The sequence below is a fragment of the Sebastes umbrosus genome, chromosome 14 (genome assembly GCF_015220745.1).
Source record: "Sebastes umbrosus isolate fSebUmb1 chromosome 14, fSebUmb1.pri, whole genome shotgun sequence".
Classification (NCBI taxonomy): domain Eukaryota; kingdom Metazoa; phylum Chordata; class Actinopteri; order Perciformes; family Sebastidae; genus Sebastes; species Sebastes umbrosus.
Genome location: NC_051282.1, coordinates 10,236,904 through 10,521,851, shown reverse-complemented (window position 1 = coordinate 10,521,851; position 284,948 = coordinate 10,236,904). Strand labels below are relative to the sequence as shown.

The 284,948-nt window shown below is 40.5% G+C and overlaps 18 protein-coding genes, 2 long non-coding RNA genes and 2 other non-coding genes across 50 annotated transcripts in view; 13 read left to right on the top strand and 9 right to left on the bottom strand.

Moving 5' to 3' along the window:
* LOC119501925 (galectin-2-like) overlaps positions 1–979 on the bottom strand; it is an 8,436-nt gene extending 7,457 nt beyond the window's left edge. The window contains exons 1-2 of one of the 3 annotated variants that reach the window (XM_037792705.1): positions 821–979; positions 204–374 (exon numbers count right to left, since the gene is read on the bottom strand). The gene's annotated coding sequence lies outside the window, so the exon portion shown is untranslated. The remainder of the gene's footprint in view (positions 1–203; positions 375–820) is intronic. The other 2 variants (XM_037792707.1, XM_037792708.1) reach the window with 2 other exon arrangements.
* pick1 (protein interacting with prkca 1) overlaps positions 1–9,302 on the top strand; it is an 11,865-nt gene extending 2,563 nt beyond the window's left edge. The window contains exons 3-13 of the mRNA XM_037792684.1: positions 1–105; positions 235–363; positions 2,945–3,011; positions 3,162–3,251; positions 3,354–3,407; positions 3,551–3,613; positions 3,769–3,902; positions 5,310–5,402; positions 5,528–5,578; positions 5,712–5,856; positions 7,417–9,302. The exon at positions 1–105 is cut by the window's left edge and continues 7 nt beyond it. Of these exons, the coding sequence (XP_037648612.1) occupies positions 1–105; positions 235–363; positions 2,945–3,011; positions 3,162–3,251; positions 3,354–3,407; positions 3,551–3,613; positions 3,769–3,902; positions 5,310–5,402; positions 5,528–5,578; positions 5,712–5,856; positions 7,417–7,694 (1,209 nt within the window). The 3' untranslated portion in view covers positions 7,695–9,302. The remainder of the gene's footprint in view (positions 106–234; positions 364–2,944; positions 3,012–3,161; positions 3,252–3,353; positions 3,408–3,550; positions 3,614–3,768; positions 3,903–5,309; positions 5,403–5,527; positions 5,579–5,711; positions 5,857–7,416) is intronic.
* A 438-nt stretch (positions 9,303–9,740) lies between these two features.
* On the top strand, positions 9,741–9,813 carry trnar-ccu. Its single transcript has one exon. It is a non-coding gene; the product is annotated as a tRNA-Arg (tRNA).
* A 165-nt stretch (positions 9,814–9,978) lies between these two features.
* plbd1 (phospholipase B domain containing 1) lies at positions 9,979–39,488 on the top strand. Its single transcript, XM_037792670.1, has 11 exons — positions 9,979–10,182; positions 11,112–11,334; positions 11,594–11,677; positions 17,320–17,461; positions 18,947–19,087; positions 32,816–32,960; positions 33,124–33,324; positions 36,366–36,506; positions 36,595–36,780; positions 38,356–38,462; positions 38,575–39,488. Exons 1-11 carry the CDS (start codon positions 10,113–10,115, stop codon positions 38,749–38,751), a joined length of 1,617 nt encoding a protein of 538 aa, XP_037648598.1. The 5' UTR covers positions 9,979–10,112; the 3' UTR covers positions 38,752–39,488.
* Positions 39,489–44,556: 5,068 nt separating this feature from the next.
* On the top strand, positions 44,557–48,865 carry LOC119501921. Of its 2 annotated transcripts, none has more exons than XM_037792701.1 (3): positions 44,557–44,928; positions 45,430–45,588; positions 48,234–48,865. In XM_037792701.1, the coding sequence occupies exons 1-3, from the start codon at positions 44,829–44,831 to the stop codon at positions 48,554–48,556; spliced, it is 582 nt and encodes a 193-aa protein (XP_037648629.1). In that variant the 5' UTR covers positions 44,557–44,828; the 3' UTR covers positions 48,557–48,865. The 2 variants fall into 2 exon arrangements, with proteins under 2 accessions (XP_037648629.1, XP_037648628.1); XM_037792700.1 differs by having other exon boundaries at positions 44,574–44,928; positions 45,406–45,588; positions 48,234–48,857.
* Positions 48,866–49,036: 171 nt separating this feature from the next.
* Positions 49,037–72,481, bottom strand: gucy2c (guanylate cyclase 2C). Its single transcript, XM_037792652.1, has 27 exons — positions 72,249–72,481; positions 68,650–68,768; positions 67,733–67,794; positions 67,425–67,643; positions 67,201–67,319; positions 65,825–65,924; positions 65,600–65,711; positions 65,369–65,510; positions 64,929–65,014; positions 64,735–64,849; positions 63,604–63,685; positions 63,179–63,272; positions 61,401–61,463; positions 61,215–61,286; positions 60,637–60,741; positions 59,236–59,322; positions 58,786–58,918; positions 57,941–58,078; positions 57,699–57,787; positions 57,438–57,529; positions 55,238–55,396; positions 53,896–54,088; positions 53,438–53,612; positions 52,472–52,570; positions 52,267–52,361; positions 52,054–52,130; positions 49,037–50,200 (listed from the first exon to the last, which is right to left on the bottom strand). The coding sequence occupies exons 1-27, from the start codon at positions 72,457–72,459 to the stop codon at positions 49,993–49,995; spliced, it is 3,246 nt and encodes a 1,081-aa protein (XP_037648580.1). The 5' UTR covers positions 72,460–72,481; the 3' UTR covers positions 49,037–49,992.
* Positions 72,482–83,770: 11,289 nt separating this feature from the next.
* Positions 83,771–96,116, top strand: LOC119501917 (phosphomannomutase 1). The gene is made up of 8 exons (XM_037792696.1): positions 83,771–83,955; positions 85,151–85,268; positions 87,817–87,893; positions 88,605–88,696; positions 89,032–89,131; positions 89,721–89,796; positions 93,316–93,431; positions 94,732–96,116. Exons 1-8 carry the CDS (start codon positions 83,872–83,874, stop codon positions 94,852–94,854), a joined length of 786 nt encoding a protein of 261 aa, XP_037648624.1. The 5' UTR covers positions 83,771–83,871; the 3' UTR covers positions 94,855–96,116.
* On the bottom strand, positions 87,252–91,326 carry LOC119501933. Its single transcript, XR_005209960.1, has 2 exons — positions 91,186–91,326; positions 87,252–89,117 (listed from the first exon to the last, which is right to left on the bottom strand). It is a non-coding gene; the product is annotated as an uncharacterized LOC119501933 (long non-coding RNA).
* A 726-nt stretch (positions 96,117–96,842) lies between the features above and the next one.
* On the bottom strand, positions 96,843–102,023 carry csdc2b (cold shock domain containing C2, RNA binding b). Of its 2 annotated transcripts, XM_037792704.1 has the most exons (4): positions 101,828–102,023; positions 101,110–101,232; positions 99,720–99,900; positions 96,843–97,512 (listed from the first exon to the last, which is right to left on the bottom strand). In XM_037792704.1, exons 1-3 carry the CDS (start codon positions 102,007–102,009, stop codon positions 99,738–99,740), a joined length of 468 nt encoding a protein of 155 aa, XP_037648632.1. In that variant the 5' UTR covers positions 102,010–102,023; the 3' UTR covers positions 96,843–97,512; positions 99,720–99,737. The 2 variants fall into 2 exon arrangements, with proteins under 2 accessions (XP_037648632.1, XP_037648631.1); XM_037792703.1 differs by lacking the exon at positions 96,843–97,512 and having other exon boundaries at positions 97,540–99,900.
* Positions 102,024–102,118: 95 nt separating this feature from the next.
* Positions 102,119–114,482, bottom strand: polr3h (polymerase (RNA) III (DNA directed) polypeptide H). 2 transcript variants are annotated; one of them, XR_005209950.1, is made up of 7 exons: positions 114,088–114,482; positions 112,258–112,354; positions 111,336–111,422; positions 110,609–110,672; positions 110,245–110,479; positions 108,380–108,498; positions 102,119–102,250 (listed from the first exon to the last, which is right to left on the bottom strand). XR_005209950.1 is itself a non-coding variant. In XM_037792699.1 (6 exons), the coding sequence occupies exons 1-6, from the start codon at positions 114,196–114,198 to the stop codon at positions 108,448–108,450; spliced, it is 645 nt and encodes a 214-aa protein (XP_037648627.1). In that variant the 5' UTR covers positions 114,199–114,482; the 3' UTR covers positions 108,183–108,447. The 2 variants fall into 2 exon arrangements, 1 of the variants encoding a protein (XP_037648627.1); XM_037792699.1 differs by lacking the exon at positions 102,119–102,250 and having other exon boundaries at positions 108,183–108,498.
* Positions 114,483–115,866: 1,384 nt separating this feature from the next.
* On the bottom strand, positions 115,867–134,356 carry LOC119501897 (aconitate hydratase, mitochondrial-like). The gene is made up of 18 exons (XM_037792661.1): positions 134,267–134,356; positions 129,562–129,704; positions 128,778–129,036; positions 126,881–126,973; positions 126,541–126,699; positions 126,251–126,401; positions 125,958–126,062; positions 125,784–125,875; positions 125,126–125,231; positions 124,584–124,741; positions 124,361–124,434; positions 123,516–123,627; positions 122,578–122,760; positions 122,181–122,276; positions 120,975–121,166; positions 120,531–120,663; positions 119,618–119,739; positions 115,867–119,502 (listed from the first exon to the last, which is right to left on the bottom strand). Exons 1-18 carry the CDS (start codon positions 134,300–134,302, stop codon positions 119,371–119,373), a joined length of 2,346 nt encoding a protein of 781 aa, XP_037648589.1. The 5' UTR covers positions 134,303–134,356; the 3' UTR covers positions 115,867–119,370.
* Positions 134,357–137,321: 2,965 nt separating this feature from the next.
* LOC119501911 (protein Tob2) lies at positions 137,322–146,292 on the top strand. Of its 3 annotated transcripts, none has more exons than XM_037792689.1 (3): positions 137,322–137,585; positions 141,228–141,301; positions 141,376–146,292. In XM_037792689.1, the coding sequence occupies exon 3, from the start codon at positions 141,445–141,447 to the stop codon at positions 142,654–142,656; it is 1,212 nt and encodes a 403-aa protein (XP_037648617.1). In that variant the 5' UTR covers positions 137,322–137,585; positions 141,228–141,301; positions 141,376–141,444; the 3' UTR covers positions 142,657–146,292. The 3 variants fall into 3 exon arrangements, with proteins under 3 accessions (XP_037648617.1, XP_037648616.1, XP_037648615.1); XM_037792688.1 differs by having other exon boundaries at positions 137,323–137,585; positions 141,396–146,292; XM_037792687.1 differs by having other exon boundaries at positions 137,323–137,585; positions 141,228–146,292.
* Positions 146,293–148,264: 1,972 nt separating this feature from the next.
* On the bottom strand, positions 148,265–161,352 carry tefb (TEF transcription factor, PAR bZIP family member b). 2 transcript variants are annotated; one of them, XM_037792691.1, is made up of 4 exons: positions 161,096–161,352; positions 153,183–153,719; positions 152,268–152,485; positions 148,265–151,976 (listed from the first exon to the last, which is right to left on the bottom strand). In XM_037792691.1, exons 1-4 carry the CDS (start codon positions 161,199–161,201, stop codon positions 151,761–151,763), a joined length of 1,077 nt encoding a protein of 358 aa, XP_037648619.1. In that variant the 5' UTR covers positions 161,202–161,352; the 3' UTR covers positions 148,265–151,760. The 2 variants fall into 2 exon arrangements, with proteins under 2 accessions (XP_037648619.1, XP_037648618.1); XM_037792690.1 differs by lacking the exon at positions 161,096–161,352 and adding an exon at positions 154,384–154,809.
* On the top strand, positions 155,917–157,454 carry LOC119501936. Its single transcript, XR_005209963.1, has 2 exons — positions 155,917–155,970; positions 156,353–157,454. It is a non-coding gene; the product is annotated as an uncharacterized LOC119501936 (long non-coding RNA).
* Positions 161,353–162,156: 804 nt separating the features above from the next.
* Positions 162,157–183,003, bottom strand: zc3h7ba (zinc finger CCCH-type containing 7Ba). Of its 6 annotated transcripts, none has more exons than XM_037792655.1 (23): positions 182,770–183,003; positions 182,446–182,513; positions 182,292–182,328; positions 179,197–179,394; positions 176,864–177,028; positions 175,940–176,020; positions 175,389–175,445; positions 174,386–174,440; positions 174,063–174,181; positions 172,286–172,835; positions 171,967–172,028; positions 171,776–171,869; positions 170,431–170,592; positions 169,003–169,217; positions 167,783–167,883; positions 167,472–167,653; positions 167,243–167,328; positions 166,699–166,853; positions 165,372–165,477; positions 164,999–165,107; positions 164,428–164,564; positions 164,152–164,321; positions 162,157–162,967 (listed from the first exon to the last, which is right to left on the bottom strand). In XM_037792655.1, the coding sequence occupies exons 2-23, from the start codon at positions 182,502–182,504 to the stop codon at positions 162,787–162,789; spliced, it is 3,081 nt and encodes a 1,026-aa protein (XP_037648583.1). In that variant the 5' UTR covers positions 182,505–182,513; positions 182,770–183,003; the 3' UTR covers positions 162,157–162,786. The 6 variants fall into 6 exon arrangements, with proteins under 6 accessions (XP_037648583.1, XP_037648581.1, XP_037648586.1 ...); XM_037792653.1 differs by having other exon boundaries at positions 174,063–174,223; positions 182,770–183,002; XM_037792654.1 differs by having other exon boundaries at positions 162,787–162,967; positions 174,063–174,223; positions 176,870–177,028; positions 182,770–183,002.
* A 1,153-nt stretch (positions 183,004–184,156) lies between these two features.
* rangap1a (RAN GTPase activating protein 1a) lies at positions 184,157–217,096 on the top strand. Of its 2 annotated transcripts, XM_037792668.1 has the most exons (17): positions 184,157–184,309; positions 186,076–186,198; positions 186,357–186,484; positions 186,926–186,985; positions 187,121–187,300; positions 187,867–188,001; positions 188,328–188,486; positions 189,896–190,009; positions 190,287–190,386; positions 190,616–190,700; positions 191,371–191,512; positions 192,224–192,340; positions 194,158–194,263; positions 194,963–195,051; positions 195,244–195,365; positions 197,081–197,190; positions 216,593–217,096. In XM_037792668.1, the coding sequence occupies exons 2-16, from the start codon at positions 186,084–186,086 to the stop codon at positions 197,160–197,162; spliced, it is 1,734 nt and encodes a 577-aa protein (XP_037648596.1). In that variant the 5' UTR covers positions 184,157–184,309; positions 186,076–186,083; the 3' UTR covers positions 197,163–197,190; positions 216,593–217,096. The 2 variants fall into 2 exon arrangements, with proteins under 2 accessions (XP_037648596.1, XP_037648597.1); XM_037792669.1 differs by lacking the exon at positions 216,593–217,096 and having other exon boundaries at positions 195,244–195,408; positions 197,081–197,877.
* Positions 198,420–203,681, top strand: chadla (chondroadherin-like a). Its single transcript, XM_037791528.1, has 11 exons — positions 198,420–198,440; positions 198,873–199,031; positions 199,297–199,491; positions 199,626–199,781; positions 199,922–200,067; positions 200,587–200,825; positions 200,919–201,190; positions 201,278–201,614; positions 201,719–202,071; positions 203,000–203,166; positions 203,298–203,681. Exons 1-11 carry the CDS (start codon positions 198,420–198,422, stop codon positions 203,605–203,607), a joined length of 2,355 nt encoding a protein of 784 aa, XP_037647456.1. The 3' UTR covers positions 203,608–203,681.
* trnaq-cug lies at positions 204,925–204,996 on the top strand. Its single transcript has one exon. It is a non-coding gene; the product is annotated as a tRNA-Gln (tRNA).
* Positions 205,125–209,031, top strand: rbx1 (ring-box 1, E3 ubiquitin protein ligase). Its single transcript, XM_037792712.1, has 5 exons — positions 205,125–205,282; positions 207,324–207,402; positions 207,581–207,651; positions 208,612–208,697; positions 208,832–209,031. The coding sequence occupies exons 1-5, from the start codon at positions 205,205–205,207 to the stop codon at positions 208,842–208,844; spliced, it is 327 nt and encodes a 108-aa protein (XP_037648640.1). The 5' UTR covers positions 205,125–205,204; the 3' UTR covers positions 208,845–209,031.
* On the bottom strand, positions 210,142–217,661 carry st13 (ST13 Hsp70 interacting protein). Of its 2 annotated transcripts, none has more exons than XM_037792695.1 (13): positions 217,489–217,661; positions 216,951–217,093; positions 215,369–215,417; positions 215,173–215,269; positions 214,424–214,497; positions 214,200–214,266; positions 213,989–214,073; positions 213,736–213,846; positions 213,153–213,255; positions 212,765–212,881; positions 211,827–211,866; positions 211,376–211,464; positions 210,142–210,825 (listed from the first exon to the last, which is right to left on the bottom strand). In XM_037792695.1, exons 2-13 carry the CDS (start codon positions 217,058–217,060, stop codon positions 210,691–210,693), a joined length of 1,077 nt encoding a protein of 358 aa, XP_037648623.1. In that variant the 5' UTR covers positions 217,061–217,093; positions 217,489–217,661; the 3' UTR covers positions 210,142–210,690. The 2 variants fall into 2 exon arrangements, with proteins under 2 accessions (XP_037648623.1, XP_037648622.1); XM_037792694.1 differs by lacking the exon at positions 217,489–217,661 and adding an exon at positions 217,167–217,301 and having other exon boundaries at positions 210,691–210,825.
* A 4,711-nt stretch (positions 217,662–222,372) lies between these two features.
* On the top strand, positions 222,373–233,402 carry xpnpep3 (X-prolyl aminopeptidase 3, mitochondrial). Of its 2 annotated transcripts, none has more exons than XM_037792674.1 (12): positions 222,373–222,546; positions 222,639–222,755; positions 225,394–225,516; positions 225,670–225,857; positions 226,005–226,224; positions 228,083–228,267; positions 228,763–228,825; positions 229,273–229,386; positions 229,564–229,649; positions 229,782–229,965; positions 232,148–232,268; positions 232,455–233,402. In XM_037792674.1, exons 2-12 carry the CDS (start codon positions 222,686–222,688, stop codon positions 232,619–232,621), a joined length of 1,521 nt encoding a protein of 506 aa, XP_037648602.1. In that variant the 5' UTR covers positions 222,373–222,546; positions 222,639–222,685; the 3' UTR covers positions 232,622–233,402. The 2 variants fall into 2 exon arrangements, with proteins under 2 accessions (XP_037648602.1, XP_037648601.1); XM_037792673.1 differs by having other exon boundaries at positions 222,374–222,552; positions 222,646–222,755.
* Positions 233,403–240,693: 7,291 nt separating this feature from the next.
* ep300b (E1A binding protein p300 b) lies at positions 240,694–282,255 on the top strand. 13 transcript variants are annotated; one of them, XM_037792645.1, is made up of 31 exons: positions 240,694–242,879; positions 246,326–246,933; positions 248,720–248,896; positions 251,025–251,328; positions 251,806–251,919; positions 252,309–252,551; positions 253,024–253,126; positions 253,422–253,547; positions 253,895–254,033; positions 254,150–254,351; positions 254,519–254,596; positions 254,986–255,065; positions 255,423–255,575; positions 256,077–256,393; positions 256,436–256,676; positions 257,525–257,764; positions 257,940–258,126; positions 258,581–258,732; positions 261,683–261,922; positions 263,278–263,366; positions 264,450–264,560; positions 266,971–267,027; positions 267,419–267,496; positions 268,101–268,168; positions 268,769–268,919; positions 270,846–271,106; positions 271,357–271,522; positions 272,579–272,746; positions 272,852–273,013; positions 275,573–275,854; positions 277,408–282,255. In XM_037792645.1, the coding sequence occupies exons 1-31, from the start codon at positions 242,786–242,788 to the stop codon at positions 280,861–280,863; spliced, it is 8,847 nt and encodes a 2,948-aa protein (XP_037648573.1). In that variant the 5' UTR covers positions 240,694–242,785; the 3' UTR covers positions 280,864–282,255. The 13 variants fall into 13 exon arrangements, with proteins under 13 accessions (XP_037648573.1, XP_037648578.1, XP_037648568.1 ...); XM_037792647.1 differs by having other exon boundaries at positions 242,786–242,879; positions 256,077–256,676; positions 277,408–278,985; positions 279,703–282,255; XM_037792643.1 differs by having other exon boundaries at positions 242,786–242,879; positions 256,077–256,676; positions 277,408–279,030; positions 279,070–282,255.
* The last annotated feature ends 2,693 nt before the right edge of the window (positions 282,256–284,948 follow it).

Sequence of the window (284,948 nt, the reverse complement as noted above, 5' to 3'; positions counted from 1 at the left end):
CCAACAGTACCTGGTACCGTGTGTCTGAAGAAAGACGCTAATAATCTTATAGGGATCAGCATTGGTGGTGGGGCACAGTACTGTCCTTGTCTCTACATTGTCCAGGTAGGTGCAAAACACATGATTGTAATCGTGTTTATGAATCTATCACAGGACATTTCTGTCAAGTATAAAATGTAAGAAGACATCTGTGTCATTGGTACCTTTTTTAATGTGGCTTCTGCTCGTTCACAGGTCTTTGATAACACCCCAGCAGCTCTGGATGGCACACTGGCAGCAGGTGATGAAATTACAGGCGTTAATGGAAAACCAGTGAAGGGAAAGACCAAAGTGGAGGTGGCCAAGATGATTCAAGCTGTACAGGTACACAAATACTGGGAATGGAATCACAGTCCAGAGTCATTTACAGTCCTGAACAACACCAGGGTATACTCAGATGGCTTATTACTAACCTCTTCTACAATTCTGTGGATGCACAGTATATAGTTGGACCAATTCCATTCAGTTTTCTCTGTTAGCGATTAAAGCAGTTGATGACTAAGACAGAAAAATAAAACCCAACCACCGGCTAAATGCAGATAACTTTGTTTTGTGACTGGTGGGTTTGTTTTTGCCTCATCGTTCACTCAGGCGGGAAATCAGTCTTTCTTTGAATGTTCTTTTATATTCAGAAAACCCCCCAGTATGTCCTCCTCGCTTGACAATTAATAGTTACACCGACTAAACTCCACACCACAAATGATGAGTGTCTTTTAATGCATTCAAAAAAGAAATTAAGCACATGAATAGAAACATGCAAAAGGAATAAAACATTACTCACATTTCTGTGTCCCGCCGGGGCTGCAGATTAATCAGTGAATAGTCCAACAGTTATTACTAATTATGGGTGCAAACCCACCATCGGACTGTGGAGAAGAGGGACTTTACTGGCTTGCTCAGCTGTACTAAAGAAGTCTGGACAATAGCCCATAGCATAACGTCACCAGTGCAGAGTGGCTGTGTTGTTTTTGGCATCCATTGTTCGCACCCAGAAAATTCCATGACTTCCTGTGTGATGGATTAAAGGCGGGGTGCAATGTGGGATTTAAAGGATTAGATGGGGTTGCTGTTACCCATTCAGCGCAAATGAATGTGCACGTGAGTTTCGCGCTCGGCACCATGAAGCTGGAAAAGTTTTAAATTTTACCACATGTAATAGGATAACACATTGTATTTCAAGAATTTATAGATTTTTATCAAATAAAATTAATGGAAGATAGGATTTGTTTTCTAGAGATGATCTACTTTTTTTGTGATCAACTATTTATTTAAAGTTTTTATAGGGGAAGCACCATTACAGTTACAGATGTGACATAAGGCAGAGTAAAATACCACCGTTTCTATTGTGTAATATTCTGAATAAGTAAACAAGCAAGCAAAGTGCATGAAAACATAGCAGGAAAAGACAGTTAAACGTTTTTGGCATCACAGTTGCATGAGCACGAGTATATACACAACGCGGCTGTAAAGGCGGACGAGTCGGCATGATAACGTTTAGTAGTCTCATTATGACACTTTTTAGCAACAGCCTTTTTTAAGACACATAAAGGCTTCAAAATTCATGAGTGGGATATTTATTGATGTCTTTTATATTGTAGAACAAAACGTGAACCTCTTTTACCTGAGCTGTGTGTTAAAACACTGCCTTTAAAAACTTCATAAAATGCTGTGGTGGTCTTTTTTCAGAATTGTTTCTAAAAGACGAGGCCTTAACGCTACTAAAAAAAACACTCCGGGTGTATTTTGTCCAAACAATGTTTGTTTGGCAATGATTTCAATATTTGAGTTACAAAATAAATGCACGAGAAATTGTATTTTTACTTTATAGTATTTTTGAACATTTTTATATTTAATGTTCATACTTGACTTTGGATTATTTTTGTTATCTTATTACCATTGTTATTGATCATATTTGTTATTGTCTACGTTTTACTTGATCACATTTCATTATTATAATAAAACTACTCCATTTGGTGTCAAAATTATACAATTTAGTTGTTTTTTTATGGATTTTATACTGTGCACAACGGTAGAATCTGATGATGCACAGGGTAAATGTCATGACCAAAGGCTCCATTGTGTGCACATAGCCTCCTGTAGTGGATATCAGGAGTATTTTAGAGCCAGATTCCCTTTCAAGAGGTAGAAAACCCATTTGGCACACTTTGGGTATCCAAGTGTCCAAATGGAGAGTCCGCCTGGTCCTATCCTCACTAAAACCTTTGTAGAATCGATGTGCTTTATGTTATTTATATCTGCTTTGGCACAGTTGTAGTCAAGGAGTTGCTGAATGAATTCAGTGGCATCTCTGTGCACGGCATTATTGCTATAATGGTGTTATCCACTGTCTAATCTAGAAAACATTTTAGGCTAGGATAAAAATGAACATTTTTCCTTTGGTTCATCACAAATTACTCAGGCATAGTAACAGTTACAATGGTACTTACACTGGCGACTAACTCTCTGAGGTCTTACCGATCCATAGAGACCAAAGTCATGCATGTAGACCTGCTAGTTGTGGAGCTATTCTTGAATTATTTTGGGTATATCTGTCTAGGCGAACCACACCTTCCAGCACCCTAGTGGGCTTAAGAGGTTAAGCTTGTGTTAACCACAAACCTCGTTTTAGGCATCTAACTAAAAACCCATTGACTTCCAGACGGAGGAACTGGAAGTGTTAAAATGCGAACTCATTTCCAGGTTTTAGGACTCATTCCTCATTCCACTCTATGGGGCGCCATAACACACGAGTCTCCAGATTCAACCAGGTAGCAAGTGGGCGCAGAGCAAAACACCACGAGTACCATTCAGAATTGGACAGTTTGCGATGGTCTACTTTTAAATGTATACAGTTTATTTGCTGTTGTTGATTCAACTGCGTATCTCTTGATTTATGTTTTGACAGGGAGAGGCAGTAATCCACTACAACAAACTGCAGGCCGACCCCAAACAGGGGAAGTCTCTGGATATAGGTAACACCTCCACTTCACACACACACACACACACACACTCACTATTAGTCTTGATTCATTGTTTGTTTGTATTACAGGGATTTTGTCCAGTGCTGTATGTATGTATGTGTGTGTGTGCATTAAACACATACAGTATGTTGTGTGTTTCAGTGCTGAAAAAAGTCAAACATCGCCTGGTAGAGAATATGAGCTCCGGCACAGCAGATGCTCTTGGACTCAGTAGAGCTATTCTATGCAACGGTGAGATTATTATTATTATTATTATTATTATTATGAGCATTCTGATTTTATTAGTGAATTTATAGAAAGCTCAACTCGCATGGATTTATTTTACTTTGACAGACGGATTGGTCAAAAGACTGGAGGAGCTGGAGAAAACAGCAGAGCTCTACAAAGGTAAAGAATAATCAAAATATAAAACTGTCCCTCTGTAACCTAAAGTGTTGCAGTTTAGAGTGATAAATAAGGTAACATTACTGTAAAGATTCACCTGTTGCTGTTTGTTCAAACCATTGTCTCTTTATTCTGTTTGCTTGTAGGGCTGATGGAGCACACCAAGAGGTTGCTCAGAGCTTTCTTTGAGCTTTCTCAAACTCACAGAGGTGAGTTATTGTGATCAAAATCAGAAATTTGCTTTTTTTACCTTTTTGAAATTGACTAGCAAAGAAGAAAAACACAAGACAGATCATCTTAATAGATGTCAATTTATCTCAGCTTTAGTTTCTAATGTATCTGATTTGAAAATCTTCCCCTCCAGCTTTCGGGGATGTTTTTTCCGTCATCGGGGTGCGAGAGCCCCAGGCTGCAGCCAGCGAGGCTTTTGTGAAGTTTGCCGATGCTCACCGCAACATTGAGAAATACGGTATTCAGCTGCTAAAGACCATCAAGCCTGTGAGTACAGATTCAAGTTTGGCTTTGAAGCATTGAGAACACTCAGACCTCTTAAAGGACCAATATGTCATGTATGTACTGTAATAAATCATAAAAGGACCATAACGTGGTATCAAAGATGAAGGAAACATACTTAATTGAAATACTGGCTTCTCTGACAACAATGCTACAGCCAGTATGTTCTCCTTTGAAATTTCCACTCCGGTCCGGAATGTCTTTTTTTGTTTTGGCCGGTGTGATCCCGTCCACTGCCCATTTCAACACCCCGCTGCCACATATGAAACTAATTGACACGGAAGCAAGCAAATGAACTGGATCAACAGAGATAACGTTAACATTAGATTCTACCCGACCTGAAAAGCCTCGGCACATCTCTCCGTGGTCCGTGCGCAGCTGGGTTATCAAGGCAGCGAGTATTTGAGACACACAGCCGGTGAAGTGATTCCAACTACTGCTGGCCGGAGGCTAACGCGGTCGTGTCTAGAAGTGCGAAAACTGCGAAAACGTGTGCTGTCGTCCGTCACAGCGGAGGAGCGGACGGGCGACGGCTCCAATGTTTTGAATTTGGACTACAGCTGTCGGTGCTACATATTGTTCCTTTTAAAGAGAAAACATGAAAGTTTGTAAAGCCGGGCTCAGACTACAGGAGATTTGGGCCAATTTATCTCTGATTCACCCAACAACCGGAGGGGAAATCCGGTCCAGGACCTTGAACGATACCGATGTTCAGCCCAGATTATCGGGTAATTTGAGGGGTTTACAGATCCAGTCTTAAACCTCCCAAACTGTTCACAGTCTCATCGAGGCCGCCCCGATAATTTCAAACATGTTAGGAGTTAAAATCTGGATGAATGTGTCAGTACTTTCTGAGCGGGACCACATTATCCAATGAGAGAGCAGCTGACGGTGTTGCCAAGCAACGGTAAACATTCTAGCACTTGAGGCTGACGTTAGTTAGCATACTGCTGTGAACAGATTTTAAAACTGACAGTTAAAATCCCACCTCCAGTTCTCGCTGAAGACTAGACCGCGTCTCCCCAACCATTTTCTCATTTAGCCTTCTGCTTTTGTTTTTTTCTCACTGCAAAGCATTACTACAGCCAACTGTAGCACCACGTCAGTCACCGTTTTGTTTACACCTGCTTCCCGATATCACGTGAGATCACGTGAGGTGATGCGTGGCTCCCTCTGGCACGATAAACTTAATAATATCCTGTAGTGTGTGATGCGCCATTCTTTTCAAAATCTTGCAGTGTGTGCATGTTTGAGATTAGAGAGAAGAACATCTGTGAAGATTGTTGCTCTGTCTATTGTGCATCTGTCATGTGTGGATCTGGTGACATGACTGCACGGTCTGTCTGACGTCATACCAAACCTCATCATATCATATCTTATCTTGTCGTGCAGATGCTCCACGATCTGAACACGTACCTTCACAAGGCCATACCAGACACGAAGCTCACCATCCGCAAGTACCTGGATGTGAAGTTTGAATATCTGGTAAGGCAGCAGCACTCTGTGCCTTTGGCTTTAGTGCGATGTACAGCACAGTGCCATCGCTTGTAAATCTGACTGATACTAAACAAGTCAACGGAGAAACAGCATGAATTCCTTGTGTCTTTCAGTCGTACTGCCTGAAGGTGAAGGAAATGGATGATGAAGAATACAGCAGTATTGTGAGTTCCCATTTTCACGATATAAACGAGATTTACAGGTTGCCAACGGAAAACATGCTGCTTTTTACTTCTCTCGGAGGATTCTTGTACTCATATTATCTGAAGCAGTGATTTAATGTGCTTCGCCTTACAGGCCATGGGGGAGCCGCTGTATCGTGTCAGCACTGGTAACTACGAGTACCGTTTGGTGCTGCGGTGTCGGCAGGAGGCTCGCGCCCGCTTCGCCAAAATGAGGAAGGACGTTCTGGAGAAGATAGAGCTGCTGGATCAGAAACATGGTCTGTTGTTGTTTTTTATAGCTATTTTTTTTCCATTACTCACTCTATCAGGTGTTAACTGGCACCGGTGAAGCACCGTCATTACATCTGTCTGATCAGTTTCTCTCTATCCACCACAAATGGGACTGTTAATTGTTATTAATCATAGGACATTATTTTAAAAGCTCACAGCTGATGTTATTTTTTATTTAGTAGTTAAATACATGCTATAGAAATGCTAACATGTAGACTAATATGCCTCAGTTATATAACATGTTATAGTTACATGCTATTTTTTTTTTTATCAGGTTTATAATTCTATTTTTAATATTTCTGTTCTCATTCATTTAAGGGCCATTATAACTGATAATAATAATAATAATAATGATAAAAAATAGTGTAATGCCGTGAAAATCTCATACCGTTACAACCCTACCACCTGGCCATGCCAGGATGTATGAGGTCAAAGGTCAGAGCACAAAAACATTTTTTTGCTCACATTGCTGTCTGATATTTAAAACAAGATTTAAGAGGTGAAGGTGTAAGACAGTATATATACCACACAAGACAAAGAGAGAGGTTAACAAGTTGCATATTTATTCAGTGTCCACAGTTTTAATTAGAAATGTTTCAAAACTTTTCATGTAAAGCATATTTTAACAGTGTTAGATTTTCACTATATACCAGTGATTATAGAGATAATATCATACTAACCTCATTTTGGCTAAGATAATGTTGGACGCTTTAGTTGTGATTAGAATTAAATTAAAATGCAGGGTCGGTGATCTTGAGAAACTAGCAAGAGTACACTAGATTTTTAAAAATGATCCAACCTAAAAAGCCAGCCCAGTGTTGCCAACTCTTTTCCAATTAAAGGAGCAGCACTAGCTCCAAACGTCGCTAAATCTAGAGAGAAAGTCGCCAAGTCAGCAACACTGACAGCCCGTCCCTTCAGGCCTCCCTCCAAAGCCACTTTCCCTAAATTATCATTGTGAACGTAAACAACGAACATGGCCACTGTTGGGACTCACAGCTGTCAAGCTACTGTAACAGCTTGTGGAAGACTCGTATGAGTGCACGGGCAGAGAGCGTGCAGGTAGACGGGTAGCCCGTCCATTCATTACATTCAGGCGGAATTAAATGATTGGACCGGCTTATTACAGATTTTTTTGTATTTGTCAGAGCATTTGATTTATTGATTGCTGTCGGGATGTAATAAGAATTTCAACTAATATAACACAAAATGTATTTGAACAGCACAACCAGCCCTTCCTTTAAATCATTATCAGGATTTAGTCTGCAAAAATGCACAATGCAGAGAAATGTAAATATATGGAGCAGAAAAAAGTAATACAATAATAAGCTCTGCCTGAGGAGAGCTATAGAAGCCATTTCAGGTTAAGTCAATTCAGCAATTTGATCTCATATAATCTGTCCCTCAGTACCAGATCAGAAAACCACACAGTGTCCTGTTGCCCTCGTTAATTTCTTTATGTTTTTCAATGTGCGACTTTAATTAGCCATCACTGAGTTTATTAACATATATACCCCACTCATCTCCCTTCTCTTCTTCACCTACAGTCCAGGACATCGTGTTCCAGCTGCAGCGCTTCGTCTCAGGCATGTCCCATTACTATGACGAGTGCTACGCCGTCCTGAAGGAGGCGGATGTCTTCCCCATCGAAGTGGACCTCTCCCGCACCATGATCAACTACGGCAGCCAGTCCTTCTCCTACACTGGAGATGAGGAGGAGGAGGAGGAGGAGGAGGAAGAGGGGGGACGAGGAGGAGAGGAAGGAGGGAGCAGCGCGGGGAGACAAGCAGAGAACGGCGCCGAGAAACTGATCGATGATGAATGAGAGTGAGTGTGTTATTTGTGTGTGTGTGTGAGTGTGTTTGTGTGTGTTTTTCTTGTGGAAATGAAGTCCACCCTTCTATCATAACTGTTCCTTCACTGCATTTAATGTCAATGCACTCACCAAGCAGCGATCTTTGCAGTGGAGTATAGCAGTTGAAATGGATAACACTGTCGTCACAAAGGTGTATACTACTGAAAATTGCTGCTATAATGCTGTATGTTTTTTTCTTTTGGTGGCGTTTTCTTCCTGGGACACTCTCACATCTACAGCTTTGTGATTATTTTACCATAGCAACTTTTGACTCAACTTTCTGCTTTTTGATGTGTCCTCCACACATAAGGTCATTGTTGTTTAATGACCGTGAGAGAGAGACACAACTAACAGAAGGCAACTTTATTTTAATCTGAATGCTACAGAGGGGTTTTAATGTGACGGAGTAGGATTTATATGCTTATGAGGTGTGCCTTCTTAGCTCTTAATGAAGCGTAATGGGTCCAGGCTGCGTGTTAATGTGCATATTGTGGATTGTTGAAGTTACACTTTGATTTTAAAATTTTTATTTTGTTACTTTCTTTGCCACAAACTTGTCGAATTTTGGACAGGGATTTATTTAACTACCTAAAATGATATTTTGCGGTAAATGTTAAGTGTCTCCTCAGCTTAACAAACAAATGGCAAATGACACTACTGGATAAATATACAAAATATGAAGGTGTTGTGGAAGATGATGACTGAATGCAGAGTTTGTTACATCCAGCTGTTACATTCCTTTATCTTCTGTTGTTTTTTTTTTGTTCTTCTGAGCACATTTTTAGGTGTTTCACAACTAGGGAGAGCTTGCATTTGCCACAGCGTTCAGCTCTGAAAAGCTTCACAACCAAAATCTTTTTTTAAGGTCATTCCATCTGTTTCACCTACTCATACTGCATGCTTCAATTTAAAATGTATTTTTCTTTCTCTTGTAACACACCCGCGTTGCTCACTTCCCCTCAACAGTATGGTTTTTTTTTCCGTTCCAGCAGTGCCCTGGTAGTGTTTAGGAGGAGAAAGGTAATGGACACACACAGCCTCACGTAGCTTTACCACTGTGTGGAAATCATGGATGATTAAAAAAATACAAACACTACATGTAAATAAGTACTGTATGTACAAAGGGAAAGGGTGTAAAAACTGTTGTTACCACTTTATTTATTCTTTTCGTCAAAGTATATTTAAAAAATTTTAATGAGATAAAAGAATCATTATATATTATAGTGAATATAACTTTCCACTTCTGTGGCTCTTTGTTGTCTTCAGGGGATTTTCATGATTTACTATTGGGAACACTTGGGGGCAGCATCACATCAGATAACACTGTAATGCAATCTGCAGCAAATACAATGTGTTGATATGTTTTGTTTGTGTATTGTTTTCTTTTTCTGAATAACTGGAATGTAATGAATCAGGAGGTCCAACTGTATGTTAATTTGTCTTGCACAGATCGGTTCATAGACACCTACAGCATATTACCTGAAATTATTATTTTGACTTACACTTAATTTACTATATGAATCATAAAATGGCCTAACGGTTGTTTTGTACCATGAATAAATAAAATAATAATAATGATGAGTATAGTGTCTGGCCTATTTTAAAGGGACATAAAAGAGTGCTCCAGGGAAGACACATTTTTGTAGGCCAACCAGGAAGTTAGCGTGGCACTGGTTCCCACAAAAAGCCAATGGGGTTTTTCTTTTGGATTATTGCCAAAAAAATAATCTATGTTGCAAACAGATGTTTATGATACTAAAAGGCATATTTCAGGCATCTAACTAAAAACCAATTAAAAAAAACATGAACTTCCAGACTAGGGAACCGGAAGTGCTAAAATGCTGAGTCATTTCCCGGTTTTAAGACTCAATCCTGTAGCAATCTATTGTCTTTTTTTCGACTGACGTTTATTTGTTGTTTTTCTTTAAATGTTAAATATTATGTACTTGTTCATGTGACACCTGTGGCGTTTATTCATGTATAAATACCCACGTGATATGGAGGATGTGCCACATAGCCCCAGTGGCCTAATGGATAAGGCACTGGCCTCCTAAGCCAGGGATTGTGGGTTCGAGTCCCATCTGGGGTGAAATATTTTACCCCTTATTGTGAACTTAAAATGGAAAAATACTATATTATGCTCACATAGTTCTGCCTTATTGCTGTTGCTAATGCCACCTAGTGTTAAATAGTTCCCCCTCAAAGCGTACATATCTTGTTTCCATTCCCTGCGGACTGCAGCCAATCAGGAAACGCTCCGCTCTGTTGACTCCTCTGATTCACTCCCTCCGCCATATATATCTGATTTCCTCCTCGCCTGAAGCGCTTTCGACCGATCCACGTCTCTATTCTGCAGTTAGTTTAGCTTTTAACAGCATTTACACAGCCATGCTTTCAGTACAGAGTCTGTTTGTGTGTCTTTTATTCATTGTGGCCACGACCTTCGCCTCTGTTGACAGTAAGTAGGCCGAGTTTATGTGAAATCACGGGTGGTTGTTAAAGGATCTAATGGCTTTATTTTCCAGTATTTAGCAAGTAGTGGTTGGCTGTAACTTTTGTATTACTTTAACTGCCACTCTCTGTCAACTGTTGTGATTTGACCGCTTGAATTGAATAGGATATGATTTCTTTACCTATACTGTATACTCTACAGGATGCAGGGATGCAGGGTAATCCCCAAACTCAAGAGAGTTCCTGCCACTGAAATGTTTTAGTTTTAACTTTCATTTTCGGTTATATCAACAGATCAATTATTTTATCATAAGCAAATATAGGGGCTATATAAATAAAAGACAAGAAAGAAGAAATTCAGACATGCAGGCGTGGGATATTTATAGTGAATGGGACATCTAGTCTAGTTAATAGTCCTGTATCACAGCTGTTACCCTGCACTATATTCACTTTTAACAGTTTTCTTCATCTCCTGGTATTTTTATATCTGGTATTTTTTTTTATACTTTGTACTTTGCACTACTAACTTTTTTACTGCCTTTTTACTAACATGTTTTGCACTATGGAACTGTGATGCTGGAAACTTGAATTTCCATCGGGATTAATAAAGTTACTATCTATCTAGTCTAGTGACCCTGTAGTAGATGTCATCTGTCACTCAAGCTAAAAAACATTGAAAAAAATGCAATGCACAGCAGCCTGTAGATGCACCAATATACTGCCAGTAGGCTATAGGCCAGCATATGCTTAAAAAAGATTAGTCGATTGTTAGATTTACTGCACAGATGACTTCACTCTTGTATTCTAGGAGGCTAATGTCCCCTACTTTTTTGTGTTTTACAGCCATTGGTCTCTATGACTGTTGTGAGGCAGACCTTGTAGCCATATTGTTGTGTTTATGTCCTCTTACCGCAATGGTGTTTGATTTCTTCTCAGAGATGACCGCAGCCACGGTGTACTGGGACCCCCAACACAAGATCGTCCTGCTGAAGGAAGGGGTGCTGGAGACGGAGGGGGATGCATACGGGTATCTGAACGATACCCTGTCCAGCACAGGCTGGAGCATCCTAGAGATCCGTGCCGGGTACGGGAAGACACCTGAAACTGATGAGGTGACTTTCTTCCTGGCCGGCTACCTCGAAGGCTTTCTCACTGCCCAGTAAGTGTCATGAATGTGCTGCCATAAGAAAATTCCAGCTTTAACCTTTGACACCTTCTGTAATAATTCAGAAATAATTGACCCACATTCCGGCCTCCCTCATGATGCAGTAAAAATACAAAATCATAAGGAGAATATAAAACAATCACAACATCACCAACCATTATCAAACACTTTGCTTTAACATTATAAATACTGTTTTTTTTTTTGTTATTCTGATTACATTCATTTAGCATTCATACATGCTCTTCTTCCTCAGGCAGATGATGGACAACTACGCCAACATGTATCCGCAGCTGATCCACGACCCAAAGATCCTCGGCCCGGTTCAGAGTTTCATGGCGTGAGACTCTTCCCTTTTCTTTTGAAAAATGAAAACCACAGCAGCAGCACCACAGTCTCATACTGTACATAATCACAAATGTCATCGTCTCTCATATCCTCTTCTCAGAGTTGTTCAGTTTAGCTCACACTGTGGCCAGATATTGAAGCTCTTTCTGTAATGGCACTGGGCTGCTCTTGACCAGAGTTTAATGTAGTCCATTCCTGACAATGATTAAATCGTAAAATTCATCAGGAAGAGGAGAACAGAGACAATATTATTGTTTGAAGTTAGAATTTCTGAATGATAACTTGAGATTTTTTTGAGGGTGCAATGTTTGAAAGGCTTTGAGTGGCCCAACGGGATCATGTTTCTTTCCATAAACGATTCCTCAGTTCAAGTCAGTTTATTAACACTAGTGCAGTGCCCGTTAGGAGCGTGTGCCCGTCCGGAACAGGCTGAATGCTTGGCCCCCAGGAGTGCTGCTTGCAGCGTTGTCGAGAACCGCGGTATGGCTGCTTGTAAGGCAAGGCAAGGCAAGGCAGCTTTATTTGTATAGCACATTTCAACAACAGGGCAATTCAAAGTGCTTTACAGAAACATTCAAGAACATTGCGACAAAATGCAAAAGAACATTAAGAAATAATTAAAACAGTTATAAAAACATAAAAACATTAAAACATTATAAATTAGAAAATAAAAACAAGCTAAAAATAAAAGCTAGGATAGAAACTAAAATTGCATAAAACTCAAAAGAGTAGAAGTTATAGTGCAGTGTCAGAATAAAAGGCACCCGCAAACAGGAAAGTTTTAAGCTTTGTTTTAAAAGAAGTGAGAGTTGGAGCGGTCCTGCAGGTTTCTGGGAGCTTGTTCCAGATATTTGGTGCATAAAAACTGAATGCTGCTTCTGCATGTTTAGCTCTGACTCTGGGGACACTAAGCAGACCTGATCCAGATGACCTGAGAGGTCTGGATGGTTCATAACACAGCAGAAGATCAGAAATGTATTTTGGCCCTAAACCATTTAGTGCTTTGTAAACCAGCAGCAGTATTTTGAAATCAATTCTCTGAGAGACAGGCAGCCAGTGTAGAGACTTCAGAACTGGACTGATGTGATCCACTTTCTTGGTCTTAGTGAGGACTCTAGCAGCAGCGTTCTGAATCAGCTGCAGCTGTCTGATCGATTTTTAGGAAGACCAGTAAAGACGCCGTTGCAGTAGTCAAGTCGGCTGAAGATAAATGCATGGACTAGTTTTTCCAAATCCTGCTGAGACATCAGTCCTCTAATTCTTCTTATATTCTTCAGGTGATAGAAGGCTGTCTTTGTAATTGTCTTAATATGGCTGTTAAAGCTCAGGTCTGAGTCCATGACTACACCAAGGTTTCTGGCTTGGTCTGAGCTTTTTAACATCACAGATTGTAGGTGAGCACTAACCTTTAATCTTTCTTTTTTGGCTCCAAAAACTACGACCTCAGTTTTGTCTTTGTTCAGCTGAAGAAAATTCTGGCACATCCAATTATTGACTTGTTCAACGCACTCACTCAGTGCTTGTATTGGACTGTAGTCTCCTGGTGATAGAGTTATGTAAATTTGTGTGTCGTCTGCATAGTTATGGTAATTTATTTTGTTGTTCTCAAAAATCTGACCCAGTGGGAGCATGTAGATGTTAAACAAAAGAGGCCCCAAGATGGAGCCTTGGGGAACTCCGCATGTGATTTTGTTCAGCTCAGATTTACAATTACCTATAGACACAAAGAAGTCCCTGTCTTTTAGGTAGGATTTAAACCAGCTGAGTGCTATGCCAGAAATACCCACCCAGTTTTCCAGTCGGTCTAGTAATATATTATGGTCAACCGTGTCGAATGCAGCACTGAGATCCAGTAAAACTAAAACCGTAGTTCTACCACTGTCTGTGTTCAATCGGATGTCATTGAAGACCTTAACAAGAGCAGTCTCAGTGCTGTGGTTTCGTCGAAAACCTGACTGGAAGACATCAAAAGAGTTGTTTAGTGCCAGAAAGCTATTTAATTTTTGAAAAATTGTTTTTTCAATTATTTTAGACAAGAATGGAAGATTTGATATCGGTCTGTAATTATTTACTACTGATGAGTCCAGATTGTTCTTTTTGAGGAGTGGTTTGATGACAGCAGTTTTCAGGGCCTGTGGGAAGACTCCTGAAACAAGAGATGCATTAACAATCTGTAAAAGCTCTGAGACCATACAATCTGATACTTTTTTGAAAAGGCCTGTTGGCAGAATGTCAAGGCAGCATGAGGAGGATTTTAGATGTTGTATGATTTCCTCCAGGTATGTCTGATTTATTGAATAAAACTGTGTCATGGTATTTGCGCCAGGTTTAAGTGGACGCAGGGGAAACAAACATCCTGTACCTGCTATGGAGGAAGTGACTGCTTGTCTGATTTTGTGAATTTTTTCTGTAAAAAAGGAAGCAAATTCATTGCAGGCCCTGGAGGATAAAAGTTCAGAGGCTACTGACACAGGAGGGTTTGTTAGCCTGTCGACAGTAGCAAACAGGGCACGTACATTGTTATTGTTTTTGGTGATGATGTCAGAGAAGAAGGACCGCCTTGCATTTTTCAGTTCTGAATTATAAATGCAAAGTCTCTCTTTATAGATGTCATAATGAACTTGTAGATTTGTTTTCCGCCACTGGCGTTCAGCTTTTCGACACTCTCTTTTTTCATTTCTTACCAACATGGTATTTCTCCATGGAGATTTTTTCTTACCAGAGACAATCTTCACCGTGGTGGGTGCAATGGTATCAATAACATTTGTCATTTTAGAATTGAAATTATCTACAAGCTCATTGACCGAGGTCCAGGGGAGGGTGGGTGTGGAAGAGAAAGCCTGAACAAATTGATCACTGGTATTTTCAGCGATATACCTTTTTGTGATTACCTCTGTCTTATCATTTCTGTGCACAGGAAGAGTACTCTCAAAGAATACACAGGAATGATCAGACAGAGAAACATCCATCACTACAACCTTGGAAATGTTCAGGCCCTTTGATATGATTAAGTCCAAAGTGTGTCCCCTATTGTGTGTGGGCTCTGTCACATGCTGACTCATTCCATAGTTATCAAGAACCTGACACAGTTCTTTGGCCCCTCTGTCCTGTTGGTTGTCAACATGGATGTTAAAATCACCAACAATGACTACACAGTCAAAGTCAACACAAATTACAGACAGCAGTTCAGTAAAATCATCAAAAAAGTTTGCACAGTATTTAGGTGGCCTGTAGATATTGAGAAACAAAGCTCGAGAAGAGGAGTTCAGCTGAAGAGCGACATATTCAAAAGAAGCAAAATGTCCATAAGATATCTGTTTGCATTGGAGAGAATCATTAAACAATATGGTAACTCCACCTCCTTTCTTATGCATTCTAGCTTCGCTCATAAAACTAAAGTTGGGAGGAGTTGACTCGATAAGAACAGCTGCACTGTTATTTTGGTCTAACCAAGTTTCAGTTAAAAACATAAAATCAAGCTTGTGCTCAATAATAAAATCATTGATTAAAAAACTTTTTCCTGCCAAAGACCTGACATTTAACAGGGCTAGCTTTAATGTGCTAGAAGCATTATTATTATTTTTTGGGACATGGTTTGGCTGGCAAGGAATCAATGCTAAATTTGATAAATTAGCACAATCAGTAAAAATCTTCCTGTTTCTTCGCAGATTCACCATTCTTTTTCTACTACTTATTAGAACTGAGATAGAAGAAGCTCTCATCACACAGGGCCCCAGCTTATCCTGGAAACAGTCACGTGTATCATTAGCCTTGAAGCCTGGACCCAGCACATATCAATCTGTGCTTGCAACATTTTGTAAAGGAACATCCTTATCAGACTGCGGAGACAGAGGCTGATTCCATTGTGGAGGGGATGGAGGTTGTGGGTGTCGTGCTTGTGGAGATAGTGCCAAAGTTGTTCGAGGTCGACCTCGTGGGGGGATCATGGGAGAGAAAATGGGTGTAGGGCGGGGAGTAAGTTTAGTTCCAGCATTGACCAGCTCCTTCATGTGGTCAGTGAACTCCAAGAGGGGGGAGGAGGGAGAAAGGGTGACAAGCGAGGAGGAGGACGCCTCCTCTTGTCTCTGCTGTATCCCAGGGCTGGCTTGTGGTGGGGGGTGAAATGATTCTCCTTGAGGTCCCCTGGCACATTGTGTTGTGTCTTCGTCCAGTGGTGATTCCTCTTGTCTCGCGTCCTTGGCAGAGGGAACAGATGAATGACGCAGGAAGTAGAATAGGTTGGAGTTGAACAATTTTACTCCTGACTTGTTTAGGCAGAGTCCATCTGCCTTGAAGAGATGTCTGCGGTCCCAAAAAAAGTTAAAATTGTCAATAAAATGCACTGAGTGGGATTTGCATGCTGTTGAAAGCCATGTGTTCAGTCCCAGCAACCTGCTGAATCTCTCGACTCCTCTTCTGATTGGCGGCAGGGGTCCACTGATAAACACCTGAGCATTCACAGAGCTGATCGTGTTTAGCAGACCAGTAAAGTCCCGTTTCAGCACTTCAGACTGTTGTTTCACAACATTATTCGACCCAATGTGCAATACCACATTTTTCACATTTGGGTGTGCAGTCACAATATCCAGGATTCTTTCTGCCAGATCAGAGACCATATCTTTGGGAAAACAGAGTACTTTGATGTCTTTACTCCACATGCTTTTCACATCTTTAACAGCAGCATCACCCACAATCAGAGTTTGAGTTTGAGGCCCAGTTGTTAGCTTTCCCTGTAGCCTTTTACCTTCAGAGTTGCTTTTGGTTCTTACCCTGCTGTGTGAAGAGTTGAGATTATCCAGGGCATCAGATCGAGATCCAGGGTCCTGTACCCGCCTAGTGTGAAGTTGATTGGATGAACGTTCTCGAGATATGTGAAGGGCAGTCATATATACTGCTGGCTGCAGTGCCACTTATTGGCCAAATGGCACCAAATTTGTCATGGTCACTCAGATATCATATCTACACATGTCCACCAAATGTGGTCGCAATAGCGCAAAGTGTTCAGGAGATATGACATTTTTTGTAATATAAGCCCTGCCCACAGCATTTGAGCTTACTCTGAGGGCCAGCTGTAGCAAAACTGTGTGGAACATCAAACATCCAAAAAAGTAACTTTTCCCGGCTTGGTCCAGAGATGTTCTGTACCAAATTTGGTGACGATTGCTCAAAATTTGGACACAATTCAAAATGTTGGAAAATCAATTTGGACGCGGATGGGCGTGGCTTATATGGATAGATTTGTCTGTTCCCACAAAAACCTGGAAAAAAAAGACTTACGGTTCAAAAGTTACAGGCCAAAATGTAAAGTTCATTGTTATAGCGCCACCATCAGGCCAAATTGCACCGCATTCAACACTTCACTCCCTTGGGGTTCTGAGCAATACACCCGCCAAGTGGGAAATTGAACGGATGAGGGGTTCTTGAGATATGCAAATAACACACAGAGGGACAGACAGACAGACAGACAAATAGAAGTTCCTTGCGTTATACTTAGATGTATCTGTTGGACTACACGTCTGCAGAGCTTTTGATCATGAGCTCAGTTATGGCTCTTTACTCTTAAGTGTTTTACAGTAAATAATTATAATGAATAATGACAGCGGTAAACTTGAAATGTCTCTCTTGGGCTTGTAGGAAGCAGGACTCGTGGACCAGAGAGCAGGTGAAACTGAACAAGAGCTCTGATCCTCTGTGGAAACACGTAGGCTTCATCGTGGCTCAGATGGATGGACTGCAAGCAGGAGTCGCACACTGGGCCAAGAAACAAGGGAAAAAGGTATGAAGGCCACATAACATTATCTTTTCCTTGCATTTTAGCTCTTGTTTATACAGGCTCCTTACATGCATAGAAGATATCTTTTCTCTACAACAGTAGAGAAGAGATATCCCACAAAACAATGAAAAAACAAATACATAAAAAGTATAAATCAGTGGGGAAAATACAGAATAAACAACTGCAACTGTTCAAATTCAGGTTTCTAGAGTATACTGTATATACATGTAAAGACAAACATTGAAGTGCTGTAATTAAAAAAAAAAATCATTATACAAATGTATGGATCTGCTCCAGTGGGCAACTCCAGGGTCTGAAAAGTGAAGCCAATGCTGAAGTGCCTTAAACTTGCATTCTTTCTAATAGCCAGCAGGGGGCGACTCCTCTGGTTGCAAAAAGAAGTCTGATTGTATAGAAGTCTATGAGAAAATGAGCCTACTTCTCTCTTGATTTATTACCTCAGTAAACATTGTAAACATGAGTTTCAGTCGCTAGTTTCAAGTCTTCTTCAATACAGCATGATGTTCATTTAGTAAATTATGGTCCCATTTAGAGTCAAATAGACCATAAAGCAGGGGATGCTTTAGGGCGTGGCTACCTTGTGATTGACAGGTCACTACCACGGCGTTGTCCGGTCTGGGAGTTGTCCGTGTTTTTGTCTTAAAACTTTAACCCTTTCACAGTTTGTTTTCAGTTCTTGAAAGTTAATTGTAACTGTTTTGGTCACCTAAAAATGTCTTATTCAGCGATCGGTTGTACTTAGCTCCACCCTCTCGTGTCACTTCTGGTTGCAAAAAGCCAAGATGGCGACAGCCAAAAATCAAGATGGCGATGGCCAAATTGTGTGACTACATCCACTTCTTAAATACAGTCTAAAATATGAATCTTATCTTTATAATGGGAACTAAAAAATCTGATAATGTTCATTACATCTGACTGGTACACTGCTTTAATACTGCTCTGCCAAGTTCTTATTTAAAATAAGGAACCTCCAACTCAAACCAAACTTGTGGTCATATATCACATTTTGTCAGTCTAAAATCTAAGGGGACATGAGATTGTATGTGTTATGTATGCCTGTAGATCAAAAGCAGATACATATTTTCTAAAGATTGGTTTATGATCTACTCTGAGTACAAGACAACACAACTTATGCGACCAATATTGTTATGTTACTATCAGTGAAACTGCCAATATTACAGACTCTTAATTCTTTACCTAAATTGTATCTATACCAAACATAGTTTTATTTGCGTTTAGCCCCAGTTTAAGGTCAATAATAGCTTGTTGTTGGGCCATAAAGTTAAACTGCAGCTTGGATAGTGCAGATTTGGCATGAAAAGTCTCCTAATAGCTCATGATTTCAGTGATTTTAAGCTTATCGGTTGTTTTGTTAGATATTTATTTTGTGGCTGTCTCACTATGGAAGTAACTCTATTAAGTTTCATTTGCTGACTAACAGCTGTTTATCTGGTGTCCTTCCCATAGCCGCTGTCCCTGTTTGCCGTCCAGTTCCTGAATGCAGTGGGAGACCTGCTGGATCTGATCCCAGCCTTGGTCCCCACCTCCAACCCTCCGCTCAGAAACTTCAAACGTCCGGGGATGGGACACTGCTCTGCTCTCATCAAGGTCAGACGTCAAAACATGTTCCAGTAAGATGTATTACATACTCTACATAAGGATTGCACACAGCAACACAGAAGACAATGTTACATAAGGGGTATTCCTTAAAGCCCCTGTGTACAAAATGTGTTGTCTAAAATCAGTAAAACATCAGCTGTAATCAGATGATGTACGTAAGTGTGCTAAATGAGAAAACCAATGAAAAATTAATTTCTTGAATTTTTTCATCCTGCATACTTATTTAAAAAATATAGAGCTCCCCGTCCTCTTTAATGGGTGCTGTCACAAGCCATCATTTAATCAGTTTTAATTGAACTCCAGTGTGGTTCAACCCCTGTTGTGGTTTGTTTGGGCAGTTGTGAACGCAGTAATCTTACTCTGGTGTGGACCAAAACATCTGCATGCAAGAGGTGTTCTCGGACCGTTTCCAAGCAAACCAAAACGCAGGCTGCCTGTGCTACATTTGTTGAGATGGACACAGGTAAACGACAGGTTAACATGAGAGGGAGAGGACTGAACTGGACTTCTGCAGAAGTCCGAAGAGAACATACAGAATATGCTAAATAAAGTCCACAAAAATAGTGACGTTTGTAAATAATTTGAAACTAAAGGAGAGGATTCGTGTGCAGTAGGTCAGTGCCGAGTCAAAGGGGAAAACACTTCAACAGCAATATATCAAAGTCTGTGATTCCCTGCAGAGAAATGGCAGCGCCCGAGATGAAAAAGATAAATTTGCTCCTTAGTACACACCCCTCAGCCAATTTTACATTTTTTTTTTGAATTTGGTCTTTGCATTGTGAAACCAAACCAGTGGAAATAGAAAACAAACCAAACGTGTCAATTTCACTCTGATTCGGACTAAACAAATGATCTGTGGCTTGTTAAAAACGCTATTAAAAAGCTATGTCTTTGTAACAGTGAAGAATTTGGTCTATAAAAAGTGCTAATTCCTCCTTTATGACCACCACCACACCAGGAATACAGGGCTTAGTGTTCCCAGAGACGCAGTCTTGTATTAGTGTAAATTTAATTTACTACATTAACTAATTAGTCCCACGCTCACTTGTGTTGGTGAAAATGTGTATATTGTGGGGTAAGAAATAGGCCTTAGTATGAAAGAAAGATCCCTCTGTCATAACATATATTTACTAACACTAACAGCACAGATATTGTACCCTCATGTGCAGTATTGCTAAGTGTTTTACTTATAATCACATCTTACTTGTGTTTTACTATGTATTATTCTGCCATCAACTTACTTGTACTTGTTGTACTTACTTTCTTCATTGTTCCTAAAGTTGGTGCCATGTCTGTGTTTTGCAGAACTTGCGTTGTCAGTTTATGTAACATTATCATTTATGATCTCACAGAGGCAACATTCTATGATGTCAATGATAATGTTGCAGTTTATGTAACATTATCATTTATGATCTCACAGAGGCAACATTCTATGATGTCAATGATAATGTTGCAGTTTATGTAACATTATCATTTATGATGTCACAGAGGCAATATTCTATGATGTCAATGATAATGTTGCAGTTTATGTAACATTATCATTTATGATGTCACAGAGGCAACATTCTATGATGTCAATGATAATGTTGCAGTTTATGTAACATTATCATTTATGATGTCACAGAGGCAATATTCCATGATCTCAATGACGATGTCACAGGAATGTTAGTTTAATCTGAATGACAGAAATCATTGACTTCATCAGAGGAACTATGACTACTACTATGTTGATGTAAATGTTTAAAATAAAATACACAATAGGTGTACGATAGTACAATAGTAAGTTCAACATACTTTTGTGCGAATAAACAGTTGTATGTGTCTTTTCGGACACACTGAGAAGTAATTAACGTCATTACTTCCCCCTTGCCGGTTCGAGACGCATAACCATGGTAACCTGTGCCAACCTCATGTGTCAAAATCGACGGTTTGTGAGATATAGAGTCTGAATTAATTTCAAATATTTATTAAACCGAGCAAAGTGAAATCTTATATTTACAGTTAAATTGAAGTGTTATTGATGTTACAGAACTGTCTGTCGACATGTATTATCAACGTTGTCTTCACTACCGCATTGCATTGTGGGATATTTCTGCCAACGTAATGTTCAGCGTTGCATACTGTAATATTTTACTGGAAATAGTAAGCAATTTGCGTACTATAGGTTTTATACTTAGGTTTCGGACCTACTAAAATATCTCACATACTGTTTTAGCGTACTAAATAGCATGTTAGTATGGAATTTTGGACACAACCACAAACTGTGATGTCACTGATGATGTCACAGTTTATGTGACATGATCATTTATGATCTCACAGATGAAACCACTGATGATGTCACAGGAATGTTAGTTTAGTCTGAATGAAGGAGATCATTGACTTCATCAAGGGAACTGTGAATACGACTATGTTAATGTTGATTAAAAAAAATCTAAACAAAGTAAAATATGCTACCTAAAAAAAAACACTAAGACAAATGAAAAGCATTAATGCTTAATGCATTAATGCTTTCCCTTCGTGGTTAATGGCGTTGCCTTGCGTCTGCGTCGGGCAACCTTCCGTCTGCTGCGAGTCTTCGGCCTTCGGTCCCCGTCTGCGAGTGGCCTGTCGTCCTACGCGTGGCAGTATCAACAAAACACTTGTTTTTTGATCTGTGATTGATGGGCGTAACGGGGGTTCTATAAGTAAACTTTCGACGACGTTCCCTGATGTCACTTATGATGTCACAGTTTATGTGACATCATTTATGACATCACAATGGCAACATTCCATCATGTCACTGATGATGTCACAGGAGAGTTAGTTTAATCTGATTGTCAAGACTTTCTGGCAATTGTAGTGTCCCATGTGTCTACTACTACTCTGTCAATCTCTGTGAGAAATCATTGACTTCATTGAATGAACTATGACTACTACTATGTTGATGTTAATTTGAAAAACCTAAATACGGTCAAATGTATCAAACTGTTCTAAGCCTTAAAGGTCCCATATTATAAAAAGTGAGATGTTCAGGTATCTTTTATTATTAAGCAGGTTTAAACAAGCAGTCAGGAGTACTATGCATGTGTGATGTCACAAATCTACGATATATGGAACATTTAAATGTAAATGTGTCCCAGTTTATTTCAAGTTGCAGTGTATGTGAATGACATCAGCTGACAGAAAGTAAACATGGACCTAAACTGTTGCCTAGCAACGCAATTATGTTGCAGTTCCATTGAAATGCACTAAAACGGAGCGTTTCAGACAGAGGGTGAATACAGGTATATGTCAGGCAGACAGCATGAGGAAAATAACGTTTTTTTTTAACATTACAGCATGTAAACATATGGGACCTTTAAAAAAATGAAGGGCACTGTCATGTTGATGCTTGGGCTACATGTTTATTGGCATAGCCTAGCGTCTGCGTTGGACAATTCTATGGCAAGCTGTTTTAACATTTAATAGCTAAGCTTGACTATCTGGAATTAACATTAGAGATATCCACAATTGCATTTTGATTAGTTGTAATGACATTAGAACGGAAAAGAATGCTGTCATATATAGCGGCACAGAATATCACAATTACTGATCAAATGCTTTGATATAGAGTAGAATACAATAGCATCATAAAGAGCGTGATAGAATGCTGACATATAGAGCTGAATAGACATTCCTATGACATCATCATTTATGATGTCACAGAGGCAACATTCTATGATGTCAATGATAATGTTGCAGTTTATGTAACATTATCATTTATGATGTCACAGAGGCAACATTCTATGATGTCAATGATAATGTTGCAGTTTATGTAACATTATCATTTATGATGTCACAGAGGCAATATTCTATGATGTCAATGATAATGTTGCAGTTTATGTAACATTATCATTTATGATGTCACAGAGGCAACATTCTATGATGTCAATGATAATGTTGCAGTTTATGTAACATTATCATTTATGATGTCACAGAGGCAATATTCCATGATCTCAATGACGATGTCACGGGAATGTTAGTTTAATCTGAATGACAGAAATCATTGACTTCATCAGAGGAACTATGACTACTACTATGTTGATGTAAATGTTTAAAATAAAATACACAATAGGTGTACGATAGTACAATAGTAAGTTCAACATACTTTTGTGCGAATAAACAGTTGTATGTGTCTTTTCGGACACACTGAGAAGTAATTAACGTCATTACTTCCCCCTTGCCGGTTCGAGACGCATAACCATGGTAACCTGTGCCAACCTCATGTGTCAAAATCGACGGTTTGTGAGATATAGAGTCTGAATTAATTTCAAATATTTATTAAACCGAGCAAAGTGAAATCTTATATTTACAGTTAAATTGAAGTGTTATTGATGTTACAGAACTGTCTGTCGACATGTATTATCAACGTTGTCTTCACTACCGCATTGCATTGTGGGATATTTCTGCCAACGTAATGTTCAGCGTTGCATACTGTAATATTTTACTGGAAATAGTAAGCAATTTGCGTACTATAGGTTTTATACTTAGGTTTCGGACCTACTAAAATATCTCACATACTGTTTTAGCGTACTAAATAGCATGTTAGTATGGAATTTTGGACACAACCACAAACTGTGATGTCACTGATGATGTCACAGTTTATGTGACATGATCATTTATGATCTCACAGATGAAACCACTGATGATGTCACAGGAATGTTAGTTTAGTCTGAATGAAGGAGATCATTGACTTCATCAAGGGAACTGTGAATACGACTATGTTAATGTTGATTAAAAAAAATCTAAATAAAGTAAAATATGCTACCTAAAAAAAAACACTAAGACAAATGAAAAGCATTAATGCTTAATGCATTAATGCTTTCCCTTCGTGGTTAATGGCGTTGCCTTGCGTCTGCGTCGGGCAACCTTCCGTCTGCTGCGAGTCTTCGGCCTTCGGTCCCCGTCTGCGAGTGGCCTGTCGTCCTACGCGTGGCAGTATCAACAAAACACTTGTTTTTTGATCTGTGATTGATGGGCGTAACGGGGGTTCTATAAGTAAACTTTCGACGACGTTCCCTGATGTCACTTATGATGTCACAGTTTATGTGACATCATTTATGACATCACAATGGCAACATTCCATCATGTCACTGATGATGTCACAGGAGAGTTAGTTTAATCTGATTGTCAAGACTTTCTGGCAATTGTAGTGTCCCATGTGTCTACTACTACTCTGTCAATCTCTGTGAGAAATCATTGACTTCATTGAATGAACTATGACTACTACTATGTTGATGTTAATTTGAAAAACCTAAATACGGTCAAATGTATCAAACTGTTCTAAGCCTTAAAGGTCCCATATTATAAAAAGTGAGATGTTCAGGTATCTTTTATTATTAAGCAGGTTTAAACAAGCAGTCAGGAGTACTATGCATGTGTGATGTCACAAATCTACGATATATGGAACATTTAAATGTAAATGTGTCCCAGTTTATTTCAAGTTGCAGTGTATGTGAATGACATCAGCTGACAGAAAGTAAACATGGACCTAAACTGTTGCCTAGCAACGCAATTATGTTGCAGTTCCATTGAAATGCACTAAAACGGAGCGTTTCAGACAGAGGGTGAATACAGGTATATGTCAGGCAGACAGCATGAGGAAAATAACGTTTTTTTTTAACATTACAGCATGTAAACATATGGGACCTTTAAAAAAATGAAGGGCACTGTCATGTTGATGCTTGGGCTACATGTTTATTGGCATAGCCTAGCGTCTGCGTTGGACAATTCTATGGCAAGCTGTTTTAACATTTAATAGCTAAGCTTGACTATCTGGAATTAACATTAGAGATATCCACAATTGCATTTTGATTAGTTGTAATGACATTAGAACGGAAAAGAATGCTGTCATATATAGCGGCACAGAATATCACAATTACTGATCAAATGCTTTGATATAGAGTAGAATACAATAGCATCATAAAGAGCGTGATAGAATGCTGACATATAGAGCTGAATAGACATTCCTATGACATCATCATTTATGATGTCACAGAGGCAACATTCTATGATGTCAATGATAATGTTGCAGTTTATGTAACATTATCATTTATGATGTCACAGAGGCAACATTCTATGATGTCAATGATAATGTTGCAGTTTATGTAACATTATCATTTATGATGTCACAGAGGCAATATTCTATGATGTCAATGATAATGTTGCAGTTTATGTAACATTATCATTTATGATGTCACAGAGGCAACATTCTATGATGTCAATGATAATGTTGCAGTTTATGTAACATTATCATTTATGATGTCACAGAGGCAATATTCCATGATCTCAATGACGATGTCACAGGAATGTTAGTTTAATCTGAATGACAGAAATCATTGACTTCATCAGAGGAACTATGACTACTACTATGTTGATGTAAATGTTTAAAATAAAATACACAATAGGTGTACGATAGTACAATAGTAAGTTCAACATACTTTTGTGCGAATAAACAGTTGTATGTGTCTTTTCGGACACACTGAGAAGTAATTAACGTCATTACTTCCCCCTTGCCGGTTCGAGACGCATAACCATGGTAACCTGTGCCAACCTCATGTGTCAAAATCGACGGTTTGTGAGATATAGAGTCTGAATTAATTTCAAATATTTATTAAACCGAGCAAAGTGAAATCTTATATTTACAGTTAAATTGAAGTGTTATTGATGTTACAGAACTGTCTGTCGACATGTATTATCAACGTTGTCTTCACTACCGCATTGCATTGTGGGATATTTCTGCCAACGTAATGTTCAGCGTTGCATACTGTAATATTTTACTGGAAATAGTAAGCAATTTGCGTACTATAGGTTTTATACTTAGGTTTCGGACCTACTAAAATATCTCACATACTGTTTTAGCGTACTAAATAGCATGTTAGTATGGAATTTTGGACACAACCACAAACTGTGATGTCACTGATGATGTCACAGTTTATGTGACATGATCATTTATGATCTCACAGATGAAACCACTGATGATGTCACAGGAATGTTAGTTTAGTCTGAATGAAGGAGATCATTGACTTCATCAAGGGAACTGTGAATACGACTATGTTAATGTTGATTAAAAAAAATCTAAATAAAGTAAAATATGCTACCTAAAAAAAAACACTAAGACAAATGAAAAGCATTAATGCTTAATGCATTAATGCTTTCCCTTCGTGGTTAATGGCGTTGCCTTGCGTCTGCGTCGGGCAACCTTCCGTCTGCTGCGAGTCTTCGGCCTTCGGTCCCCGTCTGCGAGTGGCCTGTCGTCCTACGCGTGGCAGTATCAACAAAACACTTGTTTTTTGATCTGTGATTGATGGGCGTAACGGGGGTTCTATAAGTAAACTTTCGACGACGTTCCCTGATGTCACTTATGATGTCACAGTTTATGTGACATCATTTATGACATCACAATGGCAACATTCCATCATGTCACTGATGATGTCACAGGAGAGTTAGTTTAATCTGATTGTCAAGACTTTCTGGCAATTGTAGTGTCCCATGTGTCTACTACTACTCTGTCAATCTCTGTGAGAAATCATTGACTTCATTGAATGAACTATGACTACTACTATGTTGATGTTAATTTGAAAAACCTAAATACGGTCAAATGTATCAAACTGTTCTAAGCCTTAAAGGTCCCATATTATAAAAAGTGAGATGTTCAGGTATCTTTTATTATTAAGCAGGTTTAAACAAGCAGTCAGGAGTACTATGCATGTGTGATGTCACAAATCTACGATATATGGAACATTTAAATGTAAATGTGTCCCAGTTTATTTCAAGTTGCAGTGTATGTGAATGACATCAGCTGACAGAAAGTAAACATGGACCTAAACTGTTGCCTAGCAACGCAATTATGTTGCAGTTCCATTGAAATGCACTAAAACGGAGCGTTTCAGACAGAGGGTGAATACAGGTATATGTCAGGCAGACAGCATGAGGAAAATAACGTTTTTTTTTAACATTACAGCATGTAAACATATGGGTCCTTTAAAAAAATGAAGGGCACTGTCATTTTGATGCTTGGGCTACATGTTTATTGGCATAGCCTAGCGTCTGCGTTGGACAATTCTATGGCAAGCTGTTTTAACATTTAATAGCTAAGCTTGACTATCTGGAATTAACATTAGAGATATCCACAATTGCATTTTGATTAGTTGTAATGACATTAGAACGGAAAAGAATGCTGTCATATATAGCGGCACAGAATATCACAATTACTGATCAAATGCTTTGATATAGAGTAGAATACAATAGCATCATAAAGAGCGTGATAGAATGCTGACATATAGAGCTGAATAGACATTCCTATGACATCATCATTTATGATGTCACAGAGGCAACATTCTATGATGTCAATGATAATGTTGCAGTTTATGTAACATTATCATTTATGATGTCACAGAGGCAACATTCTATGATGTCAATGATAATGTTGCAGTTTATGTAACATTATCATTTATGATGTCACAGAGGCAATATTCTATGATGTCAATGATAATGTTGCAGTTTATGTAACATTATCATTTATGATGTCACAGAGGCAACATTCTATGATGTCAATGATAATGTTGCAGTTTATGTAACATTATCATTTATGATGTCACAGAGGCAATATTCCATGATCTCAATGACGATGTCACAGGAATGTTAGTTTAATCTGAATGACAGAAATCATTGACTTCATCAGAGGAACTATGACTACTACTATGTTGATGTAAATGTTTAAAAAAAAATACACAATAGGTGTACGATAGTACAATAGTAAATTCAACATACTTTTGTGCGAATAAACAGTTGTATGTGTCTTTTCGGACACACTGAGAAGTAATTAACGTCATTACTTCCCCCTTGCCGATTCGAGACGCATAACCATGGTAACCTGTGCCAACCTCATGTGTTAAAATCGACGGTTTGTGAGATATAGAGTCTGAATTAATTTCAAATATTTATTAAACCGAGCAAAGTGAAATCTTATATTTACAGTTAAATTGAAGTGTTATTGATGTTACAGAACTGTCTGTCGACATGTATTATCAACGTTGTCTTCACTACCGCATTGCATTGTGGGATATTTCTGCCAACGTAATGTTCAGCGTTGCATACTGTAATATTTTACTGGAAATAGTATGCAATTTGCGTACTATAGGTTTTATACTTAGGTTTCGGACCTACTAAAATATCTCACATACTGTTTCAGTGTACTAAATAGCATGTTAGTATGGAATTTTGGACACAACCACAAACTGTGATGTCACTGATGATGTCACAGTTTATGTGACATGATCATTTATGATCTCACAGATGAAACCACTGATGATGTCACAGGAATGTTAGTTTAGTCTGAATGAAGGAGATCATTGACTTCATCAAGAGAACTGTGAATACGACTATGTTAATGTTGATTAAAAAAAATCTAAATAAAGTAAAATATGCTACCTAAAAAAAAAACACTAAGACAAATGAAAAGCATTAATGCTTAATGCATTAATGCTTTCCCTTCGTGGTTAATGGCGTTGCCTTGCGTCTGCGTCGGGCAACCTTCCGTCTGCTGCGAGTCTTCGGCCTTCGGTCCCCGTCTGCGAGTGGCCTGTCGTCCTACGCGTGGCAGTATCAACAAAACACTTGTTTTTTGATCTGTGATTGATGGGCGTAACGGGGGTTCTATAAGTAAACTTTCGACGACGTTCCCTGATATCACTTATGATGTCACAGTTTATGTGACATCATTTATGACATCACAATGGCAACATTCCATCATGTCACTGATGATGTCACAGGAGAGTTAGTTTAATCTGATTGTCAAGACTTTCTGGCAATTGTAGTGTCCCATGTGTCTACTACTACTCTGTCAATCTCTGTGAGAAATCATTGACTTCATTGAATGAACTATGACTACTACTATGTTGATGTTAATTTGAAAAACCTAAATACGGTCAAATTTATCAAACTGTTCTAAGCCTTAAAGGTTCCATATTATAAAAAGTAAGATGTTCAGGTATCTTTTATTATTAAGCAGGTTTAAACAAGCAGTCAGGAGTACTATGCATGTGTGATGTCACAAATCTACGATATATGGAACATTTAAATGTAAATGTGTCCCAGTTTATTTCCAGTTGCAGTGTATGTGAATGACATCAGCTGACAGAAAGTAAACATGGACCTAAACTGTTGCCTAGCAACGCAATTATGTTGCAGTTCCATTGAAATGCACTAAAACGGAGCGTTTCAGACAGAGGGTGAATACAGGTATATGTCAGGCAGACAGCATGAGGAAAATAACGTTTTTTTTAACATTACAGCATGTAAACATATGGGACCTTTAAAAAAATGAAGGGCACTGTCATGTTGATGCTTGGGCTACATGTTTATTGGCATAGCCTAGCGTCTGCGTTGGACAATTCTATGGCAAGCTGTTTTAACATTTAATAGCTAAGCTTGACTATCTGGAATTAACATTAGAGATATCCACAATTGCATTTTGATTAGTTGTAATGACATTAGAACGGAAAAGAATGCTGTCATATATAGCGGCACAGAATATCACAATTACTGATCAAATGCTTTGATATAGAGTAGAATACAATAGCATCATAAAGAGCGTGATAGAATGCTGACATATAGAGCTGAATAGACATTCCTATGACATCATCATTTATGATGTCACAGAGGCAACATTCTATGATGTCAATGATAATGTTGCAGTTTATGTAACATTATCATTTATGATGTCACAGAGGCAACATTCTATGATGTCAATGATAATGTTGCAGTTTATGTAACATTATCATTTATGATGTCACAGAGGCAACATTCTATGATGTCAATGATAATGTTGCAGTTTATGTAACATTATCATTTATGATGTCACAGAGGCAACATTCTATGATGTCAATGATAATGTTGCAGTTTATGTAACATTATCATTTATGATGTCACAGAGGCAATATTCCATGATCTCAATGACGATGTCACAGGAATGTTAGTTTAATCTGAATGACAGAAATCATTGACTTCATCAGAGGAACTATGACTACTACTATGTTGATGTACATTTTTAAAAAAAAATACACAATAGGTGTACGATAGTACAATAGCAAGTTCAACATACTTTTGTGCGAATAAACAGTTGTATGTGTCTTTTCGGACACACTGAGAAGTAATTAACGTCATTACTTCCCCCTTGCCGGTTCGAGACGCATAACCATGGTAACCTGTGCCAACCTCATGTGTTAAAATCGACGGTTTGTGAGATATAGTCTGAATTAATTTCAAATATTTATTAAACCGAGCAAAGTGAAATCTTATATTTACAGTTAAATTGAAGTGTTATTGATGTTACAGAACTGTCTGTCGACATGTATTATCAACGTTGTCTTCACTACCGCATTGCATTGTGGGATATTTCTGCCAACGTAATGTTCAGCGTTGCATACTGTAATATTTTACTGGAAATAGTATGCAATTTGCGTACTATAGGTTTTATACTTAGGTTTCGGACCTACTAAAATATCTCACATACTGTTTTAGCGTACTAAATAGCATGTTAGTATGGAATTTTGGACACAACCACAAACTGTGATGTCACTGATGATGTCACAGTTTATGTGACATGATCATTTATGATCTCACAGATGAAACCACTGATGATGTCACAGGAATGTTAGTTTAGTCTGAATGAAGGAGATCATTGACTTCATCAAGGGAACTGTGAATACGATTATGTTAATGTTGATTAAAAAAAATCTAAATAAAGTAAAATATGCTACCTAAAAAAAAACAATAAGACAAATGAAAAGCATTAATGCTTAATGCATTAATGCTTTCCCTTCGTGGTTAATGGCGTTGCCTTGCGTCTGCGTCGGGCAACCTTCCGTCTGCTGCGAGTCTTCGGCCTTCGGTCCCCGTCTGCGAGTGGCCTGTCGTCCTACGCCTGGCAGTATCAACAAAACACTTGTTTTTTGATCTGTGATTGATGGGCGTAACGGGGGTTCTATAAGTAAACTTTCGACGACGTTCCCTGATGTCACTTATGATGTCACAATTTATGTGACATCATTTATGACATCACAATGGCAACATTCCATCATGTCACTGATGATGTCACAGGAGAGTTAGTTTAATCTGATTGTCAAGACTTTCTGGCAATTGTAGTGTCCCATGTGTCTACTACTACTCTGTCAATCTCTGTGAGAAATCATTGACTTCATTGAAGGAACTATGACTACTACTATGTTGATGTTAATTTGAAAAACCTAAATACGGTCAAATTTATCAAACTGTTCTAAGCCTTAAAGGTCCCATATTATAAAAAGTGAGACATTGAATTACAATTAATTTTTATTAATTATTACACGGCTTTGTTGAATACACGATTCTGATTGGTCAATCGCTGTGTCTGTTATTTCTTTGTAGCAGACCGTTGCTATGTATAACAGACCGTTGCTATGGGCTCAGTTCTGATGTCGGACTCTGACGGACCGTTGTGAAATAAACCCCTTCAGGTTGATGCAAGACCTGTCGGGGTTTATTTCACAACAATGACCAGCTCGCTGTACATTGTCCCTTACTTAATTAACAATATCCTTATTTTTTTTCCTTAAGTGGCTTCAAATTACATCAAACATATTTACTACATAGTGGAGCACTGCCACATTTACATTGTGTACCAGGTTTTGCAAGATGACCCTTACACTGAAATCCAAGATGGCATTTTTTATGGTGTTCGACATATATGAAATAGAAAAATCCACGTCTTTTTCTATGGTTTTATTCACATATCCCTGTAACTGAGAGCCTGATATTGTGTGTTTTGCTAAACATTGGTAATCACCAAACAGTCCATGAGGCAAAAGAGCTTAAAGGGACTATTTGTAACTTTGTACACGCATAAATGTAGCGGGTCGTCACACATGCGCGCTCGCATATGCACGTTCGCGTGTAGCCGCTGTACCCTCCTCCTCTGCCTGCTCGCCTTCACTCAGACAGCTCAGCTCGCTCCAACTCTAGACGTGAACGCGCGTTCACTACACACTGCAGAAGAGTTAGTTTAGCTCTGAGAATATCTAGTGAATGTACAGGGGACGTTTGTGCAGAAATAAAGGCTGCAACTCCTCCAGACCAACAGAGGTTTTCCGTGTCTTGTGAAGTGACGGAGCTCTACAGAGATTTACGTTGTCTTCTCGTTACCGACCGGGTGCCGGTGTCTCCTCTGCTCTCTCCGGCTGCGGTAGGAGAGAGCAGGAAGACACGCTGCAGAGCCCCGCTGCTTCAGCCTGCACTTAGGCAGGAAAAGCCAACACTAGGATCAGATCTAAATCATGTTCATGGAGAGACCTTCGTCTAGTCAGCTAACATTACTGCCAAGCAGCTGAAATATAGAGTGATATTGTGGTTTTAGCTGACGTGTGTCGCCTCACTGTTTTGAGTGATGCTTGTTCAGGTATATTGAGAGCGAGCAAGCGTGAGCCCGACGCTGACTTTCGTTGATTTCACGGCCACAGGTGTCGCTGTTAAGAAGCATTTCTGAAAGTTACAAATAGTCCCTTTAAAGATAAGATAATGAAGTATGGCTCTGAGGTGTTCGAAATCTGATTCACATTGACACAAATTCCAGTCATTTCTGCTGACACAGGAATACCGTATCGATCGACTGTTGAGTCTGACTCCACTTCTCTGTTTTCTGACCGCCCCCCTTCCCCTCAGATCCTGCCAGGCTTTGAGAACCTCCTGTTTGCCCACTCCAGCTGGTACACTTACGCTGCCACAATGCGGATCTACAAACACTGGGACTTCCGCATCACTGAGCCCCACACGGCCACTGGGAAACTGTCCTTCAGCAGCTACCCTGGTATGTAGTATGTAGGCCCCAGGAGTTCTCCGAAACAAGAGTTCTTCAAAGATAACAAGGACAGCAGTGAAATGGTAGCGATTTGTAATCACAGTTTTCCACACAACCGTGGCTTGTTTGTGAAGATTGTCAGAAACGCTCTCAGGTTAATCTTCGTCTTCAGGTTTCCTCGTGTCTCTGGATGACTTCTACCTCTTGGGCAGCGGTCTGATGATGACACAGACCACCAACAATGTCTTCAACACCTCCCTTTTTGACACAATCACTCCCAACAGCCTGCTGTCGTGGCAGAGGGTCAGGCTGGCTCACAGTTTGGCACATACCGGAGAAGAGTGGGCCAAAACCTTCTCCACGTACAACTCTGGTGAGTGATTTTATATTTATATAGCACTAAGCATAGTTACAAATTATTTTAAAAGATGGCAGTAACATGATGAGACATACAAGTATAACATAAAGCAATGGGTCAATAACAGTTAATTAAAGACCATTTTATTCAAAGCAAATCAATAAAACTGAATGAAATGAATATATACTTACACTACTGCCAACCTTTAGTTTCCCAAAGCATACCAGTGTATTAGATCTGTTATTCATTCATTTGACCTTCCAGGCAGCCGTTGGAATACATTTCTTTTAGCACAAAATTAAAATCAACTTGCTTAGACCTGATACTTATAGGGGAACTCCACCTAATTTACAGGCAGACAAAGTCTGTTTACAGGTCTCAGGGAGAACTACCGCAAATGTGAAAAACTGTTGTAGAAAGCCTTTTGTGTCTCCAGAGGGAGCTGCGTGTAATCTGATAAAGATCCTTAAGTGATGTCACTTGAGTCAGCATCGGTTGTGTCTGAAGTAGGGCTGTCAATCGATTAAAATATTTAATCACGATTAATCGCACATTTGTTTATCCGTTCAAAATGTAGCTTAAAGGGAGATTTCTCAAATATTTAACACTCTAATCAACATGGGTGTGGGCAAATATGCTTGCTTTATGCTAATACATACATATATTTATTATTGGAAATCAATTAACGACACAAATAAATTACAAATATTGTCCAGAAACCCTCACAGGTACTGCATTTAGTATAAAAAATATGCTCAAATCATAACATGGCAAACTGCAGCCCAACAGACAACAACAGCTGTCAGTGTGTCAGTGTGCTGACTTGACTATGACTTGCCCCAAACTGCATGTGATTATCATAAAGTGGGCATATCTGTAAAGGGGAGACTCGTGGGTACCCATAGAACCCATTTTCATTCACATATCCTGAGGTCAGAGGTCAAGGGACCCCTTTGAAAATGGCTATGCCAGTTTTTCCTCGCCAAAATTTAGCATAAGTTTGGAGCATTATTTAACCTCCTTCATGACAAGCTAGTATGACAGTGTTGGTGTCAATGAATGCCTTAGGTTGTCTAGTTTCACATGACATCAGTATCTTCACTCTTTCTAACTGAGCCCGTTACATCCTGAAAAAAACGCAAATTGCGTTAATGTGTTAAAGAAATTAGTGGCATTAAAACAAATTTGCGTCGTGTGTTATTATCGACAGCTCTAGTCTGGAGACTACAAGTTTGAAAAAACATCTGAGGATGTGGAGTTAGAAAGAAGTGAGCTCACCTGGGGCCTCGTTACAGAAACTGAAAGTCTGAAAGCCTATCTTATCTCAGGATGATTTCAGGATGACATTATTGGTATTTCAGAAACATGTTTCCTAACTGCATTTAAGACAAAAGCCTATCTTATCTTAGGACAGGAATTCATCTATTACAGAACCGTCCTAATTTAGGATTCCTACCTTGGGAAATCCCTAAATTAGGACGGCATAGACCCTGTCCTAAATTCAAAAGAAGTGCCAGAAATGGCAGCAGCACTGTTGTTCGGTCTGTATGCCAGTGACAATGAAGATGGTATATATGGTAATATAATGATTGAAAGGCTACTCAAACCGCATGATGCTGCTTTAAATTTTCTGGCTGCCATGACGATTCATTTTGAATTTGTTCTACGTGCTACGTCCATACTTGCTAACCTTGAGAATTTGAGTTTCATAGACTTTGTTTCCTGCATTCTGGTGACTTTTAAAGAGTGAAAATAACAAAATAATAAGTACGCTGCAACAGTATTTCTATTTTAAACAGGCCTACTTTTAATTTTACTCTTAATTCTCAGGAAAGAAAACTGTCCCTCTGGCGAATCTCTGTTATAAACTAGGCTAATATTCATCAGTTCTCATTCATTCATTTTTTGAGAATTTCTTTGAGAGGCTCTTTCAGACATAACGCGACAACGACACCACTGCACTCTGAAACCCGTTATTTCCAATAGCTTGCACCACGACTGCTTTGCTGTAGGGCTGACCCGAATGCTTCGAAGCTTTGACCGTCGCCATGGTCATCAACCTCCAAATCAGTATTCGAATGCTTTTCTTTTTTTTTATAAGTATGTAATAATAAAGTATAAATTCCCAAATAGCCCATGAGATAAGGAATAAAAAACATTATTCATATTCAACATCAATTATTATTAGTTATTCTCAGACGGATATCGCTGTTTGTTGTGTGTAGAGGTGCGTGTGAGTACAGCAGTGCGGCAGCGGCAATGTCCCGGGTAATGAAACGGGGGAGATGGAGACAGACAGACAGACAGAAGGACATGTCAGCCAAACCATGCCGCGGTGTCGCGAGCAACTCTCCACCGCAGGGAAAAGTCATTTGGTGTAGCTCTATTGCCGTCCGGGTAAAACCAGTAGGGTTTATTGCTTATACACGTTGTAGAGTGCCAGAAATATGCTGAAATAACTAAAAGGAAAAAAAGGTGCGATAAATTGCCATAAATCGGTAGAAATGTGGGAGAACTGTGACCTCGGGAGGAAACCAGCAGAGGGCAATGAAAAACGGGAGTCTCCTGGGAAATTGGCAATTAAGGCTACGTCCGGCTCTGGAGAGGCCCTACGAGGGCTCTGCCAGTGGTTGCACGGATCATTCATCATTTCTTTGTCCATAGTAGCAAGCTAGCAAGCCAGTGACAAGTGAGAGCTGTTGATATTATAGCTTGTCCATCTCGAGTAGTTTACCGGTATATTTGAATCAAAGATACAGGCATGACAAGACAAGTACCGACTGAAGATCAAACTTACACTCATAGTTCGGATTTCTTAAGTTAAGTTAAGATAGGAGGTCTGAGATAGGATAGGACACTGCCATGAGTTTAGGAATTGCTTCTGTAATAGGAAGACAGGATTTTTCCTATCTTTGAAACTTCAGATAGGACTAGCAGTTTGGATATTTTTGTGTAATGAGGCCCCAGACCTCTGCTGCCCGCTCCTCATCTGTGCTCGAGGCTACATTAGCATGCATGGAATAGAAAAGACGATATTTCTGGCTCTGCTTGTGTAGGTACCTACAACAACCAGTACATGGTGTTGGACAGGAGCAAAGTGAAGCTGGGCCACAGTGTTGATGACGGCGCTCTGACTGTGGTGGAGCAGATCCCCGGGCTGGTGGAGTACTCTGACCAGACGCAGGCTCTGCGCAGAGGTAACAACAGATCTCCTGTTTTCTACAGTATTTGTTTCATTTGGACATTTGTAGAGTTTCTCTTTCCCGCTGCCTCCGTTCACCACAGGTTACTGGCCGTCCTACAACGTTCCCTTCCACCAGAAGATCTACACGCTGAGCGGTTATGGAGAAATGTGGGAAGAGCACGGAGAAGACTTCTCTTACGACCTCTGTCCCAGAGCCAAGATCTTCCGCCGCGACCAGGCCGATGTCAAGGACCTGGATTCCTTGAAGCACATCATGAGGTTTAATGGTGTGTGGCTCTGTCTCGTTTTGTTTCTGACTCACATTCAGCTGGTTCTCCATATCAACTGGAACCTGCATTTCTTACGTTTTCATAAGAAAACATAAGTGACATCTTTGTTAACTGATTGACCTAGCTTCACCAGGTAATCATGAGTCTCTACTTTGCATATCACTAAACGGTAGATCTCAAATAATACTCATATTAATGTTGGTCCCACATTTTAACCTTTTCCACTCTCCACTCCTCTTTTTCATAGACCCATTTTTGTCTGTTTTAAGGTGGTACAGGGGGTCTTTAGGGGGAGATAGCAGGTCAACAGTAGATGTTTCATAGAAGTGGTGTACATCATCTGAAAGCTGGGAATCTGAAGATTAATTTGAGATGCAGCTCAGCACTGTGTGGCAAGTTGCTCTAGTCATAAATCAGAAATAAATAAAAAAAAAAATAATTAATTAAAATAAATAGTGTATAAGGGCTTAGAACATTATGATACAAATATATGATGGTCATTCCTATGCTCTATTATGTTGCTGCAATTTTGGGGTTGATACCATTTGTTACACAGATTTGGTGCTAAATTTAACCATTTTTTTACCACTTGAGAATTGATAGAAAATGATCAATAATCCCTCCAAAATATCACATTAAGACACCAGGACCTTGAGGAACATCATATAAAAAGCCATGCTGTGATTTGGGATCAAAAGCTTTTGACATTTGGAGATTTCTGCAAGAATTGTGTTTTTTGGCGATTGGATGGCGAGAATTTGTGTTCTAGAAACTGCTCATAAACCCCCTTATTGTCAATCTACCTAGGAAAGCCATCCATCCTCTGAATGCTTTAGGTCTCTAGTTTGTGGCTGTAAAGTTTCATGAGGCTGTGATTATCCTAGAGGTCACCACAGGTCATTTTATACAGTGAAGTCAAGTTTTAAAAAATGGTCTCACTACAATGAAATGGCTACTATGGGGACTAACAACATCACACATGAATACAATTGGGTTAATTGGATCCATGAGAGTCTCAGCTTTACAGTGATACCCAATTTATGTAATTCCAAGACTGATTAGGGACCCCAGTATGCAGAAATATTCAAACACACCATTATAGAATAGGCAAAAAATAAAACACATTTATACTGCATTTAAGACAACTGCATGTTTTTGCCCCACACTGCATGTGATTATCATAAAGGGGGCATGTCTGGAAAGGGGAGACTTGTGGGTACCCATAGAACCCATTTTCATTCACATATCTTGAGGAACCCCTTTTGAAAATCGTCATTCAAGCTTTTCCTCGCCAAAATTTAGCGTAACTTCATAGCACTATTTAGCGTTCTTCCCGACATGCTAGGATGAAGTTGGTACCAATGGATTCCTTAGGTAGTTGTTGTAGTTTCATATGATACCAGTACCTTCACTCTAGCTCTAAAACTGAGCCTTCTACAACCTCGGAAAAAAGTAAAGTCGGCGCCCTCAAGGAGTGTAAGAGGTTAAATAAAGATTAACTTAGCCCAGAAGATGACTTGTATATTTACCAGTGTCCACATGATTAATGTTACCATTGTTGTTTCTTTTCAGACTACAAGAAGGATCCATACTCCAAGGGTGACCCCTGCAAGACCATCTGCTGCCGTTGCGACCTATGGACAGAGAGGCCTACACCAGGAGGTTGCTATGACACTAAGGTAGTGCCCTGTCACCACAGTGATCTTGCATAATAGTAATAGAGGTCACTTGTAAAAACCAAAGGCCTTTTAGCTGACATTTTCTCTGGTTCCTGCGTTGTTCTCCGTCCAGGTGACAGATTTCAACATGGCTGGGGACTTCCGTGCGGAGGCAGTAAACGGGCCAACGACACAGGACGGACTCCCGCCGTTCATTTGGGATAAATTCAGCAACATCAGCCACCAGGGTCTGCCGCAGTACTACAACTTCACCTTCGTCCGGATGCAGCCTCTTCTCTTCAAGCCATGAGGTGGGATTCTGTCTGCCTGATGCTTTCAGAGTAATGAGTCATGAGTCATTTGTTTTGTGGTTCACACATCCGTTTACACACGGATGATTTTGAGTTTAATTATTGCTTTAAAGTTTCAATCTCACAGATCTCCATTTGGTTCTCTTTGGTGATAAGCGGTAATCGCAGGTGTGTTTTTGGATCTCAATCCCAGCGATACAAACAAATGCTTTCTTTTGAGGTTTTACATTTTATGAGTAACAATACCTCCTTCTACGTGATAAAATGCAAGATGTCAAACTGCCAATCAGATTTTAAATCAGTATTTTAACGTGTGTATGTATTATTTACTTTGGGATTACAGTAGAGATCAGTATATACCTGCAACCATTTGTGCCTTGAACACTGAGACTAACTTAATGATTTTTTGAAACGCAGAATCAATGCACTAAATCAGTGGTCATTTTTTAAATCTTTTTTTAATGCTTGAATGTCTTCATGCATGCAAACACTATAATTTCAGAGGTAAATGAAACAATCAGTGCAATGTCATACTCAGGGCTGTTGATCTTCTCTAGTGCTGTGATTTATGTGCGCCTATTTCTTATGCTGTGCAAAATGAAAAAATATCTCAGGTTTAAATGTTTGTATAAGCCTGTGTTTCTTATTTAATGTTATGTGTAATACTGCACATCTGTATCATGCCATCATTTCATGTGTTCATTTTTTATTAAAGTTTTACAGTGGTACCAGCACAGTCTTACAAATGATCATTGCTGCTGTCAGCAACAAGAAGTCACGGAGATAATGAGATGCTATGAGACCCACAGCTGCCTTATGATATGATAGTACGACAAATATTAGTATGTCGTTTATGAATACATGTTGTAGGAGCCATGGATATATTTCTGTTATGTTTGTTTATTGCTCATCTCGCCTATTAACCCATTTGAGCCCAACTACTGTATTTAGTATGATCAGGGAAAAAAACATTTGTTCTGATTGGTCTAAAGTCTTGAAATCTGGTGCAGACATATGGTGCCTTCAAATGAAACTGGTGAGCTTGTGTTTACAACATGGGAAGTCATGTACACAATATGTTTGGCGTTCAAGTGGTAAAGTCGTGAGAACACCGCTGCTAAGCAACGGCAATATTGACGTTACTGTCGGCGTCTAGAAGCCACAGAGGCTAACAATTTAGCAAGCGGGTAACATAATGCAGTAAATGCAAAGGCATAATGACAGAGGAGAAAGATGAGGCTGTTGGGAATATCAACATTTTCCTCAGACATATTATATAATTACGAAGAAAAACAATATACGACCAAAATTACAATATATTATGCACCGAAAAATTAACTTCCATGGCCTCCGCTATTTCTGACAACGTCAACAAACACGTCACAACTCATGAACTCGGAGCTTTCAGAAACTTTCCACTTACGAGGTTGTGGAAACAATAAGAGGGGGACGTTCATATGCACTCTTCTCGTGAACACGGTAAACACGACCCAAGCTAAAATTGTGTTTATTAAATGTCTTTTTTTCTCTTGTGTGCATATTTTTGATATCGAACTTGTTAGGAGTTCAGAGATACCAAATTCCTGATGTAAGCACAGTATCAGTGCCCCTATTGCCCCCTATTGGTTCATGCAAGGTTCTTTCAAGTGTGTTTTTCTAGCTGGGTCAGGTGCATGGTCGAGTCCAATGAGAGGGAGCCCACCAACGGCAAGGGGCCAAAAATGATGGGTCCAACACCGATTTTGATTTAAACTAGCTCAGGAATCTCCCCTGATATGCCTCTTGCTTTTTTTTTTTTTACTTGTCCCACATTTCCAAGGTGATGGAAATGTGTGTGTGAAATGTTTGCTCTCAAGCATCCCCCATGCTTGGCTACGCGGTGTTGCCGCAGATACACACTTAGGGAAGTGTGTAACATTTTAGCCAATGAGACATTTGAATATTGTTAGTATTACAATGGGTGGATAATCAAGCAAGTGTCGTAATAACTTCTGACTTGCTTGGCAGCACTTTCAAGTATTAAATCTGGAAAATTGTCATGCAGGCAGGATATTTTGTATGAGATTTCCCATATGCTACTCAAACTACATTATAGGGGATTTGATATCTCTTCTTTGGGTTCCTGCTCATGTAGGGGTGGAAGGAAATGAGAAAGCACACATATTGGCCAAACAATCATTAAAACAACAGTTGATTGACATACAAATTATTTTTTTTGAAATTGAGAACATGCACAATTAAACCAAACTTCTTAGAACAGGCAAACACCCAACTGGAGTATGCACACACTGTAATAAACCGGAAACTGTCAAACATGTATTTGTAGATTGCAACAGGTATGACGGAGAAAGAAGGGAATTAATATCAGGACTAAATGATGTAAATATTACAATGGGGAATCTGTTAGAAAAGACAGAAAAGTACACACACGTCTAATTAATTACTTAAGAGCAACAGGAATAATAGAAATAATTTAGTTGTTTTGTTTTTTTGGTTGTTGTTTTCAATTATTATTATCTACTGCTCCACACTCCAGTCCAGTAGGTGGCAGTAATGCACCTCTAAGCAGGTTTGCCAACCACCAATAAACACCATAGAAGAAGAAGAAGAAGTCGCATATCAGTTCTCGTGAGACCGTGATCTGATGCATCAACATACCAACACAGACAAGAATATATGGAAAAGAGAGATTATATGTCTTAGAAGTCTGTGACCTCATGTGAATTAGCAAATTAGAGATGGAGATGTTGCTGTCAGCAGCGGCGGACTCAGGTTGCCTGAAGGGCAGAGACGAAAAAAATAAAATAAAACAGGCACCAGCGCACAGAACGTTTTCGAGCATGTAGGGCAGCCTATTTGGCATTGCATCGTGTTTTCTCAATTTTAAGGCCACCCTAGAAGGCACTTCATCGCACTCTCGCCACTCGAAGGGCACTTCCATCACGTTTTCTCTACTGGAAGGGCACCCTAGAGGGCACTTCATGTTTTCTCTACTGGAAGGGCACCCTAGAGGACACTTTATTATGTTTTCTCTACTGTAAGGGCACCCTAGAGGGCCCTTTATCATGTTTTCTCTACTGTAAGGACACCCTAGAGGGCACTTCATGTTTTCTCCACTGGAGGGGCACCCTAGAGGGCCCTTTATCATGTTTTTCTACTAGAAGGGCACCCTAGAGGGCCCTTTATCATGTTTTCTCTACTGTAAGGACACCCTAGAGGGCACTTCATGTTTTCTCAACTGGAAGGGCACCCTAGAGGACACTTTATTATGTTTTCTCTACTGTAAGGGCACCCTAGAGGGCCCTTTATCATGTTTTCTCTACTGTAAGGACACCCTAGAGGGCACTTCATGTTTTCTCTACTGGAAGGGCACCCTAGAGGACACTTTATCATGTTTTTCTACTAGAAGGGCACCCTAGAGGACACTTTATCATGTTTTCTCTACTGGAAGGGCACCCTAGAGGACACTTTATCATGTTTTTCTACTAGAAGGGCACCCTAGAGGGCACTTTATCATGTTTTTCTACTAGAAGGGCACCCTAGAGGGCACTTTATCATGTTTTTCTACTAGAAGGGCACCCTAGAGGGCCCTTTATCATGTTTTCTCTACTGTAAGGACACCCTAGAGGGCACTTCATGTTTTCTCTACTGGAATGGCAGTCTAGATGACACTTTATTATGTTTTCTCTACTGTAAGGACACCCTAGAGGACACTTTATTATGTTTTCTCTACTGGAAGGGCACCCTAGAGGGCACTTTATCATATTTTCTCTACTGGATGGGCACCCTAGAGGGCACTTTATCATGTTTTTCTACTAGAAGGGCACCCTAGAGGGCCCTTTATCATGTTTTCTCTACTGTAAGGACACTCTAGAGAGCCCTTTATCATGTTTTCTCTACTGTAAGGACACCCTAGAGGGCCCTTTATCATGTTTTCTCTACTGGAAGGGCACCCTAGAGGGCACTTCATGTTTTCTCTACTGGAAGGGCACCCTAGAGGACACTTTATTATGTTTTCTCTACTAGATGGGCACCCTAGAGGATACTTTATTATGTTTTCTCTACTGTAAAGACACCCTAGAGGACACTTTATTATGTTTTCTCTACTGGAAGGGCACCCTAGAGGGCACTTTATTATGTTTTCTCTACTGTAAGGATACCCTAGAGGACACTTTATTATGTTTTCTCTACTGGAAGGGCACCCTAGAGGGCACTTTATTATGTTTTCTCTACTGTAAGGACACCCTAGAGGGCACTTTATCATATTTTCTCTACTGGATGGGCACCCTAGAGGGCACTTTATCATGTTTTTCTACTAGAAGGGCACCCTAGAGGGCCCTTTATCATGTTTTCTCTACTGTAAGGACACTCTAGAGAGCCCTTTATCATGTTTTCTCTACTGTAAGGACACCCTAGAGGGCACTTCATGTTTTCTCTACTGGAATGGCAGTCTAGATGACACTTTATTATGTTTTCTCTACTGTAAGGACACCCTAGAGGACACTTTATTATGTTTTCTCTACTGGAAGGGCACCCTAGAGGGCACTTTATCATATTTTCTCTACTGGATGGGCACCCTAGAGGGCACTTTATCATGTTTTTCTACTAGAAGGGCACCCTAGAGGGCCCTTTATCATGTTTTCTCTACTGTAAGGACACTCTAGAGAGCCCTTTATCATGTTTTCTCTACTGTAAGGACACCCTAGAGGGCCCTTTATCATGTTTTCTCTACTGGAAGGGCACCCTAGAGGGCACTTCATGTTTTCTCTACTGGAAGGGCACCCTAGAGGACACTTTATTATGTTTTCTCTACTAGATGGGCACCCTAGAGGATACTTTATTATGTTTTCTCTACTGTAAAGACACCCTAGAGGACACTTTATTATGTTTTCTCTACTGGAAGGGCACCCTAGAGGGCACTTTATTATGTTTTCTCTACTGTAAGGATACCCTAGAGGACACTTTATTATGTTTTCTCTACTGGAAGGGCACCCTAGAGGGCACTTTATTATGTTTTCTCTACTGTAAGGACACCCTAGAGGGCACTTTATCATATTTTCTCTACTGGATGGGCACCCTAGAGGGCACTTTATCATGTTTTTCTACTAGAAGGGCACCCTAGAGGGCCCTTTATCATGTTTTCTCTACTGTAAGGACACTCTAGAGAGCCCTTTATCATGTTTTCTCTACTGTAAGGACACCCTAGAGGGCCCTTTATCATGTTTTCTCTACTGGAAGGGCACCCTAGAGGGCACTTCATGTTTTCTCTACTGGAAGGGCACTCTAGAGGACACTTTATTATGTTTTCTCTACTAGAAGGGCACCCTAGAGGACACTTTATTATGTTTTCTCTACTGGATGGGCACCCTAGAGAGCACTTTATCATGTTTTTCTACTAGAAGGGCACCCTAGAGGACACTTTATTATGTTTTCTCTACTGGAAGGGCATCCTAGAGGGCACTTCATCATATTTTCTTCACTGGAAGGGCATCCTATCATGTTTCATCTACCAAAGGGGCATCCAAGAGGGCACTTTTTTGGTTTGTTCGAACATAGTGGCACCAAGAGGGACGGTCCCCCCCCCCCCCCCCCCCCCCACCCCCGCACCCCCTTCAGTCCACCAGTGGCGTTCAGTCACACAGGAACTACATCTGATCAGCAGTCATGGTGGTTATCTAAAAAACAACAAACAGTAGTGATGAATCAATATCCTCACCAATTATCCATGTGGACAAACGGTAAAACGATCTTAGATAAATCTGCCAGTCATACAATATTTAATCCAAACTAAGGAGCGTGAAGGTCAGGACCTCTTTGTTTTTGAAACAGAAACACTAAGATCTCTCTCGTTCTGCCCCCGGGGAAACTGTAGTGATTCACCCTTTCCTGTGAAAAGCAGGAACTGAAACGTCTGTTAGGCCCTCTGCATTCATTTACGCTCCGGTCACATCCCTCTTCTGTGTCTGACAGTTCTGTTTTCATCTATATATTTTTTTTTTCGGTTTGTGTCACAAACACAGGTTTCGGGGAGGGTAACACAGCAGCAGGTCTCCACATTCCTCACCCTGCCTCAGAGATGGGCAAGGATGACTGTCCTGCTGGCCAAAAGTGGGACCCCCTTGTTGGTTGTATACCCAGCGAGACATACACCAGACCTGAACCTGAACCACCAACAGGTGAGTTTCACTGAACCTCTCTATTTTTTATCTACCTCCTGAGCGGAGTTGTTCTGTCAAGTCTAGTCTCAAAACCTCTTTGAGCTAGTCCTAGTTGACCTAGTTTGGCTTGACATCACTTGGCCACTTTTTGATGTTGAATTCTTCCTGGGCATCTAAAACTTCAGAGATGTTTTGTTTTCAACCTGACTTGCATGAATATATATCCTCTTCTGTAACACGAAGCATTCCGGTGATTACACCTGTGTACAGCTGCTAAAACTTCATTATTTATTTATCTGTTGAAGGGGGAGGCACCGAGTTCCCACATTAAGAGAAATACCTCTGTTGATCTTAAATAAAAAATGTTGGTATTATTTTTAAAATAAAAACAGTCAATCAATGCTAATAAACCCCAGTTTGTGCTCATATCACGGGTTTTACAGCTGTTGAGAATATTTTTTCTGTCGAGGTAGTTAATCAGCCTCTTCCCCTCAGAGTCGCACCTGGCTGTCGTGGTCCAGCTGAGATCCACGGCTCCTCCTGCCAGGGCCGATGCTGTGATGCTGCTGAGTCCGGCTCTGTGGATCTTTGTGGTGCTGGCCACACTGGGGTCCATCTTGGCTCTGGCTCTCTGGTTTATCATATACAAACGACAGACCAGGCACATCAGCACCTCAGGTAAGAAGAACTGACATTGATGATTCATATAATTAATTTTATTGTATTCTTTATTAATTAATTCTTCACATAAAGGGACAACATATCCCCGGATCATCAGAGGATGAAAAGAGCATTTCTTTAGCAGTCTTCTCTTTTCTTGTGTGTCATATAATGGTTTAACGCTGTTTCCAAGGCGTCAGAGTTTAATTTTTGAGAAGACACAGAGAAGTTGTTGGATGTTTAGCATTTAATAGGATACATTTTTAAAATATTGCCACTAAAAATAAGCTTTATTTTGAAAATATCAATGTCAGTATTGACATTTAAACACCTAAACCTTAGAGAAGCAGCAGCTGAAATAGAATACATAGCCTTATCAGATACTAAAATATATCAGGTGAAGGTCTTCATGACTTGGGTTAAATCTTCCCTCAGTGACGTATTTGACGTCAGGGCAACATGTCGTTTGTGTTCTTCCAGTGGCGGCCATTTCTTTTATTGTAAGCCGGTGATCTGACGTGCAGAGCGAGCATCTGAGAGTAGTGTGGAGGAAGTGGGGTTGCAGGCGGGTAGGTGATGAAGTGTGACGTTCATCACAGTAGAAACTCCACAGTTTCTGTTCTCCTCTTGTCAGGCGTCCCATGGGTCAGCCCGGCTCTCTTACCAGCTATTCTGGTTTCAGCACACATCCTTTGGTTAGGCAGAACAAATTAGGTCTCACACAACCTTGAAAACACATAAACTGACAAAAAGACATGCAGAGAGGCACTAACAGCAGAACAGCTTTATGTAACAGTGTGGCCTGGTGGACAGAGAGACATCATCTGGTATCCATAAAGATATTTGAAAGCTGCTGATGTCTGCATGCATTTACTTTGTGAAACATGCTTATTAAAACTCTAGAATTTAAATGAACCCTGACAGTCATGTGACATGCCTGCCTTTTTTTAATCAGCAACTCCTTTGAATGGCTCTTGTGGGGATGAAAGCCTGGATCAAGCTGAAATACTTTTATGCTTTATATGGTAAATAGGCCACCATAATTGTAATCTTCAGCTCCTGCGCAGTCTTAACCCAGTTGAATAAAAGCCAAGACATCTCAGGACTGAGGAGAAACTAAATTCACTTTATCAGTAGCATGCTTTTGTCCTCATTGATTAAATTGACTGTCAATAGACCTTTATCCACAGGACAACCAGGAATGTAAAAAACTAGATCAGCAGACTGGAGGTATTCAGCTTTGCCCACTTAGTTGTTGTGAAAAACATCATTGTTTAACACGTGATGTAATGCAGGAGTCCGATGCTTTTCTTGTAATGTTTAAAAGTTTTTTTTACACTAGTGGAATAAATATAGGAATATAGTGTTCTATAGATGTATGAATAAAATAATATTGCTGCCTTAAGGCAACAGGAAGTCTTTTTGACCCCCACACTCTCCCATTTATAGCTGCCTTTAAATTCAGATAACTTGTTGGAAATAAATACAAGCTTGTGTATGAATATCTTTAAGAGGACCTACAGTATTATGCTCATTTCCAGGTTAATACTTGTATTTTGGGTTTCTACTGGAACATGTTTACATGTTCTTTAATGTTAAAAACAAAAACGCTTTACTTTCCTCATACCGGCTGTGCTGCAGCACCTCTTTTCACCCTCTGTCTGAAACTCTCTCTTTGAGCTCCTGCCAGACCTTTTACATGCACAAAAAACGATATAACACACTAAAGGAAGGGGAAAAAAGGAAAAAGCACAAAAGTGTAATAGGTCCTCTTTAAGACATAATTGATGGTTTAAAGGGACTATTTGTAACTTTCAGAAATGCTTCTTAACAGCGGCACCTGTGGCCGTGAAATCAACGAAAGTCAGCGTCTGGCTCGCGCTTGCTTGCTCTAAATATACCTGAACGAGCATCGCTCAAAACAGTGAGGCGACACACGTCAGCTAAAACCACAATATCACTCTATATTTCAGCTGCTTGGCAGTAATGTTAGCTGACCAGACGAAGGTCTCTCCATGAACATGATTTAGATCTGATCTTAGTGTTGGCTTCTCTTTCCTCAGCGCAGGCTGAGGCAGCGGGGCTCTGCAGCGTGTCTCTCTGCTCTCTCCGCCCGCAGCCGGAGAGAGTAGAGGAGACACCGGCACCCGGTCGGTAACGAGACGACAACGTAACTCTCTGCAGAGGTCCGTCACTTCACAAGACACAGGAAACCTCTGTTGGTCTGGATGAGCTGCAGCATTTATTTCTGCCCAAACATCCACTGTACATTCACTAGATATTCTCAGAGCTAAACTAACTCTTCTGCAGTGTGTAGTGAGCGAGCGTTCACGTCTAGAGGTGGAGCGAGCTGAGCGAGAACGCGCGCGCTGTCTGAGTGAAGGCAAGCAGGCAGAAGAGGAGAGACAGCGGCCACACGCGAACGCGCATATGCGAGCGCGCATGTGTCCCGAACCCGATACATTTATACGCTTAAAAAGTTACAAACAGTCCCTTTAAAGATTAATAATAACAACAATAATGTGTTAAGTGATCAGTGCTCCAGTTCAATCCATACATGTATTGAAGGAGATTCTATTACACAATATATTTAATTTGATCTAGTATTCAGTGACATTCAAACATTCACTGACGTACTAATGTTTCAGTTGTTTGTGTTTCAGAGGACGCAGAACCGCAACAGGAGCCTCTTCAGAAAACAGAGCCACCTGCCAAAATCCACCCACCGCCTCCAGAAAGAAACGGTCAGGCAGAGATGTTGCAGAGAGCAGCATGGGCCCCTCCACCCTGTCCTCACCTGCACCTGGGGGCCCAAACAGGCTCAAATTGGGAGGAGGACTTCACCGCTTGCAGGGACCCCGCAAAGTATGCTGGGACAGAGGGGGGCAGAGGGCTGCCCACATGCAGCACAATGAGGGAACACAGGTTCCCACTTCCTGCCACAGAGCTGGGTGGCACTGCGTTGGTTACTACTAAAACTGTGTAGGCCTGCGTGTGTGTTCTTATAACCTTTCTTCAGTGCATGTACTCCGCACACTGTGCTCAGTGTGGTGAGTTTTCCCCCATTGTTAAATCCAACTTTTGGATATCTTTTATTTCTACCATGTTCTTATGGTTTTTAAATAATTTTCTACAGCTGTTGTTTTAATTCACTGCACCGCTTGAAGAAATACAAGTGTTATGGTGTAGATTGGTGTCCAATCATACCATGTAAGACTGTTTATAGTTTTGTGTACTTTACTGCAGAGTGTTGTTAAAAGACCAAATAAAAAAACTGCTCTGAATCTTATGCCACATTTCAAACATCATTTAATAAAACACAAAATCATTACAGAAATATTTCTGATGTTCTGAAAACAAGGTAGCATCGTTGTGGTTTGAAAGAGAAATATTCTCAGATCTCCGCTATATTATGACAAGTACTGTTTGGATATAGTTTCACTGTCTTTGCAGCAGAAAAGGCTATTTGCATGGTATATCATTTTGTCAAACTTTGTCAATCAATAAGCTTCCTGCTGGCAGCATTTAAACGTAAACGGAGAACTGTTCAAAGTAAAGTCAAGAAGAGCACATTCAATATCATTATTTGGATTCCTTTTGGAGAGAACTGACCATGTGTTTTTCTAATATATCTAAAAGGACGACTCCCACACTAAAATCCATATAGATGTGACAATAACTGTGTGTGAGTTATCACTGTCCACAGGGCAGGAGAAGGCAAAAGTTGTGTGTTACAAAATACAAAAAGGAATAAACCCATGCTATTTTTATTTTAAACATTTTACAAGAAAAATCCACCCAAAACAGTTCCAGGTAAAATTTATAGCCATTATTTGTGGAAAAATGTCAGACTTTGTCAGACTACCCCATGTGATAGTATCAAAATAAACACTGTAGCAGATATTGCCTATGTGTTTGCTACTCTTTAGGTCAGTTTGTTCCTTTCTTATTCCCATGTATAACAGAGCAAATGGACGTAATGATGTAGAGTACAACACAGCTACAGTGATGTTCTCTAAAAGCTATGGTGTGGAAATGTGTCAGTCCCACACAATAAAAGAGGAGGGGGCTTATTTATAGCACTTCTTCCACCACAACAACACTCAACAAACATCTTGAATGATATATAAGTATCTGAGGGTGCATTTTTTCCTTTTAACAAGAAATTAGACTAATAAACAGTTCATTTTATGTGGCAGAGGGATGCGTGTTGAAGGGGGAAAGAGATAACCGAGACCCTGTTGTAGGCACGTTTATGATTACATCAACACACAAGTCTCATCTTCAACTCGCCTGCTTGTTCCACTGCTGCTTCGCTGTCACTCAAAGAAACCCAGCAGTGCTGATTCCGACAGGTGCAGGCTATGACGCACTTCTACGACGTCTACTTCTTGGCCGTCAGTGTACGGAAAGCTCCTCTCGTCACAGGTAGGTACTGGGGTCGTCGGTGACAGCCAGGTGGAAATACTCTGGCGGGTTGTTCCCCTGCAGGCTGCTGTTGGTCTCCCTACGACGGACTTTGGTGGACAGGGTCTTCCTGTTTTTGAAGCCCTCACTCCCAATGCTACGGTTCTCCAGACTGGACACGATCATCTCCGCCAGGTCCTGCTGGAGCCGCTGGAAGTTCTCCCTGAAACAGTAACGTGAGGATTATTTTGGATGCAAAATTATGTAAAGTGCCAAAGCCCTGTCAAGCATTTGCAATTTCTGTTTAACTTCAAAAGCAAGTCAATATTCGGGTGGGTAATAATCACATGAACATGACTTGTTGCTTCATTAAATACTGATCATATATACATTAATTGTGGTATTGAATTATAATGAATTGTGTCACAAATATCTACCAAGCTCACTGTTGTTTTGTGGCCATACTTGCCAACAGTGAAACCTCAAAAATAGGGAGGATTTCATTTCCCCCAGAAACATTTGAGTTTTAGATACTTTGTTTCCTGTATTCTGGTGACTTTTAAAGACTGAAAATAAAAAAAATAAGTACACTGCAATAGCATTATTATGTTAAATAGTCCTACTTTTAATTTGACTTTTAATTCTCAGGAAAGAAAACTGAATAAATCACCTCTCTGGTGTGAACTTGTGTGAATCTCTGGCATAAACTAATATTCATCAGTTTCATTCATTCATTCCTTTTTTTGCCCCTTCTTAAGTATGTCTTTCTCTTAGTACTCTCCATTTCTCTCTCTTTCTCTCAGTCACTGAAGGCCCTTTCAGACACAACAGCGCCACTGTGCTCTTTGCGCGTTGCGCGCTGTGATGTGTGTCGAGCGCAGCTCAAACCGCGTTGTGTCGTGAGTGTTTCTCTTTATACACCCATGGCAGTCGGGAGCAACTCTCTTCTGCTGGGAAGCAACATTAGGTGTAGCTCTACTGTCATCCAGGTGGAAACAGTAAGGCTTATATACACTGTACAGTGCCAGAAACAGGTTGAGATAAAAGAAAAAAGGAAAAAAGTGTAAACATTTGCCATAAAGAGAAGAGAAATACGGGAGAATCGTGACCCCAGGAGATGGGTATGAAAATCGGGAGAGTTGACAAGTATGTTTGTAGCTTAAAGGGACTGTTTGTAACTTTTTACAGGTATAAATCTACGAGGTCGGTTTCCCATGCGCGCTCGCGTGTGGCTACGCTGTTCAGACTCCCTGTGGACCCGTACCATCAGACTCCAACACAAACTACACAGAAGCACCAAAACCTCAAAGTTATATCTAGTGAAGCCCGTCTTGCAAAACAGTGTTGGCGGCGGTCGTAGTTCGTGGGGGAGACCGTGGCTTTGGTCTCCAGGGCAGGAGTCTCTGCTGCTCCTCTGCTCCTCTACCTGCCTGCCTGGCTTCTCGCTTTCTTGCTCCACCTCTAACGTGCATGCGCGCACACTACACACTGCAGAAGAGTTAGTTTAGCTCTGAGAATATCTAGTGAATGTACAGTGGACGTTTGTGCAGAAATAACTGCTGCAGCTCCTCCAGACCAACAGAGGTTTTCCGTATCTTATGAAGTGACGGGGCTCCGCAGCGAGAAACGTCATCGTCTCCGACCGGGTGCCGGTGTCTCCCTGCGGCTGCGGTCGGAGACGATAATGTTTCCTCTGGGGCTGAAGCAGGAAAAAGCCAACACTAGGATCAGCATTGATTCATGGAGAGACCTTCGTCTGGTCAGCTAACATTACTGCCAAGCAGCTGAAATATAGAGTGATATTGTGGTTTTAGCTGACGTGTGTCGCCTCACTGTTTTGAGCGATGCTCGTTCATGTCTATTTGGAGCGAGCAAGCGCGAGCCCGACGCTGACTTTCGTTGACTTAACGGCCACAGGTGTCGCTGTTAACAAGCATTTCGGAAAGTTACAAATAGTCCCTTTAACGCGGTTTACATCAGTAGTGAGATGGAAGGAAATGTTGTATCTTATAAGTGTCAGTGTTCACATAACAGACGTGTTTAGAATAAATCTAGATGAGCCAGTGTTTTACTCACGCTGTTGGTGGTGTCGGCAGGTTGTATTTTCCCCCAGTCACTCCTGTTAACCAGTATGTCGTCTCTTTGCCTTTACCCTGCGGGTCAGGTACACATGGACACACACACACACACATAGGAAATAAGAGTAGTAACCACTACCTGTGTGGTTTACATTTGATGTAAACAACTGGATTGATGAGTGAATAAAAAGCCAAAGCAAACCCAACTAACCTTCAGGTACGTCTCTCCTCTTTTTTCATACTCAAACTTGCAGTCTGTCCTCTGCAGGATGTTGATGGTGGACTTGCTGACATGAATTCTCAGAGCTGGACATGAGAGAGAATCATGAGAGTCAAACCCTCAGCTCTCTTAAGATCAGAAGCTGCACCTAAACCGCCGATATTGTGACTGTGTTAAAATGTGTGTTGTGTCTTACGCAGGCCCGTGGACTCCATACGTGATGTAGTGTTGACTGTGTCTCCAAAAAGACAGTAGCGAGGCATCTTGTTCCCCACCACTCCCGCTGCACACGGTCCTACACGCAAATACACACAAACAAGCATTCATATTATTATTTTTCATATAGTTAATTGATAAAAATTATGATTTTAAATAATTTTACTCTCCCATGTATGTCTTCTTATTTTCTCAGTTCTCACACATTTGATTATCTATTTGATATGATTATTTTTAACATCTATGATAATGAGAAAGCTGTGTGTGGTGCTGTCTGGATTATCTTTGGCTAATCATATATATTATTCATCCACTAGACATCAGTAAGAGTATGACTGACAGGAAAAACTGAATTATGAGCCTTCTTTTTTGGACTTTCTCTTTTTTTCTTGCTTTTCTTTAAATGGTTGGCATTGTAACAGTGTGTTATTGCCACCTACTGTGTTTTTAAATTACTTTCAAATACATAACCGCTACTATTGACAAACTCCCTTCAATTACTAGATAATATGTTCCAAGCATTTCCCACAGACATGTGTAGACATGTTCTCATTTACGAGAATGTTGTGTGGGGGAAATGGGAAATAGATAAAAATGTGCTTCGAGAAAACTGGAAAAGTATGTTTTTAAAAAAATAGTTTAAAAGTTATGATAAGATGTAGATGTTTAAAGGGGGATTTTGTTAATTTTGTTAATAATTTTGTTAAAGGGAATTGTGTTAATAACTCTACAAGCTGTTTAAATAATCTAGTCTATTTGGGTATTCATTTATACGTTTGACTCATCTCATCATCATGTGAATGCTTCTTTTGAAATATGTTAACGCTGCACTCCCATGTGACCCGAAACATTGCCAGAAAATATACTAATGTTACGTTTTTAAGGGAAGTTCAAGGGCAAGAACAAGGATTACATTAAATAAGACAAAATCATGACTTTCTGTTACCTGAATGCACACCAATACGGATCCACAGCGGGATGCCGGGCAGGTGCTGCAACTCAAAAGTCCCTACAAATGCCAGGATGTCCAGGGCCATTTGGGCAATGTCCACTGCATGCCTGTCGCCGTTGCGTTTGGGCAAACCTGATGCAACCATGTACGCATCTCCTATTGTCTCGACCTGAGAGACAATGGATGAATAGCTTTATTAATAAAACATTACAGAAAACATACAGCAAACATGAAAAAGTATATACCATATATACCAAACTAACTCAAACTTCAGCTACCTCCACATTTTAGATTATTGTTTCTTATATAAGTTCTATCTCACAAGATAGGGTCTTAGAAATACAAGCAGAAAAACAGCACTAACATCCTGCCTGACACCGTCTGAGCCCTTTGACAGACTGGTTAAACAGTATATTACTAAAGAATGAATTCAGACTGTCACACTAAAGTACCTTGTAGACATCATGGTGGTCAAGGATGCTGTCAAAGTTCTTGTAGATGTCGTTGAGCATGTCGACCACCTCCATGGGGGTGCTGTAGTGGCAGAGGGTGGTGAATCCCACAATGTCACTGAAATAGATGGACACCTCCTCAAACAGCTCCGGTTCCACTCTGCCCGTCTCCTTCAGTGAACGCACCACTGGGCTGAGGAGACACAGGGAGAGGGGGAAATACTCACGTTAATTGATGGCCTCTAATAAAATTTAAATTACTCTCAGTTACATATACGCCAGGGGAATATGACATGGACATGCAAATACAGCTTTGTCTTGAGCTGTAGGTCAGGTCTCGTTGCCTCCACGTGGCAGGACTATTATTACCAAGGGGGAAAATGAGGAAATCCATGTTTTCAATCATAGTATAAATTACTAAATACTGTATAACTAAACATCCCCTTTCAAAAAGCCTCCTGCTTCCAGGATTAATGAAATGTGACAAATACACAAGAGACAACAGAGAAAAAAAAGAAATAGAGAGCAAATAAAAACAGACAAATAAATACAAGGCATGTCTGGCTCTTTAGCTGCTCCACTGTGATAACTGACTAGTTGCTAACTTTGGGTGCTTTCACACCTGTAGTTTGGTTCATTTGGTCCGGTCCAGGGGAAAAATTATACATTGGTGCATTTTATTTCTGGTCTGGTTCCTGTTCAGACTGACTTTTTACAAATGAACCAAGAGGAGCAAACATGAAGTTATACAGACTGACAGGTGACTTGTTGATTAGACAGTTTTAGCAATTGTTTATCAGGACCCACGTGGGTAAATCAAATTCTGGGGAGTGACAGAAGATTATGCAGCACTTTAATGATACTGATATGTATATATATGTTCTTTGATTAATAACTGATTATAAGCATTATTAGTGTTATTAGACTGCAAATCGGCTGCACGTTATGATGAATAATAGAGACAGGACTGTAGAAAAGCTGAGTTTGTTTTAACCGAACCAAACAGGTTGTGAAAGCACCCTAAATCTGCCGTTTGGTGCTGGGCAGGTAGAGCATAGTGGATTCATCAGTGATTTAAAAAAAAAAAACAGTTACAGTAACTGCTGCTGAATATTATGTTGATGAAAGCAGTTTTAGTTGGGCCATAAAATCAAAAACAATAAACCAATATAGACTAAATGCTCCGAGGGGAACTGCAGAGTTAGGTGATCATTTTCTGTGGGTTTGTCAGTATGCGTCCTTTTCTCATTACACATTTGATCCTTTGTAAAATAAAGAATAAAAAGCACAGTGTAGCTTTAAACATGTATCACATCAGCAGTCAGATACAGTACAAACCTACCCAGGAAGCAGCATAAAGTTGAGGCGATCAGCTCTGTCCCTCTCAGCTTTGTACAAAGAGGTTCTATCCTCCACCAGATGCTCGAGAGTCCTGGAGTACATCTGCAGGCGACGGATCAGGTTGTCCATGTATGTCTCACTGGCTTGGTTGTGCAAGTTACTGTGTCAAAGAAGAACATACATATAACAATACTATCATTGTTTATATCATTTTATTAATAAATCATCATGTAAGAGAACAGTGCAGCAGGAATGATCTCATATTAATGAACAGGATTACATACACTATATGGCCAAAAGTATGTGGACAAGAGCACCTTGGTTCCATTTAATGGAAAGGCTACAGCATACAGTGATATTTTACTCAGGTTTAACTTATAAGTATATTTGATTTATATAGCCCCAAATCACAAACATTAGACCATATTGGGCGTTTCCCAGTTTGGTGTGGAAGAACTTGACTGGCCTATACTACACGTATGGGTGTAATGTTCTGGTGTCCACCTACAGACGTAGGCAAAGTTGTTGGTACCCTTCCGTTAAGGAGAGAAAAACCCACAATGGTCACTGAAATAACTTGAAACTGACAAAAGTAATAATAAATAAAAATTTACTGAAAATGAACTAATGAAAATCAGACATTGTTTTTGAATTGTGGTTCAACAGAATCATTTTAAAAAACAAACTAATGAAACTGACCTGGACAAAAAATGATGGTACCCCTAGAAAAGATGTAAAATAATGTGACCATAGGGACATGTTAAACTAAGGTGTGTCCTGTAAATAGCATCACAGGTATCTTCAAACTTGTAATCAGTCAGTCTGCCTATTTAAAGGGTGAAAAGTAGTCACTGTGCTGTTTGGTATCATGGTGTGTACCACACTGAACATGCACCACAGAAAGCTAAGGAGAGAGTTGTCTCAGGAGATCAGAAAGAACATTATAGACCTTCATGTTAAAGGTAAAGGCTATAAGACCATCTCCAAGCAGCTTGACATTCCTGTGACTACAGCTCCACATATTATTCAGAAGTTTAAGGTCCATGGGACTGTAGCCAACCTCCCTGGACGTGGCCGCAAGAGGAAAATTGATGACATATTGAAGAGACGGATAATACGAATGGTTACCAAAGAGCCTAGAACAACTTCCAAAGAGATTAGAGGTGAACTCCAAGGTCAAGGTACATCAGTGTCAGATCGCACCATCCGTCACTGTTTGAGTCAAAGTGGACTTAATGGAAGACAACCGAGGAGGACACCAAATCATAAAAAAGCGAGACTGGAATTTTCCAAAATGCATATTGACAAGCCACAAAGCTTCTGGGAGAATGTCCTTTGGACAGATGAGACAAAACTGGAGCTTTTTGGCAAGTTACATCAGCTCTATGTTCACAGACGAAGAGATGAAGCATCCAAAGAAAAGAACACTGTACCTAATGTGAAACATGGAGGAGGCTCGGTTATGTTCTGGGGCTGCTTTGCTGCATCTGGCACAGGGTGTCTTGAATCTGTGCAGGGTGCAATGAGATCTCAAGACTATCAAGGCATTCTGGAGCGAAATGTGCTGCCCAGTGTCAGAAAGCTTGGTCTCAGTTGCAGGTCATGGGTCCTCAAACAGGATAATGACCCAAAACACAGCTAAAAACACCCAAGAATGGCTAAGAACTAAACATTGGACTATTCTGAAGTGGCCTTCTATGAGCCCTGATCTAAATCCTATTGAACATCTGTGGAAGGAGCTGAAACATGCAGTCTGGAGAAGGCACCCTTCAAACCTGAGACAGCTGGAGCAGTTTGCTCACGAGGAGTGGGCCAACATACCTGTCGACAGGTGCAGAAGTCTCATTGAGAGTTACAGAAATCACTTGATTGCAGTGATTGCCTCAAAAGGTTGTGCAACAAAATATTAAGTTAAGGGTACCATCATTTTTGTCTAGGCCAGTTTCATTAGTTTGTTTTTTTAAATGATTCTGCTGAACCATAATTCAAAAACAATATCTGATTTTCATTAGTTAATTTTCAGTGAATTTTTATTTATTATTACTTTTGTCAGTTTCAAGTTATTTCAGTGACCATTGTTGGTTTTTCTTTCTTTAACGGAAGGGTACCAATGATTTTGCCTACGTCTGTATATTTGGCCATGAAGTGTGTAAGTGAAATAATTGCGAGTCAGCCTAAATGAATGTGTGGTGTTGACGTACCTGAAAATCTTACCCAGAGTTAACTCTATTCTCTTAAAATCTGGCCTTCGCTCTGGGTCTTCGTCCCAGCTGTTTTTTATCAGCATGAACAGCTGTATACACACAGAAGCACACATAGTCACACGTACAAAGAGAGAAAAAAGAGGGAGGGAGTGTATGGCTTTCTTTATTCAACTTTGATGAGTCCAAGCAGCTTTACTTTATAAACCGTCATGCTCAGAGTGTGTGACTGTAACAGCATGTGTTTGGTGGCTCTCTTACCTCAACCTCTCTTTCTGAGGCACCGTCAAAGTTGAGGTCAGGTCTGAAGACGCACATCACGCTGGGATACTGCACTCTGTGGATCTTCTCTGAGGGATTGGATGACATTAAGGTAATCAATACAAGCAGGATTGTAAACTGTCTTGGACTGACAGGGTAAGTTTTGTTTGTTTTGTTTGTTTATGTTTAATGGTGTATGTTGGTGGTGTTGTTTAATGGTGTGCCAAATTATCCAGGCCTACCTGCAGGATCAGAGCAGAACTGTGTGTAGAACGGGGGCCGCCTCATAACGATCTCATGAGCAATGATGGCATAGCTGTAGACATCGCCTTTTTGAGACACCCCATCTGTACGAAGATGCTCCGGGGCCGTCCACACGTCTGGGAGGAGAGGAGAGGAGAGGAGAGGAGAAGATGACTCTATTCTCAGTGTATAGGCCTAGACACACCAACCTGACATCAAAGAACTAGAGGCGATGAAGGTCGACTGTTGCATCACTCACGTCACCTTTGTCTTGGTCAACAAGTTGTACTTGAACACACCGCAAAGACTACAGCTGACGGCCAGTTAGCACGTACATTCTGCGCCTGTGTGAGATGTAATAACTCTCCATGCCAGCAGGTAGTGGTAGTCTGTACTGACCATTTTCACACCACTCTCACTCACCACTTAGCTTCATTCCAGACGGCCATGTCGCTGTGAAAATATCTGTGTATTGGAATGATCAGATGAGATGAAGATGAAAAATGAGAAGAGCCTTTTGTGTTTGCCCTCTTGACTTTACTCATTTGCTTGCTTTCCTCACGTCCGTTTCTCTCCTCGTGCACTGATTCGCTTAAGCTGAACAGCCAATCAGAGTGATTTCTCTCACAGACGAGCTCCATCGCTGATTGAACATGCTGAATCGGCCGAAAAACCTCTGACACGGGCAGACTAGTGCCGACAGTGCAGGACACACCGCAAAAACTAGGCCGACAGACGCTCACTGACGGCCCCAAGCTGACTGACAGCCGTCCGTCAGTTTGATTTATCAGGTTCCTTAAAGATCAAAAGTCGACCTCAATGATGATGAAAAACTCCTTCTCACCTCTGCCTGGCCTCAGGATGGTGTGACAGCCAAAGTCAGTGATCTTGACCACCATGCGGTTGTCGACCACACAGTTGGTGGACTTGAGGCGACCATGGACCTCAATGTTACTGGAGTGGAGATATGACATGCCCTGTAAGCAGGAGGACAGTAGTAACCAGGATGGTTATACAAAGTAGTTATGTGTTGTATCATCCTACTCTCCTTGAAATGCACTGTGAGTCAGGTTGACTAAAATACACTGAGCAAACTGATTATTATCTTTAAAACACATGAAACAAATCAGGCCATGTCCATTAGGAAAATATTGCTGAATCTAAATATATATCACTGAAGGAAAATAAATCCTCGAGTGATAGAAAATCATGTGGAATTCATATTGTTTTCCTATTTGGTGTGCAAATAAATGACATACCCACACACAAAAAAAACATTGGTAACAAACAATACCTTTGCTATGTCATACATGACTGATATCTTGAACTCCATGTCCATGAAGGTTTCATCAGGGTAGGAGATCCTGTCATTCAGAATGTACTGGAGGGGAAAAATAGATAAAGAGGTTCATATTTTATCACTTTTACTACTCTGCGTACATGCTGTACTCAGTTAATGTGTGTGTGGGTGTGTGATTACGTGCATTCATACACACACTATTAGTGCTCTTTAAACTGTGTGTCCACGACTTATCTAAATGAACAGTAAAGTCATTGTGAGCAGTGGCGAAAGGAGGCCACTGAGCTCTGTCATAAACATGTTTGTCCGTACTGAAATCATGTAACATGAAGTAAAGTCAGATCAACATTGCACTAGAGTATAAAGTACAGTTAAATGTAGTGCAGCACGATTCACCTTTTAAAGGTAATAGAGCAGATATTAAAGGTAGGTTTGGTAGTGTTGTTCAAATACATTTTTTGTTATTACTTGAAATTCTCATTACATCCTGACAGCAATCAATAAATCGAATGCTCTGACAAAAAAAAAAGAAAATAAATCTGATATCTGTGGCTGCAGGATTGTAATAAGTCCGTCCAGACATTTCATTTGGCCTGAATGTAATTATTGAATGGGCTACCTGTCTGTCTGTGCGTACTCTGCCCGTGCATCATTGTGCATCACCAGAGTCTTCCACAAGCTGCTGGCTTTGACAGCTGTGAGTACTAATAATAGTCATGTTCGTTGTTTACGTTCATTATGATCATTTTGGGGAAGTAGCTTTGGAGGGAGACCTGAAGGGACGGGCTGTCAGTGTTGCCGACTTGGAGACTTTCTCGCCAGATTTAGGGACTTTTGGAGCTAGTGCTGCTGGCTACTTTCATTGGAAAAGAGTTGGAAAAACAAGGCTGTTTTTAAGATTGGATCATTTTTTAAATCTAGTGTACTCTTGCTAGTTTCTCAGCATTACCAACCCTAGCTTTAAATAAAACACTGATGAAGAAGAAGATAATTATATATATATGAAGAACAAACTAACAGTTAGTATGACAAAAAAGCAAGGTCTCTATAGATGCATTTCATGTCAGCCAGGTTGTAAAATGTTCTAAGAAAAAAACAAATATATAACTTAAAATCACAAAGTTGTCTGAATGTGTTATTTTAATAAAACAAATGTGTTTCTAATGCATGTGGATCCAGATCTGCATTAAAATACACGCAGTGATGAGACTAATTTGGGATACATGTTCCAGGTTTTTAACTCAAGTAAGTATAGCAGTTCATGATAAAACAGGTTCTATCTCGCAATGTTGATCAAATTTGTGCAGAAAAAAATGGACCACTTATTCCAGCAGGATCCGATATGCAGGGAAAGTGTAAGACAATGGGACAGTGTGAGTGATGGTCTGCTCTTACCCTGAGGGAACCCCTCTGACAGAGCTCAAACACCCCGAACACACCGTACTCAAACTTCACAGTGCCGTAGAACTTGGTCAGGTTGTAGTAATCGATACGCAGCAGCTGAAACATGAAGACATGGAGGCGAGGAGGTAGTGACAGGAAGGGGTCGGGAGGGACAGGGAGGTTGGACAGAAAAGGTTAGAAAAGGGTTGGGCAACACACTTGTCCTGTTATGACATCACAAATGACAAATATACACTTAGAGTGTAGACTTATATACTGTTAGAGAGGAAAATGCTCATTCATATACACTCTTTTAATTCTATCACTATGAGAAAGCACAAAATCGAATTTATTTGCAGGAAGATTCATGTCTCCATGTGCTAACAAAGCCAGAAATTACTTGGATGGCTGGGAAAATCCTAAACTAGACAGAAAGTTGGACTTTTACAACATGTATAGCATCATCTTTCTCCATTGAAAAGTACATTGGGAAAGACTTTAAAGGATGAGAGAAAGTCAGAGGTGGGCTGACCAAAAGTGATTTGTTTTCAAGATAAAAAAAAAAAAGACATAACACAGTGGTGTCTTACAGTGTTCAGCTCAATCCTCTGGTTCTCTGTGAAGTCTCCGTCTGTATGTGTCAGCTCTTTCAAGATCACAGGCTGAAGAATACAGAGAAATAAGACACATTTAAACGCTGAAAATACATGATTATGTCTTTCTATTTGTTCTTTTTACGACTAAATATGGATCTTTGGAAGTTGTAATGTCGGTACCTTCTTGTCATAGCGGCCTCTATGATTGAAGAATGTGCTGTCCTTCCTCTTATCTTCATCAATCTGTTAACACATGCACACACACACACACACTTATCTGATTTCATGTCCTTATCTTACTGGATGTGATCAGTGAAAAGATTAGACTTATTATCAAAGACAGGGGTCAACAACCTATGGCCACGTTACACTATTGACATATGTCACTACTTTGTTAAATATCACATTAGTTGCTAAATAAGGTTAGTGATAAAACACATTAAACCAGCATGATGAATTAATGTTAACATGATGGTATGTCGAATCTGCATTAACAAAAATAGCTGACAATTCATGCTGAGCGGCGCAGGTGCCAGAAACCATAAACCACCTGGCAAAGAGGAGACCACACCGAACCCAATTTACACGAGACATGGTGAGCAATTCTAGCAGGACTGTTTTACCCAAGTTGGACTCAGAACTCTGGTTCCCTGCAAGACGAGGCTGAGCCATATGTGCATTTTGCTTCAAAAATTTGGTGTGTCAAATATCAAGTGTGATAAGATGAGTCCGATAAAGACAAAATAAGCAAAGTAGCACAGAGTTTAAAACAGTGTGTACCTCCAAAAAATCAGGCTACAGAGGGCAGCTTAGTGTAGGCTATCACAGATAGGTGCAGAGGTTTTGTTTGATGGACTGCCAAACAAAGATACCATCATATCCAGGATTTAAAAACTTGCCTCTGACCGCTTGCATTACTGAAATGCAGAAAATATACACATCAAGCAAGCTGTTGCACTGACAAATGCACCGCTGTTCAGTGTGGCTGTGGATGACAGTGTGGACATCCAACCCATTAGCCAGAAAAAATGTTGGCTTTGTACGTTTCTGCAAACCACGGGATAGATGGAATGTCGACACTTCTGAACCATAAATACGTTTCATATTAGCCTTGTATCACGATTGTAGAAACGCACAATGACACGTGGTTAACGTTGTGAAACGATTGGTTAGGTTTAGGCAACAAACCTTGGTTAAGGTTAAAAACTAGAATTACTGCCTTGCGGTTGTACGCCTCCGCCAACCACTCAAATTGCAGTTTACATCCATGTCTATCCAAAATGTCATCACTTCATCATTCCATCTTGTTAGACATTTGTGTGAAATTGTCATAATTAGCACATGGATTCTTGAGTTATGGCCAAAAACGTGTTTTGTGACCACACAAAATCGAATTAGTCATCCTTCAGTCCAAGTGGACGTTTGTGCCAGATGTAATACAGTTCCCTCAAGGCATTCCTGAGACATCGCCTTCATGAGAATGGGATGGTTGTGAGGTCACAATGACCTTTGACCAAAAAAAATATAATCAGTTCTTCCTTGATTCCGAGTGGATGTTTGTGCCAAATTTTAAGAAATTCCCTGCGGGCTTTCCTGAGATATCGCGTTCACAAGAATGGGTCGAACGGATGGACGGACAACCCGCAAAAAATAATGCCTCTGGCCACGGCTGTCACTGACGCAGAGGCATAAAAACAACATGGTTTGTCAACGACAAATCAATGACATCCCATGTCTCACATTCGGCTGACAACAGCCCATTCACCAGTGAATGAGCAACTAAGCGAAGGGATCCTATGTATATAACAGGCCTTAAACTCTATAATTATTACAAACAAGTTCAAACTTCCAATAATTGTGTAACTGACTAAATTACATGTGTGTAAACAAATGCTGCCGAAGCTTGCTGACCCCTGTATCTAACATGCAGAAAACAGTTGATTGATGAGTCAGTTTACCTTCAGAGAGACCTCCTTCTCATCCAGCGGACCAATCAGATGCGGGTTGATGTGAGACCATCTCTTCTGCATGAGACGTTCTTTCCTGTTCTGCCTAACATTATTCACACACAGACTCACAGTAAATACATACATAATGAGCACAGGGGATAACTCTTTTGCTTTCAGAGGGCATCCATTCACACTACATTTATACGATACAATGACCAAATGTAAACATCAAGGAAGCACTGATTCTTCTGGTGTTTTAGTTTCCTGAGCTTCAATTAAGACCGTCTTTTTTTGCTCCAACATCAAAAACATTTTGTCACTGACAGTTTAGACTCCAGTCAAAGCTGTTGTATTTCCCTGTTCCCTGCTTTACTGATGCTAAAATGCTACATGTAGCACATGTGATGCAGCTGTGATACGTGTCTGCTGTTTACCTGTAGAAGATGAGAGCGATGGCTGTCACCACGACAACACTGAGACTCAGAACGATCACAATCACATCCTGCATATCTAAGCCTGGAAACACACACACACAGTGGCATTGACAAAAAAAACTTTTACAGTCATACTGGGAATAAACACAATGAAATCATATCTTCAGACTTTAATGATGTTTTGTGTGGTCTGTATGCTAAAGCTTCTCAACATTGCAGCAGGGACCCTACATTGGAAACCTCAAACACTCACACGAGATAGAAACTATGTTGTATGGAGTTAACAGTCTTCAGACTACAGTGAAGCACCGCATCACTGTCCACACTACCTTTACACCATCAGTGTGTGTGTGTGTGTGTGTGTGTGTGTGTGTGTGTGGCCCTGTTCAGACCTGGTATTAACATGTGTCCTGAGTGATCGGATCACAAGCGGACAGCTTTAAGTACAGGTGTGAACGCACTCAAGACGCATTTAGATCGGCTCTTTCAGATCACATTCAGAGTTGGTCTGGGCCACATTAAGGACCGCCTAATCAACTGACGTCCCGGTTGGATCCGCTTGGATCCGCAGGTCTCTGTGCTCCATATATGAATAGACAGAGGACGCAAGCGCTTGTCAGCCTCGGTACAACTGTATTTTATTAAAATATATCTTATCCATAGGATACATAATCTACAGACTATGTGACTAGGCACAGGAAGTGCATTATTATCATATTGTGGGAGATGTGTCGGTGTTTTTGTTCCGCTGCACGGAGCCGATTCATGACATTCGCCTGCCCTCCCTCTCTCTCGCTCTCATCCCCGGCTCTCTGAAGCTCTGTACTCCGCTGTTGCCTGGCAAAGGCAGCGGTGCCGGCGGCGCACGCAAAGGTCCCCGGGAACCGCTGGTACAATAACCTTTTATTTTGATGTTAATAAAATGTTAATAAAATGTACCCGAATTCACAAATATGTAGGATATTACTACTGACATTCATGTATACGTCACAACGTCTGCTGTATTAGCCATGTGTTTACTACGTGTTCATTTGCATATGGAGCGGGGAAGTGAGATCGGATCACAAGTGGTCACTCAGGATGCTTGTTAATGTCAGGTCTGAACAGGGCCTAAGTGTGGGTGTGTGTTACCATCTGGATTGTCTGGTACGTCAGAAGGCAGGTGACCATTCCAGAGCAGGGCGGGGTTTGCGTCTATCACGATGGATTTGTTTTGCGATGTGTCAAACACCAACAAGGTTTCATACTGGAGAGAGACAGAGGCAACGTGTAAAAAGAAATGTTCACATTGGCTGTGCTAACTGCTGAATGGACAATAGTCTCACCTTGCCAGTGACAGTTGATGTGTAAATCATAGAGATGTTAACATCTCTGTCACCGTACTCATCGAGCACATAGTGTCCTCCCATGCCTGCTCGAAGCAAACACACAAAAAAAAGAAAGCATTTTTAATTATCTGGAAATAGCGTAATTACAATCTAAATGTATAGTTGTATGTTACTAGATCAGCTACAACATGTGTGGAATGAGTCCAAACATCTACAAATATAATGAATAGCTTTTTTTCAAAACAAATTTCAGGAGTTGGAGCATCCTTGTACACAGGCACAGAACAGTTTTCAAATCCTCTCATGACTGCATTACCAGGTAACAATAAAACTACCCGTAAAGCAAAGGCAAGTAGTTTATTAAATTTCTTTTGCTTTGTAATTCTGCCTCCCATTGTGTTGCTACACAACCTTGAGCTGTCACTGATCATACGCACCGTCAAAGGAGACGTTCACAAAAGGGTTGTCACTCGGAGACCCCTCATAGGATATGTTATGACGCTCATTGAGTATCTTCTCTCTGAGGACTTTACCAAACAGCAGAGCCCCATCATGATACCCAGCCACGTAGTCATTTATCTGCCCATTGGATAGAAAGATAGACAAAAAGGTCAAAGCCTTACACAAGACCTGTTTCCTCACACAGTCTTGTTTAAGATGCTGCTCACCGTGTCGTTGTATGTTGAGTTTGATCCGTAGTCGTAGTTCCTCTGTGGCAGAGTGATCACTAGTACATCCTGCATTCCCTTACTGGATGTTGTGTTGACATAATACGCAGGGCTGGAGGAAGGTAAAGAGTGTCACTGTGAACTTCTATACATTCAAAATTCAAACTCATGAAGCTTCATGGTCACAGCGTTTGGGCAAAATGGTGACATCATAGACAGGCTTACTTGTAAATATCGAGGAGAATAAACATGATGTTCTTATCAATCTGGTCCACCATCTCCTTTATTGCAACAATGTCATCAGGGCCCCCACATACGATGAAAACTGAAATAAATAAATCGGGAAGGGAAATGTTTCAACATTTTATAAGCACCGGTTACAGTATTTCAATCTTACTATGTATTTCATCTGTCTGGTACAGATTGACTTTCAGTGCTGGAGTTAGATATGTACTGTATATTAAAAACACATGCAACAAGCTCATTTTAAATTAGTTTCATGCATATTTCACCACAAAAACTGGGCAAGTGATGAGCCCCTTGCAACCTCATGGTGGTGCTAGAGGAAACGTCAGGGGATCACTAAAGTCAGTAGGGTTCATCCTTTGACAACCATGAATATCTGCACAAAATGTGATACAATCCATTCAGTATAGTTGTTGAGATATTTCAGTCTGGACCAAAGTAGTGGACCGATGAACACACCAACAGACCTACATCCTTAGAGCCATGCTAATGGGAATAAAAACATTCTCAGTACGTCGATAAATTGTACATCCTGAAAACTTTTATTTTACAATGAAGCTTCCTTCTTCTCCAATCTGTTCCCGTTTGCCCTGTTAAATTGTTGTTACAGCATTACATTGTTGATACAAGCTCAACACTTTCTGTAAGCGTTTCAAATTAAAAGCTCTGTAGCATTTCAGTGGACAGAATCCCCTTAATTTTCTAATAATGCTTTTATTGTGAAACATTAGCATATGTTGTGGAAAATGCAGTGACTTGCACGTTCCCGTACAGCACTTCAAATGTAGCTATTGCTATCTTGTGGCACTTGTATACAACATAGCTACAGTTTGGCTAGGACATCAACTCATATACACCCATAGTGACTGCAATAGGACAATAACACTTTAGATGAGTAAACCAGAACAACAAATTGTTGAAAATAATATTATTATATTGTTGAATTTATTCAATTTAAGCACTCCTCAATTATCTGACTGAAATGTAGCTTAACCATGTCGTGTGAAATGCAATTTCAGTACACTTTAAGAACAAATATTACTGGGATCCCTTGCAGATGAATATTTAATATCGAGGAACTCACTACCACTGACTGACAATGTAACAATTTGGCCACAATTTAGCACATTGACCATACACGGTCCAGCCATATACTGTACTAGGTTTAGACCTAGTCTGGTTTCCTGCACACTCCATGCACACTAATATTGTGACTGTTCTGATTAGATAAATGACTCATCTCGAGTGTAGATATTAGGTGATATTTTTCATCATAGTCATTTGGTTTTCAAGCATTGTTGGAGGAATGAAGAAATGTGTAATGCATTGATCTGTATCTGTAAAAAAATACTCACTGTTGCTGTGTCTTTTCCTAGCGGTGAGTGCTTTCTTCAGATCGACTTCCCCACGCAGCATCTCTCTTTTTGTCTTTTTGGCAAAGTTTTCAGATGGTGCTTCCAATGCGTTGATGTACCTGTGGCAAAAGCAAGGAGATAAAACAAAAAAGTGACACATCCTGTAGCGCTGAATGAAGCTACAGAGAGGTCAATCAGGTGAATTGCAGCCTGTGTTGTCTCACCAGAAGCAGTCTTCAGGTGGGTTGCCGGACTTCTTGTAGACATAGACCTGCTTCCAAGGATCCTTAAATTCCAAGTTTTCCTCCATAAAGTTGAAGAATAAGTCTGAGATCTTGCGTGCCGGAGGCAGAATTCGAGTCAGTTTGGGCTTATAGTCACAGGAGAGGCCGAAGCTCCCAGCAGAGATGATGGGAATAGTCAGGTTCGGGCCAATTTCATCACTGAGGTAGATAACGGGGGTTAAAAAGTTAAAAAAAACAGTCAGTTGTTTGGTGGTAGATAATTAAAGGACAAACCGAGTTATACTCACTCCACTAACTGGAAGGTGGCATAAGTGCAGGAAGGCCCCAGCATGACGCACCCAACATCTCCCTTACTCTGCAGAAAGATACAGTACATGTAGTTATTCTGTCATCACAGAGGCATTATAAGTGTGTCAATTACTGTGTGAAAGCACAGCACTACCATTGCCACATAGTTCACATAGTTCACATAGCACACTTAGACAGGAAACTAAAGAAAAAACTGACAAGAGTCACACCTACTGGAAGGTCACCATACAGCATCCTGTGACTGCATTGCATTTTCTTCTATTTAGGCTACTATGATAGCAACACCTGCAATGGTGATATTGTTGGTGCAAAATTGTGAGTCTGCAGAGAAGTGGTTGATCATTGACTGTGAGGCGCTGACAGAAAAAAAAAAAGACTTTTGCGGTTGAAGTTTTTTTCGATAATTGACATTTTCCTTCCTATCAGTATTTGTAACTGTCCTGGAAATAGTTTGACTAAATGACTCATTTATAATTTAACATTTAAGTGAGCCATGATAACCGTCATGGAGCAATAGATGTGTAACTGTGCCAGTTTAAGAGTAATCTAGGGATAATAAACTAGCAAACCACAAAAAGGGAACTTGTTATTACTGCGCACTAAACCACAGCATCCAGTATGAACACAGAAAAGTTTAATCTCTTGAATCTTATCACTATTAACAGTAGCTCACTTTTTTACACTGAGATTAGAAATGACAAAGGAGGACAAAGATAAGACGTAAACACAAAACAGGAGATTCAGGTTCTGGTTTCTCGCTCTCATGTCAGGAAGTTCAGGTACGTAAGTGGTCTTAGCGGCACCTAAAGCATTTTTACCACAGCACCCTTAATTAATTTGACATGTGTGCAATAAAAGAAACACTTGAAACACTCTTTAGGCATCTTTTGACCACACTCACATGCAGCAGCTTGAGTATCGCCACTCCCTCACAGGTGCTGCTCCCACAGCCCTGTCGGTTGTACACGGTGGTGTCGAACCCGTTGTAGTTAGCCGTCAACGTGAAGTTTAAATCTTGGGTCATGGAAAGAAGATAAGAGTTGTTAATATAAAAAATGAACCCATTAATTAGATTAGATTAGGCTGACTTTATCACCCACTGGTGTAAATTTAGCCTCTGGTTTCATTTATAGCAGCAGCAAGAAAAATGCAGAATATTACAAAGAGTTTAATTTGATAATAAGACTTGCCTCTGACAAAATGATGACAGTAAGGGTAAAGCTCATCATGGGTTATTACTGTAAATAATAGGTGTAAAACAATACACTGTGAAGTCACATATATGTTTTGTTGACAAGGGACTCTTTCATTTCTAAAATGGGATTTGAGAAGTTTATGCCAGTGGTTCCCAACTGAAGGTCAGGACCCCCCCAAGCCCTCTCAAGATATATAGACCTGGCATAAAGGTGGTTTGGAAACACTGTTTTATGCTGTATTTAGCTTTTTGATGACAAGTTTGAACACAGCTTCTGTGTGTTCAGGAGAGAGACTCGTCTGAGACGATTTCAACCTAGCTTATAGCACAAACACTTAAAGTGGGTAGAAACAGCTAGCCTCTGCCGAAAGAGGAAAATATACCAAACTGATGTATTTACATGTCGCCAATAAATACAAGAATCTCCTATGGTTTGTTCAGAGTTAGGAGCGTGTGTAGGACAGGACTGCTGAGATGCCCAGCTGTAAGGTGCTAACATTAGCTAGCTAAATACGGGGTGATGGGAGCATTTCTATTGCCTTTCAACGTCACTCACAGCGCTAACAGCGCTAACTGAGATATAAGTGGGGTGGGTGTTTTACGCTTCCGCGACGACGCCAGTGTCGTACGTATAAGCGCTGTACAGAGCAGCAGCTAGTCAGTGGGGAACGCAAGAGCACGAGCACGAGCATGCATTAAAAGCAGGCGCGGGCAGGCAGCAATGTCAACAAAGCACAGAGAAGCTGATTACCACACACACAGAGGGAGAGTGACTTCATTCTCTGCTCAGGTATAGCTGCTATATTAATGCTCTGGATATCGAATTTAGCACCTTAAAGGGACTGTTTGTAACTTCTTACACGTATAAATCCCCCGGGTCGGTTTCCCATCCGCGCTCACATATGCGCGCTCGCGTGTGGCTACGCTGTTCAGACTCAGACTCAAACACAAACTACATGGAAGCACCAAACCAGTTATATCTAGTGAAGCCCGTCTTACAAAACAGTGTTGGCCGCGGTCGGAGTACGCGGGGGAGACCGTAGCTTTGGTCTCCAGGGCCGGAGTCTCTGCTCCTCTGCTCCGCTGCCTGCCTTCACTCACAGCTCGCTCCACCTCACGTGCATGCACGCACACTACACACTGCAGAAGACTTCGTATCTCTGAGAATATCTAGTGAATGTACAGTGGACCTTTGTGCAGAAATAACTGCTGTAACTCCTCCAGACCAACAGAGGTTTTCCGTGTCTTGTGAAGTGACGGGGCTCCGCAGCGAGAAACGTTATCGTCTCCGACTGGGTGCCGGTGTCTCCCTCCGGCCGCGGTCGGGAGGCTGAAGCAGGAAAAGCCAACACTAGGATCAGCATTGATTCATGGAGAGACCTTCATCTGGTCAGCTAACATTACTGCCAAGCAGGTGAAATATAGAGTGATATTGTGGTTTTAGCTGACGTGTGACGCCTCACTGTTTTGAGCGATGCTCGTTCATGTCTATTTGGAGCGAGCAAGCGCGAGCCCGACGCTGACTTTCGTTGACTTAATGGCCACAAGTGTTGCTGTTAACAAGCATTTCTGATTCTTACAAACAGTCCCTTTAAATGGCCAGATTTTACATCTGAATATTTTATGTCATTGCACATGTGTAGATAGAGGAGATAAAATGCAACAATCAGACTGCATTGGATTATTTTAAGTGTATCAAACATGCTTTTTTGCTGCATGGATCTGCCACAAGAGCAACCACTACGTATACATATCAAGTAGCCTACATCAGGGTTTCTCAAACTCTTCGGGGCCAGGCACCCCTTACAGGGGAGAACATTTTCCAAGGAGCCCCTCTTAATCGTAACATCGATTAAGCATATGCATACTACAATTTGTACTCTTAGATGCCATTGGAACTATTTGTTTTCTAAAACTTTTCAACCTAAATACTTCAGACCTGTTTCATAGTGATAAACAGAAACGCATTTCTATTTGAATCATGTTAATACCACTTATACACTTATATACTTTTAAATGTAATTTTATTCAAATTGCATTTGGATTCACCTTGACAGCATTTATACTTTTCAAGTAATTGCTCTTAAAAGCATTCAGGGAATGAACGGTAATAAGACTGGTATAGTCCCAAGAAATCCAGATATATAAACTTACCAGTCTAACGCTGACTTTCAATAAGTGATTCACCTTTAAAATAATGAACTTACTCCTATGTGTCACAATCATATCAGAGTTTCTAGTAGCCCAAAGCTAACATGGGTGGGACTAATGGACACAATATACTTGTTTTATTGGTGGAAATCTGTAGATATGTACTTTTTAATGACCCAGCACAATTTTATAATTTATAGTAAATTATTTTGCGGACCCCCTGAGAGAGAGTGCCATGGACCACTAGGGGGAGAATCACTGGCCTACATGTATCAAACCAAACCTCGATACTTTTTGGTACCAACCACAATGTGTCCATAGTACTGAGTATCGAAAACTGTCACTGACTTGCATCGAATGTTAGGTCTTTTTTACATATTATTTGATCAAAAAGTTCCTGATTTAAGTCAAAATGTTTCCAGTTTTAGACTATTTTATTTAGCTGAGCATTAAAGTTCTTTCTTGACAACATTTGACTTGAGTTTATATTCCTCAAAGTTCTGTATTGACAAAGGGAATTGTTTGGTATCGGTACCAAAGTCAGCACGAGTACGGAAATATTTCAAAGTATACCCAACATCAATATCCCCGACTAGCCCCCCATATTATACAAACTAGCTGCATGTCTTTAAAGTGTTGATAAAATGAAGATAAATTAATTGTGAAAAAGCCTAATCATTTTGTGAATCCATTAAAAAAAGGTTATTCATCTGTAAAAAGCTTCATCCAGCAAAGGAGTAATAAAATGATAGAGTAAAGTGATAAAAAAAAAAAAGAAGTCCGAGATAACCCCCTAAATTCAAAAGAGATCTCATCCTATATGAACAAGTTAGATAAAATCTTGGGCTGATTTTGGTTTTCCATTTTCATTTTAATTGTAATATTTTCATCCTCAGCATTCTTTTATCATTTACATAACAGTGGTGCAGAGAAATTAATTCATGGGGCCTACATGTATAACCAGCCATCTTGACTTTGTAATTCTCTATTTTACTGGTTTTCTAGATCTGCTATCAGCTGCTATATTCTTATGTTTAACTATTTGTTTTTTATTGGCTGCCGTAAAGCAATTTGTTTGCAGATTGTATAAAATTATTATTGTCTATAAGGTCCTTTCAGTCTTATTTAGGACTCATAAATATCCATACCATTTTTAATGTTCTCCAGCCTGTCCTCTTCAATGGCTTGTTCCACGGCCGCCTGCACAAACGGTCGACTCCAACCATAAGTGTTGTCCTCCAGCAGCACAACATTCATGAAGTACGTACGGTTTGATGACAAACAGTCTTCCAGCATCTTGTTGGCGACCACCGCCACTATTAACACTCCCAGGTAAAGCAGACTGTGTGAGCGGTACATCTTGTTCCTTGAGATTTTCCTGTTTCCCTCAGAATTTTGTGTCTCTCCCACAGTTCCTACATGTCAAAAAAAAAATACAAAACCTTGTTCAGATAAACAGAAGGCTGAGGGCAGGTTTTCACATTCGTCCGCCTGAACAGATCCTCCCCATTGACGACAAAAGTCCAAAAACAGAAGTGAACTCTTCAGTGACTAAGCAGAAGTCTCACTGTCTCTTGATTCACTGTCCAGCATCCAGATAAGAGAAGAGAATACACTTTAGACTGAGATCTGCCACCTAACCACTTTAAGTAAATACTGTACAAAAGAAAATGTGGATTGACGACAAGAATCGCAGTTTTCACAGCAGTTGTTCCTCTAGTGAAAGCCTGAGATCAATAATCCTCCACCTTGGTATGGGCTGGTCTACCTGTCCCCTATACGTTAATGAACAACAGTCAAGTGACAGTCGGTGCACCAGTCAGAGGGAGGGCAGGGCAGGGCAGGAGAGACTCCCACACTCCATCTGGACTCACTTAGAAACTTATTGAGATCATAATTCATCTTGTTTGTAAACATGAAGTTTAGGACTGCCTCCACATTACATCTCCTGTCTGAATAATCAAAGACTATTCCCAAATCTCCATTTTCTGCAGTGATAGCCTGAAGTAAGTGTAAGAATAAAACACCATTTATCTTCATTTGACAATAGCAGATTATTCATGATTGTAGACTGGAAACAAAAAAAACACATATATGTAGACAATGGAATCAGTTCAACTTATATTTTGTCTTTTTTACACAATGTGTTGAAGACTCTTTGTTCGAAGCAGAGGTAGGGGGGGGGAAAGCTTGCATAGCGAGAGGGGCAAAGGTCACAGGAGGCAATAAAAGTGAAGGCTTGTGTGGAGCTGATAAATATTGTCTGCTATAAAAGCAGGGTGGATTAAGTCTATAAAAGTGTTGGCCAAACGGCTCATAAACCAGTGTCACCATGTTTTGAGAAAACCAGCCTTTAATCCTTACAATATACGACACTAAACCAAATGAAAAGTGTGAGTGTGCAAACAGAACTGTTTATTTGTTTGGATACGAGGGAGCCACCAAAGTTGCAGTTAAATGCATCAAAAATATTTCTAACATCTTCAAAATTGCACCTGTGGGTGAAATACCCTCGAGTTAAAACCGTCTGTACTCTGAACCTAAACATATCGTTAATGTGTTTATATATGCATGCTAATAATGTCATTACAGCCTGATAAAGTCAGTATTGCAACAGCAGCTTAAGGTCATTATCAAAGTGATTATATTCTGATTAACAGTTCTCTTAAAGGGTGAGGTGATCTTCTATATTTTTCTCCTGAATAGACCAAAACCAACAATGAATGCATCCGACTAACAAGCATTGTCTGTGTAGCCAAAGCCTGATGTAGCTTATTCCTCTAGGCCAGAGAGCTTATTGTTATCCAAGAACTATTACAAATTAAAGTGTGCCACACCATTGCACTGGGTGACATGTTCCTTACAAAGCAATGAACATGGGCACTGTAGTTTATTTTAGTTCCATCCCACACGCACCATCCTGCTGTCATAACTACTGTTAACTCACCAAATCAGCATCTGAAAATAGTCCCTAACAAATGCTCTATTTACTTCTGTTCAAGAAATGTTTGCTAAAAAAAAAAAACACAATGCCCAGCTGTTTGAGGAAATCAACTTTTTCAGTCCTTTTTAAAAAATAAATAAATACATAAATTATGCTAGCAGCATGGATATCTGACGGTCAGTTGTCGGCCCACTACTTTGGTCTAGACTGAAATATCTCAACAACTACAGAATGGACATTCATGGTCCCCAGAGGATGAAACTTGATGGCTTTGATGATCCTGTGCCTTAACCTGTAGCACCAGTATGTCAAAGTTTTCACTTATCCTGAGAAATATCTCAATATCTTCTTGATGGATTGGCAAAACATTCATGGAGCCGACTGATCTTAGCAATCCCCTGACTTTTTCTCTAGTGCCACCAGGAGGTTAACATTTGGGGTTTTAACCAGGACTGGTTCAAGGCATATAGGCCATATAGGTGGTCGCCCAGGGCGCCACATACTGGGGGCTGCTGGTCGCTCTCTAAATACAATTTTAAAAATAAAATAAAAAACAAAAAAATCTGAATTTCACCTAAGGGCTAGAGACAGCCCTGGCTTTAAGTGACATGTCTCAACAACTTTTGGATGGATTGCCATGAATTGTTTTGCCCAGACATTACACTTTTCATTCAGCGCTATCATCAGGTCAAAATTTCAATTTGCCCATTTCTTTGGTTTATGACTAAATATTTGCAAACCTCACAACATTCCCATCAGCCTCAGCTGTACATGGTGTTTAATGCTATCTAGCAAATGTCAAAATGCTAAGCTAAGATGGTAGACATGATAAACATCATATACTTGCTTAACATCAGCATGTTAGCATCGTCATTGTGAGCGTGTTTCTGCATGTACAGCCTCACATCTGTTAGCATGGCATCCTATTTTGTGGCACTAACTAGATGTTACCTTCTAAACAGTCACCAAGTTATCAAACAAATGTGTATTCATCATGTATTCTAAGATTTGGGGTGGAATAATTTGTTATTACACATAATGCAATAATTTAATCAAATTATTATCTGTTTTTAAATAATAACTTGTTTATAACTTGCTTTATCTTTTACAGTTTTGACGGTATCTGTTGTATCATTATCAATCTATCCTCGTCACACATCTTCTACAAACACACTGTAGTCCTACTGCCAGTCCTAAATCTTGCTGGTGTCGGACACCTCTTTTATCACTCCATGATTGAATTGTCTTTCTCACACTGTTTTATGCTATTTACTTTATGCTGATAAGGAGTTTAAATGTGCTCTATATGATATCAGGAGCATTAATATAGCATTTGCTGTATAAAAATATGGAGGAGTAATGTCTACCTATTAGAGCTTCTCTATGCTTTGTTGTCATAGCCGGGCCGGCTGCACATGCCTTTTAGTGCATGTGAGAGTGCCCCACTGGCTAGCTCACGTCCACCACTCTGCACTGCTCTCATACGGCAGTTACAGCTGATAACGCCGTCCCGTCCGACGCCGCCGTTGTGGAAACTTAGCACCCACCCTCCGGTTCCCCCTCAGATTAACACCGTTAGTTCTATACATCCAGCCCTGTGGAAGCAATAGAAATCCTCCCAATCTCGCATTTAGCACCTTTAAAGAATTATCATTCAGATAAAAGCCATATTTACATGACATTTGTGAAAGTGAATTTAAATAAGTTTTGTTTTCTGTAGACTGTACATGGAGAACAACACGCAGAAGATCATGTGCTATTTCATTCCTTTCAATAAACTCACAATTAACACCCAAAACCCACAACACCATTACGCTGTGTGATTCTACCACACAAAACAAATAAGGATTCACGCTCAACATTTCCAATCAAAACGTCTGTCTTTCCAGTACAGTGCATCATCACTCAGCTTCCTCTCTGGCCACCACCTCGCGAGGTCGTAAAACGTCTTAAACAAACACACACGTATGACGTCGTAATAGCACGGTTGGCTCGGGGCACACAGCCATTTAGTCCCATTAAAGGTTTCATGTGAAGAGGCTTTCCGTCTCAACACACCCTGGTACATTATCAGGCGGAAGAAATGGTAACGTGTTAAGAGGAACAAGACTCTTAGTTTTATTGTCTCATCGTGGCTGGTTAATAGCAACTGAACGCTGTCAACAGCGGCTGTTATTGTTAGTCTGAGAAAATGGGTCCAACTGAGCACTTTCCCCTCCGCATGAAGGGAGATAAGAAGGCTGTTTTAATGGTGGCCTTCAACTCAACTCACAGAGCACCCATCCAGGTGGGTGGGGTGAGCATGTATAGGCCATATAGGCTATTTCAAATATCAGCAAGTTTCCACAGATACAATACATGCCGGGCTGAATTACAGAGTTATATAAAATAATGCATATGACGTGGAATTGTTGGGAATTCAGGATTTATTGTTGCCATAAAACAATATCCTTTCGAATTTCCATGCATCACTCAATGTACATGTGATATATCTGGAACAATTCAATTCAAATTTATTTGTACGGCATCATATCATACAAAAGCAGTTGGGAGTGCTTAACATAAAAACAAAAACAAAGCAACAAATAGCAAAAATGTGCAAATAAACAGAGGCATCCATACGTACATACACATACAAATAAATATACATACTAGGGCTGTCAATCGATTCAAATATTTAATCGCGATTAATTGCATGATTGTTCATAGAAAATGAATTGCACATTTTTTTATATGTTTAAAATATACCTTAAAGGGAGTATATATATTTATATTTATATTTATATTTATCATTGGAAATCAATTACCAACTCAAAACAATGACAAATGTTGTCCAGAAATCCTCACAGGTACTGCATTTAGAATAAAAAAATATCATAAAAGCCCAACAGCTGTCAGTGTGTCAGTGTGCTGACTTGACTATGACTTGCCCCAAACTGCATGTGATTATCATAAAGTGGGCATGTCTATAAAGGGGAGACTCGTGGGTACCCATAGAACCAATTTTCATTCACATATCTTGGGGTCAGAGGTCAAGGGACCCCTTTGAAAATGGCCATGCCAGTTTTTCCTCGTCCGAATTTAGCGTAAGTTTAGAGCATTTCAAACTGAGCCTGCTACAACATAAAAATCGCAAATTACATTAATGCATTAAGGACATTTAGTTTTGGGCATTAAAACAAATTTGCGTTAACCTGTTATTATTACGTTCATTTTGACAGCACTAATACATACACACATACAAACAAGCATACTGTACAAATATGGTGTGTTAATTTAAGAAAATGCTCAAGTAAAAAGTAAGGTCTTAGGTTTGTATTTAAATGAACACAGTGTCAGAGCAAGTCTAAGATCAGCAGGCAAATTGTTTCATGCTTTAGGTGGATAAATACTGAAAGCCATCTAACCGGACTTGAAAAGTGTTCTGGGCACATGCAGGATATTTCCACCATGTGACCGGAGAGATCTGCTGGGGTTATAATAAACTGACAGCATGTCTGAGATGTACTGTGGAGCCGGAGCGGCCAGTGCTTTGTAAACCACAAGGAAGATTTTTAATTGTATTCTGAAAGAAACTCGTAACCAATGAAGGTTATGCGGTCTGATCTTTTTGTCCTGGTGTAAACTCGTGCAGCTGAGTTCTGGATAAATTGTAATCTATGGATTGTTTGGAAGACCCATAAACAGAGAATTGCCCTAATCTAGCCTGCTCATACAAGCAGATATAGAGTATACTGTATATTGTTAAACTGGGAAAAAAAATCAACTTTCAAATTAACATTTTCTTTTTTTGTGTCTGTACTGACAAAGTACTTGACTTGAAATATTTTGATGATGTTTACTTTCACCGTCAGTGAAAACATATGAAGAAAAAACTGGTTTGCTGTTTGAACTACTGCGGTATCTGGACTGTGGGACTATTTTTCCAAAACATTTTGTCCGACTTGGAGTTCAATTTGAGTTGTAAACCTGTATCCCAAAATCCCAAGGAAAGACGCAAACCGACAAACATAGGCACTGATGCTTACTAATCCGTGTCCAAAAATAGTCCCCCACAAAGCACATTATTTATTCTTGTTTGACTAACTTTTGCTAACAGTGCCCAACTGTTTCAGGAAATTGCTGGGCCTTTTCTCAAAGTGAAACTATTCCTGTTTTTAAAGGTTGGCATCTGGAACAAATGAGCCCGGGGCAAAATGACAAGTTAAGGAGGTCAAGAATTGAAAGACGGATTAACTCATGGATTTGTGACAATAACACTTTTTTTTTGTTAAAAGCCAGCCTTAACCCTTAAATAAAGGTTAAAGCTATATGACCCCGTCTGCTGGGATTTGAGGAAACACGAGGATTGAGGTCGAAGTCAGATAAAGAGGCATGTTCATTATTTCAGAAGCTAATGATTAGTCTGTTTATGATTAGTCAATAATTGCCCTCTGCTGCCTCCTTCCTCATACAATTTGACCATATTGATTGGCATCTTACTAATAAATCAGGCACATAAATAACCGACTGACCTCGATGACACCAAATTCTTTGGCTTTTGCCACACTGAAGGGAACTCTGAAACTCAAACGTAATTACCAAAAGGTCTGTCAGCGTGGTCAAAACACACACAAACGTATAAAAGTACCCTATATGCCAAGATTCAAAACATATATATATGTCCTAAACTAAAAACAAGGGGTAAATTGGTTTGTGTTCTGACGCTATCACTTATTTTGAACCTCAGGTCCATGCAGCGGTGATTTATGATGTTGTGAAATGCGGAAAAGATAAAACATAAAACAAGTGATTTATGATGCCAGTATTAAGCCTGTCACCTATTGCAAAACTGCCCTCGTCAAGAATTTTTACAAACTGTTTCATCATATGTTATTAAAGAATTCAATGTTATGTTCTTTAGTTTAGTTTTTTAACATAATGGGAGGGAGGACATCAAATCACACACAACTACAAAAATGTCGAGGATAACACAATAAAGTCTTATTTCCATGCAATTATGCACTAGGGCAAACAAACCCACACACTATACTGTAGGTACATTTCACCAATCAAATCAATCCAAGTCAAATATCCAAATAATAAATTCTAAAAATATTTCGAACACATTTTAACCAGGATGGTAAGGTTACAGTCCCGCGTTTCCTGTGATCCACAGTTTGACCGTCTTTTTAAAATTGTGGTGATTTCTTATTGTTTCAGTTTTCACATAAATCTAAAATTAAGGAATAATGTTTAGGCATACTTAATTCTGAAGCGTTTTTACAGTTTTGGTTTGTTGAAGTTTCTCAGCTAAACATTTCTTATGTACACATGAAAACAAATAGTGTCATATATAATGGAAAGGGCCCAGGGGCTGGTTGTTGTATGAGTGCCCTCCTCTGGCAAACACGACCAGCTCATCACTTCCGACAACACAGTGTGACTGACGTTGGACTTCATGTGTTTTTGTATACAGATGGTGAGAAATGTCAGTATTTAACTGAGGGTTCTGGATTGGGGTTAACTGCCTGATACACAGTAATTCAATGTGTCTTTCTGCGAGTACAGACCCACTCCTGAGTGGTACCATCTCTGTCTCTCTCTCGTTATGCCCTCTTGTGGATGTGTTGGCTAAATGGAGATGAGATGCTGCAGAGAAAGATGTTCCTACAGTATATAATACTTAACAGTGACATTTTGAGTGTTGTTGAAGACCACAAGATTGTTTTTTGTTGTTAAACCAAAACCCGATATTCGTGTTCCTGCGTTGTGAATGAATGAATGAATAAATCAATTAATTTTCTTAAATGCCGTACACCAAATAGGTGACCACTTTCCTTATGCTCAGAAAATGACATGTGGTTGACTTGATTAATTTGTTGTTTTTATAAGCAGAGATTCATTAAATACTAAATTCCACATAACAGTTTGTTGAGTTTGTCTGTTATCTGACCTGTTTCAAAGTGGCACCATCTCACCTCACCTTAAATTACACCTCCACCTCAACTGTAATCACACTCTAATCTAATCTAAATTAATATAATATAATCTAATGTACGCAATATAGTCTACGCTTGTCTAATCTAATCTACATCTCATCTAAAGCAATCTAATCTACCCTAATTTAATTTAATATAATACAATATAATCTTTGATAATTCAATCTAATTTAAAATATCTTTTGATAATGTAATGTCATTAAATCTAATCTAATCTAATTTTACATAACTTAATTTTATGTAATCTAATCTAAAGTAATTTAATCCCATTATATATAATTAGAATCCAGTTGAATTCAATTATATCTAAGACTCCAATATTTGACTGCAAGATTAGAATAGATTAGGAATATGCAGGTTTCTTTTTTTCAAGATGTTAGTAGATCATTTTAAGGTCATAAGTATATTTTGTATTAAGTATTATAAAAGTAATAAATCAAAACAATGATTACATGATTAAGTGATGGTAAATCTTTTTATTTATTTATTTATGTGGGTGTTGAGTTCAAGTATCAACAATCTTTCTCCAGAATCGCTGACTCCCCTTTTAATGTTATTGTATACAGCACATTACAGCAATATGTTGTTGGGCTGGTTTGGTGTAGCAGAACAAGTTGGAACTTTTCTTCTGTGTCTTCCGCCTTTGAATAATACCTGTATGATCAGCACAGCTACTGTATGTACTTCACAAGTATCACTTACTGCAGCAATTATTTCATAGATAAACACTACATTTAACATGTCATCTCTCAGTGAATGATGCTCCTGTGAGTCATTCTGATAACCCTCAAGGTCAGCATCAGTACTGATATCAGTACCCAAAAGTAGGCTATCAGTTGAAGTCTATCACACATTGTATCTTAAATCATTGTACAGCAGAGATAAAACTTAAAGAGTTATGTCTGTCAGCTGCAAGGCTGCCACTGTAGCAAAGTAGCTGATGTAAGCATGGGTCGAAGGCAGTGTTCAAATCAAGAGGAGGATCATGTGATCTGAGTCTGAAGAGGTCGTAACTGCTAAATACCCCTTTAATAGGAAACCATAAAAATTAATTACAGGTCTGATGAAGGTAATTTGCAATGGAACATCTTTGTTTGTTATGCAAATGTGTGATTTGTGACATCACCACGTTACAGAAGAAAAGGCAGAATTTCAATCAAGGCGTTTCAGGCAGTTCAGGAGCAGTGTTTCTGTGGGGGAGAGTAACTCCCTTTGGTGTGGACTTTGGGCTTTGTAACTTTGCAGACTTTTTACATGCACAAAAAACGATATAACTACAATATATACACTAATGAAGGGGGAAAAGAACAAAAGCATAATAAGTCCCTTTATAGACACTGTAAACTTTGAGTTATATGTAACACAAAAGGATGGAGGAACACAAGAATAATTGTGACTGGTTTGATTCATTTGGGTCTGTAATTGAGTTATTATAACAAATTCAAACTGACAAACAAATGCAATTTCAAGGCACATTTTGCAAATTTGTTGTACAAATATTAAGGCTGTGTTGGCAAGAATCTGGCAAAACAATACGTATCATGATACAGGGGTTACGGTTCAATATATTGCGATATATAGCAATACTGTAAGTAAGGCAATATATTGCGATATTTTTTATCTAATTTTAGGAAAACTGATATAGTATAAAGAACACACCACCATATGCATAAAATCTGTGTTTACTTTTTTATGCAATCAGAACAGAGGGATTTACATTTGCATTTATCACAGTTATCACAGTCCCTGTAACATCCAACATCATAGCACTACTTTTTGTGCAATCTGAGCCTAACGATGAGGAGACTGTTATGTACACCAGAAGTGAAACAATAGGTGTATATATTAAAGGGACTGTTTGTAAGATTCAGAAATGCTTGTTAACAGCGACACCTGTAGCCGTTAAGTCAACGAAAGTCAGCGTCGGCTCGAGCTTGCTCGCTCTAAATAGACATGAACGAGCATCGCTCTAAACAGTGAGGCGACACACGTCAGCTAAAACCACAACATCACTCTATATTTCACCTGCTTGGCAGTAATGTTAGCTGACCAGACGAAGGTCTCTCCATGAATCACTGCTGATCCTAGTGTTGGCTTTTCCTGCTTCAGCCTCCCGACCGCGGCCGGAGGGAGACACCGGCACCCGGTCGGAGACGATAACGTTCCTCTCTGCGGAGCCCCGTCACTTCACAAGACACGGAAAACCTCTGTTGGTCTGGAGGAGAGCAGCAGTTATTTCTGCACAAACGTCCACTGTACATTTACTAGATATTCTCAGAGCTACAAAGTCTTCTGCAGTGTGTAGTGTGCGTGAATGCAAGTGAGGTGGAGCGAGCTGAGTGAAGGCAAACAGGGGAGCAGAGTACAGCAGAGACTCCAGCCCTGGAGACCAAAGCTACGGTCTCCCCCGCGTCCTCCAACCGCGGCCAACACTGTTTTGCAAGACAGGCTTCACTAGATAGAACTTGGTCGCTGCGGAGCTCCATCACGACCCGCTTTTCCTGCTCAGCTGAGCAGGAAAAGCCAGCATTGATTCATGGAGAGACCTTCGTCTGGTCAGCTAACATTACTGCCAAGCAGGTGAAATATAGAGTGATATTGGGGTTTTAGCTGACGTGTGTTGCCTCACTGTTTTGAGCGATGCTCGTTCATGTCTATTTAGAGCGAGTAAGCGCGAGCCCGACGCTGACTTTCGTTGACTTAACGGCCACAGGTGTCGCTGTTAACAAGCATTTCTGAAAGTTACAAATAGTCCCTTTAAGTTAACCAAATATACAAAACATACAGAACACAAACTCACACAAACATGGCTCCAAATTCCCTCCCTATCCCACCCACATACAAACTGAAAAAGAACCACACTCAAAAGCAGTAAGCTAGTTAACTACTAATTGAATTAAAAAGGATATAGAAAAAACAAATTAAATACACAAATAAAGAAATCATAAATAACAAGATGCAGTGTTCTGACTTATTCAGATGACTAATGATGTATCAAGTCTGATAATTTTATTATATCAAATCCGATATAGGTGTTGGTAAGGAGTCTATATAGGTTAAATAGGGTTGCCAAATCTTCAGAAAGGTGTTGTATTCATTTCTGAGGGTATATGTGATTTTTTCAGGTGGAATGCAGCTGTTCATTTCTAAAAGCCATCTAGATATGAGGAGATGGGAATCAGACTTCCATGTAATTGCTATATACACTTCCTGGTGATGCATAGAGCCATTTCTAAAAACTTTTTTTTAAAAGTTCCTTAAAGGTGCACTAATAACCGTGAAATTCCCTAATAAGCAAATTTGCAGATCCAATGGGAAGGTAAATCCTGTAAGTCTTGTCATAATGTCAGAGAAGTCCTGCCAAAAGATATTAAGTGTTGTACATAACCGGGTGCAATGCAAAAACGAGCCCTCCTCTATACCACATCTTAAACACACATTTGATGTCTCAGGTCTATATTTATGCAATCTCTGTGGTGTCAAATAGAGTTGTTGAAGAAAGTTATAATGGATCAATCTGTATCTAGCATTAATAGTGGCTGACACACTTTTATGGCACAAGTATCCTCTCTGTTTCTGTGCTGCATCCATCACTTCTACTCCTTCCCTTCACCACTAGGTGAAAGGTCAGCCGGCTCTTGATTTGCATGTAAACGTCACCGCCCCGCCCATTTGTTGACGTCACGCCAGTCTCCCTGGCTGTGATTGGCTGCCGGCTGAGCTACAGTGTTGCAAATGAGACCCGACACGTTCGACACCGCACTCTGTTGTGTTGTTGTTGGTGCTGCGAGCTGATCTCACTGAGCCGAGACAGCAGGACTGTTTTTAGAGTGGGAAGAAGAAGAAATGGAGGAACCTAAGAGCTTCTCGTCGGACCGAAACATCCTCTGCCTGTTTGATGTGGACGGTACTTTGACCCTGCCTCGAGAGGTGAGCTCACATCCATCCAGATCGATATGATCTCTTATTGATTATTACAAGCTTTCACAATAGCAGCTCCCTTTTTTCTCTGCCTTCATCATTTGCCTTTAAATTATTTTCAGGGTAGGAGATAGTATGTGAGAGCACACTGCCTCCTCCTAACTAACCTCACCTATACACTGTTTTCATTTCTACATCCTTACCCCTGCACACACACATTACTATTTACCCTACACACACACACACACACATGGAGGGGCTATGTGGTATGTAGTGTGGTAATGTATAGGTCTGTTGATATCTGGTGACACATAAACATCCCTGATACTGTCACCTCACATGGGATTTAATGAGTGATTTTTAATTAAAAAAAAAGATATATACTGTAAATGGGAAATTTACAGTATTGTACTGTTCATTTTTTAAATTTATATTTATTTATATTTTTATTATATATATTTTTGAATTCTGATCGGTTTTGTTATTGATAAGAGTCAGATTTTTTTTATTTTCCACCTGTGATCTTAGTATCTTGTCAGCAAGTATGACAGCAGAATATGCCTTACTTACATTATATTCAAAGTGTCTTTATGTGTTGTGTTATGGTTTGCCTTTTATGTGCAATGTGAAGTGTATGTTTTTTATGATCTGTAAAAAAAATGTAATAAACATATTTGCCCCAAAAAAAAAAAAATACTGTAAATTCTTCTTTTTGGTGGTTTTCATTTAGACATTTATGTAAGGTTTAAAGGAGAAATCATCTATTTTATTATTCATTCCAAGTCTTCCTCCTTCCTTTTTGTCATTGGCTCTTTGCGTTTGAATGCTTGGGTTCATATAAGGTAACTGGTGTGTGTGCGTGTGTGTGTGTGTGTGTGTGTGTGCGTGTCAGCGCCCCGATATTACATAATGTGGTCTCCCTTGTGTGCAGCTCAGAGCTTTTCTTCCATCCATATGTTGGACTAATTGGAGATCTGTGCCAGATTATGACACCACAAAGGCAAATTCTGCAGTCGTTTCCATTGTTCTCTGTTCTTTCTATGTAATGATGCTTCAATAACACAGTGGAACACACAGATTTTACTTGTTAATGATGGTACATACGTGTGCATGTTCAGTCATGTGTGTGTGTGTGTGTTTGAGAGGGAGCTCTACCAGTTTACACAAAGCGATAACGTGCAGTGCATTTTTCTGTAATCCGCAGAAAATCGACCCACAGCTGGATGAGTTTTTCCAGACGCTGCGGAGGAAAGTGAAGATCGGCATCGTGGGAGGGTCGGACTACTCCAAGATAGCGGAGCAGCTCGGGGAGGGGGATGATGGTGAGCAGTCCTCTTCCTGTCTTAACAAATGATGGTTTTACACACTTGCATGCTGCATCATTCACTCAGCTGGATCACTCCGCGTGACCTGGTACTTCTTATTGTAACCTCTGCTTAATTGGACACAAGTCCACAGAGAGGATGGTCCTTGGGAATAATGTGGGTTTTAGGCCGTCATGCAGCTTAATAGAGAGAGTAACACAACATCCTTCTAACAGACTCGCTATAAAAGGATGATAACACAAGAGCGTCTTGAGATGTATTTTGTGATGCATTGTTTACACTTTGGATCAGGAGACTGCAGAAAGCTCTGTAAATGATTTAGCCATACATTTACACATCATTTATAACAAGTGAGGAACACTGATGAAGACAGGCGTCATTGCAAACAGCCCGTTTTTAAGCTGCACTGCAGTGCTTGTAACTGCTTCAGCAGGCCTGGAGAGGCTGTTTTGGACTAACCTCATCTAACCGAGCATCCATTTATAGCTTGTTGTAGCTCTGCAGATAACAAGTGTTCAGCGTTGACAGGAGTATGTGCTTGGAAGTGACCTGCAGGTCTCATTGTTGTTTTCCTCTAAGTCACATGGCTTCAGGGAATTAGAGCTCTAATTTTGTTATTACTCGTTTAAAACGCGCATGCAGAATATCACGAGATAGAGCTGTCAATAAACATAAACCTTTATAGAGGCTACTACGTTTTGTTGCAAGTGTTCAGCGTTGACAGATGTTTGTGCTTGATTTGTTTTTAGTTGAAACCAGAAATATCCTCATAAATATCCCGCCAAAATCTCAACATTGTTTTCTTGAAGTCACATGGTTTGGGGTAAATCATGAGTTACGGCAGTCATACTTTATTTCATCACTGATTCACGTGTGTTATGCAGGAGAGTTTTTCAGCTCCTTATACATCACATCAGATTTGTTAAAAGCAGGTGGGAGGGGTTTATGAGGGGCAGACCTCAGTAGCAGCATCGCATGAATGGGTTTTCAATGTTAATCATGAAATGTACTAACCCCAGACAAGAGTGTCTTTCCCGCTGGCCATCGCAGGGGGCGATGACGACGGCAGAAGCGATACAACTGGGAGGCTATTTTCCCACCAGCTATGAATAGCTAAAAAGAGGAATATAATATACACAATAAATCATAATAAATCCTGCCCAGTGCAAGCAGGGGATAAAGACCACACAACACTAGTGTGTTCAGTATAATAATATTTAACAATTTTAATGTTTAATCGTTTCAATATCTGAGCAACTATGATATATATAATCAACCTTCACAATGTTGATAAAATACACAAAATATATAGACCCCACTGCTGAGGAAAATGAGATGTGAACACCTAAATTACTGGGGCCAAGCAATGTTCACAAGACAGGTAAAAACTCCAAGTCACTGTGCGCGAACACATGATGAGGGGAGGTTGACTCACTGCGAACAATTGCTAGACTAGTAGTTAGTTAAGCATGATCACCTTTCTCTTCCTTTATATGTGTTGCAACCCAGGAGGCTGGGCTGACAATTGTCTTATGATGACTAACAGTTGCATTCAAGTCATCATGACTGTCTGTTTTGATATGATTTCGTAACAACACAATGGGAGGCACAGTTCAAAAATATGAACATATTAGTCGACATTGGAACTCAAGTGCAACTCCAGTGGTTCTATTTAGTTAACTTTATTTATCTGTGACTCCCAAACTTGCTGCCAAAACACACCGCAGCACCAGCAACCTCCCGGCTGCATGAGCAGGATGAAAACCTGTCTATCTGTAAATATTAGGGTACAGCTGGAATGCAGCTGTATTGCGATAAGAGGGAGCCATGCGGTTTCATAACCTTGCCAAGTGTGCTAAAGGTGAATCCTTTCATACTTCACGTTGCACATATTGTCAGCGCTGACGGATAATGTGATAAGCTGTGCTATAAAATGACACAACGAATGGGTCGGAAATGTAATGATAAGATGTTCGCATCACATTATTGTAGTGTTTCTTTTTATTGATGGTGAAAAAGGTTATTGAAATTGTCAGTTTTATCATTTAATCATCAGTTAATGTGTAAAACTAAATAACCACATAACAGTTAATTCTAATAACATCTTTTTTACATTTTTAACCCAGTGAGAGGAGCATTTTATTATTATTTGTCACACAGACACAATCCAGCTGTTTTTACATCATCAGCTTCTACATGCCTTCAGTTTGCTGGATTCTGCTGTTGTGCAGGTGACTGCTGTGGTTATTAATGGGAAAGTGATGAAAGCAGCTTTTTAGTCAGGCAAAGTTACAGACTTTTCCTGGAGAGTGTTGCTTGCGGATCACTTACAGGCCAAAGTGAGTGGGAAGGTCAGACAGATTAAGCGTGGCTTTTCCAGGCAGAGTTACACAAACTGTAATCTGCCACCAGGTAAATATAGCAGGCTGTTCTATTCTTCTGTATTCAGACCTTAGTGGGAGAGACACTTCTTCCTACTACTTCCTTGAATGGGTGTTATGAGCACATTAGTCACATTTCACCTGTCTCCTCTCCTCTCTTGCAGTGATACACAAGTTTGACTATGTGTTTGCTGAGAACGGGACAGTGCAATACAAAGATGGGAAACTCCTCTCAAAGCACGTAAGTGATCATTCAGAGTCCCATTTTTCATGTTATGTCAAAACGTCAGCTGGTATCCAACACATAATCTGTTTTGAGAGAAATACCACATACATGCTTCACATGTTTACATTTTATGTGATGAAAAATATGTTTACCTACAAAGAAATAAGACAAATGATCTAATTCATTAGCCAAAAGCTTAAGATACTAAAAGGTAAGGCTGGGTGACATGGAGATCAAATACCTCGATATAGATATTGCAACGATATTATAGGGTTGACCATTGGTGCTTTTACAAAATATTGACACAAATTTTTGCTTAATAATTATCAGTAATGTGGCTATAATGACTAATTGGGTAAAGGCAAATAATAGAACAGCTAGAACAGTTTGGTAAACTTAGAAAATTAAATCACTTTACTGTAATGCAACCTTTAAAACCAGGAAAAGATAACACTTATTACGATAATATTATATCCAAGACGATATCTAGTCTCATATCACTATATCGATATCATATTGATATATTGCACAGCCCACCTGAAAGGCTACTTACAACTATGAATTTAATAGGTGACCTCTTTACCTTCATCTTGACGAACCATATGGATACACAGGGGGAAAAATAAATGTAATAATTTGAATCAGTTTCAGTCACCTGTCCAAACAATGGGACAGAGCACAGTGTGTGAAAGTGTTTATGAATGAAGTGTATTTTCATCCCGTCAGGCCATTCAGAACCAGATCGGGGAGGAGCTGCTGCAGGACCTGATCAACTTCTGCCTGAGCTACATGGGGCTCATCAAGCTGCCAAAGAAAAGGTGAGACTTTGACCGACCTCATAAGACAGTCAAGTTATTCAAACCCCCAGGATGGACACACACGCACACCTTTGACCTGCATTCCTGGTATTCCTGCTATCTCTTTATCCATCAGCAGATTCAGCACTGACTTGTTGAGGCAGATAAGAACATGCCCGATTGGGATCTCTGTGTAGGAATAAAGATAAAACATGATTGTTAACATGTGTTTTTCTTCTTCCTATGGGGGGTGATGCTCTCTTTGTAAACTTGGTATCATGTTAAATCAAATCCAGGTTTCTGCCTCAGTTACGTTTTTTTTTAAATGTCCTTTAAGTGTCCTCTTCTGCCTGCAGGGGAACGTTCATTGAGTTCAGGCATGGCATGCTCAACATTTCCCCTATTGGTCGGAGCTGCACGCCGGAGGAGCGAATCGAATTCTCTGAAATCGACAAGGTAAAAACCAAAGTGTATAGGTCAAATATCACACTCATTCATCAATGGCTGCTTATAACTTGCAAGCTTATTCTGCTGTTGTACATGTAGCAAGTGGCATTTTGCCTGAATTGCAATGAAATTACTAGAACGTTATTAAGATGCACAGTAGCCAAATTCAGCAGCAAAGCTAAACAAACTGTACATATTTACACATCAGGCACTGAGAGTCACAGACCGCCTCTCTGTCTCTCGGTTTCATCAAATGTGCTCAATTAAGCAGACAGAGAGAGGTCAAACAATGTTGAGCTTTCACAACAGCTTAACAGGCCGTCCATTGATGACTCACAGAGCCGGGCGATATGGAGGAAGCAGATAGCAGCCGAGGAGGAGAGTTTAACCCTTCAGCTTCCCGCTAACATTTACGCAGCTGGATCCTCTGCTACGTTCATACATGAAATAATATATGCTCAAATTATATTAACCAACATAATCTGTACATGACAAATTGCACATAAACAGATAATGGTTATGATGATCGCCAGAGTTAAATGAATATAAACGTCAAGGTTGGCGAATTCTGACTGCTTCTTTGTCACTTTGTCGCCAGAGAGAGAAGATCAGGGAGAAATTTGTCGCTGCCCTGAAAGAGGAGTTTGCTGGAAAGGGACTACGGTTCACTAAAGGTGAGAGAGTCGGAAGCTGAAAGCCCAACGTGCACTCACAAAAAAAAAAAACATGCATCCTGTAATATATTACCCACCGGAGTTAACTCTGACTGGCCTCAATTACAAACGGGAAATGGGACATGACAGATAAGTCTTCTCCTAATCTGCAGGAGGCATAACACAGCAGGGCCATAAATATATGGAAAAAAAGAGCCAATGTGCATTTGTCGATTAGCATCAAAAACAGAGGAGACAGCAACACTTTATTGCCTGTGAAAATCTCCAAGGAGTTCCCCCAAGTAAGGTACACTGATTTTAAATGTGGGATAAATAGAGCACTGTATCGGATCAGTACTCGGGGTTGGAATTGGTATCATGAGACAAAAAGTCATATTGGTGCTACATGACCAGAGAAAAAAAGGCTGTGGTATTCTCTTTCGCTCAAAAGGTAGAAAACCTACAACACCCAGAATGCACTGGGCGCCACTCCCAGGTTGATCCCCTGGGCTACTCCTATTGGATAGGCTTGACCAGAGCTTCCGTTGTGTCTAAATATTCGCAGCAAGGCGTTTTCTGTTATTTTCAGCTTGCTGCTTGAGTAGGAAAACTTCTTAGACTTTTGTTTACAAAAATGTGATATTCGCAATGGTGTCCCCTTGCATTGTTCCCGGTCGTAAGGAGTGGAAGAGGAAACGTCATGGTTGTGGAGTGAGTTACTATCGGTTGCCATTAAAGGATCCAGACTGTTGTAAACAGTGGCTGGGAGCTGTAAATAATCCAAAATATGGAGAGAACACCGCAATGAAAAGTCTGCAAAACCTCAACACATCCACACCCCTGCAAACTGCATGTTGTATTTAACCTTTTGAACCCTGATATCGCCCTAAAACGTCTCCTGAAGTGGAGTAAAGGGGATCAAAACACCGGATGACAGTGTTCCCTGAGAGCTTGACTTGACCAAATCATTTCATACATATTATATTCATAGTAGCCTGCCACTAGAATTTAAAATACAGTGATGAGAATGTTAAAGCTCAGATCTGTTTATCATGTTTGGACATTATTAGATCTAGTATAGTTTTAAACACTCGTGCTCTCCGAGTGAGCAACAGCATCTTTGTTTGTATTCTTGGAGCGAGTTCATTCAGGATCTCCCTGATAACATCTGTGCAGCTTAATGACAAACTAGTTTAACAGCATATCTGTCTGCCTATTGTCTCTTATCACTGTTTAAAAAAGACCCCTCTACCACCACACCTGTGGTGTATGGAGGACCTTGTGCTGGACATTGGAGCCCTCAGTTAACTATTACAAACACACACACACAGGTCTCTCTCTCTCTCTCTCTCTCTCTGTGGCGACACAGCAGCAGCAGTAAGGTGGATCGGGTAAGTGATGTTTGCTTACGTGCTGTGCGAGGTGTGAGCCTCTGCCGATGACGCCGGAAAGCTGGTCACAGTTCAAACAAAGGAGACAGATGGACTTGTTTTTTACTCAGTGCTCTTCCTGTTCTCGATCCCTGGCATGTAGCACAAAAGAGAAATGTGACGTTATTTCACATTTCTCAATACAAAGTTGGAGGAGTGCAAATATAAAAAGTCTAAGGTAACATTAAGGTGTAAATCCAAAATACATACAATGGCAAAGTCAGGTTATCAGCATGGATCATAAAAATAGAAACAGGGTTAACGGTAGGGATCAGTCTAGGTGGCGTTGCATATAGAGATCTGATTATTATTATAAATCGAAGCACAGACTTTTAATCGTTATTCTAACAGCCACAGTGTTGTTAAAAATCATTTCCAGCACCTGATCATATTCTTAAAGTAGGTTTGACTTCCAGATGGATGATATCGTACACACACTCAGGTTGCTGAGGTGGAAAGCCAGTTGTTTGCAGATGTTTTACCGCTCACTCTGTTGCCTCTGACACTTAGGGAAACGGGAACCGGTCGGAGGATGAACAGAGTTCGAGATTCATTTGTTTGCCATCCTCGGTGTCTTATCTGCTTCTGCACGGCCGCCCTTGTTAACTGATACCGTTGATCTCTGCAATAGGTGTTGTGTAAACCTGACACTCTATCCAATCTGTGCTGAGAGAGTACAGAATGTAAGGGACAGAGAGGTAAAAGCTTTTATCCTGTATTGATTTTTTTCCTTATTAAACGTTAGCAATAACAGAGGAGATGTAGTTAAAGAGAAGCAAGCCCTTTGAGACTTGTTGTGTATGTTTGTGTATATATATATATATATATATATATATATATATACAGTACAGTCCTGTATCTACATCAGGAATGTTGCATATTAATTTCCCTCAATTACTCATTTCCACATTTTTTTAAAAGTTTTATTAGATTCCTGGTTATATATTCCCTGGAACTTTTAATTTTTTGTGCATTTTTGTCTGAAATTAACCACCATGCTGAGTAACCTTTATTTATTTGTAATTAATTTACAGCATTTAGGGTTTAGCAGAAGGGTTGAAAAGGATTACATGCACATCTACGCATTGTCAGCAACTTAGCAGCCCTTCTTTGTCTTTGCTCAGCAGTGAGTAAAGCAGTCCGGGGGATGGGTTGTTGAAGCTCTGAGGTGTTTGTAGTGTGAGGTTGAAGGTGTTTGGGATGGAGGCGTGTGGAGGGTGTGTGAGTGAAACAGCCTTCTGATTGGCTGGACAATCCTCAGCTGTTGCCTTTTGTTATTGCCTCTTTAAACTCTTTAGCAGAGACAAGGCAGTGGGAAGAATTAAAGGGGGGGAAGGGCGAGAGAGCAGATTGAAAGGGAAGAGCTGCAAAGAGACTTTTGGAGGAGACTTTTCAGCTACATTTCACAGTTCTGAGGTCGCTAAGGTCATTCGACTCACAGCACAGCAACAATAGAGCTTTTTCTGTGACTTTTAAAAATGACCTGTGATGAAAAATGAGCTATAATGAAAACCAGAGCTGGACTGTGTAGAGAACATTTTGCAAAATACACATTGCAATCATGAACGTTTCTGTGAGCTGCAGCAGTAATCACACGTCACAGTCGTCTCTGGATTCCATGAATAAAGAAAATGCTTGGCATTGTTTGGTCAAAAATGAACACACATTGGGCTGGCGTGTGTTTGTGGCACATCCTGCGTCTCTCCCTGCCAACAAGCTCTCTGAACTGTTAACAAACAGATCTGTCCCTGCTGGATAAAGAGCTCCAAAAGCCCCCATCAGTTTCAGCCTCTGCTGTGTAAACAACGTTTGTTCTGCAGAGCTGGAGGTGTTGACTGTAAATACAGGTAGAAGAGAGCGAAAGGGAAAGTATCCACCAACATATTGAGTGTACTGGTTAATATAAATTGTGTTGAAAACGTGACATGAACGCATGCTTTGTCTGCAAAAAAATGGCAAATGTATGTCAGCTGATATTAGAATGTTTCATTTTCCTCTTTTAAAATGCATGATATTGTTAAACATATTGTTCACGGAATACAGTGTATATGAGTATATAGTTAAGATGATGATAATAACAATGTCCTGTTTGTCATCATCTTTTTTTAAGGTGGTCTCATCAGCTTTGACGTTTTCCCAGAGGGCTGGGACAAGAGACTGTGTCTAGAGCAGCTGGACAGCGAAGGCCTGGACACTATCTACTTCTTTGGCAACGAGACCTCAGATGTAAGTTCATCCTGGGAACTGCATACAAATACACATACTGACACAGTTTACCAATTGTGTTCTTTATACACTGCATGGCCGAAAGCATGTGGACACCCAAATATTACATTGATTGTTGAGTATCTCGTTCCAAAACCACAGGCACTCTGGGAACGCTTGCCGCAAATATTTAGGAACCTGGCTGCAGGGATTTGCACCCATTCAGCCACAAGAGCATTAGTGAGGTCAGCCACTCATGTTGACTCATTGACAGTCAAGATCTACCACACCAACTGTCCACAATGTTGCGAGCACACTACTGTCTACAATATCAGCAGCATAAAGATTTCCCTTAATTGGAACTAAGGGAGATTCCATTGTATTCTGGGGTTTACCTTCACAATGTCTCAAGTGGACTCCAGTACGGATCAACGAACCATGCCCAAATACGGTACGGAGCGTTCACACTAATCAAATGATATGGACTTTGGGGTCAAGAGTACTCGGATCCGGGCCCAGGTCCCTGATGTGAAAGCACCCCGCTGATCTCAACATAAACAAATGCACATGGATGATGACGCAAGTGTACTTGCCACGGTATGAATCAATCGTACCTAATATGAAAACGCCGATCATTGCAAAGCCCCCATAAACACATCCTAAAGCTGCTTTAGCTGACTGTCAGTGCTACAGGGAGTCAAGTTGCACACAGAACACAAAACTATTCAACTGATTTTCTCATTCAGATTTACATTTAAATGGTGCAGGAGAGTCAGTTATACTTTTGTTACTGTACAGTAAAAACACCTCATAGTGTGCTCTGTAAGCATCGCAGAGGAGCCCTAAAAGCCCAGTCTGCTCTGATTGGTTAACTGAACCAAACTCTTCAGACTCCGCTCCAGCTCCATTCAAACTGGCTTTGTTTGAGGGCGTGCCAAATTAGCCGCTACCCAGGTATTATGCAAATGTATTACTTGGTGACATCACCACGTTACGGAAGAAAAGGCGGGACTTCAAGGGAGGCGTTTCAGGCAGTTCAGGAGCAGTGTTTCTGTGTGGGAGAGTAACTCCCTTTGGCGTGGACTTTGGGCTTTGTAACTTTGCAGAGCTTTTACATGCACAAAAAACTATATGACACACTAAAGGAAAGGGAAAAAGAACAAAAGCATAATAAGTCCTCTTTAAATGTTGAGGCATACAAAACTGACTGTTTGTCGGGGATCCGAGCTTAAAGTTCAAATGGCATGATTGTAGATCAGGAGAGCTTCGACTGAAAGGATGTTGATCTGTGTTTATAATTTTCGATGATTCTGTTTTTTAGGGAGGAAACGACTATGAGATTTTCAACGACCCACGGACTATCGGTTTCACGGTCTACTCTCCGGAGGACACGGTCCGGTTCTGTCGGGAGCTTTTCTTTGATGCTCCGCCACACGAGCCCTGATGTCCTCAAACGCCCCCCCAACGCTCCACACCCCACACCCGATCCCTTTACCCAGAAACACCTCTGACTTCCCGCCTGTGGGTCTCTGCTAGTGCAACTCAAACCCAGGCTATTTATGAACTGCTGAAAGGTACTACTATTGATCTTCTCCATATTATTAATATGATTAAATACAAATGGACAGCAGAAGGGTGATTTGATTAAATTTGTACAATTAAAATCTGCTGCTTTTAAAAAAAGGGACAGAAACTGAGGAAGTGTTACATGTTGATGTATGTGAAAGTTTGAATTACTGTGCCAGAAGATGTGATGTGTAGCATGTAACATAAAATTAACCAAAAAGCTTAGGGAGATTCTAAAACGTTCTGCAGTGTTGAAAGTTATTACTCCAGATTATTAGAGTACAGAATGATGTTTTGCACTAATGTTGGCATAATTTCATACCAATCGTTGATATAGTCTTGTTGAACACTGCTGAAGGAGATGATGAGGAGAGCGAGAGAGAAAACAGGTGCTTTACTTGTTTTGAAAATGAGATCTGAATGAAGCATTAAACAGTTGAGGATTTATGAATCATTCCAGGTATTTTAATGTCTCTGCAGCGCTCTGAGCTGGAAGGATTTATTGTTTATTTACTGTGTGATCCCTTGAATATCAAATGTCTGTTTTAACCTCACAAAGCTGCTTGTTTTGCGGTTCTTAAAGTGAAAATGTATCAGATTTCTATTTAAAACTGATCATTACTGACTCAGTGGATTCATCTAAACCAGTGGATTAAGCTCCTGTGACCAAGTCACTCTGCGAACTCTTCAATATGACAGCTTTTATATGTAAAATATTTTTACAAGCTGCCTCATGGCCTGCACGCTGGGTGACTGTATGTATTGATGCTTATTGCTTGGTACCTTGTTGCTAACTTTTTTTCATGCCGTTTTCAACAGATGCTTAAAGGGTTTTTTAAATAACTTTTAAATATGCGAAAACGGACACTATGATTTCCCCATGACAGGTCAATGTTCTGTCTGTCTGTCATGGTTCAGAAAAATAATGCCTCCTTGATGGATCGATCTGTGTCCGACTGTAAAACACTCCTTCAACCTCAAAGACTAAAAGGATCATGTAGACAGGACTGTTATGCACAGCAGAAAATGAGATTTCAATGTGATGCTAACTGATTAAAAGAGTGGTCTTGTCTTTTTTCAGTCATTTATGGATAAAAATCAATTAATTGTAATAAAACTGTTTTGATATTCTGTCACTGACTTCGGCTCTTTGGTGTCGTTCTTTATCCTGTTGGACCAAACTGGGTTTTTACATCAGAAATGCTCCTTTTACATATAAAACTCACTCACAAAATCACAAACTCTGCACTTTCTCATCAAGAAGGCTGCAGATTTTCCTGCATTCATTTTTCTGCCTTGTGTCTTTTTACATTTCACCACTGGGAGTCACCAGAAACTTTGAAATCTTACCTACGCAGATGCTTTAAAGATACAATACAATTCCACTTGTGGCTGTTAAAACACCAAATTATCAATTTGTTTTTAAAGAAATTGGTAATTTATTCCCCTTTACAATCAACAGTGTTTCTTTTAATCTTATTCAACAGCATCCCCAAAGCAGCCTCAGTGTCAATCGTCTAATGATTCACGTGTCCAGAGTTTAGTTTATTTCGGTTGTTTTCAACTTATACAACTCAAATACACATGTTATTACGTTTGAAATACTGACAAACCAAAGCAAGTGTATGCAGACTGAAAATAGCTTATAACACTTACCCATTTTACATTATTTTGTACACTTCTCATTTTATTTAATAACTGAAAATGAAAAAAAGCATATTCCATATACCCCAAAAGTTCATATACACACTAGTGTTCATCCTCAGTTTTATATTTATATTTATAGAGTAGTGAACTCATCTTCCAATTAATAACAGCCAAGTAGATAATTAGCACTCAATTTGTATTTCAAATATTTAGCATTGCTAATTTTATTACTTTGGTTTATTTTTGTATTCTTTTTTTTTCAACCCCACATTATAAGTCTTCCCAAATGGCTCAGTGATAATACACAGAAAAAAAAGAAATGGAGCCACTGAATGCAGAAAAGTGAGAAAATGTAATATGCTAAATATGTTATAAATACAGGCACTCAAATGGCATGAAGAACACGAAAAGGCTTGTATCGGGAGTTGTTCTGGCTCGCAGCGTGTTTCAAGCTTAAGTTCTTCCTCAGACACCTTCAAGAAGTTTCTGATGATGTGTCTCCTAAAGTAGGGGAAAAGGCAGGAAGTGACACATGACAAATACGCCACTTTCTGTGTATTTATAGCATCTTTTTTAGATTTTTTTAGCCGTTTTTGTCTTCTTAGCTAGTTTTTGCCTCACCTCTCTAATAATCCAGCCACTGAAGTTGACGTGTCTGCCCAGACCAACCAAATCCAAATATAAATGGTATACAATGTAATGAATAGAAAAAGTACTCACTGAATGATGATGAAACAAAATGTCAACTCTGATTATCAGGATGGGGACACTTTGACGGGACGTGTTGACCTCTGTGACCTCTTCATTATAGACAGCCTCTCTCACCACATGTTGACCAGAGTTCATACCACTCTTCCTCTTCCTCCTTCAGTCTCACCCCCACATGCAACTAAAGAAACACAGCTGCCATCAGACGTGTGAATCATAAAATGCTTTAATGTTCTTTCAAGGTTCAGTCGCCCACAAAAGAAAGTGCCCTTCGATGTGACAGAAATAAACCAAATGTAATTCAGGCAGTGACACTGACAGGTAGACAAGATGCATAGAGACTCTATGGAACACATATATTAGAAAATGACATACAGTACAGTACATAACTGAGCAAAACCTGAATAACTACAAACAACGTTGATGTGATCTCTTTTGGCACCAACTATGAAGTCATGTAGTTCACCATCACACTGACTACGCTTAATAAACCACAAACAGATACATGTTGTTGTTTTTTTATAATAGAAAAAGAGATTTACAAATAGTTTTATCAGCAATTCATGGCTCCAGACGCTTTCAAAACACAAATTTTCAAACGGAACAACGAATTGAGGAAAAACCTGACATTGATGTCTGGAGCAGTTTTTTCTGGCAGTTTTCATCATTTCTTAAGTGCAAGTTTTGACTGTTTTACCCAAAATATACAGTAGAGCCTGCAATCTGAGGACACACAAATCTGAATAAATAATTAAAATAAATAACCACAAACAAGACAATACAACCAAGGATATGCATTTTTCAGGGAATCCCTTTCCATTCACAGTAAAATGTGTCATTTTTTTCATATTTTTGAAATATCCATGCTTGGTTTAATGTGATCTGCCTGCTTTAGTACTGGTCTTACTTCATGCTTTCTCTGTCTAATTCCTAACTTTAAACTTATTCTCACTTCCGCACATCCCTATCTCCATTTCAAAATAAAACATCCTCTTTTTTGTCCTCTAATGTCATGTTTTCTAAACTGGTGACCTGAAACCCAAAAGAGGTCATGAGACGTCCTGTTAAGGGTGCAAATATAGAACTATTTATATTTAGGGATTTTGATCATTGTATATAGACTAGTGAAGTGTCAAAACATGCCTGCTCAGAATGGGCCGAATGCTTGGACTGTAACATCCACTTCGCAGCTAATCGCGGTCAGAGACATTGGTGAAATACACCTATAACGGAGGTAATTTCCAAATAGGTGCTTGATTTGACCACTGGAAGTATTTTGCTGGCGGTAACGTTATTAGTGTTATAAGTTAGTCTGACACTGGGGAAATACAGTTTTACTCACCAGTGGCTTACTCACGGTCACACGGTGAAATACACCTGATTCTGGGTCCGGTTGTAACGTTAGTATATCCAGCAGTGAACTGTATTGAGCCTGCAGAGCCCTGAAGCCCCCCGCTGCTTAACACAGCACTGGTCGCTTATTTCTTCAAAGTTTATTACTATTTAACTTGTCGCGTATCCAAATTGCACCAAAGGACCTCCTCTGGGTCCCCAGCAATACACCCGTCAATTTTGAAGTCGATCAGATTAGCGCTTCTCAAGATATGCGAAGGACATACAGAGATTCTTTGCTTTATAGTTAGATTTCATTTGAGTTTCAATGCAAAACCAGCTGTAATTTACTGCTCTAGAGATGGTCAACCTGCCATTTCAACTTTCAAATCTCTTCAACTTTAATTCTACTACTTGCTTTAACATGCACTATCTCTGTTCTTGAATTCAAGGTTTCTTCCCATCTGTCCAAAGTCTGCACTGCGTATGTTGTGATAACAAGTCATCTGACCCAAATTTGCACCCAACATGTGATCCTGGAAACTTTGGAGAAGTAAACAAGTGCACAACAGCTGCAAAGAAGGGAAGTGAAACTGAATTGAGCCTTTTGTCCTACGTTGCAATCGCTCTCTTCCTTGCACGTACGCTCAGCTGTCATGCCTCAGTCTGCAGCCACTGTTATGTCTACAGTTTTCCCAGTGTTTCATACTTTACAGCTCATCTCCGTGAAAAATGACGCCCACAAGCTCTTTCTGATTTAGAAGTTTGATCCTCCGCTGGTCACTTTAGCCTCCCATCTCAAATCTGACTTTTATTACTGCTGTCATCACAAAAATATAAATAATTAAAACAAATGTGTATTTTTCCTAACATTGAATAAATGGTAAGTTTTAAATACACAACAAATTCATCAGTGTACTAGACACCAACGACACTTTGCTGTGTAGGTAAAACGTGTTTTTAAAGAAAGGATTTGAGCTCATAATATAAGTTATCAGTCCCACACGACAGGTCCGACGTCCCCCCCACCCAGCCCTGCTGCCCAGCACGACCCACCAGGCCCGGAGGTCAGGTCTACGAGCTGATGATCTGGCCGGACCAGGTCTCGTGTTTCGTCCCTGGGTTGAGATGTGTGATCTTCACCTCCACCGCCTGCACCTTCAGGTTCTTGGGCGGGACCCGGCTCACTTTGTACGTGACCTCGTCGCCCTCTACTGGGACGTACTCCCCCTCGATGCTGAAACAGAGGAAAAGTAGGGGGATGAAGTATGAGTAAAAAGTGCAGGGTTACAGACAAAGTGCCATCACAAATTAAAAAAAATACCCTCCATAACAGTTACAATAGAACATTTGTTTGAATTTTTTTTTCCCACTGACATGCTGCAAAAAATGTGTTAATGCACTGCTCGTGATTTTTAACTCATGAGATGAGATCTCAACCTTTTTCTTCTACAACTTAAACTTCTTCCAAACTGCACAATGGTAAAAAGGCCTAGTTAAATATCATGTTGTTTCATAAAGCAAGAGAGGACTAAAGTCTGAACTATTCATTTCACAATAAAATCACTAAAAGACACAATAATTAATTAAATAAATAAATAATTAATAAATAAATTAATTAATTAATATCCTATCCCAATGATATGCTCATGACCCTGCAGTTATTTTGCGACTACTTTAGGATACCTTCACATCCAAACTGGAGAACCACTGACTTAAAGTAATAGTACAACATTAAGGGAAATTGGCTCATTCACTTTCTTGCTGACAGAGATGAGAAGATCGATATTGTCAAGTATGGAGAGAATAATATCAATCTTCTCATCTCACTTTTGGGGGGAAAAAAACAAATGCGTGTATTTCCCAAAATGTCAAATTATTCTTTTAAAGGAATAGTTCCCTCCACTGAGTGTGCTGGTCATACGCCACACACACACAGACAGACAAAAACAGACATTTGCTGGAGCTCTGACAATGAGGAAATGTTTGAGACAAGATAAAGTTGGACTTTTAGACCCTCGATGCAGCTGTTTGGCTGTAATATAACTGGATCATCCTGCTTGATCTGTTGGGAGAAATCTCACAGATTTGCTGAGGCTGTAGTAATATTTGGCGTATTTGCTTATTCTGAATAAAAAGGTGGAATAAGACCAGCACAGATTGCTGTACTCTCTGTGCATGTCCACTTATTGCACGTGTCACAGAGTCCTAGGAGGGTTGGAAAAAATAGCTTTCCCTTTGAAAAAAGTACACAAATAAACTGTGTTATTGCTGACTTCTTACAGTCCTGTGAGTTGACGCTGCAGATCTGCAGTAAGTTTTGTGCTGCTATTTGTAATTCTGCTAATGCACGACGTGTTTGTCTGCTGTGACTCTCCGAGGCCACAGCTGTGAAATCTGTAGGATTCAGCCCTTTGAGAGTGTGTGCGGTGTTATTGCCACTCACTCTGAGATGTGAACAAAGATGTCTTCGCCACCGTGGGAGGGTCGGAGGAAGCCGTGACCTTGTGACCTGGAGAAGTTCTTACACACGCCCTTAAACACCGGACCTGAGGTAGCTCGTACCGTACTGCAGCCAAAGAGAGAAAAACAATAAAGTTGTTAGGAAGGATTCATGACGGTTAGAAGGAAGAGCTGGTCGCATCAACTACAAATTGACTCATAATGTCACAACACAGCGGCAGCAGAGGTAAAAACACTAATCTGCGTAGTACTAATCTGTGTAAACAGTGCTACAGTATTTAACCTTTCTTCAGCACCAAAAACAGTCAGCAAACCAGCCACAATACAGCAACCTGTCAGATTTACATTCAAAAACAAGCAGCTTTCACATCAGTGAAGCTGAGATCAATATTTCTTTCTGTTTGAAAAATGACTAATGATGAATCCATTATTACTTCAGTTTGGTTAATGACAAGTTGCAGTGGTGGAAATATTCAGATCCTTTTTGTAAGTAGAAGTAGCAATACCACAATTTCAAAATACTCCCTTACAAGTAAAAGTACCTAATTCAAAATTCAATTTTTAATATATTCCCTTCCTTGTTTGCCACTTGTTTTGACATTTTTAAGTGCCTGGATTGCCTTCCTGGCTACTCAAATGTGTGTGTGTTTATTAAGTGTCTTCTTTCCGCCACAAACTAATTGGTAAATAAACTAACTTACGCTGAGTAGGTGCGGTTGCGTTTGGTTGGCAACGGGCTGGGCAGATCTCGAGGCAGCGGTTGCTCTTTCCCTTCCTCCCATACCCGGCTCCTCTCCCTCAGGAAGGGGAAGGAGAGGGTGAAGGAGGCGTTGGGGGAGCGCAGCGGGGTCCTGGAGGGCGACGTGAGGCTGGGGTCTGCCATGTCACAGGTGACAGGGACAAAGGAGGAGGATGAGGGAGGATGGATGGCGTGGATACAGTGTTGGACGCTGCTGCTGCTGCTGCTGCTTGGTGAGCCGCAGGCTGCTGACGGGCTGCTGACACAGTCGTCTGTCCGCTGGTGTATCTGTGCGTCCGTCTGCTTGGAGAGGCCCGCCTCAGTGTGTGAGACACAGCCGTTATCCAGGTCAGCGCTGTCGCTTCAAGTCTGTCAGGAGGACGGGCTGTGAGGAGGGAAACCACAGGGAGAGAATGGAGGAAGATCAGAGAGTTGTCATGTGGCTTTAGACCTGATGGGGGACAGGAGGGATGGGAGGGGTCATCCATCCATCCAAGAATAAGCCTGTTCAAGTCAGAAACCAAATACAAATAAGGGACCTGAGAGGTGAAAAACGTCTTTTCAGTGTGTCTAGGAATGTATTGTTCTACCATTATAAGTCAAATTTATGTTTTTTGATGAAATTCCTTCCAACAAGAAAATAGATGTTGAGGTGACGTGTCCTCAGTCAAGTCTCAAGTCCCTTCTGATATTAAAGGGCTACTCCAGTGATTTTAAAACAGAATGATCACTCGATGCAGCAGAGGTCAAGACATCCTGACTATTAGCACATAGTATGGCCCCAAAAACAGTGGATCCTACACCTCCCATAATGCAACTCAGTTGTATCCTTAGACCCTGTTAATAAACGCCACACCTCCAGTTTGTATCACAGTAAAAACGTAAAAATGTAAAAATGTGTGTAGTTTCCAAACCCCACCTTAGATAACGCGATGACATCATCAGGGTAATTTTCTCAGACTAGAGAAGATATTACAAAACAGTTTTCACAAGCCGAGTCCTCAAGACAAGAAAACTGATCTTGGGATGTAAAATTGGTGGAGTGCCCCTTTAAACCCAACACAAAATTTAGTTTCATGCAAAAACACATTTACAAGTTTCCCTTTGCCTCAATTGGTAATATATCTGCATACCACTACAATCCCCCATGATTATTATACTACAGGGGTTATCTCTGAACCTTCCCGAAGCTTTGTATTAGGAATTAAATTTATTATATCAGGATAAACCCCTTGAAATGCATCAGCTTGTTTTCAAGGTGAGGGGAGAGGGGGGGGGGGGTCCCAAACAAACTCTAACAAAACAAATGGAACTACAGAACAATACAAGACACAATGTTATAAAACACAACAGCAACAAAACAAACAACATATAACCAAACTAAATAACTAAGAGAAAAATAAAATACATAGTAATAATAATAATAATAATAATACATATTAATAAGTTAGTAAAGAAAAAGAGTACAACTTTAGATTAGACATAATCATACAAACAATGATCAATCCCTAAATAGAGAGATGAGCAGTGATGGCATTAATGAAAGCATTGGCAGTCTGTTTTAAGATGAGGAAACAAAATATTTTTAAATAAGCGAAATAATGACAGCAGGGCTGACCCGAATGCTTCAATGCTTCGACCGTTGCCATGGTATTCAACCTCCAAATCTGTATTTGAATGCTTCTTTTTTAATTAATTTTAAAAAAATATATATATATATAAGTATTAAAATCTGCAAAAAATCTGTTCAAAAATCAGTAAAAAAAACATGTGCCTCTGTGTCCTCCGGTGCTCCTAATGGTATCTACAAGATTTCACACACCGGAGGAAAAAAAACAATCAGAGCCGAGCTGGAGCCTTGCCGTCTCTGAGCAGCTGTCAATCACTTGCAAACTCCCATCAAACATGAATCAATATTCTGTTACTGTAATAACTATTTCTCTCCTCAATTGTTTTCAGAATCATTTTGTAGTGAACTGTTTAGCTGTAAAATGAGACAGTTTGTGACCCGGCAGCCATGTTGAGATCAGTTGAGGAAATACCAAGCACCGCCCACCAGCCGGAGCACAGCCAATAGGAACGCTCTCTCTCTGAACTGACCTGTGATTGGTCAAAGTCTCCCGTCATGGACTAAATTTCTTAAAGCCTGAAAACAGATCCATGAGGAGGTGCAGAAGTCTAGTTTTCTCTCAGAACACTTGAATTACAATATGCTGAAAGGTTATTATGGAATATTTGCCCAATGATGCCAAAAACATTCTGCCTACTGCAGGTTAAATGCTTTTAAAAATAAATTGATGCCAGTGCAAAATAACTAGAGGCAACCACCTGATTGTGTTTGACATTGTGCAATGGTGTGCAAAAAATATTTTTATATCTACTTGACTTGCATCCTGTTCAGTGTACAGGACACTATCATTGCAGTATCCGAGTTACAGAGTAGGCATATGCTCCAGCCTCTATGATTTTGTTATCAAATCATCTATGTTGTTCATCATTCTCTAATACTAAAATCCGCAATAATAGATCCTGTTTAGTCAGGTGACCTTGCCCTTCAATACCTCCTAATCTGGTTTTCTACTCACAGTGACATTTTCAAGGTTAGAATAAGAGGCAGCTGACTGATCTCCTGTCAGTACGGTGTCCTTTTCTATGTGTGCAGGCCTACGTGCTTTTGACGCCCACTCCCTCTCTCCTGTGATGATGCAGGCGTGACGTCAGAACAGCTGCAGAACGCCGCCTCCAGTGGTGCGTTCGTGACGTCAGCGCCCCATCTCAAATGACCAATTTGCACATCCTACAGGAGTACTACACACACATCATATCAAATAGCTTTACCACGGGATATAGCCTATATGTTACAAATACAAATCCGAACAAACTGAGAGTATCAACATGATTATTACAATCATATTGATCATAATGAGAATCTGTGGATGGAGAAAAAACATACAGAGCAACTCAGAGTTTACACTCATTAACAGACACCAGCAGCAGCTGGAGAACATCTGGATGAGCAGAAATGAAGCAACAGAGGGTCATGCATGGCTCCTCTGGTCCAGCCGGGTCAGACACACAAATCTCCTCCCTTGTCCCATGATTATGAAAAGGCAATATGTCTATGGATTGTGTGATTGTGGAGTTCATATTTGATCTATTTAGCTTTTCCCTTCGTTTTATTTGAGCCAAACGTAAAGATATTAATACCGATTATTAGAGCCATAATAACATCTGCAATTTGTAAAAAAAAAAAAAAAAAAAACAATGTGTGAAAGCAGCTGGATAAAAGCAGAGGAGGTGAGAGGTCCGTTCACTGAGAGCAGCTGGCGGTCAAATATGGTGGCAATGTTACACCAGATAAATACATAACAATAAAGCCTATAATCTCTTTTTATTTAGCGGTTATTCTGTCAAGCATGCAAAGAATACAGCATTGTCCCCGATCCCCCAAAAACACAAAACAAAGGCACACTGCCACACTCCCACCTGCAGGCATCTTCAACAACATGCATCTAGATTCACAGAAACGGTACTTACTGCATCGGTGCTGCACTGGTAGGTTGAGAGGACGATCCGCGTGTGACAGTGTGTGTCTTGAGTCAGTGTGTGTGTGTGTTATATAACGAGTTATTAAATATATAAGTCGACTAAATCCGCGCAGTCCGACGGAAAACCCTGATGTGACGATGAGAGGCTGCTGAGTCTGCGCAGCTGGCGGAGATTCCGATGGCGTGATGCGACCCTGTGTGTGTGCGTGTGTGTGTGTGTGTGAGACTCTCTCTCTCTCTCTCTCTCTCTCTTTCTGTGTGTGTGTGTGTAATCTGTTGGGGGACTCAGTGTGCTCAGTGTGTTCGAGGTATCTTTGTCTTTGCCATGATTTTGGGGATGTTTGTCATACATGTCGTCACTCTTTGTGCAGCTGTTCCTGAGCTGCTCTATTATAAAGGGTGTGTTATGGTATTTGAATGGACTCCAGTGATGCAATGGATTTTTTACATTTTACATCTTTCATCACATAAAAATCACCAAAAAACAGTCTGAGATGAGCTATGAGGAGCACTCATTCATGCAGGGCCAGCTTAAGGCATATAGGCCATATAGGCGGTCGCCTATAGGGCGCAGCCGTCTTGGGGCGGTGGTCGCCCTCTAAAAAAAAAATGTAAAAATAAAAATTAAAAAAATGGAGCACCCTTCCTAATTTTCTGCATTGAGGTAACAAGTGAACAAATAATAAAGAAAGAAAGAAATACACTTTTCATCCCTTTAACACTCTTTTTCATCTGCTAGGTAGGCTTTAGGGCTGTGTATTGGCAAGAGTCTGGCGATACGATACATATCATAATAAAGGGGTTACGATTCAATATATTGCGATACTGTAAGCAAGGCGATATATTGCGATTTTTAAAATTTAATTTTAGGAAAACTGTTTAGAAGTTAACTTTTGTATGCAATCAGAACAGCGGGATCTGCATTTATCACAGTCCCTGTAACATTCAACATCATAGCACTACTTTGAGATGGCGCATCTCTTTGCAAATGAAAAGTAAAGTATTGACTGAGTTAATCTTTGCATGTAAACTATAAAATAAAAATCAATAGTGTTTTTTTAAAGTCATTTCAGTATCACAAACCATAATATCAAGATATTAAATATTTTCTTGTCGCGGTAGTCTGTGTTACTGGTGTTACACGGCGGTCGGGCACACACCGATTACATTACGTACCCACCGTCGTTTTGCTTTTTTTACAGAAATAAAACCCATTTAGTTAATTTTGGCGAATCAGCGGCGTGTTGTCAGTACATAGTCGGACAACGGACGCTACAAAGTGAAAGTTTCTGCTCCATACGGAGTCACAGATCAGAGTAACAGGAGTCAGATTTCACACACATGGGACGAGAGAGAGTCAACAGACAAGACGATGGCGGAGGATTTGGTGTCAAAGCGAAAAGCAAACGGCCTATTGGGCAATATTTCAGATTTAAACCCAACGCTAAAAGGGAACCATAACATTAATGAGGTAATCGCCGGTCACAGTCGGTGTGCACGGCGGAGGAGCGCCGGGTGGAATCCTGCAGCTGGACCGGAGAGGCCAGACACACAGCCACCTGACGGTAAAGATCAAAGTAAGCACGCTACACATGTTGAGCGTCATCTGTTCTTGTAAAATGTCCGGTGTAATCGGTAACACCAGTGTTGTCACAAGTTTATTAAACGGTGGGAAAATGTCCTCTCCGTAAAATCCCTACTGCCCGGCCGCATTTATTCATTAATAAAAGTGTAAATTGTGTTGAAACTAACTAAACACTTTAAAGCCAACAATATCAGGGACCAATTGTTTATTTATATTTTAATAAATACAGTTATTTATGAAAATACAAATCTTAATTTTGTCTTAAAACCATTGTGATGTCTGATGTGTGTTGCGGTTTACGGGCCTAACCCTTGAGCAGGGGGTGGGGGGCTCCAAATCCAAATTTCGCTTAGGGCACCATAAGGGCTAGAGCCGGCCCTGCACTCATATTCACATATACAAGATAGTTCCAGTGAGTCTGCAGTCATAGTTATTTACATGGTGAATTATTTCTGCAAGGAAGGTCATATGTAAACCGTGTATTTTTGTTGAGAAAAAACTCTGTGCAGTTTTTGACCTAGTTTCACAACAGAGACGCACATCAACTGGCCATGCAGTTGTCACATGCAACACAGCCCCACTGCGTTTCTGATTGCACAACAAACACAAGTACGTGTGTGTGAGTTGCTAAACTAACACTGAGTGCAGAGAGCACAGCCGGTTATAAACAAGCAGGACCTTCACTGGCCTTCACACTGTAGGATTTAAAGGCCGGCCACTAATCCGTTTTGATACACTTCCTATAATCACACAAAATGACAAACCACAACCACTCACGCTGATGATACGCCCTTTTACTGTGAGACAGAGCAGAAATATTACAAGGATGTTAAATAAACTGAGGATGTGTGAACAAAAACTTGGGGGAGAGGTAGCATTTCAAAATATAAAGTAAATATTTTAAGCTTGAAAAGCTATTTTTTTATTGTTGCAATGTTACCTTTGTTTGGATCTTGATGACACACAAATTGTCCTGTGGGTCTAATTTCTATCAACAAAAATATCACTCAGCGTTATTTCTCTCACTTTAAAGGGATAGTTTGGGTGTTTTTGAAGTGGGGTTGTAACTGGGGGCGTGCTGACCGTCATCTACTGTAGGTAATACACTGACTATGGATAAGTACCTAAGGTCAAAATCTCATGTGAAATATACCAAATGACCGTAAATGTCCATCGAATCATTCAATATATGGTCTATTTGACATGTAAACATGACGCTGGTATGTTAATTAAGGGCAGTATTTACAACACAATCAGTCTCAATGTGACGGAGCACATCAGTCACTTTACACCAACAGCATCTTGAGAGCAGCTCCACTTCACGTCTCGACTTCTGTACCCAAACTACCGGGCTCTGTGTCTCCAGACGACCGCCCCTCACCTCTGTGATCAGTTATGGCGGTCGATCTGTTCGTATCCAACCAAGTGTCCTCTTCTTCCTCTGCAGTGCTAACTGTTCCACCATGACAGCAGCCCCAGCCCCGGGTCACAGATGGTCCCCTGAAACAACAGTGCAGTGGGTCAGGATGGACGTGAAGCTACTTTTGTTTCAGTATGTCCACAGTTAAAGCTCAGAGTCCACCCACACAGGTGGCTTCAGTCATTTTGATGAATTAGTTCTATTCTCAGAACTGTGTGGGCATGTAAAGACTGACTCTCCTGTTAGTTTTGTTGCACCTCTTAAGACAGGACAACTTGCAACCTTTATGAATCTTTTGAACACCAGTATAAGAGCCTGGCGGTCATACCAACATTTATTACAGTGACATTTACAAACAAACAAAATAAATCTCTGCAATCAGTTTATTTGCAAGCGGACACTAAGTAAATCAATGAAGAGCTTTCACGTGGAGTTCAATTGTGGTAAACTTTGAGACACAAAGCAGCCCGTGTGGGTAATTACAAATGTTGCCGATCGCTGAGGGAATGGAGAACAGAAGGGTCCATAATGAGAGATATCATAATATCTGTGGAACAACTGCACGAAGAAGACTGGAGCCTGACAGAGACTGGACTTGAGGAGAAACCATATACAGTATATACTGTATATGGTTTCTCCTCAAGTCCAGTATATATATATATATATATATATATATATATATATATATATATATATATATATATTCACACCCAATTAAAATAAAATTAAAAGATGAGGATGATCAGTGATGGACAGCTAATATCAGCCAATAGTATACACTGCCCAATTTATCGGTCGGGCTATACAAGAGATAAGGTAGTTTGTAGTCTTCCACAACAGCAGTCTACTGTGAACGGTGCCCCTGTCCAGAGTGGATGGTAAAAACAGATCAGCTCCAATTAACTGTGTTAAAGGTTCCCTGTGGAATTTTTTCACCTCTACTGGTGACTACGTCACCAAGCTTTCAGTACCACAAATTTTACCAGGACCAGTCGGCAACCTCCGGGTCTGAAAAGTGAAGTCAATACTGAAGTGCCTTAAACTTGCATTCTTTCTAACAGCCAGAAGAGGGAGACTCCTCTGGTTGCAAAAAGAAGTCTGATTGTATAGAAGTCAATGAGAAAATACTTTAGTGCGTGGCTACCTTTTGATTGACAGGTTGCTACCACCGCGTTGTCCGATCTGGGAGATGTCCCTGTTTTCGTTTTACAACTTTAACCCTTTCACAGTGTGTTTTCGGTTCACGAAAGTTAATTGTAACATTTTTGTCCTGAAGTCAAATATATCAGTCATTGTCAGGAACTTTTTCTAGCAACCCAAAAATCAAAAGAATAAAATTAGTGGTATTTTTTTTTTTTTATTCTATTTCCTTACCTCCGCGTAGACTCAAATTAAACAATTATTAATATTGGAATTAAAAAATTCAATTTCAAAAATGTTTTAAAAAAAATTCTGATACATAGGTGAATCCATTTTTTCCCCACCCTTAATAGCAGTATACACCAGCTGTGTGTTAAGAAATCAGGTTATACAATACCACATTTCTTAGCTAGATTTGGAGGAGGTTTGGTATGTGACAGCCTTCTTGGCCCATTATGACACATTCAGTCTAAAAATGTTGGGAAAAAAATTGTAAGGAAGCAGCCCCTGAACTGGGACACATGTTTGGTGAACATCAGAGAGAAAACTCGGACTGTAGCTCCACCCAGCTTCAACCTACAAAGAGTCTGAATGAGCCAAAATAACAACTGATTTTCACACTTTTATCAGATATATAGTTTAACAGTTTTTACTAAATGTGTGTTAGTCGTGAGGTGTGTTCTTACAATCAGAGTGTATGGCGCCTCTTTCTTCTCCACGATCTCCTCTGCTGGCGGCGCCGTCGATTGTCCCGGTTGTGCCGGCGTGTCCGCCGCCACGGTGGCCGGGCCCGTCGGCGAGGTGTCCACAAAGACTTCATCTGTCACCCGAAAACGGATCTCCTCTCCTTGGTCCATGTAGAGGTCGTGGGCGCCCTCGTCCGTCTCATATTCCCAGAGCCAGACCTGCTCTGCTTCATCACTGAGGCCGTAGCTAAGGAGCTGCAGCTACGTAAACTATAGTCACAATCAATTAATCTATACAATGTGTGATGACAGATGAAATCACAGCACTTTACTTCATTTATAGGAACATTTTCAGTCAGGATACAATTTAGCGGGCTGCTGAAGAGACTCCGGTGGGATGAGGATGTCGTCAAAGAAGCCCATCGTCACTGTGAAACAGAAAGGTTACAGTGTTACCTCAGTACTTCTGTGTCGTCTGGTACACGTGGAAGCAGAGACTTCTGAGCATTCAGGCCAACTGTTAATAATGTTTTCTGTTTTTCACATGGGGTGTAGACAGCACAACTGACTGAATAAAATATGGCAAAATAAATAAATAAATGAATAAGGCAGATATATAATAACAAAAAATATTAGTAAACATGAACAACTCTCTCCCAAATCCCAAAACTAGAGTGCTAAATCTCAAATAGAAAAAGAAAACAAACATTCTGTGGGTCGACAAAATCAGTCCCCCATCCATTGTCTATGGAGCAGCTCTCATTTGGGAGAGAGTTGTTCATGCTTACTACTATTTTTTGGACATAGACCATAGGAATAACATGTATGAAGTTTGAAAATGGCCGTCGTTCCTCTTTAATCTGTTCTTTTTTCAAGCTGATACTTCAAATTATTCACAGCTTATCCTGCGTGAGGATTTGCTGCTTCTCTCCCGTTTTATATTAATGCAAATTAAATATCTTTGGACTGTTGGTCGAACAAAACTAGACATGGCGTCACCTTGAGCTCTGAGAATAAATCAGCTCATACATTTTCTGGAGATTGAATCAAACATGCTGACATGACAGAAGACAGAAGACAGAATGAGTTACCATGAACTCCCTCTTGACTGCAGTACTTGATCTTCCCGAGCAGGATCTCATCGAGGAAAGGGTGAAAAACAACATACCTGAAATGAACTGAGAGAAAGACGAAAGTCCATCAACCCTCACTTTAACTTAAAGGGGACATATCATGCTCATTTCCAGGTTCCTACGTGTATTTGGGGTTTCTACTAGAACATGTTTACATGCTGTAATGTTAGAAAAAACACATTATTTTTCCTCATACTGTCTGTCTGAATATACCTGTATTCACCCTCTCTGTCTGAAACGCTCCGTTTTAGCTCCTGTCTCTTTAAGACCATCTCCTAAAAAAGCTCAGTCTGCTCTGATTGGCTTGTGAGAAAAATATGGTGCACCTTTGCAAAGGTAGTTCTCAAGCTGTGGGCGGTAAATTGTAATGAGCCTCAATGTGACATAAAGGGGAGCCTAATCTGAATGTCTTGTTGAATCACATGTTTTCTGATCACCAAAAACTGACTGGGTTGTCTTATTTCACAGTTTGTGTGTTGGTAGGCACACCAGATACCCCAATGTATGTGCACAATCACTGAAAAAGGGAGTTTTAAGATCGGAGTACTAACTGCGGCAATAAGGGGGTTTCGCTGTGATGCCTCAGACCAACCTCTATCACACTGCAAGCCTGCGGAAGTGTTTTATCATTGGATAGGAAAACGGTAGCAACATGTTCTGGGTCTACTGTATATTAGTATGTCCTTCAGGAGTTTACTCTTAGATAGGCTGAACAGGAAACTGTGAGACCAAAATTATCATAAAGAAATTAAAACTAAGTGGAAGGGCCTGCGTTGCAATATTAGCCAGTGCGTCTACAATCTAAAGAAGCAGTATAAATATAGTACATGGCTTGATGCATGATGCAAGTGTATGAGGAAATGAGAGAGCATCGTGATACCTTTGGTGTGCGAGGCTCCGTCCCCCGGGAATATATAGGAATCATCCAGTTTGGTGATGTCGTACAAGCAGATGCACAGGCCAACGTTGTAGACCACCTGATGTGATGAGAGCAGGTCACAGTAATGTGAGTAGTGTTTGCAGACACGCTGAAATTACAATACTACACAAGTGCTTTGGCTTGACTGTCACAACAGACTTCCAATAAGCAAAGACTCATAATGCAAAAAACCAAACTGACTTGTTATCTTCTTTAAACTTTAAACACAACATGCTATGATTCTGACATAGAGTGCAAAACACTAAATCATATGCTCACCTCATATTAGCACGAATCACTGCACCACCACTGAATGCATTTATGTAATTTTATTTATTGTCAAAGTGTTTTAATGTACTGGGTTTCTGTTGGTCCGTGTTAATGCTTTACAGTTTTACCGTATCGACTTTCTGTAGTTTTGATGATTGAACTCACAAGCGATCAAGTCTCAAATATTAAACTTTGTGGAAGATGTAGAACAGAAAAGGTAAACTGAGACAGTGCAATTTGCATTTTGACTTGTATGGATGGAGAATTTACTTTAGTGTAAAGTGTAAATGGAACTATTTACACAGACCTTTAAAACCTGAAAGTCTCATCCTATTGGGTGAATTTAAACCTTTAACTTTGGATCTTTTTAGAGAGGTGTGTTTGTTTCTGATGCTGTTTCTATGTGATAGTGTGACTGTGTTTTGCTGCATGTCTTATCTCTTGTTCTTATTTCTCCTGCTGCACTTAGAAAAGAGATGACATGATTAAATAACGGCAGTAATAATAAACCTGACTTGATTTTTATTTTGCATGCTATGTGAGATTTTGAATTCAAAATTAGAAGTATATCTTAAACATTTTGTGATACGAGTTTTACACATTGTAACCAGTGGTGGATGGTAACTAAGCATATTTACTCAAGTACAGTTACTTTTACTTTACTGTTGAGTGCTACTTTATACTTCTGCTCCACTATATTTACAGATTAATATTTTACAAACAAAACATATGATGAGTTTATGAAATGTGTTACTTTGCTACAGATTTATAGTATCCAACAGTAACAATATTCCAAATAATAGTATATGTAATAATATAAACTCCCTGAAAGGGACATTTCTGCCCAACAAATATTTTTCTTTTTTATATTGATGCTAATACTTTTTTTTATTTTCACTCAAGTAATATTTTGAATGCAGGACTTTTACTTGTAACAGAGTATTTCCACACTGTGGTATTATTAGTACTTTTGCTTAAAGATCCCATATTATAAAAAAGTGAGATTTTCATGTTTCTTTTATTATAAAGCAGGCTTAAGTCCTATATAAATACTGTGAAAGTATCGAAACACTCAATCCACAGGGAAATACACACAGCCCGTATTCAGAAACTCTGCATTTGAAACAAGCTGTCAGAATTTCTGCCCATTCGTGATGTCAGAAATATACAATATTTAGACCCTTTACACAATTTTAAACATAAACATTCTAAATGTGTCCCAGTTCATTCCTGGCTGCAGTGTATGTGAATGACATCAGCTGACAGGAAGTACACATGGACCCAAGCTGTTGCCTAGCAACGTGATTCTGTTGCAATTCCGTTAAAATGCGCTAAAACGGAGCGTTTTAGACAGAGGATGAATACAGGTATATTCAGGCTGATAGTATGAAGAAAATAAAGTTTTTTTTTTAACATTACAGCATGTAAACATGTTCTAGCAGAAACACAAAATACAAGTAGGAACCTGAAAATGAGCATAATATGGGACCTTTAAACAGTGAAAAGTGAGTGAACTCGCACCTTGTTGGCCAGTTTCTTGTTGAGCTCCTCCGCTATGGCCTCGTTCAGTTGTCTCTGGAAGCTCCACGGAGGGATCCTGACGGTGTCGACCATCTCCACCAACACGAACATGATGCTCACTGAGAGCAGCTCCTCAGCAACACAAACACACACACAGAGCTGCTGCTGCTGCTGCTGCTGCTGTGAAACACCTGAAACACCTGAACCAGCTGTCAGCTGAGCTGTGAGGTGTCGTTTACTCTCTCAGGACAGCATTCAAGGTGTTTTGCACAGCGGAGAGGAAATAAAAATATAGACAATTGTTCACAATTTAGCAAAAGACCCCTCTAAAGGTATAATAATCTACAGCAAACTCAAGAGCGTCCATGATGTCTCCACGTGATTATTTTACGGCAGTGAGTTTCTACGACATGTCGCAAAACTTAAAGCTACAGTGCACACATTTAAAGCTCTAATATTGATAATATATGTCATTATTTCTCTTTGAATTACCAGAACGTGTTATTTGGTTTCCATACTTTTCACAGACCTAAAAAAAATAATGAATTAATGATGATAATACTACTACTACAACTACTACTACTACTAATAATAATAATATAATGTTATTATTATTATTATTATTATAAGGATAATGATAATAATTATTATTTTCATTATCCTTATAATTATTATTATTATTATTATTATTATTATTATTATCATTATTATATTAACCAAATATTTTATACATAGATGCAAATTTTCTGCTACAAAACCTTTATTTTCTGTTTTCTTAAAGGAATGCAACCTTTATGTTAAAACTATTGAATCCTCAGTTAACAAAAAGCCTTTGAAAACTGTATCCGTCTGTAACACTTATAATTTGTTTCTATCATTTATTGAAATCAAAAATCCCATCGGCTTAGTTTATTTCATTAATTAATACCGTTTAAGTTATTATTGTCATGGGCTATTTACTTATATCTATTCTATCTTTTCCTTATTTCTTGTATTTTATATGCATTTTTTTAAATTCAATAAAGTTACTTAAACATTTTATAAACTTTATTTCCAACAAATACATCTTCTTAGCCGTTTTATTATTCCCATCTTTAATTAAACTGCCATACTATTTGAGTTTGACAATAAAACAAAAGAAATATGGGTTTTGAGACTGTCTATTAAGATTTATGAACTTTACCCAGAATAATAAGCAACTGAATTATTTAGGAAATGTGCATTACATTACATCAACATTATATTTCCTACTGTGTAAACTAGGTGAGAAAAACAAATTACCTTTTTTTCCCACAATATTTAGCCTAAATCTTTCCAAGGCACAGTGCACATATTTCCATGTTAACTATGAATAGTAGATGTTGTCTAGTATTGGCATGGCAACATGCTTCATTGGAATTTCATAGAGGAATGTTTAAATAATTATATAGTACACAGAATCTATATATATATATATACACACACAGTACAAGTAAATACAGGTATGAGAGTATGTATGTTGATATTTCAAAGTTGTGGTTGTTGTTTTGAAAGTGCAAGTGAACAATGAACATTACCAAAATAGAAAAATAGGTGTATATAATGAATGTCAGTGAATGTATGTGTGTAAACTGTGTGCCAGATTTGATTGCAGTTGGAGTTTACAAGGAGCAGCAACCACAACTGAAGCCAATTCTTCCTCATCTGCTAGTAGCCTGTATACCTGCTGTTACACTGCAATACATGCAATCACATGTTCTTATTATTGATTTCATTACACAAAGAAAAAACACAAAAACATTCACTTCGGAAGTTTATCTTTATTAATTTACCAGTTAATTTGTAAATGTGCAGATCATTTAAATCTCTCAAGCGAAGTCACGTTTACTGCTGAAACCGGAGTGTGAGGGGAATCATCGCTACGATAAAACATCTCTTCATATTCCATATTAATTTGCCGTATGTATCTGAACAGGTGAAGCATGTTATGTAAAACTGATTTCAAACACATCAGAGGAAGCCTGACCGAACGGAGCACACCTGAGTACAAAATGACACAATAGGCATGCCTTCATGAACAACATCTTTTGATTTGTCACTTTACAGTAGCGCTGTTAAAACTCAAAATGGCTCGAACCAGTGTACAACAAAAGCATTATGTTACATCACAGTATAATCAAACTGCTTCACACACAGCGGCTGTTTTAAATGTGCTGGCAGAGGACAAAGGATGGTTAAAGTAATCAGTATTTTTTTAAGATGTTTTATGAATAAACATGGTGAATTCTGTTGGAAACGACACCCTGTACATAATCGATGGACACGGTGATGTATTTGAAAGATCACATAATGATGGGTGATTTCTCAAACACAATTTATGGTAACCATTTACTTCTCAACATCTCAGTATTTTCATTAGGCATCTTTGGCAGTAAATCTGATACACTGGTGAGGAGTGTTTAACCATCAAAGTGATTAAAGAGGGCATAAAGCGTGATGATTCTCAAAGTGTTGAGTATATGAACAGATAAACCCGACATGGAGTCGTTTAAAGTTGGGCTGCTGCTATTTCAAATCACCTCTGTCCCTGAAAACAATTTAAACAAAACTATAACTTAAGAAAAATACACAAAACCACCAAGCGCCATCTTCCTAGAAATAACAAGTCCCTTTTCTCAGTCAAAGCCCAGCAGCAACCGGCAATCCAGTATACGTGCTTTTATTTGACCCAGAATCCAAAACTGGTTTGTGAAACCATTCTATTAGAGGGGACTCTATATCATGATGTTATAAGTCGTCACAGAGTTAACAGCTCTCATTTAGACAGGCAGCATACAGCATGTTACTTGCTCTCTCCCTTTCTCTCTTTATTTATATATTTATGATTTATGTACACACCCCTATACAAAGTGCAGCTATATATCACATCATTTACACACAGGTCAATGACTTATTTTAGTACATGGGGATCTAGCTCAGGAACTGTAATGAGTCATCCAAAGCAGTTTTACTTCGTAGACAGCAGAATGAAGAAGTGACGGATTTACAGACTTTCTGGACGATGAGCTGAACACAGCTGAGGACCAGCACTACTCCCACATTAAACACAGCAACAAAGACCTCAAACATCCCTAAACGCACATAAATATACAATATAACCACACTGTCTCAGTGGTGCACACTAGGTATACATCATGGCAAGACTCTGGTTTATATCAAACTTAACACAAGAATGATCTTGAATCTACATTTTCTATCTTCTGAACTCTTTTGTATTTATAATGAATGTCAGTCCTATAGGGTCGCGAACAACAGAGATGTGCGCTGAAGAGTTAAATGTTTGCAGAAAAAAAGCGAAGCACACCTAAAAACTACTTTCCTAACTCTACAAAGTGCTAGTGTACAGGCATCTGGACACTAGATTGTGCGTTAGTTAGTGTAAGAAGACAGCAGCAGGCCTTTTTTTCTCATGCTATGGAGGACCAAACCTCAACCTGAAAAAACAACATTCAATGCGAAGACAAACGCAGCCTGTCATCTCCCGTTACAGCTACACGAGGCAATTTCACACGCTGGCGACTCCAGATGATAGTGGGGACTAACTCAAAAAACTTTAACACAGAGAAACCACGATAATGAAACGTCTGTGAAGCTTTGCTCAGGAGGATTTAATTGGGATGATGAGACAAAAGAGCTACTATCAGAGAGTGGAGCTTTCTCTGGACGTCGCGGCTGACTTTTTGTGACACTGCAATTTCCTATGAGCACAGAAGATTTCAGAATTTGCATTAATAATCTCGCCCAGAGCAGCTTCGATGTCTAGCAACACAAATCTGATTACAGCCTATTTCCCCCATACATATCAGGTTGTGGTTTGGACTGCATGAACCAGCCTGGTGAGAGCAGGATGAGCAAAGAGGGACACACAGACCGATGTTAACCCAATAAAAACAATCATGCATAACACACACACACACACACACAGGAAAAAAACACAGATGGAAAGAACAAAATGTCAAGGCTAGCGCTAACACAATGGCAGTGTGTGTTGTGGTTTGTTGACCCAGTCCCAAGTTTTCACACAATGGGGTGTTATATCACGCAAAAAAAGACAGCAAGCAAGAGATGGAAGAGCAGCACAGATTCACGTGTTGGCCGACATGTAGCTCAAAATGAAAAGTGCAACAACAGCAACAGCATGAAAACACACAAAATCTCAAGAGTGAGTGGAAATGGATTGGGCTACAATTGTACCATGACAGTGCAGGGGGGGCTGATGGGAGTGTGTCTGGTGGTTTGTTTACAGTGTGGATCCAAACGACAATGAGTGAGGAAACGCTTGTTCAAGTCAATAATGGCAAATCTAGCAGCCCGATACAAGAGGAACTAGTGGAGTTCATCGCCATTTGATGCATTATAATCATAGAGAGACATGTGGGAAAGATGTCTGGAGATAATGAAGGAAAAGTACATTCATGCGAGTTGAAGAACTCAGTGAGCTTATTGAGCCGTTTGGATGGAAACTATTGAGACAAACATTAAAGAGGAGGTTTAATGAACTGTCTGGTTGTGGGGTGGATTTTGCAGTTTAAGATATTAAAGCAGGAAGCCGTTAACTCGTCTCTGCTTTACTATTTTATTGATATTCTGCATCTACAGTAACTTTATTGATTCAGAGTCCAAATCAGGTTTGTATACCGCTAGATACGGTCATTGAAGATGGTATAATGCTTCCACCAGGCTGTATTTCCACAAAATTAGCAAAATAAACGTCACCGTCAATGGAGAAAGATGAGCGTCTGTGTATGAAGCAGTCAGCTGAATGCTGCAGGGCGACACTCAATGAACAACTAAGCTTGACAAATCTGATTTTAAACTGAGGAGTGCTGCCAGTAGCAACGATGCCGTCTATTACAGAGACACACACACACACACTGCTAAGCTTCGGGTTATGTGCGCTTGTTTGAGTGCATTTGTGTAATTCTGCCTGTCGTTCGTGAGAGCTTCCACAGTAATCCTGTCTGTGCGTGTGCATGCTCGAGTGTACGTGTGTGTGCGCTTTTCATCTTTACAGCGACCTTGTGTGTGTGCGTGTGTGTGCGTGTGTGTTTTCGTTAACTGAGCATGACTACAGCTGTCCCTGAACCAACATTAACACCAACAAGTCTGGTTACCATCTACCGTTCACATCGTCTCTTCCTCTTTGCGAAGCCCCTCTCTAGGCCCACGTTTCTCCCCCCTTCTCAACCCACGCCAAGGCCCCTCTGCAGCCCCTACAGGCCCCGCCTCCCTCCTCTCCACCAATTACTGGATCTCCTTCATCCTGTTGAGAGCGGAGCCGGCCTTGAACCACTCGATCTGCGTCTCGTTGAAGGTGTGGTTTAGAGTAATGGACTCCTGGCTGCCGTCGCTGTGCTTGATAACTGCTGCCAGGGCCTGGAGGGAGGACACAAGATCATGTGTCAAATCATTTATCCAGTTTTTAGTCTTCCAACATAATGTTAATGCGGTCCTTTGGATCAATGTTTCATTAGTGCAGGATATTGCTCACCTTGCCGGGAACAAAGGATTTCAGCCCAGTGATTGAGATCTTGTCATCAGGGCGAATTTTGTCGTAGTCGTGGGGGTCGGCAAAGGTCAGAGGCAGCAGGCCCTGCTTCTTCAGGTTCGTCTCTGTGAGGAGATGGAAATATGAGACACAACGGCAAGACGCTGACACCCATACTGTACTTCCATCAGGTAACCAGAGAAGGGCTCTTTGTCTGTCAGTGTATCGGTTACACAGATATAGAAGGTCATGGAGAATAATGCATGTGAGCATGTCTGTCTGGTTGTTATTGATTAGTTCTCATGATGAATTAGTTGCTCCATTTACACAGAATTCATGCTGTTGGAAATCTTTTTGATGTTGAAAGCTTTGTACAGATATGTAAACTATCAACCACACGCAACAGCATTTATTTAGTGTGTTTCTGGTTCTGAGGAAATATTTTCACACAAATGAATGCAACATTCCTGAGATCAGACAGCTTTTCATCCCCCCACTTACCTACACCCAGACTTCTATATAACAAACTGGCACTAATGGACTGTAATTATAACTTGGAGACTCTTTGAGACGCTCTTTATTCTGGCAGACTGTAAACATGCCAGGCTAAATAATCATCAGCTTGGTCTGGAACCTGACCACACATATTAAGATGCTGCTTCCCTGTTGCCTCTACCTTTCACAAAGAAAATAAATTAACAGTTTGAGTGTAAGGATAAATAGATTTAGTTATATGCCTCCACCAACCAGTCAAGTTGCAGTTTACATCCCTATCTGCCCATAATGTCTAGGGATGCAACTAACAATTATTTTCATTGTTGGTTATTCTGTCGATTATTTTGAACATGGCTGCAGAATATATCTAAAGAGATTGATGTTTGCATGTTTTTTTTTCTCTCTGTGCCCTGAAACCTACCGTGGATTCTGGCAAAGCTCTTGACGATGATAGCGCGTCCTCCAAGGTGTCGTGGCTCCAGGGCAGCGTGCTCTCTACTGGAGCCCTCTCCATAGTTCTCGTCTCCAACCACCACCCAGTTCACTCCGTTGGCCTGGATTATAGAGTTAAACAAAGACAAAGGAGACATTTAAACAGCTGTCAGGACGAGGACCGAGAAGACTAATAAAGTTCCAACGAGGAAAGTGGTTGCTTGGGAAATATGCAATACAAATAAGGATGTTGGTGCTTTTTTTTTTGTTTAACAGCACTAACATACAGCATGCTACAGAATCTACACTCCACCGGTTCATTAGGCACAGCTGGGTAAAACGAATGCAGTCTAATACAGCAGTCCTGCAATAAATCCTGCCTTCTATTCATGACGGTTATAATGTTCAGTTCATCAACCGACGCCAAACTCACCTTGTAGTGGCGGGCCACATCAGGAACGCCTCCGAACTCTCCTGTCAGCAGGTTCTTGACCTTGTTGACGGCATCGTTGTCGATGTTGACTGCACCGATCAGCATGTTGTTGGAGATGTTGTCCAGGTGGCCGCGGAATTTCAGCCAGGGCCCGGCAGCACTGATGTGGTCAGTGGTGCACTTTCCCTTCACCTACAGCAGCAGAGGAGACGAGAGGAAGATACAGAGGACAAGGAGCTATTTAACAACGGCTATTTAACACTACAACATTTATATCATTCTGTGGAGTTTCAGTCACCTTTGTGCAAACACTTGACAAATCAGCTAAAACAATACAATCATCCAATAACCAGAAGGCCCTTCACTAATAGTAAAGCTATCCTCTCCCTTGTCAACTAATTATTTTAAAGGATAAGGCTTTTTCTTATCGTCAGCAAATCCCATTAAAAGACCAAAACCAACAATGCATTACTCCGTTGCAATACTTTTCAACTTCTCTACCCTGTCTGTGCGTCTCAGTCCTAATCCCTTTCTTTTTTGGCTAGCCCCGTGACCTGACAATACATTTCAGATGCTATTTAGCTCTACAAGCTCACACCACAACATACATTGAAGGTTGTAATTGATAAAAGAAACGTGAATCTAGAGGAATATCGATAACATCCGACATAAAGTGAGCACACATACAATTTTTCTAGAGAGAAACATAGTTCACTGAAATAACTAAACTGATCAGAAATAAACTAATAAACTATACTTAGAACGACTTAGAGAAAAGCACATCTTAAAAGGTCCTCAGTCTGATTGTAAAAGCAAGTGGCAGTGTTGTGATAAACTTGAATTAAAATTTGGCATTCAGATAAGTGTTGGGATGGTTTGTGTATATTTTGTGTCTTTGATGCGTCTCATTATGTCACTCCATCTCCTTTTCATTCCCCATAAAGCTCCGATTACATTCATAATATCATTCTGTGTATGTATGTGTCTGCTGCCTCAAGCATGTTTGAAAACTGTGGTAGCGTCTGGGACGGTTCACGATGAGGTGAGGTCTCTGAACTGCTTTGACTACAGGACCCGTCCTGAAGGGCGTGAACATGGATTCTGTGCCGACTTGAGGGTTTTAGTCTCAGATCAAGAGAAATTAGTCTGAGACAGTCTTGTAATTTGCGCTAGTCCACCACATCTTTCCTTCCATCTCCTTCTCACCTTGATGAGGACCTTCATCTCCTCCATGTCTTTTCCATGCCACTTGTCGAAGGGCTCCAGCAGCTGCAGACGGTTACTGGTGGGGTTCACATCCACCTGAACAACGTCAAATCAAGACGTAAAGCTTCTAACAAGAATATTTTCAAAGATAATAACCAAATTTTATTTGAACTCCAAAAAAAATTCCTTTTCTGTCTTGATAACTATCACATTAGACATTTCTGTCTAAACAAGCCTTGCATCGTGCTGTTGGTTTACACTTGGTTACTCTATCATGTATTGGTTCAAACTCCTACTGGGTTATTACAGATGTGCTGCTTTCTGGATTGTTGAGATTAGATACTGTATCTTTAAAATAAATATATATATATATATATATATATATATATATATATACCTTTACTGAGCTGCCCTCGGCAGGGGGGTACTGGTAGGTGTCCTGGCCCGGGTCAAAGTCTTTGGAGGGGAGCTCGTCACCGTTGGGAGCTTCCAGCTTGAACTTCTCTCCATTAGCAGCGGTCAGATAGTCGGTCTCTGGGTTGAAGTCGAGTGTCCCGGCAATGGCCATGGCAGTGACAATCTACAATGAATTACATAACAGGCATTTAGTATTAAGCCACCAAGGAATACAGAATTAACAATTTTATTTATAATGGGTAACTTTGGTATTTTTCAACCTGGAAACCTATTTTCCCACGTTTTTATGTCTAACTGACTAATAGCGACAACAATTTCTGAAACTGGTCAAGTATTGAGGGAGAGCGCTGTAGACGGCGGCCGCTCACAGGCTGCAATATGGTGCTATTGGGGCAAGATGGCACCGTCATTTATGTCCACTATAAGTGCTTGCCTTAGCCATGACAGGCTCTGATTATCATTCTAAGTGTCTGACATTATGGAAAGAGTCTCTCTCAAGGAGAAGTCTCATTTTGAAATCTGGCGAGGTGACGTGTTGCTGGAAGACAACGGTGGAATATTAGAATACATCCATGGTGGAAACATGAGCGTCAGCCGGGCAGGGTTTGTTGTGTTGTGAGTACAGAAAGCGTAGCTTAGTGTTCAATGTCATGGCTGAATATTAAGATGATTTTGCGGCTGCCAGTTACAGAGTTCTCCCTCAATACTGGACCAGTTTCAGAATTGCTGTCCCCATTAATGAATTAGACACAAAAACGTGGGAGAATAGGGTCCAGGTTGAAAAATACCAACGTTAACCTTTAAGTCCTCCACTGTGCTGTATACATGAGCTACTGTAAGTCGGTCTATTGATGCCCATGTTATTATGAATCACTGAAATTGTGTTTTGCTTGATGTTCAACCTGCAATGCTTTTTACCTCAGGAGAGGTGACAAAAGCGTGAGTAGCTGGGTTAGCATCATTCCTGGCAGTGAAGTTCCTGTTGTAGGACGTGACGATAGTATTCTTCTCTCCTTTTTTCACATCCTTCCTGAAGAAAGTCAAAACACCGAACATGTTAGTCTGATGCGTTGCGTGTTTAACCTACATCACACAGAGGAATTTTCTTTTTGATCTTCAGACTTTACTTTGTACTTTTGTGCGGTGAGCAACCTGTTTCAAATCAGTTTACAATACTAACAGTCTAAAGCCCTGCTAGTGGCCTGTAGTTACTGCATATGAAAGTGTTAGAATGAACAATGTATTGATGATTTCCCTGTTCTTACAGCCTAAATGAAGAACCATTAAAAGGGTTCATTCTCTTGGAAGGATAAATGTGCAAATTTCATGGCAATCGGACTATGAGATTTATTGTATGTAAATTTGTAATTTTGGCCTCTGATTGATGCTAGAATAAAGTTTATCAAACATCCAAAATGGGAAGAGTTCTGGTGATCATGATCTCTTTAGATTTAGATTTATTGTGTAAAGTTGGAAAAAATTGGTGCAGTGGTAGTGTGAGAGGAAAGGTCGCCAGAAACACTAGTATTCACCCTACAGGGACCATAAATATTCACAGTGCATTTAATGAAAATCCAGTCATGAACCAATGTTGGTAAAGCGGAAATCAAGAAATCCTCATCTGTGGGATACTTCTACAAAATGTCATGGCAATCTGGCCTGTGGTTGTCGAGATATTTTGCTCTGGACTAGAACAGAATAATCACCTGCCATGATCCTGCCGCCAGCGGGGCACAAGTAACCTTTACAAATGGGGTGCATACCTGTCCCACTGTCCGATGCAGGGTCCACAAGCGTTGGCCAGGACGATTCCACCAACATCACTCAGGATCTTGGACTAAAAGAGGGACAACATGAATTTGAAAAAATCCTTTCCTGCATCTTTTAAACACACACAATTGTATTTATCTTAAAAACCTGCTGAAAAAAAGAAACTGCCCAAATACTACTGGTCACTTGCTAAATGTTGTTGAGATTCTGACTCACATATCCATCTCTCTCGATAGTGGCGCGGATCTGCTCAGAACCAGGGGTGACTGTGAACTGGGCCTTGCACTTCAGACCTTTATCCAAAGCCTGCTTGGCCAGAGAGGCCGCCCTGCCCATGTCCTCGTAGCTTGAGTTGGTGCAGCTGCCGATCAGACCTGCAAGAGACAAGTTCAATGTTTGTAAGAGGAGAACTGAGAAGGAGGAAAATGAGAGAGTATACAGTTACAGTGGCAGATTGGAAGTATTCATCTATTTTTGCATATGAAATGAGAGGAAAATTAGAAGACACAAAAGACAAACAAGTCTGTAATAATACATCTTTATCGTCATAATCATATTCTACTCATTCTGTCAATGATTGGCATTATTACTCATTCTAGTGAGCTACTTTGGAAGAACACGTGACAGGGCTGTAATGTGATCTGATCATATCTGGAAAATATAACACAGCTCGTAGGAACAAAGAAAGAAATATCAAATTTCACTAGACAAAGCATTTTTCAATTGTAACATAATACAGCTGTGTCACAAATACTGACCGACTTTAACCTCCAGGGGCCAGCCGTGCTTCTTGGCTGTAGCCCCGATCTCAGACACGGGGTGGGCCAGGTCGGGGGTGAACGGCCCGTTGATGTGGGGCTTCAACTGGTAGAGGAGGAGGAGGGAAACAGGACATAAAAAGGGAGTAATGTGGGACATGTATGCTATAAATATTGTTTTCTAAATTCGGACACTTTTAAAAGCACAATTGAGCCACCTCATGCAGCATCGTAAACACATGATACGGTAAACAAGACGAAGCAAACAGTATGTGAGTGAATGAGAAGTGCTGTAGTTCTTTTTAGTGGATAGCACTTGAAATCTCCTTAGGAAAGCTTAAACATACCAACATAAGCAAAATCTGGTAGGTCAATGATTCTTAGAGGTTATCAATATGATATCCAGAGCATTAATGTAGCAGCAAACAACTATTTGCTATGTAAAGATATAGAGGAGTAATGTCTACCTGAGCAGAGAATGAAGTCTTTCTCCCTCTGTGTGTGTTGTAATCTGAGTTTCTCTGTGACATAGCCAGCCGCACATGCTTTTAATGCATGTGAGCGTGCCACGGCCGCTGCTCTGCACTGCTCTCATAAGGCAGTTACAGCTGATAATAATACCTTACATTACATGACTCGTGAAAATGTTTTGACTCACCTCGCTCAGGTTGATCTCTATGACCTGGTCGTATTCACAGCCTTTATCTGGGACCAAGTCATCTTTGAACTGATCAGCCACAGAGGCAATCTCTGAGAGGGGGGGGACACAGCTGGAGGTGAGACACAGTGAATCAAGACTAAACAGACCAAAACTAAACAGGAAGAGACTGACCTCCACGGCCAGTTTTCTCCATGTACGTCTTCATGCGGTGGTTGTAGGGGAAGACGGACGTGGTAGCTCCAATCTCAGCACCCATGTTACAGATAGTGGCCATTCCTGAAAAAAATTAGAGTGTCACTTTACCCTTTGAGTAACATATACTGCACTAAAGTTGAAGAAATGTATTATCTATTCAAGCAAAATATGGATGGTAGTTGAAGTTGTCACTGTTCTTCCTTTCTTTGATTTTCACATGTAAACACAGAGAATGTCTTCAAATAATTCGTATTGTATCTCATCCTTACCAGTGCAGGAGATGGAGTCAACTCCAGGCCCATGATACTCCACAATGGCTCCGGTGCCGCCCTTCACAGTCAGGATACCAGCCACCTTCAGGATGACGTCCTTCGGCGAGGTCCAGCCAGACAAGGATCCTGTCAGCTTCACTCCAATCACCTGAGGGAAATAAAACACACACACACACAGGTTTAAACTAATGGGAAACAAAAAACTAACACAAACATTCATGAAGACATTTAATGGTTTAAAATGAAATTGAAATTAATTTACAAGATTTCCGGTGTCAAGAACTCACATTAGGACACTTGAGCTCCCAAGGGATTCCGGCCATGACATCCACGGCGTCAGCTCCCCCCACTCCGATACAGATGGACCCCAGGCCACCGCCATTGGGAGTGTGGGAGTCTGTACCAATCAGCATCACTCCGGGATAGGCATAATTCTCCAGGATTATCTGTCCAAAGGAAGGGACATTCACAATCAGTCACACATTTTTCATCCTTTTCTGGAAGGACACATAAATCATTCTGCAAAGTGAAGTTCAAACATCCAAGAGAAATAACAATATACAAAACCCACTTTTAGAGTATTAGAAAAATCCGTTTATGGCATCATTATAAATCGGTGTACTGTACCTGATGGATGATCCCTGATCCAGGTTTCCAGAAGCCAACTCCATATTTGGCACCAGCAGTGGCAAGGAAGTTGTACACTTCCTCGTTTACTTCCTGTGTTGAGGGTGATTGGGGAAATGTTTATTTTCATATATGATACATGAGTGTCCCTGATGTAACCATAACATAATAAACTTGGCTGCAGCACTTAATCTTGAATCCTGTAATCCAACAGACAATTTGATCAAACCGTCAGAATTGGAACCAACACATGGTGTCTACTGTGCCCACAGAAAACTGTTTAAGGCTGCTGCCTCGAATCCCTGCCAGCAGAGAATCAAATCCTGCTCAACAAATGTTACACTTGACTGAATTTGACTTTCTACTGAGAAAAAAATCTAATTTCAAGTTAGTTCAAGACAATATACGATACTGTCAGTTCAAAATACACTGCAATATAATGAAAAGTTATCTCAAAATGCCATTTGCACTGTATAAACACTATCCAAAATAGAAATTGGCTCTTGTTCACTCATTCTGTTAACTGACAAAAACGGGCTCAATTGACAACCTGAGCCAAAAGCCAGAGGAGAAACTTATAAAGCTGCTGAGTCTCTCTATAACTGCGTCCTGCAAACACATTAATGGGATCTCATGAGGCTGGTATCGGATACACACTTTGCAAGTGCACAAGCTTAATGTTGATGTCTGTTGCTGTTGGTATCAAGTGTGTGTATGTGACTGGCTGTATAAACCTGAACCAGCACTCATCGCCTTAACCTGAAATCAGCATTACATGGTGTTTTAATGATTCATTATTAAATCATTTTCAAACCAGAGTAACTATCGCTTCCTTTTATTATTTGTTTTGTGGTAATAAACATGCCAGACCAAGTCCATTTGTCCAGATACTCTGTCTGATCAGATTACACTGAAAACGCAGGGCAGAATGGAGGCCGGTAGCACAGCAGGAAGGCACAAAAACATGCATCTCAGTAGGTGGAAAAAGTATCAAAAGACAAATCTTTTTCTTCTGTCTAGGGTTGCAAAAGGTTGGAGAATTTCCGGAAAATTCAAATTCAAATCAAAGGGAAGTTAAGCTTGCACAATTTCAATTTAAAAAGCAGTAATAGGATACTAGGTCTTATGGCATGTTTTGGTTAAAAGTAAGATCATTGAATTGAATTGTAACCATGCACTGAATTCAGCAGAGCAATCTACAGCACACTACTGCACTGTCTGAGCCAAAGGACTACATGCTTTCATGATGTAACTTTTGATTATATTACTGGAGTGAATATATTTTATATTTTTTTATGATATTTCAGTCAACCAGCAGATAGTAGCCTAAAGCACACAGTTCATTACTTGTTAACACCTTCTGTTGTTACTATGTGGGATGAAGCTTGATTGAGCTAATTGAGGAGTTTTAATTAATCAATTTATATTCATTCTTTATTGTAAAACATTTTTTTTTTTTAATAAAATGAGTTCACTTTAAATCTTAGGTTTGTATACGGCTCACACCGTTGGCTCAAATTTTCAAAGTACCTTTCCCCATTAGTTAACTTGCTAGCTAACTCACCACATGGCACATTTCACATTGTATGTATTTGACAAATTAATAGATATATTTGGCAAATTAATGGACTATGTCTGCTTATAATATGGTAAAAGAGCTGTTTCTATCGGCATATGACGTGGTAAATACAGCCTGAGCATATAACCCCTTTATTTCCATTTTATTCCCATTGATTCTCATATATTCCTGTTAATTCCCATGGAAAGTCTACACCTTGAATATTCCCAGAATTTTGCAACTCTCCTTCTGCCAATGTCAAAGTCCAAACAATGACTGTACCATAAAAATATATATACAATATATATACTGTATAATACTCCATCCATCTGTCCTCACCTTGGCCCTCTGCAGGTCCTCGGCTCCTCCGATCTGAGCCTCAATCAGATGATCACAGTGGATGGTGGAGGGAACCGCCACCCTGGCCAGACCACTGCTGATGAACTGTAGCATGGCCATCTGAGCTGTGGCGTCCTGCATAGCCACGCGGTCTGGACGCAGGCGCAGGTAAGTGCGGCCGCGGTCGATATCCTGCCCCGCTGGATCATCCAGGTGACCGTACACAATCTTCTCCGACAGAGTGAGAGGCCTGCCGAGCCTGATTGGGTGGAGTAATGGAGAGATGCGGTAAAAATTGTGTTTGTAGAGTCAAATACTACAAGTTTTATTAATTTGTCTAAAAACATCTTACTTCTAATGTCTATATAGTGTATTTCAAGTGTTCTGTTCTTCCGTATGTTGTGTCTCACTTTTGGAAAGTAGTGTACTGTATGTCGCCTGTTGCCAAGAATCATGGAAAAGCCCTTAACACCAAAAGCAAATACGGCTTATCAGGACAGCAAACACTTGGGGGCCAACTGTTCATATAATAGTCATAGAACAGCCACACTAAAGGCATCTCCTATTCCTGGATTACAGCATGTGGTAAGCTCAGTAAAAGAGGAACACCAGGACATCCAAAGTTAGCTCCGTGGGCCCTGCTGGCACTCACACGTCAACACTGTAAATGTCACCAGATTAACTGTGCAGCTGTAATAAACACCAGCCATTCCTCATGAGCCAAACTGTAATCAACAAGGACTCTGTGTGTTTGTGTGTATTTCTGAGAAGGGTGACCGCTGACCTCTTGCGCACAATGTTGATGTTCTCGTGCAGCTTCTCATAGTTAATGCTGGAGCCGGGCTCAAAGCGGCTCATGGCCACCTTGGCCTTGGCGCTGAAGGCTGCGGAGACATGAAGACGCCTCGCCCCGGTTCCAAGGGCCAGCTGGACCAGAGGGAACAGAGGACATGTTTGAGACATAACACCATAAACAAAGTTTTATTGTACAGTTTAGGACTAACACATTAAGTTCTGAGTTATATAATAACTGTGCGGAGGAAATAGAGGCAATTAAATGCTGCAAGAGTAGGACCGTGTGTGAGGATAGTTAAAACATAATCTTGCAAGTGGCACCATTAAAAATGTGGCATACAGAAAGACAGAAGAAGAAGAATCCACCATTTTGGTCACAAAAGGCTCGGTCAGTTTGGTTAGACATCCCGACCCGCTCTACAAGATCAGTATTGGAGCCGAATAAAGCATATTTTAATTGATCAGTCATTGTTAACTCTGTTTATCTTATCCCACTGTTCTCCATCTATACCAGCCGACAAGAATGACCCACTGGACTTGTTAAAATCCTAGAACCAATTTCTAACATATGCCACGTAAATAACAGTGTGCTTCAGCCAGCAAAGAGACTCTCGTTTTGCTTCCATTTTAGCAACAATTTTAGTTAGTTTTTTTTAACCAACAACTCCAACTAACGATTATTTTTATAGTCGATTAATCTGTTGATTATTTTCTCGATTAATCAACTAGTTGTTTGGTCTACAGCATATATATACTGTATATATCTACAGTATATATATGTTTGTTAAGAGTAGGGCTGCAACTAACGATTATTTGTATTGTCGATTAAGACATTTTGAGGTGACCAAAATGTGTTCTCGATTAATCGATTAGTTGTTTGGTTTATAAAATGCCAGAAAATGGTGAAAAATGTTGATTGGTGTTTCCCAAAGCCCAAAATGACATCCTCAAATGACTTGTTTTGTCCACAACTCAGAGATATTCAGTTTACTGTCATAGAGGAGTAAAGAAACCAGAAAATATTCACATTTAAGAAGCTGGAATCAGAGAAATTTTCTTTCTTAAAGAATCAAACCGATTAATAGATTATCAAAATAGTTAGCAATTAATTCAATAGTTGACAACTAATCAATTAATTGTTACAGCTCTAGCTGAATTGTGTCAGGATTTTGTTCATGCCGGTAAAAACAGCAGGTTGTGAAAATACCGTCCAAATCTTCCTGCTACAGCAATATCAGACTGACATTAATCTATCTGTATACACTGTATGAATAAAGCATTTCAAGACCTTTCTTTCGATAACTTTAATGTACTTTAAGTGTGCAATGTAAAGCTTTATTATGGAGTAAAATGCATTACATATATAACTATTACATCAAAACTCTGGCAGAAACCTAATATCAGACTGAATGTTAGAATTTAAATCAGGCCACTGCTTCAAGTGTGAGTCATTTTTATTAGTTGATGTCATTTGCCACTACCAGCAAAGTAAGCTATATTATAGGATTGGATTTAAACCAGTCATGCCAATGAGCGATTCTAGGCGACACACAAGGGAAGCTATGTTCACTTGGTGAATATCTGACCCTCAGTGTTTATATTATTCAGTGGAAAGTCATCTTGCTCAGAGAAAACTGGGTGAGAGTTTATACGGCTCATATTTCAGGGGCTAGTAGCACCCGCTAGGCTGTCACTGACAGTCTGATACACTACACTGTTTACTACGTATGAACACTAGAGGTTAAGAGGCAAAGTAAATCAGAAGAGCATTGTTAACTAACAAAATCAGTGTAAATAAACCAGCAGGAGTGGAAAATTTGCTCAGAGGCCCTTTCTCATAGCTCCAGAAAATGGTGTTTTTTGGTGGCCAGCATTGACAAGTGATCAAAAGTTAGCCAAATATGGTCAGTTTGGTCTTTTCCTTAAGTTAAGCCTAAATGAGGAGAATATCCATCTAGTCTATACAAACTGTGCAAATCTTTGACAGTGTATTGTGGCAACACCACTGACACACCACTGACCAGCAGGTTCAGTGTTGTCCAGCTATTTTGACAGTAACAAGTGCAAGTGGTTCATGAATAACTTGTTTGAATGCATAGTTTTTATATAATGTAAACTCAATGCAATGCTATGCTATCCAACCCATATTGATCCAAATAATAAACTAAACATGTAAGGACTGAGACTATGCCCTTTTCTACGTTGCATTGCATTGACTCTCTTCAAATGGAAAAATACTACTATGGCACATCTCATAAATGTTGGCTAAAGGAGGTCATGGCACATCTCAAACTCAGACAACTCAAGCACACTACTCTGGAAACCATTTTGTCTTCTTTTCACAACTAATCTCCATTACTGTGTGTAATATAACAGGTATATTCTCTTATTCTCCCTGTATTTTTTTCCTCCTTTATACTATATGATACTCATTTATGGGAATAATAGATGCAGGCATATGTGATTGTTTATACTGTATGTGTGATGACAAAGTATTTTTGATTTATATTCTGAAATTCCAATGAAAATATTTAGATAATAAATTGATGAAGCACCAATAAAAGCCAGACCTCATACCAGCAGACAACAAACATGCATTGTTTACAAGAAACAGATTAGATTAGCAGGTTACTTTATGAGCAGCAGACTTATTTGTGTTTACATCCTTTTTGTAAACAGATGCTTACCGAAGGCCCTGTGCTATTAAAATAAACATATACCATCTGATTTGACCCACTAGCCAACATAAGACCTATGTTGGCTAGTGGGTTTAATGTCTATTAAACTCCTCAACAACTCGTAACATAAAGCTATCACAATGACAGTGCAATATGTTAAATACGGACAGTGCAATATGTTAAATTGGGACAGTGCAATATGTTGCATCTGTGTAATATTGGGCTATTGTCTGTGCAATATGGGCAAGACGGTAGACGGTGCAGTGCACTACCTGGGTGCAATACCTGCCATGGTGTGTGTGATAGTATGTGCCATTATGTACGTGGACTGTGTATGTGTGGAAACATCTGTTTCTGTGGAACTATTTCCCTGTCTTGTGTGGAATCGTTTATTATTGTTGTTGATGCTGTTTTAATTTAGTGTTTGTAACTGCAGTTGGACGGAGTCCAGGAAAAATGTCCCCACGGGGACAATAAAAGTATATATCTCATCTTATCTTATCTTATCTTATCTTATCTTAACACACTGCTGTGCATCAGTCCCAGCTCTCAGGAGTAAACTATGTATTTGTTTCCTCCTTTATACCATATGATATTCATTTATGGGAATAATACATGCAGGCATATGTGATTGTTAATACTGTATGTGTGATGACATAAAAGCTTTATGATTTATATTCTGAAACGCCAATGGAAATATTTAGATAATAAATTGATGAAGCACCAATAAAAGCAAGACCACACCCAGCAGACAACAAATATTCATTGTTTACAAGACATAGATAGGCAGCAGGTTACTTTATGAGCAGCAGACTTATTTGTGTTTACATAAACAGATGCTTTCCTCCTTTAAACCATATGATATTCATTTATGTGAATAATAGTTGCAGGCATATGTGATTGTTTATACTGTATGTGTGATGACATAAAAGCTTTATGATTTATATTCTGAAACGCCAATGGAAATATTTAGATAATAAATTGATGAAGCACCAATAAAAGCAAGACCTCATACCAGCAGACAACAAATATGCATTGTTTACAAGACGCAGATTAGATTAGCAGGTTACTTTATGAGCAGCAGACTTATTTGTGTTTACATAAACAGATGCTTAACGAAGGCCCTGTGCTATTCAAATAAACATATACTATCTGATTTGACCCACTAGCCAACATGAGGCCAGAAACACACTGCTGTGCATCAGTCCCAGCTCTCAGGACAGTACACCTGAACTGAATGGACTGTAGTGCTGTGTAATTGTCTGAAATATATTAATTATTGCTTTTGTTAAATATTTTTATGAGAGTTACAAGTTCTTTTGACCATGGAGCATATATACTGGTTATTTGTATTCTGGGGGTATCGTTCCTATGCAGAGGGTAGGTTAGGTTATTTATTGACTACACTGAGGGCGTTTTATGTTTTAATACTTTATTTATTGTGTTGAGTTGAATGTTTATTTTATACTGTAATTACCTTGTGCCTTTTCTACCTTTTTTCTTTTCTTAAAGCTGACTCGGTGTAAACTGCTCACAATTCAAATGTACTTATTTTAGGTGCAAATGGCAAATAAGACTCTTGAATCTTGCATCTTGCATCTTGAATCTTGATAATGAATCCGGAGTGAACTGTTATGAAGTGCGTATTGAGGAAACTACTGTAACCTTGTGATCACCTTGCACACATCCGGCCACCTGGGACCGTTTTCAGCCTCTTTTCAGTTTGATAACGTCTGAACTCGTTACTAGTGGTAACAACAACACGGTGTAACGGCGGTTGCTGTGGTTTCGGAGCTGGTTTATAACCGTTACATCGCGTCGCCATGGTGAGTCAACCGAGGACACTGTGACCTGACCGGAGCGGCTCGGTGAGCTCTTTACTCCGCATTCAGCCGCTGTCGGTCACATTTAAGACCCGGCGGCTGAATTACACGACAAAACATATCTGTTGTCACATGTGTGGTCGATAGCAAAGCAGTTAAAAGCTCTGTGAAAGTGAAATAACCGTTTTCTTACCCGCAGTCTGGTGACAGTCAAACAGTAGGACGCCATTTTGTTCACTGACAAAGATGAGTGTGTCGCCCTCCTGTGACGTAGCTGGCTCAGGGAGCGCGTTACTGGGTTAGAAAATAAATAAATAAAAGATTAAATAATAAAGTGAATTATTAAAGTATATTATTATTATTATTGTTATTATTATTGTTATATTATTATTATTATTATAAAAATAACAATAATATATATTTTTAAATTATGATAACAATAATAATTGGTAATTATTATTATTATTATTATTGGTAGTAGTAGTAGTAGGCTATTATTATTATTATTATTATTATTATTATTATTATTATTATTATTATAATAATAATAATAATAATATATTTTTTTAAATTATGATAATAATAATAATTGGTTATTATTATTATTATTAGTAGTAGTAGTAGTAGTAGGCTATTATTATTATTATTATTATAATTATAATTACAACAACATCAATAATAATTAAAATAAAAATGATGATAATAATAATGATAATAATAATAATAATAATAATAATAATAATAATAATAATTGGTATTATTATTATTAGTAGTAGTAGTAGTAGTAGGCTATTATTATTATTATTATTATTATTATTATTTTATTATTATATTGGTGTTGTTGTTGTTGTTGTTCCATAAACATATAGGACAAAAAATTAAATTAAGTTTCTACATGACTTGTGCCAGTAACATCCTGATAACACCTATATTACATATAAATCTAATCTGTTTCTCACATGTATTAACTAGGCAGTGGGGGAGAGTAACAGACATTTACTTGAGTAGTGTACTTAAGTATAATTTTTTAAATACCTACTCCACTTAATTTCAGAGGAAAATAGTGTACTTTTACTCCTCTATGTTTATTTGACAGTAACAATTACTTTTAAGTTTCAGATTTTACATAGGCCTGCAAAAACATATCATTATCTGAAAAAATATTACGCATTGCAAGATTAAATTACCTAACATTGTATAAAATAGTTAGCTAGGTCTATAGTACCCGGGACATAACTAAAACCAGCTCCACCTACACAACAGAACACAACATTAAAATGTTGCTTACACAGTGATGCAATAATGCAATAATGATGATCCAGTAATACAACCCTCTGACAAGGGCCTACTACTGCACAACAAGTAGGTTACTTTAAATTGGGATACTTTTTGATAAATTTTTTTTACTGCTAATACTTTTGTACTTCCGCTTAAGTAAATTAATGTAGGACTTTAATGGAGCATTCTATTTTATTTTTTATTTATTTTATTTTACTTTTTCATCAACAACATAACTTTGCAATCCATTCAGTGTGAAATACCAAATACAGAAGTGTGCATTTTGACACATTTTTCAAAACAAATAAAGAATAAAATTAAATCATGAATTAAATTAAATTAATAAAAAGTAGAATGAAGAACAGAATTATCAACTAAACCACAGTATAGGTAAAATAATAATAATAATACACATATACATATGTATTTTCAAACATACATAAACAATCAGCAACAAAAGATCATAATATAAACATAAATACACACAGACAAGTTAAGGTACATATCAGATGTCTACAGCCAATGTATGTTGTAATTTGGTTTGAATGAGAATCAGTTACGCAAGAGTACACAGTTTTAGAAATTACTTAATGGAGCATTTTAAAGTGTAGTATTGCTACTATCTTAAGGAAAAGTTTTCAATACTTCTTCCACCACTGGAACTATATTCATAATACATAACATAATATCACATATAATATGATATAAATATAATGAGTGAATATGTTTTTATAGTTTAATGCAATATTAGACACTGCAGTCGCATAAAAACATAACTATCTGGAGGACATTACTGAAGTAAAGAAAAGGAAAAATGTACTTGGGCATTTATTTTTTTCAGGCTCACTTTGTACTATCTGTTAACTTGATGTGTCATGTTCAACTCTATCTTATCTTATTTTGAAAATATTTTCTACTTGAAGCACATCACACAATACTTAACAAAATACTTTGTCATGGAAAAAAACAAACAATAATCTATTTCAAATGCCTTAAGATGACATTAGTGTCAATAACTCAAACACCTGCTTTAAATGAGTCTTTAAACCTTAGATTATTAGATTAACAAACACGTCTGAGTTTTAAAGTCAAAGATGAAGAAAAAATACTTAAATTTACACACAGGACGAACTGAAAAACATTTTGGCTACCAAATGTTGTGTAAACCATTTATATACAGTCTGTGGTGTAAACACATTTTGTCATGCATGGGTTTTAATCCATATCATTCGAATGCATTCATTTTTGTTTTTAAATAAAAAGTCCATTATCACAGTTAAACTCATAAAATATTATAGAAGCCTGACCCCACAGTTAAGAAAAATGTATGATTGTGTGAATGCATAACAAACCCAGAGTCAACAAAAAGCCAAAGCACATCTTATAATTTAACACTCTCATCACCACACACCATTTACTGACAAGAACATCATTTCCCACAAGCCCCCCTGGTAGAAGTCAGGTTGCTTTGGCTTCTGAATGGACGCTGCAGCCCAATAATGTGTGGGTCCTCCTCCATCTCAGCCAATAGAGACTCTGTTGCTATCACCGCTTATATTTTTAGCAAATTGCTCAGCACCTTAGGAAAACTACAAATATCCCTCCGCCAATTAAACTAGAGCCCGCTAGGTAAACATGGGGGGAAAAGACGTCATAATGTTTTTTTTTGGGGGGGTCAATACTTTAAGAGGAAGACTATGAATTATTATATATATATTATCTTGTCTAGTAAATGAAGAGTGAGTAAAGACTAATTATTATTATTGTTTTTTTGCAGTTTTGTTTTTAATATATATATTTTTTATTTTATATATATACTTATATATATATTGTGCATGGTATTAAGGATTTGCTGACAGGAGAACATAATGCATAAATACCCCTTATATGGAATAATAAAAATTACTATAATATGAAGAAAGTAGTTCCTGCCGTCACGGGCGTGTGGGCGAGTCACACAGTGTATAAATACGCCGGGTTGTCAAACAGTAAAGTTTCTCTGGAGCCTCCATGCGAACTGTCAGCTGAAGACTAACTGAAGGAAAACCTTCCTTTTGGCCATTTGAGAACTGGGGCAAGCGGTTAAAACAAAAAAAATCAACAAAAATATTTAGTGGTCATCCTCTGGTGGAGTCGACACATCGTCCGCCCTGAAATCCTGAGACAACAGCAGGGAATAAAAACAGAGACGCGCAGGAGTACAAGTCAAGCTAGTAGCGCATCAGTGACGAGAGGTGAGTAATTAAACATCCGCCGGTGCATGAAATAGGGCTAATTCTATTTAGATATATCCATAAAGGCGTGTTCATTCATTCATTGTCAGCAGCATGTTGCTGTGTTTGTCTTGGCTTTGCTAAATGCGTTGACTATATAATGAATGACTGTACTGGTTCAGCCATTGAATTGAATAAAGACTGTTATGTATTAGCTGAAGTGACCCTCTCCAAGTCTGCTCAACTGTTTATTATTATCTGATTTGATATGTTGTTTATGCAGAGGAGGGACTCAGTGACCACATACTGGGTCGATGGGATGTTCACCACTTAATTATTAGCCTTATAATTTAATTTACAGCGACAATTTGGCATTCTTGCATGTCAGCTAAACCAGTGTCCTTTCTGCTCCAGTGGCTTTTTGACTGACATATGGCAGTAATCCCCAGGTAGACTCTGCTCTGCCTTGTTATCTGAGCTTACATGCAAACCTGGAGGATATTTATTCCAATCTCCAATTCTTTATGCATATTTACCTCAATTTGGTTGGCACATCTGGTATAGATGTGCAACATATTCCCATTCAAATAGGTCTATGTTTATTAGGAGAGGTGACAACAATAGTGCAAAATCACAATAATATTCATCCTATTGTTTTGAGGTTTTTATGTGTGTGTGGGGACCACTTGGTTTCAGGCAGGCCTTTTATTTGTTGACCTTCAATTATAACATTTTTGCTTTCATATTTCTGTTATTGCACATTAGCTTGTGCTACTTGTAAGCTCACTGTAGATGTGGTGCTTAATAGATAAGAACCTGACATGTAGTGGGGATGCTTTGCAGCACACATTTGCAGCTCTGATAATGAGTCCATGTAAACAAAAATAGCACTATAAATCCTGCTGTTGCCCTGATCCACAACAACAGGCCTGTAAAAATGAATTTATCTCTTTTCAAGCTGTGTCACAAATCTGCAGGTGAAGAATACAAATACGAACATGAACAATTTTTGATGTTTTTGTTGCAATTGCAAGCTGTGGTTTATGATTTGGACCATTTATTGCACTCCTGAAGCAACAAATCTGCACATATTAACTGAGCTATTCCTATAATGTCATTGGATGACATTGGATCTTGTGTATCTTATAATGAAATGCAGTAGATGCTGTGTAGATTAGCTGTGTGTGTGCACACAAGGTTTTTAGTGATGTTGGTGGCTGTTGCAGGTGATGGACCGGTGGATTCTCCTGTGCTCACAGATCCTTTTTCTACAGTCACTTCAACTCATTTTTAACTCAGGTGGTGGAGAGGAATTTGCACCACAGATGATGCAAAATGGGGCCCTATATATATAGCCCATTCTAACCAACCCCCATCTTCTCCTTCAATGTCACCTTTTTCATGCGATAGGGGGGAATGTAAATCTCGTCTTGAAGCATGCAGCCTGTGCAGCTTCATCTGTAATAACATTAGAATTGTCTTTAATCGGAGGCGTCTTTCTAATCTTAGCTGCTGAATCCCCCATCTGGCAGAGAAGTGAATGTGAGTGAATTGTTTGTGTGTGTGTGTGTGTGTATGGGGGGAGGGGTTGATCGCACACACTGCATGGTGGGAAATGGTGTTTTGTGGAATCGACATAGCTGTCCTGCCATTTTACACCTCTTCCTCTTGTTGTGTTATTGTTTTGTTTTGTTCTTTTTAGCATGTAATCTTTCATTCATTTCATCTCGACTGCGTGGTGATGAATGGATGGACTCTGTGTGACTGTGTTAAAGCATTAAGCAGGAGGCTCTCCGTGGGATCGGATTCAGATTATAAAGGATTTATGAAGCCCACAGCACGGCATCTGTTACATCCATCAGTAGATGCTGCAGTTGATGAAACCAAAATATAAAAAAGCGTACAAGTGCTGTGTGTTATTGAATAAGAGTAGTGTGCAAGTTCATTTTCTCACCTCGTAACTAGAGCTGCAACGATTAATCGAATATTTTGTTGATCGATTAATCAGTTTGAGTCATTTTTTTTAAGGAAAAAAAAGTCAAATTTCTCTGATTCCAGCTTCTTAAATGTGAAAATGTTCTGGTTTCTTTACTCCTCTATGACAATAAACTGAATATCTTTGAGTTGTGGGAAAAAACAAGACATTTGAGGACGTCATCTTAGGGTTTGGGAAACTCTGATCAACATTTTTCACCATTTTCTGACATTTCATAGACCAAACAACCAATCGATTAATCGTGAAATAATCAACACTTTAATCGACAATACAAATAATCCTTAATTGCAGCTCTATTCTTAATATTAGGAACTATTCTTAGTATAATGGAAATGTATAATTTGATCCCTAAAGGCGTTATGGTGAGCTTTTCACTGTTTCCCCAAGCTCTTTGAATCTATTTTCGATGGCTTCAAGTGCATATAATTATATAATTTATTTTTATTTTGATCGATGTTTGCCCTCACAGGTTCAGTATAGAATTGTCTCAATCCATAGTGTATTAAGCCTTGACACCTCCACTGGTCTCTTACATGCAGTCGTGTGTATTTCTTGCTTTCATTAGAGCAATGACCTATATGGAGGCTAAAGCGTGCCATTCAAATAATTATGTAAATCAATGAAGCGTTCACTTAACTGATTTTACTCATTTACTAAACCGTTCCATCAGGATCTCACAACTGTGTCTTAATTAGTAGCATTTCTTTACGGTGATGCAGTTTGTGTGTGTGTGGGAGGAGGGGGGCGTTGTTTGTTTGTTTAAATTGTTCAAGGAACTGATGATAACAATAATTTATTACACGGATTTGTTGAATACTCGATTCTGATTGGTCAATCACGGCGTTCTACGGTCTGTTATTTCTTTATAGCAGACCGTTGCTATGTATAGCAGACCGTTGCTATGGGCGTAGTTCTGATGTCAGACTATGGCAAACTGTTTTTTGTCAAATTATTGATTTCTTAAGTAGGTAGCCATGTAAAAAGCGGGATAATGTACAGCTAGCAGGTCATTATTGCAAAATAAACCCAGACAGGGCGATGCGGCACCCCGACCAGCTCACTGTACTGTACGCTATCCCTAAGGGCTGCAACTAACGATTATTTTCATTGTTGATTAATATGTTGATTATTTTCTCGATTAATCGATCAGTTGTTTGGTCTATAAAATGTCAAAAAATGTGGAGCAGTGTTTCCCAAAGCCCAAGATGACGTCCTCAAATGTCTAATTTTGTCCACAACTCAATGGTATTCAGTTTACTGTCATAGAGGAGTAAAGAAACCAGAAAATATTCACATTTAAGAAGCTGGAATCAGAGAAGTTTGATTTTTTTATTCTTAAAAAAATTACCCATTAAGCGATTTATCAAAATAGTTGGCAGTTGACAACTAATCGTTGCAGCTCTAATAATATGCTAATTTCAGTAGCCTATATTTTCGTGCTGTTGGTGTTCTGAGAGAGCGAGAGAGAGTCTGTTTGTTCTGGTGGCCCACTCCAGCCCCCGTACAACTGAGGCTTTCTATGGTCATAAAATAAGAGTGTGATTAATTGTCTACAGCTGGACAACCATGTCCTTGCCCCTTGTTTTTGATCCCTTGATCTCCCCTTAAATCTTCCTCTGGTTCTTTCCATGTAAACTTACGGCTTTCTTCTGTTTTCTTCTTCACAGTTGGGACCTGAAAACATTGTTGCGTATTTGTGACGACAAAAGACCGCCTGCAACCTGCCGCCCCCGCCTTCAAGGTGCCTTTACCATGGTGACACTAAAAGAATCATACACTTTACAATAAGCCAGAGGGAAAAACTCCTTGTCACAGTTGCATTGCCTCACTTTCAGCATCATCTTGATCCCCTTGCCCCCACGACGGCGCTAACCCGGTGCAGCCATGCATCTAGAAGTGAAGGTGGCCCTCAACTTCATCGTGTCCTACCTGTACAACAAGCTGCCTCGGCGTCGAGCTGACCTGTTCGGCGAGGAGCTGGAGAGGATACTGATGTCTCGTTTTGAGGGTCACTGGTACCCCGAAGCCCCTCTCAGGGGCTCCGCCTTCCGCTGCATTCACCTGGGAGCGCCGAGGGACCCCGTGGTGGAGTTGGCCGCCAAGAGAAGCGGACTGGACACGGAGGAGGTGCGTGCAAATGTTCCTGCGGAGCTCAGTGTGTGGATTGACCCTTACGAGGTGTCCTACCAGATTGGAGAGAAGGGGGCGGTGAAGGTTCTCTACCTGGAGGACCCTCCAGGTCTCGGGTGTGACGGCGAGAGGCCTGAGGGGGTGAGCAGAGAGGGTAAAGGAGATGCGGAGGCGGAGGAGGCCAAGAGTCTGGGCTTTAACCCGGACGCTCAGGTGTTTGTGCCAATTGGAAGCCAGGCATCTCCTGCCCTCATGCCGTCGCTCTCCAGCTCCCCCACGCCTCTGTCTGCCCAGTCCTGCCCCGGGCTCTTCAGCTACACCAGCTCCAGCACGCCCACCGACCCCGCCGCGCACTCCTCAAACACCTCCACCCCTTCTCCTCCCAGCGGCGGGCTGCCCTACCTCTCCTCTCAGCAGCCGCCCTCCGCTCTTCCCGCCACACGTCCTCAACCCATCACCTTCACCACCGCCAGCTTCGCCGCCACCAAATTCGGCTCGACCAAGATGAAGAAGTGCAGCGGGGCCGGGTCGGCGGCCAGCTCCGGAGCCGTCGTACCGCCCGCCCAGAGGATGCTCACCCGCTCTCCTACCACCATCTCGGCGCCAGAGCTGCTCAAGCACAAGCCCCTGTCCCTCTCCTTGCACTCCCTCGGAGGTCCCATCGCCAGCCAGCTCTCTCCCAACGCCAAAGAGTTCGTCTACCCAGGATCCCCGGGACCCCTTTACTTTGACGCAGACACCCAGCCCATGCAGCCTCACGCCAGCCCATTCCAACCCCCCCACACTGTCAACAGCCACCCGTCCTTCGACCCCTTCTCCAGCCCTCCCCCCGCCCAGAGCGTGGGCATCATTGGCAGCAACGGAGGAATCTCGTACATGGAGAAGCCGCCGTTCGTCGAGGGTTTAGGAAGCTACAACCTGCAATACCCCAGCCAGTCTTTCCAGCCCGTGGTGCTGGCCAACTAAGCCTTCATTTGTAACCATAAGAATTGTTGTAGGAGGAGGCGGGTTTGGACAATGACGCTCCACATATTTTCAGTTTTCTAACAAATTCTTCTAATACTAATACGAGTTAAGAATTAGTTTTACTACAAAGATTTAAAATACCACTGAATAATTAATGTGATTTTGTTTTGTTCCTCTATTACCCCCCAACCCCACCCTGCCCTTATGTCCGTTGCTGTTACTCATCACGTTCTCTGATGACAGGAGTGGGTGGGGGGGGTGAGTTCCTTTTCTACCTTGAGTCGTTGCCAATCTCTTCATGTTTTTGCATTGAATGTTAATGTGAGGGACTTTTTGTTGTTTAATGGACCCGGCCCTAGTATAGCTCCATTTTTGCACTGCACTGTCATGCTGTGAAAAAGGACCTCGCCAAGTCCTGCAGGGAACGACGGCTGTGGAAAAGCTCAGCACTTTGCTCTGCAATCTGCTCTGCCCTACTTGCCACAAATACAGAGAGAGGGGGGCTCTGCTTGTCTCCGTGTGTGTGTGTGTGTGTGTAGTCCTGCTCTGTTTTGTTGTGGCTCAGCGTGATGGAGAGACTCGTTGTTTGCACGGTGGGCCCCGTTACCCTTGAAACGCATTCGTGCGCAGGCACAATTTGACTCCGTTGTTGTCACCGGGGCGTACATTGGGAGCAGTTTATCATCAGCTGGAATAGTGTACACGACGTGGGTTTAAATGAAGCGAGAGCAGCGGAGGGAGCAGAGAGAAGGAGCAGCGGGGGTGTTGAGGGAGTGATGTAGTAGAATGTATTGTATCTGTCAGGGGAAACTGCGGCTGGGAAGGTCAGGGAAACCTTGGTGAATGTGAAAAAAAAAAGCAAGTAAATCTTTGCATTTTTAAGACAATGCGCTGATACCTCAATTGTACACACTGGGATGTAAGTTTCATACATGTATTCAAACACACACATGCAGAAATATACGCACATATATATACACAATTATTTCAGTCAGCAGTGTGTGAAGGTGAAGAGGCGTAGAGGATGCAGCAGTTAAGCAGTAGGGATTGTGATAAATGGCTTAGCATGACTTTGACTATGAAGGAGAGGTTTTTCCTCTGCAGGGAGATGGGAGGGAAGGGAAGACCGAAGGAAACGAAAGAGAGAGAGAGAAGCAGCTAGAGGGTTTGTTTTGCCTCGGTGGCGTCCAGGCTGTATTGGCTTTTAGAGAGCGACACTTTTAAAACCCAGAACACGTTTCTGGTGAGCTTAAATGGTATTGAAGCCAAAAGGCTCACACTATTCTCTCCCTCCTCTTGAAATTCTTCAGCGATCTCTCTTCTCTGGCTGTTAAACAAAAACCCAGAATCGTACAGTTTCCCCAGTTATGTGGACAAAGATACAAAGATGAATGTTCTTCGTTGGTCTGTTGTCGCTTTATTGGACAGCTTGTCAGATCTCTGGAAGTCTACTGTTTTTCTAACAATGGTTTGTTTACCAGCCGGGTCCACGTGATTGTCGGTTAGTCACTACAGGGAAGGGTAACTCTCAGATGTCCATTTGAGCTGTCCGGCACTTTATTACTGGGCTCCTGAGGCGGCGTGTCGCCCACAGACACAAGCGCTCCCACCATTCCTTTCGCCCTCTTGTTTGGAAATGGCACATTTTATTCAGCTAATCATGAAATGCTTTAGAGATTCAAACAGTATTCGAATGCATCGCGCCGCTGAGGAGATGCTGTTAAGTCTTGTCTGTTTATTTTTCAAGTAAATGTTTTTGTATAAGATGACCCAAGGACCCTTGACTTGTGCTCACGCTGGTTTTTGCAATGTGACAGCTTGTCATACGCATGCAAGTTTGTATTTTTTTTTTTCCAAGGGAACGGGTGGGGAGGTACTGTAAATGTTACGATTGTGAGGGAAAGATGCATTTATATAATTTTTTTTTTTTTGTTTTGTAATTTATTTCCAATATTTCTATATTTTTTTGTTTTTGCAAAAAATGATCACTTACATTTGTATTGAGTAAGACGAGTCCAGGAATATGTATATACAAAGTTCTTATGTTCAGATTCTTTGTTTAGTTTCTTACATGCCGAGGTTATTTTTTCAGAAAAATAACGTGAATATATGCAAACCGAGTCAAAAATAAAGATGTACAGAATAAAAGTATTGAATGTGTATTGTACCTTGTGCAGCATTTGTCTACCAAGACGGGTAAATGTATTCATCCTTCAAGTCAGATTTGAAGTTTAAGATGTGAATGTTTACAGTGGGTTTGTGTAGGAAAAGATGGCTGATATCACTTTTGAACACTACTCCCATAGGCAGTGCGTTTAAACCAAAAATCTTCACATTCATTTTTTTGAGTGCAATGTCCATTTTCCCTTTTATGTGAATTCACTGCATATTGTGGTCACCTCGCCTATTTTTCCCCCCTGAAAGATTTTCCGTTTCCTTCTTAATTTAAACAATTTAACATCAACGCTAACACTCCTGTTTTCATCTAATTCAGTACCTTAAACCTAGAAATAATCAGATTTATACCAACAAAATGTCTTTTAACCTCCCTCATATTATATATCCCATTAAATTAGACTTTTTCTCACCTCCCATATTTCTTTCAGTGGGTTCTCTTCTCCCCATCAGCCTGGTCCTTTTGGTCCTGATACTATAGCCATATATCCCAGACTGTCTTTGCTTACACAGATGCTCACCCTCCTCCAGTGCAATGTAACGCCATAATTTAAATTACCCTGAAGGATTTAAGGGGTTTCTACCTCTCTGCACCCGGGAATAAAAAAAAAAAAAAATCCAGTATATCTCCTCTGAAGGAAGACGGTGTTACGGCAGGTTCGGAAATGATGAAGGAAATGAATGTGCTGTGAATGTTGTTAGTTAACCCTGGTTGAGATGGCCTGCGGAGGAAACTGCTCATTTTTTTGTGTGTTTAAAAGACGTGGAGAGATTTAATTTTTGTCTCATGCATGTCTAAAATGTCCAAGGGACTCCTTTTTTTCTATTCCGTATTTGTCAGATTATTCAGAGCAAACGAGGTGCGTTGTTAAATTTCCTGTGTACAAATCTGAGGATGTGAGCGATTACTGTAAAAGCTGTTTTGCCCTCGCATCTCTTGAGAGTGAACGCTGTTTTTTTGTGTTTTACACTTGAAAATGAACACATTAGATTAGTGTTGTAAACACACTCTAAACGCAGGCTATTCTACAATCAGGGTTGAACATTAGTGAAGAGGAAAAACAAGAATTTTGTATTCTGATGTCCTTTTGCTTATATCGATGTGTGCGTTTTATTTTGCACTTTGGAATATTTCATTGTCATAAAAGAAGTTTATTTTCTATGTAAAAGTTTAACATTTAAGAGTAAAATAAATCGAATTAAAAGTTCAGATGATGTATAAATATAGTGCTTTCTTTCCTGCCTGTATTTTATTATTTTTTGTTCCTATTTTGTATCCGATCTGTACACCCTGTAGATGTGTAATGAATCTTTCACTACTGAAATGCAATGACCTGTTTTCTGTGCTGCCCCTCCCCCGGGGAATGGGGAGTTACTACTGCAGTTTCTTATTGTATCAGATTCTTTTTTAAGTTTGTAATAAAAAACAACAGATTGGCAAAGAATAAGCATGGAAAATAATCTAATTGTGTCATCCTCATTGTTTTATGCGTACGCAGAATGACTAGATGTGGAGATAATGCAGACATTAGATTAGGGCTGTCAAAGTAAACGGGTTAGTAACGCATTAACACAAAATCATTTTAACGCCACTAATTTCTTTACAGCATTAACGCAATGGATCTTTCGGAGGTTGGAGCGGGCTGAGTTTTAAAGCTAGAAAATACTGAAGTTAAGTGATAAGAGCGCAGTTTTAAAGCTAGTGAAGATACCGGCATCATAGGAAAACTAGAAAAACCTAAGGAATCCATCGGTACCAATTATGTCCTACTAGCTTGTCGTGATGGAAGCTAAATAACGCTCCAAACTTAGGCTAAATTTTGGTGAGGAAAAACTGTCATGGCCATTTTCAAAGGGGTCCATTGACCTCTGACCTCAAGATATGTGAACGAAAATGGGTTCTATGGGTACCCACAAGTCTCCCCTTTACAGATATGCCCACTTTCTGATAATCACATGCAGTTTGGGGCAAGTCATAGTCAAGTCAGCACACTGACAGCTATTGTTGCCTGTTGGGCTGCAGCTTGCCATGTTATGATTTGAGCATATTTTGTATGCTAAATGCAGTACCTGTGAGGGTTTCTGGACAATATTTGTCATTGTTTTGTGTTGTTGATTAATTTCCAATAATAAATATATGCATACATTTGTACAAAGCAAGCATATTTTCCCACTTTCATGTTGATAAAAGTATTAAATACTTGACAAATCTCCCTTTTGTACATTTTGATCAGATTAAAGAATGTGATTCATTTGCGATTAATCGCGATTAACTATTTAAAATCGATTGACAGCCCGAGTTTAGATACACCCAGCTCCCTCTCACCTCTCACTGTGTCATACTCACTTAACATTGAACATATTGCAGATCAAACATTATGAAAAGTAGATCCCCGTGTTTCTGCGAGAAGCCTCGGATTGAAATGCCGGAGCTCTCATTGCGGTAAACAAATTCAAGTGATGTTTGATCAATAATTCAAAGCAAAGATGGAATTCTCAAATGGTGAGGAGCCAGATTGCTCACCACCCACCTCAGCTGGACCCATCCCAGCAGATATTACTTCACATTTCATCATCCAGCGTTCTGTCTCTGTCTGTCTGTGTCTGTCTGTCTGTCTGTCTGTCCTGCGCTATGCTGGTGTGTCTGTCCGATGCAGCCAGCTGTGAGGTTGACTCGCTCATGTGAACACAGAGGGCTGCGCTCTCGATAGTAACATGTAGTGGTGTGACATTAACATGCATGGCTGGGCTCCTCCTCGGCTCTCCTCCACGTCTTCATCGCCCACTCGCTGCATCCCATCTCCCTCCCTCCCTCCCTCCCTCCCTCAGCTCACATGTTTTTAGCTGCATCCCTGTTCTCCATCTTTCTCTGTCCATCCTCTTGCCATCTTGTTCCCCCCACCCCCCTATTCTCCCATTCTCCTTCACCCCCTGCTCCTCCCTCCTCCTCTCCTTTCTCTCCTCCATCCTTCCAAGCACCTGATCCTTTCTTCTCCTCTCTCCATCCATCCTTTTCCTCTCCTTGCCCCCCCTCCCTCCTTATTCCCAGAGCCCCTCCCTTGCTTCCTCGCTTTCCTTTCTCCACACACAAACACCCATCCCGTCTTTGAGGCTGCCGCTGCTGCTGTTACGCAACGCTGCTCCCCAGTGTGTCGGTGTGATCATTACGCAACATCTCCTACTCCTCTGGAATACTGATGAGCAGCAGGACAGAGGCAGCGAAGGAGGGGACAGTGAAAAACAACAAGGCAAAGGAAAATGATGTGATGAACGTGTGCATCAAGGATGAGGTTAAGGATGTGGAAAACATCTGCACCGAACTGCTTCTTTTGTTTTCTATCGTTTCTTTGTCTCTCAGCACCAGCGTGCCTATTCCCATTAGAGCCGCTGCAGCTGGTCGATGACTCAGGCAAGGTCAAGCAACGAGCCAGCATGTCATTAAATCCCAATTTATTTCAATTGCATGATACAAGATACAGTTAGGACATGGTACTGCAGTTGCATGTATCCCATACATGGTTAGGACGATACAAAAACATCTAACAAAAAACATATGTTTATATAAAAAAGAGAAAACAAAGCAGAAACACCACAGAACAAACTCAATTTTAAAAATCAATAGACTTTTTAGACATTTTCTTTTTCAGGAGTATTGTAGCTACTGTGAATAGCAAACAAGGACATAGTGTCATTGATGTGCAGCAGCACCATAAGCCAGTGCCAATGGTTTCAGGCCAGAAGCTGAAAACAGCGATTTAGACCTTCAGACAGAGATGCTCATTTCCACCACTGTCAGGCAAAGAGAACAATACCACGCTCAAACCGGTGCCACCTGCAGGCAGAGTATTACAACTGCAGTTTTTCCATATGATAAATATTGACATCTTTAACCTGAATCAGATTTTATGATTTTAGTTGTCCTGACTTATCTGTTGTCTATCGATAAAATGTCTCACTCTGGGCAAGTCAATTAACAATTTCATGCTCAATTTTCTAATGACGAAGTGCCTAACGAAGCCATACATTGAGGTAACCGTTACTGACGGTAACTGTAAAACTATCATGTTGTATATTGACTTTTTTTTTAGCTAACAGGTGAAAGGTTAAATAAAATACCTCAAGCCGACCAACATTTATTGCCTGCAGGTGGCGCACGGTGGTTCTAATAGTGCAGCATCTGTGACTATCTTTGTCTGTAGGTGGCGACAGACAGCTGGAGATCTAAACCGCTGTTATTATCTTCCCTGGAAAATCTACAGCCTGCTAAATGACAATGAGCCAGAGATTGCTACATACTGTACGCAGTACTATAAATGATCTTTCGGTCTTCTAAAAGACTCTCAGGATCAGTACCTTTAGTCAGCCTGATGCAGAACATTTTTAATTTAGTTAAGAAATAACTAAAAGTCTGCATTCATCAACTACATTGATGTATAAAACAGCATAATGCAGTCAATGCCAAGTTTGAATGTCAATGCAACATAAAACACACTGCTAAGAAATGTCTCCTTACACTACTACGCCATCAGGAAACTGAAACAAACACAGAATGTATCAAGAAAACACAAAATCACCAGCTGATCCAGTGTATCTAGATATAGATCGATCTTTAGTAAATAGAAAAAACAATCCACACAGTGATCAAAAGATGCCTTTTTCAGCTGACGTTCGCTCCAAGGTCAAGCACTGGCTGCACAAAGGATGGGTGGCTCTATTATGTAAGTCATAAACACAGGACATCATAGCAAAGATGCTCTGCTTGTTTTGTTTTGACAGAACTGTACAATAGACCATCAACCTACCCATCCAAAAACAGATCTAGTTTTCAGTGATGGTTTACAGACATAAGTACACTTGGTGTAAAATATTCAAGGGAAAAAAAGGACAAGTTTACTGGGTTTCATGCATTAGGATCCTAGATTACAGAGGATCTAAACTGGAAGCACAAATGACTTTGGGGGCATTTCTATTTAGTACATCATAACAATTTTACATACAACATCGTCACCGAAAGAAAACGAGCATTACATAACAAGAGTATTATTGCCACATTTATTTTCTTTCCAAGATTACGGCGATTAGGAGCACAAGCCGACCGATCACGAAATGTGCGTCGGCCGAAGACACTTGAGATATTGAGTCCCATAACAGTCTGTAATGTGTTTACTAATTTAGACGCAAAAAGAACCCAATTTATCAACTCGGAGTCAAACGGAACTTTTGATGTGCTCTCTGCTTCGACCAATAACACTTTATAACCCTGCTAAACTTTCAACCTTTCAAAATAGGAAGTGTTGGATGAGGTAAACAAGGATCCTCTGTGTGTTCAGACACATGCTGTATGTATATAGAGAAAAGAAAATCCCATAAAACTATATAAATCTGTTTTTTTTTGTTTTTAAACAAACATCCAAAAGCACAGTTTACCCATTGATTTCCCTGCATTGGTTTCATTAGAAGTATTGTTCTTCTAAAGGAAATAGAATTATCTGACATATTGTTGTACATCACAATCAACAGATGCGTTATTACCATCAGAATAAATACAGCACTCATTGACTATTTGGCAAATATAAGAAATAGTATTGGGTTAATAAAGACACACAGTCAGAATCCCTGTCTTATAGGATATAAAGACCATGAGACAATCATTTATTTACAACGTTTAGAAGCAGTCACCTTTGGGCCCTGGCTAAAAAAATAAAATCAATCCATCACTACACCGTGAACTCGGCAGGCTGTAGTGGCTCTAGCGCCCTCTACCTGCAGTGTGCAGTAAAATAAACATCCCTACGCATTAACATACCCCTCCACCGGTGAGGGCCCTGCAGATCATCACACATATACCTTCGAATACAGAAAAAAACTACAGCTCTCTTCATTTGTAAAATATCGGTCTTCTTTGACTAAATCTTGTGTGAGGCTCTGGAAGCTGATCTGAGGTTAGTAGAAAAGGAAACTACATCACAGTAGCTTTAAATTGTAGGTCATGCATGTTTTTCTCCCCTAATAAGCTACCGTGTCTCCCATGGTGGTGGTGGTAAATACCTGCCACCACCATAATGTGTTTTTTTTTAAGAGAAAAGTGCAAAAATGGATTACACACTGATACACGCACATTATCTATGTGGTGCAGGGAGATGACGACTATATATACAGACCGTTTCTGTGTGCGCAGAGGCGTGCATGTGGGTTACAAGACGGAAGAACTGTGACTGAATCCCACCTGCTAACGGACTCTCATCCCTTTCTCCTATGACCGGCCTGAGGCCTTTGCTTCCTTTCTCTGCAGACTGGAAGTACCACTGTGAACCTGTCTCCTGCTCCTACTCTGCCACCAGTTAATCAACATCCTTCTTCTGAGCTTCAGACGGAGTATTTTTAAAAGGAAGTACGGACACGACGGACACAGTGCAACACAAGGAAATGTGAGGGGCGGCTAGTGTGCACCGTTCTAAATACAGGACTTCTAACTGACATGCTTTGGTCCACTAAGAAGAAGTGCTGTGCAGTGATAAAAACTGATTTGTGTGGCATTTTAAAAGCCTGTGATACTTTTTGTACCGGTCTGCTCTTTTCACATCTCCTGATTTTTCTTGAAACCGTCTGGAGACAGACCGGATTTTTCCACGTGTGTTTGACCATGGGAGTGTCCACAAATCGTCCCCTTCCTCTCTGAGTGTAGGAGCCAGGCGCTCTCCACAGGCCGTCCTGTGACCACCGCTCCCATCATGCCTCACTGCCCTGCCAGTGTGCATCCAAAACTCCAGCATCCTGTTAACAGCTGGAGCTCGACACAGTGACTGGAGGTCAGCTAAGACAACAGTGCAAATTTAGATTCCCTTGGTGGATTTGTGTCAGTGTTGAATTCTGCGGGGAAGGGAGTTCTGCTTTTTGTCTCATTGATACTTTTCGTTGGGTGAGTTCTTTTACAGCGGGCCGTACTTAGCCTCGTACCGGGTCAGGATGTTCTTGCAGCGGCCGCAGTCCTTCCGCATCTCGGACACCTGCTGGCGCAGCGCCGCGTTCTCCCGCTCCAGGAAGGAGGCGCGCACCGTGATCTGGTTCTCCTTCAGCCGCCGCGCGTCGCGAGAGCGCTTTGCTGCCACGTTGTTCTTCTTTCTCCGGGACCAGTATTTGTCATCCTGAGGGAACGAACGGGAGAGGTACAGTTGAACACAACAAACATTAGCAAGGGATTTGAAAGGAAAATCTGTGTTGTGAAAACATCCCCCCATCCTTGATCTCTAAGCCACCACACTGTTTGCAAATGCTTTAATCTTTACCAGGAGTGGCCAGAACACAGAGTCCGGCTGCAATCACACTTTAACATCCCTTTTTGTAGTAAAAAATAATGTCAAAATGTTTGTATCTTTAATAGTGTGTAGTTTTGGAGTTGATGCCCAATAGACACCGCACACATATGTTTAAATTACCTTCTGCTCATCAGGAACAAACACCTTCTTGGCCTTCTTGATCATGGGCTGCGGTTTCAGCTCCTCGTCAGAGAACTTGTGTTTGCGCGGGTTGAACAGCTCTCCCCCCGGCACACTGGACAGGACCAGGTCTGTGGGATCCGGCTGGAAGTTAATGTCCACCTCAATGGCTTCTGGGTCGATCGGGGAGGGGGTGTTACGGTCTGCAGGGTTACGATCTATATGGGTACGGAGAGACAAAGTGAGCTCGGAAACTACATCTATTGTGGATAAATTGATAATGAAAATAATGCTAACTTGCAGCCTTATATACAGCATTTCCATTCCCCGACAGTGACAGGGAAACTTTTGCACATTGTAATCCAAATCAGTGCAAAGATCCGGTAAAACATCATCTCTTTGTGAGGCTTAAAATGTTCAGTTTTTGTCAAGACAGTCAGGGGGGTGTTGATTCAACTCTTTTTCTCAAGATAGCACTGACAATGTCTGCCTTTAGTTGCAGTTTTTTACAGATCACAGTGATGTGTAGCAGACATAGTCCTGCTGGCCATGTGCCAAACATATAGTATAAAAGCTATAGCATGGGCTCAAAGGTCAGGGTTTTGTCTGTGTGTCTACATATGCAATGTTATTTAATGTTAGCCCAGCGTCTACAAGGCTAGATCGACTACAAGTACACATTACAGCTACACCTATACAAAGACATCATATACAACTACAGACAGCTGAAACAAATAGCATATAATTCAGCTTCTAGTTACAGAATTTAAGAATCTCAGCAGCAGGAATTGTTTTCCTAAAATTATTCAGTCTAATACTAATGGGGGAATTAAAAAGGGAACAGGAACGAAGAATAAATAGGAACTGTATATCCAAAAACACATGCAAAAATAATAATAAATCTATATTTCTCACCTGTTTTCTTCACTTCCACTTCTGCTGTTGCCTCCTCAGACAAAGATTCCTTTTCTTGTTCTTCCTCTTCCTCTTCCTCTTCCTCTTCCTCTTCCTCCTCTTCTTCTAGCTTGGCTGGTTGTAACGTGGTGACCGTCACCGTTTCCTCTGGATCTGAGGTGACCGTCGAGGGGGATGATGCTGAGGCGGGTACAGGAGCTTCAGCTTCAGCAGCTGGAGTAGTAGTAGGAGTAGGAGTAACCTTGGGGATGGATTTGCCTTTGACTCCCACTGAAGCCAGAGTCTTCTGCAGCTCCTCTTCCTCCAGGCTCACAGGGATCCCGTTTTCCAGGAGGAACTCGTCCAGGTCCATGTACTCCAGGTGGAAGGTCTCCCCGTCGTAGGGGATGGTCTTCTCCCAAATGGCCGGGGTCAAGGAGGCTGATACCCCCCCACTGCCTCCTCCTCCTCTGGAACCTCCACCAGCACTGGCTGCTGCTGCTGCGGCCCCGCCTCCCTCCACATCCTCAGATGAGCACAGCTTCTCTTTCTCTATTTCTGCATTAAAGACAAGAGGGTGAACAGCGGTTAAATAAACAGGCTGCTTACTGTGAGTGAAAGCTTTTTTTCCTGTGCACACACATGACATCAGGTTGCAGACAGGAAAAGATAATTAGTAGATGGAAGGAGGGGAGGGTGGAAAGAGGGGGGGTGTGGTGTGACACGTGACAAAAAAAAAGAGGATTTCAAGCAAAAAGCTGAGTTTGAAAGTGAGAAAGTAGGATGACTATATGGAATAAAAGAGGCTTCTGGGAAACCGGAAAATAGGTACAGAGCCCAGCTTGTTCCACACATGCACTACCAAAACACAAAACACCACCACACTAACTCTAGACCAAAATAACACTAGATTATTATGTCTAATGAAAAGCCAAGCACTGTCTCTGTCTGATAGTGTATTTGCAGTGTGTGTGCGCTGCTTGCAGAGCAGCAGAGAGGAGTTAGAACTTTTTGTTCTTTTTTTGGTTTCCTCGCAGCCTCTCAGATGAAACTGACTCCAAGCATCACATGGTGGGTCCGTCCTAATGCGGTTTAATTAACGCTCATCATTTCCTCCCAATGCAATAATTTGGTGTTTATTCTAAATATTATGCATTTTATATTATAGTGTGGATAAACATGGCAGAGACTGGAAAAACTATTTTCATCATTTTAATCTTACCGTCGTCGCCCTCCTCCAGGATGTTAGGAGGAGGGATGTCCATAATCTTCTTTAAAACAAACGGGAAGCACTTCTGCTCTACAGGAGCGGCTGTAACGACGGTAGACGGCTGGAGCGCCTCTGTCACCGCGGCTTTACCAGACATTATGTCCTGCTGAGCTCCGAGCAGACCACCAGAGAGAGACTGAACGGTACCGAGAGAGATGCCTCCTCAACAACAAAAACAAACGCTTCTTTCACCACGACAGAGCTGCTGCTTCCAGGCCTGTTATCAACGCTGCTTTTAGGACAGCAAAAAGCAACACTACTGTACACAAGACCCCTTGTTCTCTGTGTGCACCACCGAGCGCTTGTTGCATATTCATGAGCCCTCTGGCCACGCCCACTAGTGGAATAGTAGAAGCTGATTGGATATTCTTGAGCCAACTGGCCCCGCCCACTCGCGGAATAGTAGAAGCTGATTGGCTGCCAGCGCTGTCCACTTTAATGTGTGACTGTCAATGTATAGAGTGTACATAGGCGCTCCTCTTTGTCTTTGTAGTGGTTCTAAGACTGCTCATTGGCATATATATATATATATATATAAAAATAGATTTATTTTATTGTTTTTAAATTTTTTTTTTAATTGTGTATATTCTTTTTATTTATTTATCTATTTTTTTGTATATAATATGTTTTTTTTGTATCTATACTGGCTTATTTTATATTAATATTAGTGTTTGTTAAGTTTCTTTCAACCGAGAATGTTGTTATTGGAGACGTTTGTGAATGTTTGTTCTGTTGTTTCAAAATGAACAAAAAAAACAATAAATATAATATTGAGGAAAAAAAAGACTGCTCATTGACATATATATATATATATGTATATATAAATAGATTTTATTTTATTTTATTGTTTTACATTTTTTTTTTTTTTACTTGTGTATATTCTTTTTTACTTATTTATCTATTTTTTGTGTATATAATATGTTTTTCCTGTATGTATACTGGCTTATTTTATATTAATATTAGTGTTTGTTAAGTTTCTTTGTACCGAATGTTATTATTGGGGACGTTTGTGAATGTTTGTTCTGTTGTTTCAAAATGAACAAAAAACAAATAAATATGATATTGAAAAAAAAGACTGCTCATGGCTACTAATTCACCACATGGAGATGTTTATATAGAGGAGGCTGGAAAGAACATTCAGTCTCGTGCAGCCAGACAACATATCATGTGTAGTGTCACTACTCGCGCATACATACAACCTGCAGGGAAAGGATGCATCCCAGTTGAAGCACACTAAAATCACACATTTGCACACTTCCATCGTGACTATACAGATTAATCTGCACGCCTGCACCCGCGCACACTACTCGATACACCCAAAAAAAATGACAATGCAGCTCGTGCAAAGACTTTTCTGTCACTTCCATATAGCACCTTCTTCAAGGATACTCGTGCTGAAACACGTGCACCCCGCCTCCATCCTGCTCACGTGAAAGTACAATCTGTCGAAGGGGCGTAGCTCCACATATTTAGCACGTGCGGGTCAAGGCGAGCTGGAGCGGGCACGCGACCCATCAGCTGTGCACGGGGACCCAAAAGGTAACAGAATACACGTTGTTCACCAGACAGCTCTAAATAACACTATTATTACTATTATTACTACTATTATTCATTATAATTTACCACCATTCGTTTATTCATTTTGTATGTGCGTCGTTTTATCATAGGAACTCATTATGACATGCCTTATTTATTTGACACCATCGTAATTGATAACATGTTTATGCTGTTTATGCACATCAGACGCTCGCGGAGCCACAACAAAAGAGGAGGAAACGTCACGTTTCTGTGCACGCGCTGCTATGTGAGCGCGCGACAGTCCCTCGCTCTCTTCAGCAAGACGTTTTGGTTTCAGGAACACGATGTTCAAACCGCTCAATCACCCCACCTTCACCACTTGTCTGTGTTTTTTTTCCACCAGTTCACCACAATAGACGGTAAACAAAGCGCCCAGTGTCTGCTGTGCAGCCAGTGACCCACCAGAGAGGAAATAACCTGCTGCTGCAGCAGCTTGGACACAGACAGACTGAAGACTACTGATGGACTGTATACATCAGATTTAGCACTACACGGTACCAATCACAGCTGTGGAGGCACTGGTATAGTTCTTTATATGTAAGGCATTGAAGTATGTATATATATTTTTAATATCTTTTAATCATGACTTTTTATAGTGCTTCCTGTATTGTAATGTATTATTTATAATGCATTGTTGCTGTTTTTTCTTTTTTCTTATCTGGACATTGAGTCTGTAATAAAGTTTGAATGAATGTTTACATTCCAGTCTTATCTATTAATGAATGGTGCACTTACATTACGTTACACTACACACCATGTAAATGATGATTTTTTTTTTCTTAGCAATTTACCTTGATTTTATTATCTTAAAAAAACTACACTGATGAACACTTACGCAGTCATACACTGTCAATAACCCTATTATACCAAAATATCCAGCTTTTTTTCTTATATTGTTTTGGACATTTTTCAAACTTTTTTTTTTACTTTTCTTCAGACATTTTTTCATCCATTCAGTATTTATTTCTTTGCGATATTTGTATTGTTTACATTTAAAGAACACTTGACTTGTATATACATTTTTATTTTATGTCATTGGTGCTATCTATCTATCTATGTATCTATCTATCTATCTATCTATTTATCTATATTCCCCACCTTTGTTGTGCTTGTCCATAGCTGTTATTTCCATTTCTGTTTCCATTTCATAAAATCAGAGTCAGTCAAATTCCTTGTATATATGTACTGTATGGCGAATAAAAACTGATATTGATTTGGATTCTGAAATAAAGTGTCAAGGAATGGAGAATACATAAGCATCTCTTTTGATTCAACCATGTTCGACCACCTGAGAATACAGTGTGAACCCTGTTACACATAAGGTCAAGATTTTAGATATACATGAGTCATGAGTGATGTCTGAGTCCCTCATCAGTACTACACATAACATTTGGATTCGCCACCAACCAAACTCAATAATATTTTCAGAGTATTTTAAAAAAAAACACCTAACTACCACATTCTTATTTATCCATTTAACTTTTTGGTAAATTGTATCTTACTGTATCATGGTTTAAACGTTGCTATCTAATAACTCCGGGGTTGTTAATACTGGCACTTAGGGCTGGGAGATAAATAAACATAAACCTAGCCGTTATCGCGATAGAAACAGTATAGGAAAATATATACGATGAACCTTTTCATATCGTTTTGAAGATATATATTATCATTTTGCCCAGCCCCACTTTCACTGACAAAGTGAAAAACCCAGCTTAGAGCTAGTCAACAGAGGTTGCTGGTATTTCATCCATGGTGCCTATCAGCTGAAGTGCCCTTAAGCAAGGTAACAAATTGCTTTGTGAATGCTGCACTGACCGTAGGAAACCAGTACTTTAATATCTATGAACCATTTAAGATCATCTTTTTTTACTACAATCCAGTTAACATGTCATTTAGTTTGCATACAGACTGTTTTGAGGTCACTTTATTTTGTCAATGTTCAAGTATAAACATAATAGAAACTCCAAACTTGCTCAGTATTACCATGTAGTACTGGTAGATAGCTTGAGACTCCCTCTTTGTCAGGATGATGAATGTCAAGGTGGTTATGTGGCAGGGGTAACTGGGTCAGTCTGGCGGCATGTGTGTGGCACAATAACCACAAACGTCAACTGAATTATGTGCAGTACCTCACCTGTACTTGTGCAAAAGGTTTTACAATATACAGAGTTGTCAATTCCTTGTTACTTGCTAAATATCCTGCAGAGCTTGTTGGAAAAAAAAACAGCAAGACAAGCCTTGGGCTCATAATGCGGTGTGTACAGTGCAAAACATGCAAACACCCGCTGGCCTAGAACAATAATCGTTAGATTAAACACTTCTCAGTGCCCTCTACTGTCCGGTCACATAAACACTGTATTTAGTCTAATGAAGCAGCTCAGACAGGAAGTCTTGGCCTTGTGGTCCAACTCGTTTCGGGACAATGAGAACAAGAAGGTTCAGTTTATATACTGCGTTAACGTTCAATCTATCAGAGCAGAACGAAGAGTTTAACAGAAAGTTTGTGTATTATTTCTGTGTCCTCCTCTCCAAAGCAGGAGGGGCTTTGCTGTTTTACAACCTTTACAAACACGCCACAGTATGACTATGAACTATGTAGCATGGCAAGAAAATGCAGTGTAATACAGTAAATACAGTAATCTTATTATTAATCTGCTTGATCTTTATTTTGGTTTTAATGTTAAAATAAGTATTGGTGCGGAGCAAAAAAAAGGGATTATTCCTGTTTTTCTGCATTAGAGCATGAATCTGCACTGATAATGCTGCTTAAAAACAAGACAAGGAAAACGAGACAAAGAAATATCAGGGTGTCACCGAGAGAACATGCAATTATTGTTGACCGAAACTAAAGGGAAGGGCAGACAGCAAGGTGTCGTGTCGTATTATTACCAGGTACAACTAACAAAGACAGTCAAACTGTCAATCCAGAGATGCATACACTGTGAGTGATTTGTCATGCTTAAAACATGCAGGTAAATTGTATTCTGCTCTACATTATAGGCTATTATATTGTGAGATTTACTGCAAAAACTCTGCACATCATGTTGCTTGGCTTATTAATTCATCGATGTGTCAGCACGAGTAGCAAATATGGTAACAAATGCATCAATGCTTGCAGCGCGAGATGATGAAATTCAATGAATAACACCATTTGTAATTATTTTTGCATTTGTTCCAATGACACAAACGTGAATATTTCATAGATGTACCAAGGTGTCAGTTCCTTCATACATGTCGTCTTACAAACTGAATCTAAATACCAGCATTATCTACCAGGGTCATGGGGCCAACGTGGGTCCGCCAATTCCCCTCAACCCTGAACAAACATCAACCCTGCTGAAGGGCCCTTCAAGAGCTTAAACAGCCATGTCCAATTCTTGATTTACATTCCAGCAGTTTATAGACAAATTTAGTCAGCGGATGCAACATATATTGTTGTAATTCAATGATAAAATATGTTGGTAGCATAGTAAAAGAGCATAATAGCAAAGTAAAGTTATTTTTCCAGTATTACAAAGGGTTACTTTCATTGGATGTGAAAGTCTGATCATAACCTACCATAATGTACTAACAACACTGTCCTCACCATCTGGAGTACTGTTTGGACATGTACAGTGGGGGGGGAAACACTCACATCATAACATGTGATCGGATCTGGTTCAATTACAGCTGGGGGCCTCACTGACACCTTATGGCACCTCTTTGTCTCTACTGTCAACTATCCAATAAAAATACCAAACAATGATCTAACAAAAAAAGCAAGAAAGTAAACAAGAAGAACTGAGCGCACAAAGAAGCTAATGATGTGATGAAACCGTGGAGGACTGTTTCAGTGTTGTTGCATCAGTTGCAGGCTGCTGTGTTGCTGACATATTTCCATACAGGCCTGAACCTGCAACAGGGTTCACTTCAACATACAACCTTGATCATCTTTACTATAGTAATCAATACGAGTTCCTGAATGCAGCCGGACAGGGGTATGCATTAGCATGTATTACTCAACCAAAGAAATTCTTTGTCGACTAACACACATATGATTTTGTTGACTTATCGTTAGTCGATTTAATCGACAGATCTGTGAAACAGAGTTTCTCCACAAAGAATCGCACAAAAGCACCACTTTAAATCTTGTGTTTACCAGAGATGTGATCATAAGTTTCTTGGAAATAAGTCATTCAGCATGACAATTAACAATGACTAATAGAATAAAGAAATCTTAGTTGACCAAAAGACCAAAAGGGGTTAGCCCTAGACCAGACATTTAATCCCATTGTAATGAGGGTTGTGAGGTGTTGTACAGTTGCTCATACATCAGGATTTAAGTTGTCTAATAACTTTACACCAATGATGGAAGAAGCACTGGGATATTTTTCTTAAATATGTAAAAATACTAGTCCTGCATTGTTAATTTTATTGAAGTACTTTGAACATCAGAAGTAAAAGTACTCATTATTAGAAGACTGGCCAGTGATTTGATTAGTATTACTGGTGATGTTTAAATGGCCGATCTGAAGCTAATTTTTAACTACTTTACATAATGTTAGATAGTTTAATCTATAAAAATGCATACTATTATGTATTATTTTGATACATTTTCTGTTGCCTATATTTGAACAGAATTTGCTATAAATTAAGGTATTGCAATCTAATTTGCTATATTGCTTTTCCCTCATACATGTGTGATAATTCACCTGTAAAACATTGATGTTTTTTATTTTATTTATACACACACACACACACACACACACATCTATTTTTATTTATTTGAGGTCTTTACCTCCAATACCTCTACTTAAAATACTTCATCTTTTTTCTACTGTATGTTTCACTCTGAAAACTCCAATAAAAAGTACAAAAAGCATACTATGCGGATCATATGTTTAGTCACATAAATACAGTGGAGTAAATAGTAACTTACAACATTAGTAGCAGTAGTAAAGTAGCATAAAAGGACTCAATAATAGGCTATACAAGTAAATTATAAGTGCATGCAAATTGCACTTAAGGTAATTTACAGTATATGATAACAAGTGCAAGTTTCAAGTCTGTTTTTCTGCTTGCAAAAAGCATGATAAATGATTCTTACCTGTGTCATCAAAGGCAGGGAAGGAGAAAGGATAGTCAGCCAAGGACTTGAGGAGATCAGGAACATCACTCCTGTCTCCAAAGATGATCTGGCTTGCTGTCGACATGATGAGCAACCTGTGAAAAGTCTCTACTGCTGTCTAAAAGACGAGTCCCAACTGAGAGAGAAACCAAACTGTGTGTCAGCAGCTGACTTCAGACACTTTTAACCAACTTTGCAGCAACTCACATCACGGGGACGTCTGCGTGTGTCCAAACAACCTGTATTATAATGGGACCGCGCTGATTGGATGAGAGCGGAGCAGGCGCCTGTCAGTCACAGCGCGGAGCCAATGAGAGAGCAGGGGGGCGGGCTCTGTCACGAGCACAACAACAACCCTGTTCAGGAGAGCACATTTCTCGCCACGTACGGCAGCACGTGCAGGCCTGAGAAGGCGGCTCGAGGCCAGGATGGCGCCGCGCCTTCTAGTGGCCTGTTTGAGTAATGCACTAAAAAAGGTGACAGTATAATGAAACTGTATTTACCTGTACTTACTATTAGTAGCAATACACTGTGAAAATACTCACTTGTTTATCTTCTCATTTAGTTAAACTATGAGCAGAACTATTAAGTCTCATAATAATAATTTGGCCAATGCAGGAACACCTCATTATGAACCAGAATAACACACATATGCTCCACATAAAAATACATAAAGTCAAGTCATACCACCATAATATAATAAATAAAATAGATAATTCATATGACACCTTCTCACACAAAAATATAGCTTATACTGTATATATTCTTAATGCATATGTTCTTAATATGCTTGTATATGTTCTTGATATGCCTTGTACAAACTATTTCTTATATATGTACATTTATACTTCCTGATATGTATATGTTCTTAATATGCCCTTGTACATAGTATTTCCTTTTATAATTGTAATATAACTTATTATTTTAATGGAGCTTCCCAGCAAAAAGCATTTCACACGATTGTACCTGTATAACCTGCGTGACTAAAAACATCTGGAATCTTGAATGTTGAATCTTGAATCAACACATAAGTCTTTGCTTGAGTACAAATCAGAAATGAACATGACATTTTTTTATTAAGACTTAAGAAAAATCATTTGTGGGCAGTATTTTAATGCACAGTTAAGGCCTTGAACATTGTCTCTCTTAGCGAACTGTGGAATGAAAGCACTGTTGGTAATACTCCCTGCTCAAACAGGACACAAACAGGGAAAAAGAACAAAATTATTTAACTAAATGTGTGAATGTCACTTGTCAGAGCACACAAACGGCTACATGTATGGTTAAATATGACCCTTTTATGAGTATTCTGTGATGAATGGTGTGTGTGTGGCGTGTGTTTGTATCTGCTGTGTTTTTCAAAGTGGCACCAACACTTTCACAGCACAGAGAATTTTTTTTTGTTTTACTGATGTTTTAGTTGAACAGACCTGAGCAAAAGTAGCTCAATTAGAAGAAATTCAAATATTTAAAGTAAACGGTATATGGCATGATTTGGAATGCAAATACACGTGCTTCATGTATCATTTCAAGTCGTCTTTTTTGGCAGGTAAAATTGTGAACACTGCTAGTTTGATCACCTGCTGATTTTTGGTCAAGATTTGAAACCTCTTCATAAACTGAAATGCTAGTTTGGCAGTTAATGGCTCCCAAAGTCAAAAAAAATCTACTCAGTCCTGAAGTAGAAAGTTGAACTTCCCAAAGTCAAACTCATCAGGCATGATGAGCTTGTCCTCCCTGGCTTTGGCCAGCTTCTGTCGCAGGAAGTCCCGTCTCTCGGTCCACTCCTGCAGCTCCTCTGAGCTGTGGGCGTAGTCGCAGCTCACACCGTCAGGACAGCCGCCATCAAACCTGTCAAACATTAACATCATGCAAAACAAGCTGTAAACACATGACGTATCCTTCTAAAGTTGATATGGTTTTAGCAAACAGTTGCTTATTTACACATCCAGCAGACACAGAGCAACACTGGCATTCATTTGGCAACAAATGTAAGTTCAATCGGAGACAGCTGAGAAAGGAGACGGTGCACTGACAGTCAGTTTCCTGTATCTGTGTCACGTGGGTTTCCCTTTAGGAGACTGGCGGCGTGTCCTGAGTCTATTAACTCCAATGGGAGAAGTGAACGTGTACACAGAGTATGACTGATTCTTTCTCGTCACCAAAGTAAATATTGGACTCATTTCACGAGCCACATATCTTCTGCGCATTCAGACACTAAAATGACATTTTTCAGACAAACAAATCAGGAGAAAATTAACTTTGTTTGAGACCCTTCCCTGCCTCGGCAACAAACTCTCACAAGATCTGGCAACTAATGTTTGCAAAAACCCTTGCTAACTAATTTTTGTAATGCTAAATGTGGCGGTTAGCTGAGTAAATATCTAATGTTAGCTAAAGTAAATATAAATACATTATGCAAATATAACCCAATCTGCATGCATCCATCCACACGATGTTCACAACACTTCCAAACGAGGAGGGGGGATGGAGGGGAGAGGTGAACATGCCATAACCATGCCTACTTAGGAGACAGGAAGTGTATACCATTTCAAACCATTGGCGGAGCTTGTAATGTGTCATCTTTGTTATAGAGAATCTTTGGTTCAATATTCACTCTTCTTTTTGCTCTGTTTTGATTGCCACCAACTCCTTTTGGTGCAGGGCAGGTAGTGTATACAGGTAGTGTATGGTGGGTTTATCAGAGTTCGTCAGAGTGAAAACAATGCTGATGAGATTGAACCAAAATAGTACATTTTGCAGGCGGTAAAACCAAAACACTGAAAGATGCTCGGTGGAACTGAGGGGAACTGCAAAGTTGGTGATAATTCTCTGAGGGTTTGTCACGATAAGTGACACAAGTTATCTGACCCATTGTTAATATTAAAATATTAATTAAAGCAATAAGTTAGAAATTCAGGGTGTGTTAATTTACTCTTTAGGTTTTGTGGGCATGTTTCCCCAGCTTGTGCTGTGATTCAAACCAACAACACTCCAAATCCAAAACCAAAAACTGATCCAGGAACAGGTCTTACTTGTGGCAGAGTTCAAAGCACGGGCCGGGGAAACGGTAGTTCCACGTCAGAGCTTCGTCTTCCCCCTCACAGCTGAACACTCGGTCTTTATGCTTCTCAGAGGAGATGTGCTGCTGCCACTGCCGCTCACTGTTACTGTGCCTACCACACAGACGGCAGTGGAAGCCACTCTAAAATACAAAACAATCATCATTGTCATCTTACAGATGCATAGTCAGGAAACACAATGTGTACATTTTAGTTTGGGGGCAGCTGTTAAACAACATGTGTACCCACCATTAGTTCAGCATAGTCGGTTGGCATGACGATATATTTCTCTTCTGGGACAGGCTGGTTGAGCGCTGCTCCATCTGCTTGGCGGTTGTGGACGGTCAATGACAGCCACATGTCGTATACCTGCTGCATCTCCCGCACTACAGGAACAAATACAAATCTGTTATCACTGTGAAGATGTTCAGTGAGAGACAGAGTTGAAGTCAGTCAACAAATCAAGGCCCCAACGATCGGGCGCAGTGCTCTTCAGGTGAAATTCGAGATTATACATTTAGAGATTTCCATCTAGATTTCTGGCTATTTTAGCAACATTTCGAACAGTATCAGTATCTGGGGTTAGCGGCTCAAGGCTAGATTAGCTGTTACTAGCATAACACATCTGAATCTCCAACTGAACTCTCAGTTGTTGAGTTGCAATGTGGGTAATGTAGGCCCCATGTTCGGACAAGGAAGACGCATGCCTGTAATAAAAAAAAAGACGATATCTCTGATCTTTTTTTAATAGGAGTAGTTATAGGAGTACAATGCTAAATCAGTGGCATACTCTTTGAAAAGCATTATTTTAATAACTCACAGTCATTATTCTTCATATACATCCACATCTCCTTCTCCTCTTGGCTGTGGGCGAAGGTGCAGTTTCCAGAGTAGTTACATTTCCTTTTCTCCAAAATCTGGGTACATATCTGCCGGGAGAAAACGTAATGCTGTTAAAACACAGATTACAATGTGCAATACAAACTTTCAAACAGATGCCACAACAACAGGCAAACTTACATATTTCATCTTTAAAAAGCACCAAATGTGTAAAATATAGTAAATGTAAAAAGACAAGAAATGCAAGAAAGAGTGAGGAAGACCCTCTGCACATCAATGTGGGAAGCGTCTGATGAATCAGAGCGCTTGGTTGAACTACTTGTTGTATTAAAGTGCATTAAGAGTAGACCTACATCATACTGCACGGGGAAGTTCTTGGCGTGTGGCAGCGGTCGGACCTGAACCCATTTACTTCTCTCCAAGGACTTGACCAGCAGCACCCATCTCTCTTTAGTCCACCTGAAGACGACGACACAAGAAGAAGAGGACAGAGGTTGAAAAGGACACAGCTGCGAGACCCAGATAGGAGGTGGAAAAAAAAGATGGATCATTTTGGACAACTGTCTTTTTATGTAGACGACATTTAACCTTTCACCCTTTTTCCAGGCAGGCTTGAAAACCTCTGGTTGATATCTAATAAGATCTCTGATAATATGACATGGACATGTTTATACAGTAGATAACTTAATAATTATTAAAGGACGGGTCCATCTGCGTTCTGTTCCGTTTTTTTCAAATGGGAACGCCCACTCAGCCGTTGCAAAAAGCAGTGAAGTAGGTTTCCAAAGTAAGCTAATCAATGAGGATAGGAATAATGTGAACACTAGCACTAGCTGAGTCAAAATTAGCTGTGCTAAGTTTGGAAATAACTGAAAGGGTTCGTTCAGATTTTTTTAAGTGGGGCTGCATGTAGACTCCCATGTTCCGCGAGGTAAAATGACTTTGAATTTCTGTGAATGGAGTCTTGTGGCTCTAAAGAGAGTGATATAACGGCTTCAGTTCCCCGTCAGAAAGGGCTGTCTGATGGTAAGATAAATTGGTTCTGGATGGGAGCAACAGAAAAAAGTATTTGATCCACCTAAAAAAAAAAATATCAGTTTATGTGTACACTATATTTAGAATATTTTCACCGTTTTACCTCGCCATCAGACAACCCTTTCCTACAGGGAACTGAAGAAGACGTTATATCATTGCTTCAATGCCACCAAACCAGACTCCATCGACAAAAACAGTAATTTTACCTTGTAGAACATGGGAGTTGCTGGTGTACCACCGCATTGATCGGTTAGTTTGTTTGTGTTATTGTCTGACTTTTGGATCCGAACTAACATAACGTCCACAGCAGTACATTGCTTAGCTTCCATGCCGTTACTCCGATCTGCTTCTACAAACTGGGAGCATCCCGACAGCCACCTATGGTACTGTATGTAACGTTAGTACACTGACTGGATGTATATATACTGTATATGTAGCAGCATCATCATTATGCAGAAACCTACGTCAGGTCTTTTAAGTTTTTAGTAGGACTTGCTGGCAAAAAAGCATTTTGATGCTAAAACATGCGTTTTAGCTACGGAGTGATATAAAACCTAAAAGAAATAATAATAATAATGGACCCGTTCTTTAAATGCATTTTCCAGACTTGTATAGGAGTTATGTAAATACATTATTTGTACTCACGTGTGCTTGGCCTTTGCGTTGCAGTGCTTGAGGGCTTTGTCTGGTTCACTGATCAGACGGTCCCGCCAGCAGAGAGCACACACAAACTTCATATTCATGTTCAGACTCTTCCCAACTCCTCCTCTTGGTTTGCTCCCGCCATCTCCAGAAGACAACTGCATCAAATTAAACGATAAAGATGAGGGTGGTAGTCATTTAACAGCATTTCTTCATCATTCACATCTCAAAGATACCGATTATTTTTCTTCTTCTTTTATGTAGGTTTGTGTTAGCCAATAATTACACAGATTTTTTTAATGAAAATAATATGATAAATGTGACAGCTCTTACACAAACGCTCTGTACAAAAGGTGAAAAATTCAGTTAAGACCAGCAGTGAGGTAATGTCACTGCTTCAACATGTGGATTCATAAAATTTACAAAAATAAGAACAAACAGAGAGGACGCTGGACAAGTTGACCAACAACAAACTGTGACAGGTTGATCTATATTCCGGAGAAACATTGTGTTGTTTTAATAAAATTATAAAAAAAGGTTTTCTTACTCTATTTCCTTTCTGCTTGCTTGAGTTTTGCTCCTGCTTGTCATAACACTTTGTGGATACTTTCACAATCTCATCGGGGCTGATTCCTGAAAATCAGACACAAGCACACACACAGAAATACTCATTTTAAGAGAAACAATACAGGCTATTGCTACACTTCTTCAGTGTTTTAATATTTTTATTAAAGCGATTCTATTATTTGCAGTGTCCAGAGTCTGATAGACTGCACCTGTGTCTCGCTGCACCCTCCAGGTTTTGAGCTCTATGACTGAGTGGGCATAATAGCAGCTGTCCTCTCTCTGGCAGCCGTACCGGATGGCTTGGCGGCACAGATCCAAGTTGCACAGGACGCCAAGAGGTCGGACCTTTCTGTAGTTCACGCTGTGGGTCTTCATCACAAACGCCAAACACCTGACGGGCACAGAGGGAGAAATCAAAGTGTGTTTAAGATAGAGAGGAAAGACATGAGAAGAGAAGAGCGTATGAGTGAAATGAGCGAGGGAACGAGGATGAAGACACGTATGTTGTAAACGCGCTCACTTATTGGCATCGAAGGTGTGGTGAGCATCCAAGTTAGAGCAGATGGTGTGATTGTCTCTACAGCGCTTACTGATGATTCTAGGTTTACTGTCATAGCATTCCTAGAATCAAAAGAAAGAACAGAAAGGAACAAACAGACAGACAGATTAAGAGATGACCGTCTCAACAAATGATTCATGAATAGAAATGAATAAATCTATTATGATACAACAAAATGCTGAGTAAATGTTCCAGACAGACAGGCATATGAAGAATAAAAACATAGATACAGTAGTGTGTAGAGTCACATGCATGCTTCAAGACAGAACAAACACTGGAAACTGGTACTTCTTAGTCAGTTTCCAGTGTTTTAATACACAATACAACTGGGATTGGAGTTTGTGCTCAGTAACAGTTAAATAAATACAATTTGTATTTCAATCAATAAATAAAATTATAAATATATAAGTACATAAATACATTTTTAAAAATCAGGACATTTACACACATTTCTATACATCTAAATATACTTATTTTTGTATTTCTACTTTTATTTATTTATATTTTTTGTATGTAACTAAGGTCAGTGGTCCTAACCTAACAACTGTAACACACTAATGTCCTGCTTTACAGGGAGGTTACTACAACCTAGTTACCGGATTGTCATACAAAAACAGAAGAAAAAAAAAACAGATATAAAAGTATAAATGTAGAATACAAAAATAAATAAAATATAGAAACAGACACACAAATAAAAGTAGAAATACATAAATAAATATGTTACTGTTATTTATTTCCTGATTAATAACCCACATTTATTTATTCATTCATTTATTATGCATTTAATTAGTTGTTTATTCTTTTATTTATTTAAATATTTATTAACTTTATCTCTGTATTTATTCCAGCATTTATGCAAGTGTTTATTTATTGAGGAATAAGTCATGTTTTGACCTCCATAATTTAAGGAAGACCTGAGCACATAAAACAAATTTAGATTAGATTTAGACAAATTAAATTTTTCAATTTTCAAAACATATTACAGGATAGAGAACATTCTTAAATGTAATATACATATATCAGAATATAGTAAACAACAAGATTTATAAAACAAATACATAAATCAACAAATAAATAGATATATAATTAAGCAAAACAAACATGAGTTGAGAATTGAAACCGTGTTTGTATAATAATAATAATAATAATTATTATTATATAAACTGTACAGGAGCACTAACCTGACAGAGGAACATGAACATGCCCTTGTGTTCATGCAGGAGGCGGATGATGTTGTTTACAGGGTCCAGTTTGAAACCTCCCGTTTCAAAGAGTAGGTTTCTGTCCAGCGTCCCCTTCCTCTCTTCTGTCCAAACGTCGATCTCTAGCTGGTTGTAGGCAAACGTGCATTTCTCTCCGAACTTACACACGCCCAAATCCCCGGACTTCAGCAGCTCTGACATGTAAGAAAATACAGAGCTTATTCAATCACACATCCACGGGCGTGGGGCATAAACACAGTCACGTTAATCACTCATTGTTTTTAATTACAAGTTCCCTCCTTAATCTGTGAAAACATATGCCATCAACGGTTCCTTCACATTCAACTGTTTCTGACAAATCAAAGTGGCAGAGAGTTGCCTTGTTCGCATTGGGAAAATGTAAACACCTTCCCCAAAATGACCAAGTCCTATCATATACAACTGCCTTCCCTGACACTACCGCAAAATATGATGAAACTCAAAGAGATGGTCACATGGTTAAAGGAAGACAACACCATGGAGCGAATATTGGTGACTTCAGCTTTACATTCTGATCTGAACTCTGACCTGAGAGACTGAAACGGCCCTGCGAAGGCTTAAGGACGACACTAATGGTAAAGTGAGTGACAAATGCTCAATTTACGACAGGATGGGCCTCCTCGAACTGACCTGGATTTCTACAACCCCCAACAAAACCACAATGTGGTCTGCTCAGTCACACACAAAGGACAAAGGAACTGACTGTTCAATGCAAAATTAAAATAAATGTACATTAATGGATTGCTATGTTTACCAAACATATAGAAAATTTTGCAAGTTTTTTCATTTTCAACATGCTGATTTTGACGCAGGAACCATCGACACTGAAACAGGAACTGGTTACACATCCCCATGAGATAAAGATGGGACGTTTGGTATTTGCAGGGAACAAATTGGACAAATTTCACAGGATAAATGAAAACTTTGACCTGAATGTGGCACTAAATGAAAGTTAGAGGATCACCAAAAGTCATTAAGATCCATCCTCTGGGCATCATGTATATGTGTAGATGTTTTAGTATTTCAGTCTGGACCAATTGAATTATTGTCGTTGAGGACCCCCTTGAGGACAAGGTGGCACATTTCAAGGGGTTATTCCTAATAAGGAATTTCCGACTGTGTCCATTGACTGAAGTCCATCCCTGTTGACGTCATCAAGTTCAGTCTTATTGTTTAGATCTGACACACGATATAAAGGGAAGTGTTTTATGCAAATGTACTGTAATTAGGTTCTTTTCGACCACTCGGAGACACACACAAAACAAAACACACTATGTAGTCCTGATACATGACTTTCAACCACAATAACAAGCAGTGAACAATGAATGCCAACAGACAATTCACCAGAAGAGATCCTGAGATCCTTACCCCTGCAAAGTACAAACGGCCCACTGAAGAAACTCCAGTTGGGAATCTGTCGCACTCTGGTCCACTCCGAAGGATGACCTGCCTTTCGTCTACACAACAGAATGTCTTGCTTACAGCTGTGGACCAGGTCTGGCTTGTGAACAAATGTATATATCCCTTGACCTGAAAACGAAAGGGGGCAGGGTTATTTGTAAAAGTTGAAGATATTCAATAGGACAAAAACGTAGGAGTAGGAGTCACCACAAGACATAGTTTGTTTTCTCCACTGATGTATTCTGTACAGATTTTTAAATTTTGCCCTTTTCTGCAATATTAAAAGGGATAGTTTGGGTGTTTTGAAGTGGGGTTGTATGAGGTAGTTATCTGTAGCCAGTGTATTACCTACAGTAGATGGCGGTCAACACGCCCCCAGTTTGGAGACACAGACAGAAGTTACTGCACAGGAGCAATACAATGTACTGTTGTGGACGGGGCGGCAGCAAAACGTATTTTAGCCACCTAAAAGAAAGGCCCACCTGAAAAATCGTTATCAGTTTGAGTGTACTCTATATTTAGAATATTTTCATCACTTAACCTTGCTGTCAGACAGCCCTTTCCGACGGGGAACTGAAGCCGTTGTATCCATGTATGCACTTGCCAAAGCCACAAAATTCCATTGAAAAAAACATTAATTTGACCTTGCATAACACAGGGTTGCTGGTGTACCGCTGCCTTGATCGGTTATTTTGTTTGAGTTATTGTGTGACTTTGGTGAATCGTAAATAACCAAAGTCACACAATAACACAAACAATCTAACCGATCAAGGCAGTGGTAGACCAGAAGCTCTGTGTTATGCAGGGTACAATTTATGTATTTTTTTCAATGGAGTCTGATTGCTTTGGCAAGAGCATAGATAACAGTTTCAGTTCCCCATCAGAACATAGACTGTAGAGCTGTCTCACAGCAAGGTTACCCACTGAAAATATTCTCAATATAGCTTACACTTAAACTGATATTGATTTTTTAAGGTGGGCCTTTCTTTTAGGTGACTAAAATACGTTTTGCTGCCGGCCCCCTTCCACAGCAGTACATTGTCTTGCTTCCATGCTGGCACTCCTGTCTGTTTGTCCACACTGGGGGTGTGCCGACATTCATCTACTGTAGGTAATACACCAACTATGGATTAAGTACCTCATACAACCCCATGCTTAAGGGTGCAGCTGAAATCACAAGTTCCTTTCAAGCTCAAAACAGGGAATATTAAAAGGACATTAACCTGCCTGGATAGTAAAACCATCAACAGGATCATTGTTATTTCTGGCTACACTACAGTTAGTTTGAGACATGAATGGACCTCTGACGTACCTTGACGAGGAAAACAAGCGGAGCAGGCCTGCAGGAACTCATGGGTGGAGGACAGCGGGTTAGAGACTGCAACCGGCGCTTGGTTATTCTTCTCCTTTGTTGCCACGGCAAGAATAAGATTTCAGTTAATGCTGAGAAAACGGATAACAATAGAGCAGGTACTGTATCACAAGCCAGATAACCAGTCTTACTTTGTAGTTATTCTTTGGAGATCGTATTACTGGAGCTGCAGCAGTGGGAGGGACTGTGATATCTGAGGAGCAATGAGAGGAAATAAATGACAAATTATGCTTATCCTTTCTAATTCAAATTATCAGATTTTTTTTCATTTTAAAAACGGCGTACTTTCACTTTGTAAGGGCTCTAAAAGTTTTCAAATGAAACAATGTGAGAACAAAAACAAACATCACTCTTCAATTGATCTGCTATTTGCTGTTATAACCTCTAAAAGAACAGGACAAACACCTGCTTTGCCAATAATATAATAAGTTCCCAAGAAATCATAATCACCAGTTGAGCTGAAATCGGAGAGCGTGTCCAGGCCTGCTCTCCCGGTGGAGATTGCAGGCAAAGTTGCAGCAACACCTTCCACTGAGGGAAACAAATCCAGGACATCAAGAAAGTCGAGTGGCTCCACAGCTTTCACACCAATTTTAGGGACTTCACCGCTCTGACCACCTGGATCAGAGACGGTCTCTAGTTCATCTAGCAAATCATCAAGGGACTCAATCCCATCAGCAGCACTTGGAGCCGTATCCAAGAGGTCATCCAGGGAATCGAGGCCATCCAGAGTATCCAGCGCCGAGGAGGTCAGTGCTAAGTTTGGAGCACCTGTGGCACCTCCAATTCCAAGGTTCAAGAGGTCATCAAGGGCATCCAGTGTTCCAGTTGTGGTGTTGCACCCACCACCTGAAAAGAAGTCCAGGGAGTTGAGCTTGCTGATTGCCGAGCTGAAGAAGGCCGGGGGGAGCTGGGGTGTTGGGGCGGGCAGGACAGAAGGAACTGTGCGTTCGCAGTTGGAGGTCCTGCTGGGGACTGAGAATGCTGGCCTGGTGGGGGTCTGGAAAACATGGAGAAAGAAACTGGAGTGAAAAAAAGGGAAATGGGACAGAATGTAAAAAATGTAATGCTCAATTTCATGATTACATTTGAAGGTTTTGATGGATGTTGGCAATATCAACATGATTCTGAAATGTTTATTTATGACAAATCACCCATACTTAAAGCTGCACTAATCAATATTATTACATAAACAATGGATCAAATTAGTGTAATGTGAAAGGGGACACTCGTAGTGATTATCTCCCGACTGTAGTTTCCCTCAGGTTATCGTTTTGTTTTTACAGCCCACAAACTCTCATCAGTATTGTTTCTAGCCGTGGTAGACAGCTGTTTCCAGTGGAAAGGTTCTGATAAACCCGCTCTTCACTACCCGACCAGCACCAAATGGCAGACAGACAATGTTAGCAACTAGCTGGTGAAGAAAGTGGAACATCTAGCTGCTTAAGAGACAGATATTTCCCTCAGGAGTTGGTGGAGACCAGTGGGAAACCTCCGGGTCTGAGAAGTGAACCCAGTGTGGAAGTGCTTTAAACTTGCATTCTTTCTAATAGCCATCAGGGGGCGACTCATCTGGTTGCAAAAAGAAGTCTGTTTGTATAGAAGTCTATGAGAATATGATCCTACTTCTCACTTGATTTATTACCTCAGTAAACATTGTAAACATGAGTTTATGGTCTCAATCTCTAGTTTCAAGTCTTCTTCAATACAGCATGATGTTCATTTAGTAAGTTATGGTCCCATTTAGAGTCAAATAAACCATAAAGCAGGGGATGCTTTAGGGCGTGGCTACTTTGTGATTGACAGGTCGCTACCACGGCGTTGTCCGGTCTGGGAGTTGTCCGTGTTTTCGTCTTACAACTTTAACCCTTTCACAGTGTGTTTTCACTTCATGAAAGTTAATTGTAACATTTTGGTCGCCTAAAAATGAGTGTTATTCAGTGTTCAGGTGTACTTAGCTCCACCCTCTGTGTCACTTCTGGTTACATAAACCAAGATGGTGAATGCAGAACTCAAGGCTTCAAAACGGCAGTCGACAAACCAACTGACCATGTCCACCAGTCACTGCTGGATGTGTAAATAGGCATCTAACATACTAGCATATCAACTTCTGCAACAACTGACCTCTCTTTTCTTTCCCTACTGAACATATTTTTTTCCAATGAAAAAATACAAAAGTTAATTTACTGGTCTGTAAGGACAAACCCAGCACAAACACAGATCTCACCTCAGTTGGGTCTTGCTCGTTGGGGAAGCAGTCGAGCAGGCTGTCCAAGTCGTCTCCCATCAGCTCCGAGTCCTCCATGTCAGGTATTGAGGAGACAGCAGGTTGGCGGCAGCTGGGAGCTGGGGAGGCAATGGGGGACTGAGGCATGCTGGGAAAACTGACTGAAAAGAAGCGGTAGGGAATTCATTTAGATTTTACTTGTAATATGTTTTGTACACATATTTCAAGAACTTAAATCAATGAAAACAGATGTGGAGACAAACATGTTGCCTGTATTATCAATGCAACACAATTCTGATCAAGTAAAAGTGAAGAATTCCCACCTGGTGCAAGGCCACTCAGAGGATTAATACCATTTCCAACAGGAGCACCAGACACCTGGAAGTGAGAAGGGGAAAAAAGCATATGTAGTATAATGAAGCACATATAAAACAAGGCAAAAGTGAGCATGACTCACATACCCCCCAATCACTGCTTGACCCCTGCTAAAGTAGGGCCAAAGGTTTTGCCCTTTTGGAAAAATTTCGAAAATTTTGGACACCCTGGACTTCTGACCCCTAAAAGGCACAACCAGACCACACTGTCAACCATTATACCAAATTTGAAGTTCCAAAGTTAAACAGTTTCCGAGTTCTACTCGCCTACTTCTCACTTGATTCATTACCTCAGTAAACATTCAAAACATGAGTTTATGGTCTCAATCTCTAGTTTCAAGTCTTCTTCAATACAGCATGATGTTTATTTAGTAAATTATGGTCCCATTTAGAGTTACAGTTTTATAGACCATAAAGCAGGGTATGCTTTAGGGCGTGGCTACTTTGTGATTGACAGGTCGCTACCACGGCGTTGTCCGGTCTGGGAGTTGTCCGTGTTTTTGTTTTACAACTTTAACTCTTTCACTGTGTGTTTTCACTTCATGAAAGTTAACTGTAACATTTTGGTCACCTAAAAATGTCTTATTTAGCGTTTGGTTGTACTTAGCTCCACCCTCTCGTGTCACTACTGGTTGCAAAAAAACAAGATGCCGACGGCCAAAAAAACAAGTTGGCGACAGCCAAAATGCCGAACTCAAGGCTTCAAAACAGAACTCCACAAAACAAAGGATGACGTCACAGTGACTACGCCCACTCCTTTTATACTGTCTATGGTAAAGGCTCAACAAAAATATATATGCAAAACATGCATCACTGATTCTGTGATACTAAATCTCAGAGGTTTTCTCATTTAAGAAACTAAAATGTTAGTAAATATTATGAATTGGAACTTTGTACAAATCTTTTTTTTTTTTTTTTCTAAGGTGAATGTTAGAGATAATGTGGAACTTGCCTTGATGGCTTCAGTCTTGTTTCCATTTGTTACACCTCTCGTGATAAGTCCTCCTTCCTGGGAAAGACATGATAACAGACTGAATATGAGACACAAATCTGCATCAACTGGAATCTGCAATCTTGTCTGAATTAGAGTTTGGCAACAGAAAAATCTCTGATGGTTGACATATATCGTCATGATATATGTCAACCATCAGAGATTTTTCTGTCGTACTATGGTAACCATTTCTTTAAAATCTCTGGATGCAACTACCCCATTGCATTGCATATTTACTCAACAAACTTTTAGCATCAATGTGACTTTTACGGTATTTAATTCACTGGATAATCAAGAATGTTTTTTTTAGCCAAATAACTTTTCAAGTCATGATGTAAATATATCGTTATCACAATATGAAATTACTTACCGTGATATAAGATTTTATCCATGCCCACCCCTAGACTGCATCCTATCTGACCATGACAGAGCTGAAGACTGAGAAAATCCTTTACTATTATCCATTTGCATTCCTCAGTGAACAAAATCTAAACAATAATCACTTTACCAACCTTTGCGCCGACGTATGGTTTCCGATTTTTGAGTCCCAGATGGATGGCCAGCTCCTGTGCGAGCTCATTCACTTGTTTGTCCTGTTAAGAGTTAAACAGAAAAAAAGAAAAAAATCAATACATTGCACAAGTTACACATCTGTGTAATCTACCATGTCGTGTAGCCCGTTTATTATCATCTTGGAACTTATCGCGTGTTGTGTATTGCATTTACTGTTCATTTAACCAATGCTAAAAAGAGACACCTTAAAATTTTACACATTTTAGCATTTCTCCAATCCACAAGATAAGAGATAATTATCCTTTTGGTTTTATCAAAAAGTTTAAGAATCAAGGCTAAGGGTCTAAAGCTGCTAGTGGCTTTGTGAGGCTGTCAAGTGGTTAAGTTGTGATAACACCGCTGCTAAGCAACGGCAATATTAACGTTACTGTCGGCATCTAGAAGCCACAGAGGCTAACAATTTGGTAACATAATGCAGTAAATGCAAAGACATAATGACAGGAGACCGATGAGGCCGTTGGGAATATCAACATTTTCCTCAGATATATTATGAAATTACGAAGAAAAACAATATACGACTAAAATTACAATATATTCACTTATTATGTATCGAAAAATGAGCTTCCATGGCCTCCGCTATTTCTGACAACGTCGACAAACACGTGAACTCTGAACTTTCAGAAGCTTTCCACTTACGAGGTTGTGAATACCACAAGAGGGGGGCGTTCATATGGACTCCTCTCGTGAACACGTCCCCATTTGAAGGCACCATTACTTCTACAGGTATTTAGACTGCTAGCGTGGCTATAAATCTAAGTAAGTGGACCTTGTGATGATTTTTTTCGAGGCCAAGAATGAACCTTTCAGCTGAAATCATTTTCTTTGCTTCTTACAAGAGCTCAATTTACACAATTGTCTCTTTCCTTTACCAGACGAGTAACGAGCAGACAGTCCGTGGTGCAGTTGTAGGCCTCCTTGTACTTCCCGAGCTCCTTCAAACAAAGTGCCTTCCTGTACAGCGCCCTGCGGCTTTCCTTACACACTTTCAGAGCTCTGTCGCAGTCCTCCCCGCCTTGCTCATATTCACCCTGTGGGAGACATGAAAGAGAGGTGAAAGAAAAAGACATGGTTAGAGGAGTCACAATCAGATCGGTACGGCGTTTTTAGAAGCAGAGCTCAGGTGTGAATGATGGGGAGGACAGAAAAGCCTCCTTTGTTGAAGAAGTCATACACTGAGTTTAGTCCAAACTCTGTGATGTGTTAATAACTGTAGGAATGTGTGTGGGCACCACTGTCAAGGACACTAGATGTTTCTGAACTGCAGGTTCTCTTAATACCTTTTCTTCTCATCACCTTATTAACATTATCTAAAGTTTAAATAAACTTATATAATCTGATTTACTGCATTGTTTCGCCTGAACGGACATGTAAAGGGTATTTATTTCTTCTGTGTTTCCAACATTATTTGTCACTTGCAATACATCAGACTGCTGCTGAGCTGATCATTGTACTGTAGGTCAAAGGTTTTGGTTTTCCCCGATTCCAGCATTGAATTCAATATTGAAATTTAATACTAATATTAGGACTATCAGCTAAATATACTAGATTAGGATTAAGGGTGTAAATCACAAGTTTCATCACGATGACATTATATCGATTCTTTGGACAATGAATCAATATTTGCTGATATCACAAACTCTGCCACGATACGATTTTGATTCAATTCAATTCAGGGGCCTGCGATCGATATGAGACAACACCATATGCCTATTCAACACAATCAGTTACATTTATATAAATGCACAAAAGGCAACTAAAATATGATTCGACAATTCTAATACTTAATATCTTAAAAATGATACTGTATGTATTGATGTTTTCACTTTGCATTGATGATATTGGATCGTTGATCTAGTAATCGATATATCGATCCAGATCGATGTATCTTTACACCCCTACTATGGATAAAACTAGACATCTGATTTTTACATTTTTATCTCCAACATAAGTATAATTTGTACTAAAGCAGACATCACGAAAATGTTGTCATTTTCTTTTTTTTTTTCATGAGTGCGGATATGGAAGTATCTTTGTTGACAGTCAGTCAACAATGGGCTTGGCTGGATGATTGAGGACACCTGCATGCCATAGACCTTTGAACAGCCACATTAACCCTTAACTGCCTCAGTCGGATGGGACAGTCTGAAAATGACCAGATATGGATTTCATTATTAGTTAAAACTACTTATATTTCAAAAGTAATATAGGCGTTATCTTTTTATGTATAAAGTACTCCCAAAACACCCATCTTAATTTATAGACCCCAAAATTATCTTATCAAGAGTTTATTGCCATGCTAGCTACTACTTACTTACTTACTACTACTTAGACACAGCAGGGCTTTGAGCTTAATTCTAACGTCAGCATGCCAACATGCTTTTGTGACGATGCCAACATGTTGCTATTGTTGTCATTGTAAGCATTATACATAAAGCTATAGATTACGGGATTATTACAGTTATTACAATTATTCCTGAAGGGGGGACATGAATATCCCGACCAAATTTCACAGCAATGCATCCAAAAGCTGACACATCACTCTAAATCACAATATAGCAACCTCATGGTGGTGCTAGAGCAAAAGTCAGGGGATCATCAAATCATTAGGACTCATCCTCTAGGGACCATGAGAGTCTGCACAAACTTAATGGCAATCTATACAATAGTTGTGTTATTTCAGTCTGGTCCTGTGGAGAAAACTGTAATTCAGCTGTGGAAGGAATGTGTACTAGTCATGTTATCTTGCTATGAATTATTATCCTATGATCACTGCTTTGTATGCTACCCTAAGATTTACTCCTGAGTTCTCCCAGATATGCCTTGGCCTTCCCTTGAACTCATGCTAACAACCTCCCTATGACTCCCCCGCTCTCACAGCATTCATCTATTGCCTTGGTGTTGGTGGGTGCAATCCCCTGCATTGGGTTATATGTGAGCTTTCCTCTGCTGCATAATAATAAACTACGTATAACTTAAGTTGCGGGAGGTTGAATAATTATTTCGACCCGTCATCATTATGGGTTGTTGATCCACTTTTAACCGGCTCCACAACTGACTGACTCACGCACAGATCAGGTTTGGGTGTGGAAAAACTTTTGTCACTAGTCTTAGTCACAGCTGCATGTATTTTGAAGAACAGCTGTCTACATCTTCACCGGTGTCTCGTCAACACACAGGACCAGCTGGTGTATCTCACCATGCTGTGGTAGGCAGCAGCCCGGTTGACATACAGGCTCTCCAGCAAAGCTTCAGGGATCTGGATCTCCTCCGCTGCGGCATAGTGTGAGACATTTAAGCCTTCAGTGAACTCTCTCACTGCCTGCTCCCAGTCTCTGTCTTTGAACGAGGCGTTGCCCTCTTCGAGCAGGTTGCACACTAACCGGGTCAGGAAGTCCTGGGAGGAGGGAAAGAAAGAAGGGAATAAGACACTAGTGGTGTGTCCCAAAAACTTTGGGACTAAAGTAGTCACACCCCACAGCTTTTATGAATGATTTTATATTCTGGGCCATGGTCACATTACACATTTGCATGCACAGTAAGCATTGTTGCTTCAAAAAGATCACTACGTACTGCAGCTGCCCTTACAAAATATGTATAGTTGCATGCAGTACGCATTCACATGGGACATATACTTTGTCATAACATTGCATCTTTAAATGTGACCCTCTTGCTCATATATCTGCTGTGCTGAAGATTATGGGTCAGAATAGCAAGAAAAGCATGCTGGCTTGCATACTGCAAAATGTGACCAGATGTAGTAGGACATTGAGGTATTTTTGGCATACTGCATTTGACATACTATGTATTGGGACACACTAGATATTTTTCTGGCATACTAAAGTACAGCTGAGCAGAGGCTAATGGGAATGTCAGGAAAGGTGAGTGGATCACCAAAGTCATTAGGATACATCGTCTGGAGACCATGAATGTCGTACACAATTTGATGCCCATCAAACAATTTTAAAAGGCATGTCACTTAAAAACAAGAATACCAACCGTATGGTGGTTCTAGAGGAAATGTCAGTAGCATTCATCCTCTGGGGACAATTAATGTCTATGCAAAATGTCATGGCAATCTATCCAATAGTTGTTGGTTGTGCGAACGGGAGGAATAATTACAGCGACCAGTATCTCTTTGAAAGTGCGTATTGTGAGTATTAAAGGGGACCTATTATGGTTTGGTGTTTTTTTTTCCCCTTTCCTATAGTGTGTTATATAGTTTTTTGTGCATGTAAAAGATCTGCACGGACTGGGAGATGTTTAGGACCGCCACTGACAGTCTGGACGAGTATGCAGAGGCTGTGACGTCGTATATCAGCTTCTGTGAGGACAGCTGTATACCGACGCGCACCAGGGTTCACTATAACAACGAGAAGCCCTGGTTCACAGCCAAACTCAAACAGCTTTGTTTGGTTAAGGAAGAGGCATTTAGGAGTGGTGACAGGGAGGGCTTTAAAGAGGCTAAATACGCGTTTGGCAAGGCGGTGAGGGAGGCCAAACGGCAGTATTCAGAGAAACTACAGGAGCAGTTCTCAGCCAACGACTCAGCCTCAGTCTGGAAAGGGCTGAGGCAGATCACAAACTATAAGCCCAAACTGTCCCACTCCACGAATGACCTCCGACTGGCAAATGAGCTGAATGAGTTCTACTGCAGATTCGACAGACAAAGTGCCAGTCCTGACTACATCTCCTCTCCCCCCAGCCATCAGCCACCAGCAGTTAACACTGTTAACACCAGCCCCCCCCAGCTTTCTCCACAAGCACCGAGCCTGTGCACACCCCTACCCCCCTTCACACCTCTGTCCATCAAAGAGGGGGAAGTCAACAGGCTCTTCAAAGGACAAAACCCCCGCAAGGCAGCCGGCCCAGACGCTGTCTCACCTGCAACCCTGAAACACTGTGCAGACCAGTTGTCTCCAGTGTTTACAGGGATTTTCAACACATCACTGGAAATCTGCAGGGTGCCGGCCTGCTTCAAAGCCTCCACCATCATCCCGGTCCCCAAGAAGCCAAGGATCACAGGTCTTCAGGACTACAGACCCGTCGCCCTGACCTCCGTTATAATGAAGACCTTTGAACGCCTTGTGCTCCACCACCTAAAGACTATCACCAACCCCCTGCTGGACCCACTGCAGTTCGCCTACAGAGCCAACAGGTCTGTAGACGACGCCTGGCAATAAACACCTTTCTGATTCTGATTCTGATCTGCAAAGTTACAAAGCCCAAAGTACACGCCAAAGGGAGTTACTCTCCTCCACAGAAACACTGCTCCTGAACTGACTGAAACACCTCGCTTGAAGTTGTCGTATCTTTCCTGCGACAGTGCTGTTGAAGTGATGAGAAAGGATGCTCCGCGGACACTGTTCTTGCTGGTATAATAGAGTTTATTACAAACAAGCAACAAATGTCATAACGAACGTCTAGAGCGTCCGGAGGTCTCAAGTCAAATCTGAAAGTCCTGCACTTCGGGGCTCTCGCGCCTCATGACAATGAATGGCTCCTTTATCCTATATGTTATCCCCCAGCCCCCGGTCATATCTCATGACCATGTCTCCCTCATGATTCTTACTCATATGTTTTACCCTTAGGGGCCTCGTGGACTTGTACAAGAGGTGAAAATATACCACATATTCCTACATTTTCTTCCGTAACTTGGTGATGTCACCAAGTAACACATTTGCATAACGGCTAGTTTGGCACACCCTCAAACAAAGCTATTTAGAGCGGAGCGAGAGCAAAGTCCGATCAGTTGACCAATCATAACAGAGTGGGCCAGCTGACCAATCAGAGCAGACTGGGCTTTTCAGGGGGCAGGGGCTTAAACAGAGCGTTTCAGACAGAAGGTGTTAAGAGGAGCTGCAGCACAGCCTGCATGAGAAAAGTAAAGCGTTTTTTTGAACATTAAAGCTTGTAAACATGTTCTAGTAGAAACCCAAAATACAAGTACGTACTTGGAAATTAGCAAAATATGTCCTCTTTAAGACAGACTAGAAATTAATTTGAAGCTCAACACTGCCTCCAAAGAAGAGAATGGACAAAATATGTGAATAAAGTGCCCAGTCCTTGATTTTACATGCAGCGAGGAATAAACAGAAAGATGTTAAGAGGAGAGAGAGGAGAGAGAGGATTTTTAAGGGAGAAACGAAACAGAAAGCACAGTGGCTTGTGACTTCAGCAACAACTTATGACCAAGTAGATCTTAACATGCATAAAAACCCAGAGTGCAAGAGTAAAGAGACAGACATAATATACATAATATATTGTGTATATATATATAATAACAGCTGGTACCTGGTAGCCCTCAGGATCTGGATAAGCCAGAGAAGACCTAGAACACAAGATATAAACATGCTTAGAAAAGTACAACTTGTTATAGAGGATATGAGTCATTCAGGATCATGGTAGGTTTCACTTTCTGTCACTCAAATAACACAAAGCATCTCACTGTATAAATGTCAGAGATCTGCTTATCTCCTCCTTGCGTTTGTGTCTGGAAGGCTCCATGCTGGTTCCCTGGGGAGAAGACAAACAAGTGGGTTTAGTAGCAAAGACTGACTGGTGTTGTTTTGATAGTGCCTGTGCTGTAAACACCCACTTCCTTTAAAAGGTAGAGCGCAAGAAACAACCACCTCGTGTTAAGACTCTCACCGAGCCTGGTTTCATGTTCAATAAATACACAAACATCCCGTATAAACAAGCCCCCTGACCCTGCATGCCTCCCTAACCCTGGCTATCATTGCTGCAGTGGGCCAACTTCAGACACACCTACCTAATGCAGAGAGGAAGTTCATTGAACCTGAAGAAAAGTTTACACGCGTGTCATTTAGTGTCCTGAAAGACGGAGAAACTCTCTCCAGGTGAGAGCTGATAGACAGCGAGCCGAGGAGGAAGAGACCCGTCGAGGCTTCGTGTCTGACTTCAGTTAAGTTTCGATTCCCAGCAGCCCCAGCCTCCATGCAGGAGCCAGCTGCAAACATCCGCTAGCCCTTTAATGACCGTAGCTTTTCAGCCCTGGGTATAGTCTGTCAGGCATCACTTCCTGCCTAAACCCCTCCTACACACCCTGTTCTTCTGCCATTAATTCATACACATGGGTTTGTTTTCATTCTTTATTTCACTTCTCCTTTATTTTTACACTATGATACTAATTCTTGTTTGGAACAATAGCGGTGCAAACCTCAATAACGTCACAAAAACACAAGAAGTGGTGCCCTGGCAGATTATTTGCCCAATGATGCCAAAAACATACTGCCTACGGAAGTTTTATTGAAAGTGATATTTGGCAATAATGTAATGACAATACTAACCATGTTAAATATTTCTTTAACGAGATTATAAACTAGAATGTGGAATGAGTCAAATGGTGGGACACTGGAATAAGAAATATTTCAGGTACTTTCAGGCTCTTCTGTTTTATTCATTTTGTTTTGAACTCACTTAATTAATTACTGATTAATTAATTAATTTTTGGGCTCAAACCTTTCATAGTAAGAGGTAAAGTTGAGGATTTGTATATGATGTGGAAACCTTTCATATATTTTATGAACGGCCTGACTGTAGATCCCTGTGATCGGATAAGGATTGGTACCACCGTCACTCCAAGGTAGCTTGTTATTTGTATCATTGCTGGAGCAGGATTATTGTGAATAGGGAGATAGAATAGGATATGACTGAATTGTACACTGAGTTTTTTTAATTGATTATATGTATATGTTTTTTGGTATGTGTATATACTGCGTGTTCGTATATGTGTATGTATGTATATATGTATACAGTATATATATGTATATATATATAAATAGATTTTATCGTATTTTATTGTTTTTAATTTTATTTTTTTACATGTGTATATTCTTTTTACTTATTTATCTATTTTTTGTATATAATATGTTTTTCCTGTATCTATACTGGCTTATTTTATATTAATATTAGCTTTGTTAAGTTTCTTTGTACCGAGAATGTTATTATTGGGGGCGTTTGTGAATGTTTGTTCTATGGTTTCAAAATGAACAAAAAAAACAATAAATATAATATTGAAAAAAAAATATATATATATTTTTGGGCTCAAACAACGAATACAAGGTTCATTTTGTTATTTTTACCCACGACGAGATAGGCAATATTTCCCACAGACTGTGTTTAGAACTGGAACGTGAACGCACCGGTGTAGTCTAATTGAACTACAAGTCCCTTGTCTCCCAGCTCTCTGTCGTCATCACGTCGTGTAACGTGCTGGATTAGGTTTTGAACGCTAGGAGCGAGCGGGAGTGTGTGACTGGACTGGATTCAATCAGAACAGCAGTGTTGTGGTAATGGTGATATTAACTTCTACTGGGAGTAGACTAACTATGGTGTTAAAGTCTCTGTTATATAGAAGAGAAACCGGGTTACCGGAGGGCTCAGACTAACAGCTGTGTGGTTAACGGTTATCAGAGAGGAGAGGCCGAGTAACAGCTAACAGCCACGCGCTGCTCTGCTCTGTCACACCTGACGTCAACTAGTGGTAGCTAACCTGCTAGCTAACGTTAGCTCACTAAATGACACGTTTTATTATCCTGCAACCACCGGACTAAGTGTGTTAAGCATCTAGCAAAGCTCGTGGTATGTTTACAGAATGGACAGTTGTCAACAAAGCTAGCGTCACTGGCATCAAACCATTGAGGTGTGTTAGCATAACGTTAGCAGCACTCGGCTAATGCTAATGCTGCTAAGCTAACCCCAAAACAACACTCAACTCTGATGTGTATCTAGTGACGTCATGATGTATGAAACCAGGCCACTGTCCTCCTGAGGTTGAAGGAGCATCACAACCTGTTGTTGATTCTCTAGTTGGACAGTAAATCAGCGTTAGTGACTGACTTCAACCAGATAGAATAGAATAGAAAGCTTTATTGTCATTGTATTAAATACATAGAGATTCACAGTTTGCCACTTCTGGTCAGTGCTTTAAAACAAATACTTGACAAGACTAAACGAGGCAGATAAAACATATAACAGGTAAAACACACACAGTTATAAAGCAAATAAAACAGGTCAAGTAGATGTAATAAACACATATAAACAGAAGTGTTACACTAGAAGTATAAAATATAAAACATAGATATGATGTAAACAGGTAATTGCACTTGTAAAATAGGTAGGGTAGATGTAATAAATCAAATGTAAAGAAGGTTGTTGCACTTGAGGTGTATATCTCATCTCATATCAGATCTCATCTCATTTTGTTGAAGTTAACTTGTCGGTTCATTGTATACGGAGGAGCTCCAGGATTTATGATAAGATAAGATATTCCTTTATTAGTCCCGCAGTGGGGAAATTTGCAGTGAACAACAGCAAAGGGGATAGTGCAAACAACAAGATGCATCAGCTAACAAAGAGTGTTACACAAAGTGTAACAAAATATGAACCATTTAAATAGAAGGAAGTATAAAAAAGGAGCAGTATATACAGTATTGACAATAAAGCGACTATTAACAAAATTGCACAAGTGGAAAATGAAATTGCACAGTGAGAATTACACCTGAGTAGTACTGATAGACAGTTGGTGTACAGTAAAGTGCAGTTCTTGTCAGTTTTTTTGGTGTGTAAGTGGTCTACTGGGAGCAGTGCTGGTTGTGGAATCTGACAGCTGCAGGAAGGAAGGACCTGCATGGCGCTCCTTCACACACTTCAGGTGGAGCAGCCTGTCGCTGAAGGAGCTTTGTCCCCTAACCTGTGATAACATCTTTACCATCTGTAGACTGTTCAACGAGATATGTTCAAATCTATTAATGAATCTGAGCTGCAGTGTATCATACAGCAGATGTAAATAAACACAATGTTTGTGTGGATTGTCCCTCAGCAAAACAGTTGTTTAGTAGAAAGGTGGACTAAGCTTTCCAGACAAAAAAGCGGTAGCTAAAGCCACAATGTCCATATATAACTGCATGTTTCAATGACTTAGCTATATGTGGTCGGTGTTTTGGTTCTTAATTTTTAATGTGGGCCACCTGTTGGGCAGAGGAAACCAACTGTCACTGGACACCAGGATTATCATGAAGCAAAATAAAAAGTAAATCATGTGTTTGTCCCTCAGGTGTCCCGATGGCGACAGACATTGTTGCGCAGTTGGCCGAATCTCTGGCTAAGGCTGGAGTAGAGGAGGAAGGAGAGCTGAGCTACAAAGGCCAGGGAAGAAAGCTGGATGATGCCCAATCAGGTGAGTGTCAGACATCACTGTGCATGTCCAGGGTGCTAGAAACCCTGCCTATAAGCCAGTGAGGCTTGATTGGTTAAACACACTAAAGTCTTGGTTTTAATGAGTTTTCCATTATAACGTCCCAACTCTCCCATCCCTCTTTCTTTGCCTTTCTCCAGTGGAGGAGATGGTTAAGGAGATCCAGGACTTCGAGGATTTACAGGCTCTGAGGTTGGAGGGAAACACTATAGGTGTTGAGGCAGCACAGGCCATCGCTAAGGCTCTAGAGACAAAGAGCAAGTTCAAGGTTTGGAGTGTTTCTTCTGTCCCTTTTTGATCATTCTAAAATTGAATCATTACCTTCACCTACTTGAGCCCAAGGTGATGTCAACAAATTGCTTTTCTTTTCACCGATCAACACTTAAAACCTAAAGATATTCCATTTACTATCACATAAGACATGAAAAGCAACAAATACTCATGTTTTAAAACCTGGAACAAGGACATTTTTGGCAATTTTTGCTTTAAAAAATTACTTAAATGATTAATGTATTATCAAAATATTGACAGGATATTTTTCTCTTGATCGACTGATTTGTTTTTTTTTGTTTCAGCTTTAATAATAAAAATATTATTGTACAGCATATTGAACATGATTATGCCTAGTTGCTTTTCAATTTTCTTTATAGTGGAGTATATTCACGATTGTCTCTCATCTGACACTGTATCTTTATTCTCTCTCCTTCAGCGCTGTTATTGGAGTGACATGTTCACAGGTCGCCTGCGCTCTGAGATCCCTCCTGCCCTGGTAACGCACTTCTTCCTTAACATTATTGTTCTTGTTACAAGTTTAGGCTTCCAGACAGAGTTTGTTGTTTGTTTTTGGTACACTGACCTGCTTATCCTGCCATTTATTTTGTTTCTTTCTCTCCATGTGATGTAGAATTCACTGGGTGACGCTCTGATGCTGGCGGGTGCCAGGCTGACTGTTTTAGACCTCAGCGACAACGCCTTTGGACCAGATGGGGTGAAGGGCATTGAGAAGTTGCTCAAGAGCACTGCGTGCTACACGCTTCAGGAGCTTCGGCTCAACAACTGTGGAATGGGCATTGGAGGGGGGAAGGTGAGTCCCAAGAACGGCTTTTTGAAAATGAGGCATGTTTCCATCTACATTGTTCATTGTTAGGTAATGAATGAATGAATAATGTCACGTTATTAGGTACACCTGTACAGTCTTATGCAATCCAATACAACTGTTTTACTAAAGTCTGCTTTTATGATGCATATGATGTTCTTTAACTTCTGAAAGGAGTTGAAGATTAAGTTGAAGTTCAAGCACTGAAAGGAGTTGAAATGTCAGCCAAAGTTTAGATATTAAATCGAGCAGAAAGTGTCAGTTGAAGTGAAAGTCCTGAAAGAAGTTGGAGTAAATTGTGTATGAACAGTGGAAGTTAGAAAAGCTGACGTTTTTTGTTGAAGACCTGTGACCTGAAAGGGTTGAAGTGATCGTCGAAGTGTAAGCACTGAAAGTTGTCAGTTGAAGAATTAGAGAGATGAATACTGTCAAAATGGTGTGCATGGACATTTTTTTTAAGTTTTTGATTTATTGATAGCAGCTGCAATGAAAAAATAATTTTCCCAAACAAAAATGGTTGTAAATATTCACATCCCTGTTCATGGACTCCTCAGATCTTGGCTGCTTCTTTAACCCAGTGCCATATAAAGTCCAGTGCGGAGGGGACCCCCCTCGGCCTAAAGGTGTTTGTTGCGGGGAGGAACCGCCTGGAGAACGATGGAGCCACAGCCCTCGCTCAAGCCTTCCAGGTAAAGGACAACTAACTATCCCGGCTTGAGCTTTGAACACTGACTGGAGAAACATAGCAAAGTCTACTCTGATGAAGAATGCCACATTGTCATGCTACATTACATTACGACCATTGTGAGAGATTTCACCCAGCTTGTCTTCTTTACATGATTATTTTTAAATATTGATCTCAGACCAGATTACATCACTGCAGTTCATATTGTCAGTTATTTGACTACTTGACTTGTTCAAAGCTGTGTGAGAGTCTGTTATTGTAGACAAACCGCTGTAGTTTTCTGTGGTTGTGTAGGTAGAGTAATCTTATGGTTATAATTTGTGTTGTCAGTTGATGGGCAGCCTGGAGGAAGTTCACATGCCCCAGAATGGCATCAATCACCCCGGTGTGACAGCTCTGGCCACAGCCATGCAGCACAACGCCAGCCTCCGCATCCTCAACCTCAACGACAATACCTTCACTGAGAAGGGGGCTATCGCCATGGCTCAGGTACTGACAGTGAAATTCTCCTTGACAAAATGATTGTTGAAGGAAATGAAATTATTTAGTACTTCTAATGTTGTTATTTTGAATGACCACTGCGAGTGCTTACCTACTTTGAGCTAACACTCGATGTCCCATCAATTTTATCATCTATTAACCTTAAGTGACCAGACGCTCTAGCTTGGGAGCTTGTTTTGAGGCATACCATCAAAGACAGCTCCCTGTATTAATACACAGCTGCAGACTGTTTGATTAGAGTCATTGTCACGGTGACCTCACAATGTTTTGTATAAATAGTATCTGTCTGTCTAGAAGTAGTAGGGCACACTCAGCTTGAGATATTGTTGAAGGTTGACTGTGCCTTTTTTTGAGAATGAGATAATGAAACTCAAAAGACACGCTTTTATTTGTGAGCTCTGTTTACAGAAATTCCCACAACAAGGCCCATTGAACTTCTATATTCTGTTGTACCAGTTTTTTATTACTATGTGTTCCCATCACCGCATCATTTTTATAGAGTGATGAACATACTAAAGGACCGTTAGCAGCTTAAGGCCCACACATACACTCGCAGTGGTCATGAATTGAGGTTTCTTTTTTTGGACTTCTTTTTATTTCCTTTCAACAGGTACAGAACCATCACATGTTTTGACATGACACAACAGGGTCATAAGTGTCCTTACGATGTTCCATTAAGTAGGAATGAGTAATAATTTCCGTTCATAGGCCCAGAGAATACATAAATGTACAGGGATGAAAAATAACATGTTTATTTATACTTATATTAGGAGACAAGAGAAGATAAGTATAGAAAAGGAATTGAAAAAGAATAAATAAATATAGGTGAAATAAAAATGAGAGATAAAGTTAGAAAATATAAATTAAAAAAAATAGAATAGGAATAATAATAAACAAAATATAATTAAAAACTAAATAGAGAAAAATAGATAAGGGAAAACAATTATAATAAGTAAATAAATAAATTAAAAATAAAGAGAAACAAAGTAAAAAATGATAATAAATCACAACGAAAAAAAGAATAAATAAATACCAACAAAAATGAAGAGAAGAATAAAAAATAAAAATCCCCAAGTTGTTACATATTTATTTAGTTCACATCAATTAAGAAAAATGTTATTGGGGCATGAATTGAGGTTTCAACAGAAAAAATAAGATTTAAAATCCTTTATTTTATGTAAAATAGTGATTAGGGATAAGTAAGGAATTTAAAATGTTTTTTTATACCCACGCTGGAGAACTTTAGTTCTTGGATGAGATCTGAATGTGGAATTCAGATTTTAGCTTTCTTTTAAAAACTCATCCACCAGTTTGTCCGTCAGTTTTACTGCAGTTCTACTAATAATTCTCTTTTCAGTCTTTTAAGTTGCAGCAAATCATATCTATGTCCTTCACAGGCCCTGAAACACCTCCGCAACATCCAGGTGATAAACTTTGGAGACTGTCTGGTGCGGCCAGCAGGAGCAATAGCTATTGCCGAAACTGTATCGGAGGGACTACCGATCCTCAAGGTAAGTGAGAAATACATTATACTACTGGCTGACCTGAGCTGTCACTGCTACTCAGAATAATCAATTGTTGGTGTGGATGTTGTGACCCTGCCCATCCAATCTGGATGTAACTGGGCATAAATTAGTAGCCAGACTAAACATGGTCACACACACACCAGTGGAGGTTGCGTTTCTATCCTAATTTGATTCTAAAAGGTCTTCATTTCCCTGTATATTTCTTAGCTTTTGTTTGACATTTTTCCTCCCTTCTGAGTAAATATTCTGTTACGTTTAACAGGAACTCAATCTGTCATTCGGCGAGATTACAGAGGAAGCTGCTCTGGCTGTGGCACAAGCAGTAAAGGACAGGGACCAGCTGGAGAAACTGGATCTAAATGGTAAAAAACTGTGAAGAGCAAACTCTGCTCTTCACACATCTACATTTTTAGTTATTTTTTAGTATCTTTAATTATTATCCTTTTTAAAAAGTACAAAAATCAGCTTTTCTATTAATAGTTTTAGGAGATTAGGTGACTTTCATTTGTAGAGACGTTAATTGGTGATTTTCTTTTTGTTTAATTTGGCTCTCCTGACTACGCTCCATAAAATAATCTCTCTGGTTTTCAGGTAACTGTCTAGGAGAGGATGGCTGCAAAGCTCTGAAAGACATCATGGAAGGCATGAACATGGACCAGCTTCTAGGATCGCTCAGGTAATCACATCGGGCTTTAGCTCCTGTTGCGTATATCCTTTCTCTGTACCTGTCTGTCCTATTGTTGGTCATCGGTGCCTGGAATCGAACCTAGCATGCACTGGGTGAGAAGCAGGACAGGCTGCTAGTCTATCACAGAGTTAACACTCATAAACACGATACTCAAGACCTGTTTGTGTTTGGACTGTGAGAGGAAACCAGAGCAAAGAGGTGCAAACTCCTCATAGAAAACAGGTGAGGTGACAGTGTGCATTATTATTATTATTTCATGTGTTTTTAAACACAAACCCTAACCATTGACCTTAAATATGTAAAGCAAGCACCGGGCTTGTTCTCCGAAATGTGTTACTATAGCAACCTGGATTGATGTAACCTGCCTCATAAAGAGAATCAAGCCGAGCTATCCGTTAATAATCCGGGACAAGCAAGTCTAGTGCAGACAACAGTTGTCATGACTTCTGTCACATTTCTCCACCATAACCTTCCTCGTGGCTTGTGTAAATCCCATCTGCTCCCCTGATTGATGCATCACATCTGCACCTGGAAAGCTGACGCAATCTGCCCGACAGTGACTTCTCACATGAACCTCTCGAATATCACGATCACTCAAAAAGATGCATCTCATCCCAAAAAATCCTCCCTAATGAGCTGTGTTTTTAATCTGCCTCAGTGACGATGAGGGTGAGCCAGAAGATGATGACGAGGATGACGACGAAGAGGAAGAAGAAGACGAGGATGAAGAGGATGTGGATGAGGAGGAAATCGAGGAGGAAGAGGAAGAAGAGGAGGAGGAGGAAAGCAATGGCATCAAGGTCAGATAAATGTGTGATGGTGTTGTGTAGCATCAAAGCAAAAGTTAACCTAAAAAAATACATCATTAATCACCTGTGCATACATGAATTGAGTAAAGATTACATTTCTACCTAACAAACTGCAAGTTTGAAGCTGCAATGAACGAGCTGTTAAGCATTTCTAAAAAGACAGCATGAAATTAATTAAAAATTACAAATATTTAACAGACAGGTCCAAGTGTTCTGACACTAGGTGGTGCTATTGAGAGTCCAAAAAATACATGATGTTTACACCATTATTTATTCCAAGTCATTGCTAAAACCATTGTTTGCTGACCGCATCCACACTGTCACGCTCCTGCTCAATGCAGTTGACATGTGTCAGTAGGTTAAGCAATGATAAACCTCATTTTTGCATAAAATATTTCTTAACAAGAGCTGAAATGCTGGATCTGATAGCAGGACTGTGCACCAACAGTTTCCCCAAGTTTGAAATGAATATGAAATGGAAAGATCATTCTGTATGTGTGTGTTTTTTTTTTTCACCTCCCTATTAATTAGGCGCATATGTTGCTATATTATTATTGCTGACAATCTTATAGCACAACCGTGTCAGTCTGCACTACATGGGTGACATCTTGTCCAATCTAAAGGCCAAACTAGCTGTATGTACGTGTATGTTTGGTGTTTGTGGTTTTGTTGACTTTCTTTTCCCTCCTTTTCCCCTCATAGTTGTCCACCCCTGCATCAGCACCCCGGCCGCCAGACGTCTCCTCCTTCCTCAGCTTCCCGTCCCCAGACAAACTGCTCAAACTGGGGGCCAAGAGAGCGTTGCTGATCGAGCAGCAGGTAAACACAGGATACATGCACACTAGCTTAAGTTTTCACCCACAGAACTGTGTAAAAAATGTACTTAAGTAAAAAGTAGGTCAGTTAAAATGTAAATGTACTGTAGGTACATTTTAAATGGGGTGGGGGGAGGGTATGATGATGTGATACTAGGGTTAAATTAACATCTTTTGGCTACAAAATAGATTACATTAAATGCCAACTTATACACAAGTGGAACAGCATCAGCAACAAGACCCCTTCTGTCCAAACCGCCAGACTCTGCAGTCTGTGCATACAACTGATTATCAATTACATAAATAAACAACTGCCTTCCTCAGTGTAGCCTCATAAGAAAAGAGACAAAACTCAGACAACTAAACAAAAATGATCAAGCTATGGACACCACGGCGCCTGAAACTTCTTTTAGAATCAACATCACCAAAGCAAGCAACCTGGACATGTAAACAATATAAACTCCACAGCAGCTGCAGCCATATTACAGCAAAGGAGAGACTGTACAGTCTATGGCTTTTTACACACCGCGATCAAAGCGTGCGCATGCAACTCTGTCGCTAGTCAACGAAGTGGTTGTTGACATCCTCGTCAGAGGCCTGTACTACGAAGCAGGATTTGCAGTTAGCAAGGTAACTTCAGGGTTAACCCTTCAGGGTTTTCCGTCCTACAGCGGTGGTTCACTTCTTACCGGGGTAGATCGCCGTGGTAACTTATCCTGAACAGCTAGCCTGCTCCGGAGCAGGTTATCTTCCGGATAAGAGATCAACTCGTATAAAAGCACCGCCTACTGACCAATCAGAGCTCCGTGCGCAGATCGTATGATAATATCATACAAATACGAAGAAGTTTAAGTCATAATCCAGGCTGAAATCAACACAGTTTAAACTGTCAAATGCAGGAAGGACAGCTGGCTGTATGCTGTGGGTGCTTACTGCTTTGAATTATGTTTTTATATTCATTCTTTTACTCGCTCTCAAGTCCGTTTCACGCCGCCGGAGTCGGGGACGCAACTGAGAGAAGACTGACATAGTCATAGACTCCACCACTTTGTCAAAGGCCATAATGAAGTGTAATTAACTCATCCATTACACTTCTGATAGCTATTTATATATCACTGCCCCATCTAGATGAATATATCTGACTTTTGAGTATTCCGTTAAATTAATAAGTCTGTTAATTTGCGCATTCACACATCGGCAATTTTTTTCTTTTGCCTGCTGTCCTTCCTGCATTTGGCAGCTTCAACTGTGTTACCTCTCAGAATCAGAATCAGAATCTGATTCTCTGGTCCCAATGCGCTCCTCAAATTAAAAACGTTCTGTCACATCAGGGATTAACAGTCTCAAACAGCAGAAAGTCCTCATCCACACACCTCACTGAAGGTAAAGGTTCCTCAATGAACACAGAAGTCAAGGCATGTTATCATTTAGTATGTTAGCCAGACCTTGCGTGCCCCTGCTGTTCAGGTCACCAACATCGAGGATGTGTCACTTAGCGTGATCACCACTGCAGGCCTCCTCAGCCACAGACACACTTGCAGCTTCTTCTCTGCTGCAGCTTCTGATTTATCTCCTTTCATCTTTGTCATGTAACTTTTGTTTTTACTCTGTAACGGTTTTGACTGAAATGTAGCAAAGTACAGTCTTGTGATAAACAATACTTAAGTAAAAGTAAAACTAAATTGAAAAAAAAAAAAATACTCAAAAAAAGTACACAAAAGTAACAACTTTGTTACTTAGAGTAAATGCAATTCGTTACATCCTCCTCTAGCATGAAGCAGATGGCCATCGGTAAATGTTTCTTCCTCTCTCTGTGTCTAGGTGGACGTGTCAGATGCTACAAAAACAGCTGAAGCCTTCCTCAAGATTGCATCCGTGTACAAGGAGGAGAACAATGACGTTAAGAACGCCGTGTTGGACAGCGTCGGTGAGACACTTTGTCTGCATCAGTTGGTTTGATTGTTGTTGTACATGCCTCTGCTGACAGAGGGGCTTGACTGACGAGAAACCTCAAAACGTAACAAATTAGTTTCTGCCAGTATGTCAGTGTCTTTCACTTCTTATAATTTTTTTTTGTTGGTGTACTATCAACCTGTTTCATCTAGTGATCTCACAGAATGGATTTCAACCCCTTTTGACATTTATAAAGGAATAATATGTAATTTCAGGAAAATTTGCCTATTTACTTTCATGCCAAGAGTTACATAAGATTGATAGCACTCTCATGTCTCAACGATAAATATGTAGCTGGAGCCAACAGCTTAGCACAAAGACTGGATGCAGGGGAAACGGTTAGCAGGGCTCTGTCAAAAGTAAAAAATGTGTGAGTGGTCGGCAAGAAAGCGAATAAGCAAATTTTCCCAAAATGTTTAACTTTGTCCATAGACAACTTTGGTTCATCATCTTCATATTTCCTGTCATTTCTAGTGGCTGAATTGCATTATGGTCTGTTGAAGCTTCTGCTTTTACTTATCTTTTATCTTGACCTCTGCTACAGAACGACTGCACCAACGTGCTGAGAGATGCTAGTTAGTTTTGGAGTCCGCTAACAAGACACGCATTTTCTATATTATTTTCTATTTTGTGTTTGAATAAACATTTATAATAAATATTTTTTTCCTCACAGATGCCCTTCTGAAGAAAGCTTTTACCACTCCGTCCTTCCAAGGCTACAGCTTTGTATCATCTTTGTTAGTGCTGCTCGGACTTCTCAAGGTATGATTAGTCTGCACATATTCAGCAAAGCTTGCCAAGACAGAAATATATGTCACTATCTGATGCCTTTTTGTTTCCTTTACGCTTCTCTGCATTTCTCACTGTGGTCTTTTTCACTCCATCCATTCCCATTGCTTTTAACACTCCTCTCTTTTCTGTCCTCTCGTCCTCCCCCTCCATCCCTCTGTCCAGAGTGAGGACAAGGTGAAGCCCGTGCTCGTTGTTCCCGGCCACCTCCACGCCTTGGAGCACGTTGTTCGACAGGACTACTTCCCCAAAGAGAACGTGGCCGTGCTGGAGGCCTTCATGTCCCGGTAAGGACGTGACAGAATGAGCCAATCAGCAGGCAGCTCCCAGGTACACAAATACCACGATTACCATCCTATCTTCAGGAATGAAGCACATAATGAATGTTTTTGAACTTGGTGCCCGTAGTAAGCGGTGGAGGACACTCTCTGGTGATTGCTCATTGTTGTGTTGGAATGGGTTTATTATTTTTGATGTTGTTTGCTAACATTTAACTTTCTGCCCCTATGACATAGATTAAAGCAAAGGATTCATGGTAATTTATCCTTAAATTATAATCCTTAAGATTTCAGCCCTGCAGCAAACACTGAACAGCTACTTTGTCAGAAATACAACAGAACAGCAACCTTGTGTATCTGTTTTAAAGCCAAACAAACACGTTGTGTTAATGAAGAAGTCAATCAATAACTTGCAGGAGGAAATGTTAGTTTTGCATTAACTTGATACAGCTCTTATGGCGTGTTAGAAGAGTAAACAGTGAGGCTCAGCAAGATAAAATTGCAACCAGTAACTGGATTACATGCCGTATGGTTTCCTGTGAATCGGCCATGCACTAATGGGCAATTTGAATCCAGCGCGGGATGGCGGACCCCGCCACTAACAGTGAAAACTACCATATAGAGAGGTCATTTCAAAGTGTAAGTACTAGGGGTGTAAATCACCAGTTTCATCACAATACGATATTATATCGATTCTCTGGACAACGATACGATATTTGATATCACTAAGTCTGCCACGATACGATTTGATCCAATTTAAGCGCCTGCGATCGATATGAGACGATATCATATGGCTATTTAACACAATCAGTTATGTTTATATCAACTCACAAAAAGCAACTAAAATATGATTTGACAGTTATATTACTGGGCTCATCCAGATCTTTAAATGAAAAACAATCTGTTCTTTTTAATAAAAGGAATAAAAATAGACCTCCTTTTGTTCACTATAAAGTGCCACATTTCTCATGTTTAAGTGCAAATTTTTTTTTTATCAGTTAAGAATTTCAAAATAAAGGCGTATCTTAAAGATGATATGTATCAATGTTTTCACTTTGCATCGATGATATTGGATCGTTGATCATTAAATCAGTATATCGATCCACATCAATGTCTCGTTACACCCTTGTAAATACAATGAATGGCTAATCCTGGAAAATACACACCATAACTAGTATCAAAAATGGGGCTTGATTTTATGAAAATCTTAAGGATTATAACTTTAATAATAATTTTGGTGTTATTTTTTTTTTTCTCTAGATCTAAACTGACAATGTATTAGTTCATTTCTCAATACTTTTGGACTTTTGTTTTGTTGGGAACTCTTTATAGCCAGAGTTTAATACACATTTGGTGCTCTAGTGCATATTCACAGCAGCAGGACAGTCAGTATATGTGACATTGACTGAAACTACAGTGCCCGTGGTCATCGTAACAAAGGAACATGTGCAACATTGTGGCTCATTGATGTATTTCTGGACAACAATAGCTCACGCTTTGGCTACACAGACCATACTTGTTAGTATATGCAAGGATCCAGTCATTGTAGGTTTTGGTGTTTCATGGGATTTGTCAACAGAGAAATCTGAGAAATACCAGACTTACCCTTTAGAAAGATATTAATTTAATGGATAAATAATACAATTTATTTTAAGAATTAAAAGATATATGTGTGTGTGTGTGTATTGGCTTCACCCTCTAACTGTGTGTGTTATCATTCACAGAAACAACAAGGCTCTGGATTCATGTAGCAATGCCAGAAACAGCCTCCAGTCAACACTGCAGAGAGTCAGGTCTGAGGGCTGAGGACTGTGGACACACACACACACACACAGAGACTGAACTTTGATTGATCACTGATGGACCTTTGGAAACCAGCACACATGAGCTCACATTTGAAGAAAATAAAGCAGAGCAGCACTCGAGAAGAACAGACGCTCTTCGCTGTATCACCGCTACAAACCTCTCTCTGGACTCTGGACTGGACTTGAATGCTTTGTGTTTTGAAGTAGATTTATGCTCTTATAGTGTGGACTAACTAAAGTGCTTTGTGTACACTCATATAACAAGGACAGCACTGACAACCTGGGCTTCATGCTCTTTGTATTCTGGTGAATAAGAAACGGCCCCATTCCCCCACATAACCTACGACCAGTGTGTGTCTGTGTCTCCTGGTTAGTGAAGCACAGATCACACTTTGGTGCAAACTACAAAAAGCTCTGACCAGAACTGATCTGGGCTCCAATTTTCAGCTATTGCACATTTTATATTTCATATATGCCTTTTACTATTCTATTGTTTTATATTAAATGTTTATTGAATTGAATAATATGGTCAAACAATGATGTTATTAAAATATGTATTATTGACTGGTAAATATTATCAAAATAAGAGTGTAATGTACAATAGAACAATCAAAAGTGATGAAATATGTTTAAATGAATTTTCTGCCTTTTTAATGAGGCACAAGATGCAGAGTTTTTGGATTTGTGTTGCGAAAATAAAGCTGGTTTCAGTGTCGGATGGCTTTCACACTCTTTGAACATTATATAATATTATAAATATACGCTTTAAAGAGGTAATGTCACAAGAACATACGGTATAAGTACATAAAAACTGAGCAACACAGCAGCTCTTGTGAGTTGTATCCCTGCTCATTAACAGTGGGTTTATGGCAGAAACTATTAGTTTAGTGGCACCGGGGGTCAAAGAAGTAAAAAGCCCTGATGTTACAAACCAAGAATAGTCAGTTTATCTCTTCCATATATCAACAAATGAGCTCATTCTGACCAACAAATACAGTTGCTCCCTGTGTCTCAGCCTCTTAACTGGACAAAAAAAATGTGAAGCCAAGGTGTTAATTTGCAGTGAGGGGGCTCGGGGATCAGGGGTCATCCTCAAAGAATTTACCAAAGCCTTGTTTGTTAGCTTGCTGGTCCGCTGACAGTAAGTGCTGGACACACTCAAGAGTGAAATAGAAAAAGTCAGCGGCAGATAACCGAAGCTTAAACTGTCAGATTCACACATAAGCCGCCTTTATTTCATGTTCTCAAACAGGCTGTGATGGGGACGTTCTGCTTGAAGGTAAGCCAGTTTTTTTTCTTTCTTTCTGAGTTTGTTTTTGAGGTTAGACTTCAGATTTTCTAGGAATAACTTTTCACCTGATGAGCTGACACTTGTGATTCTAGTGCAGATTTGAGATATTGAAAATTAGATACAACATTTAAAAAACAACAATAATGTTTTATATATATTTTTTAATCCCAAAATATTTCAGAAATAACAAAACAGCAGATAAGCAATGTGTTGCAACAGAAAACACCAGATAAGTAAAAAGTAATCCCAAGTAGTAGACTGAACACTTTAGCATTCATTATATATTTTGGTTAAGAGGCTGTGTAGTTCTCTAAGCACCAACTTTGGTGAAGCTTGTGCCTGTTTACACATACACTGAATGATGAAGACAGTAGATTTGACTTTTTAATCACATTTCTAACACATGTTTTACTGCCGCAGATGTATTTCTTCTCTGCTGCTGCCTTCTTGCTGCTTTTGGTGCCGAGTTCCCCCGCTGAAGCAGGCAAATGTCCCAGAGTGTGCAGCTGTGATGGCTCCAAACTCACAGTCACCTGCGCTGGCAAGAACTTAACAGAGATTCCCCCAACTATAGATGAGGTGAGGAATTCAAAATGCTTCACTTTCACTTCACACAAGTGTTTTGAGGAAGAAACACTGAATGGCAGCTGTGGACTGTTTTGTGCATTGCAGATGTTTGCATGCCATTCATACTGTTGTACAGCTATAGCTGCAAGAAGGAGATGAGTGTCTTGCTCAAGGGCTCTGCAGAAAATAGTATTGTTCCTGATCCCAGACCTGTCCTTTAACTGTGCATCCTCTCTGTCTCACATACATCCTCCATTCTGTTTTATCGCTCTCACAGATTACAGTGAAACTGGACCTGAGGAACAACAACCTGCAGGTGCTGTCGAGAGGAGCGTTCATCCTCACACCCTACCTTACCCATCTCAACCTGCAGCGCTGCAACATTATCAAGGTTAAGGAGGGCGCTTTCCGGACCCTGGGCCGCCTGGTCTCCCTAAACCTGGCCTACAACAAAATTGACATCCTTTACCAGGTAATAGGAGAGGGCAACACTGAAGAGACCCTGTTGATATTTTTGCACAGTTGGTCAAAAAAATGGCTGTTAAATATTTTGGTGATATGAGGTGATTTAATTTTCTCTTCCTTTACCTCCTACCTCTGTTGCAGGAGTCCTTCGACGGCCTCTCTTCCCTAAAGGAGCTCCACCTGGACCATAACCGTGTGGAGGAGATCCAGCCTGGAGCCTTCACACAGCTCGGTTTCCTCAACATGCTGGCCCTCACTCACAACCAGCTGGTTTACATCCCCAACATGGCCTTCCAGGTACTCAGATTTATGGGATTATAGACTTTTTTTTATCACAAATGCAAGAAGCTGCTGCACACACACACTGTACACACACTCCACAATGAATAATAATGTTTGGCAGTATGATCCCACAACACTCTGACTCCTCTTTACAGGGCATACACAACATCAAGTGGCTCCGTCTCAGCCATAACTCCCTGAACAACTTGGCCCCCGAGGCCTTCGCTGGACTGTTCACCCTCAGCCGCCTCAGCCTGGACCACAACGAGCTGCAGTTCTTCCCCACTCAGACCATGACCAGGTGGGAACATCTGAAGGATTGTTTACAAATGTTATTTTAGTATTATAATGGAAAGCAGTTCAGTTTGCATGTTCTCTCCGTGTTAGCGTGGGTTCTCTCCGGGTTCTCCGGTTTCCTCCAACAGTCCAAAGACATGCAGGTTGGACTAATTGTTGACTCTGAATCACACAAAAAGGTGTGAATGTGAGCGTGAATAATTGTCTGTCTCTATGTGTCAGCCCTGTGATAGTCTGGCGACCTGTCCAGGGTGAACCTTGCCTTCGCCCAATGTCAGCTGGGATCAGCTCCTGTGGTCTATAAAAAAGACACAATCTTAAATTCTGTTTTATTTTGTTTTGTTTTAAATGTTCCGTTTTGTTAGGTAGGTTATATGGTGAAGAATTACAGTAACAGAGTTAAGTACAAACTTGAAAAGTCTTGAGAGGCAACATAAGGAAGAAATAGTACATAATGAAATATCAAACAGCGGTAAATTTGTCATTCAACTTTTTGACTTTACTCTCCTTTCTCCTTGTAAAGACTCCCTGAGGTCACGCGTCTGGACATGAGCCACAACCCCATGACCTACCTCGGAGAGGAATCCGTCTCCATGGCAAAGCTTACACACCTGTACCTCGACCACATGTCCCTCCAGGACCTGTCGGATCAGGCTTTGTCCCGGGCCCCCCTCCTCTCCCACGTGGACCTCAGCCACAATCAGCTCCGTCACCTGGAGCCCCTCTCAGGTCCCACGAAGCTGGCCAGCCTCAACCTGACAGGTACAACTGGGTTCTGACATTTTTTACTTAGACATGGAGGATAATAACATACCATATGTCATCTTTAATACATCCTGATCATTTTCCTTCAAGGCAACCCGGTATACTGTAACTGCTACATGCGGCCCTTGAGGGAATGGGCGGGTGTCGGTGGCGTGAAGCTGCTGGGAGCCTGCTCCGGACCACCTCACCTCTCGGACGAGCCGCTGCAGGCCGTGGTTCCTCTGGATCTGCGCTGCCGAAGCAGGGGGGAGACGCTGAAGGACGAGTTTGAGAAGGACGATGAGAGCACAGGAAGCACCCCCACGCCCACAACAGCCAAGCCCAAGCAGAAAGTCAAGTGTCCAGTTAACTGTGACTGTGATGTGAGTGTTTTACAGTCCACCCTCCATCATTAGCTGCTTTGCTTTGCTCTGTACGTTCAGTGTGTGCTGATTTTAACCCTCCCCCAGATTCAAGCCCAGCACGCCACATGTGAGGGACGGGGTCACACCAAAGTCCCGCGAGGCTTCCCCGCCAAGACGCAGCTGCTTGACCTCCGCAGCAACCACTTCCACTACCTTCCTGCCAACAGCTTCCCAGGCACCGGCCAAGTGGTTTCCCTTCACCTGGAGTTCTGCAAAATCCACGAGATCGAAGGCGGCGCCTTCCGGGGAATGAAGAAACTGTTTTATTTGTATCTTTCTGATAATGACCTCACATCCTTGGACCCCGGAGCTTTTGCTGGAGCCCCCGAGCTCACCTACCTCCACCTGGAAGGGAACCGACTGGTGAAGTTCCCCGGATCAGGTGAGTGGTTAGCCCAGTCAAGTTGGTACACGGTACATACTATATGTATGTCAAACAAACACAGGAAACCTGATATTTTCTGTCTCTTTGTGTCTCTCCTTTAGCTCTGGCACTCTTACCAAGCCTTATTGTGTTGCACCTGGAGCAAAATGCCATCTCCAAACTAGAGCCCACTGGTTTGCTGTCCTCAGTAACCCCTAAACTCAGGGAGCTTTACTTGACCAACAACACCATAACTGCTGTTGCCAAAGGTGCTCTGGACTCTGCCTACCTAGGTACACTTCACCTGGATTCAAATCAGCTGACGGAGATGCCCACCCAGACTCTGTCCGAGGCCCCTAACCTGGAGGAGATCAACCTGTCCCGGAATTCAATTCGCTGGGTGGGACCGAACGCATTCGGGCCCATATCCCAAAGTCTAAAGAGGCTCTACATGGATCAGATGGGCGTGGAGAAGGTACGAAAGATCCTTTTAAACTAACAGGACGACATTTCCCTTATCTTAAAGGGGACCTATTCTGCATTTATGCTTTTTTCCTTTCCTTTATGGTGTTTTATAGTTTTTTGTACAGGTAAAAGGTCTGCAAAGTTACAAAGCCCAAAGTCCAGGCCAAAAGGAGTTACTCTCCCCCACAGAAACTCTGATCCTGAACTGTCTGAAAGGCCTTGCTTGAAGTCCCGCCTTTTCTTCCGTAAGGTGGTGGTGTCACCAAGTAACACTTTTGCATAACACCTGCCAAGAGGCTAGTTTGGCACGCCGTCAAACAAAGCTAGTTAGAGCGGAGTCCGAAGAGTTTGGTTTGTTTGACCAATCACAACAGAGTGGGCCAGCTGACCAATCAGAGCAGACGGAGCTTATTGGTAGGGGGGTGGGGTGCAGGAGCTCAAACAGAGCGTTTCAGACAGAGGCTGAATAGAGGTGCTGCAGCACAGCCGGTATGAGAGAAATAAAGCGTTTTTTTTAACATTAAAGCATGTAAACATGTTCTAGTAGAAACCCAAAATACAAGTATGCACCTGAAAATAAGCATAATTGGTCCTCTTTAAGTGCCCTGTGCATCATAAACTTTCTTTCTTGTTTTTTTGTTTTTTTGTTTTTTTTTGTTGTGTGGCCAACTTTAGGCCTTAACAAGTTTTTAATGGAACAATCATCACCCAAAAATCCCCACTAAGACATATTTTTGAAGTGAAGTTAGTTATTAAGACCTGAGCATCTTGTGGAGGAAAAACACCTGCCTTCACATCAGGCTGTGAAGTCTAGATGTGACTATATATGAAATTAAGTATTGGATTAATATTATTCACAGCATTGTTAGCCCATGCTAACAGCTCAAAAAGCACTTATTGCTGATCAGTTCTTTAAATTGTACTGTACCACCATCCAGATGTCCATGGATGCTCTGGCAGGGCTGGGCCCGGGGCTGAAGGCTCTGACTCTGAGAGGAAACCAGCTGGAGGAGCTTCCTGACCTGAGCCCACTCACTGGCTTGGAGGTGGTCGACCTGCAGGACAACCCCCTGCTGTGTGACTGTCCTCTGCTGCCGCTACGCAGGTCAGTGCAGAGTTTCCCTCGCTAATGGGATCAAGAAAGCATAGTAATCAATTTACCTAGATTATTTAAAAGCTACGTTATTGACAAGAATTATTTGACTGTCTCTGTCTCCCTCCATCTCTGTCTCTCAGGTGGATGGAAAATGTAAGTTTGGAGGTGATTGCCACCTGCGGTCACCCTCCAGAGATCAGAGGTCAGAAGGTCAGGGATGTCCATGTGTTCATGTCCTGCCCAGCAGGCAGCTCTCCTCCGGATGAGGAGGTTGTCGTTACGGCCTCCAGACATGCAAAAGTGAAGAAACCCAAACCCAGCCCCTCGAAGGCCCCTGGAGTCAAAACTAGGCCCGCAAAGCCCAAAGCTAAACAACCCAAAGCAACCAAGAATAAGCCTCAGAGAAAACCTAAGGCACCAAAAGTGACAAAGAACAAGAAGACACTGTAATAAGTGAATATAACAAATTGAATGTGTAGATCCTTTTCTCTTTTTTTTTTTAATTAAAGCGTTTAAGATTACAACTCTGTGTGGAATTTACATTTATTGTCTGAACATGATAATTACACAGCAAAACAAAAAACAAAATAGGGGAAATACAAGGAAAGAAAGAAACAACCTGAGTATGGGATTTACATGTTTAGATGCTTGTGTGCATTATGTTCTGCCTGCACTACCTTTTGGTTAAAATATGACTGACTGAAATGCTTTATAAAACCCATATTATACCAATTTAATGTTATATACATCAAGTTATAGCATACATAGATAACTATATATTCTTTTTTTTGTGATCAATTTTGTATTGGTATTTAAGCATAATTATATAGGGTGGGGTTACAAATTGATAGATCACTAATAGAGTAAACGAATATAATCACAAATGTCCATGTACTAATCAATACAAAATTGGCAAGCTGCTACAGAAAAAGAAAAGAAAACAAACAAACAAACAGGAAGAAGAAAAATAACAACAAACAACAACAAAAAATAATTTAAATAAAAACTTCTGCGCCCCCCGGCTGAAATATGACTGACTGAAATGCTTTATAAAACCCATATTATACCAATTTAATGTTATATACATCAATTTATAGCATACATATATAACTATATATTCTTTTTTTTTTAAAATAATATTTTTTATTGAATTTTACATATAAACATATAAACATACAGTATATACACATACAGACAGACTTACAATATTAATAATTACATTATACAATGAAATGTTTAGTCAGAATTTCCACGTTAATCAAAGAAAGAGAGACATGACATTTCATAACCATATATTCTTAATATTTTCTCAATCTTTGCATGGGGTCCCATGGTGTAATGGTTACCACTCTGGACTGTCTGAACATAATAATAACACAGCAAAGCAAAAACCAAAATAGGGGAAATACAAGGAAAGAAAGAAACAACCTCAGTATGGGATTTAGATGTTCAGATGCTTGTGTGCATTATGTTCTGCCTACACTACCCTTCGGCTAAAATATGACTGACTGAAATGCTTTATAAAACCCATATTACCAATTTAATGTTATATACATCAATTTATAGCACACATAGATAACTATATATTCTTTTTTTTTTAAACAATATTTTTTATTGAATTTACACATACACATACAGACAGACTAACAATATTGATAATTAAATTATACAATGAAATGTTTAGTCAGAATTTCCACAGTAATAAAAGAAAGAGAGACATGACATCTCATAGTATTTATTCTTGATATTTTCTGATGAGCTGCATGGGGTTCCATGGTGTAATGGTTAGCACTCTGGACTCTGAATCCAGCGATCCGAGTTCAAATCTCGGTGGAACCTAAATTTATTGCACTCCTGATAATAGAAAAGACGATGTATGCAGTTCTTTTAAGCAAAATAACATAAATAACTCCTCTCCATAATGACCACTTCATGACACTACCCACTACAATCCCGGATTAACACATTTATTCACGCCGACGGACGGATATTGCTGTGTGTTTCTTCCGGGTGAGGTTAATAACTGGTCCCAACGTCTCATTTCAAGATGGCCGCAGCGATGGATGTAGATACGCCAAGTGGCGCTAACAGCGGAGCGAGCAAGAAGAGATTTGAAGTGAAGAAGGTATGGTGGCATACAGTACAGCTCGGTTTCGTGATGCTAAAGAACTTGTATGATCTGTCAGCAGCTACTAGTAGCCGTAAATATATATCAGCTCACTGCTAACTGTTACTAACTAGATATAGCATAGCCGCCGGTAGCATGCTAGCGCTAACTCACGCTAGCCTAGCAGCCAAGGCCTGTTGAAGGAGGCTGAGACACGCGTCATAGCTCAGGGGCTATTACGCATGCGCAGTAGAATCTGGTCTGCACTCCGTAATTTTAACCCATCACAACGCACGACCTCAGCTTCAGTTAGATAGATAGAGAGAAAGAGATAGATAGATAGATAGATAGATAGATAGATAGATAGAGGTATGTCATGAAGTGCATACTAGCTAGATAGATAGATAGATAGTAACTTTATTAATCCCGAGGGAAATTCAATTTTCCAGCATCACAGTTCCATAGTGCAAAACATGTTAGTAAAAAAGGCAGTAAAAAAGTTAGTGGTACAAAGTACAAAAAAATATAGCAGATATAAAAATACAAGGAGATGAAGAAAACTGTTAAAACTGAATATAGTGCAGGGTAACAGCTGTGATACACGACTATTAAAAAGTCTTTTCACTGCGCATGCGTCATACCCCACATTTCAAGACCGTGACCCAGCCTCCTTCAATAGGCCTTGCTCTAGCTTTAGGACAGTAGCTGTTAGCCTGCTTCAAACAGAGTATGAATTAGCACTTAGCTAAGTTAGTTTAGCTAAGCCGCATTTCCGGAGATTGAGCCCAGAGTCAAAACCTAATGTTATAATACGTTTATGATCCACTTCAATGTAATATTGGGACTATGTGGTCAACCTAAAATAAGGTGTGGTGTTTGTACTTTACTAGCTAGCTAGCTAAACGTTTTGGGGAACCCCGCATTCATTCAATGAATCAATTAACTAGTTGGTTAACGTTATAGTTGGTTTAACGTTAGCCATGTCAATGTTGTGTAAAGGTATGTGACATTATATCAGTTAGAGTAATATCACAGTGCCAGCAATGTAAACAGTTATCAGTGTTGGAATAACAAGGTCTCAGATGTGATGTTGCAACTCATATTTCACAGTTTAACTCTTGAGTTTATTGTTTTGAGGTTTGAAAGAAGCAGAGAGGTGATGCTTCGCCTTTTCCATTTATATATTTAAATTACATGTGGCTGAACATGTTAACACAAATACAGTATTAACCCATCTTTTGTGTCCCATCTTTAACAGTCATCCCCTCCATGGCTTTGGTTTTCTAAGTCTCTATCTTTCCCAAGTAAAATCTTTATCTATATGAATTTGGTGTTATTGATCACTAGCTTGTGCACTGCTGGCCTTTTACTGTTTCCATAATGTATGCTGTACTACCCAAACAAGACAAGAGCATATTAAAACGTTTTGAATCTAAAATATGAAATTTAAATGTACTATGAAGCAGTCATTAAAGGTCCCATATTGTAAAAAGTGACATTTTCATGGCTTTTACATTAAAAAGCAGGTTTAAATTATATATAAATACTGTGAAAGTATCGAAACGCCTAATCCACAGAGAAATACACACAGCCCATATTCAGAAACTGAGCCTTTGAAACAAGCCATTAGGACTTGTCCATTTGTGATGTCACAAATCTACAATATTCAGACCATTTCACAGTTTTAAACATAAACATTCTAAATGGGTCCCAGTTTATTTCCTGTTGCAGTGTATGTGAATGACGTCAGCTGACAGGAATTACACATGGACCCAAACTGTTGCCTAGCAGTGCAATTCTGTTGCAATTCCATTGAAATGCACTAAAACAGAGCGTTTCAGACAGAGGGTGAATACAGGTATATTCAGGCAGACACTATGAGGAAAATAAAGTTTTTTTTAAACATTAAAGCATGTAAACATATTCTAGTGGAAACCCAAAATACAAGTATGAACCTGAAAATGAGCATGATATGTCCCCTTTAAATCTCTACATCTGTGTCAACAAGACAACCTGCAATGAATGTGTTGGTCATATAACGTTTGTGATTTCCCACCAGTGGAATGCTGTGGCGCTGTGGGCCTGGGACATTGTGGTGGATAACTGTGCTATCTGTCGGAACCACATCATGGATCTCTGTGAGTTAACTCTCTCCTTTGATACATACTGGACCGTGAATATTAAATGACATGGTCAGGTGCAGCAGCTGTGAAAGTGCACATGAACAACAAGTTGTCAGACTCTAAATGACGTTCATCACATGTCGGCCTGTTCTGTGAAATTGCATTGTTGACACTTTTCTCCCTCCCTCATTAGGTATAGAGTGCCAGGCCAACCAAGCTTCAGCAACCTCTGAGGAGTGCACTGTAGCCTGGGGTGTCTGCAACGTGAGTACCCGCCTCTAACAGGTGTCACTGATCAGGTTGATTACGACTGTGCTGTCAATTTATTTTTTTCCCCAAAATTCAAATTGGTTCCCAATGACAGCTTTTCACAAGGTTTCTGGGTTATCCCAGGTAACTTTTAATGTTGTAAACATCACAAACAAAATTAGTGTCCGAAATTTTGGAGATGGATATCTCAAATCACGTGAAAATAAAACCAAAATAATCTGCATGGCTGGATATACACTGTAACTTGGTTAGAGATTCAGTCAGTAGTCATTTTTGCCCATGTAGTTTTGAGATATATTTAAATTGACAGTTTCAGTTTGATTCTATAGATGAGATACCAGCGTCATGTTCTCAACAGATCAAACTGAGAAGCATTTCCTGGGAAAATGCAGGTGATCGTTGTGTACAGTTATGTTGATATGGGGCTCTAAAACACTTAAGTATATTATGTTATAAAACTCAGAAACAGTGCAATGTTGTCATAATGAGCATATTACCGTATTACAGGGCCCTGTTCTTCCAACTGTCTGTTGCTCAACTAATCCAGGCTAACATGATCCAGTTAATTCTCATCCAGCTATTTTGGTTTTAAAAACACCGTTAGCGAGTGATTGATTTGTTGATTTTAGATTAGAATGAAAGAGTGCCCTTTAAAACAAGGTAAAATAAAGGCGATGTGAATAGAGAATTTAAATCATGATCAGTGATCGTATGATGGCAGTTATAAACTATATATAGGTTGGTGTCTCCTGTGTTTACAAATATTACTGAAGCAGACAATCCCTTTACAGTATGATATAAGTACAGAGGAGAATTGCCAACAAATCATTAACATTATTAGCATTATTTATAGGGGAAACTGGTTATTAAATAATGTTAATTTACATTGACTGCACTAACCTGTTTGTTCTAAGCTGTACTGTGCATGTATTCACGTGTTTTTCTCTTCCCCAGCATGCTTTCCATTTCCACTGTATTTCCCGCTGGCTGAAAACCAGACAGGTGTGCCCTCTGGACAACAGGGAGTGGGAGTTTCAGAAGTGAGTATCAGTACTTGAAGTGCAATGAGTCTTACTTTGGTTACTCATTTGTTGCCATAGACATAGAAAATTTGTGAATATTTCTTGAAATGAACATCTGTATTGACAGTACATCCTCTCTATTTTTTTTACAGATACGGACACTAGCTGTATTATTGCTGACCTTTTTCTTGGCTGTGACCAGCATCGACCTTACTGTTCTCTGTCCCCTCCCGCTTGTAAGCCTAGTTGTTATTTTACGCCCATGTCTTTGTTTTGGTATGTTGTAAGTACACAAATAAACCTGAACGTTGTCACAAAAAAATAAAAATAAAATGTTTTTCTGGTGGAGATAGTAGGGGCTCAGTGTTCCGGTTTGTGAAGCAGGAATGCCAGCCACTGAAAATTACATCGCTTTGGTTGTGTGCAAAGACTCATTCACGACTTGGTTAACAATTAAACTACATTTTGGTGGACAAAAATCTGTCCTCATTGAGGGGAATTTGCTCGGTTAGATCAGCTTTGACGCAGTGATTCAGGACCCACCATGTGCTATATAGCGGTAATCCTCTGGCTGAAAGACAGATGCCCTGTGCGGATTAAGTGGCCTGGTGACCCACTCTCCCTCTGGGCTGGATTTCTACTGCAGCACCTGTAGCGACTCGCTCATATATTCAGTTTCTGTTGGACGGACAAACGGATGTAATTTGATGACGCACCTTGGTCTTAATGAAATTATGGGTTTATTGACATTTTATTGACCAAACAATTGAGGGGGAAACATGGCAGATTAAACGATAATGAAAATAATTTTTAGTTGCAGTATTACTGATTTAAAAATAGATTTCTCTGTAAAAAAAATACTGAAAAATGCCCATCATAATTTCCCAAGGTGACGTCTCTAAATTGCTTGTTTTGGCCAACCAACAAATCCGAAGATATTCAAATTACATTTGAGAAAAGCAGAGATTCACACATTTTACAATGTGGAAGTTTTTCTTGATAAATGAAGAATAATCAATTATTCAAATTGTTTTAACTTTAAATCCTAAAAAGTATTTTCTAATCTGTCAGTGGAAATATTTCAAATTCAGCCATTTTGCCTAACACTTAGCTTTACACACTGCCCCCACAACTTTGTCAAATTGCAACTATCTGGTTTAGTTAAACCAGTTTCATCAGTACAAGTAACCGTTTATTAAAGTTAGGAGAGGTTGAAACTCATTAAAAGCAATACATCAATTTATGCCAAATACCCTAACTCACCGACAAGGTGCTGTGAGTGAAGGTCCTCCTGGGTGTTAATGTGCTAAACAAATCAACTTATTGAATTTTTCTGAATCACATTTCTCAGTTCAACGGATAACACCAGTAAAATTGAGTGTTAGTGCACGTTGTCATTCTGTAAAATCAGTTAAGTCTGGTTTGTACAAGGTGCAAAGTAAACTTGAAGAGAACGTCAAACCTGTTTTGCAGCAACAGAGGTTTTATTATTGTGAATCATTTTTCCAACAGGGTCAGACATCAAAGATCAGTGACTTTTTTTTTTTTTGCATTTATAATAACAGATCTGATAACAAAAAGTGCAGACGGTTGTGAGTGAGAGTTCGGCTCTGTTCGGAGAAAGGAAATACCGGTAGCTTAACCATTACCACGTATTAAATGGCTGTAAAAATGTTTGTGAGCCAGCGTCTTAATTCAGGAGCTCCCAGTTTAGCGTTTTTCCAGATACAGGTTAAGAAACACCAACCTGTGGTTGAGTGAAGTCCCAGCTGAGACGAGTCAAACGTGACTCCTAACCTTGTTGGGACGTTGCTATGTGCTAACCGGCATATTAAGAACATTTAAAAAGTTGCCTCACTTTCTCTACATCACACCAATTAACCCATCACCTGCTCCCCTGTTTGATCTGCACACAGTGGAATAATTGTTGAAAAGCGTTGTGGCTCTCCAGATTGTTTCACCACGTATCCCCCTCTCCTCTCATCTCCTCTCATCTTTGGTCCTTTCACGTCTATGGCTGTGGTGAAGCTCCAAATTTGGAGCTCAGCTTGGTGACGAGGGCCATGATTTTGGGGTTGTTCTGGTACTTGGCGATGTTGGCCGGGTTCTGTGCCACATCCTGGAAGGCAGTCATCACCTCAGGATCCTGGGGTTTAATGCAAACAGAGTCATCTTTAAGTCATGTAGTGCATTTCAAAAAATCTGTTTTAAAGATGCAGTGAAATAAAAAAGGACATTCTCCTAATCCTGGAAAATGGGTGAAGATTAATCCGGATTAATCCGAACAAACCCTTTAAAAAACAACAAAGTTGCACAATAACACTAACTAACTGTTCAAGGCAGCGGTAGACCAGCGACCCCTGTGTTCTGCGAGGTAAAATGACTGTTTTTGTCAAAGGAGTCTGGTGGCTTTGAAGAGAGCATGAATGGAAATAAGGGCTTCAAGGTAAAGCGGTGAAAATATTCTAAAAATAGTGTACATTTAAACTGATATTGATTATTTTAGGTGGCCAAAATACATTTTGCTGCCGGCCCCGTCCACAGCAGTACATTGCTTTGCTGGTAACTCGGCAAGAAAGAGAATAAGCGTGTATTTCCCAAAATGTCAACCTATTCCTTTAGTATCTGTATAACCTGTAAGTCATGGGGCACGTAGCGGTGGGGTGTGGAGGATTAATGTTGAGCAGTTAAGTCACCTTCATGGCGTTGAGCAGCTCAGGATCCTTCAGGAGTTCACCGAGACCAGGCATGCCAGCAGGGGCTCCGCCTGGGAATCCAGCAGGACCTGCAGAAAAGCAACCAGACTCATTAACTGTAGCAGCACTCATTATTGCATTTAAAAAGGTGCAGTAACATCTGTCTGATAAATCAATGATGAATCCCAACTGCACAGAGTAAATACGATACCGGTGAAACAAACAAATGACTCCGAATAAATATCGACCTGTAATTGTCAAGGACACAAATCCTCAAATGACTAAACAAATCACCCATTGTTCTGGCTTTAGATCCTACAGCATACAATACTTGTGTAGCTGAACAATAAAATAATCAAAGTGTGTAGAAATAGATTTGCGTCTCCAATGACATTTGGAGTGTTCATTTCATCCCATCATGCAATGAACCGGCCTGTTTCCTCTCTCCTACCTGGGAAGAATCCTCCTCCGAACTGTCGTTCTTCCTCCTCCTGTTGAAAGACAAAAGAACAGGATGAGTTTATCAGTGTCTGACAGACAGGTCTCTTTGTGAAAATGTTACTGCCGTTCGCTTTGTGTTCAACATGATGAATACAAGAATGTAGATGATGTAGTTTCTCATGAAGACACAGGCTCAAGCTGCATTTCTTTCTAGTCTGAGACGGGAAGTGGAAAGTTTCCTGAACAACAATTGTCCAATCATCAGCTTAGCAACCACAAATAGACACGTGTTCATATGGTGTTCATGGGGGGCAACACACCGTAGAAGTGTTTGGAGGCTGGTGTCTTTTTAAAAAACTTTCCAGAACCAAAAGCACGAGAGCAAAAGTGAGTCATGTCTAGAAGGCAAAATCTGATCAGAAATCTGCAAAAACTCTTGCGAGACTCGCTGCCCGACGACCTATCCTAACCATAACTATTCGAGATTAATGCCTAACCTTAACCGTCTCGCGACCCCAACTCAGGGTTACCTTCCAGACACGACCGCAACAGTGTAGGAAATTGATTAGAGTGTTTTTCTGCTCTAATATAGCTACAAATGTTAGCACGTCTGTCTAACTAGCTAAGTACGTACAGTAGTAGTAACCCAGAGTTACTTCAAAGTCCAAGGAGCATTTCATGCTACATTAATATGTGGGGTTACCGGTTTTGTATAAGCTTGACAGGCGGAGCAACAGTGACTAAGGGGGGGCGGGGCTTAGCGGATGTTAGTTGTGCCTTTTAGCTACTGAGGTGGGAAAATCATGGACACCAGCAGTGAAGTGTTTGGCTTTTCTGGAGCAACTTAAAATTGTACAGCTTTTATCAACTAATTGTAGTATATTAGTATGCCGTTACAGTTGACCATATAGGGAGTCTGAAATAGGAAAATCCCCCACAGCAACTCACCCTCTGGACCCGCGCATGCTCCTCTCTGGCTTTCTTTACCCGCTCTTGTTTGTCCTTAACCTCCTTCTCTTCTCTCTTGCGCTCGTATTTGCGTCTGTGCTCCATGATTTTGTTAGCCTGAAAAACAGAAAAGGGAAACACGATAAGAATGAGGAACCACAAACTCACAGCTGGGAGCATCGGCTATAGAGTCCCTTCTGGAGCCCTGCTCTGATCAAACTGTCTATCTGCTTCAGGATCATCTGAACACTGAAATACATCACAAATGTGTCCTCTAGCCTCTAATTCTGAGCTCGCACACATTAAAATGACATGTCTGCGTTACAGTTAATACGATTTAAAAAGGCTGAACAGTGTTTTTTATTCCCTCTTTTCTCTGGCATTGTACCTTAGGCTGGACCTCCTTCAGCATCGCGCTGGCGTCCTCGTCATAGTCCAGTTTACAGGCTGTGGCCAGGTCCCTGGCTGCCTCCTCCCAGTGGCCCAGCAGCCTGCAGCACACACACGAGGCAGCAAGCAAAATATAGTACCATCAGACGACTAACCAGATGGCAATAAACTGCATGAATTCACAGACAATCGAATGCTTTATTAATTCACCCATCCTCATGACATATGCCATGTGAGCTAACAGTGATCTTGCAGTTTCATTGAATGTCGCACTGAGAGAACGGTCTACTAAAACCTTGCTGGCAATCTGTGTAAGACTGCAATGTCGACAAAAACATGGTTCAACATTTTTCAGAAAATGGTGCTTTACAATGTGGATTCTGTGTGATTTCGGGGCAGCACTAATACGGGTTTATTCTACATCGCTGGTCCTGCTGTAACCCCACAGCTAGCTCAGCTGATGAAATATTAAATGCCAGTTTGCCGAACAAGATGAGGTGTGTCATACTTGCAAGTGTTTACACTGAGGGTTTGGTTATTTCACGCATATGTTAAAAAAAGATGTAAAATAGGAAATGTACCTGTGAGCTTTTCCCCTCCACTTGTAAGGCTGTGCAGAGTCTGGGTTGATGCTGATGGCTCTGTCACAGTCTCTGATGGCTGCGTTGGGTTTCTGCATTTGGATGAAGACGCTGACACAAAGAGGACGACTGATTACACTCACAGTCGTTCATAACAGTCACTGTGAGTGGAGTAGTCGTAAGGCAAAAAAGACACCCCTTAAAAGCTCTTAAATGTCAAAACCTGAATGAAAACCCTGAGGATGACTCTCACCTGGCCCTCTTGGCGTACATGATGGCTACGCACGGGTTCAGCTTAATGGCTTCAGTGAAAAGATCCAGAGCTTTCTGCAGATTGCCTGTAAGAGAAATCAAATTGAAACGAGTATTAGAGATCATAAATCTAATTCTATTTTCTTTTTATTTATCTCATCAATACAGAACCTGTATCTGCATGCACTTTCTGAACAGAATTATCAACCTACCTTCTCCTAGAGCATCGATGGCCGCCATCTTCTTCTCACTGGCCTGGTCCATCATCTCCTCTGTGACCTGAGGAAATGTAACGGACACTGATGTTCAAACTGATCCCGTCTAAAGTGGTAAAGGCGTGGTTATTTTCCAGGCCTGGAATATCTCCTTTAATATACAGAGTATATATATTTGTGTAACTGATTAATAGGTAACATAGAAAAGCTCAACGTTTTACCTCGATGGTATCATACTCTCCCATCTCCTGTGGTTCATCAGTGTCTGGTTCGATCACTCCCTCTTTGTCCATTTCTGAAAAACATACAACATTTTACAATGAGCTCTTGTTGGGACACAAAAACAATACCCATTGGGTTTAAAAATCGGATTTATTGTACTCTTCACAGTAATAAGGACTTATTGGTAATAAGTAAGGTACATTCTTAGAACCATTTTGCTAAGATTTACCTACCCAGTAACAATAATAAATTAACTAAAGCGATGTATAAAAATACACATATTTATAGAATAAATAAAAGACTGACTGCTTGGACCTACGTCCTTGCGTGCATGGTCCTACAGTATGTGTATAGAGGCTTCCTTTATCAAGAGTTGCAGTATCTCATACTGTAGGTGCAGGGCTCCTGTCTTTTCTAACTATACCTTAAAAAGGAATAGTTTGACATTTTGGGAAGTATGCTTATTTACTTCCTTGCTGAGAGTTAGATGAGAAGATTGATATCATTCATGTCTGTACGGTAAATATGAAGCTGGAGTCAGCAGCAGGTTAGCTTCACTTAGCATGAGATTGGAAACAGCTGGAAACAGCTGGCCTGGCTCTGTCAACCAGGTTGACAAAACCCCAAGTGTAAAAACTACAATTTATTGTTTTTCCGGGGGTTACGTGCCATATCTACTCTCTCCACAGAAATCACACCTACCCTTGTCCCCCGAGGCCAGAGCTGCGATTTAAGAAACTTTGTGTACCTATATCACTCTCGTCATTCTCAGACTGCACAGGACGCTCTGGCTCAGGAGGTGGAGCTGGAGCTGATGTAGGGGGAGGTCCACAAGGACAGCCGCCCTACAAGTAAGAGAGCACTCTGTTATAGCATGAAAAAAACTAAAATATCAAATCATCAAGTATACAATAAATGGGATAATAACAATATTTATGTGTCACCTGGCATGACGGCTCTGTCTTGGCTAGGGGAGGGATTGTTGCACCCATGCTGCAATAGAAAATGATGGGAGAACAATTCAGCGAGCAATACAAGGACCAACGATATTTAAATGTATTTACAGTTTTTTTTAATCAATATTTTGAAAAATTTCCCAGAAAATGTACTTTATATCACAAAATATATATACATTGATATTACAATGTATATAATATATTACAAATCCTCAGGGACTTCTACCGAGGCACCATAGAGAGCCTCCTGACAGGCTGCTTCACCACCTGGTACGGCAACTGCGCCAACGTGGACTGTAAGGCGCTGGGAAGGGTGGTGCACTCGGCCCGACACATCACCAGGTGCGAGCTGCCCTGCCTGCAGGAGCTGTACACCCAGCGGTGCCTCAGGAAGTCCCTGAGGGTCATTAAGGACAACACACACCCCCACAACAGCCTGTTCTCCCTCCTGCCCTCTGGTAGAAAATACAGGACCCCCAGGACTCTCACCAGCAGACTGAGGAACAGTTTTTTCCCCCAGGCCATCAGACTTTTAAAGTCTGATGGCCTTCTCACCCTCTCACACAAAAAGTACCTCAATCATATATCTTATACTGTATATGTTCTTAATGTATATGTTCTTAATATGCCTTGTACTAAGTATTTCTTATATATGTACATACATACTTCCTGATATGTATATGTTCTTAATATGCCTTATACAAAGTATTTCCTTTTATAATTGTAATATAACTTATTATTTTTAATGGAGCTTCCCAGCGAACAGCATTTCACAGGATTGTACTTGTATAACCGGCGTGACAATAAACATCTTGAATATGATAAATAATACAATAATGAACAGAGACATATACGTAACAGAGTTTAGGGTTACTGCCATTATAAAAAAAAATGGGCGAAAAACATAGGAAGAAGATACTTGTTATCAAAGATAAATAATTTCCCTTGTTGAATGAAGGGTTTGCATGTTCTCGATTGACGTTGCATGAGATCATTTTCTGCATATATATTATATATGTAATATATAATTTTTAATATATTATTTTTATTAAAATATAAATAAATAGTAAAGCTTAATAGTGGATTAAGTACTCAGATCCTTTACTAAAGTAAAAGTAGCAGATACAACAGAATAAAAATAATTCAACAACCAGCCTAACTGTTAAAGTATATATATATATATATATATATATTTAATTAGATCATTTTCTGCACACACACACACACACACACACACACACACACACACACACACACACACACACACACACACACACACACACACACACACACACACACACACACACACACACACACACACACACAGTCAGTGGTCCATCATGGTTTTTGTTCTGGTAGGTGGGCGGGACAGGGCACGTGGTGCGCTTGCAGTCTGTTTGAGACTTTATCTAAGTACTGTAGTGACATAATGACAGAATAAATCCTCCTATGAATGAGTTTACATAACAGCCTGGATCCTGGTGCACGGTGTGTGTTCCCAGTCACAGGTTGTGGAGCAACAACAACAACAGTTACTATATATATATATATATATATATATAAAACTAACCCCAGCAACCAGGTCCGGAAGAAGCTCATCTCTGGAAGGTGCAGGAGATCAGGACTGGACTCGCACATCTGCACGAAGCCCTTTAACTCGGACACTTTGCGTGGGTCCATGCTGCTCTGGTCACGTCCAGCACACGGCAGCAGCTGCATGTAACCAGAGACCAGAGAGAGAAACACACAGTTAACAACAACAACAACTCAGTCTGTCTTTGTTTACCTGCTCTAACGGCTAACGGTCACACGAGCACCGTTGAGCTAAGCATGCTAACGTATGCTCACGTTGTTCACTCCACACGGCACATAAACGCAACAACACGTGTAATTCAGGAGCTTAGCGGTGAAGCAGCACAGCCCAACTATCTAATTAAAGGCTTTTTTAGTGGTCACAACACAGAGAAGTTTCTAGAAATGTGAAACCGTGACGTGATGACCGTTTGACGCATGATGCCGTCGTTAGCTAGCTGCACTACGGGCCGTGATTAACGACTAACACTCGGTAGCTGCGGCCGTTAATGCAGGTAAACGGAGGGGAAACACACCTGATAGAAGATCTACACCGTTGACAGCCGAGAGGACACGCAGAGCACGGTAGCAGTTGATTTGTATCTCTGCTGCTTCACTGGTAGGTACTGGTGTCGTTGGTGTCGTCGCTCCTGTGTTTTCATTCAGGCGGGCTCTCGGACAGACTGACACCAGAGGACGTGGGGGTTTGCTGTCCTGAGTGTGGCCTGGCAGGCAGCAGCTTTAAGGACGCACGCATAGCATATCCGCAACCTTTTTTTTTTTTTTTCATACTGTATTTCGAAAGTTCAAGTACAGTAGTTACATAAATATGTTCAGATTTTTCATTACAAAAAAAATCTGCAAATATATTTCACAGTATAAAATAATATACTGGAAAATACACTGGAACATTTACTGTGAAATATATTTCACAGTAAAAATAAGGTACTGTGACATATACTGTGAAATACTGTGAAATATATTTCACAGTATTTTATTTGATACTGTGAAATATATTTCACAATATAAAATAATACTGTGAAATATATTATTTTATACTGTGAAATATATTTCACAGTATATTATTTGATACTGTGAAATATATTATTTTATACTATGAAATATATTTCACAGTATATTATTTGATACTGTGAAATATATTTCACAGTATATTATTTGATACTGTGAAATATATTTCACAATATCAAATAATACTGTGAAATATATTATTTTATACTGTGAAATATATTTCACAGTATATTATTTGATACTGTGAAATATATTTCACAGTGTCAAATAATATACTTTGAAATATTTTATTTGATACTGTGAAATATATTTCACAGTATCAAATAATATACTGTGAAATATACTGTGAAATATAAGGTGAAATGTATTTCACAGTATAAAATAATGTACAAATAAAATAAATTCTACAACAAATGTAAGGAAAGGAAAAGATGAATAACAAACAAAAAAAACTAATCTGTTAAACACTTGGAATACATTTGAAATGTCTAAATAATCTAATAGCTTTTGCCAATTTCAATCTTTGTTAGGATGATATCTTTTCAAAATGTTTTGAGAAGTTCTTCAGTAAAATAAACCAAAAAGAAGTACAACAACAATCTAAACAACAATCTACAAACACATGTTCAATAGTTTCCCCTTCATAATTGCAAAAAAGTGCATCTATTGTTAACAGTTGCGAAGAACTTGCAAAATTTAGCTTTAGCAGGGTAGTACCTGTGTACAACCTTAAATAAAAACTCCTTGATTCTATTTGAAATTATTTTTTTATGTGGAAAATATAGTTTTCTATTTAAAAAAAAATCCACAACCCTAACAGCTGCTGGAGTATTACATTATTATAGTGGTTGATTCAAAACGATTAAAGTCAAACATTGTTTGCTGGTAAAAACAACAATATTATTTTATTATTATTTATTATTATTTTAATACAATTTCACGTAGGCTAAGCACATTGTGGTTTGTAATCATTCATGTATGCATGACGTAAACAATTGTAATTATTAACACTTAATATATTATAGTTAAACCTTGATAAAGCCTATAATAATGCCAGTGCCTGTATACCCTGTAGCCTCACATAACCATTTGATTGGTGGAACTGGCTGCGAAGCCTAGGCTAAAATGTAAATACAGTGCCCCCTGAGAGACTAAATTCAGGGAACAAAACTCTCATTGCAAAACTGTCACCTCACTGTATGTAAATACTAGTTTCCCCCCTGAGTCAGGACTCTCAGGTAGCCCTCCCAGGCAGTTACTCACCAGACAGCTTCCACCAATCAAATGGTTATGTTTAGGTTTCAAGGGCTGCTAATCATTTATAGATCATTCAGATCTATGGTCATTCATGTTTTTTTTACCTGGATTCCAGACAGCCATTGGCCTATATGAAGTACGGAAAACATTTTGAGGAGACACAATATCCTCTTAGAATATGTAATCTATCATATTTGATAATATTTTATCAGTCATTGTTAATCCCCTTTTTTTTTTTATAAAAGGTTTATATTGGGTGGCAATGCAGTTGAAAGTAGCCTACTAATAGTTTGCAAAACAGCCTGTATTCAACCTGGTAAGATTTAGTGACAAAGCAATGGTACACTCATGAAATCACACACATTACTGAGAGCTACCCAGAGCAACATGTTTCTATTGTTGGCAGCTGAGCAGCTCCACTGGACCAAGTCCAGTGTATATTTTATACTTATTGTTAATCAATCTCATGAAAAGAACATGATTCTAGTAGTTAATTTTTTTAACAATCCACATACACTGCCCCACCTACATACAGTTATACTCACTAAAGCACCAAATCTGCAGCTCAAAATAGCCCCCAATGTTTGATCAAACTACAGTTCAAGAAATAATTTAGTGTATACTGTATATTCATGACCACTTTTTAAATATTTACAAACTGGAAACTGGATGGGCGTGACAGGCTCGGGCTGTGGGATTGGATTGAAAGGCGGGATAAAGACAGAATATCATTATTGGTTTTGTTCTTTTCAAGGGAGTTGTTGACAATAACAGAAAGAAAGAATCTTACCCAGCCTTGTTCACTTAATAACTTTGTATTCGCACAAGCACTTGAATGCACCACGTGGAAGACTTGAAGAAAAAAGAGGATGTGAAAGTCGTGTGTTAGTTTTACATCCTCTTTTTTGAGGACTGAATGTTGTCTGCAGTTATGGAGGAAGAGGTCAGGTCATTTACTTAAGTAAAAGTAGCAATACTGCAATATAAAAATACTCCATTGCAAGTAAAAGAAAAATGTCCACTGTGACTGTTATACTATTATACATGATATTATTGGATTATTATTACTGATGCATTAACAGTAAAGAGCATTTTACTACTTGGTCAAGGAGATGGAGCTAATTTGAACTATTTTATATATACTGTTGAGTAATTTAATCTATGTGCAACAGTGCATCATATTATATGCATCATATATATATATATATATATATATATATGTGTGTGTGTGTGTGTGTGTGGTGGAGTAAAACGTACAATATTCCCCCCTGAATTATTGTAGTGGAATAGAGTTATTAAGTAGCATGAAAAGGAAATATTCAAGTAAAGTACAAATATCTCACATTTGTAATGAAGTACAAATACTAGAGTAAATGTACTTAATTATTACATCACTGGTGGTCTGTGATAAAGTGGATGTTCATGCTGTATGTTAGAATGAAATAAAACAGGGTGCTTGGACAATATGAAAATTATGGATAATGGTGGGACACTGACATAAGAGGATGGTTTCTGTACAATTTAAATAATAAAGTCAGAGAAGGTAACAGACTAAGACTTGGTCATTGCAGCTGGTTTATGTGAGCATTGTTAGGTTGGGGAGTCTGACTAGTCTGCAAAACTAGTCTTACACTGCCCCATGAGAACGAACACAGAGAGCATGCATCATAAACTGTCATGGTTACCAGTAGAGAAAAGACTCGCCTTAAGCACAGCGACATTCTTTAGTAACAGCATTTATTCTACTAAACCAGAGTTTTTATACTACTAGTATTTAAATTACCAAATGCAGGGACGTTCACAGTCATTTCACTAGAACAGCAGGTGATGGCAAAAAATCATGTAACCTCACCCAAAATCGAATGCCTTAAAAAAGACGGTCATTTATTGTGCCATCAATCATTGGAATAGCTGCCCTCTTTACATCCGTCAATCCTCTAACAAATCCTCATTCAGATACCATCTAAGAATGCATTACTTAAGCAGCTGATCGTTAGTCCAATGCTGGTCATGTATGGTTTTTCTTTTGTTCCTGTTCCCTGATGATGGGCCTTGAGGCTAAATGGTTGAGGAAGATGTGTATGAATGTGAAATTTATATATGTTTGGAAAACTTGAATGTTATTAGTGTAACACAAATATGATGTTGTATATAGTAGGTATGTGATAAATGTAATGTACTTGATTTCGGACCCCAGGAAGACTAGCTGGTGCCATTGGTATCAGCTAATGGGGATCCTTTTTAAATAAATGTAATCATGGATTGTAATCAGTCTGGAAAAGAAAGGCAACGTATGCAAGAAGATAATATATTTGTTTTAATTACACAAAAAAGATTAAAGGGACTTTTGTAACTTTTTACACATATAAATCTACCGGGTCGGGATCCCATGCGCGATCCCATGCGCGATCCCACGCGCGCGCGCTGTTCAGACCGCTCCGCTGCCTGCCTGCCTTCACTCACACAACGCGCGTGTTCTCGCTCCACCTCACGTGCATGCGCGCACACCACACACTGCAGGAGAATTAGTTTAGCTCTGAGAATATCTAGTGAATGTACAGTGGACGTTTGTGCAGAAATAACTGCTGCAGCTCATCCAGACCAACAGAGGTTTTCCATGTCTTGTGAAGTGACGGGGCTCCGCAGAGAGAAACGTTTTCGTCTCCGACCGGGTGCCGGTGTCTCCCTGCGGGCGCAGTCGGGAGGCAATAACGTTTCTCTTACTGCTTCAGCCCCGGTGCCCTGGAAGCTGAAGCAGGAAAAGCCAACACCAGGATCAGCACTGATTCATGGAGAGACCTTCGTCTTGTCAGCTAACATTACTGCCAAGCAGCTGAAATATAGAGTGATATTGTGGTTTTAGCTGACGTGTGTCGCCTCACTGTTTTGAGTGATGCTCGTTCATGTCTATTTAGAGCGAGCAAGCGCGAGCCCGACGCTGACTTTCGTTGACTTAACAACCACAGGTGTCGCTATTAACAAGCATTTCTGATTCTTACAAACAGTCCCTTTAATGGTCAGGATATAATCTCTGGTCAACAATCTGAAACAGAGGGTGGCGGTAATGCACCTAATACGCTGGTTGCCAACCGTCATTAAAAAAAGCAAAAGAAGAAGAAGCTCAGCCAATCACAGCAGAGGAGGCGGGATTAATGCATCTCTGCCTGGGAGGCGAAACACTGGGCAGTAAAATCCCATCAACACCAACGATATTAGCAAACATGGAGGCATCAAGCTAGAGAGGCTAACCGGCCAACTAACAACCAGAGAGAGAGATATAACAGCTGTATGAGGAGGGTTTAACGCTGGTGAGTCGCAACAACACACCGCTGTGTGTCTCTGTGAATACATATGCTAGTGTTAGTTGCCTACTTTACTGACTTGTACCTCTTGACTACAGCGGGTTGACATGCTGTGACTGCTCGGTGTCCTCCAGCAGCAGCAGCGATGTTGCCCTCAGCCAGCAGCCTGCTCAGGTCTGCTGTCAGGCTGCTGCCAGCACGAGCCTGGAGTCCAGGTGAGTCCAGTCTGATGTCTCCTTCTGTCTGTGATTGAGTACTATTTTACTATACTTTACTTACTTCTACTCCACTAGGGTTACATTCCAGAGGGAAATATTAAGCTGTTACTCCACTAGTTACTTTGACAGTTACTAGTTAACTTTCAGATTAAGGTTTTACATAAACACAGGCTATTATGATAGGCTTGTAAAATAAAGTGCAGTGTTACATATTAAATATCACTGACAGACCATTTTTCTGCACAATTATGCACATTTAGCAGTATGTACTTTAACTTTTGTAAGATTTTGAATGAAGTACTTTTACTTGTTGAAGTATTTTTACTCTGTTGTATCTGCTACTTTTACTTTAGTAAAGGATCTGAGTACTTATTCCATTATTAAGCTTAAGTATTTATTTATATTTAAAAAAACAAGTATATATATATATTTTATATATATATATATGTGTGTATGTATGTATATATATATATATATATATATATATATATATACATACGGTATATACTGTATACTTAGGCTACACTTCCCATATAGAGAGTATATATGTAACATGCAGCCTATTCCTGCAGCTGTCAGACTCCACAACCAGCACTGCTCCCAGTAGACACCTTACACTTACACACCCTGACATTAACCTGATATTTTCAGGTGGAATTTGATTTCATTCTCACTGTGCAATATCATTTTCCATTGTGCAATTTTGTTAATAGTCTGTTTATTGTCAATACTGTATATACTGCTCCTATTTTTATACTTCCTTCTATTTAAATGGTTCATATTTTGTTACACTTTGTTTAGCTCTTTTTTTTTTTTTACTGTGTTAGCTGATGCATCTTGTTTTTTGCACTATCCCCTTTGCTGCTGTACACTGCAAATGTCCCCACTGCGGGACTAATAAAGGAATATCTTTTAATATCTTATCTTATCTTATTTATATATTTATATATATATATATATATATAAATTATATATACGGTATACAGTATATACCGTATACTTAGGCTACACTTCCCATATAGTGAGTATATATGTCACATGCAGGATATTCATGCATTTCAGTACTAGGCACTTCATGTCATATATAAATAAATAAAAATATCAAATTATAATATTAGTAAAAATCAAGGAAAATGTATATGTTGTTGGCACTTAATGTTGAAGGGAAACCATATTCTGATCTCTATGGAAAAGACCGTGTGTGTATGTGTGTGTGTGTGCGCAGACGTATTCTTTCCATTTGTCAGTGTTGGAAGAAGTATTCAGATCTTTTACTTAAGTAAAAGTAGGAATACCACAGTGTAGAAATACTCCTCCATTCAAAATGGTTCTTAAGTAAAAGTACAAAAGTGTTAACCTCAGAATATACTTTAAGTACCAAAAGTAAAAGTACTCATAGTGCAGAATGGCTCATGGCATACTAATGTACTGAATTATGTTATGGGATTATGATTGCTAATAAATTAATAAACGTATCACTTTAATGTTGCAGCTGGTAAAGATGGAGCTACTTTTAATTTAACTTTATATACTGGTATGTAGCTCAATATTAAATATATCATGTTGTATTTGTTGATAATATTTTAATTAATCAGTATCTGAAAAGTAACTAGTAATTAAATTGATCAAATTAATGTTGTGGAGTAAATAGGGCAATGTTTCCCTCTACGATGTAGTGGAGTAGAAGTGTAAAGTAACAGAAAATGGTAATACTCAAGTAAAGTAACAAGAACCTCAAAATTGTACTTAAGTCAAGTACTTGAGTATATTTAATAAGTTACTTTCCACCACTGCCATTTATATAATAGACAACATGTCCTTGAGCCGACGCACAAAGCAAGGTGGAGTGGTAGACTTCCAGGTCAGGAGAAGAAATCTCTTAGCAACCGCCATTCCTAAGAGCAGAGCCATCTGCATGTCGTAAGGCAGCTCAAACGTCCCTGCAGAGCATCCAAAGATGGCCAGGTTGTGGTTGGGCTGAATGTTTCTGGAATAGGCTTTTGAGAGCCACTAAAAATGCAGTCCAAAAGTGATATAATGTAGCATAGGGCAAAACCAGAAAAGATGTGCCAGTGATCCTTCAGCAGAGCAACTCTTGTAACATTTAGGAGATACTGATGGGAAGATGTGGGTCAGTTTAGTTTTTGAGTATTGCAGACTATGCATCACCTTGTACTGAATTATTCCAGTATATTTTTAAATGATCTATTTAAAAGGATATGTCACTTCTTTAAATTTGAAGACACATCATGACCTCCCTGATCCATTGTATAAAAGAGGAAGAGGATTAATCCTCAGGCTAATAAATGAAGCAAATGCTTTAACACTTGTCTGTTATGAAGTAATGACATGTTGAAGGTAGAGCAAATGTTGCCATTTTGGTTTGGGTCTATTGTTTTGTCATAGATTTATGAGAACATTTTAAATATTGTGGTCCAAAATTGTGGTCACTTATCACCCGACATATACACAGCATGCGCCAATACTGATACTGTATATCTGTGATAAGCTAAAATTGTCTAGTTGGGAAGTTGACTGCAGATGAAACATAATCAATGGCTAAAGCAACAGCATGCAGCATTGTAGGAGCCCAGTTCAAGTGTAATTGCCGTCTGTGTTGTGTTGCTGTCCGTAGGATGCGTCCGGTGCTCGTGCAGAAACATTTCTGTGAAACCAGGAGGTCTGAAACCAAAGACGGTTCCAGCTCGGTACCTGGGCCAGCCCAGCCCTTTCACCCATCCACACCTCATCAAACATGGTGAGTATTGTTTACATTGGTTTGCTGGAACAGTACATTACACTCTTTAGGGAAAACTTTCAACAGGCTCAATACGTATTTATTTATTTAAGGTGTTAGGATTCCTGCTCTCTGTTTAACACTGAAACATCACATATGACCTCTGCTCCTCAGGTGAAGTGACCCCAGGCTTGAGCCAGACAGAGTACGAGCTCCGCAGACACAGGCTGGCCTCATTCATCGAGGCCCAGTCAGACAGACTGGGACCCTCTGCCTCCTCTAGCACCCATGTGGTCATTGTGTTGTCCCATCCGACCCGCTACATGACCAATGACATCCCTTATCCCTTCCACCAGAACCAGGTGCATGTTTGGTGTCAAGTTGTATTTCTTTATTTTCAATTTCAGTTACTTTGCAGTCTTATGTTTGTGAAAAAAAAATTGTCAACTGGAATGCTGATTGTTAATTTTAGGCTTTCGTCAAATAACCTGGAGCCTCATGTTCCCCAGGATTTCCTCTACCTCAGTGGCATCCTAGAGCCGGACAGTGCCCTGGTTCTGTATGGGAAAGGACGACCAGACCAGGCCATCTTGTTCGTCCCCCGCAGAGACCCGGGGAGGGAGCTGTGGGACGGGCCCCGGTCGGGGAAGGATGGGGCGGCTGCTTTGACCGGCATAGAGAGAGTTCATAGCACAGAAGAACTGGGTCTTGTACTCAAGAGCCTTAAAGGTGGGTGAATGGGAGTGTGAGGATGCATGATTTATGTCATCGATCAAGATGTTTTGTTGCTTCATTTGAACAGCCACACAATTGACTGTTCATTAAGCCCCTCCCCTCTTAGTTACTGTTACGCTACATCAGTCAAGCTTTCTGTTCTAGCAATAAACCGTATATATAGATGGACCACGCGTCTCCACTTCTTCCCACTGTACAAAAGTGAAGACAAAATATCCCGTATACAGGAGCTGCCATCTTGAGATTTTGACATAGTTTGGAGCCAGAGTCCACGCAGTAGTGATCGGGGGGCTGGAGGCACGGTATCAAGGTCCCACCCACACACCAGCCGGAGCCAATCACGAGCCGAGCTGGGCCGCAGCTTGTTAGTGTGAGCCACCAAGCTGCTACATTAGCACCACGGTATCTGTTTGACTAGAAAGACACAACAACTAACAATAATATCTCTATAACTACATTTATGATCAAATTGACACGTTCTATTATACAGACTGGTGACGGTTATGGAAAGTTAAAGTTACATCTCCTCTCTCGTTTTCCCGAGCCTTTCGGTTTCGTGACTACTTCTCTCAGAGAATCTGTCAATCATGACGTCTCACCCCTTTTTATAGAATCAAATAACTCATTAAAACCAAACTTATCAGAAAAATGAACACGAACATACATCAGCGTGATGAGAACTACCTGAAATGACAGAAACCATCTTTGGGAAAAATGTATTTGACGTGTATGTTGACTTTTTAGTTTGGCCCATGTCCTATCCACTAACATGTAGGGAGCGGGGTTAATGACCTAAACTGCAGCCAGCCACCAGGGGGCAGTGCAGATGTTTTTGCTTCACTTTTGGGGAGCCGTCCTGTCGTCCATTTTTATATACAGTCTATAGTTCAAGCTTTTATTGTATTATATTTGTATAGGTATTACATATCGATACTGAATATTTGAAACGGTTTCAGTACTCATTTTTCCCAAGGTATATACACAGGTACCAGCTGCTCTTTCTGCTCTCTCTTTTCTCCGACAGCGAGTTGACGCACACACACACTGATATTTATCTTTTCATGAAGATCTAAAATGTTCCTCAATGTTGTGTCAGTTTTTCACCATTGTATTGGAAATGGTATAGAATATCGATATTTTTCAAGGTATTATATCAAAGTTAGAAGTTCCAGTATTGTGAATACACTAATAGCACTGCACATACGCAGCTTACAATAATTTACAGTAACTAAAAAAACAAAAGCCGGCTTCTAGTTTCTAGCCAGCGGCCGCAGGTTTTTTCGGTTAAATTTGTGTCTGTCGCTGTTAGATTTTATGAGCTGTAGGTAGCTAGAGTAAAAGGGTCTTAAAAATGTACATTATGGCTACATTCAATATATAGCTAATGCTAAACGACTGAGGCTAAAGTTACGTCCCAGGCAAAAACTCAGAATCCTCACCAGGGGTAGTATTGTTTGTTTATTGCTGTGTAGAACTAGTTTGGCCAGTATGTTATTTGTTCTGACACAACCCTTCGAAGGTTGTGAGTCTTTCTGTAGAAAAACATACTGGGACAAGCAACACAGAGCTTAGATTTATGCTCTGATCTTAGTATTTTCAAACCATATTTTTCACTTTTACAAGAGAAAAGAATCTGAGCCTGAGCCCCCAAACCAAATAAAGAGCAGAACAGAACTGCTAAACTCTGATATACCATCATCTTGCTCCCCCAGTGGATTTTCCAGTCCTGAACATGTATTTTTCTAATGTAATCTGTAAACCTTTAAAAAATAACAGGAGCTGACATTCGACCACTAAATAATTAGAACATTAACCTCTCCACCATATTCCCTCTTCTCCAATCCTCCTTCAGGCACTGTGCTGTGGTACGACAGTTCTCAGCCCGCCCACCCTCGGCTCCACCAGGCTCACGTGGGTCCCGTGCTGGAGGCGGGGCCGATGCCGCACACTCTCCGGCCCCTCATACACTCTCTTAGGGCCCTCAAGAGCTCAGCAGAGGTGGCGCTCATGCAAGAAGCAGGTCACATCTCAGCACAGGTCGGTGTTTAAATTACTTAGAGCATGAGAGGGTTGAAAAAATGTTGCCAGAGGAAATGTTACTGCTCTGCATTCTGAATCCATATTTTCAGATCTGTATTAGGCTTGTCTGCAAATCTGAAGAATAAAACATTTTGTATGTAAGAAATACAGTTTTGTCCTGCTGTGTCTCAGTGTTTGGTTCCTAAGGATCTGTTAGTGGTTATTTATTTAGATTTCAAGAAGACTAAACAGAAAGAAGAAAACCACAATGACTAATTAACAATAAATGCCTGCAAACAGGGCAATATTTTAATTCAATTCAATTAGATTTACTTCTTATATAGCGTCAAATCATAACAGAAGTTATTTCAAGACGCTCCTATAAAGCAGGTCTAGACCGTACTCCATAATTTTAATTACATATTTTTTGCAATGTTATGTTACGGTGTCTTTTTATACTTTTTAAGATGGATATACAGTGTAATCACTCTAACTCGCATCCTTGTCTTTCAGGCTTTTAGGAGGACGATGGCTCTGTCTCAAGGAGACGTGGATGAAGCTGTGCTCTTTGCCAAGGTAACTGAAAATGAATATCTGCTAAGATAATTGAGTTTAGCTAGGGTATTTTTTCTTCTTCATGATTGAATTTACAACACTAATGCCTCCTTAACTAATGTGTAATAACTAACTGTATTACCAATATGTCAGTTTATCAAAATTATATATTATATTTACAGATAACTATGGATGAATCAATAATTTAGTTTTAGCTTTAGAAGTCTAGCTTTAACTTGACATTGCTCTGTTGTTTTAGCTGTAGATATTACAGAAAGTGTGACAACAGCTTCTAGAGCTCATAGATTAACCAAGCCAGAGTGCAGTTACTGTGGTTTGGTTTTTATAGCTCGGTTTTGTAGTTACTGCAAATTAAAAAGCTGTTTTCACAGAAATTGGAGAGTATAGACGACAGCAAACACGGAGCTTACAAGGTTTTTTTTATGAACATAAAATCTTATGTTCCAGTTTGATTTTGAGAATCGGATCCATGGCGCTAACTTCCTGGCCTACCCCCCTGTTGTTGCTGGAGGGAATCGAGCCAATACTCTGCACTACATAAACAACAACCAGATTATCAAGGTAAAGGAAGGTGTTGTATGTGCTAACGGATCTGTCCTGTCACATGAGGTGCAATGAACATCCACATTAAGCATTCTGAGAAGTGGTTATATATACATATATATTTATATAAAGTATATATATAAAGTAATGACTGAATAGGTCAACTGACTCATTATACTATCTCTATTCGATCAGGATGGTGAAATGGTGCTGCTTGATGGTGGTTGTGAATACTATGGTTACGTCAGTGATATTACTCGAACATGGCCAGTGAATGGAAAGTAAGTATGGAAGTATGGAATCTTGTTAGCTTTATACATATTCCATGTCTCCAGATTTTAGGGCCTTTTTAAGTAGGTGTTTTTTTAGAATTATTCCCATGACCGACAACAAACACACCCCTTTCCTACCAGATTCAGCCCTGCCCAGGCTGAGCTGTACGAGGCCATCCTGGAGGTCCAGCGCTCCTGTTTGTCTCTTTGCTCTCCGGGCGTCAGTCTGGATCACATCTACAGCACCATGCTGGCTCTGTTGGGACGGCAGCTCAGGCGGCTAGGCATCGTCAAGGCCAGCGCGAGTGATGCTGATCTACTAAAGGTAATAATGAGAGAAATAGCAGGAGAATGGATTCCAGCTGGTAGACAAAACAAATAAGCAGCTCTTGGCTTCTGGAAAACGAAGTTGCTGCAGGTAACAAAATTCCTCAAGATGAGTTGCAAATTTATTACTATACAAGAAAGTTATGTTTCCCAGATCCAAAAACTCAGCTGCTCTTTAAGATGAATGAAGGGTCTCTGGTATATAAAGAAGATCATATTTCACTCTGACATTAACTTTCTGCTTACAGACATATGCACACACATAGTATTAAATATTTTGATATTGGTAGTGTAAATTGAAATCTTGCCCTGCTGTTGAATATCAATCAACCACACCAGATACTATCAGATTATCACCGTTGTCAGTTTGGCATTGAATTTAAACATTTTTGGTTTATTTATGTCCTCACCAGTGGTTTTCGGTCAGGAAATAATCATAAGCTCCTTTGGCCAATGTAAATGATGAAATGACCTAATTACAGCCTCCGTGAAACATAATGCTCTGTAAACTTTGTATAATAGAGATATTCCTTTCCTGCAGTGGTTCTTTTTAGGAAATAAAACAATCAAACCAAACCAAAGCTGGATGTAAATTTACTCAACTGGTTTCTTTAATAAAAAAAGAAAGAAAAGAAAACACTAAGGAAAGCCTGGAGAGCCTGAGGCCTCCTCCTCTGCCTTGTTGGCTTCTGCATTGGCTGACTGATTGATGATGATGGTCTTCCCCTGTGAGAGACCTTCATATAAAAGCGAGGCACATATAATAGTTATCAGCCCTCTTGAATGTATGATTTTTAGCCACGCTACTGTAACATCATGGCTCTAGTGATGGCAATGTCAGTATGTCATGGGGTCGGTCAGTTGGTTTACCGCTTTGGTCTAGTATTAGATGTGTTGGATGTATTGCCAAGATTGTACAGATATTCATGGTCCTCAGAGCATGAATCATAGGCTGTATATAAGAAGTGGACGTAGTCACTGTGGCATCACCCATCGGTTTGTGAACTGCCGTTTTGAAGCCTCGAGTTCGGCATTTTGGCCATCGCCATCTTGGCTTTTTGCAACCAGAAGTGAGACAAGAGGGTGGAGCTAAGTACAACCGAACCCTGAATAGGACATTTTTAAGTGACCAAAAAGGTTTCAATTAACTTTCGTGAACTGAAAACACACTGTGAAAGGGTTAAAGTTGTGAGACGTAAACGCAGACAACTTCCAGACCGGACAACGGCGTGGTAGAGACTTGTCAATCACAAGGTAACCATGCCCTAAAGCAGGGGTTCTCAACCTTTTGCAACTGAAGGCACACTTGTGATTGTCAAAACATTTCCGAGGCACACCTTCCGTGTTGACAGAGAGGGATATTGGTTCTCAACCAATGTTGAGAACCAGTGTGCCGCGGCACACCAGTGTGCCGCGGCACACTGGTTGAGAACCCCTGCCCTAAAGTATACCCTGCTTTTTAGACCATAAACTCATGTTTACAATGTTTACTGAGGTAATAAATCAAGTGAGAAGTAGGCTCATTTTCTCATAAACTTCTATACAATCCGACTTCTTTTTGCAACCAGAGGAGTCGCCCCCTGCTGGCTGTTAGAAAGAATGCAAGTTTAAGGCACTTCAGCATTGGCTTCACTTTCAAACCTGGAGGTTACCCACTGGGATGAATTCTTCTGATTGTGGTGATCCTCTTGAGCATAGTGGTCGCCAGCATTAGAAGCAGTGCTTTCCAAATAGGTTTCAGGAATAAAGGACAAATCCTACTTCCTGCATTTTTGCCTTACACAATAGCCAAATCACTCTAAAATAGTGGCAAGTTGTGGTTTCAACATTACATTTGGTCTTCAAAAATGTTTTATTTTGAAATTCTAAAACACATATTCGATTCTAAATGTCACATTTATACGTAGTGCAAATTATCTCATATATAGAGGATTCCTTAAAATTGCATGTTGGTGTTTGCGTTCACTTTTAATTGAGTTGTTTAGATGCTCCTGGATTCAGTTGTGCTCTGTTAGTGCAGGTAGGAAGTGGTCTGATGAGGCTCATTCACCACAGTTAGCCGCAATGGCATCTGAATTTCGTGTCATTAATGTTTACCAACAAGCTGTGGCTTCTGTGGGACAACAGCAAACTTCTATACAACTACTTGATGCTTTAATTTTATTTTATGCTCATCCCAGGCTGCACGACGGTACTGCCCCCACCACGTTGGGCATTACCTGGGCATGGACGTCCACGACACTCCTGAGCTGTCCCGCTCACAACCTCTACAGCCAGGAATGGCCATCACTATAGAACCAGGTATCTAGCCTTTTGTATACCCTTTCACGCTTTTGATTTTTCCTCAAAATGTGCAGCTTTGGCTGTTAATCAAGAATCTGGGTGAAATCAGGTCTTAAAAATCCAAACTGCAGCACAACCATTCACAACATCTCTCCCAATTACTGCTTTCATAAATGTTCCACTTTCCTCCTTCTATTGCTACAGGCTTGTACATCCCTGAGGACAATGACCAGGTGCCAGAGCGTTTCCGCGGCCTGGGCATCAGGATTGAGGATGATGTGGTGATCCGAGACAAGGGAGGCCCTCTGATTCTGTCCTCTAATGCACCAAAGACCATCGCTGATGTAGAGAAGGCCTGTGCCCAGAGATAGGGCAGGGAACGACAGACAAGTGAACCACAGCATCGATGGCAGGCAGTGCTTTTCCAACCGTCCCCATGGTGATGACATCATCAGGCTCCAGGGCCCAGGTACATGAAAGGTGGGAGCACACTGTAAGACTCTGGTTTTAGTCTCAGCGAGGCCTCAAACATGTAGAAATCTGGTGTGGAAGATCCTAGATTTCTTTGTCTACCTAAATGTTTAAAGAAACCGGATTCATGTTTGCAGTCTTCAACAGTGAATGATTTATGAAGAGCTCTTCAACAGTAAAGGGTGGGTGTAGTTGTGTTGTGTTAAGAGGTTACGGTGTAGCTTTGCAGTCCTTGCACGTATACTGCACCGTAACTGATGTATTCCTCCTCAAAAATGTATTTACACGTCAGGGCTACAGCAAAACCAATCTTGATCATGTATAATACATCCATCTAGTGTTGTGATGGTGCTATCAGCGGTTGAAGTCCGACACTGAACTATAAATAAGACCTATAGGAACAACAGTTAACCTCTTGCATCAAGTATTCAGCTGAAGAACGATTGGTTAGACAACAACAGCCATGGAAGCATTTTCATTCTTGAAACCCATTCGCATGTTTTTCAGAATCGCCATCATCATGGCACATCAGGATATACTGTAACTGTTTGTTTGTTGTCTCACTCAAAAAACTTTTTTTTAACCGTACATAGGCCCTGTTCACACCTGGCATTAGAATGCGTCTCCACATGCGTCTTGAGTGACCACTTGTTATCTGATCTCACCTCCCCGTTCTATATGCAAATAAACACGTAGTGAACTCATGGCTAATACAGCAGATGTAAGATTACATGAATGTCAGTATTGATATCCTACATATTTGTAAATTCGGGTACATTTTATTAAAATCAAAATATAAGGTTATTGTCCACGTGGACCTCCATGCCGCCGACATGTCTTTGCCTGGTAACAGCGGCACACAGAGCTTCAGAGTATGAGAGCGAGCAAGCGGGCAGGCGGGTGTCAGCTCTGTGCAAAGCAGCGGAGCAAAAACACCAACACATCTCCGACAGTGTGATAATAATGCGCTTCACGTGCCTAGTCTGTTAGTCTGTAGATATGTAGCCTATAGATAAGATATATTTTAATAAAATACAGTTGTACTAACAGGATACAGTAGAGCACAGAGGCCGTTTCCATGCTGCGAGGCTGACAAGCGCTCGCATCTGCCTTTCTTCACCTGAGGGACGTCAGTTGAGTAGGCGGTCCTTAATATGGCCAGGGACACATTCACGTACACACTGCTAAAAGAATGTGGCCATATGTGGCCCAGACCACCTCTGAATGTGGTCTAAAAAATCCGATCTCAATGCGTCCTCAATGCGTCTTGAGTGCGTTCACACCTGTACTCAGAGCCGTCCACTTGTGATCTAATCACTCAGGATGCATGTTAACACCAGGTCTGAACAGGGCCATACAAACACTTCATTTGTTTCTTACGCACACAAAAAGCATAATTCTTTCCCAGCTCATGCTACAGTACAAAAGATCAAAACACCAAATGTTGAACATTCACTCACTGAGCTGAACTGAATTTGTGTTAAACAGCTGCTCCTGATAAACCTGGAATGATGGTAATGATTACACCAACATACGGAAATGGCTTAAAAAGTGTTCACTGAAAAGAGTTTGTGTGTGTGTTGTTGTGTATGTGTGTGGGAATTCTGTCTTTTCAGCAGGGAGAAAATGTGATTTAAAGAAAGTGGTGTATTTATGTGTATTAAAAAGATCTCATTATCTCTTTTCTAATGCAAATGCATGACTTTTATTTCCTTTTTACTGACAAAATAAGGGAAATTAAATCATGTTGAAGAAAGGAGACTAGGAGTTGGAGTCTGATTTGGTGCCACCTATATCTCAGTCCAAAGAAATGAGTGGGTGGACTACAGTGGCTTTGGACTAAACTCTGTAACTGACCCCAGCACATTGCCATTTGGTTTTTGGTGCTCAAAATACCAAAAGGAGCATGGAAAAATACAACCTTTAAAAATAGAGTGACACTGTAACTCAGGATAATAGGCCTTTCTCACAGCGAACATTTTGACTTGTCAAGTAGGAACAGCACAGGTGTAACTAATAACACTAACGAATGCTCTCCTCTATTCAAGTGTTCCAGTGACTTGGTGCCTTCAAATGAAATGGGAAGTCATGTACACGATATGCTTGGTGTTTAAGTGGTTAATTTGTGAGGAACACAGCTGCTAAACAACGGCAATATTAACGTTACTGCCGGCATCTAGAAGCCACGGGGGCTAACAATTTACATAATGCAGGAAATGTAAAGGCATAATGACAGAGGAAAAAGATTAAGCAGTTGGGAATATCAACATTTCCTCAGACATACTATAAAATTACGAAGAAAAAAAGAGGCCTATTCAGACATAATCGTCACAGTCTTGATTGAGAACTTAGCCTACTCCACACAAAGGCAAGAAACTGTTCAAAGTCAATAGATTAATGTGTTCTAATACCACGACGCGCTCTCATCCTAACTCCTCATATACTGACGCTTTGTCAGACCCCTTGGTGTCACTCTTTTTGGTCGCAGTAAACACGTGCTTAAAGGTACAGTGTGTAGGAACTGGCAGCATTTAGCGATGTAATTGCAGATTGCAACCAACTGAGTACCCCTCCGCTCACTCCTCCCATTCTAAGACTGCGGTAATGTGAGCTGCTGAATGCAAAACCGTGGTAACGCCGTTCACCTGGCTCGGAGGCCATCCTTACCATAATAACACTACTCTAGGAGCAACGTAAGTCAGACGGCGGCTGGCGGCACCACGGTTTTGCACTCTGCGGCTCACATTACCGCAGTTTCTCGAGTATGTTGGAGAACTACGGTGGCCTTCAGGTAACGTAAAAACATGAAAGTCTTTCTCTAGAGCCAGCGTTTGGTTTGTCCGTTCTGGGCTACTGTAGAAATGTGGTGGAGCAACATGGATTACATGAAGAGGACCCGCTCCCTATGTAGATATGAAGGGCTCATTCTGTTCCTTTAATGTTGGGAATTAAACAAAAACAGGTTTAGGCAACAAAACCACTTAGGTTTAGGAAAAAAACAACATGGTTGGGCTTCAAACTACTAGATTTGTACAGTGAAAATGACGCTGAACATTGTGAACATGGGACATGATGATTGAAGCTAATTGTAACGTGACGAATGGGACACGAACAGCGGTCTCCTGGATGAAAGCCTTGTGTTTGTTGACCCATCCACCTCCCCTTTTGTTGCTCTTAAAGCTACATCACCACACTCTCGGTGCACTTTCCCTTAGCATTAATATTGACGCGAATGGGTTTGCATTGTAGTTAACGGAAAGCTCGGTGCGTCTCATACCGACGCTCAAGGGTGCCTTGTGCGTTGGTATCTAACACCGAAGGCAAAGCGTCAGTATTTGACGCCCTGGGAATGAGAACGGGTTGAATACCACTGAAAATGCTTGTTTCTGATTGGCTGGCAGGTGTTCATAAACATCATTCAACCGGAGATCTCAAGCATACTTTCGGACAACATTTTAACCACCATTATAAATCAATGCACAAACTGCAGGTATCCATAGCAATAGCACTTATTTCACACTACATTACCACTCCATTCTCTGTACATTACATACACATGATGGCATCTTAATTAGATTTTGTCCAGAGACCAAACAGTACCCTTCTTTTGGCCCCATGTTTGCTGTGTGACAATTTTGGTTATTTAATTAAATGCAAGTATATTCAGGAATATGCACAAGTTGATATTGTGCCTTAGTGGTGCATATACCCTGACACATTTCCAATTAATTATCGCTTTTGCAGCTTCTGGAGGTTTGAAGCCTCGGGGCAGTTTTCTGCTTTGACTAGTTGGTAATCCAGCCTTGGCTCTCAACAACCCCCCAAATAAACCTATGTGCAGCCATTTCAAGCAAACAAGATCAGACAAATTCACTGTATTGCTACCTGCTCAGCACAAAAGGACTGACTAAGTAAACAAGTGACTGGTCAAACAAGTTAAGCATCTAGCAATAAAGACTGATTTTTCTGTCAGGAGTTAGCCGACTCATGCTTAGTTAAGTGTGGACGTATTTGTAAGGTGGCCAGAGACACAAGTCAGATGGGATGCCCATGGTGTTCTGTGTCTACTACGTAACTGTTTCCTCTACATTACCCATAACAATTGAATCAAAGATTTAATGTAGCTTTTAGGTTTAATGTAATAGAAAAAGACCATTTAATGTCAAAATGAAAACAGATCTCCGCAAAGTAATCTAAATTTGAAATGAATTACAAATATGAAATACATGTTTCTATGTTTAAGTATTCACCCCCTATATTAGGACACACTTAAACGATCACTGGGGCAGCCTTTTAGAAGTCACATAATTAGTTAAATGGAGATCACCTGTGTGTAGTCAAGCTGTTTCAGTTGATTGGAGTATTAATACACCTGTATCTTTTGATGAGTCATTATTGTATTGCTCCAATCAACTCCACGAAAAGTTGATTGAAAAGCACAAGTTGGGATGGATAACGGAATTTTTGTAAGTCACGCAATATCTATATATAAGCTGTAATTTACTTTTTTTTTTTTTTATCTTTTATTGATTCATAACCAGTTATAACCCCTCACACACCATTTTACTCTGTATTCTTTAGTCAACTGCTCATTTGTATCCATGCACAGAACTTTGCACTAGTATAACTGCATATATAAATCCATCCTGTGACTGCTGCCGACTTATTTATCTGCTTACATGTCACGTAAAACAGTGCTGCCACAGCCTACTGTACGCTCTCAGAGCTTCATCACTCTCATCACTACAGAATTCTACCTGGAACACGCTAAAGCGGGAACTGAAGCTGTCCAGTATGATTCCACTAGGAGAGTTTAAACTACTTTTAAGAAATCTGGAGAGTGTCTGTGTTCTTTTTTTTTGGCATTTTTGCACTTATTACTTTTATGACTAGCGTACTACCTTGTCTTTGTATGAATGTCCTGTCTGTCTCTAACTTTGTGTTGTATTGCTGGTCAGGTTTTTCTTGAGAATGAGATTACCTGTGTAAAGTAAGGTTAAATTAAAAAATAAAATTAGCCAGGAAGGTCCCATTGAGATACAAGATCTCTTCTTCCAGGGATCCCTGGTCAAGACGGCAGCAGTTTCACATAAAAACAATTTCACATGTTAAGACACATAGGCAACACAATAGAAATAGTAAGAGAAGAGAGGCATACAGGCCATACTGTACCAGCAATATACTTAACACATTCCACCTGAGTCAAGAATTATGTAAAACAGCAACATGTTTCCTTCAGGGCAGTTTTTAAAAGACCTTTTAATTGCTGCCACAGATGCATTTATTAAATACTGGGGGTGAATACCTCGGCAAACATGTATGCGTGAATTCTTTTTAAAGGTACTGTATTTGGGAACTATATGTAAAAGTGGGCTCTGAAGTCAAAGTGGATATCTTTGAAGGTGTGGGGGTCCTTGTGATAAAGATTATTTTTTGTGTATGTCACATGATTTGCCTTATTAGATGTACTCCATGATGTTGAATTGACTAGATCAGACTCGCACTTTGTGATCAGATAATTTATTATAAACTAAAAGTTCGGAAACTTGTGTTTGGTGGATTATTTCTCTGTTGTTACAATGCTAATTGGCATTGTATTTTACATGCCAATAAACAGGAAAGCCTGTTTATTTCCCTTCACAATGATGTCCAACTTGTAAGGATCCTGCATTTGTGGGATGAGCAGCACAGCTGATTATGTGGGTAGCGCCCAAGAAAAATTTTGCCAAAATGCTCTGCCAATGGTAAACAGTGTATTCTCCTGTTACTGAGGCTCCTGACGGTGTATTAAATGAATAAAGTGTAAAATAGCCAATATGTCTTGTTTGTTCCTTGTTACTGATAGAGAGTTCAATCATCCAATTCACTAAACAACTCAAAACAAGAGTCAATACCAACAGGAGAATACAGTTTACCATTGGCAGAGCATTTTCTTCTTCTTGGGCGCTACCCACATAATCAGCTGTGCTGCTCATCCCACAAATGCATGATCCTTACAAGTTGGACATCATTGTGAAGGTAAATAAACAGGCTTTCCAACAATGTAAAATACAATGCCAATAGCATTGTAACAACAGAGGAATAATCCACCAAACACAAGTTTTCCCCAGTTTAGTTACTTTCCACCAGTGATTGCTTTACTTTAGTAGAGTACCTGAGTAAATGTAGTTCCACCAGTGATTGCTACTCAGAGGAAGAGCAACACGGATCTCCACTGTCCCCTACTGATTGAACTCGGCAGACTGAACCTGTTTCCGGACATTCCCGAACCCCTCCGAAGACAACCCTCCCCTCTCCTTCCCTTCAAGACACATAATGTAGTATATCAGATTGCAATAACATATTGCATATAATAAAAAATAACACATTGTATATATCACATTGCATGAAGTGTATCATATTGCAATAACTCAGGGGTCTGCAACCTGCGGTTCCGGAGCCACATGCGGCTCTTTAGCCCTTCTCCAGTGGCTCCCTGTGGATTTTTTTAAAAATGGAAATGAATAACTGTTTTTTTGTTTACATTTTCCTTTTTTATTTATCATTGTAGTAGGTCTATGGTACGACGGAGTGTTAGGGCCACATAGAGGAAAAAATAATAAATCTGAGATTTTGAGGATAAAGTCATAATATTATAAAGTTGTAATTTTATGTGTTATTTTCTTTTTTTCTCGTAAAGTTAATACTTTATTCTCGTAATATCAAAAATAAAGTTCTCCTAAAGTTATGACTTTATACTCGTAATATTACGACTTTATTTTCTTAATATGACTTTTTTTCTCGTAAAGTTATGACTTTATTCTCGTAATATTACGACTTTTTTCTCGTAAAGTTTTGACTTTATACACGTAATATTACGACTTTTTTCTCGTAAAGTTATGACTTTATTCTCGTAATATGACGACTTTTTTCTCGTAAAGTTATGACTTTATTCTCGTAATATTACAACTTTTTTCTCATAAAGTTATGACTTTATTCTTGTAATATTACGATTTTTTTCTCATAAAGTTATGACTTTATTCTCGTAATATTACGACTTTTTTCTTGTAAAGTTATGACTTTATTCTCGTAATATTACGACTTTTTTCTCAAAGTTCTGACTTTATTCTCGTAATATTACGACTTTTTTCTCATAAAGTTATGACTTTATTCTTGTAATATTACGATTTTTTTCTCATAAAGTTATGACTTTATTCTCGTAATATTACGACTTTTTTCTCATAAAGTTATGACTTTATTCTCGTAATATTACGACTTTTTTCTCGTAAAGTTATGACTTTATTCTCGTAATATTACGACTTTTTTCTCGTAAAGTTTTGACTTTATACACGTAATATTACGACTTTTTTCTTGTAAAGTTATGACTTTATTCTCGTAATATTACGACTTTTTTCTCGTAAAGTTATGACTTTATTCTCGTAATATTACGACTTTTTTCTCGTAAAGTTTTGACTTTATACACGTAATATTACGACTTTTTTCTCGTAAAGTTATGACTATTCTCGTAATATTACGACTTTTGTCTCGTAAAGTTATGACTTTGTTCTCGTAATATTACGACTTTTTTCTCGGTAAGTTATGCTTTATACTCGTAATATTACAACCTTTTTCAATCTTTTTTTTTTTTTTTTCATTGACTGGATTTTGTGCAGTTTAGCTTTAGCTTTTAGATAAATGTAGTGGAGAAAGAAGAAGAATATTTCCCACTAAAATGTAGCATAAAATGTACATACTCAAGCACCTCAAAGTCGTACTTTAGTAGAGTACTTGAGTAAATGTAGTTACTTTCCACCAGTGATTGCTACATGGAGCGCCACTGTCCCCTACTGATTGAACTCGGCAGACCGAACCTGTTTCCGGACATTCCCGAACCCCTCCGAAGACAGCCCTCCCCTCTCCTTCCCTTCCCTCCTCCCTCCTCCCTCCCTCCTCCCCTTCACGCCTAATGTTGCTGTACCTCCAACCCTCCCCCCGTATCAGAGGAGTAGAAACAACAAGCCGCCATTTTGTTTGTGCGGACAGCCCCGTCAGAAACAGGAGAGCAGAGATAACCGAGAGAAGAAGACGGAGCAGACTCCGGTCCACCGACGGAACACAACTCCGGGAAACCTACACGAGACAGAAGAAGCGAGGGGAGAGAAACCTCCGTCCGTGTTTATCAAGAGCGCGAGAAAGCACCACGGAGGAGAAACCGAGTCGGTGATATATATATATATATTTATATATATATATATATATATAAATATATATATATATATATATATATATATATGTGTATGCATGAGAAGGAAATACTCCGACAAATCCAAGGAAGGAAGGAAGGGGGGAGCAGAGAGGAGAGAGGCGGAAGAGGGTTTTTATATTTTATCATAAGGAAGGAGAAAACCTGCGATAAAAGAGGAGAAATCAACATGAAAAATCAGTATGTGTCCGTCGCGGAGGAAGGAAAGAGTCCGCATAGACAATTATATAAATAAATGTCTGCCGGGCAGAAGGGAGAGGTGGAAAGAAAGACGGGTTTAAAGAGAGAGAAGAAGAGGGGGAAATCAAACACGAAGGGGGGCATTTCTCCATCACAAAGAGGCAATGAGACGATTTTTGTCAGCCCTAAATATCTTAGGGGGTGTCAACATTTAGTGTGTCGATCTGAAGCTTTTCCTGCTTCGCAAAAATAGCCATAATATCTCAGCGACCCGCCGTCGTGTTTTTTTTTACCACATTTTTCGCCCCGTCGTTCCTGCTTTGCTAGCTTGTGCTCCGGTTTACATCATTTTTCTCTCTTCACTTGCACGACCAAGACATCCTGTAAAAGCAGAGTGAGTGGATTTTTGGAGAATATGCATCTTTCTTTTTCATTATCTGACATTTTTTTAAGTGCTGAAACCAACCAGGAGGAGGAACAAGATAAGTAACCCCCCCCCCACTCACACGCACAGATCTTGCAAAAATACAAACTAATTGGATCAATCTGACTTGTGCCCTGCTGATTGGCAATTATCACTTTGGATCTATACGGTCAAAGAAATATAAAGTCTGGTTGCACAAGAGCAGAGATTTTTTTCAACCCTGCTGACTGCAAAAAAACAAGATTTTCGACTGCAAAAACCTTGCAGAAAGGAAGGGGGGTTGCAACAAACCAAATGTGCAATAGGAGTTTCTGACCCAGTGCCTTGCATGGTCAACACACACTAAGTGCAACATTTTTAGGCCAACATGCAAAAGAAAAAAGTCGTGCATGGATATATGCATCCGCAATATATTTGACTTTTATCTCGAGTAAAGTGTTGGGACTCATCTTTTCTGCAGAACTGTACTATTCAGTTGCTGTTAAAGCCAATGCAAGTTGTTGTTTTCCCTCAGTATTGCACTTGAGAAGCACCACTTTAACTGCTGCTTGCTGGTGGTCTCCACAGTCCACACACCGGTTTGGTCTGGAAAAAAAAAAGGCACATTGGGCAAGCGGTGAGATGTCTGGTCAGGTGAGAGAAATGGTGAATGCAACCGAGGATATCTCATAACTGTTGCATGAGAAGCTGCAGAAGTTAAACACAGAGACACTCCTGGCTTGGTGTGTTTTTTTTTTTTGGGGGGGGGATCATAATTAGCATTTTTCGTGCCCTCTGATCTGATCGAGACACTCAGACCTGAAATACAGGCTTTCTCTCACGCCGACTATGGCGGACAGGACTGAGCTGAGCACGGAGGACGGATCTTGGGACAGTTTTCGTGTCGCAGAAGAAGAGGCCACATGAGGTTGTCACAGAGGAGGCCTGCACACGCTTTGCCTTTTTCTTTTTTGTTGTTGCCGACTCCACCTTCCCACCTCCTCCTGTTCAAAATCTGTTGAAGAAACACAATCTCCGACAGGGGAGGGGGACTGATCTCTGCAGAGAGGAGGACTAAAACCTGAGAGAGAGGGAGAAACTGTGAGGGAGAAAGAGTTGCTCTCCTCTCTCCCCTACCGTCCCTCCTCTAAAGCGGTGGGGGAAACCATCACAAGCATCTCTTAAAGGGATATAAGGATCTACAGCTTTTTTTTTTTTTTTTGTTAATTAGTCAAAAATATGGCCGATAATGTCCTGGAGTCCGGCCCGCCTTCAGCCAAGAGGCCCAAGCTGTCCTCTCCAGCTCTCTCGGTGTCTGCCAGTGATGGAAATGGTAAATATAATGCATGCATTTACTTATAAGCTGCACATATAAACTATAGCTTCTGCTGTTTGGTGTGTTCATGTACAGGTTAGTCTTTGTAGAGTTGCACTGCAAACTTCAGAGCTGCACCATAAACTAATGCATTTAATGTTTGTATATTGACTATAAAAAACAAGTAAAGTGTGAGAGTTTGGTGTTGCTAAAGAGGAGATGTGTCTCTGTTGTGCAGGAGGTAACTTTCCCTGCAGGGATGTTGTGATGTGTTAGCATCCACATGCTAACTACAGCTAACTAACTGTAACATCCAACCTCCCAAACAATGGAAGAGTCGAGTCACCCCAGGTTGCTTCAAGTTTACCTGCTGCTTTTAAAAGTTAGTTAAATGGAAAAATGAGAGTGTGTATATATGAAACAACAGGCTTCACAAATCCTCTGTTATCGTAGAGATGAAGTTTGTAAAGTAGCTTTAAGAGAAAGTAACGGTAACCTAGCCGCCTAGCTAACTAAGCTAAGCTCTGCAGATAACCGGCTCAGCTGAGCTCCATAGCTAGCGAAACAAAAAGTGTTTACTAGGTAAACCTCATTGTGGACAAGAGCAAGCTCTTTTTCTGTGTGTTTTAACTCTCTCTGTTGTTGCATTTAAACGTTTTGAGTCGTGCAGTCCGTGTGTTTCACGTGTTGTTAGCCGATACTCTTGTTTTATAGTGAACCAGCTATTGTTCCACTCTTCATTAAAGTTGAGCAAAGCGTTGTTGTTGCTCAGCAGACTCACTTAGTTAGCTGTGTTTGTCTAGTTAGACTGTGTTACAGCGTTTAAATGAAAGAGCAAAATCGCTCTCCGAAACGTCTTCTTCCATGTCTTTTTGTTCAAAGGCTTTTTTTAGTTTTCTTCAATGGTGCTACCGACGAAGCCCGTTCTTGTTCAGCCTCCATTGTTTGCTGCACGGTGACACCGCGCTGCACTTTTTTTTTGCAGCTGAAAATGATTCAACACTTAGCCCCAAGCAGACCACTTGAATACCTCTCACTTTGATTGTGTATTAAACTTTTATTGCAAACAAATTCATTTACACATGTTGAGCAAGAAGCTGTAAACTCTGGGCATCACCTCCTCTTGTTGCATCCTGTTATAACGAGACACATAGAGAACCATGATGATTTAGGTATGGGAATCAAAACAATCAATGTGTGGCCTATAGTTACATTACTTATAATATAAAACTTTATAGTATATATGACTGTGCAATATCTGTAACTGAATTAAGATTGGTGGCCAAAACCGTCAGCTCTCAAACTGTGTCAGAAAATAAGTTAATGTGAATTTCAAGCTTAATGTAGGTTTAATTTCCTACAGTATCTGGGTTGCTCATGCAGTGAGTACATTTATGCATTTACACATGTTGAACAAGAAGCTGTAAACTCTGGGCATCACCCTCCTCTTGTTGCATCCTGTTATAACGAGACACATAGAGAACCATGATGATTTAGGTATGGGAATCAAAACAATCAATGCCTATAGTTACATTTCTTATAATATAACACTTTATAGTATATATGACTGTGCAATATCTATAACTGAATTAAGATTGATGGCCACACCATCAGCTCTCAAACTGTGTCAAGAAAATAAGTTAATGTGAATTTCAAGCTTGATGTAGGTTTAATTTCCTACAGTATCTGGGCTGCTCATGCAGTGAGTACATTTATGCATTTACACATGTTGAGCAAGAAGCTGTAAACTCTGGGCATCACCCTCCTCTTGTTGCATCCTGTTATAACGAGACACATAGAGAACCATGATGATTTAGGTATGGGAATCAAAACAATCAATGTGTAGCCAATAGTTATATTTCTTATACTATAACACAAAAACGTTATAGTATTGGGACTGTGCAATATCTGTAACTGAATTAAGATTGGTGGCCACACCATCAGCTCTCAAACTGTGTCAAGAAAATAAGTTAATGTGAATTTCAAGCTTGATGTAGGTTTAATTTCCTACAGTATCTGGGCTGCTCATGCATTGAGTATATTTATGCATTTACACATGTTGAGCAAGAAGCTGTAAACTCTGGGCATCACCTCCTCTTGTTGCATCCTGTTTTAATGAGACACATAGAGAACCATGATGATTTTAGGTATGGGGGAATCAAAACAATCAATGTGTAGCCTATAAGATAAGATAAGATGAACCTTTTATTAATCCCCGGAGGGAAATTCAGGTGTCAAAGCAGCAACATCAGCAAACAGAGTGAAACACAGGAGAGGTAAAGGTATACAAAAATTGTAAAAACAATGATAGAGATATAAAAAATACAGAGTGAATGGGTGAATATAGTGTTTACAGTCTGTCAATAAATAAATGTAGTATGTACATATGTGCAGTCAATAAAGTGGTATAAAGTGTAAAGTGCGCCAGTGGTTAGAGTCCAAGATGGTTGCAGATAGTGCATGTTTAAAGTTCTTAAAGGCCTCATAGTTCTCATATGGAGGTCAGCCTTGGTTGTGGAGTCTGATGGCTACCAGCATGAAGGACTGACCCAGGTGCTTTGGGTTGTGCCGAGGGGGGATAAATCTGTGGCTGAAGGTGCTCCTCATCTTGACCAGCTCATTATAGATGGGGTGGTTGTATAGTTAAATTTCTTATAATATAACACAAAAACTTTATATTATATATGAATGTGCAATATCTATAACTGAATTAAGATTGGTGGCCACACCATCAGTTCTCCAACTGTGTCAGAAAATAAGTTAATGTGGATTTCAAGCTTGATGTAAGTTTAATTTCCTACAGTATCTGGGTTGCTCATGCAGTGAGTACATTTATGCATGAAATCAAACACTGGCACAGCATATCTACACAGCAGCATTGATTTTTCAGGAGAATTCAGTGGGATGTTGACATGCCAGAAGCTATCATAAATAATATAAATCAAACATGCAGGTTATGTTTCTGTGGGGCCATCTGAAGGGATAACCTGGTTTATGGCTGTTAAAGTAGAGAGATCACTGCCATTTCTATATTTCGTTGGATTAAAGGTTAAACGGACCACTCTCAAACAACTTTCCCGCAGTGGATATGACTTCTGATACTTTTTTCTGTTTCATGCTCTTGCACCGCATAACTGTAGATCCAATGCACACACCCACTACCTAGGTACCGTAGTGTTTACCCCGCTGCGGCTTCTCACCTTGACCCTACTGCGTTCACTCTCCATGTTTGGCACCAAATCAAACCACAAACTGATGCCCAGGAGAGAAATCCAGTCAGCGAGAGGCAGCTACTGCTGCACTGGCTGTCCAGCCATGGGCTCTAGATTAATGGTTGATAGTTTTCAAACTAATTTCAGCGATGTACCACACTTAAATTAGTCTTGAAAAATTGTGGCTGTATGTAGTGCAAATCCTAAATTTCCTGAGCTGTGAATCTGATTTTTCTTTTCTTTCATGCCTAGATTTTGGTTCACTCTTTGACCTGGAGCATGACCTCCCAGATGAGCTCATCAGTTCCTCGGACCTGGGGCTGACCAACGGAGGGGACGTCAGTCAACTCCATACCAGTCTTGCCGGACTCGGAGGAGGGCTCGGTTTAGGAGGCCAGGATGCGGCTGCGAAACACAAACAGCTGTCTGAGCTGTTGCGCGCTGGAGCACCGGCACAGCAGGGTGGCCCTAATTCCAACAGCACAGCATCCGGGGCTTCCATGGGGATGATGGGGGGTGTCGGTGTCTCCCCCGGTGGACCTCAAGGCATGCCCACCCAGGGCCAGCAGCAGCAACCTGGATTAATGCAGCAGGTTGGGATGGTTGGAGGGGTGGCGGCACTCAATCGGGCAGCCGCCATGATGGGTGCCCAGAAGGTCAACACTGGACAGCAGCAGCAAGGCTTGATGGGGGGGCAGGTGATGAATGGCTCGCCAAGAATGGGTTACCCTGGCAGTGCAGGCATGGGTAACAGTGGTAATCTGTTGGCGGAAACCCTACAGCAGCAGCAGGGCAGTCAGCAAATGGGACCTGGGGGTCAGGCAGGGATGAGACCACAGCAACCCGGAGCACTGAGCAAGGTAAGCACACGGACTCAACCCAGCAGGGTTGGGCACTGCACATACTCTAGTTGTCGGTCAGAAATTAACATCTCAGTAGCAACTATTTTATAGCAAATTATCAGTTGTGGTAAGCTGCAAATTGTAAATGAAGATGTTCTAAACAAAGTGTGGTTCTGGTGCTCTGCTGAATCCCACACCTGCATGTCGTTCAAATGTAAAAATACTCTAATTTTCTTTTACATTTAAAATGTTGTGCCGCTGTTAAAAGTAGGTCTGCACAATATATTGTTTTTTTTATTGTCATCGCAATGTCAACTAGGACAGCGATATTGCAATCAGATTTTTTGAGTAAGTTGAAAGAGAGTATCAGTAGGAAACTGCACTTTAAAATGTGACTATTTTTATATTGGTGCCTTTTTTAATTCACACAATTTGTTATATTAGCAGTATACTGAAAGCAGCAGAAAGGCAGAGTTTATTTATCATCAGTTTATTTATCGCAAGTAATATCGTTATCACGATATTCAACGGTATCGCATATCTTATATTTTCCTCATATTGTGCAACCCTAGTTAAAAGGGAATTCTACTGTAAATTGCAAGATCAATTTATTATTAAAATTTACTCACTAATTGGAATTAAAACAGTTTGGTCAATATGTCATAGCTCTACCATGGAAATTGCTGCAAACATTTTTTTGGGAAATGCGATTGATCTGGATGGAATTTCTCCAGTTCGTTAGAAGTAATTAAAAAAGTAAGATTCATGGTATTTACACTTGAGTTTGTCACAGTTGACCAGTATTATCAGGTTCAGACTCGAGTGACTCTGTAGACGGAAGTAGACCTGTAGTATTTGCTCATGTAATGCTGCTGAAGACGAGTTCTCCAGAGCAAATGCAGGAGTGAGTGTGGTTTATGTGTTGGACTTGCAGTCATATCTCTGTTTGCTCTGTGGTAGTGATGGTTAACCCCCTTGCTAGACAATATGCCACAGGATAATTTTGATCGAAGGTGTGAAGGCAGCACTGCAAAAAAATGTGTTTACCATAACTAGTAGCATAACTCTCTTTCCTGTGGCGGTGCACCAGCAAACACAGGATTTTTTTTTTTTGTGTAAAGTCTTGTAGTTTTAAAATATGCATCAGTAAAGTATGCGTTATACAATAACTGAGCTTAAACTGCACAGTTTCATTAGTCACATAACAACAATTAACAGTTCATTTCATATTTTTGCTGTTATGCCGTTGAAAGAGAGACTAGTTTGAGCGGATACTGAAGTAGCTGAAAATACTGTAGGCTGGATCTGAGACCATAGTTGGTGACCTTATTTCCAAAGCCTAAAAAAAGGCATTTAGATCATTACTGTGGTATTAATTTATGGTGGAGAGTAAAGTAAGGTCAGGAGAAAGAGGAAGTAACATTGTAACTGAACAGTCGCAATGGAAGCTCATTATGAAGGAATAAGTACCGGTGATATTTGTAAAGTGATGATTCGTGTAGTTTCCTCAGCGGCACCGTCGGAGCAGTTTTAAAAAAGTCCAATACAGTTTGATACATATGCAGTTGTTTTTGTAGTTTTAAAACTCATTTAAGAAGAATACATTGTAATACCGCCCCTATTTCTTCCTTGAATGTTTGAATATCAGTCGACTGGCTGCTTAAATCATGCTTTCATAGGTCATGAAATGTTGATCTCTAAACTATTTATTTCTCTCACTCCTCCTTTTCCCTGTCTCTCATTCTATGTCTTTCCCTCTCATCTTCTCATTTCCTTTTTGCTCCCCCCTCACCCTGCCCTCCAGATGAGTATGATGGCCAATGCGGGCCCCTATGGCGGTCCGTACGGCCAGTCTGGCCAGGGGCTGTCTGGAGCAGGGCTGGGCCCACAGCTCCAGAATAAGGCGGGTCTGCCCAACAATATGGCCGCTCAGTTCGGCATGGACAAGAAGGCACCACCGGGTCAAGGCATGCCTGGGATGGTAAGATTTGTTTGTTTTTGTTCTTAACAGGTGGATAAACTCTGTAGCCATCATTAGAAGCCACTTATATTACCGTAGATTAAGTTTGCATTCTAAAATCTCTCAAATGGTCAGAACTGTGTCTCAAAAGCATTTTGTGTCAGAGTCATCCTGGAGTTTTCAGTTGCCACTAAAGTCCCATTTGAATGAGATGCCAGTTCCTGGTTAAAGGATAAGTCCGGCGACTTACTGTCAAATGCCCGAACTTCCTGAACATCCTCTATTGCACCTGACTTATCTTTATCACCGACTGTTTAATATTCTATCGTCCATCTCCGTTACTGTCACGTCCCCTTGACCTCCTCCCATCTAAGTCATGGACTATTCTGCTTGTGTTTTGGTATTTAACTTCCTGTCAAACCCATCCATCTTTTTTTTCTGTTACGGTACGGCTCTGTGATGACAGCGTTGACAACTGTAGTCATTTGTTTTGGGTCCCTTAATGCCACCACTATCACTGAAAAACTTGTGTGAAAAACTTACTTTTTACTCTTTTGTAACATTTTTCTGAATTACACTTGTCCACAAACAGAATGGAACAGGTTGCTTTGGGGCGTGGACCTACTGTATCAAGTTGAAACAAGCGATTTATGACAAATTTGTGTAGTTAAGAAATTCTGGTGAATCTGACGTGGAACACCTGCACTTAAGGATAAGAATTCAGAAATGCTTTACATCCTTGTTTCATCATTGATCCTGGGTCATCAGTATTTTTCCAGGTTGGACTATTCCATCATATTTTCTTGTCCCCATCAAGGAGTGTATGGATGATGCAAGTGTATGTTGCTACAAACCAGTTTAATTTTTACAGACAAATCTGAAATTGACGGTGAAAAAAATTGTAATTGGTAGCTAAATTATGCAAATTATCTTCCAGATGTTTTATATGAACTCATACTCGTCTCAAAGGGGAAGCAGCTCGGGTTGAGTCCTCTGGTGAATAGGAGAATAATCGTCGACGTGGTTGTCTTGTAGGGATTTTAGTGAAGAAGGAGCTCAAATCACCATTACAATAATCTTACCTACCTCAGAGAAATGAATCCGTTTGAAGTAAGATTAACCAATGACACAGAACTTCGCTGCCAGATTACAGGGAGTCACAGTAGGTTTTTAACGTCCCCGTTTAAGTCGTTAAACTGTATGTGAACGTACAAAGTGTCTCTAAAAATATTGTCTCATTTGGTTGTTTGCCGATTCAAACTCTGTTATCCCTCAGTTTTTGTTTTTCTTGTGTGTCCCTCGCTCTGTCACATGCAATATCTCAAATGCCAGTGATTCAAATTAGAGCTAGACTGATAAATTGGCCAGGCTGATATTTGCTAATTGCAGATATATTGGTGTTGGTGAATATGTTGGCTGATAAGTAACAAGAAATTGTAGGACAGAAATGCCAAACTAGGTTTGAGGTAAATAAGAATCGGTTTCTACGTTACATAGTTTGTCCACCAGAGAGAGATATTGTCATCTGATTTTGTAAAACACTTTATATATCTCATCAGCAAAAATCTAACATCGGTCGAGCTGTAATTCGTGTGAAAGTTGGACATTAGGGAGATATTGATCAATTAGGCACTGATCATATTCAGCCAATAGAAGTGATCAGTAGTCAGCAGATCGCTGTCAACTTAATTTTTTCAACAAAGAATGGTCTCATTCATTCTTTAGACGGTTTTCCTGTTTTTAATTACAGAATTTCTTGAAGCAAACTTCTGAAAGTTACTTTTTTTGCATCATTATTTACAGAGTGTTTGATTAGTTGAATCATTTAGCTACTTTTAACTCTCAACTCTTTTAAGGTATTAGATGAAAGACATGGCCTTTGCTGCATTAATAAAAAGTTTTCACATGTTCTTTTGACAATTAACACCTCATCTATATCTATATACTATATATGTTTACACATGGCCAGACCAGTAATTGACATTTTTTCCCCCTGATGTTATACTGCAAAGTCTAGGGAAGATTGATCGTTGAATTGATTTGTTAGCAGCCGAGCTGTTACCAGATCGGTCATGTAAGTAGTATAACACCTGATCATTGCAGTCTTGTTAACACTCGTCTATGCTTCCTCTCTCCTCTCTGTCCCAAGGCCTCTCAGCAGCAGCAGCCCGGAGCAGTTGGTGGCGTATCCGTCAGCGGTGCAGCAGCAGTGGGAGGCGCCCAGGTCGGGCTCAGTGCCGTCGGGGCGGGTCCCGGCGCAGCGCCCCCCACCGCGGACCCCGAGAAACGGAAGCTGATTCAACAGCAGCTGGTCCTCTTGCTCCACGCGCACAAGTGCCAGCGGAGGGAGCAGGCCAACGGGGAAGTGCGGCAGTGCAACCTGCCTCACTGCCGCACCATGAAGAACGTGCTCAACCACATGACTCATTGCCAGGCTGGCAAGTCCTGCCAGGGTGAGTCTGTTGAATTATGCTGATTGCTGGTTTTATGGTGCGTGGTTTATATCATAAACACTAGGCAGTGTTTAAAGTTGTCATGTATCTGCAATTCATTTTTTCTTTTCTTTTTTATATGTTGTTTATATCCCTCTTGGTTTGCCTCCCAGTTTTTCGTTGTATCAGAATGAGTTATTCTCTCTTTAACTGCCTGTTCGACTATAATTTTTCCTTCCTCCTTCTCTCATCTGGATGTAGTTTTATTGTACTGAATGACTCATACAATAACTCCTTTAGTCTCTGGCTCCTCTCTCTTCCTTTTGACTCTTCTGACTGCTTTCCCCTTTTCTCTCATCCTTTTCTTGTCTCATTATTCATCTCCCTCCTTCACTCTGTCACAATTTCTCATTTCACTCTCTGTCCCTCTTCTCTCTTCTTCATGTCTCTTCCCCTTTTCTCAAACGCCTCTCCATTTCTGTCTCTTCTCCCCTCCAGTGGCACACTGTGCCTCATCCAGACAGATCATCTCTCATTGGAAGAATTGCACACGACATGACTGTCCTGTATGCCTGCCACTGAAAAACGCTGGAGACAAGAGGAATCAGCAGTGTGAGTGTTTCTCAGTCCGTGTGTGTGTGTGTGTGTGTGTGTGTGTGTGTGTGTGTGTGTGTGTGTGTGTGTGTGTGTGTGTGTGTGTGTGTGTGTGTGTGTGTGTGTGTGTGTGTGTGTGTGTGTGTGTGTGTGTGTGTGTGTGTGTGTGTGTGTGTGTGTGTGTGTGTGTGTGTGTGTGTGTGTGTGTGTGTGTGTGTGTGTGTGTGTGTGTGTGCGTGTTGCTCTTATCATTGAGTTATTACACTTTGTCTACCATGAAATGATTAAGAATCCTGTAGCTAAACAGTAAAAGTGCTCGATAGTCAGCTTGAATCCACAGATGTTCATCCTGTTACCTCCTCTTTCTCCCATCAATCCTCTCTCCCCCTCCCTCGTTCTCTTGACAGCTCTTGTCAACAGTGCAGGAGTGGGTTTGGTGAACTCTTTAGGTTCAGGGGTGCCTGGTGGACAGTCCAACACTCCAAACCTGAACCCTCCCAACCAGATTGACCCCAGCTCCATAGAGAGGGCCTACGCCGCACTCGGCCTCACTTACCAGGGCAACCAGATGCCACAGCAGTCACCACAGGCCAACATGTCCAACCAGGGCCTGCAGGGGCAGCCCGGGATGAGGACTCTAAACGCCATGGGTTAGTTTGTAATACCATTGTGCATATCATGTGTTATATGGTAACCTACTAGGACTATCACTGAGCATGGATGTTCATTCTTGACCTCACTGACAGTATGCATGACAAAATAATCTCAAATCAAAGGTCGACATACCAGATGTTTCGGAGCTTTAAATGGCATCTCATGTCTTTTATCAGTGAACGGGGCTGTCATCACAGGACACTTAAGTAATGTGATAACAGGTGTTTGTATGGCATCGGATGTGAATGGCCTCCTTGACCTCTTCCAGCCGCTGACTTTGTCACAGAAACTTGATTTGTATTTCACTGGACAGGTTCACTGTCATGCTAAGGAAGAACATCTCCAGCTGATATTGAATCACTGTTCTTTGGCTTGAAAATGTTCGGATTTGAAGATGTGTCTTATTAGCACAAGTTATTGTTGTCATCATATCCTTCAAAGTCTATAACACTCTTTAACTCTGTCCAGGTGGAAACTCTATGGGAGTGAACGGTGGAGTGGGGGTGCAATCCCCCAACCAGCAGTCCAGCCTACTGCCAAACGCCCTTTTGCACAGCATGAATGCACAGAGGTAGGACTGTTTTTGTCATATACATTAAAAAAGTACAGTTGCACATTCAAATGCAATGAAATGCATGTGCCCTGGCTCTTTCATCCCTTAAAATCGATATATAATAAGAATAAAGAAGAGGCAACAACAATAATACGAATTCTTAAAGTAATAATTAATAAATAAGTCACTGTGGGTAAAGTGCTTGCTGTGCAATAGTCAGGCTGCTGCTGTCATATAACAGACTTTAAGAAAGTCAAAATTGGTTCTGTATTGGCTTAAGTCTCCTTCCTTCCCTTCTTGTCATTTTCACCAGTTTGATGAATGATGTGGGGAACCTGGGCTCCATGCCCACGGCGACTCCTCCTTCTGCTCCAGGCATGAGAAAGTCTTGGCATGAAGACATCACACAGGACCTCCGCAACCACCTTGTCCACAAGCTGTGAGTTTGCTGTGTCTTGCAAGGACCCCTAATAAATCTAACTATGGCCAGGATCTCAAGAAATAAACTAATTTGAATATTAGATCAGATTAGATTCAACTTTATTGCCATTGTACAGGTACTGAGACAACGAAATGCAGTTTAGCTTCTAACCAGAAGTGCAAAAAGCAGTAAAGTCCTAATAGTAAGAAACAGAATTAACAGCTAGAGGTGTGTTATGAATATGGTGTATACACTATAGATCTGATATGTACAGTATAGACATAGAGATATCAGATCATTTTCAGCACTGGATGTTATTTGGCATCCTCCTTCCTCAAGTTAATTGTATCTGTGTGTCCTTCTTGTTTGTGCATGTGTGAGAGTAGTGTGCAGGCCATCTTCCCCACTCCTGATCCAGCGGCGCTGAAGGATCGGCGGATGGAGAATCTGGTGGCTTACGCTCGAAAAGTAGAGGGGGACATGTACGAGTCAGCCAACAGCAGGGTAAGAATTGTGTTAAGTATTGTGGTGTGACCATCAGTTTCCAGTTACGGGTTGAGGAAATAAAAGCATTTTTGCGCTGTTGCGATGTATCCTGTAACATCCTGTCTCCCTTCTAGGCGGAGTACTACCATCTGCTGGCAGAGAAGATCTATAAGATCCAAAAGGAGCTGGAGGAAAAGAGGAGGACACGACTCCAGAAGCAGGGCATGATGCCCGGCCAACCTGGCATAGCCTCGCCAGGCCTCCCGCAGGTGCCTCCCGGCATGGGACAGCCTCCCGGCATGGGACAGCCGCCCATGGCCCCTGGGCAATCCCCAAGTAAGCAAACACTGTTTTTACCTGCCTCACACACACACACACACACACACACCTATGTGTACATTTCTCACCCTTTTAAACATCTTTTAGTCCTCTGTGGTTTTACTGGTATTCAGTGATCCTGAAGACGAGATCTGTGATTCCTGTAACTCTTATCACCCTGTCAGATGGTCCTCACGCCGATCCGTCCATGGTCCGACCAGCTGGACCCAATCAGATGGTGAACAGGATGCAAAACCCATCAGGTACGTCTCTTAATTGGTGGAAATTATAAAAAATTTGCTTTCAAACTTTACTTCTCAGATGTTTTATTGTCATGATTAGTCATTCAGCAGGTTCGTTAGTTTTCTCCATTTTGCGTTAGCAAAGAGAACAATAGCCTAGTAAGATTACTGATAAAGAAACAGGACATGTGATGGGTCAGACTGACCCCCCCCCACTGTAGTACAAAGCATGTTAATGCTTATACTCTGAATTTTTGAATGCCAATAGATCACTACGGATTGAATATTTCATTTTTTCCAACGTTCAAACAGTAGTTTGACTTTCAAATAAGAAGTGACAGCCATAGTGTGAACACACCTCCTTACCTCTCATGTTAACATGCCTGATTTCTGTCCTCCTTCACTTCTAGGAATGAACCAGTTTGGTCAGATGGGGATGCAGTCGATGGGTCAGAGGTCTCCTCTTCCTCTTAATTCTCCAATGAACCAGGTTGGCATCACTTTCACCATCTCTATCACAGATTACTATGGGGTCATATGAACTTTATGCTTGAAAGTCACAGATGATGGATGATGATTTTCCAAAATTGATACTCAGGCCTCCTAAAGGTTTAAACGATATTGTTCTCCTAATGTAAGCACTGTGAGTAATCTCAGCTATGATCGGTGTGGAGGACGGTAGAGAAAAACCAGAAGAACCACATTTAGTGTTCACATTTGCATTAAAAAACATTTAAAGGCCATGCAACAGTAAATTTGACCGTACTTTCCTGTTCTTTATATGACTGTTGGCTGAAATGATGCCTTATTTATCTAAAACATCACACTCCCCTTGTCTCATTTCCAGATGGGTATGGGAGCACCAAGGATGGGTCAGTCCAATGCCACACAGTTACAGAACCAGTATCTCCCTCCGGGCCAGTTTCCCGGGTCCAGTCCTGGACATGGCTCTGGTCCTGGTGGCATGAACCAGCCAGGAGCACAGACTGCTGTGCCACCGGTAAGGATTAAGTGACAGAGTGATACTTCGCAACGTAAAGGGGATTGGGATTGTAGAGAAATTCAAACATATTATCTTCAGTTGGATGTGGGAATCCTGCTGAATAAATGTGAATGAAGACAAACAAGCATCAACTCTCAGAGCAGCTTTGCTGGAATTGATGTATAGTGATGAATATTGTATAATTAACTGAACCGTCTTCAGGATTTTGGCACATAATTCATGACCGCTTTGAGAGATGATCACAGTTCTTTATTTGCTCTATCTAGAAGTTTTAAGACTGATTATTTGTGCGTTTCGGTGTCTTCCCTCTTTAATTTATTATAGGTTTCAAAGAGATTGATTTGAAATAAAGTGTTGAGACTCAGATGTTCCAGAGTTGGGTACCTGGTAAAACCTTTTTGCTATAATTATCCAAACCCATGTTGCCCTCCCGTACTCTGGAGATCCAGCCAAAGTTTCTATAAGAAAGATTTCTAACCTCTGTTTTATCCTCCGTAGCAGAACCAGATGTCAACGCCGCCTTCCCTCCCAGTCAGCAGCCCTGCAGCACAGTCTGCCTCTTCGGCTCCAGGCTCCGCAGCCCCGGTAGGCTCCATGGGATCTGGTGGTGCCAGTGGTTCTGGGCCTCTACCCAGCCTGCCTCCATCCTCGCCCCGCAACCAGCCGAACTCCTACCCTCACTGCCCGCCCATCCGAACAAACTCCCCCTCACCGGCACGCAGCTTAACGCCTCAACCGCATCAAACGCCCCCCACGTTACCTCGTTCTCAGACCCCACAGCCACAGACTCCCAGCACACCCCAGCTGCCCCCTCCACAGCACCAACAACAACAACAACAACAGCAACAACAGCAACAACAGCAACAACAGCAACAACAACAACAACAACAACAACAACAACAACAACAACAACAACAACAACAACAACAAGCTTCCCAGCAGCAGCAGCCATCGTCGCAGGTGGCGAACTCTGAGAAGGCCAATCAGCTTCCACAGCAGGCGCTTGGGGGCGTAGCTTCCTCAGGGCCCCAAGCAGGTCAAGCTTCTTCGGTGCCTACCCAGAATGCTCATGTGCCATTGCAGCGGCCACAGACGCCGGTGAGTAACTCACCCTGCTATCGTTACTTTGCCCACTCTTTTCCCCACCCAGACTTGTTATCCTTAAACCACCTTTAAGCCTAAAGGCGTTACACACCGGTGGCGTTATTTTCGTGCAGTTAATTTGCACGTCAATATGTTATTTCAAACTGTTTTTTGCCATGAGTACTTTTACACAAAACACAAATATTACGCGGCGAAAAAATCAATTTCTTCCGGAACAAAGTCGTTTTTCTGAGCTTTCGCACCTAAAATAAATCACATTGTGCGGAACGGGTTGAGTTGCGCCTATATTTATGAAACCGCAACACGACTTTGACAAAGGAACCGCAGATCAGAACCACTCCTTCTGTTCTTGCCTTTCACAATAAAAGCCCTAAACATTTAATATTCACAGGCAAGTATTTCGTATTTTCGTGTTGTTTATTCGTCATGCCCCCGGTTTCGTGAAGGCCTTTATTCGGGGATGCTCTACACCTCCTACTTGCTCTGCTCCAGTGAGCCTTTGGTTGCGAGTCCCTGATCCCTGTTATTCTTGCATGCAAGTCTAGTTGTTCTCTAGTTTCCTCTTACTTATACTTAAAATGCATACAAATTAAATCGAAAAACACATTTTTCATAGAAAAATGAAAAGGCCAGGAAATTTAGACTTTACAAATGAGTAGATAGGCTTCAAATTACTTCACTTCCTTTTGAAAAATAAAATGAGTTTGAGGAATAATTAATTGAATTGGATTACAAAACAGTGGTGAGTGTGTGTGAACACAACAAAAAATGAATAAATGAATGAATCTGGATTTTAACTTGCAATTTTGAAACCTCACTCCATCTCTTTCTTTTTACCGCAGCTATCTCCGAAGCCCTCTCTGACAGCAGATGGTCAGGTGTCCTCTCCAGGCTCGGTCAGCAGCAGCGCCGATCCCAGCTCCCAGCTGACCCAGCCGGACGGCCCTGCTCCCAGCCAGGAAGATGTCAAAATGGAGGTGAAGAAGCAGGAGGAGGACGACGAAGGGGCCGACACCGAAGGAGAGGGCAAGGGAAAGATGGGCAAGGGTCAGCGTGACGTGAAGACGGAAGAGAAACCAGAGGTAAAGTTATCCACGGCAACTCACTGACACTTTTATCCTGGTGTCTGAAAAGTTTTGAAATGTCTGAAATGATGTCTAAATTTCAGGCCTAACGGGTTTTGGGGTCTTATTTTCAGATTTCTAAGAATCACATTGATAGGAAATCCTCTTACTGACACTTGAATCTTCCTCTCAGATAAAGAAAGAGAAACCGTCAGGAGATGGGTGTAAAGGCGAGCCCATGGATACATCTTCATTCTCAGCGTCATCGTCGGTACCCACAGGTGAAGACAAGAAGCCGGAGGTGAAGAAAGAGCCCAAAGAGGAAGACGAGGGGTCATCCAACAGCGGCTCCCCAGCCAGCGCTCAGAGCAAGAAGAAAAGTAAGTTTGGAACTTCACTCTGTCGTTGATTTAACAGCTAGCACCACCTGCACAATAATGGGTGGGTAGAGTAGCCAACAATTGTACTCAAGTAAAAGTGCTGTTTTTCATTAAAATGCAAGAAGTAAAAACATGAGTAGTGCATGTAGAGTTAAATTTTGCTGAACTTTGACACGTGAAAGCTGCCTTGACCTGACATTTCAGGGAACGGAGAGTTTGAAATGGAGGAAGCTATCGTAGCTTACTAACTATGTTGCACCATCAACTTTTATTAAACCTCCGCTGTCGAAGTTTAAACTGCTCCACAGAAGAATAAGGGTGGAGTTTCGCTGCCAGCCATCTTTAAATGCAGCAGAGGAGAGGCAGCTTTGTAACGTGTTCCCCTGCCTCTTCTTCCTTTACCATCCATCTCTTAATCGTTCGTCATTTGTTTTTCCCGCTCCATCTTTTCCAGTCTTTAAGCCGGAGGAGCTGCGTCAGGCTCTGATGCCTACCCTGGAAGCTCTGTACCGGCAGGACCCCGAGTCACTTCCCTTCCGTCAGCCGGTGGACCCCCAGTTACTGGGAATACCCGTACGTATTCGAACTAGTAACAAAACTAACCTGGTAAGGGACTGCACTGGCTGCCATTTTGCTTCAACTCCTCTGAAAACGTAGCTTTTTTGTTTGTTTGTTTTCCTTTTTCATCTTTTTATATTCTTTCCTCCTTTGTCATAGTTGTCATATTTTCTGAATTTATTTTATAAATTTGCTTCCAGTTTCTTTAATCTTTTAGTTGTTTTTTTCTCCCATTGCATGTCAGAAGTTAAGAAAATGAGATTTGTGACAAGTGTGTGTTTGTGTGTGTGTGTGTGTTCTCTTTTTTGAAACTTCTTGTCATTTTGTAAATCAAAGCAATGACTCTTATGAACATGTGCCTTTACTTTGATGGAACTGTAGTGAAGGGCAAAAATATATGCAAATCAGATATAGAACACCATTCAAAGTTTGGCTTAGTACTACAGATTGACATTGAAATTTAGGTTTTATGTAATTTCAATTGATTTGTAGACCCCCCCAATATTACATGACCCAAGTATCCATCAGAGTAATATGCTTAATTAATGAGTAGCTGTTTGTCACTCACAGCACTCCAAATACAAAGAGACAATAATGTAGACATGTCATCATTATGTATTTTAATGTGCAAAGTCCAAAGGAAGGACATAATTTGCTTTAAGCTCCAACAACAGTTCATGAGCCAATTGCTTTCATTTATCACTTTAATTTGTTTGACTTTTCACTTTTAGGTTTTAATTTGAATCATGATTTTTGTAGCTTTCATCCCAGTATTCCATTGCTAGCTTTCTAGTTCAGTTCCTCACCAGTAGTAGTGTGTCGTTGTTCAGGTGGGCAGTGTGTAGAGGTGGGACAATACCTTTTACCCTCATTGCATCCAAATTAGGGGGAAAGGAGTACTCGATTCAGTACAAGACTCTGTATGTACTTGCATACAGTTAAAATCATTATTATATTGGAAATAGAGTGACAGTGTCCATCCTCCCACTGCCTCATGCAATGTGAAGTATATTAAATGCCATTTTTCGAGCGTTGATGAGCAAGCACCAGGCTATTGGCTCACCTCTCTACAGGAACCTCCACAGTCAAGTGATGCAAATTTCCTCTGTTGTATAAATATATAAGAGCATTCAGACACTTAATGAAAATGTAAGTTGCAAACCGGTGGGATTTCTAAACACTGCACTGTTGTGATCATAGACTGTATATAAAGACGGACGACATGACAGCTCCCCAAAAGTGAAGCCAAAACATCTGGATCGCCCCCTGGTGGCTGGCTGCAGTGTAGGTCATAAACCCCGCCCCCTCCATGTTAGCGGATGGTACATGGGCCAAACTAAAAAGTCAAAGTACACGTCAAATACATTTTTCCCAAAGATGTTTTTTGTCATTTTAGGTAGTTCTTATCACGCTGATGTATGTTCAAGTCTTTTTCTGATAAGTTTGGTTTTATTTAGTTAGCTGATGCTATAAAAAGGGGGTGAGACGTCATGATTGACAGCTGTGATTGACAGCTGCTCTGAGAGAAGTAGTCGCGCAGCTGGAGACTCGTACGAGGGACGTGATGTAACTTTAACTTTCCAGAACTGTCACCATCTGTCTGTGTAATAGAACGTGTCGATTTGATCATAGACGTAGTTAAAGAGATGCTATGGTTAGTTGTTGTGTCTTTGTAACCAAACAGCTACCGTGGTGCTAACGTAGCAGCTAGGTGGCTCACGCTAGCAAGCTGCGGTCGTATTCGGCTCTTGAATGGCTTGGGCAGGTGTGTGGATGGGACCTCAATACCGCGGCTCCACCCCCGATCACTACTGCGCAGCTCCCCTATCCGGGATATTGTGACTTCACTTTTGTACAATGCGAGGAATTGGAGACGTGTCGTCCATCTATATATATATATACAGTCTATGGTTGTGATGTACAGTTGGCTGTAGGTCGACATTGTAATATGCATCACTTGTTTGTTCGTGCGAGCGGTTCCATTCAGAGACCGAGGGTCTGTTTCCTAACTGTTGTTACCATGGTGACACGGAGATGGACCCTGCTCTTTGAAAGTCGCACCTCCTTTTATTTGTTTTGGTTGAATCTCCAAAAAGCCTTTCTTTTCCTCGCCCTCTTCTCTGCTCCGTTCTCAAACAGTGTTTTTAGTTTGAGAAAGAGGCGGAGGTCGGACAACGGGAAAAGAAAAACAACTTGGAGACTCATCCGTCCCTCTTACGTATGCTTCCCATCAGCACTGTTGGCTTTAACTCTGCCATCATATTGCCACTTTTGCTGCTGGCGTTGTTAATGCCAACCACTATGTTGCTATAAACAGTAAATCTCTGTCTGCCTGTTGCTGTTGCCAGTTGCCACTGCTCTGTTCTTCTTGGTTTTGCACCCTGATTTGCTTTCTGGGCCTGAAAGCTTTGTTTGCTCTCAGACTTCAGCAGAGAACCATTCCCCCAGCTGCTGGACAGTGTTTTAGCACTGTGTGGCCATATTAGCAGAATGAGTTACTTTCTAAGACAAATTGAGATATAATGTTTTTCAAAAGGCTTCAGTTGCAATAGGATATGTAAAATAGAATCTCATCTTTAGCTAGTTTTTGTAAATTCTGAGCGGCAGAGGATCGGACAGACTTGTGGCGGTCACCTGGTCCCTGTTCGCAGTACAGATAGGGACTTGACTTTAACTGTAGGGTGCAAGGCAGAGAGCTGGAGGGCAGAAGTTGTCATGTCTCTCTGTTTGCACGCGAACCTTCTTCTCTGCAGCGCTCAACAACATTGTCCCCCTGCACCCTCTTCTCTCCTTACTCTGGTCCCGCCTGGTCGACTGCAACGCCTTCATCACACCTTCACCCGATGACCATAACGTTGATGATGATGATCATACTCTTCTTCCACATCTCTCTCACCTTTGTCCCTCGGACGTCCAAACCCTCCCACCATTTCGCTGCTCTCTCCTCTGACCCTTCTCAACTGTCACTCGAATCCGAACGGCGCCCCTCCTTAATCAGGACTATTTTGACATCGTGAAAAACCCCATGGACCTGTCGACCATCAAACGGAAGCTGGACACGGGACAGTACCAAGAGCCTTGGCAGTATGTCGAGGATATCTGGCTGATGTTCAACAACGCCTGGCTGTATAACCGCAAGACGTCCCGAGTCTACAAGTACTGCTCCAAGCTGGCGGAGGTGTTTGAGTCGGAGATCGATCCTGTCATGCAGGGCCTGGGATACTGCTGTGGGAGGAAGGTGAGAGAGGCGAATACGTCTTTGTTTTTCTATACTCATGTGGTCCCAGACGAGAAATAGTTCCCTTAGTGAAGACATTTTTCATGTCTTTTTCATTGAACTAATTTATGGTTAGGATCAGGTTTTAAAGAAATTGGTTTATAGTGACATTTGGGGAAATATAATGTTTGCTTTCTAATGGAGAGTTAGATGAGAATATTGATACCACTCTCATGTATGCACGGTAAATATGAAGCTACAGCCAGCAGCTAGCATAGCTCTGTCCAAAGGTAATAAAACCTCCCTACCAGAACCTCTAAATTGTCCATTTTAGGGGGCTTAACTTTCTTAAGTCTGCGGTGGTTGCCTGGCAACAGCTCCTAGCCAAGAAATAGATTAGACAAATACGTTTTAGAGGTGCTGGTAGGCAGATTTCGTTACCTTTGGACAGACTAGCTGCTTGTCTTTAGTCCCTTTCACACACATATCCCTGAAATGTTGGAAGCGGGGATCGGTATTCAAGGAAATCTGTACTGCCAGTTTCCCCACTTCCATATCTTTCAACATTTCAGGGAAAATGTTGTCACAGCTGTGTTGTGAATGAAAGCAGTAACATTGCAGAGAAAAGCACGTAAAAGGTTACTTCGATTGACGAAAGACGCTTTCATGCGGAGCGAGCGAACCATTCGCAAGACTCTGCTGAAGACGTATTTGAATCCACGACTTGTTTACGGTTTAGAATTTACGCCAATGCTTTTGCGGGTGATTTGACTTGTCTCGCAATGTAGTTAAATATTAAATACATTGCGTTTTATGGCAGTTAGCTTCCATAAGTGTTGCATTACTGCCATCTGATGGACTGTCCCTCGCCCCATTTATTCCGACATATCCATGGCATGTGTGAAAAGGTTCAAGAAGAAAATGTTCCTGAATGTAGTACATGTGTGAACAGTGAAAATCACTAGCGGTGCCTGAAAGGTTGTCCCAGTATCACAGTAATTTACTGGGAACTGTGTGTGAAAGAGTAGTTTCCTGTATTTATGCTAAGCTTATCAGCTGCTGACTGTTGCCCTATATTTAACAGACACTTAGGAGAGTGGTTTTGGATCCTCTCATCCATAGTAACTCTCTGCCAGAAAGTGAATAAAAGTATTTCCCAAAATGTAAACTATTTCTTCAAGTTGTAATATTAGGGTGAGGTTTAGGTGAGGTGTGACCACCTAAATGAGTCCGAGAAGTCATACAAACATGCAGGCGTGTTTTGAGCTACGAGTTGTCTTTATGAATCCCAGTACTGTATGTTTGTGTGAGGAGTGTCTGTATGAGACGTGTTTCAGAAAAACAACTTTTTCTTTTTGTGTCTTTTATTGTTGCAGTTTGAGTTTTCCCCCCAAACTCTATGCTGCTATGGAAAACAATTATGCACCATCCAACGGGACGCTGCTTATTTTAGCTACCAGAACAGGTAAGGGCTTTCGGCACATTGGAACACAAGCACACACACAGATAGCCTTCAGAATAGTATTATCCACATTTTGCTGTGAAAAAGCAGCCAGTGAGAGCCAGCTTGTTATTTTGTCTTGTTGTATTCTGCACATTGATTATATTTCCTACATGCAATCAGTGCAATCACAGATGAGTTTTAATTTGGCTTCAAATGGTTACCCTGGCACCATCTTCCACCTTCATAGTTCACCCTTTTAATTTTCATTATGTTGTCATTCATAAAGTGGGCTCCTGTCTTCTTCGGCAGTTATTCTTTATTTGTTGCACCATTTTTTCCCACTTAGTAAATTTATGTGCACAACACATGACGGCTTGCTTAAATAAATAAATAAATAAATAAATAAATAAATAGAGGGCGAGGGGGGGTGTCCATTCTGAGCATCAGAAGGAAGGTTCCCACTTTATGAATGAACTGAAAGGATGATGGGTCTCTGTTGCTTTACCATTTATTTTTTCCTCATCCACCCTTTCATGTTCGGAGACTCGTATCCCCGCCCCCCCTCCTCGTCCACAGCTCCTAGTGGTCTCTCATGTTGCTGTAATGTTGTTGTTGTTTACCACTGGACGTCTGACGCTAATCTTTGCTTTGCCTTGGCTCTCTGTCCTCTGTTGGTTGTTGTTCACATCCTGTCCGTCCCTCCCTCCTCCATGTCCCCCCCTCTCCCTCTCTGTCCCCTCCATTGTCTTCGTCTGACCTGTAACGATTTATTTCACGCTTTTTTAATATTCATTTTGACCCCCCCCTGCCCCATCTCCGTCCCCCCCCTTCCCTTCTCTCCCTCCTTTTTTAACGCTTGTGATGTCTGCATTGGCCTGTTTTGGTGTGACCAATCATCCACTCCAAAATTTACGCGCAAAATCAAAACACCCGCCCACACAAAAACCCTGCATCACGATTGGCTGCTTCCTCCTGGCGACGACCTACCTTGCCCTCTGCCTCCTCCTGTGTGTCCGCCCCCTGGCCTGTCCTGCCCTGCCCTGATTGGCGGCTGCTTCTTCGTGCCCTCTCTGTGATTGGCTGTGCTGATGACGAACGGTGTAGTTCACCAAAATATGGGCTTCTTGCTGACAGGTACCACTTCTGTGAGAAGTGTTTCAACGAAATCCAGGGCGAGAGCGTTTCTTTGGGGGACGACCCCTCCCAGCCTCAGACGTGAGTACCGTCGCACTCCTGCCTTCCTCTCACACACAGCAGACAACAGCTCTCCCATCTCCCATCAAAACTAAGAGGTTTTCAAGTCATGCTTGTCCAGATGAAAAATGATGCTATTAGAAGCATCAAAGATTCAATCTATCAGCGGTTATAAACTCTCCTTTTTTTTTTTTTTTTTTTTAGATCTAACCCCCAAAAATCTCTTGTGAAAAAAGAACACACAAGCTTGGATTTAAGGTTAACATAAGATACCCTTATTCATCTCCAGAGGGGAAATTTGGTTGTTGTAGCAGCACAATGACAGCATTAGCACAGATGGAAAGAATACAAATAATAAGCGGTATATGAAAAAACTAAACTAAAATAAGAATGAAATAAAAATAAAATAAAGGGTTATAAAGGGTAAAATGGAAAACTATGGAGCATATGGAGAAAAACATTGCAATGTAAAGTGACAGTGGTATTAACCGTTTAACATCCCGCTTTACCGTTATATATCCCCTTTAAAATGTGCCACCTTTAATGTGGATGTCCAATCAGTGCGTGCTATATTGACCCAGAAAGCTGAGTTTTCCTGGTCACGCGGTGAACTCACACTGCCTTTTTTTTTTCTTTTTTTTTTGAAGATGCCCAATCAGACAGCATTTTTTTGCTGTTTGCTGCGTCTTTTTTAGTTTATTTTTTTTATTGTTACTAGGCAACCACCGACTGAGTGCTAAAGTTGGCTCAAAACAAACCATGAACTGTACACTACCTCATAGTTAATGGTACAGTTTATATTAATGTAAACAACTTAACCAGAGTATCCAGCAAAAGTCATCACAATGAGAAAAAAACACTAATGACATTGGCCGCTTTTGCACTCTGAGTTGAATTTTTTTCAACTCAAGGCTTTCATGGCGCTCTTGCAAAAAATGCAAGGCGCTCAGCAACGCAAAAGCTGTGCGCAAAATGCTTGAATCTCATTGAGAACAGTTACAAAAAGCCGCCCCAGACTGCTAAAACGCACTTCTGATCAGGACCTACTGCAGCCATGCAATTCTTCGGCCGTATATTGTGGCTTGTATAAATACAGCTTGTGGCTTTGCAATACAAGCAAAGAGAACAAGAGAGTTCTGTTTTTGAGCATCATCTAGAGCACGCCCCCTGGCTCCGATTGCCAACGGTGGTGGAGACTAGAAATCTAAGCTGAAATAGCAGCCTGTAGTTCTTCCTTGCCTCCTACTACGTCACTGTCATGTCAAATGACGACGCTGGATGCTGGAAGAACAACAGATTTTACAGCTATCTGGGTCAGTATAGCATGCACTGAGGAATTTATTACTTCAATCGACTTTGGGATCTTTGTTAGAATTTGAAGTAAAGTTCTGTTGAGCTGCAACGATTAATCATTTAGTCAAATTAATTGGCAATTATTTTGATAACGGCTTAAGCCATTTGTTTAAGTAAAAAAAAAAAAAAGCCAAACATTCCCTAGTTCCAGCTTCTCCTGTGTGAATATTGGCTGCTTTTCTCTGTTTTATATCACTGTAAATTAAAATAATTGGACAGAATAAGCACCTAGTGCGCTGTGAAATTGTGGTGGGCATTTTTCACCATTTTGTAACATTAAATAGACCAAATTGATGAATTGAAAAAATAATCAGATTGATCGATAATGATAATAACCATTGCATCTAGTGTTAACTGTCTTAGTCCTGTCAAATGTCCTCGTTAGTTTTATCATATTTAGTCACCCTCATCCTGTTTTTTTTCATCAAGTTTTAGTTGACTAAAAGTCAGGGCATTTTAGTCTAATCTTAGTCAAAGAAACCCATATCTATTTCAGTCTAGTTTTAGTCACTGAAATCTTATCTTAACATATGTAGTCATAGTTTTTGTTAATGAATTCAACACTGGTTGCATCTAAAGTTCTGTGGGATTGAACAATGTTTGAGTTTGTAATGACTGATCCACCGGCAGCTCAGTGGGGTTTAAGAGGTTAAAGATCATGAATAGTTTTAGCTCAGCTTTAGTTTTGACTGGAGATTGTTATTTGGTTGAAATGTGTCAGATAAATCTAAAACAATACATAAAGAAAACTCTGATAAATAAAGTCCTTCTTTTCTTATTTGGTGATTTTGTTTTAGTTACAAAGTTTAATTCTTTCAGTATTTCACATCACCATCTTACAGTAACCATGTTGTATTTAAAACTCTCGCACAAGACAAGAGTTTATTTTCTGTTATCTTAGGGGAGGGATAAATATTCAGTATAAGTAGTGATAAAATATTTAGCTAGTGGGCACATTATGAATTTCTCTATGCATGTTCTGAATTGGAGATATTGGATCCTGCATACAGCCTGCAGTCTGAAGAGGATAACCTTGTTGTGTCTGTTACAGTGGTTTATTTTCTCATATGTCCCACAGGTCCATCAACAAAGAACAGTTCCAACGGAAGAAGAACGACACACTCGACCCGGAGTTGTACGTCCCCTTTTTAACTCATTAATTCCCCATTTAAAATGATTTCACACCATCTCTGTGATGCTGTAAGATCAATGATTTTTTGTATTTAGTTTAAATTAGATCCTGACTTTAGATTAAAGAATGTATTTGAGCCACTTGAATTAGGTGCTTATATACAAATAAGGATAAATAATATGATTAAGTAATTATCATATGTGAATGATGGTCACAAGTTTTTCATTTAACAAATAACTTTGGATGTTCAAACTTTGCTTATTTACTTTACTTACTTATTGAGTAACTTTGTAGCTCCTGCAGAGGAACAAACAGGGTATTTCTATTATATGTGACACGTTGCCTGATTAACTTTGGACATTGCGTCTGTCTTTTGTCTCCTGCTCTCTCTCAGGCTCGTGGAATGTATTGACTGCAGTCGTAAAATGCACCAGATCTGCGTCCTGCATAATGATACCATATGGCCGTCGGGGTGAGCCAGCTATCATACTCACACACTGTACATTCTGTTACGTGACTGGGCTTGCAAAATAAATAAATTTGACCTTTTGTGTGCCTTGAAAAGCTTTAAAATCCTCCAAAACATCAATAAAGGTGCTGGAAAAAGTACAGCTAGTAACCCCTAACACACACATGAGTACAATAGCTGCAGATGTGCTGTTTTAAGCCAAGGTCACACAGTTCCAACAGTTTGAAGTGCAGTTTGGACAAAGTGTTGAAACTGAGAATATTTAAGAGTCTTGGTCATTACATCAGGACAGAAAACTCCTGCCAATGTGGCAGCAACAGTTGCTCATGCAAACAAAGTCCTGCAGCCCGAGTGTGTAGAGAGAGAGAGAGAGAGAGAGAGAGTCTCTCATTTCTCAAAGTTTGATCTCCCTTCATGTGTGGTCTGTTTGTAATTAAAAGCAATTTCAGAGTCATTAAAGCTGTTTAAAGAAAGGAAGACTGACATGAAAGACTAAGTCATCTCTGGATTAAAGCCACTTAATCACTGTCATTGGTGCTGAGTGTGAAAGGGCTGATAGTAACCTGCAAATTTAACCATTTCTTATTTGCTTCCTCCCTAACCACAGCTTTGTATGTGACAACTGCCTCAAAAAGGCCAATAAGACGCGGAAAGAGAACAAATACGCAGCCAAACGTAAGTGGAGTAACGCTGAGCTACCGGCTCATTTCTGCCTGCCTCCTTTCCTTCATTCACAATTTGTCGTTGGATTTGCTATAATACCAGTATTTCAAAACACGAACTCTGTTGCTACTGAACACTGCATCAATGTACTCCTAATTCGATTGTCTTTTTACTTTTTATATTTTTACTTAGATATGCCTAATCGACTAACACCCATATGATAGTTGATTTAATCGACAGATCTGTGAAACTGAGTTTCTCTACAACGAATCACACAAAAGCATCACTTTAAATCTTGTGTTTACAAGAGATGTGATCACAAGTTTCTTGGAAATAAGTCATTCAACACGAAAAAACATAAAAAAACAATGAATCAACTAAGGAAATCTTAGTCGACTAAGACCAAAACAACAGATTAGTCGACTAATCGACCAAGAGGGTGCAGCCCTAGATATTTTCCAAACATTCCACTCTGTAATACTTTTAAGGATTTTTGGGGATCAAAATCAGTCATCAGGATTTTTGCTTTTGACTGAGACCAATGTGTGATATATTAAAATTAAACTCTTCTCTGAATTCCACCCCTCTTTCTTCACCCTTCTTCTTTTGCAGGGCTTCCTCAGACCAAGTTGGGGTGCTATTTGGAGACACGAGTAAACGATTACATCAAGCGGCAGAACCTCCCTGATTCTGGCGACGTCACCATCCGTGTGGTCCACGTGTCAGACAAGGTGGTCGAGGTCAAGCCGGGCATGAAGTCCAGGTAAGAGGTCTAATTTCTTTTCCACATTGTTTTAAAGTGGAGATTGACCTCCGCATATGAAAAAAAGACCACTATCATCTTAAAAACATTCAATTCACCTTTATATGGCTTACCACCTTGGTTTCCTGAGGGAAACATGCTCTTGGCTCAGCCGACTGTGAAATGGTGAACAATTAAGTACATCACCAGTTTATCCTGGTGCCAAACAGACTCACCTTAAATGCAATACCAGATCATACTGGCCTCCTTTTGATCTACATGCATTAAAGTATGTAAATGACAAAACATGTGCATGAAGAAGCATTAAAATCCACTGCAATATTTACAACAGATTCCTAGCTGTGGTTATGTTATTGCAGACAAAATTAGACGAACGTATTGTAAATATAGGCTTTATTGTGAAACGTAGTGTGTGGTATTGAATAACCAGGAGAAGCTGAACATTGTGATATCTAACCGGTGTGTGTCGAGAAATAATCTGGTCGATCTCATTCAGTCAAAATTGAATAATCAGTTGTACACGGTCATCAAAAATTAAAACGCTGGTAACAGTGTAAGATGCTACAATGACAAAAAAAAAAAAAGCAGCACCTCTGCAGGACCAGTTTCTGAGCTCCAGGTCCTCCACGCCAATGTAAAAACAAATGCATAAGGTTGTTGTTGCTAGGCAACAGCTGGTTGGCTGTGATGCAGAGTAAAGCAGGCAACAGGCAAGTCTGAATGCAGAGTTTGTTTATAAGTGTGGGAAATATTGGTAGAGCATTAATGCACATTAGTAGTGGGACAGTTCTTATTTCAGAAGCAACAAACTGATTCAGTACAACAGCCAACTAATGAATTCTAGACCATCTATCGCTACAGCAATACAGTAAAGTTTGCGTGTTGTCAATTCTGTAGCTTCCCAGTGGTGTTCGTACGTATGTTTTAGCCTCGAAATGCTATTTTCCCAAGCCCTTCTAAAACCTTACCTACAGTAACTTAGATGGTGGTCGACACGCTCCCAGTTTGGAGAGGCAGACAGGAGTACCGGCACAGACGCTAAGAATGTAATGTTGTGTGGACGCCATGTTAGTTCCGATCCGAAAGTCACAAAATAACACAAACAAACTAACCAATCGATGCCGCGGTAGACCAGCATCTCCCATGCTCTGTGAGGTAAAATAACTGTTTTTGTGAATTAACTCCCATGGCTTTGAAGACCGTGATATAACAGCTTCAGTCCCCCGTCAGAAAGGGCTGTCTGATGACGAGGTTTTCTGCTGCTCCCGGCCACAGCCGCCTTACCTCCCCACCAGACTCCATTCACAAAAACAGTAATTCTACCTCACAGAACATGGGAGTATACCTACAACCCTACTTAAAAATGTCATAATGAACCCTTTCAGTTATTTCCAAACTTAGCAATTCTAACGTTGACTCAGCTAATGCTAGCGTTCACATTATTCATAGCCTTATTGATTAGCGTACTTTGGTAACCTACGTCACTGCTTCTTGCTAACGGCTGAGTGGGTGTTTCTATTTAAAAAAAAAAAATCCAGATGGACCCGCCCTTTAATTTAAAAGTGAGATAATATAGTATTAATGGCAATTCATAATCATTTTGGGAAAACTAACCAGTTGTTCCACAAAATGCTAACAGTCATACCGCATCCCACACTAAATTGCCCAATCCATTCTGTGCTGTGGTTTTGTACGGAGTCCTGGCTGATATGTGTGCTGCACATTCAGTTAATATCCTTGTGTTTGAGGCTTGTAATGTGTTTAGTTAAATAGTCCAGTCACTGGTTTCAATCTTGCATCTCATCTGTTATCAAGCATTAACATTAACGAACATTATGGTCAAGACGCAGCAGGAAAGAGTTGCTGATGACATTTCTAGGATTTCATAGCCGTTTTCCTCACCCTGGCTTTTTTTTCCCCCTCCAGGTTTGTTGACAGTGGAGAGATGTGCGCGTCCTTCCCCTACAGGATGAAAGCCCTGTTTGCATTTGAGGACGTCGAGGGAGCGGATGTGTGTTTTTTCGGCATGCACGTTCAAGAGTACGGCTCGGACTGCCCGCCGCCCAATCAGAGACGAGTGTACATCTCGTACCTGGACAGCGTGCACTTCTTCCAACCTCGACTCCTCCGAACTGCCGTCTACCACGAGATCCTGATAGGCTACCTGGAGTATGTCAGGAGGCAGGGGTAAGAGAACATAATACCTGCAAGAAGCCCCAACTGAGCAGCTGAAATCAGTTATGAGATTTCTCTAAATGAAAACTTTGGCATTATACAAGCGTTTTAAATATGAGCCCATTATGCAGTGAGAAGTGTGCTCATTAGGCTTTGTGCTACAGACCGCTTTCAGTGCTTGAAAATGAGCAGGCAGATGGAATAAAAGGAAATCAATATACTTCTTTTCTAATGAATACGACGATTTGTCTCCCTGTGTCAGGTATACAACGGGTCACATCTGGGCCTGTCCACCCAGTGAAGGGGATGATTACATCTTCCATTGTCACCCAGCGGACCAGAAGATCCCCAAGCCAAAACGGCTGCAGGAGTGGTACAGGAAGATGCTGGACAAGGCCGTCGCTGAGCGCATCGTCCACGATTACAAGGTGAGACATGTTTTCAGTTCAGTTATAGTGTGTAATGCATTTAATCACTGCAGAAAGCAGTCAAGTCTAAGGATGTCACAATACCAGAAATTTAGTAGTCTATACCAATACTACTGAAAATCCTTGCTTCGATACCACAGTAAAAAACAAAACAATAAACACTTAGAGCTAGTGTTATGAGGTTAAACAGGTCATCATTCCCTCTCTATTATCTATTTTATATTGCTGTGAAAACATGGCTTTCAACCAACTGTATTGATTCAGATTTCTCGCCAAAAACTACATTTTACAGATTACATTTGAACACATCACGATAACGTTAGAATTTACCTTTGCCCAATACTCATTTTTAATGAATAGAGCTTCATAATGACACTAAACGCAACCTTGTTATTGTTATTGTTAGCTCCATTATTTAGCCAAGCAGGACTGTGCTGCCCACCGGCTGCTTACAGCTAACGTTAACTAGCTCTCGTTGTACCTGTGGTACTGTAGAAAACGAGTACCGTCACGTTCTCAGAATCTTGGCATCGACTTGGAACCGAAGTATCTGTTCTAGTGTTGTCACGATACTGAAATTTCTAACTTTGATACAATAGCTGTCACATAATATGTCAATATTTGATACCATTTTCGATACCACGGGGAAGAATGGACACAATGTTGAGGGCGTTTATTAAAAGATAAATAGCAGTGTGTGTGTGTGTGTGTCAACTCTCTGTCGGAGAGAAGAGAGAGCAGAAATCACAGCGGGTACCCGTGTATCGATACTGTGGAAAAATTAGAGTTGAAGCATTGCTAAATATTCAGTATCGATACTTCGATTTTTTTGACAACACTAATCTGTTCTCGTGACATCCCTAGTCAAGCCCCAAGGCAATCTCACTACAAGTTAAATTTAAGTTATTTACACTATATTATCATGTACATTATTACCATAATATCAATATTTCATTTTTTAAATATCACGGTTGTTGTTTCCTATAACAGTGAAAAAGCTAATAAAGACATTAAAGGCATTACAAGCACTTAAACAATTATCTCTTTGTCCCTCAGGACGTCTTCAAGCAGGCGACAGAGGACCGGCTGACCAGTGCCAAGGAGCTGCCATACTTTGAGGGCGACTTCTGGCCCAACGTACTGGAGGAGAGTATCAAGGAGCTGGAGCAGGAGGAGGAGGAGAGGAAGAGGGAGGAGAACAGCACCTCCAATGAGTGCACAGATGTGAGTAGAAATGTAATCATCACTTTCAGGCTCATTTGGACACAAAATATTGATGTTTGTCATGGCAGTGCAATGTGTTGAAACTGACTTTAAAAACCTTTCCAGGTCGCAAAAGGAGACAGCAAGAATGCCAAAAAGAAGAACAATAAAAAGACAAGCAAGAACAAGAGCAGCATGAGCCGAGCCAATAAGAAGAAACCAGGGATGCCCAACGTTTCCAATGACCTTTCCCAGAAACTCTACGCCACCATGGAGAAACACAAGGAGGTATGCAAGTCTAATCTGGTTATAGGAATAGCTGCTTACTCTTTTATTGGATTATAGGGCATAATTATAAGAACATTATGCTGACTTGTGTCATCAGAGTTATCATGTTGACTCCACTCTGTGAATGCAGATCATTAAAATTCTGCTATTTAGCAGCTGCAGCTCTTGTTGCTGCTGCACCTCTGTCGCTGCTGCACCTCTGCACTACTGTTGTTTTGAAATATTCAGCTGTTGTATTGCAGAGTAGGTACAGCTTATCCTATTGTAACAACTGAGCTTAGTAAAAACATCCTTTACTGTACTTTTACCGACCGCAGACAAATAACGGATTAAAGCTGCTACAATCTATATTAACAATGAATCACATGACCACTTGTATGTGAAAGGTGTCACTCATAGTGATGAACGCACAGAGAATTATCACTAACTCTGCCGCAGGGTTATTATTGTAAACTAAAATGAAAACAAGCAGCGAAAAGTATTTTTAGTAAACCGAAACTAAATTAAAAACTCTATCATTTAAGAAAAAATAAAAATAAACTGAAACTATATTGCCTGGTTAAAAAAACGTATGAAATAAAAATTAACGTAAATTCATTTCAGTTTTAGTTTTTTTTTAGCTATAATATATCAGTACAGAAAAACAGAGACGGCATGAATTTCCGTCAGCTCTCGTGACGTTGAACCACAGAAACTGAACGGACTTGACATTCCAGGAGATGGCGCTATAATGCAAATGCTAACTAACTTCAAACTACTGTAAAACTAAATATATAAAAACTAAACTAAAACTAGCAAACACACTGAAAACTAATTAAAGTATATAGATAGACCTGTATATAGACGTTTTTTATTTCTTATTTTATTGTTGGTCATTGGTGCTTTTTATATATATACTGTATATATATATATTTTTTTCTATGCACCTATTTTTCCACACACCTAACGTGTACTTAACAGTCTATTCTTTACCTTTATTGTTCAGATTTGTTGTCTTTGGTCTTGGCTGTTATTTATGTTTCTGTGTAAGTACGTTGAGACAGATGCAAAAAAAACAGAGTCAAATGTCCTTGTATGTGCACACGTACTCGGCAAATAAATCTGATTCTGAAATTGAAAAGTCAAAACTAAAATAAAATAAAAACAAATTTAAAAATTCAAAACTATAATCACCAACTCTGCAGTTCCCCTCAGCTCTACGGAGGGTTTCACAATCATCCAGCTCATTGTTTTGGTTTTATGGCCGTTACTTTTAGTGTTTTGACTCACTGTCACAGCTGTTATCAGCAGCAGCTCAATGCACATTCCTGCCAGCAGTTTCACACTATTCCACTGATAGTGGATCTCTAGCCAAGTCAACGTGAATGTAAACAGTGCACCAAATGTTTTGTGAGAAAGGAAATGCATTTGACATGTTTTGTTTGAGCTCAAGGATGCACACAATGTGTTTTGCTGTGTAACACTGAATGTATTCATAACTTGGTTGTTTACAAGAAAACTCCACAGAGCACCTTTTAACCTACAAACAACAGGAGGGCGTAAACATTCATTAAAATAGTCCTATTTGTAGAACTTCAGGAAATTGTCACACAAACCTTATTTTACATTTACAGCTAACGTTGTCAGTTAGTGACTTCTGAGTCTGCTAGTTAACAAACTACAGGAGAAAAATGACGTTCTGTTCAGCACTAAAATGAAAAGCAACTGAGTGACTGCTGTTGTTGAAACTCTGCGTCACACTACACTCACTGTGGGCGTAGGAATCTACAGGAATAAGATCATTTGATCACTGTAACGCCTGTTGACTGTAAGTCGAGCTATGGTACGGGGGGGGTAAAGGTAGTCATTTTATTTATTTATTTTCCTGAATGTATGTATTAATCTAAAATCAAATTTGACAAAACCCTGACTGTACCAGGGTTATTATAGTAAAATAAAACTGAAACTAAAACGAAAATAAAAAGTGAAAAATATTTTTAGTAAACTGAAACTAAATGAAAACCTTTATAAAAAACTAATACTAACCTGAAACTATATTGCCTGGGTAAAAACTAATAAAAAATAAAATAAAAATGAAAGTAAATTCATTTCAGTTTTATTTATTTTTTTAGCTATAATATATCGCTACCGAAACAAGGAGACGGCATGAATTTCCGTCAACTCTCGTGACTTTGAACCACAGAAATTGAAGACTTGACATTCCAGGAGATGCCCCAATGCTGCAATTGCTTCACTAATGTAGGGTGAAGATTAAAATATTAAACATTATGGCAATTCCTACACAGTTCTCCAACCATGTATTTTGTATGTAGCTACATACTTCTAAGACATTATACCTGGCCCTAACAAAAAAAACTACTGTAAGGCTAAAAGTAAACTTTTCTGAAAATTTAAACTAAACTAAAACTAGCAAACACATTCTTAAAACTAAACTAAAATGAAATTGAAAAGTGAAAACTAACATTTAATATAAACTAATTGAAAATTCAAAACTATTATGACTTTGGGCTGTACGAGCAGTGCCTGAATCAGCTGATCCTCTCCACTCTTAATTCCCAGGTCTTCTTTGTTATCCGCCTTATTGCGGGCCCCACCGCCAACTCGCTGCCCCCCATCACGGACTCCGACCCCCTCATGGCCTGCGACCTGATGGACGGCCGCGACGCCTTCCTGACTCTGGCCAGGGACAAGCATCTGGAGTTCAGCTCTCTCAGGAGGTCCAGGTGGAGCTCCATGTGTATGTTGGTGGAGCTGCACAACCAGAGCCAGGACCGCTTCGTCTACACCTGCAACGAGTGTAAACACCACGTGGAGACCCGCTTCCACTGCACCGTCTGCGAGGTGAGAATCCAGACCCACTTAAATCACGCTTTTGAATTTAAATGGAGATCAAACTGCAGCAAGTCTTGTGTTTTAGTGTTGACACGATAAAAACAATGTTTTTCCTTTCTGAGATCACTTATTTTGAATGTCAACATAGCCAAACACACCATGAAGCTGTTGTTTTTGATCTGTATTTATGGTTATCAGACAACCTTGTAGCTATAAAACAATGATTTGACCTACGTTCAGATTTCTGTTTTGTTGTTTCGCTAACTGGAAGAAGAGAAAGAAACTTACATTTAGCTTTTTTTTTTATCACTCTGACATTTCAGAGTGAATGAGCTCAGGACCCCACCACTTACAAATCATTTTCAAATGTAAACAGCATTTTTCAGATTTATCCACCATGGTGTGGACATGGCCCTTTAGGCCTTTACACACCGAAGGCGTTTTTTTTTTTCGTGCGATTAATTTGCACATCAATATACGTTTTCAAACTGTTGTTTTTGTCATCTGTACTTTCACACAGAACGTGAATATTTCACAGCAAAAAAAAGCGTCGTAATTCTTTTTCTTGAGCGACGTTGATTTTTTTCAGCTTTCGCACCACGAAAAAAGACGTCACCCAATCACATTTTGCGGAACGGGTTGAGTTGCACCTATATTCCGAACCAGGACGGCAAACTTTATAACTCCTTTCAACCTTGACAAGGGCGGCGCATACCAGATCCACTCCTTCGTCACTCCCTCGTTGTGTGTAAAGGCCCTAAAGAGGCACTGGTCCATTGGCCTGCACCATTTTTTTCCAACTATTTGTTTGTTCCAGTGTTTCAGTTCAAGCTGGAACATATGCTTTCTTTTGTTTCATTTTTGAATAATTTGTTTGCAAAATTCTTAGACATAGATCCTCTGGTATTCTTTTCTACTGAAGTGGCAGCTGAATAAATAAGGCCAGAGGTTTTAGTTGAAAGCAGACAGCAGAAGCCTGGTGGTTTAACAGATGTGTTTTTTTCCAATCCAATTAAAAACCGCTTTTTCCGTTGTACTGTGGTCATTGTCGCTGCTAACTCCACTGTGGCATTTGACCTGGGGAGGGTGTAGAAAGCCATGTGCAACTTCGGTACACATGGAGTCGGTAGCTGCCCCAGGTTTCACAGCAGTGTCTTGACTTGAGCTGCTAGTGCAGCGAGAAAGACGTGATACCTCACTGTCTGGAACGGACTGCTGCTGCAGACTGAGTCATGATCTCTGCGATGGTGGGCGACTGTTTTCTATGCTGTGACACCTGCAGGCGCAAATGAGTGTTCATTCTTAGCGTTCCCAGATAAAAGTTTGGAAAAGCTATGCAGGAAGAGTGACAAAGACTCATTCCTGTTCAGAGAAGATGTAAAATGATATTGGATTAAGGGTTATCAAAAGCCAAGATGGCACATGATTTGAGACAGGACTGCACAATTTGTACGGCATAAAACTGATTTGGAGGATTTTAGTTTCACAGGAAAGTGTTAACATGTGTTAATTTAACCCAGTACTTGGATTCATATTAATTTTCCCATCCCTTCCTTCTTCAGGACTATGACTTGTGCATCACCTGCTACAACACTAAAGGCCATGAGCACAAGATGGATAAGCTGGGGCTTGGACTGGACGACGACAGCAACAACCAGGCAGCAGCAGCTACCCAGAGTCCCGGAGACTCTCGCCGTCTCAGCATCCAGCGCTGCATCCAGTCTCTTGTCCACGCATGCCAGTGCCGCAACGCCAACTGCTCCCTGCCATCCTGCCAGAAGATGAAGCGCGTTGTTCAGCACACAAAAGGCTGCAAGCGCAAGACGAACGGCGGCTGTCCCATCTGCAAGCAGCTCATCGCTCTGTGCTGCTACCACGCCAAACACTGTCAGGAGAACAAATGTCCCGTCCCGTTCTGTCTGAACATCAAGCAAAAGCTCCGGCAGCAGCAGCTGCAGCACCGGCTCCAGCAGGCCCAGATGTTGAGGAGGAGGATGGCCAGCATGCAGAGGGTGGGGCAGGCGGCCGTAGGGCCTCCGGGAGGACCTGTTGTAGGGCTTCCATCACCAGGGAACAATGGCACCACGGCGCCCAGTACCCCAACTTCTGGTGGAACCCAGCCCCCAACACCCCAGACCCCGACTCAGGCCATGCCCCCAGTCACGCAGCAGGGGATGGGCCCTGGACCTGGAGTTCAGCAGCAACAGCAGCCAGGTGGAATGCCCCCACAAGGTGGCATGCCTCCTCAACATCCTCAACACCTTCACCACCAGTTCCAGCAGATGGCGGGTGGAGGAGGAGGCGGGCCTGGGGGGATAATGGGCTCTCCCCAACATCAGCAGCAGATGCTTCCTCAGGTCCAGCAGCAAAGTGGAGCAGGGACCAACCCTCAACAGCTCCAGCAGCACCCCAACAGTTTGCCTCCGTATGCCGGCAGACCCCCAGGCTCCTCCCCAATCCATCAATCCCAGGGAAAACCGGTCCTTGGCTCCGCAACGCCTCCCCAGCAGCAGCTTGGTGGCGCCGTCATGGCCGGAAGTGTCGGGGGTCAACAACCTCCCGGTCAGGCCCAGGGCCAGCCGTCCCTTCCACAGCAGCAGCAGCCTCCTTCTGGCCCTCCACCGGCAGCAGTAGAAATTGCCATGAAGATCCAACAGGTAGCCGATGCTCAGAGGAAGATGGCTCTGCAGAGACAAGCGGCCCAGGCAGCTGCAGGCTTGATGCCGCCTCACCCTCACCATCAACAGGGTCAGGGTCAACAGATGGGCATGGGACACCCGGGGGCAGTAGGGATGGTCGGAGCCCAGGGTATGCCACCACAGACACAAGCGGCAGTGGCGGCTGCTCGGGCCCACATGGAGCAACAACAAGGTGCTCCGCCAGGGATGATGGTTGGCGCTGGTGGGCCCATGCAGCAATCCCCTCAGCAGGGTAACCTGCCCCAGGGCCAGCTGCCCACTCAGGTACAGCTTCAACAACAGAGGATGGGTGCTCCACATCAAAACCCTCAGCAGCAGCAACAGCAGTGGGCAAGCCAGGGGATGCCACCTCAGCAGAGGCAAGCTATTATGAACCAAATGAGCCATCCAGCCATGATGGCAGCTCAACAACAACAACAACAGCAGCAGCAGCAGCAGCAGGCGCAGCAGCAGCAAATGCAACAACAGCTGCAGCAGCAGCAGCAGCAGCAGCAGCAGCAGCAGCAGCAGCAGCAGCAGCAGCAACAGCAGCAGCAGCACCAACAAGCTCAGGGCCACGCTGCCTTGATGAATATGGCACAACAGCAGCAGCTGCAGCAGCAAGGTGCTGGTGGTGGGATCCCAGGTGGAGCTGTCCCTGGAGCTGCTGGTGTCCCAGGTGGTGTTGCTGGTGGGAACATCCCTCAGGCAGCCCTACAGGAGCTGTTACGGACTCTCCGCTCACCTAGCTCGCCGCTCCAGCAACAGCAAGTCCTCAACATCTTGCGTTCTAACCCACAGCTCATGGCTGCTTTTATCAAGCAGAGGGCCTCAAAATACAAAGGGGTTCAGGGGGGCCCAGGTGGACCAGGTGGTGTCCCTGGAGGTCCTGGTCCCACAGGGGGTCCTGTTGGTAATGTCATGGCTGGAGGGGGCCCACAGGTGAACATGAATGCTGCAGGTGGCGGCCAGCCGGGGATACACATGGGGGGTCAGGGAGGGACGAATGTCAACATGGCCACTATGGCCCAGCTACAGCAGGTTCAGCAGCAACAACAGCTGCAGCAGCAGCTCCAGCAGCAACAGCAGCAGCAGCAGCAGCAGCAGCAGCAGCAGCAGCAGCAGCAGCAGAGGCCGATGCCCAGCAGTTTACAACAGCAGCAAGCGGCGGCTCTCCAGCAGCAGCAGCAGCAGCAGCAGCAGCAACAACAGCAGCAAGGTGGAGGAAGAGGTATGCAGGGCCAGGGGTCACAGATGGGAAATCTCAACAGTCCCCAGTTTAGAGAGCTGCTCCTGAGACGGCATCTCCAGCAGCAACAGCAACAACAACAACAGCAGCAGCAACAACAACAACAACAACAACAAATGGGAGTAAATCACGGTCAGTTCCAGCAGCCACAGCCACCGCAGGGGCAGGGCTACATGGGCCAGCCTGGGATGCAGCCTCCTACAGTTGGACAGGGACCACCTGGAGGTCCGCCTCTTGGCCCTCAGCAGCCTGGAGGTCCCCCAGGCCAGCAGGGGCAAGGTTACCCAGGGTCAGTGGCCCAGCAGCAGGCCACAGCTGCTGCACTTCAGCAGAGGCTCCAGCACCAGCACCACCTCCAGATGCAGCAGCAGCAGCAGCAGCAGCAGCAGCAGCAGCAGCAGCAGCATAATGCCATGGCTGGTCTGCCAGGGGGTGATGCGGGGCCAGGTGGAGGGGGTGTAGGAGGTCCTCAGCAGCCACCTCAGGGCCCTCAGCCCACTCAAAGTGGCCCCCCACCTCCATCCTCTCAGGCTCTGCTCCAACAGGCCCTCCACCAGAGGCTGCTCCAGCAGCAGCAGCAGCAGCAGCAGCAGCAACATCAGCAGCATCAGCATCTGGGCCCTGGGGGGTCACCAGCCCAGCACAGTAATCCCATGAGCCCTCAGCAGCCGCAACAGATGGCCCAGTCACCACACCCGCACCCCCACCTGCAGGGCCAGGCGATGTCCACGTCGCTAGCTAACCAGGTGCGATCCCCGCAGCCTTCGCCCAGACCCCAGTCCCAGCCGCCACACTCCAGCCCGTCCCCGCGCATGCAGCCTCAGCCCTCCCCACATCACATCTCTCCCCAGATGCAGACGGGTTCCCCACACCCAGGCCACCTGAACCAGCACCACCCGGGCATGGTGGGCCCTCCGCAACAACAGCCGACGTCCCAGCAGCAGCAACAGAACTCTATGGAGCAGTTTGGGTCGGACCCGAGCGCCATGCTGTCTCAGCTGAGCGGCATGGCCGGTCTACACGGGCCGGGGGGCAACGGTCAGGACCCGCTGGGCCAGAATATGAATCACAACCCTTTAGACATCATGTAGGAATTCTACTTAACGTGTCAAGTCGAGCTGAAAAACGCTCCGTGATTCTTCGCACAAACTGCACTCACCCAGGACAGTGTTATTGTTATTACTTAGCCTTTCTTTTTTATACTATTATTAAATGTTATTTAAAATGTTTTCAATAAAGATGCATTGAACTGAACTTCCTATGGGAGATGAACAATAAATCAAGCAGTCGTTAAATAAATTAGAATAAATGAATTGTAAGTTATTGCTGTTAATATATTTTTTTGCCAATTGTGGACAAAGAGGGGGATGGTTTCTCTAGCACCCCCCCCTCACCTCCACCTCTTGCTGAATACAAGAAAGGTGATATTTTCGGGGGTAAATAGGAGTACTTGCCTTTTTTAAGAAATGTTTTTAAGATTTTAAAAGTGGTCAAGAATTAAAGAGGAAATGATTTAATGCAAAGAACTTTTTTATCGGTTCCCCCATCATTCAGTCTGTCTGTCTATTTCTGTTTTGCAGAGTGATGTGGATTATTATTAATGTAAATCCAAACATGATGCATATCTTCATTTTTTTTTTTTTTTTTTTTTTTTTTTTTAATGTTTGGGTTTGCTTTATTTATTGTTTTCTTTTGGGGGGTGGGGTGGGGCTGTTATGTACCCTGAGACTGCTACAATTCGTATAGAAATATATTTTTGTTATTGACTGTTATGACGGGGGTAGTGGATATTTCATTTCACTCTAGATGTCTTTAGTTGGGTCTGTCCAGGTGGGAATAATTAAATGTCAGTGTTTCCTTGCAGTGGTTGAGGGTCTGCTGTGAGTTTGAGATGTTGAACGGACTTATTGTGACGTCCCGGCGGACCAGCTTCTGTATTGGACATCGGTCATGCTGGAAGGGACTCTTCCCTCGCAAACATGCAAGCCCTCTCCCTCGAATGTGTGTGCACTCCTTCCTTTAAAGACGCTTAATATGGAGCAGTGGAGGCTTGGGGAGGGGGGGTGCATACCTGTGTGCCTGAAACATTTTGCGTACATGGGCTGGGATGTGAAAAAATATGGGTGGGGTGGGGCTCCTTTTAGTGTTTTTAGGATTCCGCTGTTTGGAGTAAACAGAGGATTTTGATCCAAATGAACTGTGTTGCACAGAAATGAGGAGAAAAGTAGGAGCACTCGCTCTCCGTCTCTTTCTGCCTCGTCCCCTTTGCTGCTCCCCTTGGACTTTAAATCCCCTCCCCCCTCCTTCTCTTCCTCCTCTTCCTCTGGGGGAAGTTGCTCTCCCTCCCCTCAAACTCCATCCTCTTTATCTTTCTGCTAAGAACTTTGGGAGTTTAATTTAATATTTTTTACTGTACAAAGGAAACACAAACTGTGGACTCAAATACTGTTTTTTATAATAAAAATGAAAATTACCAACAGTGACGTGTCCTGCATGTGGCAGTTTGTTAGAAATCAGATTGTGTATTTGGTGAATATAAGAAGTACAACGAACCATGCGTCTACCTTTTTTAGAAAAAGACCTTGGAGTATGGGATCATGAAGTGACGGTGTGTAATTCGGGTGTCTTTGGCCTGAGTTCTGCTTTACCAGCATCATGAAGCTGGTTCACTTTTAATTAAGATAGATCACCATGGTAACCTGCACAGCTATCCTATTCCAGATCAGATCAAACCCTGCCAACAGCCAATCACATCACTGCAAAAATGTAGTCGGCATTCCTACAGCAGCATGTGCATCAGATGGACCTTATCAGACATACTCAAATTTGTTTTAATGGCACTAATTTCTTTAACATATTAACACAACTTGTTATTTTTAGGTTGTAGCAGGCTCAGTTTCAAAGCTAGAGTGAAGATACTGGCATCATATGAAACTAAAAAACCTAAAGAATCCATTGGTAGGAGGCTAAATAACGCTCCAAACTTGTGCTAAATTTTGGCGAGGGAAAAAATGTCATGGCCATTTTCAAAGGGGTCCCTTGACCTCTGCCCTCAAGATGTGTGAATGAAAATGGGTTCTATGGGTACCCACGAGTCTCCCCTTTACAGACATGCCCACTTTATGATAATCACATGCAGTTTGGGGCAAGTCATAGTCAAGTCAGCACACTGACTCACTGACAGCTATTGTTGCCTGTTGGGCTGCAGTTTGCCATGTTATGATTTGAGCATATTTTTTACACTAAATGCAGTACCTGTGAGGGTTTCTGGACAATATTTGTCATTGATTTGTGACGAGAGTATTAAATACTTGACAAATCTCCCTTTAAGGTACATTTTGAACAGATAACATATAAGCGAATAATTTGCGATTAATCACAGTTAACTACGGACAATCATTCGATTAATAGAGATTCAAGTTTTTAATCGATACACAACGTATTTTCTTTTCCTCAACAGTCTTACATTAGGCTACTTTTAACATTGTTAAGTGTATCACATATTCATAGTAGCCATGGCGGGGCCAAGGAAGGCACATCTGATTGGCCGATCACTGGAGATGCAAAACGACCACAAAGACATCATAATTGATTACAAAACAACATGACCTCGTCATTTGTCGTCGTTTTGTGTCTTGTTTGTAGAAGTCTCATAATCAGTTTGTTTATACAGCTATTTTATTATTTAAAACTATAATATTAAACGTTTGTTTGGCAACCATTTATTACATTGAGTAAACTATGTACATATCAATAGTGTGCAGTTCATTATTGCCAAACTTTACATTTTTACTCATTTTTCCAATGTGCCTCTCTTTAAAAGTTTCTAAACCTGGCACTGACCTTAGCTTTACTTTTATGTTTGGATATTATTTCTAGTGTTTCCACAGTTTCTTATTGTATTCAAGTTGTCTGATTAGGATTAGATTGTATACATTTCATCACTTTTATTTTGCTGCCACAGTAACTGAATTTTCTTGCAGGCATTAGTTATATCAATATGGAGCATTAAACATCAGCAGAACTACATCTTATTGAGCAAGAATACTAAATTACCGACTGCTAAGTAAAACCTTGATTCCCCTTCAAATCTATGCACTTATGAACGTTAACCTGTTTTGTAATCTTTACCATCTGCAAATAGATTGTATTTGTAAGGAAACGTAGGCCTACATCCCAGCACTGACACGGATTTTGTGATTTTACAGGATAACGTGTGTAATTTTCCCTTTTTCCAGCTAGCAAGTGATTAAGAAGCACTAAGAGCTGAATGTCGTCGTCTAAATGATGTTCCTTGTTAGTGTCTACACAACCCCCCCCGTCCACTGCTGCTCTTCAGACATACTGAACCTATGATTCAGAGACTATTAATTTGCACTTGATGGCGTCACTTACAGTAATCTCTCTTTCCTGAGAACAACACGCCCTCTAATGGTGACACCGGGCAGTACGATTTTTCACATTCGAGGCAGTATTAGTGGATGCATAACACATTCAGTGGTGGAAAGCATTATTGTATTGTAATTGTATATTTTGACAGAGTTTTAGTAAAATACCTGGTTTGAAAAAAAGTGGAAAGTTGCCGTTATATTTCAGATCATTAAGGTTTCAAAAGGAAACTGAGCTCAGAGTAGCAGCAGGTTTGAGAAGAGTAATTACATAGGATGTCATAAAAAGTAAAAAATATATATATATTATGTCATAGAAAGGAGAAATAAAGTCATAGTACAGTATGTCATTAAAAAATCATAAAAAGACATAGTATAGTATGTCATAAAAAGTAAAAAAAAATATATAGTATGTCATAAAAAGTAAAAAAAAGTCATAGTATAGTGTGTCATTAAAAAAATAATAAAACGACATAGTATAGTAAGTCTTAAAAAGTAAAAAAAGTGATAGTATAGTATGTTTGTCCCGTCTCGGTCGCCGACAAAGTGGACACTACTGCAAGGCTGTCACTAAATTGCCTGTACATTGTCTGATTTATTACTGTGATTGTTCGTAGAAAACAAAGTAACGTTCCCACACATGAAATTCACCACTGCAATACCTTTTGATTATTTTATCAAGACACTTATCATGGTACATTTGAACATACACACATATACAGTATACATGGCAATAAGAGAGGTGAATGAAGAGGAATCTTCATTTGTTTTCTGTGGGGTTTTTATGG

What these genes read in the sequence shown, in the direction of transcription:
- rbx1 (XM_037792712.1), top strand. Translation starts at nt 205,205, where the DNA reads ATGGCCGCAGCGATGGATGTAGATACGCCAAGTGGCGCTAACAGCGGA. An exon ending in GAACCACATCATGGATCTCT is followed by an intron (nt 207,403 to 207,580) that starts GTGAGTTAACTC and finishes CTCCCTCATTAG; the next exon opens with GTATAGAGTGCCAGGCCAAC. An exon ending in TAGCCTGGGGTGTCTGCAAC is followed by an intron (nt 207,652 to 208,611) that starts GTGAGTACCCGC and finishes TCTCTTCCCCAG; the next exon opens with CATGCTTTCCATTTCCACTG.
- LOC119501911 (XM_037792689.1), top strand. Translation starts at nt 141,445, where the DNA reads ATGCATCTAGAAGTGAAGGTGGCCCTCAACTTCATCGTGTCCTACCTG.
- st13 (XM_037792695.1), bottom strand. Translation starts at nt 217,060, where the DNA reads ATGGACCCACGCAAAGTGTCCGAGTTAAAGGGCTTCGTGCAGATGTGC. An exon ending in CATCGATGCTCTAGGAGAAG is followed by an intron (nt 214,074 to 214,199) that starts GTAGGTTGATAA and finishes TTTCTCTTACAG; the next exon opens with GCAATCTGCAGAAAGCTCTG. An exon ending in AGCTGCTCAACGCCATGAAG is followed by an intron (nt 210,826 to 211,375) that starts GTGACTTAACTG and finishes ATTAAACCCCAG; the next exon opens with GATCCTGAGGTGATGACTGC.
- polr3h (XM_037792699.1), bottom strand. Translation starts at nt 114,198, where the DNA reads ATGTTCGTGTTGGTGGAGATGGTCGACACCGTCAGGATCCCTCCGTGG. An exon ending in CTTCAGCAGCCCGCTAAATT is followed by an intron (nt 110,480 to 110,608) that starts GTATCCTGACTG and finishes CTACGGCCTCAG; the next exon opens with TGATGAAGCAGAGCAGGTCT. An exon ending in AGGCGCCATACACTCTGATT is followed by an intron (nt 108,499 to 110,244) that starts GTAAGAACACAC and finishes CTGTTGTTTCAG; the next exon opens with GGGACCATCTGTGACCCGGG.
- zc3h7ba (XM_037792653.1), bottom strand. Translation starts at nt 182,504, where the DNA reads ATGGAGCCTTCCAGACACAAACGCAAGGAGGAGATAAGCAGATCTCTG. An exon ending in AGATCTCTGACATTTATACA is followed by an intron (nt 182,329 to 182,445) that starts GTGAGATGCTTT and finishes CTTGTGTTCTAG; the next exon opens with GTCTTCTCTGGCTTATCCAG. An exon ending in CAGATCCTGAGGGCTACCAG is followed by an intron (nt 179,395 to 182,291) that starts GTACCAGCTGTT and finishes CCCTCCTCCCAG; the next exon opens with GACTTCCTGACCCGGTTAGT.
- plbd1 (XM_037792670.1), top strand. Translation starts at nt 10,113, where the DNA reads ATGCTTTCAGTACAGAGTCTGTTTGTGTGTCTTTTATTCATTGTGGCC. An exon ending in GACCTTCGCCTCTGTTGACA is followed by an intron (nt 10,183 to 11,111) that starts GTAAGTAGGCCG and finishes ATTTCTTCTCAG; the next exon opens with AGATGACCGCAGCCACGGTG. An exon ending in CCGGTTCAGAGTTTCATGGC is followed by an intron (nt 11,678 to 17,319) that starts GTGAGACTCTTC and finishes TTGGGCTTGTAG; the next exon opens with GAAGCAGGACTCGTGGACCA.
- chadla (XM_037791528.1), top strand. Translation starts at nt 198,420, where the DNA reads ATGGGGACGTTCTGCTTGAAG. An exon ending in CAGTTAACTGTGACTGTGAT is followed by an intron (nt 201,191 to 201,277) that starts GTGAGTGTTTTA and finishes ACCCTCCCCCAG; the next exon opens with ATTCAAGCCCAGCACGCCAC. An exon ending in GGTGAAGTTCCCCGGATCAG is followed by an intron (nt 201,615 to 201,718) that starts GTGAGTGGTTAG and finishes TCTCTCCTTTAG; the next exon opens with CTCTGGCACTCTTACCAAGC.
- LOC119501897 (XM_037792661.1), bottom strand. Translation starts at nt 134,302, where the DNA reads ATGGCGTCCTACTGTTTGACTGTCACCAGACTGCGG. An exon ending in TGACTCCATCTCCTGCACTG is followed by an intron (nt 126,063 to 126,250) that starts GTAAGGATGAGA and finishes AATTTTTTTCAG; the next exon opens with GAATGGCCACTATCTGTAAC. An exon ending in AGATGAAGGTCCTCATCAAG is followed by an intron (nt 121,167 to 122,180) that starts GTGAGAAGGAGA and finishes CTGCTGCTGTAG; the next exon opens with GTGAAGGGAAAGTGCACCAC.
- LOC119501917 (XM_037792696.1), top strand. Translation starts at nt 83,872, where the DNA reads ATGGAGGAACCTAAGAGCTTCTCGTCGGACCGAAACATCCTCTGCCTG. An exon ending in GCTCGGGGAGGGGGATGATG is followed by an intron (nt 85,269 to 87,816) that starts GTGAGCAGTCCT and finishes CCTCTCTTGCAG; the next exon opens with TGATACACAAGTTTGACTAT. An exon ending in TTGGCAACGAGACCTCAGAT is followed by an intron (nt 93,432 to 94,731) that starts GTAAGTTCATCC and finishes TCTGTTTTTTAG; the next exon opens with GGAGGAAACGACTATGAGAT.
- ep300b (XM_037792637.1), top strand. Translation starts at nt 242,786, where the DNA reads ATGGCCGATAATGTCCTGGAGTCCGGCCCGCCTTCAGCCAAGAGGCCC. An exon ending in TTAATTCTCCAATGAACCAG is followed by an intron (nt 255,066 to 255,422) that starts GTTGGCATCACT and finishes TCTCATTTCCAG; the next exon opens with ATGGGTATGGGAGCACCAAG. An exon ending in GAGTATGTCAGGAGGCAGGG is followed by an intron (nt 271,107 to 271,356) that starts GTAAGAGAACAT and finishes TCCCTGTGTCAG; the next exon opens with GTATACAACGGGTCACATCT.
- LOC119501921 (XM_037792700.1), top strand. Translation starts at nt 44,829, where the DNA reads ATGGGCAAGGATGACTGTCCTGCTGGCCAAAAGTGGGACCCCCTTGTT. An exon ending in TGAACCTGAACCACCAACAG is followed by an intron (nt 44,929 to 45,405) that starts GTGAGTTTCACT and finishes TCTTCCCCTCAG; the next exon opens with AGTCGCACCTGGCTGTCGTG. An exon ending in CAGGCACATCAGCACCTCAG is followed by an intron (nt 45,589 to 48,233) that starts GTAAGAAGAACT and finishes TTTGTGTTTCAG; the next exon opens with AGGACGCAGAACCGCAACAG.
- csdc2b (XM_037792704.1), bottom strand. Translation starts at nt 102,009, where the DNA reads ATGGCAGACCCCAGCCTCACGTCGCCCTCCAGGACCCCGCTGCGCTCC. An exon ending in CGCAACCGCACCTACTCAGC is followed by an intron (nt 101,233 to 101,827) that starts GTAAGTTAGTTT and finishes CTTTGGCTGCAG; the next exon opens with TACGGTACGAGCTACCTCAG. An exon ending in ATCTTTGTTCACATCTCAGA is followed by an intron (nt 99,901 to 101,109) that starts GTGAGTGGCAAT and finishes CCTCTGTTTCAG; the next exon opens with CATCGAGGGGGAGTACGTCC.
- gucy2c (XM_037792652.1), bottom strand. Translation starts at nt 72,459, where the DNA reads ATGTACCGCTCACACAGTCTGCTTTACCTGGGAGTGTTAATAGTGGCG. An exon ending in CATCCTGAGGCCAGGCAGAG is followed by an intron (nt 58,079 to 58,785) that starts GTGAGAAGGAGT and finishes CTCTCCTCCCAG; the next exon opens with ACGTGTGGACGGCCCCGGAG. An exon ending in ACCACCATGATGTCTACAAG is followed by an intron (nt 53,613 to 53,895) that starts GTACTTTAGTGT and finishes ATTGTCTCTCAG; the next exon opens with GTCGAGACAATAGGAGATGC.
- tefb (XM_037792690.1), bottom strand. Translation starts at nt 154,528, where the DNA reads ATGTCTGGTAAAGCCGCGGTGACAGAGGCGCTCCAGCCGTCTACCGTC. An exon ending in AGTGGAAGTGAAGAAAACAG is followed by an intron (nt 152,486 to 153,182) that starts GTGAGAAATATA and finishes GTACCCATATAG; the next exon opens with ATCGTAACCCTGCAGACCGT. An exon ending in TTGTTCCTGATGAGCAGAAG is followed by an intron (nt 151,977 to 152,267) that starts GTAATTTAAACA and finishes TCGTTCCCTCAG; the next exon opens with GATGACAAATACTGGTCCCG.
- rangap1a (XM_037792668.1), top strand. Translation starts at nt 186,084, where the DNA reads ATGGCGACAGACATTGTTGCGCAGTTGGCCGAATCTCTGGCTAAGGCT. An exon ending in CTGAGATCCCTCCTGCCCTG is followed by an intron (nt 186,986 to 187,120) that starts GTAACGCACTTC and finishes CATGTGATGTAG; the next exon opens with AATTCACTGGGTGACGCTCT. An exon ending in CCCTCGCTCAAGCCTTCCAG is followed by an intron (nt 188,002 to 188,327) that starts GTAAAGGACAAC and finishes TTGTGTTGTCAG; the next exon opens with TTGATGGGCAGCCTGGAGGA.
- xpnpep3 (XM_037792674.1), top strand. Translation starts at nt 222,686, where the DNA reads ATGTTGCCCTCAGCCAGCAGCCTGCTCAGGTCTGCTGTCAGGCTGCTG. An exon ending in TGTACTCAAGAGCCTTAAAG is followed by an intron (nt 226,225 to 228,082) that starts GTGGGTGAATGG and finishes ATCCTCCTTCAG; the next exon opens with GCACTGTGCTGTGGTACGAC. An exon ending in ACATGGCCAGTGAATGGAAA is followed by an intron (nt 229,650 to 229,781) that starts GTAAGTATGGAA and finishes CTTTCCTACCAG; the next exon opens with ATTCAGCCCTGCCCAGGCTG.